The following is a 288,358-nucleotide window of genomic DNA, read 5'->3' on the forward strand; positions in this document are numbered from 1 at the left end:
TGTGGTCCCTCGTCAGTGCGAAGCATGAAAACTAATTTGGCTAGATGAGAGGCTCTGGACTGGGGTCTAAGGGGCAACGTTTCTCCTTATGGAGAGTGACATACCAGCTCTGGCTTGTCAAGGTAAGGAGGCTTATTCGCCGTGCAATGCTCCTCTGGGAAATATAATATGCAAATTGCCTCTTCAGAGAAAGAGGACTTGAGCAGCGAGTGTTTGAATAGATACAGAAGCAGGATGGTTACACTAATCATGGGATCATTCATTACCACTCCCCAACTTGGTTGATTCGGCAACGTTTTGTAGAACCTCATAGAAGTCAGACATCCATGCCCACTCATCGGTTATGTGCAGCAGCTGAACGGAACACCAATGGATATATTGTAGCTGATATTTAGCCACTGCCCTCTGCTGCTCACAAAGCCTTGCAAACACATGTAATGTGGAATTCCAGCACGTAGACATGTCGCACACCAATTGATGAGCTAGCACTTGCAACCGCTGCAGCAACACTGCCAAACCGGTGGCAGCTGTAACGGACTGGCAAATATGGGCGCAAACGTGGCGCACCTTCACTAGTAGCTCAGACAAATCTGGCTAGATTTTCAGAAACCACTGAGCTGCATTTAGGCCAGGCATGATATGTGTGCGAGCTTGCCAAGCTTCAAAGCTATCACCATGTTACAGTCATTATCACACAGGACCATATGATTTCAGGTTCAGCAGCGAGAGCCACAGATCTGTCTGGTCTGTTATATCTTACCACAACTCTGCAGCAGTATGTTGTCACCTAAACAAGTTAGGGTACCGTTACACAAAACGATTTACCAACGATCACGACCAGCGATACGACCTGGCCGTGATCGTTGGTAAGTCGTTGTGTGGTCGCTGGGGAGCTGTCACACAGACAGCTCTCCAGCGACCAACGATGCCGAAGTCCCCGGGTAACCAGGGTAAACATCGGGTTACTAAGCGCAGGGCCGCGCTTAGTAACCCAATGTTTACCCTGGTTACAAGCGAACGCATCGCTGGATCAGTGTCACACACACCGATCCAGCGATGACAGCGGGAGATCCAGCGACGAAATAAAGTTCCAAACGATCTGCTACGACGTACGATTCTCAGCAGGGTCCCTGATCGCTGCTGCGTGTCAGACACAGCGATATCGTATGGATATCGCTGGAACGTCACGGATCGTACCGTCGTAGCGACAAAAGTGCCACTGTGAGACGGTACCCTTAGTTTCAACAGATCCTGTTGCCACTTCACTAAGGCAGTGCTTACATCTTGCGAATGATATGGACGACATGTTCAGATAAGACAATTCAGGGATGGGGGATGAGGGAGGTGTGCAGGAGCTGGTGTAGGAAACCCTGATGGAACTAGGGCCTGCAATTCTTCATGTAGATTGCACGTGCCGTCCTACTGTTAGACTCTGTCCCGGCCTCCACTATATTCAACCAGTGTGCCATCAGGGAAATGTAGCATCCCTGGCCACAAGCCCTTGTCCATGTGTCGTTGTTAAGTGGTCTTTCCCAGTGTTGGTCAAGGCACAGGTGAAGTTATGGGACAAATGCTAGCATAAGGCAAGGACAGAATACCAGGGAAAAATAGTGGCGGCTGGGGACAGAGGGACAGCCGCCATGCGTTTACAGAAAGCCTCAGTGTTCACAAGCAAGCAGTCTGGATATGTGCTCATTTAGTGTTTGGGTAAGTATTGCAGTTTGCATTCTAAGACCTGGTGTAGAGATAGTTGGAAGCTGCGTTTGGATAAAGAATTAGACATGGCTGCGGATGGTGATTGTGCAACAATTGGTGCAGGGAGAAAGGTATCCGTGCCTGCATCATGGACAGAGGATTGGCAAGCGTGTAGCACAGAGAAAAAGGCAGTGATTGTGGATCTAGGTGTTCGGGCCACCTAGTCAGGTGCTTCAATGACATATACCTGAGCATGCTGGTGGTAGTCAGGCCCCTGCAGATATTGGTTCAGCACAGATTGCAAATAACCATTCTTTGATCGTCTGCACTTTCTTAAAAAAAAAAAATAGTTTAGATTAGGGACAGTAAAAAAAATGTAAAGAAAAATAAAACTTTATACCAAATACACACCTGAATACAAACACAAATGTCCCGCTCATCCCAATCACTATTCAGCAGAAGAGGCATACACCTTCCTTGCCTCAGAAACTGATAGTAAGGGAGAGTATCCCACTTTCCTTTATTTTCCTTCCTCAAGTGATACTGAACCACCATGCAGGTACTCAAGGAGAGAAAGTGAACTGTCACCCACCATTATGGACCCCATCTGGACGTCACCATCCCCCCCAAAAAAAACATTACGAGCCACCGATTACTGATTGTGCCACAAAATCAGGAATCAAATTTGACACTACCAGCCTCACAGAAATAGACTTTTTCAAAGTATTTTTCTGTGAGGATTTTGTAAACCTTATGGTAGCCCAAACAAATTTGTAATCCCAGCATTTTTTGGCACAGAACTGCACTTCATAATTTTCTAACTTGACCCCTGTAGATGAAGTAGAAATGATGACTTTTGGGGCATAGCCCTTCACATGGGGTAAGTAAAAAAGCCAGAACTTAGACAATATTGGAGTGTTGATGTTTTATACAACACTCCACTATTTTGTATGGCTGTGACCCAAACTATGAGGCAATTCAAAAAATGTTTGCATTACTATGAAAATTCACAATGTCCTCCCCAAGATGACCCCAACTTTTATGGACATTCAAACTTTGGCCCGTCATTGATCACTTCAACAAGTTTGCTGTGGTGTACATACTTCAAAGGGGCATCTGCATCGATGTTTCCCCAATCAATTTCAAGGGAATGATCAAATTCCAGAAATACCTGCCCAGTAAGGCCGCTTTCACACTTCCGTCTTTCAGCTCCCGTCACAATCCGTTGATTTTTGAGAATGCAGGATACTGCAAAAAAATTTCCAGGATCCTGCATTTTCTCATAGACTTGTATTAGCGATGGATTGTGACGGATGGCCATCCGTTTCATCCGTCATGCACTGGATCCTGCGTAAAAAAAAACGGTCCGTCGGGCATAGAAAACGTTCAGAGGAACGTTTTTTCTGCATGTCGGAAAATCGCTCAGCGACGCATCCTGCGCTGCCCGTCACTGGCTACAATGGAAGCCTATGGGCGCAGGATGCGTCGCTGCCTGTGAAAAGCAGGAATCCAGTGACGGGTCCCGTCTTTTCAAACTGAGCATGCGTGAAAGAATTTCCCGTCAGGGAAATTCTCTCTCGGTCTCTCTCTTTTTACTATTGATGCTGCCTATGCAGCATCAATAGTAACAAGATATAATGTTAAAAATAATAAAAAAAACCCGCAATATTCTCACCTACCGGCGTTCCAGCGCAGCGTCACCGATGCTCCCGGAAGCTAGAGTTACTTCCTATTAATACATTGCGAAATCTTGTGCGACTTCTCGTGAGATTTCGCAATGTATTACTAGGAACGCTAGCTGCCGGGAGCATCACTGCGCGGGAACGCCGGTGAGAATACTGCGATTTTTTTTTTTATTTTTTAACCTGGTTTGTGTTGTGTATGCGTTTTCGCAGTGGAAAACCGCTGTGAAGACGCATACACAACAGGTGCACATAGCTTCGACGGGTCCATCAGAAAGACGGGCCCAGTGCACACGTTTTTCACAATCTGCATAGGATCCGTCATTTCCACGTCTTGACAGATCCTGTGCAGATTTAGAAGACAGAAGTGTGAAAGAAGCCTAAGAGACCCAGGTATGGAATTAAGCTTTACAAACTTGAGTACCTCAGGGTACACCCAAAGGTTTAGCATTTATTAGTGACTAGATGGAGGCCGGTAATGTCACGATGGGGGCAGGCTTTGCAGCGTTGATAATCTCTCCCCCCCATGTGCTCAGCCACCTATCCACTCTCTTTCCCCATGTGCTGACTTCTCCAGTCTGTGGTGGGCTTACCCAAGTCTCGTAGCTGCACCGTTATCTGGGTTGTCACCGATCATTTTTCCAAAATGGGGCACTTGGTGCCTCTTCCGCAGGTACCTTCTGCACGGGCCTTGGCGGCGTTGTTCATTAAGCACATTTTTCGCCTACACTATGCCTGATAAAATCGTCAGTGACCGGGATTCCCCAGTTCGCATCTCGGTTCTGGAGAGCTTTGACGCCTACTCAGCATTGAGCTGAATCTCTTAAGCTTACCATCCCGAGACGAACGGGTTGGTAGAGGGCCAACCAGACCCTGGCCACATGCCTGCAACATTTTGTTTCAGCCAAGTAGGATGACTGAGCATCCTTGCTACCGTGGGCGGAGTTTGCGCTGAACAATACCATAGCCGACTCCACTGGGCAGACCCCTTTCCTCCTAATTACAGCCTGCATACGCGTGTCCCTATGCCCATGTCGTCCACCGACTCTAGGGTGGCAGACTGGGTGGTTGAGGCACGTGACATTTGGGACTGCACACAGAATGCCATCTGGGCCTCCAAGGAGAGAATGAGGGTCTCTGCCAATGCACACCAGCACCTCGCTGACTTTTGCTCCTGGCGACAGTGTGGCTCTCCGCCCGTACCATCAGGCTGCGAGTTGAGTCCACTAAGTTTGCGCCTCGCTACATAGGTCCCTTCAAGGTCCTGGAACAGGTCAACCCTGTGGTCTACCGTCTGGCCCTTCCTCCACATTTTGGTATCACCGATACCTTTCATGTGTCCCTCTTAAAGCCCGTTCATATGTCCTTGAGTCATCTGCTAGGACATCATGCTCGTCCATGGACGATTATGAGGTGCACAATTGTTGGGTGCAAAGTGGTACATGGCAAAAAGTACTATCTGGTGGACTTGAATGGTCATAGCCCAGAGGACAGGACCTGGGAACCTATTGACCACATTCGGGTGCTTTTGAGCGTAGCGAGGCCCAAGGGGGGGGGGGGGGGGGTAATGTTAGCTGTCGAGTTTCCACCGCTGCACAGGGGGAAATCTCGAACCATGTCCTCTGTGGTCCCCCATTCTTCCCCAGCCACAGAGGAGCCTGCTCAACAGAGAGGTCGGTTGCCAGCGTCTTGCTCAAGGTGATGCTGTGCGTCTGGTTACTGCTGCCGTCCCAGGTCCAGCTACTGTAACCAGCATTAGTCAGCGGCGAGCAGACATTCCTGGGACTAAAATCTGCTTTTTGCCTACTGAGCATGCCCGTGGGACGACCTCTCATTGGAGGTCGGGAATCACAAGCCCAGGTCCTCAAACGGCTCCGATTGGACCACTGGAAAGGTCCTGGAAGGCTGCAACTATAAAAGGTTCACATGGCCGCTCGGCCATGTGCTAGTATAAACTGAAATTGTGTGTGTGTGGATGTGCGTATGTTCTGGTGAAAGCTCCTAAATGATCCCATTCCCTAGCGTTGTTGTCTGAGTGTGGATGATTGGAGCTGACATAGCACCAGTTAAGTGCCATCCAGCACGAGGCACGATCTTACTGCATCAATTCAGCAGCGTCCGCCAGTGTAGCGCCGTGCGCAGCTAGTGCTCTTTCTGGTCCCTAGCTAGGGCGGATAGGGACGTCCGCCAGAGCGGCGCTGCGCACACTAATGTGCTAAATCTTTATTTTGTTTTCTCCCCGACACCGCAGTTGCAGCGCCAAGCGCTAGTGGGTCTAGAGGGACTCTAACACCATGTCCTTGCGGCAGAATCCTGTGACCACACACTAGCGTTCACTCTGCAGTATTGCGGCCCTGTTACACAACAGGGTTCGCCTCCATACATACCAGGTGAAGCTAACCGGTGTTTCTTTTATACCGCCATATACAGTCCGCCATTACCAAGCAGCAGGTAATATGTCTGCACGATAGACCCCGGGCTGCAAACGCACCTTATAGCTTCCTTTATATTATTTGGTGCGTTCCACCAGCCCTAACAACTGGTGGAATTATAACTGATAAGTGCATCTGCCTGACAACTTAAAATGCTGACTGTTATAAAAATGAACAAAGGCTGGATTGGGCCAGACTTCTCTATACCATCGAATGATAGCAGCATAAACTGAAATCCAGTGTCTTTTTGGGAGGTCTTTTCCCATGCACCTCTTCACACCCACACAAGGGTATACGCTTCCTGATTTTGGCTATATGCTGTTGACCTCCTCCTTCTCCTCATCCTATACCAACAGGTGACCGTGGTCTGGGATGCAACACCCACATAATTTTTTAAAGGGTGTTTATGATGCCCATACCAAAAAAAATGGTTATACAGTATGTTCATGTATACCCCCAGGGGTAAATGTTTGTCAGCCCATACACTTAGCGCAAGGGCATTACAAGTATAGGAGACCCGCTCCTTTGTAGTGGGAACATTTTTTATGAGGCCCTCCTCCACCTATCGTCAAAGAGGTATAATGGTGCTCGCAAATTTTTGGCAGCTCTTTCATTCACTGAATAGGCAAACAGTATGGGAGACCCACTTCCTAATAATGCGAAAATTGTTTGAAGCCCTCCACGTCTCTTCCAAGCAGTATTGGGGTGCGTCCAATTTTGGGCCAGCTCAAGCATTCACTGCATAGGCAAACAGTATGGGTGACTCACACCCTTTTGGGCCCCTGCCCCCTGTTGGGACCCCAAGTATGGAGTGTGCTGCTTTCCAATGGAACCTTCCATCCCCTGGTATCTTTCGACCAGTCCATCGGCATTAAGTGGATCACCCTGGGCAACCCAAGTCTGTACGGGCCTCGGCAGGGACTGCACAGCGGTCCATCACCACTCGATCTACCATCGGCGCAGGCGTAGAGGACTCTGGCTGCAGACACTACTAGACTAGATGCAACAGGTCAAACATTTGGGAGCACGATGGCTTGTCCCGGTGATACGCCCAACGTTGAACCCGCTAGGCCCCGAGAGTCCTTGTTACCCCCAAGCTTGCAAGAATCTCCATTTTAAGCTTGCCATACTCTTTAGCATCCTGCAAAGCTAAATCATAGTATGCTTTCAGGGGTTCCCCCATCAAGTATGGCGCCACTACCTGTGCCCACTGCTCTAGCTGGAGTTTCTCCCTCTCAGCAGCAACCCTTTCAAACACCGTCAGGAAAGCATCAACATTGCAATTCTCCATTGCAAATTCTTCAGCCTCAACAATGCAGTTCTCCACTGCACGTTGTTCAGTTTCAACAATGCAATTCTCCACTACAGTTCTTTTAGCTTCAACATAGAAATTCTCCACTGCAGTTTCTTCCGCTTCAATATTGCAATTCTCCACTGCCGGGTCTTCAGCCTCAATATTGTAATTCTCCACTGCTGGTTCTTCAGCCTCAACACTACAATTCACTGCATAGGCAAACAGTATGGGAGTACCAACTTCATAATAATGGGAACATTGCTTTCAATTGGCCATCTTGTACATCTGTTCAAAAGGTTATTGTGGTGCCTCTAAATTTGGGGCAGGGCAGACCTTGCATTCACTTCATTTGCAAACAGTATGGGAGTATAAACTTCCTAATAATGGGAACATTGATTTCAGGTGGCCATCCTGTATGTCCGTTCAAAGGGTTATTGGGGTGCGTCCACATTTTGGACAGGCCTTGCATTCACTTAATGAGCAAACAGTATGTACCAACTTTGTAACAATGGGAACATTGTTTTCAGGTGACCATCCTGTATGTCTATTCAAAGGGTTATTGTGGTGCATCCAAATTTTGGGCAGCCCTGCCAATCACTGCATAGGCAATAACAGTATACGAGACCCACTGTTTAATAATGGGTACAAGAAAGCATGTCCGGCTGATGAATTGTAAAGGACGCCTAATGGTCCTATAAAAATAGGCTTTGTGACTTTCAGAGTCACTCCTTTATAAATGAAACAGGACGTGTCTGATGTGTCACACACCACATGGCCAGATAAGGTTGTAAAATGTTTTAATGACAGTTCCCAGTGAATGCATTTGTCTTGGTTGAAAGCAATGTTAAAGTTGAAAAACGCATCAAAAACACTACGTGTGAACATAGCCCAAGGTGTGTGGAGGTGCATTTTGTTGTTGGTTATTTATTTTTGACTTCTATACAGGTAATTACCCTGGAAGGGAGGTTCCTTAACATATTTCACAAGAAAATCCATTTTGGTTTTGTATGTTTTATTGTGAGTCTGTAAAAGTGGCGTGACAACATTGTTCACAGCAGTGACCTGGGAGTCAGAAATGCCTCTAGGGGTCTTTCCCATGCTGTTTCACTGTTCCCATCGAGCACCATTCGGTCGAGCACCGAAGCATTCCAATATGCTCAACCCGAGCAACTCAGCATTTTAGTGCTCGCCCATCACTAGTGTTTATGAAGGAAAGGATGCCCCAATTCAAGCCACTGAATATCCCGGTCCTGGGAGGGAGTAGGAAAATTGCGTGGGATTTGGCGCGCACACTGCTGGATTGAGGTTATCACCTCTAAGTAGATAACCTCTATACCAACATCCCATCCTCTACAAGTTCCTCTCTGCACAAGCTACCGCAGCTTGCGGTACTGTCCACAAATTCAGAGGCCTCCTTCAGATGCTAATTGGGCAGCTGCTCAGAAAGGGTGAAGAAGAGCCCAATGTAAAGACATGCTTGTGGTCAAGTACAAGATGTCCTTTTCTTGATCATCATACACGGTAATGGCAGAGCCCCTACCGCTCTACTAGGTACCTCTATTTATTTATATAGCACAATTAATTCCATGGTGCTGTACATGAGAAAGGGGTTACGTACAGTTATAGATATCATTTAAGGTAAACAAATTTACAATGACAGACTGGTACAGAGGGGAGAGGATCCTGTCCTTGTGGAATTACAGACTGTGTACTGGCGTACAACAAAAACATGAGGAGAGTTGATCTCTCTGATCAAGTCCTCAAGCCGTACATTGCCAGGAGAAAAACCAAGGTGTGGTACAAGAAGCTGGCCATGCACATCATACAGATGGCATTGTCTAACTTTTTTTGTGCTCTCACTATGAGAAGGCCAGACCAGTACGCATCTTCGGTTCCAGGAGGTAGTAATTAAGGCCCTAATATTTGGCACTTAGGAATGTGAGGGCCCCACAACTGAAAGCGCTCGTATCGTACCAGTCCAACATTTCCGCAGGGAGGTCCCTCAAAAGCACAAAGGTTAAAAAGAAAAAAACAAAAAGGGCCCAAGTGTGTTACAGAAAGGGGATACGCAACATCACCACTTATAAATGTGACACCTGCCCTGATAAACCTAGCCTATGTATTAAAGAATGCTTCTAAGTGTACCATGCACAGGGACTAAATTCATTTCTGACTTTCACAACTTGCGTATGCCAACCTGATGTACGCAACACAGCTCACGCACACCACCACATTATAAAATTCACAAACCAGAAAACAACAGATCAGTTCAAAAATGGGGTCAATTGTGAGGAATTTTCACTCTTTAGGCACATTAGGGGCTCTCCAAATGAGATACGACACCTGGAGACCATACCATCAAAGCCTGCATTTCAAAACATCTCTCCTTCCCTTACTAGCTCTGTCACACACCCACAAAGTAGTTTTTGTGCCACATATGGGGTATCCATGTACTCAGCAGAAATTGCACAACATTTTTTGAATATGCTTCTGAGCACCTTGAAGGGGGCAGTTTTTAGAATGGTGTCACTTGTGGGTATTTTCTGTAATATATACCCCTCAAAGTCACTTCAAATGTATTGTGGTCCCTAAAAAATGGTTTTGCAAATTTTGTTGGAAAAATGAAAAAAGTTTGATGTAAAGTAAACTTGTGGGACATGTTATTTATTAATAATGATGGGCGAACCCCTAGATGTTAGGGCTGGCGGGTAGGCCAAATAGTTAAAAAGTTCAGGTACCAGTACAGTACATCATGCGGATGACAGTGCGGGAAACACTGGTAAAGTCAATATTCAGGGTCTGTGCCCAGGGCCGGACTGGGACTAAAATTCAGCCCTGGCATTTGAAGTCACACAGGCCCACTTGTCGCATGGTGACTGTATAATATCTTTGTACACTTGTAGGCTACAAGTGAGGGGAGTGTAACACGACTATATAACATAATTAAAGCTGTATCCAGCATTACAGCTCAGTCCCCATAGAATGTAATACAGCACAGCCCCCATAGACTATAATACAGCACAGCCCCCATAGACTATAATACAGCACAGCCCCCATAGAATGTAACACAGCACAGCCCCCATAGAATGTAATACAGCACAGCCCCCATAGAATGTAATGCAGCCAGCCCCATAGAATGTAATACAGAACAGCCCCATAGAATTTAATGCAGCACAGTCCCCATAGAATGTAATGCAGCACAGCCCCCATAGAATGTAATGCAGCCAGCCCCATAGAATGTAATGCAGCACAGCCCCCATAGAATGTAATGCAGCCAGCCCCATAGAATATAATGCAGCACAGCCCCATAGAATATAATGCAGCACAGCCCCATAGAATATAATGCAGCACAGCCCCATACAATATAATGCAGCACAGCCACCATACAATGTAATGCAGCCAGCCCCATAGAATATAATGCAGCACAGGCCCATAGAATGGAATGCAGCCAGCCCCATAGAATATAATGCAGCACAGGCCCATGGAATGTAATGCAGCCAGCCCCATAGAATGTAATGCAGCACAGGCCCATGGAATGGAATGCAGCCAGCCCCCATAGAATGTAATGCAGGCAGCCACCATACAATATAATGCAGCACAGCCCCCATACAATATAATGCAGCACAGCCCCCATAGAATGTAATGCAGGCAGGCAGCCCCCATAGAATGTAATGCAGGCAGGCAACCCCCATAGAATAATGCAGGCAGGCAGCCCCCCATAGAATGTAATGCAGGCAGGCAGCCCCCCATAGAATGTAATGCAGGCAGGCAGCCCCCATAGAATGTAATGCAGGCAGGCAACCCCCATAGAATAATGCAGGCAGGCAGCCCCCCATAGAATGTAATGCAGGCAGGCAGCCCCCATAGAATGTAATGCAGGCAGGCAGCCCCCATAGAATGTAATGCAGGCAGGCAACCCCCATAGAATGTAATGCAGGCAGGCAACCCCCATAGAATGTAATGCAGGCAGGCAGCCCCCCATAGAATGTAATGCAGGCAGGCAGCCCCCATAGAATGTAATGCAGGCAGGCAGCCCCCATAGAATGTAATGCAGGCAGGCAGCCCCCATAGAATGTAATGCAGGCAGGCAGCCCCCATAGAATGTAATGCAGGCAGGCAGCCCCCATAGAATGTAATGCATGCAGGCAGCCCCCATAGAATGCATGTAGGCAGCCCCCATAGAATGTAATGCAGGCAGGCAGCCCCCCATAGAATGTAATGCAGACAGTCAGCCCCCATAGAATGTAATGCAGGCAGGCAGCCCCCATAGAATGTAATGCAGGCAGGCAGCCCCCATAGAATGTAATGCAGGCAGGCAGCCCCCATAGAATGTAATGCAGGCAGGCAGCCCCCCATAGAATGTAATGCAGGCAGGCAGCCCCCCATAGAATGTAATGCAGGCAGGCAGCCCCCCATAGAATGTGATGCAGGCAGACAGCCCCCCATAGAATGTAATGCAGGCAGGCAGCCCCCATAGAATGTAATGCAGGCAGGCAGCCCCCCATAGAATGTAATGCAGGCAGGCAGCCCCCATAGAAAGTAATGCAGGCAGGCAGCCCCCATAGAATGTAATGCAGGCAGGCAGCCCCCCATAGAATGTAATGCAGGCAGGCAGCCCCCATAGAATGTAATGCAGGCAGGCAGCCCCCCATAGAATGTAATGCAGGCAGGCAACCCCCATAGAATGTAATGCAGGCAGGCAGCCCCCATAGAATGTAATGCATGCAGGCAGCCCCCATAGAATGTAATGCATGCAGGCAGCCCCCATAGAATGTAATGCAGGCAGGCAGCCCCCATAGAATGTAATGCAGGCAGACAGCCCCCCATAGAATGTAATGCAGGCAGGCAGCCCCCATAGAAAGTAATGCAGGCAGGCAGCCCCCATAGAATGTAATGCAGGCAGGCAGCCCCACATAGAATGTAATGCAGGCAGGCAGCCCCCATAGAATGTAATGCAGGCAGGCAGCCCCCCATAGAATGTAATGCAGGCAGGCAGCACCCCCCATAGAATGTAATGCAGGCAGGCAGCTCCCCCCCCCCCCATAGCTCCACAATCCAGTCATCACTCATTGATAAAAAAAAAAACAAACACACTACTCACCTCTCTCCTCGTGTCCCGCGCTGCTCCTGGCTCCGGCCTCAGCAGTCGCAGTCTGCCCGCCCGGTCACACAGCAGGTGCGTGATGATATGACGTCATCGCGCACCCGCAGTGTCAGCGGCAGGCAGAGCGGGGAATGATGGGAGAGGGGGCGTCAGCAGACGCTCTCTCCTCCATCATTGCATTCAACTGTACTGTGTGTAGTTGAATGCGGGGCCGGGAGTGTGCCGCGACAGCGTGGGGAGTGTGCCGACAGCGGCACATTCGAGCGGCCCACTACTGCCACCGGCCCTTCTGGCATTTGCCAGAACTGCCCTATGGCCAGTCCGGCCCTGTCTGTGCCTGAACAGTGTGTTCAGTACAGACACCGAACTTTATTGATCTCTACTTATTAACCCCTTAACCTCCAAGGGTAGTTTGCACGTCAATGACCGGGCCAATTTTTACAATTCTGGCCACTGTCCAATTATGAAGTTATAACTCTGGAATGCTTCTACGGATCCTGATGATTCGGACATTCTTTTCACTTGACATTGTACTTCGTGTTAGGGGTAAAATTTATTTGATATTACCTGCGTTTATTTGTGAAAAAAAAAAAAAAAAACACGGAAATTTGGCGAAAATTTTGCAATTTTCTAACTTTCAATTTTTATGCCCTTAAATCACAGAGATGTGTCACACAAAATACTTAATAAGTAACATTTCCCACATGTCTACTTTACATCAGCACAATTTTGGAACCAATTTTTTTTTGTTAGGGAGTTATAAGGGTTAAAAGTTGACCAGCAATTTCTCATTTTTACAACACGATTTTTTTTTTTTTAGGGACCACATCACATTTGAAGTCACTTTGAGTGGTCTATATGATGGAAAATACCCAAGTGTGACACCATTCTAAAAACTGCACCCCTCAAGGTGCTCAAAACCACATTCAAGAAGTTTATTAACCCTTCAGGTGTTTCACAGGCATTTTTGGAATGTTTAAAAAAAAATGAACATTTAACTTTTTTTCACAAAAAATTTACTTCAGCTCCAATTTGTTTTATTTTACCAAAGGTAACAGGAGAAATTGGACCCCAAAAGTTGTTGTACAATTTGTCCTGAGTACACTGATACCCCATATGTTGGGGTAAACCACTGTTTGGACGCATGGCAGAACTCGGAAGGGAAGGAGCACCATTTGACTTTTCAATGCAAAATTGACTGGAATTGAGATAGGACGCCATGTCGCGTTTGGAGAACTCCTGATGTGCCTAACCATTGAAACCCCCCACAATTGACACCATTTTGGAAAGTAGACCCCTTAAGGAACTTATCTAGATGTGTGGTGAGCACTTTGACCCACCAAGTGCTTCACAGAAGTTTATAATGTAGAGCCGTAAAAATAAAAAATAATTTTTCCACAAAAATTATTTTTAGCCCCCAGTTTTGTTTTTTCTAAGGGTAACAGGAGAAATTGGACCCAAGTGTTGTCCAATTTGTCCTGAGTACGCTGATACCCCATATGTTGGGGTAAACCCCTGTTTGGGCGCACGGGAGAGCTTGGAAAGGAAGGAGCACTGTTTTACTTTTTCAACGCAGAATTGGCTGGAATTGAGATCGGACGCCATGTCGCGTTTGGAGAGCCCCTGATGTGCCTAAACAGTGGAAACACCCCAATTCTCACTGAAACACACCCCTAACCACACCCAAACATGCCCCTAACCCTAATCCCAACCACACCCCTAACCCCAACACACCCCTAATCCCAATCATAACCCTAACCACACCCCTAACTCTAATCCCAACCATAACCCTAACCACACCCTTAACCCTAATCCCAACCGTAAATGTAATCCAAACCCTAACTTTAGCCCCAAACCTAACCCTAACTGTAGCCCCAACCCTAACTTTAGCTTCAACCCTAACCCAAACTTTAGCCCCAACCCTAACGGGAAAATGGAAATAAATCCTTTTAATTTTATTATTTTTCCCTAACTAAGGGGGTGATGAAGGGGGGTTTGATTTACTTTTATAGCGGGTTTTTTAGCGGATTTTTATGATGGGCAGCTGTCACACATTAAGACGCATTTTATTGCAAAAAAGTTTGTGTCTCCACATTTTGAGAGCTATAATTGTTCCATATTTTGGTCCAGAGTCATGTGAGGTCTTGTTTTTTTGCGGGATGAATTGACATTTTTATTGGTACCATTTCGGGCTCGTCCCATTTTTTGATCACTTTTTATTACGATTTTTGTGAGGTAGAATGACAAAAAACCAGCTATTCATGACTTTATTTATTTTTTCCGGGGGGAGGGGGGGGCCTTTATACCGTTCCGCGTTTGGTAAAATTGATAAAGCAGTTTTATTCTTCGGGTCAGTGCGATTACAGCGATAACTCATTTATATCTTTTTTTATGTTTTGGTGCTTTTATACAATAAAAACTTTTATATAAAAAAGAATTATTTCTGCATCGCTTTATTCTGAGGACTATAACTATTTTTTCGCTGATGATGCTGTATGGTGGCTCGTTTTTTGTGGGACAAGATGACGTTTTCAGCGGTACCATGGTTATTTATATCCGTTTTTTGTTTGCGTGTTATTCCACTTTTTGTTTGGCGGTATGATAGTTGTTTTTTGCCTTTTTTTTACGACGCTCACTGAAGGGGATAGCTAGTGGGACAGTTATAGGTCGGGTCATTACGGACGCGGCGATACTAAATATGTGTACTTTTGTTTTTTTTTATTTAGGCAAAGAAATGTATTTATTGGAACAATATTTTTTTTTTTCTTTATTTAGGAATTTTTTTTTTTTTTTTTTTACACATATAAATATTTATTTTTTGCTTTGTAACATTGCCCCGGGGGAAGGGGGGGGGGGGCATCACTATATGAGATGAGCGATCTGACAGGAACTACAGGATCCAGGGCCTGCAGGGAGGAGGTAGGAGACCCTCTGAACAACGTGATCATGACGCGATTCCGAGGGTCTCAGGGAAGCACGCAGGGAGCCCCCGCCCTGCTTCCCTATGCTGCCGTAACGCTGCAATGTTTGATCGCAGTGTTCCAGGGGTTAATGTGCCAGGAGCAGTCCGTGACCGCTCCTGGCAGTGCCGGATGTCAGCTGTAATAATCAGCTGACACCCGGCGGTGAGCGCGGTTGATAGACTATAACGTACTATCCCATCACTGGGAATTAAGTCCCTGGTCACCTCGACGGGATAGTACGTCATATGGGATTAAGGGGTTAATTATTTTGTGTGACATCTCTCTGATTTAAGGACATAAAAATTTAAAAAAAGTTTAAAAATTGCAAAATTTTTGCCACATTTTTCTCAAATAAAACACAAGTCATATCTAAGAAATGTTACCACTATCATGAAGTACAATATATCACAAAAAAAACCAAAAAAAAAAACACTGAAGCATTTCAGAGTTATTACCTTAAAGTGACACTGGTCAGAATTTTAAAATTTGTCCTGGTCATAAAAGGTGAAAACATGCTTCGGAAGTGAAGGGTTTAACGTCATTAGGGCATTGCTACACTGCTTAAAAAAAAGGAGATTTTTGTGTACTCACCGTAAAATCTTTTTCTCCGAGCCAATCATTGGGGTACACAGAACCATGGGTGTTATGCTGCTGCCACTAGGAGGACACTAAGTAAACAGAAAGATTAACTCCTCCTCTGCAGTATACACCCCTTCACTGGCTACAATTCAACCAGTTCAGTAGTAAAGCAGTAGGAGCATGAACAAATGACAAACCATGTCAAAACCAAGGAAGTAACAACAAGCCAAACAGGCTAACAGGGTGGGTGCTGTGTCCCCCAATGATTGGCTCGGAGAAAAAGATTTTACGGTGAGTACACAAAAACCTCCTTTTCTCCTACGCCTCATTGGGGGACACAGGACCATGGGACGTCCCAAAGCAGTCCCTGGGTGGGGAGCAACATATGCTAATACCCCATGTACCACGGGCTTATGGCTAAGGTACTGCCGATTGCAGAATGCGCCTGCCAAGGGCGGCGTCTGCAGAAGAGAAAATGAATGTGGTAATGTTTGGTAAAAGTGTGCAAACTGGACCATGTCGCAGCCTTGCAGACCTGTTGTGCTGACGCCTGGTGCCGAATGGCCCACGAGGCGCCCACCGACCGAGTAGAATGGACCTTGATCCCTGCTGGGATAGGAACGCCTTTGACACAATAGGATTCTTGAATAGCCGACCGAATCCATTTGGCTAGAGTAGCTTTGGAAGCGGGAGAACCCCTCCTTGGTCCCTCTGGAAGCACAAACAGGACATCCGACGTGCAGAAGGGAGCAGTACGAGAGACGTACCGCCGAAGAGCCCTTACCACATCAAGAGTGTGCAGAGCCTTTTCAATGCGATGGACTGGTGCCGGACAGAATGAAGGCAGAACAATCTCCTCGTTGAGGTGGAAAGAAGAAACGACCTTGGGCAGAAAAGCAGGAGAGGTCCTCAATACTGCCTTGTCCGGATGAAAAATTAGAAACGGAGGGCGGCAAGAGAGTGCAGCCAGCTCCGACACCCGTCTGATGGACGTAATAGCCACTAGGAAAACTACCTTCCAGGAGAGGAAGGTCAGGGAAACGTCCTGTAGCGGTTCGAAGGGAGTCTCCTGAAGAGCTCCGAGGACTAAATTAAAGATCCCACGGATCCAAAGGCATTTTGTAGGGAGGCGCCACACGGGAAACTCCCTGGAAAAAAAAAGTCTTCACCAGCAATCGATTGGCAATCTTTCGTTGGAAAAGGACTGACAATGCCGAAACCTGACCCTTTAGAGAGCTGAGTGCAAGTCCCGACTCTAGTCCAGATTGGAGAAAATCCAAGATGGCAGGGACAGAAAATACCAGAGGAGATCGCCCTTGTGCGTCGCACCATGAGAAGAAAATTCGCCAGGTACGGTGGTAACTGCGCATGGATACAGGTTTCCTAGCCCTGATCATGGTGGAAGACACCTTGGGAGTGAAACCCGCTTGGCCTAGAATCCAGGATTCAACGGCCAGGCCGTCAAAGACAGGGCCCCTGAGTTCTGGTGGTAAATCGGGCCCTGTGAGAGAAGATCCACGCGATCTGGAAGACGCCAGGGGACGTCGGCGACCAGCTGAACCAGTTCCGCGTACCATGCTCGGCGCAGCCAGTCCAGCGCGACGAGGATCACTGGTACCCCCTCTGCCCTGATCTTGATGACCCTCGGTAGCAGGGGAAGAGGGGGAAAAATGTACGGGAGGCGGTATTGACACCACGGCAGGACCAGGGCGTCTACTCCGATGGCCCGTGGATCGAGTGACCGTGCAAAGAACTGTGGAACCTTGTTCAACCTGGATGCCATGAGATCCACATCCGGGGTCCCCCAGCGATGACAAATCTGCTGGAAAACCTCCGGGTGAAGGGACCACTCGCCCGAGGTGAGACCCTGGCGGCTGAGGAAGTCCGCCGCCCAATTCTCCACACCTGGTATGTGGATCGCCGAGATGGGCGAATGGTTGGACTCGGCCCAACGCAGGATGTGGGACACCTCGAGCATGCGGGTTCCCCCTTGACGGTTGATGTACGCCACGGCCGTGGCGTTGTCGGACTGGATTCTGACGGGGTGACCAGCCAGAAGATGGTGAAAATGGAACAACGCTAGCCTGATAGCTCGTATTTCCAGGAGATTGATGGAAAGGTGAGACTCTCGAGTGGACCACCGCCCTTGTGCTGTGTGATGGTTGAAAACCGCCCCCCAGCCCATGAGGCTGGCATCGGTGGTCACCACCAGCCACCGCACTGGGAGAAAAGACCTTCCCTGGATTAGGGAGGACTTCAGCGTCCACCACCTGAGGGTCTTCCTGACCTGTGGGCACAGAGTGAAGCGGCAGTCGAGGGAGGACGGGTTGCAGTCCCACGCCGACAGTAGCGCATGCTGTAGGGGACAGAGGAGAAATTGCACGAATGGAACCGCTTCCATGGCTGCTACCATCTGCCCGAGAATGCGCATGCTGAAACGGATGGAGTGGGAGACTGGACAGGAAAGACTGAGCTCCCTGCTGCAAAGCCAAGGCCTTGTCTTGAGGGAAAATGACCAGACCGCGAGACGTGTCCAGTGTCATCCCAAGAAAGGAGATCCGTTGGGCCGAAATCGGAGAGGATTTTTCGAAGTTTATCTTCCAACCCAGCCGAGAAAGAGTATCCACCGTGAGAACGACTGACTCTTCGCAGGGTGGGTAAGATGGACCTTTTATCAGTAGGTCGTCCAGGTACGGAAGTACCACCACTCCCCTGGAATGAAGAATGGCCATGGCAGCCGCCATGACCTTCGTGAAGACTTGGAGCGGTGGCGAGACCGAAAGGCAAGGCCACAAACTGTTCTCAGCAAAATGCGAAGCGGAGGAACTGCTGATGCGGAGGAAAGATTGGGATGTGGAGATAAGCATCCTTGATGTCTATGGACGCCAGGAATTCTCCTTTTTCCATGGACGCGACCACAGAACGGAGGGATTTCATTCTGAAATGTCGAATTTTGACAAATTTGTTTAGAAGTTTCAGGTCCAGAATCGGACGCAGCGATCCGTCCTTCTTTGGGACCATGAATAGGATCGAGTAGAACCCTTTGAACCTTTGGTCTAGGGGGACCGGAATGATGACCCCGTCCCTTTGTAGTGCCCGTATGGCCTGGAGAAAGGCTGTTGTCTTCGATTTGGGAGGGCAAGACTGGAAGAAGCGTGTAGGGGGGGGGGGGAGGAAAATTCTATTTGTATCCGGTGGACACCAGTTCCCTGACCCACTCGTCGGAAATGACTGAGAGCCAGGCTTGACGGAACAAAAGTAGACGCCCTCCTACTTTGTTGGTGCCCCCCGGATGTTGCAAGGAGTCATTGAGTGGAGGATCTAAGGGATCTGGATCCCTTAGATCCGGTTGGTCTCGGTCTGGGTTTCCAGTTATGGTTAGGTCTGTAAGAGACCTGGGGGCCTCGGTCACCGCGCGAGCCTCGTCCTGATGTGGAGGCAGAGGATGTAGATGACCAGTTGGTATTGTTACGAAAGGGCCGAAATCGGGATTGTTGTTGATACCGAAACAGCCGGGTAGGCTTTTGTTGGGGGAGAAATTTACTTTTTCCCCCGGTGGCATCCGAGATTATTTGGTCTAATTTTTCTCCAAATAAACGACCAGCCTGGTAGGGCAGAGATGTAAGAGCGCTTGGAAGCCAAATCTGCTCGCCAATCCCTGAGCCACAGGGCTCTTCTAATGGAGATTGCATTCGCGGCTGCCTGAGCAGCGCAATTGGCTGCCTCTATTGAGGCATTGACTACGAAATCCCCAGCCTGGGCTATCTGGTTAGCCAGGTTGATCGCCTCTGGAGGTAGGTCGCTTACTTGGATGGTCGTGGAAAGCGTCTCGGCCCAAGCGACCATAGCCTTAGCCACCCAAGAGGCAGCGAAAGATGGGAAGAGAGGCTCCTGTGGCCTCGAAGACGGAGCGAGCCAGATAATCAGACGGTCAGAGGGGTTCTTAACCGAGGAGCTGTCTGACAGGGACAGGATGGTTTTGGAAGCGAGATGTGACACAGCAGGGTCCACTGAGGGGGACTGCAGCCAGTCCTTGATTAGTTCCTGAGGAAAAGGATATTTGGCCTCGGGCTTTTGACCCATGAAGCGTTTATCGGGACGGTCCCTATGTTTTTGTACAATCTCCTTGAACTCAGGATGTGACAAAAACCTTTTGGACACGTTTAGTCTTTTTGAACGACACCACGTGTTCGGGCGTAGATACGGATTCTTCGGCCACCTTCAGGGTCTGGTTGACCGCTTCGATGAGAGAATCGAGTCTCTTGGGAGGTGGAGGAATCGTCGGATTCATATTCAGAGTCGTTTGGGTTGTCTGGAAAAGGGGACCGGGATGCGGAGCTCGCCGACGCTGAAAAACCAACTGGCCCGTGGTCAGGGGATGGAACATGGGTACGTTTTCTGGAACCCCGAGTAGAAAGTGACAGAGTACGCCCCCTGCTGGTGGACGGATCCGTACCGTCGCCCGAATCCTCTGCGGTCTGACTTGAAGGGGGGCCCCGGAGGGAGTCAATTGCCCTGACTAGGGAAGCCATAGATCGTGACAGAGAAGCTGCCCACTCAGGGGGGCTAGGCTCTACAGGGTCGACGGCGGCGGCATCATCGGCGGCTGCACAGAAGTCGGGACACAATCCGCACACAACGGGTTACTGTGAGCTTGGGGCAGGGCCGTATTGCAAGTGGCACATACAGTGAAAAACACTGTGCTTCTTGTTACCCTTTTTAGTCTCCTTGGATTGAGACAGTGTCTTTAGACACAGAGCAGGGCAGTAGACGCAGGGAAAGGGTTAAGCTTTCTTGAAGCAGCTTACCCACGGTCCTGTGCCAGTGTCCCCGGGGAGGAATGTAGCCGTGGCGGTTCCAGGTCAGCGTGGGCCACCTTGCAGAGATGACAATATGGCCCCCGAGATCTGCAGGGCGCCTCTCGTCCCAGACGAGAAGCGCCGATATAGGGGGCAGGGTTACAGCCGTGGGAGGGATCTGCCCACTGCGGCCTACTCCGGCTGAAAAGCCGGGGACTAAATTTCCGGCCTGCCCGGCGATGCGCGGCGGCCGCAACAGAGCGCCGCTGACCACCGCAGACCCCCAGCGCCTCTCCCCAGGGACTCTGCCGCACAAGTACCGCCGGCGTCTGTCCCCATAGAGCTTCGGAGCGCAGGAGGGATGTGTACTCACAGTGCCCTCCGGTAATGCAGGTCCCCGTCACCTGCACGCTCCATCCATCCTGTTGCAGTTCCCATCCATTCAGCTTCCATCCTCTTCTGTCAGACCATGGAATCCTTTTGTGCAACGCCATGCAGTGTGGGCCTTGTCTGTCGGGCCCCCGGAGAGGTACATTAGAGCAGGCTCTATGTACTCGCCGTCTTGCAGGGGGAAGGGAGATCGGGAACAAAGATGGAAACCGTCGCCCCAGTAAAAATTGGCGTGCTCCAGCGTCGCAGGAGAGGGACGGGGAGGTATACTCGCCGTGCTCGCCTGTTGCTGGTTTGGGGGAGAGAGGGCCCTATAAAAAGGATCCGTCGCCCCCTTCACTCCGTTGAATAAAAAATAATAATTTACAGAAAAATAAAAATTAAAATAAGAAAGTTGGGGTCTGAAAACAGACCCAAGTGCCTCCTACAGACTCTAAGCAAGAACTGGTTGAATTGTAGCCAGTGAAGGGGTGTATACTGCAGAGGAGGAGTTAATCTTTCTGTTTACTTAGTGTCCTCCTAGTGGCAGCAGCATAACACCCATGGTCCTGTGTCCCCCAATGAGGCGCAGGAGAAATAATGGGAACACTTAAACAACAGAATATAACTCCAAGTAAATCAAACTTCTGTGAAATCAAACTGTCCACTTAGGAAGCAACACTGTTTGACAATCAATGCGAGCTGTTGCAAGAAGGCTTGCTGTGTCTGTCAGCAGTGTCCAGAGGCTGGAGGCGCTATCAGGAGACAGGCCAGTACACCAGGAGACAGGCCAGTACACCAGGAGACAGACCAGTACACCAGGAGACAGACCAGTACACCAGGAGACAGACCAGTACACCAGGAGACAGGCCAGTACACCAGGAGACAGGCCAGTACACCAGAAGACGTGGAGGGGGCCAACCCAGCAGCAGGACCGCTACCTCAGCCTTTGTGCAAGGAGGAACAGGAGCAGCAGTGCCAGAGCCCTGCAAAATGACCTCCAGTAGGCCACAAATGTACATGTGTCTGCACAAACTGTTAGAAACAGACTCCATGAGGATAGTCTGAGTGCCCGACGTCCACAGATGGGGTTGTGCAAACAGCCCAACACCGTGCAGGACGATTGGCATTTGCCACAGAACACCAGGATTGGCAAATTCACCACTGGCGCCCTGTGCTCTTCACAGATGAAAGCAGGTTCACACTGAGCACTTGTGACAGCCGTGACAGAGTCTGGAGACGCCGTGGAGAGCAATCTGCTGCCTGTAACATCCTTCAGCATGACCGGTTTGGTAGTGGGTCAGTGATTGCATGGGGTGAAATTTCTTTGGATGGCCATACAGCCCTCCATGTGCTCGCCACAGGTAGCCTGACTGCCATTAGGTACCCAGATGAGATCCTCAGACCCCTTGTGAGACCACATGCTGGTGCGGTTGGCCCTGGGTTCCTCCTAATGCAGGACAATGCCAGACCTCATGTGGCTGGAGTGTGTCAGCAGTTCCTGCAAGATGAAGGAATTGAAGCTATGGACTGGCCCCACCCGTTCCCCAGACCTGAATCCGATTGAACACATCTGGGGCATCATGTCTCGCACCATCCACCAATGTCACGTTGCACCAGACTGTCCAGGAGTTGGCGGATGCTTTAGTTCAGGTCTGGGAGGAGAACCCTCAGGAGACCATCCACCGCCTCATCAGGAGTATGCCTAGGCTTTGTAGGGAGTTCATACAGGCACATGGAGGCAACACACTACTGAGCATCATTTCCTGGTCTTGAGGCATTTCCACTGATGTTGAATCAGCTTGTAATTTCATTTTCCACTTTGATTTTGAGTTTCATTCCAAATCCAGACCTCCATGGGATATTCATTTTGATTTACATTGATCATTTTTATGTTTTATTGTTCTCAACACATTCCACTATGTAATGAATAAAGATTTACAACTGAAATATTTCATTCAGTGCTATCTAGGATGTGGGATTTTAGTGTTCCCTTTATTTTTTTGAGCAGTGTATACACAAGCCTAATTTTACTTTCTGAATAATTCCTGTGCAGTAGCTATGGGACAATCTGGAAAGCATTCCGAATTTCCCATGCTAAACATGCAGGGCAATAAGCGATAACTTACTACATACATCCAAAATTCTCTATCAAAAGATGTCCGAATATATTTAGGTACAATCCTTTTTTCAGACAACTGTGACAATGATACTTATGAACCAGCTGACTGTTCAGTAATGCGTAACACGATCAATCTATAGTAATATATTAATTCTAAGTTCCTATGAAATCAAATTAAGTTACTTTTTGACATCTTCGCCAATCGCTTCTTCCAGTTGCATATATTCCTTCAGAAATGATCGCTCCATTGAGTTCAGAAGGATTAATTGTTTTTTGTAGACATAAAATTTAAAACTTACTTGCATAGGTGGATAGTTTCCCATGTTGCTCTTAAAAAAAATATTAATGTCCTGGGTTCCATTTACACCTTTTTAAATGAATTTTAGCCGCTATTACATTGCTAAGACAGCCATTCAGAGATATGACCACCATGTAATATCGGATTTCTGCAGCAGAAGTGCGTGCCCAGCCACAACTATATAATGTATGAAGATATGTTCCCCTGATGGTGTGAGAAGGGGGAATAATAATTTATATACACATGCATGTATTTTTTTTTAAATAAAGGAGGGAAGAAGTTTAGTGTGCCCGCTCCTCTAACGCTCACCCAAGAGAATCTGTTAGAGGTGTCTGGCAGTGGCTTAATTCTCTACCCATTCAGAAGGCTCTGCCCTTGGGAAAATGTTAAGGCTAAGTTCACACTAGGCATTTTTACTGCTTTTTATGCTAATTTTCAGCTGCTTTTTTACAGGACCAGTTATGTCTATTAGATTTCAGAAGTCTCATGCACACACTGTCATCAGTATTGTGTGTTGCACTTTTTTTTTTTGCTTTTTTTTTTTGGACAGAGCATGTCACTTTCAGTGTTTTTTTTTTTCCAGCATTTTTCACCCATTGAAAACAATGCTGACAAAATGGAAAAAAAAGAAAAAAACGCAAATACAGCAGTATATGAAACGGATTTTTCCAAATTTACCATCTTGTCTTGGACACCTGAGTTGGCAGTTTGGATTAGTACAGTTTAATGAAATCTGTGATAAACATTGACCCACAAAGGTGTGAAATTGAACAATTAATTTCACACCTTTTTGGGCCAATGTTTATCACAGATTTCATTAAACTGTACTAATCCAAACTGCCACCTCAGGTGTCCAAGACAAGATGGTAAATTTGGAAAAATCCGTTTCATATACTGCTGTACTTGCACGTTTTGTTTTTTTTTTTCATTTTGTCAGCCTGTGGCTGACAGAGGTGTGAGACTGCACAATGCGTGAGCAACTCCATGGCTGAGCAAAGTGTGAAAGTTAAAAAGTGTCCTACATGCACTGCCAGGGTCTTGGGTAAATTTCAAACCAATTCATTTCCCTCAGCAGTTATATTTGTATGTGTATTTTTCCAGTGACATATGTCTAGTATTGGTGACCCGTGTTCATGCTTCTAAGGTGGAAGCAAAGCTGAGCTTTGAGATCCTGAAAAACACACCAAAATATGCATCTACACATTTTGAGTGCAGGTTTTGCAGCAGAAAAAAATGCAGCAAAAACGCCTAGTGTGAACTTATACCTCACTTAAAAATAAATAAATAAACCAGGGTTTTCAAAGATCCAGAATTACAGAGTGGGGAGCCCTTTTCAGTAACATGAGTATAGAAAATAGTTAATCCAAGGGCAAGTTATATGCAATACTTTGACATTTGTTCCCTCCTGTAGATGTGGTCTGCTATCTGCTAGCCAAACATCTGGGATGTATCCCTTGGCTTCCCCAGTGAATGTCAGGCTAGGCTGTCCTTCGATAGGTGAACATAGAAGTAGTGACAGCAACCAGATTACCATAAGGTCTCACTTATTGTTTTCTCTTGTTATAGTTTTAATATGCTTAGCAATGCACCAGCATTATGGCTTACAATGCCCTGAAAAAGTATTTATAGCCCAAGAAATTTTCCATATTTTTTAATGTTACACCCACAAACAAATGTATTTTATTGGAATTATGTGACATACCAACACAAAGTAGCCATTATTTGTGAAGTGTAAAGATATTCTACATGGTATTATAAGTATTTTAAAAATATAAATCTGAAACTTATGGTGTGCATTTGTACTTACCTTGTGTAATCAGCAAAATATTTCATATCTTTGCTTGTCCTATATGGATTTCATGATAAATTTGTAGAAATGAGCGTGACTTGATCCAGGCTTGTACTATGCAGAGGCTAACAAGCATTTTAAAGCTCAGTATTAAGAAAGCTAACATGGTGATGCACACAGTTAAAATACTTTAATTCATTTTTATTTGTATATGTCAAAATACACTTTTCTCCAAAAGATTAGGTTTGTTACTAGTTTCATGCAGATACAGAGCCTGCTCAGTACTACCAATAAAATCAATGTAGCACAGTAGCCAATCTGTTTCAGATAAAGAATAAATAACCTAAATATAAAATACTAAATTAGAAATATATTTCATCATTCTTCACAGACACCCAAGCTTTACCAAGTACAGTCCACAATAATTAAACTTGCATCTCCAGACAGCCATATCAGCTGCACAGATTGGTTTTGTTTTTTTACTGATCTGCATCCTCAAGATGCAAATCCCTAACACCCCACATACATATTAAATGAATATAACAAAATCCCACAAACTATCTTTGTACCTTAAAAGTCAAGAATCCTGAGCTTGGCAGTAAAAGAGAGGCTGTGTATCTCCATAAAACATAGGAACCAACAGGAGGACATAAAGTTTGGATACCCAAAAGAAAACAAAACCCACAAAATATAGGCAGTAGATCACAATGACCTTTTTTTTGTTTTGCAAATTAAAGGGATACAAATTCACATTTAATATAGTATACATTATAGTCAACATTACAATAGCGGCTGCAAGCTTTACAATTTACAGTTTTGTTTTAATTACCAAGCTTTTTCAGTGGATTAGATTCATGTGCCAGTATTACACTGTTCATGGGTCAGTGAAAATATAAAAGCGAACAAAACAAAACAAAAAAAAAAAAACACAAGAAAGCATCAACTCACTTAGCCGTATACACATACATATTTATAATATTGGTTACTTTCTGCAAAAAGGCCACGGAAATTTAGAAAATGATATGATGGTGGTATTAAAATTACATGCCTTCTGACATGGCAACAGTGCATTTACACAACAGAGTGCATGTTAGGAGTATAAGCATAGTGACTTCACTCTGGCTAGCACTAATGATATTAACAGTACTCAAGGAAACATGAAATGTAGTGAAATAATAATAGGAGTTTAATAAGAATTGTGACTTAAGAAAATAACAGATTTTTTTTTTTCTCAACAGCTACAATTGAAGTCACGCCTCTGTAAAACAGACAAGATATCATAAAATGACTGAACTTTATTAAGATCACTATTCAGGAACATTCTTTGACCTGGAGTAACAGACGTTGCAGAGAGGCCAAGCTAGGCATGCCACACAGTGGTATGGAAAGACAATAAGGATTCTCCATGTATACGTATATATAGACATATGGTAGCATATCTATATATAGTTATATACACGCACGCACACAAATATATACACACGCACTCAGTACCTGCTAAAATGAGCGAAAGCTACAGTACTGAAAAGCTCATTGAAGCCTTCTTATAAAAAGAATGGAGAGCGAGGGGGACCATACCTAGTTTTCCACTGAGAAAATGCACAAAACGATAAATTCAACTGCCCCAACTAATAGAAGAGTAGTCAAATATATGCAGTACAAGAAAAAAAAAATGGTGCCTTGGTGCTGTAAACCAATACATTAATTTTTGGACTGTCATCTGCTGAAATACATATTCCACCAAGTCTTGCCAGTTTGGGCTTGATAAAGCCACTGGCAGTTTCTGCAATAAAACAGCCTATAAACAGTGCATGAAAAAAAACAGATGGCAAACGCAGTTAAAACCTCAGTTACACAAAAGTAATAAAAAAAAAAAAAACGTGAAGGGAAAGGTCTCGTCTGTGGCACAACATAAACTGTGTAGTAGCTGTCTTTTGTAATAGCAGAAAGCTTTTGGATTGCAAAAGGCTTATGTACAACTAAGGCTTACTGGTTAAATACAGGAGGCATCTGGCCTTGAACACTTTCCTTGCACGATGTCACTGTAAACAAGAATTCATAGTCATTTATCTCCCCAGCAGCCACACTTTAATACAAAACAAAGATTTCTGTACAAAAAAATAAAAAAAAATAAAGAGGGAGTTTGGCAGGATATCTGAACGTTGCAGTCGCCAAGTAGTTTGCCCCCCACATATCCAGTGACTGCCATGTAATGGTCCACTGGAGTAACTTGTGTGCAATGCCGGGAAATTGCTGCTGTCGGAGCCATTTATTTGGAAAGTTTGCTTATAACTCTGATTAAGGCGCCATTCTCATCCTTTAACCGCTGGTTGTCTGCTTTCAGGTCAGGTAACATCTAAAAGAAAAAGACAATAAAGATGGTAAAATGCGTGTTTTTCAGATTCATATAGAAGCCATACTGAATTGTAAGCCTGGGTCAGTCCTTGCGTTTTTATGGTAGTTTAGCATTCCTTGTAAAAAGCACTGGCAACTTTCCAAAACTGACCACCAGCTAAAGCTTTCTGGACACACTTATTTTAGTCAATACTCGTATGAACCAATTCCGGAGCAACTTTTAGGAATTCTGTTTCTTGCTATTCTTCTGTTTTTTCTCTAAACATATGAATACACTGACATCTAAGGCTACGTTCACATTTGCGGTCCTCGTCGCAGCGTCGGGCGCCGCAGCGGCGCCGCATGCGTCATGCGCCCCTATATTTAACATGGGGGCGCATGGACATGCGGCGCACTTGCGTTTTGCGCCGCATGCGTCGCTGCGGCGCCCGCGTCGGGGCGCAGAGGACGCAGCAAGTTGCATTTTTGCTGCGTCCAAATTCAATGAAAAAAACTACGCATGCGGCGCAAAACGCAGCGTTGTGCATGCGTTTTGCTGCGTTTTTATTTGCGTTGTGCGTTGCGGCGCCGACGCTGCGGCGCACAACGCAAATGTGAACGTAGCCTAAAAATTACTTTTCCCTTTTGCAAAGCGGAGACGTCCACAGTCAATGATTGGTCAATATCAGATAGTGAAAGGACACATCCACAACTTAGTTACACCCATCCGGCTAAGAAGGGGAACAATAGAAGCAATGCACGTCACAGTAGATGCTTGAGAATTGGACAAGTATTTACCAAAATACACTTTACAAGAGCTGACAAATCTCTTCGAGAAGATCAATATGGTCTTGGCACTCTTCTGACACAGAGAATAGACGGTTGGAGAATGAAACAGGTGGGCTAGTTTAGGAAATGATCCCTGAACAGTGTTCCAGGTCAGACTTATTTCCATCATACGTCTATGACCAGCTTTGCTTTATACAAGACACACGTGAATGCCCAGGCGGCAGTACTTGGACACAGTCATATAACCATGGGGTATTACAGGGGAAGCTAAAATATCAGGAAAAGCCAAGGTTTGGACAAAGCCCCAAATTAGTATCGATTACCTGAAAGAGTCACTTTTTTTATATTAACCAATAGTACACTTGAAAAGAAGACCTTGTAATATACTTTATTAGAGAAATCCACTTTTATTATGTCTCAAAGATCTGAAGTCACAGGTAAAATATGTCTTCAGGGAATACAGATGTTCCCATTCTGGAGATAGGAGCAGACAAGAACATTCAGCAGAATGCCGGCATCTTTCTCCAGTAACTTCCCAAAGAACCTAATCGTCATCTCTCAGTAATGGGAAAGTTTGTCTTCATTAAACACAAATTTAACCCCTGGACTGAAAGATCGATCAGTTCTGGTGGAGAAAGAAGCAGATTTTTCTGATAATACAAAGTAACCTATTTTCATGCATACTATTGGTTTAACTACAATGGCGGTTACCCTTTAACTGCATAAATTCAGTTCATCAAGCACTGTTACCTACATGTTAATTCACAAAAAAAGAAAGCCACAGCCATTATTAAAATGGGCAAGAACATGCTTGAAGCCATTACCAAAATTTTGGGGGAAAAACCCTACAACTGCTCTTTATGAAAACTAAAGGCTTTCAAGGTGAACTGAAAGGCTATTATTCCATACAAGGGCCTCTGGAAATAAAAGGTGGAATCTCTTTTTATGGATAACACATCCAACCTTCCCTTGTAGCAATTTTGATAACTGTCTCCAAATGTGTACGCCCCCTACCCATCCGAAAAGGACCATCTGGGGGGGGGGGGGGGGATGGTATTAGAAACCAATGCTTTGTGTGTAAATTTACCCCACTTAAGAACCAACCTATCAATTCAGCAAAGATTTAAGTGGACATTTAGGCTATGTGAACACGTTCAGGATTTTTCGCGCTTTTTTCGGCGGTTTTCGGCGGGAAAAACGCTTAAAAAAAAGCATACATAAGCATCCCATCATTTTTAATGCATTCTGCAATTTTTGTGCACATGATGCATTTTTTTTTCCCGTGAAAAAAACACATCGCGGTAAAAAACGCAGCATGTTAATTTTGCGGATTTTTTGCGTTTTTTCCCGCTATTTTAACACATTGGGAAGCTCTGGAAAAAACGTGCAAAGAAAGGGCACAAAAAAACAGCAAAAACACCAAGGTTACTTACTGGTAGCCGGTTTTTCCGGAACCCATGACTGCACACCTGAGAGGGATCCGCCCAGTCAGGACAGGAAACCCTACTGAAAATAAAAGGGCGGTACCTCTCTGTCGCTTCAGTTGGTTTTCAGAGCATGAGAGGCCCCCCTGGTTAGTACACATGGCAATCCAACACCACATTATATTAACTAAACACACCCAAAACAATAGTGCACACCGAAGGGGTGATAAAGGGGGGGGGGGGGGGGGGGAATATACGGGTGCCGTCATGGGTTCCGGAAAAAACGGCTACCAGTAAGTAACCTTGGTGTTTTCCCTTCCCCCATGACGGCACACCTGAGAGACTTTTGTAGAATGAAACCTTAGGGAGGGACCACCGCTTGTAGTACCCTTCTACCAAAGGTTAGGTCAGCAGAGGAAGAAAGATCTAGCCGGTAGTGCTTGAAAAAAGTTGAGGGTGAGGACCAGGTAGCGGCCTTGCAAATTTGATCAATTGATACCTCAGCCTTTTCTGCCCAGGAGGTAGCCACGGCTCTGGTGGAGTGAGCCTTGATGCCTTCAGGAACCGGAGTGCCACCCGCAGAGTAGGATAAACTAATGGCCTCCCTAATCCATCTAGCAATAGTACTTTTAGCTACCCCACACCCTCTTTTGCTACCCTGAAAGGCTATGAATAGGGTTTGGTCTTTCCTCCACTGACTAGTCATAGATATGTATTGTAACATAGATCTTCTCACATCTAACATGTGGAACTTTTGTTCCTCTGGATTTTTAGGATTACTACAGAATGATGGTAAAGTAATCTCTTGACTCCTATGGAACTTTTGAACCACCTTGGGGAGATAAGCCGGGTCCGGTCTTAGAACAATCCTGTCATCAAAAACCTGAGTATAAGGAGGGCATATTGACAGGGCCTGTAAATCACTTACCCTACGTGCCGAAGTTAAGGCTACTAGTAAAACTGTTTTAAGGGTAAGTAACTTAGGTGATAACTCCTGCAAGGGCTCAAAAGGGAATTTAGTTAGGGCTTCTAAGACTAAATTTAGATCCCAAGGAGGGATTTTTGGGATAACGACCGGCCGAGATCTACTACAAGATTTTATGAATCGTGAAACCCATCTATTTGAAGATTACAGTTATACAGGGCCCCAAAGGCTGAAACCTGAACTTTAAGGGTACCGTCTCACATAACGATTTACCAACGATCACGACCAGCGATACGACCTGGCCATGATCGTTGGTAAGTGGTTGTGTGGTCGCTGGGGAGCTGTCACACAGTCAGCTCTCCAGCGACCAACGATGCCGAAGTCCCCGGGTAACCAGGGTAAACATCGGGTTACTAAGCGCAGGGCCGCGCTTAGTAACCCGATGTTTACCGTGGTTACCAGCGTAAAAGTAAAAAAAAAAAAAACGTACATACTCACATTCCGGTGTCTGTCCCCCGGCGTTCTGCTTCTCTGCACTGTGTCTGCGCCAGCCGGAAAGCACAGCTGTGCTCGCTTTCCGGCTGGCCGGCGCTCACAGTGCAGAGAAGCAGAACGCCGGGGGACAGACACCGGAATGTGAGTATGTACTGTTTGGTTTTTTTTACTTTTACGCTGGTAACCACGGTAAACATCGGGTTACTAAGCGCGGCCCTGCGCTTAGTAACCTGATGTTTACCCTGGTTACAAGCGAACGCATCGCTGGATCGCTGTCACACGCAACGATCCAGCGATGACAGCGGGAGATCCAGCGACGAAAGAAAGTTCCAAACGATCTGCTACGACGTACGATTCTCAGCAGGGTCCCTGATCGCTGCTGCGTGTCAGACACAGCGATATCGTATGGATATCGCTGGAACGTCACGGATCGTACCGTCGTAGCGACAAAAGTGCCACTGTGAGATGGTACCCTAAGGGTGCTGGTTGCTAACCCAAGATGTAATCCTGCTTGCAGAAATTCTAGGATAGGACCCACTGGAGCCACCTCCCCCAATGGTTCACCCAGGAAGTTAAGAAATTTTTTCCATGTCCTACCATAGATCCTAGAGGTTATGGGTTTTCTGCTTTTCAACAGAGTGGAGATTAAACCTGGTGAGAACCCTTGGCGACTTAGTAACGCCCTCTCAAATTCCAGGCTGCCAGATGGAAGCCCTTCACCTGAGAGTGGCTCACTGGGCCCTGGGTTAGCAGGTCCGGAACCTCTGGCAGTATCCATGGGTCTGTTACCGACATCTGCCTTAGAAGGGAGAACCATGGTCTCCTTGGCCAAAATGGAGCTATGAAAATTTTTGCCTGATCCTCTCTGATCTTCCGGATCACAGCTGGAATCATCACTATTGGGGGGAATGCGTAGTCCAGAGAGAACTTCCAGGGTATCAGTAGGGCATCTACTGCGAAGGGATGTTCTCTTGGATTCAAGGAGAAGAACTTTCTGACTTTCCTGTTGTGAGAGTTGGCAAACAAGTCTATTTCTGGTGTGCCCCAGGCTTGGACTAGTTGTTGAAATATCTGGGGGTTTAGGGACCATTCCCCCTGCCTTAAGCCTCTGCGACTCAGGAAGTCCGCTTGAGTGTTTTCTATGCCTTTGATGTGCAGCGCCGACAGATGACAGGTGTTGTTCTGCTAATTGAAAGAGTAGATTTGATGCTTCCATGAGGCCTTTGGACCTCGTCCCCCCCCCCCCCCCCGATGATTGACATACGCCACCACTGCTCAATTGTCCGTCAGGATTAGAGTATGGCGACCCTGGAGCAAAGGAAGAAAATGTCTTGGGGCTTTCTCTACTGCCCATAGCTCTTTTTCGTTTCACCCATAGTTTTTTTCTCGTATGGACCAGGTTCCTTGTACAGAGACCTCAGGTGAGCCCCCCAACCTGTACCACTTGCGTCGGTCGTGATGATGTCTTTGACCGGATTTTGCCACCGGACCCCCATTGTCAGGTGGTCTTCCACAGTCCACCAAACTAGGGAATCCCTTACGCCCAGGGAGAGACATAGATTTCCTTCTAAATGCCCTCTTAACAGTCTTTGAGCTGAGAGAACTTCCCACTGTAGTTGTCTTAGGTGGAATTGTGCCCATTCTACTGCCGGAATACACGATGTCAACGAGCCTAGTAGGGACATCGCCTTTCTCAGAGTCATTGTCAGCTGACGTATTGCTGTACTGGCCAGGTTTATTATCTTGTCTACTTTGTTTTCTGGAAGCAGGCAGAGCTGACGAACGGAGTCTAGTATAAACCCCAGGAAGGACTGTAATTTTACTGGCAGCAGTCTTGACTTGGGGATATTTATTAACCAACCCAGTTCCATTAGAGTTGATGTTAATACTGATACTTGATGAGTGCAGTGGGACTATGACCTCCCTATTACAAGGAAGTCATCCAGTTATGGGACAATGACTACATCCCGGGACCGGAGGTATGACATTACTTCCACCATTACTTTGGTGAAAACCCTGGGGGCTGTAGACAGACCAAACAGAAGGGCTGTGTATTGATAATGCTTTACCGGATTCTGAATATAGAGAGCTACTCTCAAGTATTTCTGATATTCCTGATGTATTGGTATATGGTAGTACGCATCTTTTAAGTCTATTACTGCCATGAAGCAGTGTTGGAAGAGAAGTTTTATGGTCGTGTTTATAGACTCCATCTTGAAAAAGAGTAGTTCTCTATAGATTGGTTGAGCTTCCTTAGATTTATAATAGTTCTCCAAGAACCATCCGGTTTTTGGATTAAGAAGAGGGGGGAGTAAAACCCGTCTCCTTCCTCCTGAACCGGGACCTCCTGAAGAACCTTTTTGTGGATAAGTCCCAAGACCTCGGTTTCTAGGGCAGATTGTTCCTGCTGGGACTTTCTTCGGGGAGTTATTAAGTTTCGTCTGGGTGGATAGATGAATTTTATTTTCAGGCCGTTTTTGATAATATTTATGACCCAGGTACTGGGGGAGATATTTATCCAGGCCGGAAAGAAGAGGGAGAGTCTTCCTCCCACTTCTGGCGTAATGTCATTGGGGGGATTTTCTTGATGATGTAGAGGGCCCTTTAAGAATAAGAGAGGATCGGGCTATATGTTTAAAGTCCCAGTTTTTTCTCTCCCCTGGGGGGTGACCTCTATTATATCTTCTCCTCCGAAAAAAAGTTTTTTTGGACTCTTAAGGGATATTGGGAAAAACTTTCTTTTTATCTCCTGCATGTTCCAGGATGTCTTCAAGTTTTTTCCCAAAGAGAAGTTGGCCGTCACATGGAATGGAGCACAACTTGTGTTTAGATGGCAAATCCCCCGGACAACCTTTGAGCCAAAGGGCTCCTCTTGCCGCATTAGACAAGCCCGCTGCTCTGGCCGTTAGCCTTGCGGAATCCGCAGAAGAGTCTGCCAAAAAGGCAGCTGCTCCTTGCACTAAAGATATATTTGCAAGGATGTCGGTTCTGGGTACTTTGTCTTTTAGCTGATCCTCTATCTGCTGTAGCCAGACCATTAGAGCACGGGCCGTACATGTTCCAGCAATTGCTGGCTTCAGGCCCCCCGCTGAGGCTTCCCAGATATGTCTCAGAAAACCATCTGCTTTTTTATCAAGCGGGTCTTTAAGAACACCCGAGTCTTCTAATGGAAGGGATGATCTTTTTAAACATTTGGCTACTGCTCCGTCAATTTTAGGGATCTTTTCCCAGGATTCAGAGTCTTTATCCTCAAAGGGATATCTCCTTTTGGATGAAGAGGGCAAAGAACCCATTTTTTCAGGTTTTTTCCACTCTCTCTCAATTAATGCTTTTATCTTCGCATTAACCGGAGACGTGCATTTCCTCCTTTCTTCTAAGCCACCAAACATGACATCTTCTAGTGACCTAGGTGTCTTCTCCTCTTTAAGACCCATTGCAGATCTAACTGCTTTAACTAATTTGTCTACGTCCTCAGTTGGAAAACATGGACGACCTCCTGAATCACTGTCCGAGGAGGAAACTGAAGACTGGACAGAGGCCGAGGAGGTAGAGGGAGATTGGGATGTTTTATGACTCCCCTGTCTCTGAGAGGCATCTGACTCTGTAGATGCCTTACGGCTTCTCCTTCTCGGTTCTTTAAGGGCCAATTTTAAGGAGTCTTATTTCAGCCTGTATTATGGCTTTAAGGCTAGTGGCGAAATTAGGGGTCTCTTCTTGTATAGTTTTACTAATGCAGTTAGCACAGAGATCCTTCTGCCACTGAACTGCAAGCGGGTCTTTACAAAGGGCACACACTCGGTTCTTTGTTTTACCGCTAGCTTTCCTGGACCCCTAGTGATCAAAACAGAAAAAATGGACCCTGTTACCATCTGGGATACATTCACGTAGATCACTCACCACCACCGACAATCAAGGGTACCGTTTTTGGAGGCTGGACAGATGCACGTGAAGCGTCCCTCCTGGACGCCAACGAATCTTGCCGGACAGGACGACTGCTGTTCCTACCACTTGAGCGGCTGCTCCTGGTATGCTAGTGGCTCGGCAAGGCATCTGGTGAGAGCTCCTGCTGCTGCTGCTGTGAAGGCAGCTGCTGCTGCTGCTCCTGTTGTCCCACTTCCATTCTGAAGTTTTAGACATGAGCGCGTCTTCTGTGGTCCAACACCCTTTTATGGGGGGACCACTGCACTCCCCGCCTTCTCCGGTGCCCAATAGTGGCCCCTCCCCTTCTCTGTCATGCCGCCGGAGTCCTCTTCCACCGGCCGGCGTTTCTTCATGGGCGCCGCCATCTTGGATCCGGCGCCCGCCCGACGTCAAACGGGCACGCCCATTCCCAGCGTGCCTTGCGCGTGACGTCAGACGAGTGACCCGGAAGCGGCCGCCGTACCTGGATGCCGGCAGAGAGGGGAGGAACCCGGTCCTCCGACCATGCTGCACAAACGTCCGCTCGGACGCAGAGACCCGGAGGACCCGCGGACGGCGCATCCAGGACCCGAACTCCGACGCACAGGCGCTGCCTGTTCTTCCACGCCTGGACGGGACCTGGGTAAGTGGAATCACCGCCGTGTTCAGCACAAGGGTCCCTGTCAGGACAGGAAACCCAACTGAAGCGGCAGAGAGGTACCGCCCTTTTATTTTCAGTAGGGTTTCCTGTCCTGACTGGGCGGATCCCCTCTCTCAGGTGTGCCGTCACGGGGGAAGGGAAAAATCCGCATGCGGATTTCTTGCACAAAATGTCCGGTTTTGTTCAGGAAATTTCGGCAAGAAATCCTGACGTGTGCACATAGCCTTAATGTACAAAAACTGGAAAAAACATGCCATTTAAAAAAACACAAAAAAAACCAACCCCTTAATGATGGCAGCAATAGATGTAATGTGGGCCGTGCACTCTATATAGTGCTGGCTAAGGAGTCACACACATACATACATAATATATACATACACTGGCTTGCAGAAGTATTCACCTCCCTTGGCTTTTTACCTATTTTGTTACATTACAAACTTTGTTTTTATCTTTTTGAAATCAGATTTGTGTGATGCATCAGCACTGAATAGTCCAAGTTCGTGAAGTGAGAAAAATCTAAGAATAATTTTAATTTATGGGATCAAATAGCTAAAACTTGGCATATGTATTCACCCCTTTTGCTATGAAGCCACTAAAAATTTCAGGTGCAAAGCAATTCCCTTCATATGTCACATGCTTGGTGAAAGGAAGTCCACCTATGTGCAATCTAAGTGTCACATGGTCTGTCAGTATATACACAACCTTTTCTGAAAGGCCACAGAGGCTGCAACACCATTAAGCAAGAGGCACCACTAACCAAACACCATGAAGACCAAGGAGATCTCCAAACAAGTCAGGGACAAAGCTGTTAAGTGCAAATCAGGGTTGGGTTATTAAAAAAAAAAAATCCAAATCTCTGATGATCCCCCGGAGCACCATCATATCCTTTATTATCAAAGGGCTGTGAAGTCGGTAAGCCAAACCTCCGACTCCTCAATATCAATGGCTCAAACGCAAAGACTCAGACCCCACAGCACTGCCTATCTACTGAGCGTGTACATAAAGTGCAGCACAGATTCATCTTAACGAAAAGCCTAGATCCTTAGATCAGAACAGACATTTATGGGACATTTCATAACTTTCCCAAATTCTTATGGAAACATTTACAGCACATCCTGCATTAAACTACTGTACCCAATGTATTCTATATTTTAGGAGTTGGCCCATTTTATACCACCTCCACAGCACTGGTTTTAATTGCCTGCAAAAGGAGGATCTGCACAGTAATGACTTTGCTGTGGGTGGGAGGAATATTAAAGATTTCAGTTATTTTGTTTTATTTGTGGTTTTCTTCACAGTAAAAAGAAAACAAAATATTCAGAGTTGTAGGCATGAACATGTGAGGTAGGAAAACACAAAAAATGCCAAGAGGGTGAATACTTTTGCCAGCCACTGTATATATCACATACATACATATGTGCATATAAGATGGGCATCGCTGTAGTCATACTGACCTAAAGGACTTTTTTTTACTATTTAACACTTGGAATTTTTTCCTAGCTTTTTCAGTACATTGTATGTTAATATAAATTGTGTTTTTCAAAACTACAACCCATATGGTTTTGCTGAATAAACAAAAAAAAACACAGATTTTGGAAGGGGAGGAAAGAAAAAAATAAAGAAAAAAATGTCCTAGTCCACGGGGGATTATTCAGAAGGTTATGCAGGTATTGAATGGACTGGAGGTACAAACACATGACCGCTGCTCCATCCATTGTCCATGGGACTACCACAAACAGCCGAGGACAGCACTATTTCCCAATGAAAATGAATGGAGCGAATGTTTGAACATGGACACCAGATTTGACAATAATTCCAAGTAATAATAAGACATCCTGCTCTTTCAGGCTTTAGTGGCTCCTCAAACACCTGCCATCATGGATACGGGATTCCATTGTATATAAGTAGGGCTACACTAGCTTTTCAATTTGTGTTTATATTAGAAGATCACCCTATATTTCCAAAATATATGCTAACTTTAATAAATGCTGCAGGTGCATGGAGAAATTGGAGTTTTCTTGTTCTCTCAACGTGCTCACAACCAAAGCACCATAAAGCCCAATGCAGACAGGGAACACTTACATACTTTTCAGTTTGATCCACAAGCCACACAACAGAGAAAAGGGGGCATTCATGAAACAAGAACAAGTTAATCTTACAAGGAAGCAAATTATAGCCCAAAAGTCAGCTTTTTTCTTTCTTATAAGTGACACTTTTATAAGCTGTTGAGGTCTGTGGCGGAGTGATGGCAGATTGGAAGATTGCTTGCCATACCTGAAAGACTTAACAATAACTACATCACTTTCATTTAAAAATGGTTGCTGAAGAATGATAAAACGTGGCTGCTATTTTTCAGAAATAATACAGCTCAGCCTCAAGAAAATAAACAAAGCTGAACTGCAATAGCACACAACCTAGTTAGTGACACGGGTAGCACTCTTTTTGGAAAAAAAAAAACGTTATGGTGAAAAGTAATAAACCCTTCAATGACTCCTGTACGGTTTTGGGCTACTTTCACACTTGCGATTATGGCGTACGTCGCAATGTGTCGTTTTGGAGAAAAAACGCATCCTGCAAAGTTGCCCGCAGGATGCGTTTTTTTCTCCATAGACTTGCATTAGCGACGCATTGCCACACATCGCATCAGTCGTGCGATGGATGCGTCATGTTTTGGCAGACTGTCGGCACAAAAAAAAAACCATTCCATGTAACTTTTTTTGTGCGTCGCGTCCGCCATTTTCGACCACGCGTGCGCAGCCGAAACTCCGCCCCCTCCTCCCCGGACTGGAGAATGGGCAGCGGATGCGTTGTAAAACTGCATCCGCTGCCCACGTCGTGCAGTTATTTCACAGCGTCCGTCGGTACGTCGGCCCGACGCATTGCGAAGGGCCCATACCAACGGATCAGTGTGAAAGTAGCCTTAGGCTCTCTTCACACCAGTGTTGTGGCCTGCGACTATGCTGCTGCCTCAGATGCATTGCAAGGCCTGTCCAACATATTAATGAAAAAATATGCACTGCATGCACTATCATATTTCCAGAAATCTGCAACAAAGGACTCGCTAGGAAGCAGATATTCTATAAGGTGAGGGGGCAAAAGTTTTCGGGGAAGGGTTTGTTCAAACAATAAGCACTGCATGCACAAAGCCACACTGGAATTTACAAGCAAATCCCCAGGCACACTTATGCACAATCCATAGCAAGGCAAAGGCTCCACACAGGGCACCTGCCTGGCTAGCCAAAGGAGAAGAACCTACAAGTCCACAAACTGGAGCTGTCTACAGGACTCAGAGCTTGCCAACAACTCTGGTCAGAGCTCTATTCTCAGCCACCAGCCGCTCATTTAACTGCCTCAAAGACTGTATCTGTTTTACTTGATGGAGGTTCTGCAAGGATCAGACACGACAGAGGTGAGAATGATTACTGGAAAATATACAAAGATGAAAGGGAAAAAAACTTCAAGAAGTTGAGTAAATCCGACATTCAAATTCAATACGATGTAACTAGTAAGCACCATTTTACGTATGAGATTCTAACCAATCAAAAAGTCATGGCGTTACCCTGGAGGTTTTAGGAGGGTCTTACACCTTGGACAACTCTCTCCTGGTGTGTTTGGACCTGTCCAACTACAGCATTAGTGGAATGACGGCTCTCATGCAGACATTTTTTCATGTACGTGTTCTGTGTTTTGTACAGACAGAACTAATAATGAGTGTCTGCAAAAAAAAAAACAAAAAAAAAAAAAACTTTTTTTTTTACCTGACTCCTGAATCAAAAATCACCCATATAAAACTACAGGTCCAAGGAAATCATGGGCAGAATAAGGATGGCAATAGTTTTCCATCCTTATTCTGTCAATTAATAATAAATAATAATAATTGACAACAGTTTGTGATGTCAATTAAACATTTACATCACAAACAGTGTGTTATCAATGTTTAACACTGCAAAGGATAGAAAAAGCTTTGCGCTTCATTTTTTCAAAATGTGAAAATCACTGATAGTAACAGTTATTAAGGTTGAAGGAAGACTTTTAGGCTGTGTGCACATGATGCAGATTTAGAGCAGATCTGCAGCGTTTTTTTTCTACTGCAGATCTGCACTGTGATTTAGGCTTCTTTCACACTAGCGTCGGGCTCGGCCCGTCGCTGTGCGTCGGGCTGACGTTCCCGACGCTAGCGTTGTCTCCGCCGCACAACGGGGGCAGCGGATGCATTTTTCCAGCGCATCCGCTGCCCCATTGAGATGCGGGGAAGCGCGGGGAGGTGGGGGCGGAGTTCCGGCCGCAAAAAGCGGACCGTCGTGAGCAAAAAACGTTACATGTAGCATTTTTTGCTCCCGACGGTCCGCCACTGCACGACGCATCCGTCGCACGACGGGTGCGACATGTGGCAATCCGTCACAATGCGTCGCTTAATGTTAATCAATGGCGAAAAAACGCATCCTCCAAGCACTTTTGCAGGATGCGTTTTTTCGGCAAAACGACGCATTGTGACGGAATGCAGTTAACGCTAGTGTGAAAGTAGCCTTACAGTACAATGTAAAAAAAAAACCCTGTGCACATGGTGCAGAAAAATCTGCGCAGAAACTTTGCAGATTTCAAAGAAATGCATGTCACTTTTGTGCGTTTCTGCACCCCTCCATTAATAGAAATCCGCAGTGGTAAAAACTGCCTAAAATCCACGCAAAAAATTGCATCACAACCGCGCAAAAAACGCAGCTGTGGATTCTGCCAGGAGATGCAGATTTTGTGCAGAAAATTCTGCACCCAAATCTGCAACGTGTGCACATAGCCTAAGTCCATCTAGTTCAACCCATAGCCTAACCTAACATGCCCTAACATGTTGATCCAGAGGAAGGCAGAAAAAAAACCCCATGTGGCAAAGAGTAAGCTCCACATTGGGGAAAAAATAATTCCTTCCCGACTCCACATACGGCAATCAGACTAGTTCCCTGGATCAACGCCCTAACAAGGAATCTAGTATATATACCCTGAAACATTATACTTTTCCAGAAAGGCATCCAGTCCCCTCTTAAATTTTAGCAATGAATCACTCATTACAACATAATACGGCAGAGAGTTCCATAGTCTCACTGCTGATAAAACGGATGGTAAAGCCTGAAACCCTGACTAAACACTGGATTTCATCAGAATGTTTCTGCGCACATGAAAAATCACCGATATCTGAATGAGGCTTGAGTGCTTTAATATACAACGCAGGCTCAGGAGATTTGCCCAAGTCACCTGCAGCAGGCGTCCGCTGTAAAATACAACTCCAATTTCAGCTGATTAAAAGGGTACTTACACTGTGACAATGCCTGAAATGTCCAGTAAAATAATGGAGGGATCAGTGTCCACTGATCTGACCGATCACTCAAACTACTTGTCACATATATACTGCTCTGGAAGCATGCACACAACTCTATCAACTGCTGCAGCCAGTTGGAATCCGGGTCTCTTTTCCTAGATTATGCTGCTCCCAAAAGGTAGCAAAAACCTGCCGACTGATTCCCTTTAAACGCTCATGTCAATAATGACCACAGCGGTCAAGAGGAACAGCAAACCCTGCCAGTAATGCCAGCCATGTGCAGAGTATGTCAAAGTGACTCTGTTTGAGCAGTCATCCTGTGCTCACAAAGTACAGGCGCTCAATGCTCCATGGCAGGGCCAATCATTTAACTACACATACCCACCTGCTTGGTTTTCATCTATCTTCTATCTACACCCACTCCACCCCCCTTCATCCCCCATCATGGTTTCATTCTGCACAAAGGTTTACAAATTGTAGGACATGATGGTTTCCCTAAAACCAAAGTGAAATCAATAAAGTGTTACTTGAGGAAAAAAACATAGCTTCATTCTTGACTTACTTTAAGTTCTTCTTCCATTTCAGATATTCGTCTCTCCAGAGCTCTTCTTTCCTAATGTAAAGTAACGATAATTAGTTGGATGAGGCTCTAGAATCAATTGTCCCTTATGGACCTGTAGAGATAATGCAGGCATGCATATGCAACACAATCCAATATAAGAATATTTCATGGAAAAGAAGGTGGCACTCGCCGTTCTTGTAGAAAGACTTCATTCATATCTTTAAAAACGTGGAGTTGGGGAGAAGTGCGGCGAGCAGGATGAACGGACGTTCAGTACGTTGAGTACCGTATATTTCAGACTATAAGACGCACTAAACCATAAGACGCAGAAATTTTCAGGAGGAAAATGGGGGGAACAAATTTAATGGGGGTCTGTCTTACATTTTGAATTCTGCTTACCGGCGTGGGGCGCTGGTGGAGTGGGGTCAAAGGAGGTGTGAAGCTGCGAGGTGATGCTGTGAGTCCCATCCCAGGCTGGTAGAAGGGGGTATTCGGTGGTGCGGGGGGCTCTGCTGACACTTTGTGAAAGCCCAAAGCCCCAAGCCCCCGCACTTTCATGGCTTAAATGCGGTGGATGCCAGGAAAACTGGAGCCACTGGAGATGGTGAAGGCGCAAACTCGTTTTCACGGAGTCCACCGCATTGAAACTATGGAAGTGCAGGGGCTCTGGGCTTTCACAAAATGTCAGCGAAGTGCTCGCACTGCCAAACACCCCCTCTTTCCAGCCTGGGGCGCAGAGCATCACCCCACAACGTTGCACCGCTAAACACCCCCTCTTCTCCCAGCCCTGGGCCCACAGCATTGCCACACGTCGCCACCGCCCCCTCAGTAAGCTACATTTTGACTATAAGACGCATAGCCATAATTTTGAGGGAAAAAAATATGGTAGTCATCTGTTTGACACTGAAGCCCATGGAAAACCACCATTAAATAGCCATCCATTTTTCTTTTATTTGAAAAGGATCCAGTAAGCAAAAAAAAAAAACAACCAAAAAAATACAGAACCTCTTCAAATAGAAGAAAAACAGATGGCCATTTAGTGGATCTATCTTCCATAGACTTCAATGTTTAAAAAAAAAAAAAAAAAAAAACGAAAAATGATCCAGTTGAAGTAGCTTTTTTAGCCGGACAAAAAAGTTGAGTTTGCCCAATTTTTTGTGTCAACAGATTACTACTGGATCCATTCTAACACACGATTACTGGACATGTAAACTTAACCTAAGATTTACCTCTTCATCTGTGCAGCTACTGCACACAATGAAATATGCAGACTCGGACACTCACGGTGAACAAGATCAGTAGAGGGCGGCTTCAGAAAACATGGTAAGATTGACCAAAGCAAAGCCCCACGCTTAATGCATCACAGTGACAGTTTGTCACCACTACAACAAGTTTTATACCTGGTTATAAAACTGCATTATGTTTTATTCACTGGTAATTCTCCATTGGGATGAGTAGGAGACAAATGCTACAAGTTATGCTATTTTTTTTTAATAAAAGGAAGAGTATGGTATACTAAGAAACAGGTGAAAAATCACGCGACCGCATCGAAGGTCCTTCACTCACTGCATCCTTGGGAACGGAGGCTGCCGCTTGCACCGCTGAGAGCCAGAGGCCATCAGAGGGTAAGTATAGCCCATATTTTTTTTTTTATTCTTTTTTTTTTTACATGAATATGGATCCCAGGGCCTGAAGGAGAGTCTCCTCTCCTCCAGACCCTGGGAACCATACAGGACCGCTCCCTGCACACGCCGTACCCGGCGTATAAGACGACCCCCGACTTTTAAGATGATTTTCAGGGGTTAAAAAGTCGTCTTATAGCCGGAAAATACGGTAACTTATTTCACAATAGTTTTTGGGACTTATTTATTATAGTCACTATATGGTAAACTTGATATGTCAATCTGATTCTCCAGATCAGTTTGAGTACACATACACCAAACAGTACAGTTTTTACCTTTTATTATTATTTTGTGCAGAAGTTTGTACGAAAATTTTTTTTTTTTAAAGCTTTAGTTATTTTCCGAGACTTGTAATGCTTTCATTTTTAGGGATATGGGGCTGTTTGATGGCTCATCTTTTTGTGGCCTGAGCCGACGTTTTTACTGATATCTTTTTGGGGTAAATATGATATATAAGTTTTGATTACTTCTTTTTACATTTTAATGTAACGTTGTGGCAGCCAAAAGGTTTTAATTTTTTTTCTATTATGCTGCTTACCAATTTGATTAATTTATTTTATATTTTGATAGACCGGATTTTTACGAATGCTGAGATATCAGGGTTTTTTTTTGTTTTAATTTTAAATGGGGGCCAAAGTGGGATGAAAGGAACATGTGTTTTTTTTTATATTTTAAAACGTTTTTACTTTACTTTTCACTGTATTTAATAGTCTGCTTTGAGGACTTGAAACTGCGATTGTATGAGAATTTGTGCTATACATACCTGTGCATTAGCACTGCAATGCACAGCAAAATATAACATTTAAAAAAAAATGAATAACCAACGTTCCAAAGTGGTCCATAAATATTTCCAGAAACCACTAACAAAGCTGCAACATGCTAACAAAGCAGTGGGCACAGAAAGTACTTTGTTAAACTTTTCAATAGGAAAAAAAAAAAAAATAATTAATTAAGGAATTGATCAGCCTTAACACCTTCATACCTTCCACACAAATGAAGATGGCCCGAGTCAAGACAGGGGAGGATCCTGCAACTTTAATGTCCCTATATTTCTATCCATTTTGGCTAAACTGCCAAGTCTGACCTACTTCATAGTGTAAATCCCAAAACAATGCTGAAATATATCAGGCAACATAAACTTGAGGTTACCACGGTGACCATATACTGCATGAAATAGGGAATTTGAAAAAAATACTTTGCAAAGTGTAACCCCTAAATATCCACAGGCACAGATCGCAGCATAGATTATAAAGTCAGCGTAATAATATGAGACCTTTAATCATATCTGCAGCACAAAGCAAACAGGGAGGGGAAAAAAAAAAAAAAAGTGTCACATTTACCCTTTTTTCGATTTCCAGAAGCGATCTGTCTGCAAATCTTTCTTGCCTCTGTAACATAGAAAACTTGGGTTACTTTACTAATCAAAATTTTGTGGCCACAATATGAGGACAGTGGGTGCTAGCTCATTCCAGGAAGCTCCCTACATTGTACGGCTTCCTCTAGGCTAACCAATAACCCACGAGAACTGGCTTTAGATCATATTCACAATGTCTTTTCTTTGTGTGTAAAAGGATTGGGTCCTCAATAACATGAGGATGGGACCCGTATCCACCTTGACAAAAGGAGCTTGAATAGTGCCATAGCCACTGTAACTGGAGAGGTGGGGCAGCTCCCTACATTCACTTGTACAGAAGCCCACAAAACTGCAAATGGGCAATTCCCCTCTCCAGTCAGCGGCCGTGACACCAGTCAAATGGGGAATCGTATAGGCAGAAGATAAATGTTGGGATTTTAAAAGGCCATTTTACTAGAAATCAAATTCGTTTCCAACTGTTTAGGATGTTGACATCTTTGCAGACAACTTTTTACTTAAAAAGGCATGCATTTCGTAATAAAAATCTGTCAACCCAACTGCAAAAATTATTTTTAGCCCAAAATATGAGCATTTAAAAGGGCGTCTGTCAGTAGGCTGAACGCTCATAAGCTATCTATATAGGCATGTAGGTCATAGAAAGTCGACAAAAGTGATACCTTTATATCTGCGATCCGATGTCTTATTCTAGAGAAATGTTTTTCTTATATGCAAATGAGCTGTTCAGGACTACGGGCTGGACACTGATCTGCATGAGGATCTGCCTCCAGAGATTATTTTATATGAAAAAGGATATCGTGAGTGTGATATGTAATGGCTGCTCTCGGGTCTCCTGATTGTACGACAGAGATGGTGTGATTATACCGGACATATCTGCAGGTTCCATCTTGCAAGCAGGCAGCGTTGCAATACTGCAGAGCTGTGAACCTGCAGCAAATGTGTGTCAGAAGACAAAGTTCAGTTCTACTGTTTTGTTTGTTACATGTCTCACATTGGTAACTCCCCTTTCATTTATCATCTCTAGAGGCAGATTCTTATGCAGATCAGCGTCTGGCCCTGAACAGCTCATTTACATATAAGTAAAACATGGATTTCTCTGGAATGGCAGATATCAAAGTATCATTTTATTCAGCTATTACCTACATACACACAGACGGCTAAAAAAGGTTGACCCCACTGACAGACTCCCTTTAAAGGAGAGGGAAAAAAAATAAAACACCACTAGGCGTTTTTGCCTGCAACAAATCTGAGTGGCGACCGGAAAAACACTGTTCACAATTCTTTTTCACGCACTCATTTTAAATGTGTGAAAAATGGTGTAACACGCTGAAAGAATGAACCTGCTACTTCTTGGCAAAACAGACATGCAGAAAAAAATGCAGTATGTACATGAGATTTCAGAACTCTCATGCAAATGTGCAATAATAGTCACTGCTCACAGTAGTAGGAGCTGCAAGCACAGGCAACGACTGACAACTCACTCTTCAACGATGCGCTGCAGAGCCAGTTGTCAATCAGTCAGTGTCGGGGGTGTGCTTATAGTCGCTGCTTACCGTGCTGTGAGCAGCGTCTAATTACTCCAGGCACATCTGCATGAACTAAAGCCAGCAGCTCCAGGGAGAAAAAGTGCATTTTCTTCTGGGTGACGCATTTTCCGCACAGTGGCCAGGCACCTTCATAACACCATTGCTCTGCAGATTGACCACATTATTGGACCTCACAGATGCCACAAATACTGACAGTGAAATGTTCTACACCAAGATGAAATGTTTAAGGCTTCATGCAAACCTGTGTGGCTTTTTCAAGTTGTAACTTAAGCTCTGTCAGCTCCAGGTTGGTGTCGTGCAGCTGGGCTTTCAGTTTCTCATTTTCCACCATAATCTGCTCATATAGCTGAAACCGGTAGAAAAATGAATTTCTTAGTTGCAGTCTGAAGTTTGGGATGCCAAGTAATCAAGTATGACTTTCTTATTGGCACACAAGTAAAGGAGAGGCAGCTAAATAAAGCGCCTTAATCGGGGTTTCACATATACAGGACCCATACAGAAGCCCTTGTTACCTTTTTAAAGTCTGTGGAGTCATCTTTATCTAATCTGCTATGGCCAAGTTTAATCCTTTCTAAGTAACTGGACGAGCCAATATTGGATTCATATCGGTCAGTTGATAGAACCCCCGTACTCCCGGTGGTATACCTAAGAGCAAATACACAAAGGTATCAATTGTACAAGACATAATATAATACACACCCCTTTAGATTAAGACTGTGCTGACAATTGTGCTAACCAATGGAGATGAAATAATGCTGCTCAGTGAGCAGAGAACACGCTGTGGCAGATTGCTGGCCGATACAGTAATCCTCCCACCATACACCCCATTCTAGGAGCCAGTATGCACTGGCAATCTCTGAATAGCCACCAACTGACACTATTGGGACCAATGCCCCTAGGGAAAAGGTCTGACCAGACAAGCTTTAGTCTGGCAAAACCAGTTGTATGCCAGGGATGTCTGGAGCTGTAATAGCAATCACTGGCTAAAAGGGACTTTCTCATGAGAACAGAATGTAAGAATTCACACAGGATATTTTGCACATTGTGATGTATATAAGGCTTTGTTCACATCACGTTTGAACCCACTAATAAAAGTATATGTGGGGGTTATTTCCAGGGGTATACCTCTGATGTATGGAACTATATAGGCATGCATTCCAAAGACACCTCTGCACAGAGAAACACTCTATGGTTAAGACAAAGACATACACGAGCCAGGTGGCAAAAGCATACGAGTCATGTGTTAGGTGAATAAGACATGATTGTATGCAGTGTAAATATGGCAAACTCGATTTCTTCATAAAAAAACACCAGATTATGCCCGATTTTATAGCAAGCAAGCACTTGATTACAGCCCTTTTAAATTAAAGAAGTAATCCCATCTCCAACACCCTTTCCCAATACGTGGTAGGTGTAACAATAATATTAGCAAATTATACATTTAGTATAGTTCTTCTGATTCGCTGTCTCTTTCCTCATGTGCAGGCATTGCAGGACCTTAGGTATCCATGGCTATGTCCACCAGCAACAAGCCAACGGTCACTATAGGTTCTGCAATGCCTGCACAAGAGGGAAGAGACATAGCGAATCAGAAGAACTATAATACATTTATAATTGGAAGTATTGCTAATATTATTACACCTACTACATATTGGGATAGGATCTTGGAGAAGGGAATACCCCCCTCCACATCAGTCTATAAACATCTCAACTATGGCATCTGTCCTAAGCCACTTTGAAGGTCAAATGTTACTACTGTCAATTATTTTGAAAATCATTTCGGAGGGATTTCATCAAACGGGAAGAATCACGTTAAAAGTAAAGATTTATTTTAGCAAAATACGCATGCAAAAGATAACAAAAAGCAATTCTCGTATAAAATGCAATTTAATACTTACCGTGATGTGTTCTCGGTCTATAGAAAGAGGGGGAGGAAAGAGAAAAAAAATTACACACTGACATGGTTTAGAGGTAAAGGAGATTAGCCAGGGTTTAGCCAAGAAAATGCTGGTGGGAGTAAATCATAAGGTGTGGCCTTTGGTTATCGTTCAAGGAAACTAATTCCTCTTACAACTTACAAGAAATATATAAAAGGTAATTTGTGTCTTACAAAATAGGATGTAGGGAGTTTGTATGTCTGGTTACAGTATTTCCAGGTAACAGTGCATACATAAAAGCCACACAGCAAGACACAAACAGACTAGGGAAGATCAAAACAGATTTAAATGGTTGCCAAATCTTGTAGTATTAAATCACTTTAACTGGTTTGTCAAGTTCCCATAAAAGGTCTTGGCAATACAGGTTAGTGTTGGCTTTCTCTTAGATCTGTCTGCTTGCTAGCATTCTTGAGCTGCTGCCAAGTTCAGTGCTATGCTTTACACACCAGCGGGAATAAACTACTGAGAGGAGCCTGGGAAGTCTGGTAATCTTATTTACACAAGACATGGCAGAAAGAAAGTCACAAACATCTCAAGCATCCTGTCCTGGAAGCAGTTTGGCCTAGGTTTATGTAAGCTTCATCACAAGCATACACATTAGCACGTGTGAAGTCAGAAGTGAGGAAACTACATGTTAAATAAAGCAGATCTAGACATCGCCTATAAAAGGATGAAAGCCAACTTCTGGCACATCATAAACACGTTTGTATTGATGAATATCCGTGAGCGGAGAACACCACAAACCATAAATGACAGCCATGATCATCATGTATACCAGTAGAGTCATCAGACCCGCATTTCACCCCAATGATAACCCTTCATATATGAGAATACTCACCCTACTGTCCCTCCTATTCGTGCTGTCATCTGTATCTGATTGTTGGTCATGCTCATTTTCATCACTCTGTAGGAAATGACAAAGGGAATATGAGTAAGCAAACACTTGATCTTCTTTGGCGCGTCAGAAAAAAATATACCAATCTAAACCAAAAGATCATGCGGAATTAAAAACTTTACAGAAGTTTAATATTACAGTAATCTAGAATCATTTGATTAAATTGAGAATCTGGACTCTTATAGTCTTCCCACTTTGACAGTCTCCACCAGACCAGAAGGTATGGCGTCATGACCAGAGGTGAGAACATTTTTCAAAATTAATTTCCGATTATGATCGGTGGCGAATATTGTTTCAGCCGAACATCATTGGAGTCAATGGAGTAGAGATGAACGAATATGTTCGGAACCGATCATCAAACAAATTCTGCAAGAATAGGGTACCAATATGGCACGAATACGGCAAATTCAGATTCAGCGACTGATCCCGAACATATTCGCTCAACTCTAGTCGTGACCAATGACCTGAGAACAGAGACAACTGACTGGCTGCAAGGTCAGACAACTGGTTGGCAGGACATCATTACTCTGGGGTATGCTTTGCATTGGTATGTAGTTTTCCCTTTCTTCAGGCTGGCTTTCTCCTGTGAAGTTTACAAATGTAGCAGAAAATCCCTTTAAGGTGTACTGTATGCGACATTGGCACTGTTCTTGTGTTATCCTCTGCACCATACTGATCTGGTGAATGTGCAAGCCTAGACAGTGTAGATTCATGGTAGACATCCGGTGTGCAAACCTTTAACAAGCGTCTCTGCCCTGCTAGTAAAATCCGGAAATAGTGTTGTGGCTAGAGCTATCCAAAGAACATTTCTTCCATAATTATAGTAATTTTTATTTACAGAATAAACGCTGAAGGAGTCTGGAGATTGCTACTCACAGGGCCTTTCATAACTACTACTCCTATCTGACAAATATACACTTACATCTTGACTCCAAAAAGATACTCCTGTAGATCGCCTTTTCTCCCTGGGCCGTCGTCTTTCTCTTATTGATTTAGACTGAGATTTGTCCTCAGATTCTTTCTCCTCCTCTTTTTTCTCATCTAGAAAAAAAAAAGAAAAGATGATTGCTTGTTAAGACATTAAGAGGATAATTAAAGGGGTAATCCCTTCTCCAAGATCATATCCCAATATGTATTAGGTGCAATAATATCAAACACTAACAATTAGAAATGTAGTATACCGTATAAACACGAGTATAAGCCAACCCGAGGATAAGCCGAGATCCCTAATTTTTCCACGAAAAACTGGGAAAACTTAATGACTCTAGTATAAGACTAGTGTGGAAAATGCAGCAGCTACTGGTAAATGTTAAAAATAAAAATAGATACCAATAAAAGTAATAAAAGTAAAATTAATTGAGACATCAGTAGGTTAAGTGTTTTTGTATATCCATATTGAATCAGGAGCCCCATATAATGCTCCATACAGTTCATGATAGGCCCCATAAGATGCTCCATATTAAAATATACCCCGTATAATGCTCCACAAATGCGGATTATGGCCCCATAAGAAGCTCCATAGAGACATTTGCCCCATATAATGCTCCACAAATGCTGATTATGCCCCCATAAGATGCTCCATACAGACATTTGCCCCATACAATGCTGCACAAATGCTGATTATGGCCCCATAAGATGCTCCATAGAGATATGTGCCCCATATAATGCTGCACAAATGCTGATTATGGCCCCATAAGATGCTCCATACAGACATTTGCCCCATACAATGCTGCACAAATGCTGATTATGGCCCCATAAGATGCTCCATAGAGATATGTGCCCCATATAATGCTGCACAAATGCTGATTATGGCCCCATAAGATGCTCCATAGACACATTTGCCCCATACAATGCTGCTTATGCCCCCATAAGATGCTCCATACAGACATTTGCCCCATACAATGCTGCTTATGCCCCCATAAGATGCTCCATACAGACATTTGCCCCATACAATGCTGCACAAATGCTGATTATGGCCCCACAAGATGCTTTATAGACACATTTGCCCCATATAATGCTGCACAAATGCGGATTATGGCCCCATAAGAAGCTCCATAGAGATATTGCTCCATATAATGCTGCACAAATGCTGATTATGGCCCATAAGATGCTTCATAGACACATTTGACCCATACAATGCTGCACAAATGCTGCACAAATGCTGATTATGGCCCCATAAGATGCTCCATAGACACATTTGCCCCATATAATGCTGCACAAATGCTGATTATGACCCCATAAGATGCTCCATACAGACATTTGCCCCATACAATGCTGCTTATGCCCCCATAAGATGCTCCATACAGACATTTGCCCCATACAATGCTGCACAAATGCTGATTATGGCCCCACAAGATGCTCCATAGAGATATTTGCGCCATATAATGCTGCACAAATGCTGATTATGGCCCCAAAAGATGCTCCATAGAGATATTGCTCCATATAATGCTGCACAAATGCTGATTATGGCCCCATAAGATGCTCCATAGAGATATTTGCACCATATAATGCTGCACAAATGCTGATTATGGCCCCATAAGATGCTTCATAGACACATTTGCCCCATATAAAGCTCCACAAATGCTGATTATGGCCCCATAAGATGCTCCATAGAGATATTTGCCCCATATAATGCTGCACAAATACTGATTATGGCCCCATAAGATGCTCCATACAGACATTTGCCCCATACAATGCTGCACAAATGCTGATTATGGCCCCATAAGATGCTCCATAGACACATTTGCCCCATATAATGCTGCACAAATGGTGATTATGGCCCCAGAAGATGCTCCATAGAGATATTTGCACCATATAATGCTGCACAAATGCTGATTATGGCCCCATAAGATGCTTCATAGACACATTTGCCCCATATAAAGCTCCACAAATGCTGATTATGGCCCCATAAGATGCTCCATAGAGATATTTGCCCCATATAATGCTGCACAAATGCTGATTATGGCCCCATAAGATGCTCCATACAGACATTTGCCCCATATAAAGCTCCACAAATGCTGATTATGGCCCCATAAGATGCTCCATAGAGATATTTGCCTCATATAATGCTGCACAAATGCTGATTATGGCCCCATAAGATGCTCCATACAGACATTTGCCCCCATACAATGCTGCACAAATGCTGATTATGGCCCCATAAGATGCTCCATAGACACATTTGCCCCGTATAAAGCTGCACAAATGCTGATTATGGCCCCAAAAGATGCTCCATAGAGATATTGCTCCATATAATGCTGCACAAATGCTGATTATGGCCCCATAAGATGCTCCATAGAGATATTTGCCTTATATGCTGTTGCTGCGATTAAACAAAAAAAAAATAAAAAAAAAATAGTCACATACTCACCTCTCGTCGCTCAGGTCCCCGGCACTTGCTATTGTCACCTGTCCCCCGTTCCACCACTGGGCGCAGCTGCGTCTTCCGCATCCTCTACACTGACGTTCAGGCAGAGGGAAGCGCACACTAAAGCGTCACTGCAGAGGACGCACGGAAGACGGAGCGGCGCCGACGGTGGAAAGGTGAATATCGCGCACTGCCCCCATACTCACTTGCTCCTGGCGCGGTCCCTGCAGGTCCCTGGTTCTCTGGGCGCCGGCAGCTTCTTCCTGTATTGAGCGTTCACATGGTACCGCTCATTATTGTAATGAGCGGTACCACGTGACCGCTCAATACAGGAAGAAGCTGCCGGCGCCCAGAAAACCAGGGACCATGCCAGGAGCAGGTGAGTATTATTAGACAGCTGCCGCTGCCCCTCCCCTGCCAACCCCTGGGAATGACTCGAGTATAAGCCGAGAGGGGCAATTTCAGCCTAAAAAAATGGGCTGAAATTCTCGGCTTATACTCGAGTATATACGGTAGTTCTTCTGATTCACGATGTCTTTTACCCCATTTGCAGAATATTGCAGTATCCATGGTTACCACTCAGTGACAGTTAGTGGCCGTACCCATGACTATCTAAGGCTACTTTCACACTTGCGTCGTGTGAGGCACGTCGCAATGCGTCGTTCTGGAGAAAAAACGCATCCTGCAAAGTTAACCCGCAGGATGTGTTTTTCCTCCATAGACTTGCATTAGCGACGGATTGCCACACGTCGCATCCGTCATGCGACGGTTGCGTCGTGTTTTGGCGGACCGTCAGCACAAAAAAAGTTCCATGTAACTTTTTTTTGTGCGCCGCATCCGCCATTTTCAACCGCGCATGTGAGGCGGAAACTCCGCCCCCTCCTCCCCGGACTGCAGAATGGGCAGCAGATGCGTTGTAAAACTGCATCCGCTGCCCACGTCTTGCAGTAATTTCACAGGTTCCGTCGGCCCGACGCATTGCAACGGACCCGTACCGACGCAAGTGTGAAAGTAGCCTAAGCTACTGCAATGCCCAGCACATTCTGTAAACAACATCACTTATCAGAAGAGCTATACTACATATCTAATTGAAGGCATTTATTAATATTACACCTACTATATACTGGAATAGGGTCAGTCTTGGAGATGGGACTATTCCTTTAAGTCTATACAACTCATCACTATCTATTGAATAAGCAAAATCTTTTAGATTTTTTCAGGTTCTGCTGCTAGGATCCCTATGAAGATAGAGTGCTGTACTCATTAGGGAAAAAAAAGGTGAAGAAAAAAAGACTTTGCAACTTGTTTAACAAATTTCCTTTAAGAGTAGGTCTGCCGAACTAGGTCAGCGTTTTATAAAATATTTTTATGTAAATTATTCTTAATGTAATTTTTACTGTTACTTAAAGAATTTTAAGTAGTGGAGTGCCAAGTTATATGTAGGGAAGATAAAGAACTGTGCACTCTAAGGCTATGTGCCCACGTTGCAGAAATGTTTTCCCACAAAACACAAGCGTTTTTAGCTTGCAGAATGCTAGCGTTTTCCAAGTGATTTGAAGCATTATTTGGAAAAAGTGATTGACAGGTTGGTCACACTTGTCAAGCATAGTGCTTGACAAATCTGACCAACTTTTTACTATTGATGCTGCCTATGCAGCATCAATAGTAAAAGATAGAATGTTAAAAATAATAAAAAATATGGTTATTCTCACCTTCCGACGGCCCCCGATCTCCTCAGTGGCGCTCCCGGTACGTTACGTTCCCAGGGATGCTATGCGCAAAGAACCTTTGTGACGTCATGGTCGTGTGACCGCGACATCATCCCAGGTGACTCGCACAATGCATCCCTGGGAATGGAAGCCGCCGCGTGCACCGCTGAGAGCCGGCAGGACTCCGGGGAGCACCAGAAGGTAAGTATATCTATATTTTTTATTTTAATTCTTTTTTTTTACAGAAATATGGATCCCAGGGCCTGAAGGAGAGTCTCCTCTCCGCCAGACCCTGGGTACCATCTGCACATGAAGCACTCACTTTACGCACGGTGGGCATAGCCACATGCATAACACAAGTGTTTCAATGCAATCCTATGGTGGCGGAATCGCCACGATTCCGCAGAAATAATTAACATGCTTTGGATTTTACAGTTATGCAATTCCACAGCGGGAAAATCCGCAGCATTGGCACAGCAACTGCGGAATCCCATAGGATTGCATGGGGATGTGTAAGCGTTGTTTTAGCGTTTTTTAAGAGTTTCCGCTTTGGCGGAAACACATTAAAAACGGAACATGGGCACACAGCCTTATAGCTGAGATTTCCCATTCTAGGGAAAACAGTCTTCAGAAACAATCCTGTAGTTCTTTTAAATGCAGCAATGTCCTGTCATCTTGGACCCTACATTAAACTAATATAGACACACAATTTAATTTCACTGTGCGAAATATATACCAGACTGCTAAAACAAAGAAAACACCAAAACCCCTCCACATGGGTGTACTAGTGATAAAAAGAGGGATATGGGGTAGAATTAGGTATAGTGGCTCTAAGATGGAATTTCACATTAGCAGAGTTTGTCCTGGTTTATAAGCGGAGTTTGCAGTCACTGTCTCAGCTCACGGATACTGCCGATGCATGCAGTCACATAGCAGATTTCCTCATTTCACTTCTATTGAAACATGTCGGATGGCAATAGTCGGCAAGTGATCGTAAGTATTCATATCACATACATGTGGTCATGAGACCAATAGCTCAACCAGCAATATCACAAAATTGGGAGTATGCTCAACATTCAGAATTCCGTAGTCACAAACTTTGCTCTCAAACCTGGACAACCTCTAAGAGTTCAAACAAAACCCCCACTATTTGCGCAGTTAAGCAAGGTTTAGAGTAAAAGCTCTGAAATTACCTCTCTCTGGCTCTTTTGATGAGAACCTTGATAAGTTGGAGTAAGAAGAGGAGAGTCCAGTTAGGCTGCTTGGTCGGTTTAACAAACTTGAAGAATATAAAGAACTAGTGGATGAGGACAGTGATGGCGTGGACGAAGATACAGCAGTAGTACTTGTCGATGATGGCCGGTACCTCTGAAAATTAGCAATAAATTAAAGTTGCTTCATGCAAAACGTCCAGAGCTGATGAAAGAGTGCCAGATGTTCAGATTACCACAAACATGCTACTTTCTACATTTGGAAATGCCAACATGCAAAAAGGGGAACTTTCTTTATGATTATTACAAAAATTGCACACGTTGGAAGCCTAGGGTCACATTTTTCTTTTCCTTGTGTTTCTAGTGTGCATTTATAATCTCAGGCACTCATTTTTTGCAGCTATTGCAGAGTTTTCTTGCACAGCTTTTGTCCTTGAGGCCTTTGTTTGTAGGCTTTTTAAATCAAGGGGAACGCCTGAATATGCCCACATCCCATTTGACATGAACCATTTACCTCTTCCACACTGCGAGAAAACCTATAGCGATAATCATCATTTTTAATCTCTGCTTCTTTCTTTTCCTCTTGTTTTTCTTTGTCTTGTTTTTCTTCACTTTCCTGATCTTTTGTTTGAGTGGGACGACTTCTGCCAATTGTTTTCTCCGCTTCCTGGAGGTCTGTTAACGTTACACCCTGCAAAACACGCAATATGAAGTTAATCAATGGACAAAGTTACACGGAGTTTTTAAACTTAGTTCGGTCAATTGACATTTCTTGCATTAAAGTGAATATCACATTCTGTCTAAAAAAATCCACAGTGCAATATTTTTTAACAGCTTTTAATTTTCCAGTATTCGTTTTCATTCTCTTCTATGCATAATTAGACGGGAGCAGCTATTTAGATAAATGCTTTACATCAGCCTCATGGACACAGGAAACATGTGGTGATGTCCACTGCTTTCTATGGAACAGTTTCTAGGCAAGCTCTGATCTGTGCAGGGGTCACCGCAGGAAGATTGGGAAGCGAAATGTGACCATGACCTACTGTGAATAGTCCAGAAAAATAAATGAACCTTCCCACTGCAGATATGACACTTGAGAAGAAGATGAAGTGAAATTTTTGTCCACAGCGGACATGTGAGAACAGAATATTTAAATCCATTGTTTCGGCATTATGCCTTTTTCAAGGATATCTGTGCATATAATAAAGTGATAGACAAAATAACAAAAATGAAATGCCATAAACGTGGTACGATTGTGGTATAGTACATAAATATATACACAAATATAAATCATCCAAATGAGGAATTGCATTATTCAAAGGAAAAACAAGGCAATGATTACAACTTGTAATTTATATCAGGCTTGTCTGATGGATCCTGAGCTTTACATCTTTTAAAAAGTGTTGGCGTGAATATATGCAACACAAATTGGTTCTATAGTCAAGGAAAAAGCAAGCCATTACATTATCACAGGAGATTGTATATAATCCTAATTTTAGAACTAAGGAGAGATCAAAATAGCCTATAAAATACAGTGATACAATCATTGACATATCCCTCAAGAGGGAAAAAGCATATCCCTGAGGAGGAGAATAAGGGTATGTGCACACGTTGCGGATTTGCTGGGGATCCGCAGCATTTTTTGCGGAGCAGAAACGCTGCAGATCCGCAATTGATATACAGTACAATGTAAATCATTGACAAAAAAAAGCTGTGCACATGGTGTGGAAAATTCAGTGCGGAAACGCTGCGGATTAAAAGAAGTAGCATGTCACTTCTTTTTTAAGGATCTGCAGCGTTTTTGTCCCCATTCCATTATAGAAATCCGCAGGGGTAATATAAAAAAAAAAAAAAAAAAAAGCAGAAAATCCGCAAAAAATCCACAGCAAAACCGCACCAAAAACGCTGCGGATCCGCACAAAAAACGCGACAAATCCACAGCTGCGTTCTCTAGCAAGACATGCTGAATCTGCACCAGAAATTCCTATGCCTAATCCGCATCGTGTGCACATAGCCTAAAGGCGATGTGTGTATGCACACACATGAATAGATCCATGAATGTATACAGCATATACTGCATTCCCCAGCAGATATAAGGCAGGAGGTAGAGGGAAAACCAGTAGGAAACAGAGGATGGGAAACAAAGGATATATTGACAAATGAAAGGAGTATCGTACTTTAGATTAGTGACTGAAAAGGAAAAAAAGACCTAATGAATTAATAAAATACCCGCTGGTGTGTTGGTCGGCAGTTTGGGAATCCATGTGCTGTCCTGTGCAGTAAGGTGCAGCTAGTGGGGAGACTGTATTTTTTATATAAACCGAGTGATGTCGTCACGTCCAGGCGAGATTGTAATCTGTGAAGAAGAAAGCTCTACTGCAGGTGTGCATAAACCGAGCGGTGCCGGAAGCAGCCGAAAACAAGCGGTCAAAGAACAGTGGGTGCCGTTCAGTGACAAAGACGAAAGGAAAACGTGACTGTGCGCATGCGTGAGGAACGTGAAATGCCAAGATAAAGGTGAACGGGGAGTGAAACAAAAGAAGGGCGCATGCACAGAGAGAAAAGTATGACGAAAAGGCTAAGCGCAATCGATAAAAGGCAAGAACATGGCACAAGAAAAAGGGAAACAGAGGCAGGGGGGCAGGGGAAAAGGGGGACAACACAGAAATATTTTGATGAAGTATAATGGAGAAAAGATGAGTAAATGAGAAGAAAAAGGAAATAGAAAGGGGAAGAGGGGAAAGAATAATGGATAAAAGGATCTTTAGGAAGACAAAGGAAACTTGGGAATGAGTTGATTATTTCATCTTTTTTTTTAGAACACAGTGAACAAGTGTCTTCATAAAGATCCTTTTATCCCTTATTCCTTCCCCCTTCTGTCTCTTTCCATATCTTCCCCTTAGTATTTCCTTTTTCTCTTAGGGTATGTGCACACGTTCAGTATTGGGCAGCACTTTGGACGCAGAACATATCCGCAGTGTCCAAAGAGCTACCGGCTTTTCAATGCAGGTGAATCCGCATGTTTACTGAACTGGGCTGAATAACCGGGTCCAATACATTGTACGGGTGATATTTATGTTGCGGAGACTGAGCGTCTCCGCAATATAAATAGACATGCTGCGGTCCGGAAAGACGCGCCACATGTCCGTCTCTGCGAGTGAGCTGCAGGTGCCGGTGCACGCATAGTGGGCATGGGATTTCATGAAATCCCATCCCCTATGCTGTAACATCGGGACGCTGCGGATGTACGCAGTGTTCAACCAGCAGCGTTTACGGACCGTGGGAACATACCCTTACTCATTCACTCAAATCTTCTTTTCTCCATTTTACTTATAAATATTTTGATTATCTCTGTGTCCCCCTTCTCTCTGTCCTCCTACCCCGGCTTCTCCCTTTCTAGCCTTCTACCTATTGCACTCAGCCTCTGTGGCAATCACTTCACTCATCGAATGCGCACTTGTTTCACTCCCCGTTCACCCTCGTCTGCTCTCGACATTTCAGCTTCTTCACGAACGTGCACCGTCGCTTTTGCCTTTCGTCTATTTCCTTCACAGATCGGCACTCTACTTTGATGGCTTGTTTTCGGCTGTTTCCGGCACCGCTCTGTTTATGCACACCTGTAGTATCGCTCTTCCTTCCTAAGATTACACGCCCTGCCCGGATGTGACATCATTCAGTCCATATATAAAAAAAAAAAAAACCTGCCTCATCATCTGCACAGAAAAGCACATGGATTCCCAAACTCCCGACCAACAGACTAACAGGTATTTTATTTAATTATTTTTCCTTTTTAGTCACTAATCTAAAGTATGGGATCTAAGTGGTAAGTTTTCTCTTTGTGGAGATTGACAAGCCAGGTCTGACATGCCAGTATGAGGAGACAAACGCCTTGCATGCTCCTCTGGGAAATTAAATATGCAAATTGTCTCTTGAGAGAGGAAAGGACCTTGAACTCTTGCCACCCACCTACTGGAAGTAGCAATCATACAAGTCATTAGCAACCCTTTAACGAACCTTGAAATACGACTTGGGATAAAAGCCAAATCAGAATCTCAATTTGTAGACCGTGTTTTAGGGTATTGCCCTTCGTCATTACAAAGTATGAAATCTGATTTGGCTAGGTGAGAGGCTAAGGGTACTGTCACACAGTGGCACTTTGATCGCTACGACGGTACGATCCGTGATGTTCCAGCGATATCCATACGATATCGCAGTGTCTGACACGCTACTGCGATCATGGACCCCGCTGAGAATCGTACGTCGTAGCAGATCGTTTGAAACTTTATTTCGTCGCTGGATCTCCCTCTGTCATCGCTGGATTGTTGTGTGTGACAGCGATCCAGCGATGCGTTCGCTTGTAACCAGGGTAAACATCGGGTTACTAAGCGCGGCCCTGCGCTTAGTAACCCGATGTTTACCCTGGTTACCCGGGACTTCGGCATCGTTGGTCGCTGGAGAGCGGTCTGTGTGACAGCTCCCCAGCGACCACACAACGACTTTTCAACGATCACGGCCAGGTCGTATCGCTGGTCGTGATCGTTGGAAAGTTGCAGAGTGTGACAGTACCCTAAGACTGGCATCTAAGAGGTAAGGTTTCTAATTGAGGAGCGTGACATGCAAGGTCTAAACCACGAGTATAAGGAGACTTAAATGCCTTGCATGCTCCTCTGAGAAATTAAATATGCAAATTGTCTCTTCAGACAGGAATGTTAATAATGACTTGTAAGATTGCTACAGCCAATAGGTGGCACTAGCGTTCAAGACCTCTTCTTCTCTGAAGAGACAATTTGCATATTTAATCTAAAGTAGGATACTCATTTTCTTTTTCCCTCTTTGGGGATATGTCAATGATCGCCTCTCTGTTTTAAAGGCCATTTTGATCCTCCCCATAAGTCTGAAATTAAGATTATATACAACCTCCTCTGATAATGTACTAGCTTGCTTTTCCCTTAAAGGAGTTATCCACTACTAGGACAACCCCCTTCTCAAACTAAATGTTCGGCCCCGATAAAATAATAAAGCCTATACTCTCCTCTTGTGCCGGCACTCATTTTTCCCTGGGCTCTGATGCAGCGTTGTGACACAAGACGCTGTCGCCCAATCAGCCCTGGCATCATAGTCTCCAAAGAAGAGGAAGTCAGGGCTGCAGCTCATCCTGGACTACTTCATGTTCAGTTTGTCTGATGGTGGAGAAAGCGACGGCAGCGCTACTTGAGCGCCGGGCATCGTGTCATTCCACTGCATTACAGCCCCGGGACCACGGGTGCCGATACCGCTAGAATGGAACCGGCACGGGAGGAGAGTATAGGCTTTATTTTCTTATTGGGGCTGAAGATTTTGTTTAAGTAGGTCAGACAACCCCTTTTAACTATGGCACCAATATATTCATGCAAACACTTTGAAAGATATAAAGCTGAGGATCCATCAGATGAACCTGATAAAAATTACAAGTTGCAATGATTTGTTTTCCATTGCTGAATAATGCAATTCCTCATTTGAATTATTAATATACACACACCACGTTTATGGTATTTAATTTTTCCTAAAACGATCACTGTCTTCATCTCAAGTGTCATATCTGCAGTGCTGAAGGTTTATTTTTCTAGGCTTGATCTGTTATTCCTTCAGTGCACCTATTCTTGCACATCGGGAGTGCGAAACATCTAACTCCACCTACTGAGAAGCATCATCCTGCCTTAGGGATCTTTGGCTTTCGGGTGAAACTTCAGGATGACCCTAAAATGCACTCTAACCTTTTCAGTTGAACTTAATGTGACAGTCTCAACTTTTGAATACACATATCCAACTCTTCAATGTTTCAGTACTTTTTGCACAACTTGCTGTTCTCCATCAAGGGGTTTAATGGAAAAACTCACAACAGGTGAATGACAAATGAATTAGGCAATAAATTTCAAGGTTCAATTAGGTTCCAAGTGGTAACGTTTCTCCTACTGGCTAACATGGTACCAAACCCCTTTTTTCCTTGCGGAGAGTGACACGTCAAACCTGACATGCCAAAAAGGAGAAAACAATTCGGTTAGAATTGGTATTATACACTCTTCCACATCATGCTGTTCACATTTTGACATCATGAGACCAAGACGACACCTAACAACTGATCAAAAGTACATCGCCATTGCAAGGATTCAAGTAGGTTGTTCTCAGATGGAAGTGGCCACTGAGCTTGAGGCGTCTCAGAGTATCTTCAGAAGGTTGCAACAGAGATACAGGGAGACTGGAAGAGTCCCAGAAAGGCAGAAGTGGACGTCTTTTCGCCACATCCCACACTGATGACCATGCCTTTTGGAACCAGATGATGAATGCTACACAACTCCAAGAACATTTAAGGGATGCGAGAGGCACCCAAGCGTCACGTCAGACTATTTGAAATAGCTTACATCTGCGTGCTAAATGACCTGCAATGGTACCTGACACCACCAGGCACAGGCGTCATCATCTTGCATGGAACAAAGAGCATTTACGCTGGATGAGAGACGAAAGTCGATCATAAGCCACAGTTGTCACCTGACGAGCCTTTGATGGTGGCTTTACAATGTGGGCAGGTGTGTGTCAATACAGGACTGCTCCTACAGTGTGTGAATGGTACAGTGACAAGCCCCTACTACTGTAACATCATCATTAATCTAATCACTATGCCTCAGCACAAACAACACAGGCCTAATATGATCTTCATTGATGACAATACTTTAGCTCATTCAGGTCACATCATTAGGATGGCTGCTTGATATTGGGGTACCTCAAATGGAGTAGCCTGCACTTTCTCCAGACCTGAATCCCATAGAAAACTCATAGGATCAGCTGAGTCGCCCTGTAAATGCTCGCAACTCTACTCCAGAACCTCAATGACCTGATGGCCGTCCTTCAAGATGAGTAGTATGCCATGTCCATGTCATATAAAAGGAGATTTTTGTGTACTCACCGTAAAATCTCTTTCTCTTAGCCTCTAATTGGGGGACACAGGACCATGGGTGTTATGCTGCTGTCCACTAGGAGGCGACACTATGCATAATCTGAAAAAGATTAACTGTGGCTCCTCCTGTGCAGTATACACCCCTGGACGGCATCAGCCTTCTCCAGTTTTGTGCAAAAGCAGTAGGAGGAACGTAACATGAATAACATAATTATGCCTGTAAGAAGGCAACTATGTACGAGCTCAAGAAACAATATGAGAACTCAACAGTTACAACAGCCCGGAAAGGGCAACAGGGTGGGAGCTGTGTCCCCCAATTAGAGGCTAAGAGAAAGAGATTTTACGGTGAGTACACAAAAATCTCCTTTACTCTGTCGCCTCATTGGGGGACACGGGACCATGGGACGTCCTAAAGCAGTCCCTGGGTGGGAAGCAATGGACGAATATTGTGCAGACAGGCCCGTACACTTAGGGCACCGCCGCCTGCAGGACACGTCTACCCAGGCTCGCGTCCGCTGAGGACTGGGTATGAACCCTGTAGTGTTTAGTAAACGTGTGTAGGCTAGTCCAAGTGGCCGCCTCACACACTTGTTGTGCCGAAGCCTGGTGCCGAATGGCCCAGGAGGCCCCTACCGCCCGTGTAGAGTGTGCCGTAATACCGGCTGGAAGAAGAGAATTCTTAAGGCGGTATGCCTCTTGTATGGTGGATTTGATCCACCTGGCAAGAGTAGCTTTGGAAGCTGGCATACCTTTGTGGCCGCCTTCCGGAAGGAGGAAAAGGGAATCAGACCTCCGGAAGGACGCAGTCCTAGACACGTATATACGCAAAGCCCTGACAAGGTCCAGCGTATGCAGAGCCTTCTCCACTCTATGAACCGGAAGCGGACAAAGGGATGGTAGTGAAATTTCCTCATTGAGGTGGAAGTCGGACACAACCTTCGGAAGGAAGGATGGGACCGTACGAAGAACTACCTTGTCCTGGTGAAATGCCAGGAAAGGCTGTCTGCAGGAGAGTGCTGTCATTTCAGACACCCTGCGTAGCGAGGTGATTGCCACCAGGAAAACCACCTTCTGGGAAAGAAGGAGGAGCGGGACCTCCTTAAGGGGTTCGAAGGGTGGTTCCTGCAATGCTGTCAGGACCAGGTTGAGGTCCCACGTTTCTAGTGGTCGTCTGTAGGGGGGAACCAATCGGGAGACCCCCTGAAGGAAAGTCCTTACTTGCGGCTTGGTAGCAATGCGCTTTTGGAAAAGCACTGGGAGGGCTGACACCTGGCTCTTAAGCGAGCCCAATGACAGCCTGGCCTCCAGACCCGATTGGAGAAAACCAAGTACTTTGGGTAGGGAATAAGGGAGTGGGATCTGGCCACGAGATTCGCACCAGGTAAAGAAAGCTTTCCAGGTACGGTAATAAATCTTGGCAGAGGCTGGTTTCCGTGCTCTGATCATGGTTCCAATGACATTTGTCGAGAGCCCTGCCTGGGTTAGAACCCAGGTCTCAAGGGCCACGCCGTCAAATTGAGAGCCCCTGAGTTCTGGTGGTAGAACGGCCCCTGTGATAGAAGATCGTGGCGGTCGGGGAGACGCCAGGGGGCGTCTGCTGTGAGTTGTACGATGTCGGCGTACCATGTGCGTCTGGGCCAGTCCGGTGCAATGAGGATGGTTGGAACTCCCTCTTGTTTGATCTTCCTCACCACTCTGGATATCAGGGGGAGAGGTGGAAAAATATACAGAAGCTGGAACTGGGTCCAGTCCTGAACCAGAGCGTCTGCTCCGAGCGACCGCGGATCGTGTGTTCTGGCAATGAAGTTGGAGACCTTGGCATTGAAATGGGATGCCATTAGGTCCACATCCGGGGTCCCCCAGCGGAGACAGATCTGTTGAAAAATTTCAGGATGGAGAGACCACTCTCCCGAGTCTATTCCTTGTCGGCTGAGGAAGTCTGCTTCCCAGTTGTCCACACCCGGAATGTGGACCGCCGAAAGAACCGACCCTGTGTCCTCCGCCCAGCGGAGGATATGTGACACTTTCCGCATCGCCTGGGTACTGCGGGTCCCCCCTTGATTATTCACATATGCCACAGCCGTGGCATTGTCCGACTGTATCCTGATGTGAGAGGCTGCCATTAAGTGATGGAAGGCCCTCAATGCCAGAAGGATGGCACGAATTTCCAGGATGTTGATGGGCATGGTCGCTTCCGCTGGGGACCACTTGCCCTGTGCCCTGTGGTGTAGGTGTACCGCACCCCAACCCGTCAGACTCGCGTCGGTGGTCAGAACCTTCCATTGACCTGAGAGAAAGGATTTCCCCTTTGCTAGCGAGGTTGGCTTGAGCCACCAGTGCAGGGACCTCCTGGTTGACGACGTTAGCTGGAACTCCCTGTCGAGAGAGAAGGGATTCCTGTCCCAGGACTTGAGAATGGCTAGTTGGAGAGGTCTGAGGTGAAACTGGGCAAATGGGATGGCTTCTATTGCTGCTGCCATCTTGCCGAGGACTCTCATGGCAAAACGGAGAGATCGAGGGGGTTTGCGGAGGAGGGTGCGAACTGCTAGTCGGAGGGCCAGTGCCTTGTCCTTGGGAAGGAGCACTAGACCCTTGGAGGTGTTGAATAACATTCCCAGGAAGGTCAGGGACTGACTCGGGGTTGGTGATGACTTTTGTAGGTTGATTAACCAGCCCATGCGACTGAGAGTATCGGTTGTGATTGAAACGCTGAGCTCGCAGTCCTTAAAGGTGGGAGCCTTGATGAGTAGATCGTCCAGGTATGGAACGACTACTATGCCTCTGGAATGCAGGACGTCCATGGTTGCTGCCATGACCTTGGTGAACACTCTGGGAGCCGTGGCGAGTCCAAAGGGGAGAGCCACGAATTGGTAGTGGTCCTGGCCTATTGCGAACCTGAGAAACCTCTGATGGGCAGGTGCAATGGGTATATGCAGGTATGCGTCTTGTATGTCTATGGAGGCGAGATATTCTCCCTTCTCCATGGACGCAATGATGGACTGAAGGGACTCCATGCGGAAGTGACGGACCCGTACATATTTGTTGAGCTGTTTTAGGTCTAGTATGGGCCGTACGCTGCCTCCCTTCTTGGGAACTACGAACAGATTGGAGTAGAACCCTCGGAAGCGGTCGGTCGTGGGTACCGGTACTATGACTCCTGATTGATAAAGCGAGGAGACCGCTTGGTGGTAGGCTCGAGCCTTGGCTGGCGGTTTTGGGGGGACAGAGAGGAAGAACCGGTCCGGTGGGTTGGAGGTGAAGTCTATTTTGTATCCGGAAGACACTACTTCCATGACCCACCTGTCTTCTGTAATAGGCAGCCAGACTTGATGAAAGAGCAAAAGTCGGCCGCCTACTGGTGTGGTGTCTTCCGGAGTCCGTGAGTCATGAGGAAGAGAAAGTCTGAGATCTTCCTCCTCTGGGCTTAGACTGGCCTGCTTTTGACTGCCAGGTCTTGTCCGACCTTTGCGTCGATCGTGAGTTGTCCCTGCGTGGGGAACGGTTACGATTTTGTACTGGACGTGAGACGGACCAGCCGGAGGAATTCCGAAAGGATCGGAATCGAGTTTGGTTACGCTTCTTGTAAGTGCGTTTAGGTTTCAGTTGGGGAAGAGAAGTACTCTTACCCCCTGTGGCGTTGGATATCATAGTATCCAACTGTTCACCGAAAAGTCTCCCACTGAGGTAGGGGAGGTGCGTGAGGGACTTCTTTGAAGCTGCGTCCGCTTTCCATTCCCGCAGCCAGAGGATACGCCGAATCGTGATGGCGTTTGATGCTATCCCCGCGACTCCCTTTGCTGAATCCAGAGCTGCATGGAGCATGTAATCTGCTACAACTGCAATTTGAACCGCTTGGTCCGACAGTTCAGGAGCGGATGCTTGGAAGGCTTGTAAATTCTTTGCCCAGGCCGGGATGGCCTTGGCAGCCCAAACTGAGGCGAACGCGGGAGCCAGGGATGCCCCTGCTGCCTCGAAAATTGAACGAGCCATGCGTTCTACCTGCCGGTCTGCTGCGTCCCTGAGGGTTGAGCTGTCTGGCAGTGAAAGGAGGGTCTGTGCTGCTAGCCTGGAGACTGGGGGATCCACTTCAGGTGGATCTGTCCACTCCTTGGTGTCCTTCTGTGGGAAGGGGTACCTCGCCTCCAGATATTTGCGATTAGCGAATTTTTTCTCAGGCTGTGAGAGCTGTTTTTTAAGGATCGCCTTAAACTCTGGGTGGTTAGAGAAAACCTTAGGCGGCTTCAGAGGTCCTTCAAAGGAAATCTTATGTTCTGGGGCCTCTGGTGGCGGATCAGAAATGTCCAGCACCCGATGGATGGACGATATGTCCTCAACTAGCGCTGTATTGCTAGGAGGGATTGGGATCAGGGACCCCTCCGTTTCTCTGTCCGAGTCAGAGTCGCAGATCCCTTCCGAATCCTGTGTATCACTGAGGCGTCCCCTGCTGGGTAGGCTGGGGAGGAGGCCTCTCTGGTTGGGGATTGCGGAGATCTGCATTGTCTGTCCCTGGAATGGGACGGTCTAGATGACCTGGAGCTACGGTGTCTCTCCCTAGAGGGGGATGACCGTGTGCTATGGGATGACGCAGATGGACTTGATCTATGGATCCGCTTGCGTCCTCACCTAGACGTGGATGTGCCAGGGTCATCTTGTTCCTGAGTCAAGCTCTCCCTTTGCTGGGTAACGGTCATAGTCGGGGCATGACCCTGCAGAGCCTGAAGCAATGTGGAAGTTAGGTTATCTATAGACTGCGTCATAGATTGCGATATCTGAGTGGCCCATTCCGGCGTGGCATTAGACACCGAGGCATTGGCAGGGGCTTCTTGAGGCTGTGACACATTAGTTTGTATACAGTTCTGACAATGCGGGTACGTGCTACTACTGGGGAGAGCGGTCCCGCAGGCTGTGCAGAATGCATAATAGCAGTTCTGCCTGGTTCTCTTGGACCTTGAGCCCTGCATAGTGCACAAAGTGCAGAGGTGCTGCCAGCAGATGGACCTTACAGGGGTAGAGAACCTACAGGGGAGCCTTATAGGTAATATGGATTCACAGCTGAGTAAAAAGAACCCAGCTGTGATCTTACCCCTCCAGTGTGCCCTTAGGTCCAGCGCCGAAGATCCACAGTCCTGTGCCCCCCCGGAGACTGGCTGCCTAGTCCTGGTCCTGCAGACCGGGAGATGCAGGGTTAATCTGCAGCCGAAAATGGCTGCAGAGACAGAGAAGAGAGGAGGAGAAGGGGGCGGAGAGCTGTAAAAAGGCGGCAAGGCGCCCTTTCTGTCTCGATCCGCCCCCTGTATGACACGGTAGAGTGTCATATTTGCCATCCGGGGGGCGGGCCGGGGGGTGGAGAGGAGGCTGTGGCTTCAGCTAGGCCGAAGCCGGGGCCTAAAGTAGATGCCTAAGGCCCAGAAGGGCTCCAGGCCGGCGCGAAAGTCCGGGAGGGGGTCGGATCTGAACCGGACCCCTCCGGATTTAAAGGCAGGATAGCGGTGGGGCTGTAAGCGAGAGGGGAGCCCTGTGAGGGGTCCCCCTGAGGCAGTATAGAGCTGGTGCTGCCGCAGAGACAGGGACGCAGGGAGCCCTGTGTCTGTATGTGCCATGCCTGCCTGCACTCCCCCCGGCCCCAACAGGAGCCCGCAGCTGGGCTGGGGTCCCTGGATGCAGGCGCAGTGTGCTGGCCCATTGCTGGGAGCTGTAGGATGCTGCCTGTACAGGCCCTACCTGAGGTGTCTCAACCTAATACCCCCAGAGGGGGATAGGGAGGGTGCTTGTCACCTTCAGGGGCCTTTATCCTCGCCTCGACCTCAACCCAGAAACCAAAAGGAATTGGGGAAGGAGGGGGGGTCTCGACTTCGAACCAGCACCCGAGGGGCTGGGGAAGGAGCAGCATGGGGAATAGCCATCTCAACTTCAACTGGGCACCCCATAATAGGGGGCCGAGGAAGGAGCCATGCCGGGAGTCTCACAGGAGACCCTCTTTTCTTCATCTGTAATCCCGTCGGAAAACGGAGTAAAAATATTTAGGTGTGCCTCCTTTGCGACACTAAGCAAAAACTGGAGAAGGCTGATGCCGTCCAGGGGTGTATACGGCACAGGAGGAGCCACAGTTAATCTTTTTCAGATTATGCATAGTGTCGCCTCCTAGTGGACAGCAGCATAACACCCATGGTCCTGTGTCCCCCAATGAGGCGACAGAGTAATAAAGATTATTATTATTATTATGTCTCAGGCGACAATAACGCGGCTTGTGAACATCATTGTCAAGCTGTAACTGATGCTCAATGCCACATGAAATGGTACTGAAACTGACATTTTTGGAAATATAACCACCACTGCTGTTGGCTTTTGTGTCAATAAATTGTTTGAAACGAGTAAATCACTATTGGATGCTTCTAGTGTACGTAATTTTCTAATGACATTCCCTTTACCTGCATGTATCAATAGATTGTCAGGAATCGCACATGCAGTTTTTGTAGCAATTCTCTGGAATGGACATCACAGTATCAATGGTAGAACAGGTATTCTTTTCCATCAATGTGGATTTACACCTGGTTGTCACAAAATACTACATGTGCAATTTCATTCCTATGGAGAAAAGCAAGGATACTTCCCAAGTATGCAAGGCTGCTGCAAATCAACAAAGCAGTTGAGCAGAAGGACACCATCTCAAAAGAATTTCTCAAGAACCATGTTGTCACACTGCCTTGTGTTTTTCTCTTGGGTCAATTCCTCTGCTGTTCCCATTTATCCTTTTCTACATGCTAAATGAAGCTCAGAATAAAATAAAACTTGCCTACCCTAACCAAGGAAATTAATGGTAGTGTGCAATTTTACACTATTATTAACTCCTACCAAAAGCTATACACTCTAAATCCTGTTTAGGAACTGGCACATCCCCTAAACTGTGAATTTAATGCTCAAAAGAAACCAAGGGCTATTTTTTTTTTTTTTTTTTACTATGGGTCTGAAAATTAACAGGCAGGTAATTGCTAAATAGTGGACTCAGCTGCTCCATGTCAACAAAGCTGTTCTTCCGGGCTTCTCTGTCAATGGGTCTGACTGCCGACTTCATGCTGATTGACAGCAGACTCCCTACAGTTAAGCAGTGGGGAGCCATGTGTCAATCAGCATGAAACTGGCAGTCACGCCCAACAACAGAAGTCGCTGAATCACCAGCAGTGCAGAGACTGGCCCCTGGCACAATAGGCAGTTAGGTAGCAATTACCTGATTATTAGCTCATAGGCCTGTAGTATAAAAAAAAAAGAAGTGCCTGATAACTCCTAACAACTTATTAGTAAACTAGACGGTGGCCCGATTTTAACGCATCGGGTATTCTAGAATATGTGTAGTAGTATATAACACAGCCCACGTAGTATATAACACAAGCCAAGTAGTATATAACACAAGCCCACGTAGTATATAACACAGCCCACGTAGTATATAACACAGCCCACGTAGTATATAACACAGCCCACGTAGTATATAACACAGCCCACGTAGTATATAACACAGCCCACGTAGTATATAACACAGCCCACGTAGTATATAACAGCCCACGTAGTATACAGGTCCTTCTCAAAAAATTAGCATATAGTGTTAAATTTCATTATTTACCATAATGTAATGATTACAATTAAACTTTCATATATTATAGATTCATTATCCACCAACTGAAATTTGTCAGGTCTTTTATTGTTTTAATACTGATGATTTTGGCATACAACTCCTGAAAACCAAAAAAACCTGTCTCAATAAATTAGCATATTTCACCCGTCCAATCAAATAAAAGTGTTTTTTAATAACAAACAAAAAAACCATCAAATAATAATGTTCAGTTATGCACTCAATACTTGGTCGGGAATCCTTTGGCAGAAATTACTGCTTCAATGCGGCGTGGCATGGAGGCAATCAGCCTGTGACACTGCTGAGATGTTATGGAGGCCCAGGATGCTTCAATAGCGGCCTTAAGCTCATCCAGAGTGTTGGGTCTTGCGTCTCTCAACTTTCTCTTCACAATATCCCACAGATTCTCTATGGGGTTCAGGTCAGGAGAGTTGGCAGGCCAATTGAGCACAGTAATACCATGGTCAGTAAACCATTTACCAGTGGTTTTGGCACTGTGAGCAGGTGCCAGGTCGTGCTGAAAAATGAAATCTTCATCTCCATAAAGCATTTCAGCCGATGGAAGCATGAAGTGCTCCAAAATCTCCTGATAGCTAGCTGCATTGACCCTGCCCTTGATGAAACACAGTGGACCAACACCAGCAGCTGACATGGCACCCCACACCATCACTGACTGTGGGTACTTGACACTGGACTTCAGGCATTTTGGCATTTCCTTCTCCCCAGTCTTCCTCCAGACTCTGGCACCTTGATTTCCGAATGACATGCAAAATTTGCTTTCATCAGAAAAAAGTACTTGGGACCACTTAGCAACAGTCCAGTGCTGCTTCTCTGTAGCCCAGGTCAGGCGCTTCTGCCGCTGTTTATGGTTCAAAAGTGGCTTTACCTGGGGAATGCGGCACCTGTAGCCCATTTCCTGCACACGCCTGTGCACGGTGGCTCTGGATGTTTCCACACCAGACTCAGTCCACTACTTCCTCAGGTTCCCCAAGGTCTGGAATCGGTCCTTCTCCACATTGTTTGCTTCCAACAGACTTACCATTGAGGTGCCTTGATACAGCACTCTGGGAACAGCCTATTTGTTGAGAAATTTCTTTCTGGGTCTTACCCTCTTGCTTGAGGGTGTCAATGATGGCCTTCTTGACATCTGTCAGGTCGCTAGTCTTACCCATGATGGGGGTTTTGAGTAATGAACCAGGCAGGGAGTTTTTAAAAGCCTCAGGTATCTTTTGCATGTGTTTAGAGTTAATTAGTTGATTCAGAAGATTAGGGTAATAGGTCGTTTAGAGAACCTTTTCTTGATATGCTAATTTATTGAGACAGGTTTTTTGGGTTATCAGGAGTTGTATGCCAAAATCATCAGTATTAAAACAATAAAAGACCTGACAAATTTCAGTTGGTGGATAATGAATCTATAATATATGAAAGTTTAATTGTAATCATTACATTATGGTAAATAATGAAATTTAACACTATATGCTAATTTTTTGAGAAGGACCTGTATAGCAATGTGGGCACCAAATCCCTGTTAAAAAAACAATTAAAATAAAGAAGTTATATACTCACCTTCCGGCGTCCCCCGGATCCAGGCCAGGCCTTTACCGATGCTCGTCGCAACGCTTCGTTCTCAGTAATGCCTTGTGGCAATAACCCGTGATCATGTAGCGGTCTCGCAATACCGCTACGTCATGTCCGGTCATTGCCGCAATGCATTCTTGGGACCGGAGCGTCGCGAGGAGCAGGAAAGGCTGCAGACGGCGGAAGGTGAGAATATAATGTTTTTTTTTAATTATTTTTAACATTATATGTTTTACTATTGATGCTGCATAGGCAGCATCAATAGTTAAAAGTTGGGCACACTTACACGGTTAATAGCAGTGTTAACAAACTGCGTTACACCGCGTTATGCCGCGGTGTAACGCTGTCCTAAAACGCCATGTGGGCGCTGACTGGAGGGGAGCAGGGAGGGGGCACTGAATGGACGGAAGTAGGGAGTGGCCAATTCGCGGCCGGACTGTGCCTGTCGCTAATTGGTCGCGGCCAGCCGGACGACCAATCAGCGACCCGGGATTTCCGTTACAGACAGACAGACGTAAGTGGACCTTAGAAAATTATATACATATAGAGAACTCTGTAAAATAATTAATCTATAAAACACAGAAGAGTCAGCATTTTTGCACTAAGACCCAATTTTTAGGAAATAAATTGTTAAAAAGTATGTCCATTTTATTATCTGAAGGTAGCTTCTTGCGATCAAAGAGAATGGCGACATCCTTCCCAATTCCTGACAATTCATGGTGTAGTTGAGCTGTGTGCTTTGATGATATGGCCGAGCCGAGTGTGTTGATGTGGCTGTGTGTACTGTGCATGCAGCAGTGTTGTGTATATGTGAAATGCAGAATGTATAGAATATGGGTGCTGTACTGCTATATATGTGTATAATACACACACGGCAGAGAAACACTAGTAACCTGCCCTCTAACACTCTCGCACCTCCTCCAATCTATCCTAAACTCTGATGCCTGACTAATCCACCACTATTTCCCCGGCCTCTCCTCTCTGTCAATCCCTTTACTGACTCCCATTGACTCCAGTTCAAAACACTAACCTTGGCATACAAAGCCATCCACAACCTACCTCCTCCATACATCTGTGATCTTGTCTCCCGGTACTTACCTGCACGCAAACTCCGATCCTCACAAGATCTCCTTCTCTACTCCCCTCTTATGTCCTCCTCCCATAATCACATACAAGAGTTTCCTGTGTATCCCCCCTTCCCTCTCTAGAACGCTCTACCCCAACATATCAGACTCTCACCTACCATGGAAACCTTCAAAAGGAACCTGAAGACCCACCTGTTCGACAAGCCAACAACCTGCGGTAACCACCGGTAGACCAAACCGCTGCATGACCAGCTCTACCCTCACCTACTGTAACCTCACCCATCCCTTGTAGATTGTGAGCCCTCACGGGCAGGGTCCGCTCTCCTCCTGTACCAGTCGTGAATTGTTTTGTTAAAGATAATTGTACTTTTTTGTCATGTGAACCCCCTTTCAAATGTAAAGCGCCATGGAATAAATGGAGCTATAATTAATAATAACAAATCCCTATTCTAGCCTTGGGAATTAACATTTGTGATATAAACCACTCCACTTTACACCGCCAGGGAAGTTTTAATCATGAAGAATAATGTGGGTTTTTTTCTATTTTCTGCTGTGTAAACCTGGTGTCTGACCTGTTATCTTATTTATATATATGGTGTGCCCTATAGGCTGACAAATAGGGTAACCTCAGATTACAGGACGATTTAGACATACCTGTGTTGATCTTCTGGACTGCCTTGCTTGTCTTGATCTAGCTTTTCTTTGAGACTCTGACTCTTCATCGCGAACTGGAGTGAGATATGACCTGGAAGTATGACAACATAGGGAAGGTACAGTATTTACAAAAATAGTCACTAACGGGATTAACAAAACCAAGAAAAAAATTAAAAAATCTACATTTAAAAATAAAATCTAACAGTAAAGTTCTGTGGTCTTTTCTGAACTACATGGACCCTTGCCACTTTGCTTAACTCCCTTTAATTCATAGCGCATGCATGACCACCATAGCTGGAACAGGTTTAGGGTCTCAATCCCAAATGTAGCATGAAAAGGTGTGTTACTTTGTCTTAATGAATGAGAGGCTAGAGCAAAAGTAAATTGACATATGCTACAACTTTATTATAGGCAAGCCTGGAAAACTGGCTTTCAGGAGACATCACAGACAATATAATTCACTACCAATGCACAAACGATACGGCAAAGCAAGAGAAGAGAAAATAGACACATGCAAGAAAAGTACACACCTGCGTCTTTCCCTGACCTCCGCTGTGGAAGGAACAGTGCCAGTGGAAGCTGTGGTCATAGATGTGTAAGTGGGATTTACAACTGGAATGGTGACTGCCGTAGGGACAGTATCCTTGTCTTTTCCAGAGCTATCGTCTGCCCAGAAACGGTTTGAGGTACTAAAATATGGCCAGTAGCAAGACAGAGGAAAGAACAGACACACACACAATGAAAGCCAATACTATGACGAACAATTACAATTAAATACAATTAAACAAACCTGCTTATACAAAAGAGCATGGCACAGAGGCACAGGGACATTTATACAGGAGAAAAGCTAGGAATTACATGGCGGAAAGGGTCTTTGCTTTTTAATTGACAGGATATCCGCCGAAAGTATATTAAAAAGCCAGAATTTTAGGCAGTAATTTGACAGTAGATTGGTTAAAGAGGACATTTCAGCAAATGCTTCAAGTTGAACGGGAAACATGATATAATCATGGCTGCAGAGTAGGAAATAACATTGCTTTGTTTAATGATGAATTTATGAGAATGGATAAAGAATACATTATGTATGCTTTCTTTAAAAAGGGGGGGGGGGGGGGAACAGTAGATATTTAGGCTGTGTGACACGTTAAGTAAAATTTCTGATCCGACATGCTGCAGATTATTTTCTGCAACAGGACACTTCAGATGTCTTATTAACTTTACAGGTATCAGGTTGTCACAAATCCGCGCAGAAAAAAAGGAGTTTAAAAACGCACAAAATCTGTAACATGTGCACACACCCTTGAATCATGTCTGGAACCACAGCTTAGCATCACTCAACTTCAACTGAAGTGTGCTGTAATAATAGACCCAGCTCCTGAACATGTGTGGAATGGTTTCTGTCACTAAAGCATACTATAATCCTGTAAACCATTCTAAAAGTGTAAGGGCTTATTCACTTGTCGCATTTTACAGTAAAATCAAAATGAATGAGATTTCTAAAATCACTGTTTATGTAAGCTTTCCTTGCAATTTATGACTTGTAGTGCATTCTTTACAAAGAAGGAGCATCTCAATTATTTCTGGATTTTTAATATAGTTTTTTCATGTCAAGATCAAAATGGTTCACTTGCAATAGAAACAAAAGAAAAACTGCTAGAAATGCAATTAAAATCAGCACCAAAAAAAGGTGCGATATTTTAGATTTTTTTTGGCCATGGTCTGCAATTTTCATGCAAAATTAAAATAAAAAGCTTCGCTTCAGTGTATTCTAACAAAATTATTCCACTGCCTGTGTACAAAAAGATCAAGGCTGTTGTACTGAGCAGTTAGTGACACAGTAAGGCTAGGTTCACATCGTGTTAGTGCCATCCGTTTAACGGATGTGCTAACGCTGATGCCCAAAAGCTCTTTTTTTTCAACAATTGCGTTAGCGCATGCGCCAACGCATGGTACCATTGCGCTGGCATGCGTTGGTAATGAAGGTCTATGCACAGCGAATGCATCCCATTGGCTCTCTCCAGTCGCTTCAATTACAGGCAGGTGCCAGCTTTGTAATACAGTCAGCATCTGCCACTTATGAAGCAGGCTCAGCTCCTGAGACTGTTACATGTTTTCCTTAGTGACCTATGCCAAATGTACGCCATAGATCATCAAGCAGTTATAATAGTTTAGTATTTGAAGGGAGTGTCAGTACAAATGTCCAGTAGAATGGTTACAATACACCGAGAGGAAAGCTGAGTGCAGTGAGTATTCTAATCAAGAGAGAAAAAGCATAATATATCAGTACTATCAAGTTTACCAACATTATTCATAGGATAGTCCATACAGTATTCTCTAGTCCTTTAAACCTTGTTTTAATATAAAAAAGTGAAAGATCCAAAATCACTTGATGAGGAAATTGTAAATACCTGCTTGATAAGCCTGAAGAGCCTATAGTACTCCTTGAAGTACTAAAGGTGCTAGACAGACTCCGTGTTAGCCCAGAAGAGGTAATAGTTGGTGTAGATCCAGATGTAGTACTTGGAATACTGGAACTTATGTGATCATCTTGTCTTCTACCAAAGGAGCCACTAAAAAAATATCAAAAGTGAAACCGTTACAAACAAAACCACTATCCCAAAAAATAAAGAAGGATGGAATAAACTCATAATAGGTTTAAATACAGAATTGTGGGTCAATTTGCCCAAAAATGTTAGCAGCAAAGTGCCCCAGGCCCAATTTTAAAGATAAATGGCTGAAGTTACTACATAAGTCTGTTAACAGCTTATCTGCCTCTTCATGATTAAGAAATTAACCGAAAAGATACGCTCTGGAGATTAAATTGAAAATTATGGTATATGGCACGTAAAATCGAAATAATCTGAGGCCAACTTTAAAGGGACACAATTAGAGCGACGGTGGTTATTTCACCACACGGCTTTGTTATGTAGTGTAAACCCATGAAAGCTATGCAGACCTTCCTTGATAGCTGCTATTTAAAATTTCATTAACAGAACTGTTCTTCTTCAGGTCATCGTCCCATCTTCTTCTTGTATAGGAGCCACCAAGGCGCGATAGCCCAATAGAAGATTCTCTGTGAAGGAACGCAATTCCCCATTTAGTAAATGGTATATTAATTCAGTTGCAATGAAAAAAAAAAAAAAAAGTTCATATATGTGGCATCACAGTGTCCATAAAAGTACAATCTAACAAAATATAAAAGATTAATTATCCCAATCAGTAAGCATCGTAAAAAAAAATTAAAAATGCCAGAATTACAGGTTTTTGGTTGCCGCAACTTCACTAAAAAAAACAAAAAACAAACGCAAGAAGTTATTTTATCTGCACCAAAATAGCATCAATAAAAAGTAATTGTATTGACCTGGACAATAATATTCAATACATTTTACTGTAGAATGATCAATAAATACAATTTTAGAACTGTGTTTTTTTCAATTTCACCTTTTTTTTTTTTTTTTTTTTTCATTTTCCCGTCAACCGTAGCAGAAAATCTAAATCGATAGTGTCATTTAAAAGTACAACTCCCACAAAAAAAAAAAAAAAAAAAAACACGTCAGAAAGTCTTTCAGCAGGAAAATAATAAAAATAAAAAGTTACAGCTCTTTGGAAAAAAAGGGAAGCAAAAACCGTTATCCTGACTATAATTAAAACAAGGAGGGTCTAGGGTCATGCGTAATAAGTCTGCATACGGAGCAGTCATGTGATGGCCAGAGGCATGAAAGAGGAATTTAAAGGCTACAAGTTACACATTAAGTCCGCACAAGGCCAGAGTTTAATAAAACCATTCACAAATTGATATTTTGTATTTACATATCTTAGTTTTGGCCAAAAGAGGAGAGAGTAAAGCTGCCACTGGCTGCAGGGCTCACGTAACATTGTCACGGGAGACCAGGTGACAACATCGCTGGGACAGCACTGGAGGCGAGTACAGCCATTATTTTACATGGGGGAAATAGTGTTTTACATAGGTTGTCTGTGTAGTGGACATCACCTTTAAGGCCAATTACAATGCGTTAGAATATAGCAAACCATAATTCCTGTATAAACATGTAGGGACAAAATTGTAGACAACTTTAAAGGCTATGTTCACACGCTGCGGGTTTTGCTGCGGACCCGCAGCTGTTTTGCAGCTGCGGGTCCGCATCCTTTTTCCATGTAGGTTACAGTACAATGTAACCTAATGGAAAACAAAACCCGCTGTGCCGACGATCCTTTTTTTCTGTGGAAAATCCGTGCGGATTTTCTGCAGAAAAAAAGAAGGAGCATGTCACTTCTTGGGGCAGAATCGCAGCGATTCTGCACCCATAGAAATGCATTGAACCGCTAACTTCCCGCATGGGGCTGTGCCCACGTTGTGGGAAGTTAAGCCGATAATGTGCCGATGGTACCCGGGGTGGAGGAGAGGAGACTCTCCTCCAGGCCCTGGGAACCATATTTGGGTGTAAAAAAAAGAATTAAAATAAAAAATGATGCTATACTCACCTCTCAGCGCGGCCCGCGGCGTCCGGTCTCAGTTGCTGTGCCGAACAGGACCTGTGGTGACGTCGCGGTCACATGACCGTGATGACGCCGCGGTCACATGACCGTGACATCACGAAGGTCCTTGTCGGCACAGCCGCTTGCAGCGCCGGGGAGATCGAGACGTCAGAGGGTGAGTATAGCCAATTTTTATTATTTTTTACATTACTATTGATGCTGCATATTGCTGCATATGCAGCATCAATAGTACAGCAGTAATCCCGCAGCGGAAACCGCGGAACAAACCGCAATAAATCTGCAGGGATAACCGCAGCGGTTTTGCCCTGCAGATTTTCAATTCCGCTGCGGGATTAACCCGCAGAGGAACCCGCAGCGTGTGAACGTGGCCAAACATATTCCTGTTTGTTTCATTTAAAGCCTTTAAAACAAAAACAAAAAAGGGGGCACTACCTACTGCCTGGGATCTGACACATCAGACCTTTAAAGCAGGGATTAACCCCTTAATGACCTGAGATTTTTGCTTTTGAATTTTCGCTTTTTGCTCCCCTTCCCAGAGCTATAACTTTTTTTTAATTTTTTGGTGAATATGGCCATGTGAGGGCTTGTTGTTTGCGGGACGAGTTATACTTTTGAAGGGCACCATGGGTTTTAACATATCGTGTACTAGAAAATGGGGGGAAAAATTCCAAGTGCAGTGAAATTGAAAAACAGAGTGCAATCCCACATTTTTCTTTTTTTTTTACCATGTTTATTAAATGCTAAAACTGACCTGCCATTAGGATTGTCCATGTCATTACGAGTTCATAGACACCAAACATGTCTAGGTTCTTTTTTTATTTAAGTGGTGAAAAAAAATTCCAGAGTTTGTTTAAAAAAAAAAAGCACCATTTTCTGATACCCGTAGCATCTCCATTTTTCATGATCTATGGCTGGGTTAGGGCTTATTTTTTTGCATGGCGAGCAGACGCCTTTAATGATACCATTTTGGTGAAGATACGATCTTTTGATCACCTGTTATTGCATTTTAATGAAGTGTTACTGCAACCAAAAAAAACATACTTCTGTCGTTTTTTTATATTGATAGATTGGGCAATTCCGAACGCGGCGATACCAAATATGTGTATATTTGATTTTTTTATTGTTTTATTTTGAATAAGGGGGGTGAATTGAACTTTTTTTTTTCTCTCTACTTTTTGCATGCTTTAATAATCTCTATGGGAGACTAAAAGCTGCAGTTGTCTGATAGGCTCTGCTACATAGAGGTGATGATCAGATCGCCTGTCACAAATGCTCACTTGCTATGAGTGCCGACCACCGGGCGGCATTCATAGCAATCTGGCTATGACACCCATAGGAGGTCTGCTGGAGACCTCTGGTTGTCATGCCGACCCATCTGTAACCCGCAAACATGTGACGGGGTCACTGATGGGCAGGTTTAGCAATGCTCTAGCGGTAAGCGCAAGTTAACTAGTTTAACTAGTTAACAGCTGCGGGTGGATCGCAATTCCACCCACGGCTGTTGCGGACACATTTCAGCTTTATATATCAGCTGTCATGTGCCTGGAAAGGTGCGAGCTCAGCGCTGGAGCCCACAACAAACAGGGGAGTACGACATCAGCATACTATTTTGCCCGATGTCGGAAAGAGGTTGAAGAGGTTCAAAGTGAGATGGAAAATAGTAGGTATACATTACCTATTCTCCTTTTCTTCTATGTCAGAAGTACTAGCAAGCCGCCTTGGGATTGATGGAGCAACATACGCTAGCCTTGTTGATCTAGTATCTTTCTCCTATAAAAACAGGAAAGAAAATACATTACATAAAAAGATCACTAGCAAAACAACTCCCACTCCCATAAACCTTCCTACAGCCAACAGAAAAACTTATGCAAGAAAGAAAAAAAAATTCACGGTCTAATTTATAGGATGGATTATTATTTTTTTTTTTTTTACTGCTCTATTGCTGCATTATTCCAAAATCAAAGATTTCAGTTAAGCGGCAACTTTCTGTACATTCCAAACAAACAGAAAACGTCTGAGAACCTGATACTTCCTGAAACAGACCTTATTTCTACCTTCCTAATAGCAACCGCAAAGACCACTAACTTAGGCCTTACTCAGGTGCTATTTATCTCAGATGGAAAAGAGGACCGATTTTCATCTGAGTTTTGGAAAAGAAGTGTATCAGTTTTTGACAGTTTTGAAGACGAAGGCTGAAGCCAAAACGCACGCCGGGGTGGACGCCACCCGGATATAGGGATTCCTAATAGAGTCTGCACTATTTAATTCCGTACTACTACAGACTCTGTTATTACTCAGGCACTTATACACTCTACTTTATGTCCTTTGCCCTCATTGCACTTGCATTTCATATGGGCATGGACATAATATAATCGCCATTATGCACTACCATGCCTGAGCTATCCATATACCTCCATGCATTTGCACCTTAACCCCTTTATCGTAAGTTTGACCCTTAAATATTACCTTTATGTTACACAACTTCTCAGCGCTATTTTCTAACAACTGTCTACCCAATCTGGGTGTGTGCCCTTTTGTTTTTATACTGTGTTTTTAATATTGTCCGTTATCCTTATCTATCACCTGATCTAAACTAATACCTTTTGTCACCATTTTGTATACGCTGGGACTTTTTTGGTTGGACAATTGTTTTGCTCTTCCTCTTTTCTTTTGTTTCACCGACTGTCCAATTTAGCCTTTATTATAGTCCACCCTATTCATTGTGTTGAGCAAGTATTAATCACATTTGTAATATTTTGGACAATACTTTTCTAAAGTATCACACAACCAGACCCATATTTTCCCTTGTTTCAACTTGTAAACTGCTTGTTTGTTAATCAAGATTATAAAAGCAAATTATTACCTTTTCTTTATTGTCTAGGGAGGAGGAAAGTCTAGGACTTGAAGCCGATCGCATGACACCAGTGAAGTCCCTCTCCTTCTGACCTTCTTTGGATGCCGTAATCTCAGATAATGCACCATAACTTCCAGTCTTGCGGAGTCCTAGACGCCAGGAGGCTGGAGATTCATCCTTCCTTTCTTCTTCCTTAGGAGAGATTTTGGTTGCGGGAGTAGGGAACTGTAACCAAATATTGAAGCAATCATTTACTCTCACATAAATCTTGGGTCTCAAAAAATCCCAACACCAAAAGCAATCATCCTTGAAATTTCCAAAAGGCACTTGATCAAGTAATGAAAGTCGAGTTGTAACAATAGAAGGAGTTTATGTCATTGTCATAAGGAAGAAGGGGGACTTTTGATTAAATAACCCAAGTGTGAATCTCAATGGGGTTAAAATATCACTAAAAAAAAAAAACACAAAGAAAAAACAAAGCACACAGGAAAACTGTTAATAGTAATAAAAATGATGGTGAAATGCCCACTGTCAAAACCAAATAGATTGCCATTGAATGTTAGACAAGGCATTGGATATAGCATATAATGCAGATCCACGATTAACATTTGTAAGTGTCAGACCATGCACAGTGATGTCAATCTGATTAAAGTACAGCCTGTAACCACAGCCAAATGTGCACACTAGTTCCTCACCAGAGATTGGTCACCTTTACTTGGCACAAGGACAATGCCAGTTTTGCGCAAGCCCTGTCTCCATGAATTAGGTTGTGCAGAATCCACCACTGGCATGAAAGGTGCAATGAAATCATACTGAACCCAAGATGAGCAAGATAGAATAAGAAGGAAAGCAGAGCATGAGAAAACGAGAAAATTAACTGTTCTTTCTGGCTCACATGGCTACTGAACTAGATGTCGGAGCCTCTGTAGCTTTATTAGCCAAGTCAAAAAGTAGTTACATATAACCAAGCTAATTTTCAATAATCAAAAAATCGTAATTAGAGCAGCAGAAAAATTTAGATGTGGCACCAAGTTTAGGCTCAGTAACCTCTTGACCTAACCAGTGACATTTCCTAACCATTCCGTAGTCATGACAAGTCAGCAGAAGATACATCATTCGTTTGATGAACGCACTCGAGATTTGCGACTTCCCAGCTGTAATATACCACTAATGTCATATGTATGACTTCTGCTTTTGCAGAATCAAAGGAACAACTGAAATCAGACTTGTAGGAATGTACTACTCTCCAATTGCTCCATAAAAGTAATTACGGTAAGCCTGGAGTTGAGGCCCAAGAGCACTGCACACCGTAAGGGGGAGATAACAGGCATTGCTGACCTTGCAACCACCATGGCCACCTGCCAGGTATTAGCAAGTCTTGCCCACTTGCCCAATTAACCCCTTCACCCCTGGGGCCATTTTTTATTTTTTCTTCACATTTTTTTCTATATATTTCTGGTAATATAGCAATCTGAGGGGCTTGTTTTTGCAGGACACGTTGTGCTTTTGAATGGCACCAATGATTTTACCAATGTAAAAAAATTCCAAGTGCAGTTAAAAAGCAAAAAAAAAGCACAATTCCACAATTATTTCATTTGTTTTTTTATCTACCATGTTCAGAGGTGAAAATGCTCTGGGAATAGCATTCCCAAGGTTAGTAGGAATATGCAGATACCAAACATGTATAGTTTATTTTTTTATTTTAGTGAAGAAAAAAAAAAAAAAAAAAAAAGGAATTTGTACGAAAAAGAAAGTTTTTGCTTTTGAAGCCATTTTCCTGACCCACGTAACATTTTCATTTATTGGGATATGGGGCTGGGTGAGGGCTTATTTTGTTGCGCAATGAGCTGACGTTTTTATTGATACCATTTTGGGTTAGATAGAATATTTTAATTGCCCATTACTGCACTTTATTGAAATGTTGCAGTGGAAAAAAAATAATTCCGGAGTTTTGATTTTTTTTTTCTTGTTACCATTACGCCGTTTACTGATCGGATTAATTTATTTAACATTTTGATAGATAGGAACCCTTGGCTGTCATGATGACCCATTGATGCCCACTATCACGTCACAAGCACACCAATGAGAGTGTGGAATGATGTCTGCCCTGCCGGTGCATATTAAATCCCGCTTCCAGATTGACCGTGGGATTGAACAGGTTAACAGCCATGGGCGGAGCACTGCTCCACCAGTGGCTCTTAAAGGCACATGACAGCTGATTAAATGAGATGTCATGAGAAGGGAAAGATGCGGGCTCAGCGTCGGAGTCCACATCAAAATCAGGGACGACATGACAGATACGTCATGTGTCATGAAGGGGTTAATTAGTATACAACCAATAACTATACCTGCTGGTCATGAATGAGACTTTGAAATCACCCATCAAATGCAATATCAGCAGAGCAATGCAACATCCGTAGTGAGCCTTTCTCCACAATGTGGAAGCAAAAGTAGTCAGACAACAGTTTTAAGAATGGGTGGTCAGGTCTACCATACATGACACTATAATCAGAACATTATTTCCCTCTCCATAAATTAAGTTATTAAAGGGGTGATACCAAGTTTTTAGGTTATCCTCATCAATAGGACAGGGTCTAACTTACTTATGGTTAGAGATCCAACCACAGGGCCCCTATCAATCCCAAAAGCAAACTTTAAGAAGGCCCCAACTGAATTGAGTGAAGGAGGAGAATGTGCATCTCCACTCCATGTATTCTTCACGGGACTGCTAGAGAGCACAGTGCTTGCCCATCCATAGCAGTCTGTTAATGAATGAATGGAGAAGTGATATGCATGCGCCATTCAGACTTTATAGAGTCCCTTCTCAGGATCACTGGGGTTGCCACATATTGGGCCCCTAACAATCAAGTTAGCCCTTATCCTATTAATAGGAGATCACCTAAAAAGATGAAACACATGATTCATGTAAAGATTGAAACTAATCCAAAGAATAAGAGACAAAATGTAGTAACAGAATCTGGGTAAAAGGAGGCAAATTTCACCCATTAAAGCAATAGTGCATTCCAGTTTTCTACGGGATTACAAGAACTTGTAATTCAACCAAGCACCATGAACAAATTTAATGTAACTTCAGCCATCCAGGCAAATAAAAAAAACACTTAGGGTACTGTCACACTCTGCAACTTTCCAACGATCACGACCAGCGATACGACCTGGCCGTGATCGTTGGTAAGTCGTTGTGTGGTCGCTGGGGAGCTGTCACACAGACCGCTCTCCAGCGACCAATGATGCCGAGGTCCCCGGGTAACCAGGGTAAACATCGGGTTACTAAGCGCGGCCCTGCGCTTAGTAACCCGATGTTTACCCTGGTTACAAGCAAACGCATCGTTGGATTGGTGTCACACACAACGATCCAGCGATGACAGCGGGAGATCCAGCGACGAAAGAAAGTTCCAAACGATCTGCTACGACGTACGATTCTCAGCAGGGTCCCTGATCGCTGCTGCGTGTCAGACACAGCGATATCGTAACGATATCGCTAGAATGTCACGAATCGTACCGTCGTAGCGACAAAAGTGCCACTGTGTGACAGTACCCTTACTGATGAATGCAGTAACATAGTAAAACTGCAAAAACTCTGCCATGTAACCCCAGCCTCTAACTTTTAATCAGCTTTTTTTTTTTTTTTTTACTTTCCAATACATCGCATTATATAATGGATGGTTTCATTCTAATATACAACTCTCCCTCAAAAAGACAAGCTGTCATACTGCTATGTCGACAGAAAAATACAAAGTTACGGTTCTTGGAATAAGAGAAGGGAAAAAACTAAATCGGAAGAGAGGTGAGGAAAATAAATAAAAAAATAAATAAAAAATAGACCGGTTGGGAAGGGGTTAAAGTGTTTATCGCCTGGGAGAATATTCTTTAAAAAAAAAAAAAAAACCTCGATCATGCGGTGTCTAACCTAAAATGGGACAGGTGGACAATACTGGGCGATTCCACATCTGTCCCAGCAGGTACCAAAGGAGGAATGCTTCTATCAATCAGATAAAAGGTCAGTGGTTTTAAATGATTTCATGGCTAGATTCTTGGGAGACCTCCTGAGTCTCACAAAAGATATGGAAAACAAGCAAACATATTGAATTTCTACACCTGATCATTTTATTCTCAGGTGAGATAAGTAGTCTCCAAAAAAGGTGACTGCCAGTAACTTAGTCCATGCGCTTCAATGAAAGCACACGCTCATGCAAGCAGAGTGTGCATGTGTGTAGGTGAGACAGATATAACTCGTGAGAATTTGTCCAAGCTCCATCTGAGGTGGCTTGAACTTGCATCCCCCCAGGTCAAGAGATTTCCAAATAGGGCTTCGTTTATACATCGGCTCAATATTCAATGCAAATTTCAGAAGAAATCAGAGACAGACATTCCGATTTCTGCCGTGGATTGTCAGCAGATGCGCTTCTGTACATGTATTAGCCCAGCTCAATAATTAGCCCAGGGGAGGGTTAATCATCTGTGTCTCCATCTGAAATGAGCAGCGTTCTACCCATTTTATGTTAAAAATCTTCACAGTAATCTGTTGCATGCAAGCAAGTTCCAGTATCCCCATTTACATGCATAGGATGCAGATTGTTGTCAGATTAGACCCAGGTAACGGCACAGGTACCACAAGATCAGTATCCAATGCTTCTAGTTCAAATGTAAATGTGCCAATTACAGAGATGGCCAGAGTAATGCAAGTAGGCCCAACTTCTAGCAAGCCCTTAGGGCCCCTTCACACTGGTCGATTCTGCTACGATTACGACGCATTTGCGTCATATTCGACATCGCAGTACGAGCTCGTAGCCAGCGGTCACACTCTACGATGTTAACGCTTTTTCTGACGTAGTTGCGATGTGAACGTCACGCGTCGCAATCGTACGCTACCCTTCACACCGCCATAGTCCTACGACTCCGAGCGTGACGTATTACCAGCATGGGCGTGCTAAAACGTCACGCCCAATCAGGAGACAGGTATGCGGAAGCCCAACCCACGTAGTCGCATTACGAGCTCGTATGACCGCCGTCACATACTACGATTTCGACCGCCACAGCGAGACATTTACGACGAAAGAAAGTTCTGCTCTTTCTTTCACATCGTACGATGCTGGGCTGCGTCGCAAATCGTAACGCCATGTCACACTTTGCAACCTCGGAACGAGGACGGATAAACGTCACAAATCGAACGCTCGTTCAGACTTTGATTGCACAGTGTGAAGGGGCCCTTACCATACATGCTGGGGAAAAGACGACATTTACTTGTAAGAAAATTATTTACCTTCTTTATTGGTGAAGTAGGTGTGATTTGCCCAGATGGTACAGTTGAAGACGGGGCAGTTACATTGGTCACTTGAGATCTATTGTTCGGAGCAGATTGTTTAGCTTTATCTACAATGATAAGAAAAAGGACAAAATGAAGAAAAAGCATAAGGCTTTATGTCTTTGTTGCCTCGAATAGTAAGCCTCTACCAGAAGTGTATAGGTGCAGTTAATACTCTCAACTATTGCAAAAATATTTACAAAATATGGCCAAAAGTATTGGTTACCACATTTTAGGTCAGTGCTGCTCAGAAGAATGGAGATTCACCCAGACATAAGAAAAATGCTAAATATACCAGTAATAGGTTGAACCATCCTTAGAATATCTTTATAGCAACATCTAGCAGTTCCTACATTTGCAAGTCTCACTATCAATTCTTGAAATACAGAAATTGTGTCCAGATTTTTACTAAATTCGATATCTAAAAAGTGGATATAGCAGCAGAAGTCTGTACAGATGTTGGATGTACCCGCTTCTGCTTCAGATTCAGAGTCTTCCTCCTCCTCTTCCTCACTGGAACAACTAGATTCATCTTTCTTTCCTTCATCCTCCTCATCTGCCTTTTCTTGCTCAAGTGACTCGATGCTTGAAATGGTCTTCTCATGCTCAATAATTAAAGTCTCTTTGCTAGAAGAAAACACATTGTACTTTAGTATATATATTTATTTTGTCCTGAATGCATTTAGGCACTAGAATTTAGGACAGTGGGCTATTTAACCCCATTGCCTGCCAAGTGAATGGCACAAAAGCATCAAGCCTAGGAAACTGGTCACTCAGACTGTGGAGGAGTGATGCATTGGAATTGGAACCATAAATTCCATAAAATACTTACTTCTTCATAGATTTCAGTGACTGGTTGTTTTCTGTAGTTGAGGACTCAATTAAAGGAGATTTCTCTTGTTTTTCACTAAGAAGCTGTAAGACAATAGTGTAAAATAAGCTATTAGAGTAAATCTTTGTTCTTTTAACCTGTGGTTCTTCAGGATTTACAAGAAATTAAATCAAAATAATCCCTTAAAATCAAATTGCTTTAGCCTGTAATGTAACAATTAAAGCAACATACTCAAATTAGGCAAAGACACCCCAAAAATAAAACCTTAATATATACTTGTGACTCATTCAAGTGACTGTCATTCCTAGGAGAACAAAACCATCCTATCTGTCCAGATAAGCACATCATACATACAATACCTTTCACCCTATGGGTCACAAATCTGCATCTCAATAGTAGGACCAATAATTAACAGAACCACTGGCATTACAAAAGGAAAGATTGTAGAGACAGCAGGAAAGTGGTAGGGAAATCAACATCTTAAAAAAATAATGAATGATATTAGAAAGTAACTGCACCAACCAGATTTTGTTTCTTCTGAAGTTCTTCCAAGTATCCTAAAATATCTTCATCTGCAACATCGCACGCTGTTTGACCCTGCAAGAAAAGATCAATTCATCTGGAACCTAGAAGCAGGCGTTTATACGCAGAATTTATAGAATGCCTAATATGACGCAGACAAAACCTAATCTGCTTCAGCTCCTGCAGTCAATGTTGGTGACATACAGCTCCGGTAAGGCTAGGGTCACATTGCGTTAGGGCAGTCCGTTAAGCGCATAGCGCTACGGACTGCGCTAACGCAATGTTCCAAAAGGGATCGCGTCCAAATGACGGCACATCGTTAGCGCACGCCCAATGTGGGCGGGCGCTAGCGGTGCGTTGGCCATTACAGGCAATGGCGGCGTTAACGGACTACGTTACACCGCGTTATGCAGCGGTGTAACGTAATCCGTTAAACGTGGTCACATAACGCAATGTGACCCTAGCCTAAGGCTCATTCATACGTCAGTTTTTCACACAAGTGCCATCGGTTTATTTAAAAAATGACACTCATACTGTTCACGTCTGATTTTTTTGTGGACAGAGTGGTGCATGCAAAATTGCAGAGATACTGATTTGAGTGTTGGATCAAACTCTGCAATGAAAGTTTTTGGGCCCATAAAAAAAAAATCAGCACTTCAATGCAATCCATGTGCTGGCAGTTTTCCACTGACTGACTTTCTCCTAATTGAAAATAACTGATGACACCGATTAACATCACTGAAAAAAAAGTCCGTTTTTCTTGTATGTTAAAATAACTAAATGAGGTCTAAGGGTACTGTCACACAGTGGCACTTTGGTCGCTACGACGATACGATCCGTGACGTTCCAGCGATATCCATACGATATCGCTGTGTCTGACACGCAGCAGCGATCAGGGACCCTGCTGAGAATCGTACGTCGTAGCAATTCGTTTGGAACTTTCTTTCGTCGCTGGATCTCCCGCTGTCATCGCTGGATCGTTGTGTGTGACAGCGATCCAGCGATGCGTTCGCTTGTAACCAGGGTAAACATCGGGTTACTAAGCGCAGGGCCGCGCTTAGTAACCCGATGTTTACCGTGGTTACCAGCGTAAAAGTAAAAAAAAAAAAAAAAAACAGTACATACTTACATTCCGGTGTCTGTCCCCCGGCGTTCTGCTTCTCTGCACTGTGAGCGCCGGCCGGCCGGAAAGCGAGCACAGCGGTGACGTCAGACGTCACCGCTGTGCTTTCCGGCTGGCGCAGACACAGTGGAGAGAAGCAGAACGCCGGGGGACAGACACCGGAATGTGAGTATGTACTGTTTTTTTTTTTTTTACTTTTACGCTGGTAACCACGGTAAACATCGGGTTACTAAGCGCGGCCCTGCGCTTAGTAACCCGATGTTTACCCTGGTTACCCGGGGCCTTCGGCATCGTTGGTCGCTGGAGAGCTGACTGTGTGACAGCTCCCCAGCGACCACACAACCACTTACCAACGATCACGGCCAGGTCGTATCGCTGGTCGTGATCGTTGGTAAATCGTATAGTGTGACAGTACCCTGAGGAGGAACATCCTTCTATATCTCACAGATAAGTAACATTACATGCACTTACATGACCGCTAGACATGGACAACCACTTCCCGTATGTGTACTTTGCACTGGCATCACACCATTTCAGAACACAGTAAAATAACAGGCTGGAAATAGGTACAAGTGGGCACATTACACGCAGAAATAGGGCTCCACTCACCATTCCCAAGGGCAGGATTTCTAAGGCTACTTTCACACTAGCGGCGTTCGACGCACGTCGCAATGCGTCGTTTTGGAGAAAAACACATCCTGCAAAGTTGCCCGCAGGATGCGTTCTCCATAGACTTTCATTATCGACGCATTGCCACTAGTCGCATCCGTTGTGTGGCGGATGTGTCGTGTTTTGGCGGATCGTCGGCACAAAAAAAGTTGCATGTAATGTTTTTTTGTGCGTCGAGTCTGCCGTTTCTGACTGCGCATGCGCGTCCGGAACTCAGCCCTCTCCTCCCCAAACATTACAATGGGGCAGCGGATGCGTTGTAAAACTGCATCCGCTGCCCACGTGTGCTACATTAACACACTGTCCGTCGGGCCGACGGATTGCGACGTCCCGTACCAATGGACTAGTGTGAAAGTAGTCTAAGCATGTATGTCAACAGCATAGGAAAGCACAGCACACAGTGGTATGCTGTAACACAACACCACCAATAAGTTAAAGAAGTCCTCCCATGAAGGTATTTTTTCATTAATTCTGGGTATATGTGCATGTACTGAAGTATTCTTCTCACCTACTGGTGACTTATCCTAGATCCAGCGCCAATCTTTTCTTGTGACGTCACAGCGCTTACACAACTCTCCGGGCCAGACTGCGCCCTGTGACCTGGAAGTGGCTTTTACAATGTCAGGCTATGTTCACACGTTGCACTTTTTTTTTTTTCTGCAGCAAAACCTGCTCTCTTGGCAGTAAGAAACCTGCTGCACAAAAAAGCAGGTTGCGCTTGTTTTTTGTTCTTTTTGCTTTGCTTTTTTTTTGTCATGCTACATTTGTCTCTTGTGCATGCTGATAGTTTAGTGCCCAAAAATAAATTTAAAAAATCTAATTCTACCTCACCAGATTTAGCACAAAAAATACAGCATAACCATAACTTTCAATGGGTCACAAACGCTGAAAGTAGTGAAGTAGTGGCATGCTCTATTCTACAAAACCTAAGGCTTCACACAAAACACGAACAAAAAAAAAAAAAAAAAAAAAAAACAAGCTGTGGGGCATACCATTCCTGAAATCTCAGACACAGCTTGCACTGGAAAATGCAGATAAAAATTAGCATAAAACGCACCAAAAACACGTATGTGTGAACATACACTAAGCCTAGGGAATGTCTGAAGAGCGGTGATGTCATTAACAAAGAGCAAAGCAGCTCTGGATCTCAGAGAAGGTGGCAGTAAGCGAGTATTACCACACTACATACATCCTGGCCACCATGGATGTGGAATCTTTGTACTCCAATATCCCACACCAGGATGGATTAAATGCCTGCAAATTCTTCCTGGAAAACACAGGGACTGACGCGGATTCTGTGGTGAAACTTATAAAATTCATCCTCACCCACAATTACTTTGAGTTTGACAAGAAGATCTATCTACAGGAGACTGGCACAGCAATGGGAAGTAAAATGGCCCCACAGTATGCAAATCTTTTCATGGCCAAGCTTGAAAGCGACTTTTTGTCCTCATGTCCCATCAGGCCTCTGGCATACTACCGCTACATTGATGACATTTTAATCATCTGGACGGAGTATGAACCACAGCTAAAGACGTTCCATGAACAGTTTAATCAATTTCACCCCACCATCAACTTGACACTCAACTACTCCTGTACCGAAATTAACTTTTTGGACACCATCATTAAGCTGCAGAACAATAAAATAGAGACATCCCTGTATCAGAAGCCAATCGACCGTCCAACATACCTTAAATGGGACAGTTTCCATCCAAAACACATAAAAAACTCCATTGTCTACAGCCAAGCCATCAGATACAATCATATATGTTCCAACCCAATGGACAGGGATGAACACCTTGGTCGCCTCAGCAAGACCTTTTTGAATCAGGGCTACCATCCAAGAACAATTGAAAACCAGATTACAAGAGCCACCAGAATATCAAGGAATCACCTGCTACATTACAAAGCTAAAGAAGAAAATAACCGGGTACCTCTAGTAGTTACCTACAATCCAAATCTGGAGGTGCCAAGGGGAGCTGCATGGAAATTACAACCTTTACTGCAAAAAGATGCCCGATTACAATCTATTTTTCCAGACCCCCCACTACTGTGTTTTAGGCAGCCCCCAAATATAAGAAGCATCATTGTCAAGAGCTCCCTGTCCTCTCCAACAGCTGCAGGTACCTTTCCTTGCAACCAGAAAAAATGTAAAACCTGTCCATTTATAATGACCACGGACAAGATAAAGATCCCCAACTCACATCAGGACTACAAGATACCAGGTACATTCAGCTGCGACACTTCTAATGTGGTGTACCTAATTATTTGTACTAAATGTCCAACTGGGGGTCTGTATGTGGGGGAGACAGGGCAGAAACTGAGAACAAGGATGAACTCTCATCGCCATACAATAAGAGAAAAAAGAATGGATATACCTGTGGCAATACATTTGTCTCCCTGATCACAGCACCATGGACATGAGATTACTTGTATTAACCCCTTACCAACCTCCGCCGTACTATTACTGCAGAGGTTGGATCCCCTGCTTTGATGTGGGCTCCGGCGCCGAGCCCACCTCAAAGCCGGGATACGTCAGCTGTTATGAACAGCTGACATGTGCCCACAATAGCGGCGGGTGAAATCACGATTCACCCGCCGCTATTAACTAGTTAAATGCCTCTGTCAAATGCTGACAGCAACATTTAACCGGCGCTTCTGGCCATCGGGCCGGAAATGAGCGCATCGCTGACCCCCGTCACATGATCAGGGGTCAGCGATGCATCTGCATAGTAACCATAGAGGTTTTTGAGACCTCTATGGTTGCTGATGCCGGTTTGCTATGAGCGCCACCCTGTGGTCGGCGCTCATAGCAATGCAGGAATTCAGCTACATAAGAACGATCTGATGATCGCTCCAATGTAGCTGAGCTAATCGAGTGGTGCCAGCTTCAGAGGCTATATAAGCATGGCAAAAGTAAAAAAAAAAAAAAGTAAAAAAAAAAAAATGAAAAAAATAAAAATATAAAAAAGTTTTAATCACCCCTTTTTCGCCCCATTCAAAATAAAAAGAAAAAAAAAGAAAAAAAAAATTCAAACCTACACATATTTGGAATCACCGAGTTCACAATCGCCCGATCTATCAATAAAAGGATTAACCTCATCGCTAAACGGCATAGTGAGAAAAAAAAATTTGAAACGCCAGAATTACGTTTTTTTGGTCGCCGCAACATTGCATTAAAATGCAGTAACGGGCAATCAAAAGAACGTATCTGCACCAAAATGGTATCCTTAAAAACGTCAGCTCAGCACGCAAAAAATAAGCCCTCACCTGACCCGAGATCCCAGCAAAGTTTGGAATTTTTTTTTACCACTTAGATAAAACGTAACCTAGACTTGTTTGGTGTCTATGAACTCGTAATGACCTGGAGAATCAAAATGGCTGGTCAGTTTTAGCATTTAGTGAACCTAGCAAAAAAGCCAAAAAAAAAAACAAGTGTGGGACTGCACTTTTATTTGCAATTTCACCGCACTTGGAATTTTTTTTTCCCCGATTTCTAGTACACGACATGTTAAAACCAATGATGTCGTTCAAAAGTGCAACTTGTCCTGCAAAAAACAAGCCCTCACATGGCCATATTGACGGAAAAAATAAAAAAGTTATGGTTCTGGGAAGGAGGGGAGTGAAAAACGAGAACACAAAAACAGAAAAGGGCAAGGTCGTGAAGGGGTTAAAGGGTAATTTCAAATCTCAGAGACAGAAAAGTCTGAGTATAAACTCACGTCAACATTTGACACTCAGTGCAGGAATAAATATGTCGCATGGATTTAGGTCTTTCTACATGAATTAAAGAGGTATTGTTTCTCCTTGCAGAGAGTGACATGTTAACCATGTCTAGCTGAGGAGACTTAAAGCCGCAATGCTCCTCTGGGAAATATGCAAATTGTCTCTTCAGAGAGGAAATAGGACTAGAACTCTAGTGCCACCTATTGGAAGTAGCAATCCTAACAGTCAATGTCGACCCTCTCATGAGCCTTGTCATGACTTAGGATAATAGCCAAACAAAAATCTCAATTTGCAGACACTGTTTCTGGGAACTGCCCCTCGTCAGTACAAAGTGGAGATTTGGTTTGGCTAAATGAGAGGCGTCTGACCGGGATCCAAGAAGTATCATTTCTCCTAGAGTTTGGCTATTATCCTAAGTCATGTGACAAGGCTCATTAAAGGGTCGACATTGACTGTTAGGATTGCCACTTCCAATAGGTGGCACTAGAGTTCTAGTCCTCTTCCTCTCTGAAGAGACAATTTGCATACATCAATTAAAAAAAAAAATATTTAGAATTGAGAGTCCTCAGTGGTTGATACCTTTTAATGGCTAACTGAAAAGATGGTAACAAATTGCAGCTTTCAAGACTACTCAGGTCTCTTCCTCAGGCAGACTAATACAAATTCTGAAGAATCACATTTATACACAACACAGCAGAAAGATAATGCAATGGATAAGACAAGTGAGGTGAAGCAGAGCTATCACTATGGGAGAGTAAATTAAGGAATTTGCTCCTCAGACCGTGTGGGGGCATCACAACACAGAACCAGACCCCAATCAGAGGACAATAAAACATTCACACTCCTTATCTGTGAACTGTTCCAATATTTATGGACAACTGTTTATCCCCCTCTCCCATGATAGCTCTGCTTCACGTCACCTGTCTTATCCATTGCATTATGTTTCTGCTGTGTTGTGTGTAATTATGTCATTCTTCAGAATTTCTATTAGTCTATGCATGATGAAGAGACCTGTGTAGTCTTGAAGGCTTGCAATTTGTTACCATCTTTTCAGTTAGCCATTAAAAGGTATCAACCACTGAGGACTCTCAATTCTAAATATTTTTCACACTACATACATGCACATATACACACATTAAATAAAAAAAGCTTAATGGAAGGGCTATTATAATGAGTAATGTATGCCACTGTTTGGCAATATAGCTGCCAAGGTCAGAGGAGCAAGTCTGGAATTCTTTCAACCAACAAAAGGCTCAAGAGGGCATGTACAGAACTGCCAAAAGTGGAAGCACTGACATAAGCTGGAGCTCCTGATCACATGAGTCACCTACCACTTTGTTGACAGCATCCATATCACACAGATTTTCCACAAGGATCCTAGAAGCCTCTTCTTTACCCCAGTGAGCTGCAGCATGAAGTGGCGTCCAACCATCATAATCCTTAACATTAATATCATAACCGGCTTGAATTAAAAGCCTGCAAGCGATGAAGAAGTGATTCATTTTTAATAATCTGAATGTGGTCAATAAATCTCACTGAATGAGATGTGAAAAAAGGAAAATCCAACACTACAAGTATGGTGTATTACCACATCATCTGGCTATAAATACTTACTTTAAAACTTCAGTGTAACCTTTAGCAGCTGCTACATGCAGAGCTGTGCCACCAGACTTTGTATGCCGCGTATCATTGATCTGCCCACTGTTCAGCCATTGTCTCGCATCTCGAAGCATGATCCGCTCTTCCTCTTTCCTAGCAGCTTCAACATCAATACCTGCCCAATACACAAAGTATTACATTAGATTTAGTAGAGTGCAAACTTATTTTATATATAATAGTGGATATTTATTCTGTGTATATAACTGGTAAAATCAAGTCTTGAGTCAGTGTGAACACATCCTTGTGCTAGTCATATCTACAGTCAAACTTGACAATTGAATACATATTAAAAACGGCATTTTAATCTTTCTTGCAGCCGAGAAGACGGGAGCCCTCGGACCGGACTGCGACGCCCATCGGACCGGACTGCAGCGGGACCGCCCCTGGGTGAGTATAATCTAACCTCTTTTTCTCATCTTCCAGGATACATCGGGGGCTTATCTACAGCATTTCAGAATGCTGTAGATAAGCCCCTGATGCAGGTGGGCTTAGCTCGATTTTGGGGGTGACAGGTTCCCTTTAAATAGAATTTAAAATCTCCAGGATCATTGTGTCCAAGAAACTTATGAATTTTATTTATTTCACTCATTTATAACGCGCCATTAATTCCACAGTGCTTTCACAAAAATTATTGGCACTGTCCCCATTGGGGCTCACAATCTAGAATCCCTATCAGTAAATCTATGGAATGTGGGAGGAAACCAATGTGTTAATATGTTTTGTGCAGCCCTGCATATTTATGCAGCAGTATTAGGAGATATTGCGATTATATCTGATCCTCCCCTTGAGTCTTAGACAATGCTACCCAGTAACTTCATCACCTTCTATATACAGTATCTAAATTTATTAAACTTTACTAAAGAAAAATATATATTTTTAACAATATAGGTTCTCTCTTATTGGTTTTGAAGATATTCTGTTTGTTATGGAGCACTACAGATACTCATACCCTCCAAGGATTATCGCACCTACTGCATGGCAGCAGTAGCCACACACATCACAACTAATCCTTTTAACAATGGGGTGGGACAAAAGGAAATGGCCATTGGCTATATAGGCCCAAACTGCATTTTCAACTTGACCCTTTGAAAACCAGCCTCATTCAGACGTCCACGTGTCACGTATGTGTTCAATCACAGCTAGAACATGTACCGATAAGCAGCACAATGCAGAGTTAAAATATAAGATGCTCCAACTGAAATAAATGTAAAAAGGAGAACATAAAAGGGATTGCAGACTGGTCCCATTACTGTTTCAAGTTCTGCTTAATGCTTTTTTTCTCTTAGCGTTAAGGAAATGTGTTCAGTATGCTGCACATTATGTCATTTTATTTTATGGCCTTGCAAAAGATGTTCCAGAAACAAAAAAACCATTAGGTTTACTCTGATGTAAACTGCACATCCTTTGGGATTTACCGTACTTGCTGTTGAGCAATCCATGACTTCGAGGGCAAAGGAGTCAAACAAAATGACGTCTACTATAAAGACATAGAAAATGCAGAAGAATTTTTTCAGTGCTGCTGATGAACTGGACAATAGACAATGAGGAGACAATTTTGACATCTCCTGCTTAACCACAAACTGCTGAGAAATCAGGCAAGACGCTTTCTCTGTGGATCAGGATGGAAGACAAACACACTGATTGCTTACAGTTCAGTGCATAGATCTGAGGGATAAATCAGGATCCTTATATTAGAACATGCCATAATAAAGATATGCCAGTGGAGTCAATAGTCTAATGGAGTGCTCACACCAACAGATTGCCACCATGCAGGATCACAAGTTATAGCTGGCTTTAAGCTGTCAGAGAGGGAACAAGAATGCTGTTAGTTTGGGTCATCAGACCCATCACTGGGGCTGTGACACTACTATATAGCAGCAGGATCATCTAACTGGTTCCACAGAATGTTTCGGGAAAGGGGGTTACATTCTCTTAATCAACTGGTTGTGGCTACATAATATCAGGAAATTATAAAACCATCAAGTTGATTAATCATGCTCTATGTATGGACTGTGCGCTGACAGTGTGAAAGTACATGATGTAGAGGTTTTGAACTGTATATTTCTATGTGTACTGTAATTTGGGTTCCGGCTGAGTACGACTGATGCTTGATAGGGTGGGTTGGTTGTTTGGGGGGGGGGGGTGACTTGGGGTTTACATGTTATAATCTGGATATCCTGTTTTTTTCTGTCTGTAAAATGATTTAAAATTAATAAAAAATTACCTGATCACTAAGACAGTGGGGCTGAGTTAACGAGGTTAGCCACTACCTTTCTACGGATTGTGTATCCTCAGGTTGAGGATGGGCCATCAATATCAGATTAGTAGGGCTGTGACACACCACCTCCTGTTGATCAACTGTTAGGCCACGTTCACACGCTGCGGGTTCCTCTGCGGGTTAATCCCGCAGCGGAATTGAAAATCTGCAGGGCAAAACCGCTGCGGTTATCCCTGCAGATTTATCGCGGTTTGTTCCGCGGTTTCCGCTGCGGGATTACTCCTGTACTATTGATGCTGCATATGCAGCAATATGCAGCATCAATAGTAATGTAAAAAATAATAAAAATTGGCTATACTCACCCTCTGACATCGCGATCTCCCCGGCGCTGCAAGCGGCTGTGCCGACAAGGACCTTCGTGACGTCACGGTCATGTGACCGCGACGTCACCACAGGTACCACCTGCACATTATCCGCTTAACTTCCCGCAACGTGGGCACAGCCCCATGCGGGAAGTTAGCGGTTCAATGCATTTCTATGGGTGCAGAATCGCTGCGATTCTGCACCAAGAAGTGACATGCTCCTTTTTTTCTGCAGAAAATCCGCGCGGATTTTCCACAGAAAAAAAGGATCGTCGGCACAGCGGGTTTTGTTTTCCATTAGGTTACATTGTACTGTAACCTACATGGAAAAAGGATGCGGACCCGCAGCTGCAAACAGCTGCGGGTCCGCAGCAAAACCCGCAGCGTGTGAACATAGCCTTACCAGCCACTGACAGCTGATCAGCAGTGGGTAATGGGTATGATAGCCTCTCAGATCAGATATTGATGGCCTAGCCATAGGGTCCTAAAGATAGGCCATCAGTAAAAAAGTAGTGGTCAGCCTCTTTCAGCACTGATCTCCTACAACAGTGAAGACTTGCCGAGTCTTTACATCTTTAGTCCTGAGAAGAGCAGCACTATGGTATCTGCACCCCCAAAAATGAAAAAGTCTATATTGTAAGTCAATTAGCTGCAAGTGCAGTAACTTAAAGGGAACCTGTCACCCCAAAATCAAAGATGAACATTCTGTAATGCTGTAGATAAGCCCCCGATGTATCCTGAAAGATGAGAAAAAGAGGTTAGATTATACTCACCCAGGGGCGGTCCCGCTGCGGTCCAGGGCCTCCCTTCTTCTTACAATGACGCCTCTTCTTGTCTTCACACTGCGGCTCCGGCGCAGTCGTACTTTGTCTGCCCTATTGAGGGCAGAGCAAATTACTGCAGTGCGCAGGCTCCGGGAAAGGTCAGAGAGGCCCAGGACCTGCGCACTGCAGTACTTTGCTCTGCCCTCAACAGGGCACCTTGAAGACAAGAAGAGGACGTCATCGTAATAAGATGGGAGGCCCCGGACCGGACCGTGACGCCCATCGGACCGCACCGGCACCGCCCCTGGGTGAGTATAATCTAACCTCTTTTTCTCATCTTTCAAGATACATCAGGGGTTTATCTACAGCATTCCAGAATGCTGTAGATAAGCCCCTGATGCCAGTGGGCTTAGCTCATCTTCGATTTTGGGGGTGACAGGTTCCCTTTAAAAGGGACCAGTCATGTTTACAATAAAACAGGGCTATCTGAATAATAGCACAAAATACAAGCTTTCATTTTGATTCCAGACGTAAGTTTGAGCCACTACCTAAAATGCTCCCACTTCTCAAAATTGCTATTACTTATTATAGCTCACCTGCTAATTTTTCCTCACAGGAATCAAAAGGAAAAAATCTAACAAAATTCTATGTGAATTGAAAGAATAACGAAAATCCGCCATTTAGTTTGGGTTTAGTTGTCTCTGTACAACCTGGTAACTTTTTAGAACACAATGCTTGGAATATTATTATAAACATAAAAGCATTTGGTTAAGTATTTGGTTTTTGATGGCATTTTCACAGAGACGGAACCATTTTCCCATTGACCATACAGTGAGTGCACTGTAATCACTGACAGCTTGCTCTATAGTGTATGTGTGCAGAGCAGACTGTCAATATCGGGAAGTGATTACAGTGCACTCACTGTATAATGAGCAGCAACTAAGCGCTCGTTGCATCGTCCTGATGACTGGTACAGTGATTGCAGGGAGAATATCACTTCATTTTCTCCCTGGAGCCACTGTTCCAGCAAACCAGCTACATGGGATTAAACGCAATTTACCTGCAGATGATCGCACTATACGTAGTTAAAAAGTGATTCTGGATAGGACAGATTCCTAGTAATCATCCAAAAAGTTGCAAAACTTCAAGCAAACCCCCATTACTACCAAAAAAAATAAATACATAAACTGTACTTATTCAAGTATTGTTCTAGGGTCTATTTTGTGTCTGGGGGTTTTGATCAAGATGTCCATTACATATCAGTAAATCTATACACGGTCAACATTGAAATAGTCTAGACATAATGCTTAGAAACATGGTACTGGTACCTTGACGATTAACTTCATTCTGAAGCAGTTCTTCCATTGCCTCTTCTTCAGCAATGTCTAATGGAGTGTCACCTTCACTGTTCACTGCACCTACATTTGCTCCTTGGCTAATTAAATATCTGCAAGACAGAAGGATTTATTAGACATTTAACAAACCTAAGATATTGTTACCAATCGCTCTCTAAACATCTGTCCCGATTTGGAGTGACTTCAACGTACAAATGTGAAAAAAAACACAGAATGATAAAAAAAAAAAAAAAAAAAAAAATTAAGGCATCATTCACTATACAGATAAGCATCCATCTTTGGGGCAGAGCAGCAGTTCTGGCAATGGCAGGAGCAAATGATAAGGAAAGGTAATTTACCGTATAATCAATAGCCGGACAACAGCTATAATCCCTTGGCGTCACAGTCAGTTTTAGCCTTTAAACCAGGCCATTTTTCTTACCACTTATCTACAGTTGCATTCCAGGAGCCATAACATTTTTTGGACATATAAGGGCTTTTCATTTTTCAGAAGGAGTTGTATTTCTTAGTGGCATCATATTGGGGTTCATAGAAATTAAGATTAAGTAACTCTTTAGTAACGCAAAAAGTTAATTTATTTCAGTTCTTCAATACAAAAAGTGAAGCTTATATATTATATAGAGTCATTACAGAGTGATCTATTTCAAGTGTATATTTCCGTTAATGTTTAGGATTATGGCTTACAGCCAATGAAAGTCCAAAAGTCATTATCTCAGGAAATTAGAATACTTTATAACACCAGCTTGAAAAAGGATTTCCAAATCCGAAATGTTGGTCTACTGAAATGTATGGTCAGTAAATGCACTCAATACTTGGTTGGGGCTTCATTTGCATCAATTACTGCATCAATGCAGCGTGGCATGGAAGTGATCAGCCTGTGGCACTGCTGAGGTGTTATGGAAACCCAGGTTGCTTTAATAGCAGCATTCAGCTCATCTGCATTGTTGGGTCTGGTGTCTCTCATCTTCCTCTTGACAATATCCCATAGATTCTCTATGGGGGTTAAGGTCAGGAGAGTTTGCTGGCCAATCAAGCACAGTGATCCTGTTGTTTTTAAACCAGGTATTGGTACTTTTAGCAGTGTGGACAGGTGCCAAGTCCTGTTGGAGAATAAAATTTCCATCCCCAAAAAGTTTGTCAGCAGTGGGAAGAATGAAGTGCTCTAAAATTTCCTGGTAGACGGCTGCGTTGACTTTGGTCTTGATAAAACACACTGGACCTATACCAGCAGATGAGATGGCTACCGAAACCATCACTGATTGTGGACACTTCACACTAGACCTCAAGCAGCTTGGATTGTGGCCTCTCCACTCTTCCTCCAGACTCTGAGACCTTGATTCCCAAATGAAATGCAAAAGTTACTTTCATCTGAAAACAACACCTTGGACCACTGAGCAACAGTCCAGTTCTTTTTTTCCTTGGCCCAGGTAAGATGCCTCTGGCATCTTCTATTGGTCATGAGTGGCTTGACACAAGGAATATGACACTTGTAGCCCACGTCCTGGATACGTCTCTGTGGTGGCACTTAAAGCAATGATTCCAGCAGCAGTCCACTCCTTGTGAATCTCCCCCAAAGTTTTGAATGGCCTTTTCTTAATCCTTTCAAGGCTGCGATTATCCGGTTGCTTGGGCACCTTTTTCTACCACACTTTTTCCTTCCGCTCAACTTTCCAATAATATGCTTGGATACAGCACTCTGTGAACAGCCAGCTTCTCTAGCAATTACCTTTTGTGGCTTACCCTCCTTGCGGAGTGTGTCAATGACTGCCTTCTGAACATCTGTCATGTCAGCAATCTTCCCCATGATTGTGGAGCCTACTGAAACAGACTAAGGAACCTTTTTAAACGCTTAGGAAGCTTTTGCAGGTGTTTTTCTTAATTATTCTAATTTACTGAGATAATGACTTTAGGGTTTTCATCGGCTGCAAGCCATAATCATCAACATTAACAGAAATAAACACATGAAATAAATCACTCGGTTTGTAATGACTATATAATATAGGATTTTCACTTTTTGTATTGAAGTACTGAAATTAACTTTTTGATGTTATTTGAACTTTTATATATATATTTTTTTTTTTATTTAGTCGCCTTTTGGGACTTGAACCTGCAATCGTCCGATCACATACTTTGAAGTGCTGTATATAGCAGAGCTTCAGATGAATGCCAAGATGGTGGCTGCGACCTTTAGCAGGCCTCCGTCTGCAGCAGTAACTGATCCACTGCCTAAGATTGCATCACAGGGAGCTGGTAAATGCAAGTAGCTGCGCAATGCATTTATATGCTACTGCCAGGAGTTTGACAGTAGTGTTAAATTGTTAAAGCACTACTCCAGTGGGGTTTTTTCCCCCAGTTGTGAAGTGGTGCTTCTAAAGTAGCGTTTTTATCTCCTGGTCTTATTACTCACCCTCCGCAGTGTTCACCGTTTTTCTCTGATGCTCCGATCCTGCGGCGCCATCTTGTGAGTGCAGCTCCTAACTGGCCAAAGGTCAGAAGTTATGTCACTAGCTCTCAATGCAAGTCTATGGGAGCCAGAAAAAGTCTCATAGGCTTGTATTGAGTTGTGACCTACGGATTGCTTCATGAAACACTGGAGGGACAGAGCAGGCCACAAACTGCTGGAGACCAATGGGAGTGGTGGTTGTAAAAGGTGAAGAAGCAGGTGAATATAAGATGGGTCAGGGACCTTAGATTAGAAGAACCACTCTTCTCAGAAGAGGCAATTTGCATATTTAAATTCCCAGAGGAGCATTGCACGGCGAATAAGCCTCCTTATCTTGACAAGCCAGCTGGTATGTCACTCTCCATAAGGAGAAACGTTACCCCTTAGACCCCAGTCCAGAGCTTCTCACCTAGCCAAATCAGTTCTCATGCTTCGCACTGACGAGGGCCAACAGCCAGAAACACCGTGTCTGCGAATTGAGATACTGATTTGGCTTTTATCCCAAGTCATATTGCACGACTCGTTAAAGGGTTGATTGTGACTTGTAGGATCGCTACTTCCAATAGGTGGCGCTATAGAGTTAAGGCCTCTTTTTTCAGCAGAGGCAATTTGCAATTTTAGAGTGCATAACTTACTCTGCTATGTCAAGATATCCACAGGAAGAAGCAGCATGTAGTGGTATCCAGCCTTCATTATCTGGTTGATTAATACTGGCTCCATTCTCCACAAGAAACTTGACCATCTCAAGGTTATCATCAATGCAAGCCTGTAGTTAGAAAAAAGAAACACCATCTGTAGCCATTTCTCAGCAATGCAGAGAGGAAACAATGTTTTCTTTGTTTTCAACCAGAATATCAAACTAGAAAATGTGAGAACAGTGTCTAACCATAGACAAACTAAACCAAATGAATAACCTAGAATTTCTAAGAAAGAATAGCCTTTTTGGCAATTTTCTAAAGTAGCCTCATATAAAGGCTAGTTTCACGCGATGGGCTACCTAAAAACACCCTTTGGTCAACCATGAGGTCTGTAATAGAAAACAGTGCTCCAAAAACATTTGGCCGCCTTTCACTCTAACATAGCCAATTTAATTAATTAGAGCTACTATCCTAAAATGTTGTTAGTATCCCCTACTAAGCCAATCGCAAACCATCATTGAGTTGGGGAGAAAGTGGTCGTGTACTGAAGCCCACAGGCATCATAGAGGTGGTGGTGGGTAGATGGAGGGGTCGCTTACTAGTGCCTTCAATCATGGGGGAGGAGGACAGAGGAGAGTTACCTACTAGAGCCTACAGACATCAGAGAGGCGTCATCGAGGCGTCATCTACTAGATCATTTACTCTGGCACTGGACTTTCCCCATCATTTAGATATAGAATGACCCTCTACCTTCTAAGAAAGGGCCGGGGGGGAGAACTCCTGTTTCACCAGTTTTTCCGTACTTTGGGCATAAAAGATGAAAATATATTGTCATTATAAAGGGTTAAACTTGAAAAAAAGGTTTAAAAAAAATCTACTTCTTGAGTAAATTTGTTTTGATCTTATGTTTTATTAATTTGTGATTACAGCATTGTCATTTTAAAGTTTTTGTGAAACAGAATGTCAAGTATGCTATTGTTAGCAGGAATAAAAATACATTGAATTAAGGCCTAACGCAAGGAAAAAGGGCATCTTCACTAGGCGAAAAGATGTTAATGGGTGTTTAGTGTATATGCCAATGGGAGGGGGTCTAACATGATGTGAACGATGAGATGGTCCAAAAACTGTGTATCCTGCCTGCCCAATACATCCTGAACTTGTGTGCCCAGGGTGGATATTAGTGAACACTAGGGTTGAGCGACCTTTACATTTATAGGATCGGGTCGGGTTTCACGAAATGAGACTTTTTCAAAAGTCGGGTCGAGTGAAATCGGCCGATCCTATAAAAAAGTCGGGGTCGGGGTCGGCCGAAACTCGAAACCCAATGCAGTGCATTGGGTTTCCAATGGTTCCCAGGGTCTGAAGGAGCGGAAACTCTCCTTCAGGCCCTGGGATCCATATTTAAGTGTAAAATAAAGAATTAAAATAAAAAATATCGCCATACTTACCATCTGATGTGCCCTGGTACTAAGCGGGAACCTTCCTTCCTTAGAATCAGCCTTCCAGGACCTTGCGGTGACGTCGCGGCTTGTGATTGGTCGCGCGGCCGCCCATGTGACCGCTCGCGCGACCAATCAAAAGCCGCGACGTCACCGTGACGTCACCGAAGGTCCTGGAAGGGCTGATTCTTAGGAAGGAAGGCTGCCGGAAAGAAGCAGGGCGCGTCCGAGGGTGAGTATATACCTAATAGGAATATACTCACCCTCGGCTTCTTTCCGGAAGCCTTCCTTCCTAAGAATCAGCCCTTCCAGGACCTTCGGTGACGTCGCGGCTTTTGATTGGTCGCGCGAGCGGTCACATGGGCGGCCGCGCGACCAATCACAAGCTGCGACGTCACCGCAAGGTCCTGGAAGGCTGATTCTAAGGAAGGAAGGTTCCCGCTTAGTACCAGGGCGCATCAGATGGTAAGTATGGCGATATTTTTTATTTTAATCCTTTATTTTACACTTAAATCTGAATTCCGATACCAATTCCCGATATCTTAAACATATCGGGAATCGGTATCGGAATTCCGATTCCAGATTCAGAAGATCGCCGACTTCATGGCCGACCCCACACAGGGGTCGGGTCGGGTTTCATGAAACCCGACTTTGCCAAAAGTCGGCGACTTCTGAAAATTGCCGACCCGTTTCGCTCAACCCTAGTGAACACCCCTCACAGGCACTGGTGTTCTTAAACTACACAAGTCCAGGGTATTTCTAAGCATTTCTTTCTCCCACTTTGTGAGATCACCTAAAGGGGCACAGCACATCACCCGCAGCACCATCTGGATTTCCGTGCCATTCTAGAAAAGTAACTTTTTTCCATTAGTTCTCTACAATTGGAGATCATGTAAAGAGCTTTGGTCACCAGGTTTTTGCTACCTGAAGAGAAACTCTGAAATCCTCCACTCACTTTTCTAGAAAGGTGCTACTAATCTAAGTTTCCTGACCCTTGTATTATACTGACCCACCGCTATCTTCAGCTCTTCCCAGCATTGCACAAGTCCCACGTCATCTTGTGACTGCAACTTCTGACTGACCGCAAGCCGGAGGTAACGGTCACAAGCTCTCAATTTAGGTCTGAGGGCCTGGTTCTGGCTCTTCTAGATAAGCCTTGAGTTGTAATCTCCTGCTCTCTCCAGCTAACACTGCAGCGATACGGCAGATCCCAACCTGCAGAGGACGACCGGAGCAGAGGTGATAAAAGATGAAGACGGCGACTGGTAAGTACAAGACATGCAGCAGGGATCTTAGATTAATAGAACCATCCATAGCACCATAAACCCACTAGAGGTGCTTTAAACTCCGTTCCCAGGTAGCAATAAAAAGGATGTTTGGTTTAGGAGATCTATTTCTGCTAATGAAATTTGAAGTTAAAGGGAATTTGCCACCAGGTTTTTGAAATCCCATCTAAACGCAGCATGATATAGGGACAGAGAAACTGATTACAGCAATGTACCACTTACTGGGCTCCTTGCTGCAATTTTGATAAGATCTTTGTATTATCTGCTGCAGATCTACGAGATCACCACTGATCGATCACTTTCTGTGTATACTGTGCATAGGCAAAAAGCTGCCAATCAGTGGTGGGGATGACGTTTATATAGCGCTCACGACAGACAGAATAAATGCTAGTTTACTAGTATTCTAGTGATAATGTCCTGCTAATATAACAGTGATAATACCAAAACTACAGGAAGCCACCCAGTAACTGGCACTGGAATCAGGGTCTCCGTCTACACTATGCTGCTCAGATTAGGTGGCAGAAATCTGCTGAAAGATTTGTAGTTTGGCCACAAATAATGAAGCTTAATTGAGTGCATGTGGCTGGATGTGTCCCACAGAAATGCATGATCACATCCTGCAGCACTGTACTCAAGATCAGGGGTGTCAAACTGCATTCCTCGAGGGCCTCAAACCATGCGTGTTTTCAAGATTTCCTTCTCATTGCACAAGGTGCTGGAATCATTCTGTGCAGGTGATTAAATGATCACCTGTGCAATACAAGGAAATCCTGAAAACATGACCTGTTTGCAGCCCTTGAGGAATGCAGTTTGACACCCCTGCTCTAGATGGAGATCGTACACAGACTGCAGGAGGTTCTTGCTGCCCGATATCTACCACTGTGTACGCCTTACTACAAAAAGGCCAAACGTTACACACATCAGCCTTGTAGACTGTTCAAATGAAATCGCTAGAATCCGATTGGTTGCCCTAGGTACACTGCTTATGTACGCTGGCCTGTGGGAGAACGAGGCCTGCATGTGTATACATACACCACACTGACACACTCACATCAATCACTTTACTGCATGAGATATTCAAGCCATACGAGAAGCGCAGGACATACTCCACAAGCCTCATCATACTCATCATATAGTAATGGCTTGTTAGGACCGCACAACTAGAAGAATGCGACTGGACAGCATTCCAGTGATCAGAAAACGTACACAACTTCACCTAAAGCTAATGAGGTGAACTATACCTCTACATATGGAAGTCACTCAGCAGCAGAGACATGACCAATACTAAGGGCTGTAGGTGGTCACCCACTCGGACCTCTCTGGACACTTCCTGTTCTGTAGCGTTCACTTTTCAGCAGTCATCTCATTATCATCACAGACAGAATGATGTAAAGTACCACCTCCACTGAGAATACAGGAGCTGACAATTCATAGTATGTGATTGTCACAGCTCCCCCCTCCTGCTCCTTACTGCTCAGGTCAGATCCTGCTCACAATAACTAATCTGTGTTTCCTATGGTCCATCAGGGTGCTGAAAAGCATCGCTATGAAATGCTGTTAACAGCGCAGTAGCTCAGGCAAGATGGGTGCCCCATAACCATGTGGAGACATGTCGAGCCAGAAAATAAAATCACAAGTTTCAGTTTTCTGAATTTCCAATCCTTAATACCACAGCAGAAACTGAAAAATGCTTCTACCCCTGGGGAATCACCAATCCCATTCCGGTCTCAAGGCACTTGGCACTGCAGAAGGTAAAAGTCTTCAATCATTTGCGTCTACTAAACAAAACAATGGGCTAGGCTGGAAACAGTTTTCTATCCCTGCTCTAGTAAAGCCAGGACTTGTTACTGAGTACTGGACAACCTCAGGTTAGGGCGCCAGGATCCCTGGGAACCATCTCTGGGTAAGCGTGCTCCCTTAAAAAGGTTTTCTGGGTTTTTACAATTAAAAAATAAATAAAAATAAAACACTAATTACTATTTGAATCCTTTACTGGTCATGTAATGATGATGCCTCATTCACTAAGCAAAACGTTTCTTGACGTGCTTCTTTATTCACTGTACCTGTCTTCGAGTATGTAGTGTAAGTGCAATAAAACACCGACTGATCGCCATTTTGCCTAGTTTCCAGCTCTGCTCGGCCTCTTACTTATGTGACTGAAGAACCAGAAGTCGCTTTTATAATTGAAGTCTATGGAGCCTTGCAAAAAGCAACATCCAGCTCAGTCACAACTTCAGTACTAGGTACCCATTTCTGGTTTTGTCTTACCACAATAGTGACCAGCCCACCAAAAAATAAACATAGGTTAGATATTATCAGTAAGCCAGTAGGTAAATGCTACAGTGGTGTTTTTGCTGTGTTTCCACTATTTGGTGTCTGTTATTTGGGCATTTTTCCCCAAGATTACAGGAATGTTTTTGGTATGGCTCCCCACAGTGTTTCCCCATAGGCTGCTCTCATATACAAGAAAACGCCGTAAAGGGAATTTGTCACCCCCAGGACGTATATGACCTATTAATATGGGCATACAGGTAATAGAAATGTTACACTGGTCCTACCTGTCTGCCTCATATTAATGGACTTGTTGCTGAAAAATCTTATATTCTGTCTTTATGTTAATGATTTCTTCCAGGCTTTGGGGTGTGCAGTGTCAGGAAGAAATCTTTCCCTCCTGTCCTCATTGTAAGGCTGCCATCACACTAGCAGTATTTGGTCAGTATCTGACATCAGTATTTGTAAGCCAAAACCAGGAGTGGAGCAATTAGAGGAAAAGTATCATAGAAACATATGCACCATTTCTGCATATATCACCCACTCCTGGTTTTGGCTTACAGATACGGAGGTAAAATACTGACCAAATACTGCTAGTGTGACGGCAGCCTAAGGCTACTTTCACACTTCCGTCGTGGGGCCTCCGTTGCAATCCGTAGTTTTGGGCAAAAAACGGATCCTGCAAATGTGCTCGCAGGATGCGTTTTTTGCCCATAGACTTTTATTAGCGACGGATAGCCACACGTCGCGTCCGTCGGATCCGTCGTGTTTTGGCGGACCGGTCGTCATAAAAAAAGTTCAATGTAACGTTTTTTTGTGCACCGCATCCGCCATTTTCGACCGCGCATGCGCGGCTGAGGCTCCGCCCCCTCCTCCCCAGATTGCAGAATGGGCAGCGGATGCGTTGAAAAACTGCATCCGCTGCCCACGTCTTGCAGTAATTTCACAACGTTCGTCGGCCCGACGCATTACGATGGGCCCGTACCGGCGGAAATGTGAAAGTAGCCTTATACTAACATTTCTCAGCAACAAGACCGCTAATTTGAAGCATACAGGTTCGACTAGTGTAACATTTCTATCACCTGTATGCCCATATTAATCTAAAAAACAAAAAAAAAAAATTATATATATATATATATATATATATATATATATATATATATATATACACACACATACTGTAAGGCGCTGCGGAATATGTTGGCGCTATATAAACAAAGATATTTTATATATGTATATATTATCTTTGTTTTTTGTTTATATAGCGTGTGTGTGTGTGTGTGTGTGTGTGTGTGTGTGTGTGTGTGTGTGTGTGTGTGTGTGTGTGTGTGTGTGTGTGTGTGTGTGTGTGTGTGTGTGTGTGTGTGTGTGTGTGTGTGTGTGTGTGTGTATATATATATATATATATATATATATATATATATATATATATATATATATATATATATATATATATATATATATATATATATATATATATATATTTTCGTCTAAGGGGCACTTCCGTCTGTTTGTCACGGATATCCCAAGCCCCCCATAGCGTTTCAGCAGTCCGTTAAACAGACTGTTACACCGCGATGCGCGCGAGCGGCGAGGCTGCCGCCAGCTTCCGTTCCCAGAGATGCATTGCGAAATTACCCAGATGACTTAGCGGTTTCACAATGCATCACGCGCATCGGTGGATGCCGGAAGGGGAGTATATAACTTTTTTAATTATTTTTTTTTTAACAGATATGGTGCCCACTCTGCTGTATACTACGTGGGCTATGTTATATACCGCGTGTCTCTGCTACATGCCACGTGGCTCTGCTACATACTACGTGGCTCTGCTATATCCTGCACCCCGAACCCCCGACATCCTGCGACCAATCAGCGACAGATGCAGTCCAGCGGCGAATTGACGCAGCATTTAACCCCTTAGTGACGGAGCCAAATTTTTGAAATCTGACTAGTGTCACTATGTGGTAATAACTCTGCAATGCTTCAACAAATCCCAGTGATTTTGAGATTGTTTTTTCGTGATACATTATACTTTATAATAATGGTAAATTTAGGTCAATATGTTTTGTGTTTATTTATAAAAAAATATCAAACATTTGAGAAAAATGTTAAAAAATTAGCAATTTTCAAAATTTTAATGATTATCCCTTTAATCCAGATGGTCATACCACAGCAAACCATTAATTAATAACATTTCCCACATGTCGGCTTTACATCACCACCATTTGTAAAATGTTATTTTATTTTGTTAGCATTTTAGGAGGTTTAAAAATGTAGCACCAGTTTTTCATTTTTTCAAGGAAATTTACAAAAAAATATTTTTTGGGGACTTATCCATGTTTGAAGTGACTTTAGGGGTCTCATATATTGGGAAACCCCCAAACATGATATCATTTTAAAAACAGCACCCCCTGACATATTGAAAACTGCTGTCAGGTAGTTTATTAACCCTTCAGGTGATTTTCAGGAATTAAGGCAATGTGGCATGGCATTTACCACCTAAATGCCTCTAACTTCTGAACAGAATACTACAGCCGTCAGACTCTAAGGCCGCTATTTGGTCATGATTTGCCATGGCAAACATTAGGACCACAAAATCATGATCTGAGGGCACCAATTTGGATAAAGAGGAAGCCCCCACACTCTGTTAACCATTTATAATGATGTAGTCACTATTGACAGCAGCATCTAAGGGGTTAAACAGATATGTACGGTGCAAACACTGATCGTGGCTGATACAGCAAGTTGTCAGCTATAGTGTACAGCTGACAGCTGCGGGATTGTTACCTGTATGGGGAGGCTATTCTCTTATATGTCAGGTCAGTTAAAAGACATATTGGCTGTCATTAGGGGGTTAAACCACGCTTCGCTGATTGGTCGCGCACGGCCGTGCGCGTCCAATCAGCGATATTGACGCGGGATTTAAACACCACTTCAGTGATTGGTAGCTCATGGCCGGGCGCGACCAATCAGCGATATTGGCGTGGAATTTAACCCCCACTCACAGCGCGACGTACATACATACATACATATTCTAGAATACCCGATGCATCTAAGGGCAGCTTTCACACTAGCGTCGGTACGGGCCCGTCGCAGTGCGTCGTACCGACGCATGCTGTGAAATAAATGCCAGACGTGGGCAGCGGAAGCAGTCTTACGATGCTTCTGCTGCCCCATTGCAAGGTCCGGGGAGGAGTTTCGGCAGTGCATGCGCGGTCGAAAATGGCGGACTCGACGCACAAAAAAAGTTACATGTAACTTTTTTTGTGCCGGCGGTCCGCCAAAACGCGACACATCCGTCGCACGACGATTGCGACGTGTGGCAATACATCACAATGCGTTGGTAATGTAAATCTATGGGGGAAAAAGACAACTTTGCAGGATGCGTTTTTTCTCCTGAACGACGCATTGCAACGTATTGCAAACGACGCTAGTGTGAAAGTAGCCTAACACATCGGGCCACCATCTAGTAGGTCATAAACGTCTCGTGGGTGACAGATTCACTTTAAAAACACAAACACAAGAAGAAAAAAAAGCACTTGTAAAACGAAAACAGAGCTTAGCAAAAAGATTTGCAGGACCCTAAACTAGTGACCACTGAACAATAAGTCTGTAAACTGCACATTCCCAGGGCCAATCAGTGGGACTTGTGAGGCACCATGGTTCGCAGGTCTTTGGTCTGGCGATGATGGACTACCAACATGGTCGCTGGACCAGTGTCCTGCGAATCTTTTGGGTCAACTCTAGAAGAACAAGTATTAAAACTCATGGCATGGAAACCTAAGCATAGGCACTTTCTTGTGGAAGACTAACTTCATAAGCAGCCACAAAATAGTGGCGATAAGGAATAAACAGTCATTTTTACTTTCATGACTCAATACTACAAGGGAAAATAAGAAACTTTGTAATATATCCTATCAGAGAAATCGGCTCTCCTCCGGGACTGATTATTCATTTTCACAATCCTCAATTGATGGATAAATTGTGTCTAGTGAGAATACAGATCTGCTCATTACTGAGAAAGGAGATGGAAGCTGGTGTTCAAAGTTCTATGGAAAACTAACTATCCTTACAGAATGTGTGCCCCTCATTCCTCCTACTCCCCCCCTCCATAGAATTTTAAAAGCACCAACTTCCATCAAAGTACTGTGAAAAAAAGTCTGTCTTTACTGAACACAGATTTTAGAAAGTTTATATAGTGAAAGCTTGGAGGAGGAGAGCATAGTCTCTTATGAGATATATTACAATGTTTACAATATAAATAATAATAATAATGTTGCTTAATTTCATGTGTCATTTATTTAGAAAATACAAATTTAAATAAGTTACTCTTTAATCTGCACATTTCACTCTACAGTGCACTTTAATCATTCTTATCATGGGAAATGCTGAAATCATTTTTTGAGACTTCACAGATAAAGCAATACGCCCGCAAAGTACATTGTAAACAATATCATAAAGCAAAGCCTATGATTAATTAAAGGGGGGTTTCTGTGCGGAGAAGAAAAAAATGCAGTCCCCATCACTGCAGACTGCTGGTGGTGACAGTGTAGGCACGTGACTGTACCCCGCACAAGGTATAGGTGAATTTGGCACATGCAGTGACTGCAGGCTTCTGGTTCAGGAAAAGCCTTTTAAAATATTTATAGAGAGTTAAGCCAATATGTATAAACCAATAAAACTATTCACCCTTGTTGAGATGGAAAGTTATTCCCATTAGGTATTATGGAGAAAGACTGGCGCTGTACCATTTACTGTGTAATCAAAAAGCATCCTAAATGGCCTGAAAACGAGCGAAGTGCAGACACTGCCGCACAAGGAATTCCATCACAGGCGTGCTTGGTGTATATCTGCTACCACTGGGGCCCGGGTGCTACAGACGAGAGGCGACGTCGGCCGGCCGGGTGACATCACTGCACAGACTTAGCTATGACTATAGAAGGCGTCCCCATGGCCATGGGAAGAGATCACAAAGAGGGACATATCAGTAAAGTGCCCAATGTTCTCACATAGTGGACATTTCTGCTGCATGAACGGCCTGAAAGCAGAAATGCTATTATTGTGCAGAAAATCTGCTGTTTAACAGGTCAAGAAAAGTGGATAAGGCTTCATGAAAACTAAACACACTGCATTCAAGGATGCTGTTGAGATACGCGGTTTTTGTGCTTTTTTTCCGTAATATACTTTTAGGTGGAGCCTGAAAAAAATGCACATAAAATCACTAATATGTGAAAGGGAACCATGAGAAGCATGTAGCACACTGGCTTTATGATTTCAGCCATGTTACACTCAAACACTGCGTCATTCCAGGAAAGAAAAAAAAATATATATACATATAGAGAGTCATCACTCAAAGGAAGAAGCCCCCCAGGGACCTGCCTGACCTTGGCCGGTTGTTAATCCATGTTTTCTCTGAAGCCCTGCAGTGTTTGGTGATGTTCTATAGCCAGCGCCTGATGCATGCTGCCCCTTGGTTCAGGCAGCATGCATCAGCTGTCAGGTTCACTTAAACCCCCGGAGCTTTTTTCGGTTTTGCATTTTTGATTTTCGCTCCCCTTCCCAGAGCCATAACTTTTTTATTTTTCCGTCAATATGGCCATGGGAGGGCTTATTTTTTGCGGGACAAGTTGTATTTTTGAACGACATGGGTTTTACAGTGTCATGTACTAGAAACTGGGAACAAAATTCCAAGCGCGGTAAAATCGCAAATAAAGTGCAAGCCCACACTTGTTTACTCTTTTTTTGTTTGCTTTTTTTGCTAGGTTCCCTAAATGCTAAAAATCTAACCTGCCATTATGATTCTCCAGGTCATTACGAGTTTATACGGGTTCTTTTTTTTATATAAGTGGTGAAAAAAAAAATCAAAATTTTGCTAAAAAATAAAAAAAAATAAAAAATTGTGCCATTTTCCGATACCCGTAGCGTCTTTTTTCATGATCTCAGGTCGGGTGAGGGCTTATTTTTTGCACACCGAGCTGACGTTTTTAATACCATTTTGGTGGAGATACGATCTTTTGATCACCCGTTATTGCAGTTTAATGCAATGTCGCGGCAACCAAAAAAACGTACGGTAATTCTGGCATTTTGTCTTTTTTTTGCTACGCCGTTTAGAGATCAGGTTAATCCTTTTTTTTTTTATTGATCGATCGGGCGATTCTGAAGGCGCTGAAACCAAATATGTGCAGGTTTGATTTTTTTTTTTTTTTTAATGGGGTGAAAGGGGGGTGATTTGAACTTTTATATTTTTATTTTTTTCATATTTTTAACCCCTTCATGACCTTTGGATTTTCCGTTTTTACGTGTTTGTTTTTCGCTCCCCTCCTTCCCAGAGCCATAACTTTTTTTATTTTTCCATCAATATGGCCATGTGAGGGCTTATTTTTTGTGGGACATGTACCTTTGAACAACATCATTGGTTTTACCATGTCGTGTACTAGAAAACAGGAAAAAGATTCCAAGTGCGGTGAAATTGCAATCCCACACTTTTTTTTTTTTTTTTTGCTAGGTTCCCTAAATGCTAAAACTGACCTGATATGATTCTCCAGGTCATTATGAGTTCATAGACACCAAACATGTCTAGGTTCTCTTTTATCTCAGTGGTGAAAAAAAATTCCAAACTTTGCTTAAAAAAAAAAAAATTGCGCCATTTTCAGATACCTGTAGCGTCTACATTTTTCATGATCTGGGGTCAGGTGAGGGCTTATTTTTTGCGTTCCAAGCTGGCGTTTTTATTGATACCACTTTTGTGCAGATACGTTCTTTTGATCGCCCGTTATTGCATTTTAATGCAATGTCGCGGAGACCAAAAAAACGTAATTCTGGCGTTTCGAATTTTTTTCTCACTACGCTGTTTAGCAATCCTTTTATTTTATTGATAGATTGGACGATTCTGAACGCGGCGATACCAAATATGCGTAGGTTTGTTTTGTTTCATTTTGAATGGGGTGAAAGGGGGGCGATTTAAACTTTTATATTTTTTTTTTTTTAAACTCAATCGGCTCAGCTACATGGGAGCAATCATCAGATCACTGCTATCTAGCTGAATTGCAGGCTTGCTATGAGCGCCGACCACAGGGTGGTGCTCACAGCAAACCAGCATCAGTAACAATAGAGGTCTCAAGGACCTCTATGGTTACTATGCAGAAGCATCGCTGATCCCCGATCATGTGATGGGGGTCGGCGATGCGCTCATTTCCGGCCCGATGGCTGGAAGCGCCGGTTAAATGCCGCTGTCTGCGTTTGACAGCGGCATTTAACTAGTTAATAGCGGCGGATGAATCGCGATTTCACCCACTGCTATTGTGGGCACATTCACCGCCGGAGCCTGCATCAAAGCGGGGGTTCTGACCTCGGACGTACTATCCCGTCCGAGGTCAGAAAGGGGTTAAACACTTTTTTTTTTTTTTTACTTTTAGCATGCGTCAATAGCCTCCACGGGAGGCTAGAAGCTGGCACAACTTGATCGGCTCAGCTACACATAGAGGCAATGCTCAGATCGCCCTTATGTGGTAGAATTACAGCATTGCTATGAGCGCTGACCACAGCGTGGCAATCACAGCAATCTGGCAACAACCATAGAGGTCTCAAGGAGACCTCTGGTTGTCATGCCAACGCACCGATGAACCCAGATCATGTAACGGGGGTCACCGATGCACGCATTTCCAGCCAGATGGCTGGAAGTGTGATTTAAATGGTGCTGTCAGCATTTAACAACGGCATTTAACTAGTTAATAGGCACAGGTGGATCGCGATTCCACCTGCGCCTTTGGCGGGCACATGTCAGCTGTTCAAAACAGCTGACATATTCTGGCTTTGAGGTGGGCTCACCGCCGAAGCCCACATCAACGCGGGGGATACTGCCATCGCATAATAGTACGTCCGATGGCAGTAAAGTGTTAAGCCTAGAATCCCAGCGTTCTGTATTTTTAACACATTAAATCATCACCAAAAAGGGGAAAAATACTGAAAATGCATAAACGCAGCTTGAGCAGACTGCTGCTTATTTTGGGGGCATATACCGTAGCATTATATGTGGCACATTGTTATATGGAGCATCTTATGGGGCCATAATGATCTGTATGGAGCATTATATGGGGCACAATGTTATATGGAGCATCTTATGGGGCCATAATGAACTATATGGAGCATTATATGTGGCACATTGTTATATGGAGCATCTTATGGGGCCATAATGAACTGTATGGAGCATTATATGGGGCACATTGTTATATGGGGCATCTTATGGGGCCATAATGAACTGTATGGAGCATTATATGGGGCACAATGTTATATGGAGCATCTTATGGGGCCATAATGAACTATATGGAGCATTATATGTGGCACATTGTTATATGGAGCATCTTATGGGGCCATAATGAACTGTATGGAGCATTATATGGGGCACATTGTTATATGGGGCATCTTATGGGGCCATAATGAACTGTATGGAGCATTATATGGGGCACAATGTTATATGGAGCATCTTATGGGGCCATAATGAACTATATGGAGCATTATATGTGGCACATTGTTATATGGAGCATCTTATGGGGCCATAATGAACTGTATGGAGCATTATATGGGGCACATTGTTATATGGGGCATCTTATGGGGCCATAATGAACTGTATGGAGCATTATATGGGGCACATTGTTATATGGGGCACATTGTTATATGGGGCACATTGTTATATGGGGCACATTGTTATATGGGGCACATTGTTATATGGGGCACATTGTTATATGGGGCACATTGTTATATGGGGCATCTTATGGGGCCATAATGAACAGAATGGAGCATTATATGGGGCACATTGTTATATGGAGCATCTTATGGGGCCATAATGAACTGTATGGAGCATTATATGTGGCACATTGTTATATGGAGCATCTTATGGGGCCATAATGAACTGTATGGAGCATTATATGGGGCACAATGTTATATGGGGCACATTGTTATATGGGGCATCTTATGGGGCCATAATGAACTGTATGGAGCATTATACGTGGCACATTGCTATATGGAGCATCTTATGGGGCCATAATGAACTGTATGGAGCATTATATGGGGTTCCTGATTCAATATGGATATTCAAAAACACTTAACTTACTGATGTCTCAATTAATTTTACTTTTATTGGTATCTATTTTTATTTTTGACATTTACCGGTAGCTGCTGAATTTTCCACCCTAGGCTTATACTCGAGTCATTAAGTTTTCCCAGTTCTTTGTTGCTAAATTAGGGGTCTCAGCTTATACTCGAGTATATACGGTACTTGTTAAAAAAACAAAAAAAAAAATACAGTAATATAACTGCAGTTTTTCCCCCCATTGACATCAATGAGGCAAAAATGTGTAGCTATCTGCTTCAATTTTTCAGAGTGCATTTTTCATGCAAGTGAAAAAAAGTAAAAAGAATTAAAAGCATGTGTGAGCGACAGAGAGCTTTGCTGCAGATTTCCCCTTCCACAGTGCAATTGGAAATCAGTAAGAAATCGGCAGCAGATGAGATGTGCTGCAATTACAGATCATACAGTAGTTTAACAAACACAGACGCTCGGGGGAGTTTGAGTTTCAGACCATTACATAATTTCCAGTGATGAAACACGGATGAGACTTAACACAGCGGAAGTGTGGAAATCCTTTTATCTTTGTTGGGTGACAAAATGTATAATTTCCCAATACCACTGGAATGCACCAGATTGCAAAAATTAGAACATTATACGCCTAAATGGCTTGTCTCCCCCAATGAACTGAAACTATGCCAGTTGGAGGGCAATTTCTGAAGGTGAACACGGAAATTAAATTTAGAAACAAAAACACTCCCTGCTCTATCGTAACCCTCAGCACCTTGTGTGAGGAGCTTTTGAAGCTGCTCCAGCCTCTTTACACCAACATGTACTGCATGCACCATACTTGGTTACTCTGCGCTAGAGCAATTAGTGGCCTGTAAGCAGGAACCGCATCATATGCTCGGGATTGGTAATAGAGGTGAGCACTGTATAACATTCACAGTCCTTTTAAAATGCTTTGTTCTTGAAGAAACGTTAAAGGCTTTCACTAGGCGGACAACCCCTGAAATACTATAATCCCAAGTGAAAAATATAAATTAGATACACTCTTCCTGCAGCAGCACCGTTCCAGCGCTAAGTCTTGCGGGACTATCGTGACATTGCTATGTCACGTGACCACTGCAGCCAATCAGGGGCAGCTAATAGGCTACAGCTCACTTCCTTCTGATGTCCGACATTCAACCAAAAACAGTGGGCAAAACAGCACATTGGCATACGCCAATTGTCAAGCTGGGGCGGCACTGCTGCAGCAGGCTAGCTTCACTTTTGATTTTACATTAAGAAATTTAGCAGTTAAGGGTTGCCCAAGTAGTGAAACAAGTCCTTTATTATTTTTTCTACTTCCACAAGATGGACCGTGAGCTCAAGTAGGTTTATTTTTTGGATACATTCTCTTCTATGGAGAGGCCAAGGAATAAAGAGGTTAGCATGCACCTAGCTATTGTTCTCACAGATACAAGGTTGCTGGGCAGACATTTCTTTACTGCTGTGGATAAATGTGGAGAAACAGGAGATACAGGTTCTACATGTTCAATTGCTTGCCTCAGTTCGCTGGTGCTAATGTCCTACCAAGCAGTATTGTGTACTAGGCTGGAATGAAGAAGACATTGTAGAAACTAAAAACAGAGCCAGTCAGGAGACATTGGGCACAGGCCTCCCCACCATAGCACCATAGTATAGTATGCCTATGACCAAGCCCACGTACTCCTTGTACACCAGAGTGGATAAAACAGCAGCACATTTGTCCACCATGTCAATTACATGAGGCAATTTAGAGGACTCCTGAATTTGCACCAAGTTTATTAAAATAATCCAAGTGGCATAATGCATCTGGCATCTCATGGCTGGCATACTATAACTACACTTCTCCATTTTCAATGGAAACATTACCGGTTAAAGCTCTGGCACTACTTTTAAAAAACCCAGTAAAGTGAGTAATATACCCATTGTAACTCCAAATTAAACAGACAAAGGGTTTTTGCTCATAATAAACTGCTAAAGAACCAATACAGCCATGGTCAGTCGCATGCCACAGGTACTGTCCGCTAGCATGGCAAGTACAGGCAGATTACAGCGTCTCTGAATGTTCTTCTCAGAGCAAATCTGGCACCCGTGAATGGAAAAAGAGTTCCAATAGCGCCACTCCATTCCAGTCATTGGGGCAGGGTGCAGCACAGTGCAGTCACTGCTCTTCTTAAAGTACCCACTGTTCACTGCATTGCTATCCTCACTCAAAAGGTTAGCAGACATCAGGTGAACAGCGCCATAAGTGGAAGAACTGTTCAGTGCTGCTCCGCTTTAAGCTGCCCATACGCGTTAGTCCGTCATTAGTAGTGATGAGTGAGTGTACTCGTTGCTCGGGTAGTCTGAGTATTTGTGACTGCTCGGAGATTAAGTTTTCCTTGCCTCAGCTGCATGATTTACAGCTCTTGGACAGCCTGAATAAATGTGGGGATTACCTAACAAACAGGCATTCCTCACATGTATTCAGCCTGTCTATCAGATGTAAATCATTCAGCTGCGGTAAAGAAAACTAAATCTCCGAGCACTAACAAATACTCGAGGACCACCCGAACAACGAGTATACTCGCTCATCACTAGTCATTAGCCATTTACCCTGCTTTTTCCCCAAATACTCATGCTCTGGACAGTTGTGTTCTCAAAAGGAACAGGAAATAAGATGCTATAAAGCTTAGTAATGAGGAATTCTTAAAGCAAAAACTAAAATAAAGCTCAGTGCATTGACTGCCCCATTGGTGGTAATCCCAGCTCACAGACCCTCACTGATGACAATGTTGCGACTTTACAAATAGTGAAAATTATTTAGCACACGTACCCCTAGTGATCCCCCATATATTGAACTAGCTATTTCCAGCCAGCTAACGCTCGGCATGCTCATTGCTATCTAATTAACGCTGCTAGGTAATGTGTGGGGACGGAGCCTCGTGTGATAATGTGAGGGGACGGAGCCTCGTGTGGTAATGTGTGGGGACGGAGCCTCGTGTGGTAATGTGTGGGGACGGAGCCTCGTGTGGTAATGTGTGGGGACGGAGCCTCGTGTGGTAATGTGTGGGGACGGAGCCTCGTGTGATAATGTGAGGGGACGGAGCCTCGTGTGGTAATGTGTGGGGACGGAGCCTCGTGTGGTAATGTGTGGGGACGGAGCCTCGTGTGGTAATGTGTGGGGACGGAGCCTCGTGTGGTAATGTGTGGGGACGGAGCCTCGTGTGGTAATGTGTGGGGACGGAGCCTCGTGTGGCAATGTGTGGGGACGGAGCCTCGTGTGGCAATGTGTGGGGACGGAGCCTCGTGTGGCAATGTGTGGGGACGGAGCCTCGTGTGGTAATGTGGTTGGGGGGTGGGATTATGTGTGGTGATGTGTTGGGGAGCAGGATTATTTATGGCCAGGTGGTGGGGGGCGGGATTATGTGTGGTAATGCGGTGGGGAGGCGGGATTGTGTGGTGATGTGTTGGGGGCGGGATTATGTGGTGATGTGTTGGGGAGCAGGATTGTGTGTGGCGATGTGGTGGGGGGCATGATTATGTGTGGCGATGTGGTGGAGGGGCATGATTATGTGTGGCGATGTGGTGGGGGGCGGGATTGTGTGTGGTGATGTGGTGGGAGGGCGGGATTATGTGTGGTGATGTGGTGGAGGGGCGGGATTGTGTGTGGTGATGTGGTGGAGGGGCGGGATTGTGTGTGGTGATCTGGTGGGGGGGCGGAATTATGTGGTGGGGGAGCGGGATTGTGTGGTGATGTGGTGGGGGGCGGAGCTACTGTGCAGGGGGCGGGATTAGCAAGTAATCACGATGCATATATATATATATATTTGGCTGAACCCAGATAGGCTACTTTCACATAGTCTGCAGGATGCGTTTTTCCCCATTGACTAACATTAGCGACGCATTGACACACGTCGCAACCGTCGTGCGACGGCTGCGTCATGCTTTGGCAGACCGTCGGCACAAAAAACGCTACATGTAACGTTTTTTGTGCGACGTGTCTGGTTTTTCCGACCACGAATGCGCGGCCAGAACTCCGCCCCCACCTCCGCGCACCTCACAATGGGGCGGTGGATGCGCTGGAAAAATGCATCCGCTGCCCCCGTTGTGCGGCGTATACAACGCTAGGGTCGGTAGCCCGACGCTAGTGTGAAAGTAGCCTTAGGCTCTGTGCACATAGTGCGTTTTGATGCGTTTTCTCCATGCAGAAATAGGCCACAATGCTATGGAATCCTTATACAAGCTAATTCAATGACAATCCTGAAGTGTTGTGCACATAATCAGTAATTTTCCTTGAGTATTTGCAATGCGTTATTTTCTGCAGCATGTCAATTCTTTGTGCGTTTCTGAAGCGTTTTTCACCCATTGACCAACTAAGTCAGTCAAAATCAGCAGCAAAAACGCAGGTATAAAAATATTTGCAGATTTGCTTCATTTGCTGCGTTTTTTATTGTATTTTTACCGGCCTCCAATGGCATTTCCCACGCTGTCATCTGTGTGACAGCATGGGAAACACCGGCGCGGTGGTTCTTATTGGCAGTAATGCTACCGCCGGTAAGACCGTAGGTCAAAGCGCTGCAGGGTCACGCTGTCAGGGGGAGGGGGGAAGAAAAAAAATGGATTTTTTTCCTCTTTGCATCTACTTTTAAATGTAAGAGCAATATTTTTAAATGATATACTCTATTATGCTTTGCTTGTTTTGTGTGTATTTTACAATGTATACATGTGTTTACCTGATTTCCCACCCCTTGGGAGTGGTGTTTTTTTTTTTGTTTGTTTGTTTTCTGAATGGAGGCATTTTCAAGGGCCTCTGACTCTCGCTATAAATAACAAACTCTCTATGTGTATAGAATGTCCTGAGGAAGTGGTGTGATCACCACAAAATGGGTAGAAGTAAAGTCCATTTCTCTATTGCATCTACTCGGACTCCACTGGCACATCATTCTGACAGGCGAGCACAGTGCAGTCTGATGCCCCAGCCTCTTTACCCAACTGAGAATTATTTCAAATAAAGGACTTTATTCTGGGTGTCTGTTTTTTTATACAATATCACTATGGGGCTACTAATGAATAGGTGTCTTATAGATGCTTCTCCATTATTAACCTGTGGGCTTTGTGTCACCTGACATCATCCCCACAAATAAGAATCCCACTTACCACTGCTACAGGGCAAGTGGGAAGAGCGATGCTTAGCACTGGATTTGACGCATCTAAGGCTACTTACACACTAGCGTTAACTGCATTCCGTCACAATGCGTCGTTTTGCCGAAAAAACGCATCCTGCAAAAGTGTTTGCAGGATGCGTTTTTTCGCCATTGATTAACATGAAGCGACGCATTGTGACGGATTGCCACACGTCGCACCCGTCGTGCGACGAATGCGTCGTGCAGTGGCCGACCGTCGGGAGCAAAAAACGCTACATGTAACGTTTTTTGCTCACGACGGTCCGCTTTTTCCGACCGCGCATGCGCGGCCGGAACTCCGCCGGAACTCCGCCCCCACCTCCCCGCACCTCACAATGGGGCAGCGGATGCGTTGGAAAAATGCATCCGCTGCCCCAGTTGTGCGGCGGAGACCACGCTAGCGTCGGGAACGTCGGCCCGACGCACAGCGACGGGTTGTTCCCGACGCTAGTGTGAAAGTAGCCTTATAGATGCACCTTTTCTGGGGCGGCTGAGAGCTGATGTTTTTAGGTTAAGTTCACACAGGGCATTTTGCTGCATCTTTTATGCTAATTTTCAGCTGCTTTTTACAATACCAGCAAAGCCTATGAGATTTCAGAAATCTCATACACATTGTTTTTTTGTTTGATCAGTATTTTGTGCTTTGCTCCGTTTTTTGGACATAGCAAAAACGCTGAAAGAAGTGACATGCTCTGAGTATTTTTCACCCATTGACTTGAATGGGTGTTGAAAAAAACGCAGGCATCATTATTTGCTGTGTTTTTGCTGCTGAAAATCCAAGGACATTAGCATGGACAAAGGAAAAAAAAAAAAAACACACCTAAACCTGCGTTTTTGACACAGCTTCTTTCCTGCCAAGAAAAACAGGTTTTGCTGCAAAAAAAAAAGCAAAAACGCCTAGTGTGAACTTACCCTTAAGGTACCTTCACACTAAGCGACGCTGCAGCGATACAGACAACGATGCCGATCACTGCAGCGTCGCTGTTTAGTCGCTGTGTGGTCGCTGGAGAGCTGTCACACAGACGGCTCTCCAGCGACTAACGATACCGAAGTCCCCTGGTAACCAGGGTAAACATCGGGTTACTAAGCGCAGGGCCGCGCTTAGTAACCCGATGTTTACCCTGGTTACCATTGTAAAAGTAAAAAAAAACAAAAAACACATACTCACATTCCGGTGCCCGGCGTCCGCTTCCCTGCACTCCTCCTGCATCCTGTGTCAGCGCCGAACATCTCCGGCATCTCCCACAGAGCACAGCGGTGACGTCACCGCTCTGCTTTACGGCCGGCACTTACACAGGATGCAGGAGGAGTGCAGGGAAGCGGACGCCGGGCACCGGAATGTGAGTATGTGTTTTTTTTGTTTTTTTTTTACTTTTACAATGGTAACCAGGGTAAACATCGGGTTACTAAGCGCGGCCCTGCGCTTAGTAACCCGATGTTTACCCTGGTTACCAGTGAAGACATCGCTGGATCGGTGTCACACACACCGATTCAGCGATGTCAGCGGGAGATCCAGCGACCAAATAAAGTTCTGGACTTTCAGCAACGACCAGCGATCTCACAGCAGGATCCTGATCGCTGCTGCGTGTCAAACACAACGATATCGCTAGCCAGGACGCTGCAACGTCACGGATCGCTATCGTTATCGTTGTAAAGTCGCTTAGTGTGAAGGTACCTTTAGTCTGGAAGGGGGCCAATATGCATGGCTCCTTCCTAGGCTATTAATATCAGCCGACAGCTGTCTGTCTACACTTTACTGGTTAGATTTTATAGGGAGACTCCATGTCAATTTTTTTCTGGGGTTCCCCTGTAAACTAACCAGTAAAGGCTAAGCAAACAGCTGTGAGCTGGTATTAATAGCCTGGGAACCTCTATGGCTATTTGCTCCTTCCCAGAATATCAACAACAGCCCTTAGTTACTGATTATTCAAATTACGCGGGAATCCACGCAATTTTTTTTCTGCTTTTTTTGTTCTTTAAAATTAACAGTTGCTGTTTGGTTACAGCCTATGTAAGTTTGTTCTGTTAAAGCTCCTACCTAGGCTGGTGACAATGTGTGTGTTTGTGTTTACTTATCGACTCAGTAATGAGTGTCAGGCTGACAACTTTTCATTACAAAGCCTAGGGGTACTGTCACACTAAACGATTTACCAACGATCACGACCAGCGATACGACCTGGCCGTGATCGTTGGTAAGTCGTTGTGTGGTCGCTGGAGAGCTGTCACACAGACAGCTCTCCAGCGACCAACGATGCCGAAGGCCCCGGGTAACCAGGGTAAACATCGGGTTACTAAGCGCAGGGCCGCGCTTAGTAACCCGATGTTTACCGTGGTTACCAGCGTAAAAGTAAAAAACAAACAGTACATACTTACATTCCGGTGTCTGTCCCCCGGCGCTGTGCTTCTCTGCACTGTGTCTGCCAGCCGGAAAGCACAGCGGTGACGTCACCGCTGTGCTCGCTTTCCGGCTGGCCGGCGCTCACAGTGCAGAGAAGCAGAACGCCGGGGGACAGACACCGGAATGTAAGTATGTACTGTTTGTTTTTTACTTTTACGCTGGTAACCACGGTAAACATCGGGTTACTAAGCGCGGCCCTGCGCTTAGTAACCCGATGTATACCCTGGTTACAAGCGAACGCATCGCTGGATCGCTGTCACACACAACGATCCAGCGATGACAGCGGGAGATCCAGCGACGAAAGAAAGTTCCAAACGATCTGCTACGACATACGATTCTCAGCAGGGTCCCTGATCGCTGCTGCGTGTCAGACACAGCGATATCGTATGGATATCGCTGGAACGTCACGGATCGTACCGTCGTAGCGATCAAAGTGCCAATGTGTGACAGTACCCTAGGGCTAGGTGTCAATGACAGTGCTGACAACAAGCCTTTATCCCATTACTCTGATGCTACTGCATCAGAATGAAAAAAGGTTGTGTTGGCCGAGAAATTACATCACAAAACTTTTTTTTAATACCTTTATTTAGCTCAAAAAATCCTTCATTGGTGTTAAAAAAAAAAAAAAAACGCAAAAATGCATGTTTTTACTGCAGTGTTTTTCCTGCCAAGAGATGCAGAAACCTTGCAAAAATTTCCACAAATACTCAAGAGCCTCAGTGCTCTGGCGCATAGCCTCGCTCTTCCAACTTGCCCTGTAGCGGTGGCAATTGGGGGTTGACGTCACCTTTGTATTGTCAGGTGACATCAAGCCCACAGGTTAGTAAAGGAGAGGGGTCTATAAGACCCATTAGTAGCCCCATAGTCATTGTATAAAAACACAGACACCCAGAATAAAGTCCTTTATTTGAAATGACACAGACTCCTTTATTGAATCTTAATTAAATCATACTTACCGAACGCCTAATCCACAGAAGCCAACTTCTCCGGCAATAAAAATAAAATAAACCACAATATTCCACTCACCTGTCTGCAGAAAAGATAATCCATAATGCCCAACAATGATCCTGATGACAATGCAGTCACTGATGTGATTGCTCTCAAAGACAGCCGGCGATACATTGACAGGAGGTAATCGCTCCCGCAGTGTATCACTGAGCTGCCGTGAGAAAGTTCTCACGCAGCGGTGCCGTAAGTGAGAGTGCCGGAGCTCATCAGCTAATTAACTCCGGTGAACTCCTATCTAGAGATGAGTATGTGTCATGACTGTCACACATTCGCGACAAGCCGCCGCGATCCAGTAAACCGGGTTCCATCAGCAGCTTATTTGGTAAGCACTATAACTTGCCAAATAAGCTCTGACCCGATCAAATTGGCTCATTTCTACTCTTAGCGGCAGCTCAGTGACACACTGAGGGAGCAATTACCTCCTGTCAGTGTATTACCAGCGGCCGGGTATAGCGGTCACATCTCCCGATGTGACTCTTCTACACGTTAGATTGCTGTGGGACACTAGGGATTACGTGGACTACGGCAGACAGGCGGGTATATGGTGGTTTATTATTTTTGATCACTTCGAGGAGATATGGGTGTCGGGGATTTGGCGTTAAGGGAGTATAATGGGTTTTTATTTTAAATTTCAATATGTATGTAATTATTTTACTTTTTTTTTTTTTTTTTGTACTGTGAGCACAGGCACCGGCAGATAAGACTACTTCTCACATCAGCGGCACCTACTATTACTTATCGGTGACAACAGAAATAGCCCGATGGGAGCAGTTGTCTCATCAGACCACGCCTGCTGACCTGCAGGATCACGCTGACATCTGACAGCATAATCCCGCGCAGCGCTCTGACAGACAGTACCGGCGGTAGCGTTACTGCGGATCACATCCACAGCTGCGTGGGTCACTCAGTCATCTGACAGCATGACCCCGCAGCTCTGTGACCGACGGTCTTAGGCTGTGTGCACGTTGCAGATTTGTGTGCGGATTTTTCCGCACCGTTTTTGCCAAATCCGCAGGTTAAACACACTGCGGATTACCTGCGGATTTACTGCGGTTTTTGTGCGGATTTCACCTGAGGTTTTACACCTGCGGATTCTTATTGAGGAGCAGGTGTAAACTGCTGCGGATTCCGCACAAAGAATTGACATGCCGCGGAATAAACAAGACAGCGGTATTTTCCGCAGCATGTGCACTGCAGATTTTGTTTTCCATACATTTATACACTCACCGGCCACTTTATTAGGTACACCTGTCCAACTTCTTGTTAACACTTAATTTCTAATCAGCCAATCACATGGCGGCAACTCAGTGCATTTAGGCATGTAGACATGGTCAAGACAATCTCCTGCAGTTCAAACCGAGCATCAGTATGGGGAAGAAAGGTGATTTGAGTGCCTTTGAACGTGGCATGGTTGTTGGTGCCAGAAGGGCTGGTCTGAGTATTTCAGAAACTGCTGATCTACTGGGATTTTCACGCACAACCATCTCTAGGGTTTACAGAGAATGGTCCGAAAAAGAAAAAAAATCCAGTGAGCGGCAGTTCTGTGGGCGGAAATGCCTTGTTGATGCCAGAGGTCAGAGGAGAATGGGCAGACTGGTTCGAGCTGATAGAAAGGCAACAGTGACTCAAATCGCCACCCGTTACAACCAAGGTAGGCCTAAGAGCATCTCTGAACGCACAGTGCGTCGAACTTTGAGGCAGATGGGCTACAGCAGCAGAAGACCACACCAGGTACCACTCCTTTCAGCTAAGAACAGGAAACTGAGGCTACAATTTGTACAAGCTCATCGAAATTGGACAGTAGAAGATTGGAAAAACGTTGCTTGGTCTGATGAGTCTCGATTTCTGCTGCGACATTCGGATGGTAGGGTCAGAATTTGGCGTAAACAACATGAAAGCATGGATCCATCCTGCCTTGTATGGAGCATCTTTGGGATGTGCAGCCGACAAATCTGCGGCAACTGTGTGATGCCATCATGTCAATATGGACCAAAATCTCTGAGGAATGCTTCCAGCACCTTGTTGAATCTATGCCACGAAGAATTGAGGCAGTTCTGAAGGCAAAAGGGGGTCCAACCCGTTACTAGCATGGTGTACCTAATAAAGTGGCCGGTGAGTGTATGGTACTGTACAACGCATGGAAAACTGCTACGAATCCGCAAAGGCCAATCTGCTGCGGATCCACAGCAAAATCCGCAATGTGTGCACATAGCCTTACCGGCAGTAGCATTATTGCCGATAAGAACCACCGCACCGGTGTTTCCCATGCTGTCACAGAGATGAGTGTGGAAAACACCATAGGAATCTGGTAAACCGCAAATCAAAAACTAAGCAAATCAGCAAAACATTTTTATACCTGCCTTTTTGCTGCGGATTTGACTGACTCAAAATGTCAATGGGTGAAAAACACTGCAGAAACGCACAAAGAATTGACATGTGGCATAAAAATAACGCACTGCAAATATTCAAGGAAATTTACTGATCATGTGCACAACAATTCACGATTGTCATTGAATTAGCTTGCTAAAGGATTCCATAGCGGTTTTGGCCAATTTCCGAGGGGAAAACAACGCAGCAAAAACGCACTGTGTGCACAGAGCCTTAATGTGGCCCTCCAACTGGAAGGGAATACAGCTTTAGGAATTTCAGCGGCTGATCCTTTTAATCGCCCAGGAGAAGCTGCTGCCAGGAAAGTGACAGCCACCCTCAGAGAACACAGACATGTTCACGTGTATCTGTGTATGGAGGTGCCAGGAGAGACTGGGGTACGGGTGACAGTGTGTATGGGGACCTTTACATGTGGTAGTCAAGTATAAAAAGGACAATGGAGAGCTCCTAAAAACACAGTTTACCAAGAGGCATATGTGCACTATTTTCTATCTGATTATACAACACATATCAAAGATTTGTAAAGAAAAAGCTAACAATGGCTGCGTCAAATTTATTATAGAATCTCACTATTTTGTTGGTGCGAAATACTGATGAATCTGTCCTATAGTCATGCGTCTAGTCTCCCAATGTGAAGTGTACCGACCATGTACCCCAATTTAGGGAATTGATAAGCACGTTTAGCAGCCATCTGATGAGCTCTTGTGAAGTGATGACAAAACTGACTGACACCATTTGCACAAATTTACACAAGGTAGCAGAAGACAATTTCAAGAAGTACTGAACCACAAACTTATGAAATGCGGCTAAGGTTACATTTTCCCTTCGGTTTTGTCGACAGCAACTGCAATATTTCTATACAAAAAGGATATAGCAGAAAACCTCTGGTAAGCAGCATGACAATCCGAGTGTTGCTCAAATCTCCCCCAAAAATAAAGAAGTGTTGCCCCAATGAGCCTCACAAATTGTTGTGTACTTCAATGGTGTGCATGGAAGAGTGGGTCTACTAGCATTTGTTTAGTGCTGGCAACATACTGTAGAGCTCACAGTTTAATGATGGCTGTTCAAAAACAGTAGATGCCACAAAAGACCAGACATTATGACAGAATCCACCTACAATCCACTGCATTTAGGGTATGTTTCCACGGTCAGGAAACGCTGCTTGTTTGACGCTGCGCAGAGCTGCAGCGTCAAACAAGCAGCGTCCAGATGTTCCAGCATAGTGGAGGGGATTTTATGAAATCCCGTGTCCACTATGCGTGGAAACCCGCACGCGGCGGCCCTGCGACTCCGGACATGCTGCGCGTCTTTTCAGATCGCAGCATGTCCGTACACCTTGCGGGGACGCAGCGTCCCCGCAAGGGATATCACAGGGCCCTATGGGACAGAGCGATCATCCCGGATGTGAAGAGTTAACACATCCGGCATGATCGCGTCCCAGAAAGGGGGTGGGGCTTAGCGCCGAGCGGCTTCGCCGCTGCGGCGATACCGCCGGCCATCCTGACAGTGGAAACATACCCTAAGAAGGGGGACATGTCTATTGCCTGCTCTTGGTCACTTTTTTTCAAAAATCCCAGAAAGCCCCTTTAACCTGTTTTGGCTAGAGATGGCTGACATTATTTAACTCTTGTTCTTCAGTTTGTGTGACTGTAAGAGTCGCGAAGCATGATGTACTGTTCTCTCTAGATAAACCAATAAAAAACAGATTAGTATTAGTATAATAGATCATAAAGTCAGCTTAGGTTCTGTAATACAATACAGAACAAACACACCAATGCATCCGCCGACGTCCTGGATTTATTTTGGTACACAAGTGGCCCATTCTGTGCAGACAGGACTAGTTATAAACTACAAACTGACCTTTAGCTGGAGCCTACAGCTGTCACTGACAGCTGAGCTTTTCTCCACCTGCCCTAGCAAGGTGGACTGTTAATTGGTCAAGCAATGGAAATTTGTGGACGGTAAGTATCTGCCGCCCTGGCACGCAATCATACAGGAGATTCAGGGCAAGTAGCCAAATTCCTGGCATTCTTCAAATAGTAAAGCTAGAGCAGCTGTCTTAACGTAGCCTTATATATGGTGTCATCTCAACTGTATTTCAACAAATAGTCAAGAACAAAACAGAGAAACATCAGTGAATGAATAAAAGGGATCATACACACACTAGGCCAAACATATCTGCCACTAGATCCACTGAAGTGACCAATTCGGAAGTCATTTCACGGTGGAGACCTACTGGAGCCACAGGATCAACTGTTTCCAACGCTACATCCACACGTATGGTTCTGATTTCACATCAAAACAGAGGGATCCTCTTGTATCAACCAATTTGTACACAACCTCTTTTAAAAACTTATGGTAAACACCTGAGTGTCAACTTTTTCTTTTATTGATCAACTTTGCCAAGTTAAGATAAGTTTGGGGTAGCACGGTGGCTCAGTAGTTAGTACTGCAGCTTTGCTGGAGTCCTGGGTTCAAATCCCACCAAGGACAACATCTGCAAGGAGTTTGTATGTTCTCTCCGTGTTTGCGCGGGTTTCCTCTGGGTTCTCTGTTTCCTCCTACATTCCAAAGACATACTGATAGGGAATGTAGATAGTGAGCCCCATCAGAGACAGTGATTATAATGTGTGCAAACTGTAAAGCGCTGCGGAGTAAGTGGGCACTATACAAAATAAAGATTATTATTAAGCTAAAAACGGATGAAACAGATGGAAAACTGAAGTAAAATGTATGTCTACCTTATTTAAACGGACCTCAATAGACTAACGTCAGATCTGTAAATTGGATGAGAATAGGACATGCTCGGAGTCTCACGGACCAGACAAATACGTTTCTAAACATGGATGTGCGTATGGATGAATGAAGCCCTATAGGTCTCTGTCCATGTAAAATAGAGACACCACATGGATGTGTACAATGATGTGCGATTGTAGCCTCAGGCCAGGACACACTGTTCTTTTTCACACACTGCAAGACCTGGACCAACTGCGTAGGTATAAATCAGGCTGTTGGGTTCAGATCAGGAGCACTGCGTTTGGTGCCAATATTGTGGTCTGTATATGGATTGTATCCTGCACTCCTGTATCCACCTAAAAAAGACAGCGCTGCCGGAGGGAGCGGACTTCAGACAAAGCACAGAGACTCAGTGTTTCATTGTGGATGGCTCCATAGTGGTTTTAGCTCAAATCCATTATTGGGGGCTTAGAATGCAGGCTGGCAATACCAAACATTCTTCACAATACATCCAGATCATGAGCCCAGCAGCCACCTAATATTAAGCCAATCGCCTCACTGCAGAACAGGCTGCTTGGCAGTGCCAAAGGTGCACCGAGGCCCCCGCATTTACATGCATATTAACATTTTCTCAGGCGTTGTACCACTAACAGGTATAGGGAGAGAATGATTTTTATAGAGGCCAAGTCCCTCAAATCACTGAACGGATAATTTAATAATGTATTGCTGGCTATAAAGTCAGTTCAACGGGGTTGCCCATATAACATCACCATATACCAGTATGACAGGTTCTCCTGCTCCAGTTACTGCAGCTTTCCTCAGACTACACAGCTCTCCTGCCCACAATATGGCTGCTGGTGGAGGAGCATGTGACCAGACCTGTCCATCAGCCTCCTCCAATAGAAAGGCATCTTTGCCATGTGAGCGTTTAAGAATTGAATGCAGCCGATGGCCAGGTCTGGTCACATGCTCCTCCATCAGTGGCCATGTTATGGACAGGAGAGCAGCCTGTGAGGAAATCTGCAGTACCAAGTGCAGAAGAACCCTTCATATGATAGTAAGGACCACAAAGTCTTCTCCCCAACACATTGCTATAATAAAGCCAACCTCTAATATGTGGCTCAAATGTGAAGATACAACAGGTGTGCACTTACTAGGAGATCGGGTAACGCTTACAAAAATTCTGTCACTATAAGGCTATGTGCACACGGTGCATTTTTTTCGCGTTTTTTCACGGTAAACCGCTTCCCATTATTTCTAATGGAATTCCGCATTGTTGCGCTCATTCCGTGAAAAAAAAAAAAAAAAACACATCGCTGTAAAAACGCAGTATGTTCATTAATTTTGTGAAATTTTCCCGTTTTTTGCTGCTATTTATTGTATTGGGAAGCGCCACGAAAAAAACGATAGCAGATTTCCTGCAAATGGAGTCTGGTTTTGCTCAGGAAAATTATGCAGACATTCTGCAACGTGTGCACTTAGGCTACTTTCACACTAGCGTCGTTTGGCCTCTGTCGCAATGCGTCGTTTTGGAGAAAAAACGCATCCTGCAAAAGTGCTTGCAGGATGCGGTTTTTCTCCATTGACTTGCATTAGCGACGCATTGCGACGGATTGCCACACGTCGCAACCGTCGAGCGACAGATGCGTCGTGTTTTGGCAGACTGTCGGCACAAAAAACGCCACATGTAACTTTTTTTGTGCGTCGTGTCCGCCATTTACGACCACGCATGCGCCCCCGTTGTGCGGCGCTTTCAACGCTAGCGTCGTTACGTCGCATTGCGACGTGCAGTGCACGACGCTAGTGTGAAAGTCGCCTTAGACCTGATTGAGTGATAAGCATGGTCCTGTGGCTTATGCTAATGCAGGATATATTCTAATCTGGGCCCCTGCTGCATCCAATGACTTTACAGAAACTAAAGGCCCCGTCACACATAGCGATTCACCAACGATCACGACCAGCGATACGACCTGGCCGTGATCGTTGGTAAGTCGTTGTGTGGTCGCTGGGGAGCTGTCACACAGACAGCTCTCTCCAGCGACCAACGATCAGGGGAACGACTTCGGCATCGTTGAAACTGTCTTCAACGATGCCGAAGTCCCCCTGCAGCACCCGGGTAACCAGGGTAAACATCGGGTTACTAAGCGCAGGGCCGCGCTTAGTAACCCGATGTTTACCCTGGTTACCAAAAAAAAAAAACACAGTACATACTCACCACCTGATGTCCGTCAGGTCCCTTGCCGTCTACTTCCTGCTCTGACTGAGTGCCGCCGTACAGTGAGAGCAGAGCGCAGCGGTGACGTCACTGCTGTGCTGTGCTCTCACTTTCCGGCCGGCAGTCAGTCAGAGCAGGAAGCAGACGGCGAGGGTCCTGACGGACATCAGATGGTGAATATGTACTGTTTTTTTTTTTTTTTTTTTACATTTACGCTGGTAACCAGGGTAAACATCGGGTTACTAAGCGCGGCCCTGCGCTTAGTAACCCGATGTTTACCCTGGTTACCAGTGAAGACATCGCTGGATCGGTGTCACACACACCGATTCAGCGATGTCAGCGGGACCTCAACGACCAAAACAAGGTCCAGGCCATTCCGACACGACCAGCGATCTCGCAGCAGGGGCCGGGTCGCTGGTACGTGTCACACATAGCGAGATCGCTACTGAGGTCGCTGTTGCGTCACAAAACTTGTGACTCAGCAGCGATCTCGCTATGTGTGACGGGGCCTTTAGGAAGTATCTGCTCACTCGGAGCTTAGCAGTCCAGTGGGCGGTCCCAATCAGTGACTGCTATTTCTATATACACTTAGATATAGCCATCAATCCCGAACTGAGACCACCCACCGGACTGATATGCCCAGAATGAGCAGAGATTTCAATGAATACACACATGGGTACACAATGAATACACAGGTTATACTGAAAGTTCCCTCATCACACGAGATGAGTAGTCAGGGCTGACTGATTATATCATTTCAGGGATTTAGCACACTGGATTTTAATATGTCTGATCTAATACTTTTTCTGATTATTACATATGGAAATAAACAAGCATTCAAGTCAAACTGAGCATGCAGGTTTATAGTGAATCCAGAAGAAATAGGTCTTGGACATATGCCAGCTACTCAGGCTGTTTAAAGGGAACCAGTTATGTGAAAAAATGCTACTAACCTGCAGATATGGGATTGATCTGCCTGGTAATAGCGTTCTTAACCTGCACAGTGCCTGCACTTAGACCCCCTCTGCCAGGAGGAATGAATTTCATTCCTCCCAGTAGCATTCCGGTTTCAGTCACGGCTCTGTGTATAGAGAGCACTGACTGACAGCTGGCCCGGATGCTGATCTGCCAGGGGTGCAGTTACAGCTACTGCTCTCCATACAATGCGGGGACTGAACCTATGCCAGTGCCCCCCAAATACTACCAGGAGGAATCATTTCTTACTGGCAGCAGGAGTCTAAGCACTGGGCAGGTTCAGAACGATATTAACCTGCACATTAACACCATATCTGCAGGTTAACAGCATCTTCACGTGACAGGTTCCCTTTAACATGCATAGAATTGCCTAGTATGAATAATACAGAAAACTTCAGAGTGGTCTCCTCAAAAATAAAAGCCCAGCCTTTAAAGGGGTTTCCCAAGCTCCAGCTATATTTCTGCAGTCGTTCCTGTAAATCGTGATGCGTGCAATGTGCGTAATGTCAGGATGTCCCTCCATTCCCAATGCGAGTGGGCCGTCATGTAACCGCAAGCATGCGATTTGCTGTGATGTGCCTTATTCACTTCGCTCACACATTCTGCTCTGCAATCTGACTGTAGACATTTCACTTGAGCCTGGAAAGCATCAAACCGCATGGCTTTACAGCTCACCCAACGGGGGACTAGCTGTGCACCATGATCCATGGTTCCAAGAGAGAGAAAATGAAAAAAAAGCCAAGCTACAGAAAGAATGTGCTAAAAGTCAAAACTATTTCCACAGAATCAATCAGGCTCAGCCAAAACATGCAGATATGCAAGTCTAGATCTTATTGTATAGTGATGCCATCCAATGCTCAGACAAAAGGAAATTTACACATGAGCATTCTTTGTAAAATCAGAGAACGAAATAAAATACATTGTTCAATAGTTTCCTAAAAACAAATGCAGTAAAAAGTAGGCACTTCCGAGACACATTAAATATCTGGGCAGCAAAAAACACTGGTTCAAGATCCTAGCCACATCTCCACCCGGGGCTACAACTATGCACAGTAGGAAACCCTAAGATAAAACAGCAGAAGGACCTGACATCTTCCCACAGTAGCAAGCGACAGCATCCATTTTTAGAAAACTTTCTGTAGCGTTGGGCTGGATAAATCCTCAACTACCGGCTGCCATGGCAACCAAGTGCCATCATTCCAGAGCAGCCATCAACCTACTGCCAGCTGTCTGAACTCCGCACAGCCCTCTCCTTATGCCAAGTACAACCACGGAGTGCCCTGCTGAGAAGGAGGTCATTTCTTCATGAGTAGATTCAGGATACCAGCTAGAAAGCGATGCGTGAGAGAACACAGTCCTGCTACATCAGACGTCACTAAATACGCCTGTGACGGAAAATGCTAACATAATAATCTGCTGTACATGGTGGCGGGATTGTCAGTGGGGGTGCATGCAGTATACATTAGGCTTGCAATTCAGATTACTCATGCACATGTCGCACACAGGCTCCTGTCTTCTCAAAAGCTATACTGTTCATTTTTATTATGTATCGAAAAGCAGCATACTTAGGCTATGTGCACACGTGGGTTCGGGTCCCTGCGGGTTCTCCCGCAGCGGATTTGATAAATCTGCAGGGCAAAACCGCTGCGGTTATCCCTGCAGATTTATCACGTTTTGTCTTGCGGTTTCCGCTGCGGGCTTTGGTTTTACTATTGATGCTGCATATGCAGCATCAATGGTAATGTTAAAAATAAAAAAAAAAAAATGGTTTATACTCACCCCCTCTGACGTCCCGATCTCCTCGGCGCTGCACGCGGCGGTCCGTTTCCAAAGATGCTGTGCGAGAAGGACCTTCGTGACGTCACGGTCATGTGACCGCGGCGTCATCACGGTCATGTGACCGCGACGTCACCACAGGTCCTGCTCGCACAGCAAACCTGAGACCGGACGGCCGCGTGCAGCGCTGAGAGGTGAGTATAGCATTATTTTTTATTTTAATTCTTTTTTTTTACCACAAATATGGTTCCCAGGGCCTGGAGGAGAGTCTCCTCTCCTCCACCCCGGGTAGCAACCGCACATTATCCGCTTACTTGCCGCATCGTGGGCACAGCCCCATGCGGGAAGTAAGCGGATCAATGCATTTCTATGTGTGCAGAATCGCAGCGATTCTGCACAAAGAAGTGACATGCTGCGGGTTGTAAACCGCTGCGTTTCTGCGCGGTTTTCCCGCAGCATGTGCACAGCGGTTTGCGGTTTCCATAGGGTTTACATGTTAATGTAAACGCTATGGAAACTGCTGCGGACCCGCAGCATCAAAATCGCCGCGGATCCGCGGTAAAACCCGCAAAGTGTGAACATGGCCTTAAAGGGTTTGTCCACTACTGGACCACCGCCACTGAATAGACTGAGGAGCCCGATTACAATAAAGACAAAGGATAGTCAGCTCACAGAGAGGGACACAGCTATCACATGCAGGCTGCAGTCTTAAGGGTAGATCCTATCCCAATATGTTGTAGGTGCAATAATAATATTATCACATACCTCCTATTAGAAACGTAGTATAGTTCTTCTGATAAGCCATGTCCCTTAGCCCATGTGCAGGGCATTGCAGTAGCTTACATATCCATGGATACAACCACTCAGTGACAGTTACCAGTGGTCGTAATCATGGATATCTATGCTACTGCAATGCCCTGCACATGAAGTATTACTATAACTACTGCATATTGGGATAGGATCTTAGAGATAGGAATATCCCTTTAACTATCCCATCAAAGCAGATGTTGCTCTGATGGAATATTGATGAACAGCAGCCAAAGACTGGCCACAGCCTGCACTTGACAAGTCGCTTCCCTCACCGGGAGGTGACTATCCAATGTCTATTATAATTTGGGTCCTGAAATGATGAAGCTCAGGCTGTCCGTTAGCTGAAAAGCCCTAAAACCATTTAAAAAGGGCCTGTCACTAGGTCAAAATCACTCAGCCTTTGGAATTACTCCCTTGAGTATTCAGGCTCTCTCTCACTTGTTTTTCCTTAAAGGGAACCTGTCACCCCCAAAATCGAAGGTGAGCTAAGCCCACCGGCATCAGGGGCTTATCTACAGCATTCTGGAATGCTGTAGATAAGCCCCCGATGTAACCTGAAAGATGAGAAAAACAGGTTAGCTTATACTCACCTGGAGGGCGGTCCGGTCCGATGGGCATCGCGGTCCGGGGCCTCCCATCTTCATAGAATGACGTCCTCTTATCTTCATGCTGCGGCTCCTGCGCAGGCGTACTGATTTGCCCTGTTGAGGGCAAAGCAAAGGACTGCAGGGCACAGGCGCCGGGCCTCTCTGACCTTTCCCGGAGCCTGCGCACTGCAGTACTTTGCTCTGCCCTCAACAGGGAAAATCAGGGCAGAGAAAGTACGCCTGCACCGGAAGCCGCAGCGTGAAGACTAGAAGAGGACGTCATCTTAAGAAAATAGAGGGCGCCGGAGCGGACGGCGACGCCCATCGGACCGGGACCGCTCCTGGGTGAGTATAATCTAACCTCTTTTTCTCATCTTTCAGGATACATCGGGGGCTTATCTACAGCATTCCAGAATGCTGTAGATAAGCCCCTGATACCGGTGGGCTTAGCTCACCTTTGATTTTGGGGGTGACAGGTTCCCTTTAAAGGGGCTGTCTACGATTCAGAGAACCCACTTCTGAATCCCTAGGTTTCCCCCTTGTAAATAATAACACATACTCCCCTCAGATGCGAGCCCCGGGAGAGCCACACTGCTGCAACTGCATGACATTATTATGTCACGCAGTCCCAGCAGCCAATCAGTGCAGGCTTCACTCTCCTCTCCTAGGGACATAAAAATGTCTTCATTTGTATGCAGCAGTGGAGTGTGAAGCCAGTGCTGATTGGCCACAGGGACTGCGTGACTGTCACAGGGGCCCCAGGAGAGCAACTGGTGAAATCACTGGAATGGCACGAGCACAGAAGGCAAGTGTTATTTTAAGGGGAAAAACGTAGGGATTGAGAGTTGTCCGAGTAGTGGACAACCCCATTAAATCAGCAATATGGTTCCAGATATATGGGACTTTTATTTAGTGCTAATTTTTATGGTCTTTACTAAGGAAACAGTGCTCACAAGGTAACAACACAAAATAGGTTAAAGACACTATCCCACAGAACCTGTGACCCATGCCACCTCAAAGACCATAAAAATGAACACTAAAAAAAAGTGATGGAAAAAAACGGCATGAATGGGGGAGGCGAAAATTAAAATAAAAAACTGACTTTTGACTTAAGCCGGTTTCACATTTGCGGTTGTGTCCGCAGCGTTTCTGACGCATACATCTTGATTTTATATCTTTTACATTGTGTACGCATGGACATGCGTTTGCATGCATTCGCCTGCGTCTTTTTGCTGTGTGCGGCGGGGCACGGCTAACGCACCATGTTGCAATTTTTGAGGCGTCAAATTTCCATCAAATATGCGCAGGCATGCGGATTAATGCGTTAAAAAAACGCATTACTGTCTATGGGAACATGTATTTACATACGCATGCGTTCGCTGCACTTGCGTACTTCGGACTGTGCATGTCCAGGAACTGATTTGGAAACACCCATTGAGACATGCCCTCCTGGAAATATCAAACGCATGGGTATAATAAGCACAAACGCATGTGAAAACGCATAAAAATGCAGCGTTTTTTTGCAGTCATGCGTAAGCTGATGCGGATAAAGAGCGCTGCGTTAGCGGACAAGACACTGCGGACTCAACCGCAAATGTGAAACTAGCCTTAGTGCCTGGACCTCTATCTGTTACATATGATAAAACAATATTTATATAAAAAAAAAAATACATGGAGGTTCAGCGGGAACTCAAGCTTATTTCACACAGCAGCCAGGAACAAGGACACAAAATAAGCTGTGTACTGTGATCCTGCACAATGGAAAGCCAAGTCTTTATGGAGTCTGATGTGTTACTGTGGAGCAAAACCACTGACTCCACTATTTGCCTGACTTCCAACTCCACGACTCCGACCCCACAGCACTGGGCACTATTGAGCATGTACATAAAGTGCAGCACAGATTGATCTCAGCTAACAGCCCAGATCCTTAGATCAGCAACAGAACAGACATTTCAAAACTTTCCCAAATTCTTATGGAAACATTTACAGCACATCCTGCACTGAACTACTGCATCTAATATATATATTAAGGCTATGTGCACACGTAGGAAAAGAGGTGCAGAATTTTCTGCACAACATCCGCATCTCCTGGCAGAATCCGCAGCCGCGGATTTGCCGCGGTTGTTATGCGGATTTTGTGTGGTTTTTGCCACTGCGGAATTTTAACACGGAGTGGTGCAGAACTGCTGCAGATCCGCACAAAAGTAGTGACATGCACTTCTTTGAAATCCGCAGCAATTCTGCACTGACTTTTCTGCACCATCCACACAGCTTTTTTATTTCTATTGAATAACATACTGTACATCACAGTGCGGATCTGCAGTGTTTCTGCGCGGAAAATTCCGCTGCGGATCAGCAGCAAATCCGCATTGTGTGCACATAGCCTAAGAGTCGGTCCACTGTATACCGACTTCACAGCCCTGCGTGTAAGTACATAGTTGCGTTTTTATTGATAACTCCCTATATTACAGCAAATAGAACTATCTGGAAAGGGTAGGTCAATTTTAAGACTCAAATCCTCCAGGCTGTAATGACTTCAGCTCTACGCTGTAAGGCTATGTTCACACTTTGCGGTTTTTGCTGCAGATCCGCAGCAGATTTGACACTGCGGATCCGCAGCAGTTTTCCATGCAGGGTACAGTCCAATGTTACCCTATGGAAAACAAAAACCGCTGTGCCCACATTGCGGAAAATCCCTTAAAAAACCGCGCGGAATTGCTGCGGAAAAAAAGAAGGAGCATGTCACTTCTTTCTGCGGATTCCGCAGCGGTTTTAAACATGCACCAATAGGAAAGTGCTGTTGAAAACCCGCAGAGGAATCCGCAGAAGAAACCGCAGGAAAATCCGCAGTGAAAACCGCAGCGGTTTTGCACTGCGGTTTTTCCAAATCCGCAGCGGAAAAATCCGCAGCGGAAAAATCTGCAGCAAAATCTGCAAAGTGTGAACAAGCCCTTAAAGGGAGTGTGACTACAGAGCTAAAGAAGCCAAAAGTCCATGTGGCTATCTGCTCTACATTTAGATGCACAGTAAACCTCTATATTGACCTTGACTGAAATCTCGGATTCCTAATGTTTGGGCAAGTCCAATCCTGGCTAAGCAGCTGTACACCATGCTCGTAGTGCAACCCGAGCTCGGCACATTGTGCATTATCTCCCATTGCTAACCTGCCCTTATTTGGCCAACACAGAGATTCCAATCTGATGGCCACAAACATACACAAAGGCCTCATACTGAGGAAGCCCAGCCACCAGCTCTGTACCAGCGGCTGGCGGGCATAGGTGGCTGTCATTATGGCAACCTACCCACTACAACATTACAAGCGATCATTATTACGCTGTTCAGGGAGCCCATCAGAACACACCACAGGCAATACAGCACTGAAAGAAACACACAAGTCCAACAACTATATATCCTGCAAGTTCTGGAGACGCCGCTTCTATTAAACGATTGAATCCTTTCTATCGTTTACTTGTGATACTTTCTTCCTTTTCTGAATATGTAGGGTCACTGAGTGGACCGTACGTCACTAGGAAAGGCTACCTTTCAAAGCCATAGGAGAGCTGGATAAGCTGATGCCTTCCCAGGAACATAACTGGACAGAATGAATGGCCGGCAGGAATGAAGTGTTCCTACTCTCCATGGATGTGAAGGAATTTGAGGTAAGATCCTGAGAAGCAGATTTTATTCATATATAATGGAACTTTATAAAGTGTGCCCACGGACACTTCCATCCCGTTCCCTCCCTCCAGCTACACTCCAATGGTAAAGGAAATAATCACAGAAGTTGTAGAGTGTCACTATACAACAGGAAGTACCTGACAGACCCTCCCCACACCCTCCAGGGGGTCACCGCCCATCTTCTGCATTGTACCCCAGTTCTAAATTATATTAGATGATCAGTAAACACCGCCTGTATTTGGACATAAGGAACAACAATCCTGGAATTTATTAGAATTTTTTGGCCAATCCCGACGTGATGGGGGACCTGGCACAGTGATATCACACCAGCGATAGTAATGGTGGAAAGATTTGCAACTGTGGGGAATATGGTTTCCTATGGATCGCTGTGTGACACTTGGGCACAGTGACTAGCCACAAAGGATGGTGACATATGGAGGGTTGGCACATCATGAGTGACTGGCCTCTACGCTGAGGAAGGGTATGGGATGGCACGGTATGACTGCCCCCACCCCCAGAAATAGGATGGCACGGTATGACTGCCCCCTCCCCAGATATAGGATGGCACGGTATGACTGCCCCCTCCCCAGATATAGGATGGCACGGTATGACTGCCCCCCACCCCAGGTGGTATAGGATGGCACAGTATGACTGCCCCCCACCCACAGGTATAGGATGGCACAGTATGACTGCCCCCCACCCACAGGTATAGGATGGCACAGAATGACTGCCCCCCACCCACAGGTATAGGATGGCACAGAATGACTGCCCCCTCCTCAGGTATAGGATGGCACAGTATGACTGCCCCCTCCCAGGAATAGGATGGCACAGTATGACTGCCACCCACCCCCAGGAATAGGATGGCACAGTATGACTGCCCCCCCCCCAGGTATAGGATGGCACAGTATGACTGCCCCCCCCCAGGTATAGGATGGCACAGTATGACTGCCCCCCCAGGTATAGGATGGCACAGTATGACTGCCCCCCCAGGTATAGGATGGCACAGTATGTCTGCCCCCTCCCAGGAATAGGATGGCACAGTATGACTGCCACCCACCCCCAGGAATAGGATGGCACAGTATGACTGCCCCCCCCCAGGGATAGGATGGCACAGTATGACTGCCCCCCAGATATAGGATGGCACAGTATGACTGCCCCCCCAGGTATAGGATGGCACAGTATGACTGCCACCCACCCCCAGGAATAGGATGGCACAGTATGACTGTCCCCCCCCCCCGGTATAGGATGGCACAGTATGACTGCCCCCCCCCAGGTATAGGATGGCACAGTATGACTGCCCCCCCAGGTATAGGATGGCACAGTATGACTGCCCCCCCAGGTATAGGATGGCACAGTATGTCTGCCCCCTCCCAGGAATAGGATGGCACAGTATGACTGCCACCCACCCCCAGGAATAGGATGGCACAGTATGACTGCCCCCCCCCCCCCCAGGTATAGGATGGCACAGTATGACTGCCCCCCCAGGTATAGGATGGCACAGTATGACTGCCCCCCCAGGTATAGGATGGCACAGTATGACTGCCCCCCCAGGTATAGGATGGCACAGTATGACTGCCCCCCCAGGTATAGGATGGCACAGTATGTCTGCCCCCTCCCAGGAATAGGATGGCACAGTATGACTGCCACCCACCCCCAGGAATAGGATGGCACAGTATGACTGCCACCCACCCCCAGGAATAGGATGGCACAGTATGACTGCCCCCCCCCCCCAGGTATAGGATGGCACAGTATGACTGCCCCCCCCCCAGGTATAGGATGGCACAGTATGACTGCCCCCCCCCCCCCCAGGTATAGGATGGCACAGTATGACTGCCCCCCCAGGTATAGGATGGCACAGTATGACTGCCCCCCCGGGTATAGGATGGCACAGTATGTCAGCCCCCTCCCAGGTATAGGATGGCACAATATGCCCCCCGGATCTCACAGGAAGGCCCAGCATGGGCCCCGTGCAGGCCAGTGAGCCGCTGAGGGCTGGAGCCGGGCGGTGGGTACCTGGTGCAGAGCCGTGAGCCCGTCCACATTGGCGTAGTTGATGTCAGCCCCCCGGTCCAGTAACTTGAGCACCTCGTCGCTGTCTCCGCTGGAGCAGGCAGCCAGGAACACGGCGCCATCGTCGAACTTCACCTTGGTCTTCTTCCGCTTGATGACGTGCGGCTCCAGGTCCGTCTCTGAGCCGATCCAGCGTTTGAGCTGCTCGTTCCTCTTCTGTTTAGCGTCCGCCATCTTCATTCCCTCCCCCTCCCAGCCCCGGGTCCTTCCCTTCCTGCCGCTGTCTTCCTCTACTCTGCTGCGAGGTCTCTGACAAGTGGGCTCCCTCCGAGGCCGCCGTAACCGCAGCCGCCGCGTCTCCGCCGACTCCGGGGCCCACACCCAACTCCTCTCAGTGACACACAGACGTCTGCAGGCCCCGACCGGCTGTGCACACACAACGCGCGCCCGCGACGCTCATCTGCATATTCTCGCGAGAGACGCCGACGTCAGGAATATAGCTCGCGCAGAAATGCTCACCGCCACCGCCTTCGGTGGGAGGAGGGGCTAAGGGCACAGAGAGCCCGTGTGATTGGCTGCAGCACTGCTGACGTAATATCTGCCCGTTTGGCTGAGGATGAGTTGTTACTTGTGGTAAAGCAGTGGCGGCTCCTGTGACTGGGGGGCGCCTGTATGCAGGCACCTCGGAGGGGCTCATGTAGAGGGTCGCTCCCAGAGAAAGCAATGCATAGGGATTGCTAGTGCTACTACACAGCCGGAGCCCCATGGAATGTGTCTGTGCAGAAAGGGTCACACTCCTGCAGTCTTCCACAGCTAGAACTGCATTTCCCAGAGGCACCTGCGGCTCTGCCCTGTGTGACCATCTCCCTGACCTCTCCGCACCCTGCGCAGCACCCTGCCTTTACCCATTATGTCTGCCATCTACCTCAGCGTGGAGCTTTGCCTTAGGCTACGTTCACATTAGCGTTAAGCTAATTTGCGTCGGGTTTGCGTCGGCGACGCAGCGGCGACGCATGCGTCATGCGCCCCTATACTTAACATGGGGGACGCATGCGTTTTTTTGTGTTGCGTTGTGCGACACTTGCGTCTTTTTTGCCGCAAGCGTCGGACCAAGAAAACGCAGCAAGTTGCATTTTTCTTGCGTCCGATTTTCGGCAAAAACCGACGCATGCGTCGCAAAACGCAGCGTTTTTGCGTGCGTTTTGCCGCGTTTTTGCGTGCGTTGTGCGTTGCGTCGCCGACGCAGCGGCGCACAACGCTAGTGTGAACTTAGCCTTACTAGGCTGTGCAGACCTGTGTGTGCCGCCTGCTGCTGACTGAGTAGGGATGTGACGCTGCAAATGGCGCAGTATTGAGCTCAGCCCCTCTATATACAGCCCGGTCTTCTACATGAATCCTATGACCTTCTCTCAGCCCCTCTATATACAGCCCGGTCTTCTACATGAAACCTATGACATCCTCTCAGCCCCTCTATATACAGCCCGGTCTTCTGCATGAAACCTATGACCTCCTCTCAGCCCCTCTACATACAGCTCGGTCTTCTACATGAAACCTATGACCTCTTCTCAGCCCCTCTATATACAGCCCAATCTTCTGCATGAAACCTATGACCTCCTCTCATCCCCTCTAAATACAGCCTGGTCTTCTGCATGAAATGTATGACCTCTTCTCAGCCCCTCTATATACAGCCCGGTCTTCTACATGAAACCTATGACCTCCTCTCAGCCCCTCTATATACAGCCCGGTCTTCTGCATAAAAATCTATGACCTGCTCTCAGCCCCTCTATATACAGCCCGGTCTTCTGCATGAAATTTCTGACCTCCTCTCAGCCCCTCTATATACAGGCCAATCTTCTGCATGAAACCTATGACCTCCACTCAGCCCCTCTATATACAGCCCGATCTTCAGCATAAAACCTATGACCTCCTCTCAGCCCCTCTATATACAGCCCAGTCTTCTGCATGGAACCTATGACCTCCTCTCATCCCCTCTATATACAGCCCGGTCTTCTGCATGGAACCCATGACCTTCTCTCAGCCCCTCTATATACAGCCCGGTCTTCTACATGAAACCTATGACTTCCTCTCAGCACCTCTATATACAGCCCGGTCTTCAGCATGAAACCTATGAGCTCCTTTCAGCCCCTCTATATACAGCCCGGTCTTCAGCATGAAACCTATGACCTCCTCTCAGCCCCTCTATATACAGCCTGGTCTTCTGCATGAAACCTATGACCTCCTCTCAACCCCTCTAAATACAGCACGGTCTTCTGCATGAAACCTGTGACCTCATCTCAGCCCCTCTATATACAGCCCGGTCTTCAGCATGAAACCTATGACTTCCTCTCAGCCCCTCTATATACAGCACGGTCTTCTACATGAAACCTAGGACTTCCTCTCAGCCCCTCTATATACAGCCCGGTCTTCTACATGAAACCTAGGACTTCCTCTCAGCCCCTCTATATACAGCCCGGTCTCCTGCATGAAACGTATGACCTCCTATCTGCCCTTCTAAATACAGCACGGTCTTCTGCTTGAAACCTATGACCTCCTCTCATCCCCTCTATATACAGCCCGGTCTTCAGCATGGAACCTATGACCTCCTCTCAGCCCCTCTATATACAGCACGGTCTTCTACATGAAAGATACAACTTCCTCTGAGCCCCTCTATATATAGCCGGTCTTCTACATGAAACCTTGGACTACCTCTCAGCCCCTCTATATACAGCCCGGTCTTCAGCATGAAACCTATGACCTCCTCTCAGCCCCTCTATATACAGCCCGGTCTTCTGCATGAAACCTATGGCCTCCTCTCAGCCCCTCTATATACAGCCCGGTCTTCTACATGAAACCTATTACTTCCTCTCAGCCCCTCTATATACAGCACTGTCTTCTACATGAAACCTATGACTTCCTCTCAGCCCCTCTATATACAGCACGGTCTTCTACATGAAACCTAGGACTTCCTCTCAGCCCCTCTATATACAGCCCGGTCTTCTACATGAAACCTAGGACTTCCTCTCAGCCCCTCTATATACAGCCCGGTCTCCTGCATGAAACGTATGACCTCCTATCTGCCCTTCTAAATACAGCACGGTCTCCTGCTTGAAACCTATGACCTCCTCTCAGCCCCTCTATATACAGCACGGTCTTCTACATGAAAGCTACGACTTCCTCTGAGCCCCTCTATATACAGCCGGTCTTCTACATGAAACCTTGGACTACCTCTCAGCCCCTCTATATACAGCCCGGTCTTCAGCATGAAACCTATGACCTCCTCTCAGCCCCTCTATATACAGCCCGGTCTTCTGCATGAAACCTATGACTTCCTCTCAGCATCTCTATATACAGCACTGTCTTCTACATGACACCTATGACCTCCTCTCAACCCCTCTATATACAGCCCGGTCTTCTGCATGAAACCTATTACTTCCTCTCAGCCCCTCTATATACAGCCCGGTCTTCTGCATGAAACCTGTGACCTCCTCTCAGCCCCTCTATATACAGCCTAGTCTTCTGCATGGAACCTATGACCTCCTCTCAGCCCCTCTATATACAGCACGGTCTTCTACATGAAACCTAGGACTTCCTCTCAGCCCCTCTATACAGCCGGTCTTCTACATGAAACCTAGGACTTCCCTCAGCCCCTCTATATACAGCCCGGTCTTCTACATGAAACCTATGACCTCCTATCTGCCCTTCTAAATACAGCCCGGTCTTCTACATGAAACCTAGGACTTCCTCTCAGCCCCTCTATATACAGCCCGGTCTTCTACATGAAACCTATGACCTCCTATCTGCCCTTCTAAATACAGCACGGTCTTCTGCATGAAACCTATGAGCTCCTCTCAGCCCCTCTATATACATCCTGGTCTTCAGCATGAAACCTATGACCTCCTCTCAGCCCCTCTATATACAGCCCGGTCTTCTACATGAAACCTATGACTTCCTCTCAGCACCTCTATATACAGCACTGTCTTCTACATGAATCCTATGAGCTCCTCTCAGCCCCTCTATATACATCCTGGTCTTCAGCATGAAACCTATGACCTCCTCTCAGCCCCTCTATATACAGCCCGGTCTTCTACATGAAACCTATGACTTCCTCTCAGCACCTCTATATACAGCACTGTCTTCTACATGAATCCTATGACCTCCTCTCAGCCCCTCTATATACAGCCCGGTCTTCTGCATGAAACCTATGACTTCCTCTCAGCACCTCTATATACAGCACTGTCTTCTACATGAAACCTATGACTTCCTCTCAGCCCCTCTATATACAGCCTGGTCTTCTACATGAAACCTTTGACCTCCTCTCAGCCCCTTTTATATACAGCCCGGTCTTCAGCATGAAACCTATGACCTCCTTTCAGCCCCTCTATATACAGCCCTATCTTCTACTTGAAACCTATGACCTCCTTTCAGCCCCTCTATATACAGCCCTGTCTTCTACATGAAACCTATGACCTCCTCTCAGCCCCTCTATATACAGCCCGGTCTTCAGCATGAAACCTATGACCTCCTTTCAGCCCCTCTATATACAGCCCTGTCTCCTACATGAAACCTATGACCTCCTCTCAGCCCCTCTATATACAGCCCGGTCTTCTGCATGAAACTTATGACCTCCTCTCATGACCTCTATATACAGCCCGGTCTTCTGCATGAAACGTATGACCTTCTCTCATCCTCTCTATATACAGCACGGTCTTCTGCATGAAACGTATGACGTTTTTGGAGCAGATGCGCTCCAGGAAGTAAAGCCTGCCAATTTTGGTCTACTTTAGATTAAATATATCCATATTTTTTCTTAGAAGCCCTATATTTATTACCTTCGAAGATAATCATCAGCGTGGCTATGTTGGTCAATGTTATAGGCTTTGGAAATTGCAAAAATGTATTTTTGTACATTTTTAGTTATTTGATTATTATTCTTACTTTAACAGATGAAAATAAAGAATTGAGAAAAATATACATTTTTAATTTAGTTGTGTAATATTTCTGCTCACTAATAGTTCCCCAATACTTCTGCACACAGAGATATTATCCTAAGAAAGCCAAAATCTCACTTTTACTTTCAGGCTTATTAATCTTTTGAATTGAAAAATAAAAGTAGTCAATGATGAACTCACCAAATTATCTGTATATAATCCGGACATGCCACGCAACATCATGTGTGGATAGGGATGAGCGAGTATATTCGCAAGTATTCGGTACTCGGCGAGTAATGCGGTACTCGGAACATAGCGAGTATTTCACTGCTCGCCTCGCAATATTCGGATCTCCCGCCCAGCAGTTTAACCAATTACAGTAATGCTGCAGCCTTCTTGGTTGTGTGATTACTATGATTGGCTGGCCGCGCAGCGTCATAGATCTGTCATAGAATACCCATGGATCTTCCCAGGCTATGAATCTTAGCCCGCAGCTATATATTTAGCCTTTACTGGCTACTAAAATAAGGGGACCCCCCCAAAAAAATGATGTGGGGTCCCCCTATAATTAGTAGCCAGAAAAGGCAATGCAGAAAGCTGCGGGCTGTTATTCATAGCCTAGGAAGGGACCATGGTTATTGGCCCCCCGTCTACAAACACCAGCTGACAGCCGCCCCAGAAATGGCGCATCTGTAAAATGGGCCAATTCCGGCACTTATCCTCTCTCTTCTACCTATCTCGAGATACGTGTTATGAGATCGGGCCTTGTAGAATGGAAGTGCTCCAAAATGTATATCTTTACGTAGAGATGTGTTTAGTGATATATAATTCCCCCACATGTGCTCAGTAGCCCCCTCCTCAAGCTGGTATATCAGGTTTCATTTAGGACTTAGGCCAGTTGACAATAGATTTGTGACCTCATCCCCACACACCTGGGGCTGGACACACCTCTTCTAGCTGGACATAAAAGGCACAAGACACATGTGCTCTGCCTCTTTTGCATTGCCTGAAATGATGATGGACCCACATGACTTAAGTACCGAGGGTCTCAGGGAAGTACGCAGGGAGCCCCCTCCCTGCGCGATGCTTCCCTATGCCCCCGGAACGCTGCGATCATGTTTGATCGCAGTATGCCAGGGGTTAATGTGCCAGGGGCGGTCCGTGACCGCTCCTGGCACATAGTGCCGGATGTCAGCTGCGATAGTCAGCTGACACCTGGCCGTGATCGGCCACGCTCCCCCGTGAGCGTGGCCGATCGCTATGACGTACTATCCCATCCCTGGGAATTAAGTCCCAGGTCACCTTGACGTGATAGTACGTCATATGGGATTAAGGGGTTAATATTAATGAATAATTTTTGTTTTTCTTGTCTTTTATGAACCCATTAACAACTATAGGATTAGTAATGGATAGGTGTCTTATTGACACCTCTCCATTACTAAGTTGGCTTGATGTCACCTTACAATACAAAGGTGACATTAACCCCATATGCCACTGCTACAAAGCAGTGGGAAGAGAGAGGAGAAGTGTCGGAGTTGGCGCATCTTACAGATGCTCCATTTCTGGGGCGACTGTGAGCTGGTGTTTGTAGCCAGGGAGGGCAATAACCATGGTCCCTTCCTAGGCTATGAATATCAGCCCGCAGCTGTCTGCATAGCCTTTTCTGGCTATTAATTATAGGGGGACCCCACACCATTTTGGGGGGGGTCACCCTATTTTAATAGCCAGTAAAGGCTAAATATACAGCTATTGGCTGAGATTCATAGCCTGGGAAGATCCATGGTTATTAACCCCTTCCTAAGCTATATATATCGGCCCCCAGTCGCTGGCTTTCCCTCTCTGGCACAGAAAATTGCTCAGGAGCTTAAGCCATTTTTTTCCCCTAAAAGAATCTTTTATTTAATACATAATACAAGTCCTATAAATTGCACACAAACTATACTAATTGTATTAGTCACACACATCTATATACCAAACTATTCTGCATGGATTTACTGTTTGTAAACCATGTCACCTATCTTGTTGGCTCCTGCATTGATTTTACAGAAGCTGACAAATGAATTACCAGCTAATCTTCTATCTATATTTCTCTGCAATATAAAGATATTTACACTGCTCAAAATAATAAACACTTAAACAACAGAATATAACTTCAAGTAAATCAAACTTCTGTGAAATCAAACTGTCCACTTAGGAAGCAGCACTGTTTGACAATCAATTTCACATGCTGTTGTGCAAATGGAATAGACAACAGATGGAAATTATTGGCAATTATCAAGACACCCCTATATAGGAGTGGTTCTGCAGGTGGGGACCACAGTCCACAACTCAGTACCAATGCTTTCTGTCTGATGTTTTGGTCACTTTTGAATGTTGGTTATGCTTTCACACTCGGCCAGTACACCAGGAGACGTGGAGGGGGCCGTAGAAGGGCAACAACCCAGCAGCAGGACCGCTACCTCAGCCTTTGTGCAAAAAGGAACAGGAGGAGCACTACTAGAGCCCTGCAAAATGACCTACAGCAGGCCACAAATGTGCATGTGTCTGCACAAACGGTTAGAAATCAACTCCATGAGGATGGTCTGAGTTCCTGACGTCCACAGATGGGGGTTGTGCTCACAGCCCAACACCCTGCAGGACGCTTTGCATTTGCCACAGAACACCAGGATTGGCAAATTCGCTGCTGGCACCCTGTGCTCTTCACAGACGAAAGCAGGTTCACACTGAGCACATGTGACAGATGTGACATCTGTCACAGAGTCTCGAGATGCCGTGGAAAGCGATCTACTGCTTGCAACATCCTTCAGCATGACTGGTTTGGCAGTGGATCAGTAATGGTGTGGGGTGGCATTTATTTGGAGGGACGCACAGCCCTCCATATGCTCGCAAGAGGTAGCCTGACTGCCATTAGATACCGAGATGAGATCCTCAGACACCTTGTGAGACCATATGCTGGTGCGGTTGGCCCTGGGTTCCTCCTAATGCAGGACAATGCCAGACCTCATTTGGCTGGAGTGTGTCAGCAGTTCCTGCAAGATGAAGGCATTGAAGCTATGGACTGGCCCACCCGTTCCCCAGACCTGAATCCGATTGAACACATCTGCGACATCATGTCTCGCACCATCCACCAACGTTAGGTTGCACCACAGACTTCCAGGAGTTGGTGGATGCTTTAGTCCAGGTCTGGGAGGAGATCCCTCAGAAGACCATCCGCCGCCTCATCAGGAGTATGCCCAGGCGTTGCAGAGAGGTAATACAGGCATGTGGAGGCCACACACACACTACTGAGCATCATTTCCTTGTTTTGAGGCATTTCCTCTGAAGTTGGATCAGCCTACAATTTGATTTTCCACTTTGATTTTGAGTATAGTTCCAACTCCAGGCCTCCATTAAATTTATTTACTGTAAATGATATCTATAACTTTGTACGTAACCACTTTCTCATATACAGCACCATGGAATTAATGGTGCTATATAAATCTATCTATATAGTCGTCTAAGGGGCACTTCCGTCCGTCTGTCTGTAACGGAAATCCCGCTTCGCTGATTGGTCGCGGCCGGCAGGCTGCGACCAATCAGCGACAGGCTTAGTCCGGCCGTGTAACATATGGGCCTCGGAATTCTGGGAGTTGTAGTTTGCTTACCCTCATAGGCCATGTGGTATTCTGCATTTTAACTACATTTCCCAGAAGCAGGGAGTACAGTGCGCAGAGAAAACAGAGAAGTGTCTGCATGGCTGCTATAGGGCAATAATGGTCTCCCTCTATGTCGCGACCATTTATGGTGGTCTTTGGCAGCTGGCACTGAGGTAACTGGGCAGCGGAGTCCTGGAATAAGCCCCTGAAGCAGTGGACCCTCATCGTGCACCCACTGAGCAGCCTGCAGGTGAAGCTGCCGTGAAACGTGCGGCTGAGACCCCAAGACCCGCTCAACTATCCGGACGTGGACCGGGTGTTCGTGACATGGTGAGCGGGTGTCTTCCCTTCTCCCTGCAGAAGACACTGAGGCTCTGTATCTGTACTGCAGGTATCGGCTGAGACCCAGTGTCTGAGCTGAGGCTGGAAACACAGCGAGGCTCAGACTCCAGGAGGTCCAAGTGGCTGATGGGCGAGGGCAGGATACAGTGTGCAGGGTATGATGGGCAAAGTTCGGTGTGCAGGGTACGGTGGGCAAGGTGCTGTGTGCAGGGTATGGTGTGCAGGGTACGGTGGGCAAGGTGCGGCGGGCAGGCTATGGTGTGCAGGGTACGGTGGGAAAGGTACGGTGGGCAAGGTGCGATGAGCAGGGTATGGTGTGCAGGGTACGGTGGGCAAGGTGCAGTGGGCAAGGTACGGTGTGCAAGGTACGGTGGGAAAGGTACGGTGGACAAGGTGCTGTGTGCAGGGTATGGTGTGCAGGGTACGGTGGGCAAGGTGCGGTGGGCAAGGTACGGTGTGCAGGGTACAGTGGGCAAGGTGCTGTGTGCAGGGTATGGTGTGCAGGGTGCGGTGGGCAAGGTGCAGCGGGCAGGCTATGGTGTGCAGGGTAAGGTGGGAAAGGTACGGTGGGCAAGGTGCTGTGTGCAGGGTATGGTGTGCAGGGTACGGTGGGCAAGGTGCGGTGGGCAAGGTACGGTGTGCAGGGTACGGTGGGCAAGGTGCGGTGAGCAGGGTATGGGGTGCAGGGTACGGTGGGCAAGGTGCAGTGAGCAAGGTACGGTGTGCAGGGTACGGTGGGAAAGGTACGGTGGACAAGGTGCTGTGTGCAGGGTATGGTGTGCAGGGTACGGTGGGCAAGGTGCAGTGGGCAGGGTACAGTGTGCAGGGTACAGTGTGCCATCTCACGAGGATCTCATCTCCTGATGGTCCTACATGATAGGCTCTAGGAGAACTGATCTGTGACTACAGCAGCAGTTGGCATCAATGTGGCTGTTTTTCTCATCCCCAAGGTGCAGTGAGCAGGGTACGGTGTGCAGGGCACGGTGGGCAAGTTGCGGTGGGCAGGGTATGGTGTGCAGGGTACGGTGGGAAAGGTACAGTGGGCAAGGTGCTGTGTGCAGGGTATGGTGTGCAGGGTACGATGGGCAAGGTGCAGTGGGCAGGGTACAGTGTGCAGGGTACAGTGTGCCATCTCACGAGGATCTCATCTGATGGTCCTACATGATAGGCTCTAGGAGAACTGATCTGTGACTACAGCAGCAGTTGGCATCAATGTGGCTGTTTTTCTCATCCCCCTTTGGCACATTTGTGCCTGTCTGATGCTATTATGTCCAGATGTGCAGTGTTAGTAAAAGAGGATCACTTTTAGGATATGCCGTGTGTATCACATGGGTGAAGGCCATACCGTTGAGGTTTAAGGATGATCAGATTCTCTCCAATCACCCCGAGACATTTGGTGAATCAAATGTGCAGTATTATACTCTGAAGTCCAGTGCTATATACCCCTGTGTGTATGGTGGGAGTTCTGCACACCCCTCACCTGCCGCCGTGGTCACAGAGGTTAGTAGGGTGATGGTGCCCTGGGGTCACACTGTGATTACACTGAGGCTGCTATATAGTCTGATCGCTTTACACGCGGACTGTGCTGTGGTTTGCGGTGCGGGTTTCTCTAGATGCTCCTCCATCAATGGAATTCAATCTGCAGTGTGTTTTCTGCGACTGTTTATTTTACTCACTTACATAGCGCCATTAATTCCACAGATCTTTACAGACATCACCATCACTGTCCTCATTGGTGCTCACAATCTAGATTCCCTATTTGGAGTACTGGAGGAAATCCCTGCAAACACGGGGAGAACATATAAACTCCTTAAAGATGTTGTACTTGGTGGGATTTGAAGCCAGGACCCCAATTCCACTAAGCCACCGTGCTGCCCTATGTGTTATATGGTGGCCACTGATATGATCATCTATCTATATAATCGTCTAACTTCCACTTCCGTCTGTTTATCTGTCACGGAAATCCCGTGTCGCTGATTGGTCGCGCCTGGCCGGCGGCGACCAATCAGCGACATTGGCGCAGGATTTAAATCACGCTTCACTGATTGGTCGCGCCTGGCCGGACGCGACCAATCAGTGACAGGCGCAGTCCGACTGCGAATTGGCGCTGGATTTGAACCACACTTCACTGATTGGCCAGCCGGGCGCGACCAATCAGCGATATTGGCACAAAATTTAACCCCCACTCACAGCACAACGTACATACATACATACATACATATTCTAGAATACCCGATACTTTAGAATCGGGCCACCATCTAGTAATAAATAATAATAAAAAATCAAGTAGATTTGGGAATTCGCGGGGGTGATCTATCTAGGACCCTTGCACAGGTAGAGAGCAGATGGATTTACCGTCTCGGCACCATGAGCCCCAGAGGTCTTAATGAAAGCCTGGGCTTCTCGGCTTTCCTGTAATATTCAACAGTTCTATGCATTATTGAGGCATCTTTTTAGGGTTTATATGGGTAGGGTGTTTTAACCATTGTTCATTCTATGTTTTGATTTTAATTTAGTTCTATTATTGATTCATTTTTGTTCATTATTATATTTAGATTGTTTATGTTCATGGGGGCGGATGAGAGAGGCCTCTCCTTCGGCGGTTTTGCTGCTTTTCCATATACCTGGAATCTTGGAGATATCTGGAAAAGATCTACACAACAGTCCTTTTGGATCCATTCCTTCTTCTTTTATGGACTTTCCATCTATTTTTTATCTAATTGATCAAAGAATCATATATGTGGATTAATTCTATGGAGGCCCCAATCTTGGGTCTCCTTCTGTCTAGTTGGACAATATGATCTCCGATTTATTGTTCATTATTTAAGGACTCAGTGGATCATTACATACTTTATTGGGATCGACCTTTTTACTCTGTGTGTAACTTGGAGATACTTTTCATTTTAATAAGTACATAAATTGGTAGTCTAATCGGAGCACTTTTAACATTGCACTTTTATCATCGGTGCCATCTACTTCAGCTCACTGGTTTTAATAAATGTTATTATTACCGACAGCACTTGCACTTTTTCCCTTAAGAAATAAATTTCTAATATTTATATTTTTATTGGTGTTTATCTTCTTCTTTTTCCATTTATTCCTTTTTTATTTACACTTTCACTATTTATATAGTGGAATTAATCTCACTTGCACGCACCCACCCTTATCATCCATCCATTAAATCTATGGTAACGCCAATCACTTTAGAACAAAGTCCAGCTCACCATAGTTGACATCCTTGAAGACTCGGGGCACGGAACCGCTGTGTCAAGGTGTGGAGGAATCAGGAAAATGATGAGGAATCCAGCTCAAATGCGATATCAAGCTTGGTCACCAGAAACGCGTTGATATCGCATTTTATTCTCTGTAATTGCTGATGTTTTTATCCTCCATTGAACACATTTTTTAAGTGTATAAACTATTGTTGAGCTGGATTCCTCATCATTTTCCTAACGCCAATCACTCCCTATTGATATTCTTAATGATTTTTTCCTTGTCATCCCACTTTCTTTTATTCACTATATATATATAATTTATTTGGCACCTCAATATTATTATTTTTTCTTTATTCTATTATTGTTATATCATAATAATATTCGTGGTTTCATTGTTTTGAAGTGCCATTTTTTCAATATATAGGACATTTCCTTGATATAAAAAAAAAAAAAAAAATATATATATATATATATATATATATATATATATATATATATATATACACAACTATTCTATGTGTATATATGTATTCTATCTATTCTATTCTAACCTGTCAGTGTGATTTTACTGTAGCCGCATATGAATTGCCGGCATTTCAAAGGACACCGGTGCATAAAAATCGGACAGCACTCGCATGGTGCGAGTGCTGTGCAATTTTTTCTCCACCGATTGACTTGCATTGGACTCGCTACTCGTTACGCATACCCGAGTATTAGGACCTACTAGCTACAAGTATAGCGAGTCCGAATATTTCACTACTCGCTCATCCCTATGTGTGGGGAAATGGACTCTCTCCAGGCCTTATCCTCCAACAGGAACCTCATCTGTAAACCCCCTGACAAAGGGGGAACTTAGTACTGATGGATCATGATAAGTGTAAACAAATGTGTTATTCTCTCATACATAATAAGGATAATTACTGTATATTAGACACATATCTCATTGTGAATTATCCGAAGTACTAATTAATATATTAATTACAGCCTTGGGTCAGAGACTCATATCTAAAAATGAGATGGAATTCATGACCCTCAGATATCCAGTTATACCTACCCTTTATGCTTTGCTCAATGTCCACAAAGGACTAAACCCCATTGATTCAGTAATCAGTACCCAAAACGTGGGATATACCTGAATACGGTGCTGCATCCATTTCTTACATTAGATACACATGTGATCTATATGACAAACTAGATGGTATCATTCTAGAAGATAATACGCTTTTTGCCTCAATAGACTTTGAATCCTTTTATACCTCAATCTCTCATCATATGCATCATATTAGATGCAGTTAACTATTACCTAAACATCAGAGGTATACATCACTGTTGCCATAACCAACTGGTGTTACAATTTTAGGAATATATACTAACCCACAACTAATTTTGTCTTTGACCATAAATATTAACACCAGCTCAGGGGCACAGTGGTGGGGAGCCCATGCGCCACCTCCTATGCATATTTGTTCCTGGACCAGTGGAAGGACACAATTGTTTTCCAAAAAACACTCTCAAGATGGGGCTCCATGACCTTTGATAGATGACATTTTCATCTTATGGATAGGCTCCGAAAACTTATTTGGTGAATTTGTGTTGGGTCTAAATGACAAATCCGTTGGTCTGTTTGAGATTCAACAAAGGGAGATGCCTTTTATTGACATGATTGTTGGCAGGGACAATCGGTGAAATTCTTACCAAAGCCTGTCGAAAACCTACCTCTATCAGCAACTTGTTACATAGGCACACCCAGAGGACAATACCTTAGATTAAGGAGAAATTGCTCTTCAGATGAGACATTCCACAGTCAACTTGGGACATTAAACCCTTCCCGACATGCTAGTACTGCTCTGTGGAAATTGCGTTCCCGTAAACAGCAGTAATAGTACGGCGCACCGTTCGCACGGCCTCACGCTGAGCGCCGCAATGATCGGGTGCGGGTGTCAGCTGTATATGACAGCTGATACCCCGCAGCAATGTAATATCTAGAAAAAGAAATCTATCTAGCTTGGGGAAACAGTGTGGAGAGTGCAAAATGCTATACAATATACCAGAAACATGTTTAATTCAGGGGTAGTTATGGACTGCCCTTGTTGGGGGGGGGGGGAGCTTGGGGAATAGACTACTGCTAGCCCCATAGGGATCGACAGGGTATTGTCTGTCCCTTCTATTTGGCCTGAAGCTAATGATCCAGGACCTATTTTGTCTGCCCCCATTAATCTACCGGATTTGGTGAGTCTGTTCCTTTTTATATACATTTTGATTTAACAGTCTTTATTGATGCAGTGTCCGTATATTCTATGTTTTTGCTGGTATATGGACTGTATTTGCATAATTAACGGTGTATTTGCTATATTTGTAATCTTTAAATGCAGCTAGGTGAACAGTGTTGGATTTTTGGTATCCAGTTTCTGGTATATTGTATAGATTTTTGCACTCTCCACACTGTTTCCCCATGCTAGATAGATTTCTTTTTCTAGATATTACATTGGAAATCTATTTTTATCCTTAGTAAGCTGTGTAATCTGTTTTGATGTTACATTACCTATCATCAACAGCAATTCAGCTGAATATCACAAAGGGTGGCACATTTATTTATTTTTTTTTTTTTAATATATTAAAAGTTAAATTTTAATTCTGACATTCTGCTATGCATTGATATTTTTTGTGGGATCCAGTATTAGATCACTTTTGTGGTCAATTTTTCCTTAGAGCTATATTGTTGTGTAAAAACACCAAAACTTAAAAAAAAATAAATGTGGTATCGCTGTAATCGTACTGACCCGAAGAATAAAGTGGTCTTACCAATTTTACCACACGCGAAACGGTATAAAAACAAAAAGCAGTTCCTGAATTGCCGTTTTTTGTTCATTCTGTCTCCAAAAAATCAGAATAGAAAGCGATCAAAAAATGCAGTGTGCCCAAAAATGGTACCAATAAAAACGACAGCTCGTCCCGCAAAAAATAAGCCATCACATGACTCTGTGGGCCAAAATATGAAAAAATTATAGCTCTCAAAATATGATGATGCAAAATCTAGTTTTCGCAATAAGAAGCATCTTTTATTGTGTGACAGCAGCCAAACATAACAACCCGATATAAATCTGGTATCAGTGTAATCGCACCAACCCGAAAAATAAAGCCATCTAATAATTTATACCGCATGAGGAACGGGACAGGAGGACATTCAGGGAGTTGAATCATGGTGTCCTTTCCTTCGTATACTCTAAACCTGTGGATATACCCTGAGGTACTCTCACACTGCTTAGAGAGTTTGATTCCGTACCTGGCCCTCTTGATGAGCTGGTACAGATGGAATCTGAGCCTTCCCTTAAAATGAGCTGAGGACTCATACACGCAGATGTCCCTTTGCGGCACGTACACTTCAGCAAACTTTTTGTTGAAGTGTTCGATGACCGGACGAACTTTGAACGGACGGTCAAAGTTGGAGTCATCTCGTGGGAAACACTGTGCATTATTGGTATAATGCAGGAATTTGTGGATGGTCTCAAAATGCATCCGGGCCATGACCATTCAGAACACTGGAGTGTTGTATAAAAGATCAACACTCCAATATTGCTGAAGTTCTGGCTTCTTCAGGATCCCCATGTGAAGGATCAGGCTCCAAAACTGCATCATTTTCACTGCGTCTACAGGAGACCAGTTAGAATATGATGAACCGGGGTTTTGTGCCAAAAATTGGCGAGCATATAAATTAGTTTGGCACACCACGAGGTTAACAAAATCCTCAGAGAAAAAGACTTTGGGGTGCGCTGGTTCTTCTTCAGGAGTGGGCACTGCCTCATCTTCTGTCCTGGGACGTCTGCGTGGCGGTTCCGTAAGACACGAGGAGGAAGATGAGGAGGAGGAAGAGGATGAGGATGAAGAATCTGAAAAGTAAAAAAATGTGGGATCCTCTCCCTTGCTATCAGTGTCGAAGGCAAGGAAACCATATACCTCCTTCACTGAATAGCGCTGTTGGGACGAACATGATGGGCGGGATATTTTTTTTTATGAGTATGGTGCTTGTGTCAGGTACTTTATTTTAAACTGTGTATGTGTGGCGGGGGGATAGTGCTTGGTGCAAACTTATCTGAAAAGAGAAAGCTAAAATTAAAAAAGAACCAGGGAGAAACAAATGCCTGTGAAAAGAAAAGTGTAAACAGCAGGCACGAGCTCTGATAATTGAAATGTTTCACTTATCAAAGATCTGTTGCTGCTGGATGCGCACACAGGGGTGTCGAAAATAAAAGTGTCTAAAACAGCAGGCACGACCTCTGATAAGTGAACTGTTTCACTTACCAAAGATCGGTGGCTGCTGGATGTGCATGTAAACAGGTAGTGGGATGCAGTATGGACAAAAGGCAGACCAAGAGTTAAGGGGGTTTCATTGACAAAGAGTAACAACTCGCAGGGAGATACAGTATATAAACAAGGGGAGGGAGTTATCCCTAATACAGAGAGTACTTCTTGAGAATATCAGAGACAGTTTTAGTCGACAAGCCCCAGAGCCCTTCCTCCCAACTACCCAGCCCTCCACCTCCAAAACCAACTTCACCATTACAGAAGATCGACTCTCCACTCTACTCTCAAGATCGCATCTCACCACCAGTGCACTTGGCCCTATCCCTTCCCACTTCATCCCAAACCTCGCCACAGTCTTCGTCCCAACCCTAACCCATTTCTTCAAACTATCACTAACAACTGGTGTTTTCCCCTGAAGCTTTAAATATGCCTCAATCACACCTATCCTCGAAAAGCCCTCTCTTGACCGATCCTCTGTATCTAGCTATCGCCCTATATCACTTCTCCCCTATGCCTCAAAACTACTGGAACCACACGTCCATCTTGAACTGTCCTCCCATCTATCTTCCTGCTCCCTCTTCAACCGCTTACAATCAGCCTTCCGGTCACACCACTCCACTGAAACTGCCCTAACTAAGGTCACCAATGACCTACTAACCGCCAAGAGCAAGCAGCACTACTCTATCCTCCTCCTCCTGGACCTGTCCTCTGCCTTTGACACAGTAGACCATTCCCTGTTACTGACCGGACATTCAGCATTTCCCACTCACACACCACCTCCTCACCTCTTCCCCATCTGTCCGAGTCCCGCAAGGTTCAGTTCTAGGGCCCCTGCTCTTCTCCATTTACACTTTTGGCCTGGGATAGCTCATAGAATCTCACGGTTTTCAGTATCATCTCTATACTGATGACACACAAATCTACATCTCTGGACCAGATATCACCACCCTACTAACCAGAATCCCTCAATATCTGTCCGCTATTTCATCCTTCTTCTCCGCTAGATTTCTAAAACTTAACATGGACAAAACAGAATTCATCATCTTTCCACCATCTCATGCGACCCTCCCAACGAACCTATCCATTACAGTAAACGGCTGCCCACTCTCCCCAGTCCCACAAGCTCGCTGTCTCTGTGTAATCCTTGACACTGATCTCTCCTTCAAACCACATATCCAAGCCCTTTCAATCCGTACATTCCTAAACCAAGAATCTGCAAAAACCCTAGTCCATGACCCTCATCATCTCCCGCCTCGACTACTGTAGCCTCCTGCTCTGTGGCCTCCCCTCGAACACTCTCGCACCCCTCCAATCTATTCTATTCTCAGCTGCCCGACTAATCCACCTGTCCCCCCCGCTATTCCCTGGCCTCTCCCCTCTGTCAATCCCTTCACTGGCTTCTCGTTACCCAGAGACTCCAGTACAAAAGCCTAACCATGACATGCAAAGCTATCCACAACCTGTCTCTTCCATACATCTGTGACCTCGTCTCCCGGTACTTACCTGCACGCAACCTCTGATCCTCACAAGATCTCCTTCTCTACTCCCCCTCTTATCTCCTCATCCCACAATCGTATACAAGATTTCTCTCGCGCATCACCCCTACTCTGGAACTCTCTACCACAACATATCAGACTCTCAACTACCATCGAAACCTTCAAAAAGAACCTGAAGACCCACCTCTTCCGACAAGCCTATAACCTGCAGTAACCACCGATCGACCAAACCACTGCACAACCAGCTCTATCCTCACCTACTGTATTGTCACCCATCCCTTGTAGATTGTAAGCCCTCGCGGGCAGGGTCCTCTCTCCTCCTGTACCAGTTGTGACTTGTATTGTTCAAGATTATTGTACTTGTTTTTATTATGTATACCCCTCCTCACATGTAAAGCGCCATGGAATAAATGGCGCTATAATAATAATTAATAATAATAATACTTCTAAAGGGGGGTTTATAACGAACAGGGGAGAATGATGCAAAGCATACACTTAACACTTTGGGCTCCAGCCACAGATGTGCTCCTGTCTGTGACTGGGGCCGTTAGATTATGCCATAAAGGGGATCTGTCACAGTTCTGTGACGGATGAGGGAAACTTTCCTGGTGTTGACGATGTCCTCCTGTGGTCCTGACGATGTCGGTGTCCTCTGGTGATCCTGTCGATGGCAGTGTCTTGTCATGGTTCTGGCGATGGCGGTGTCCTCTCCCAGTCCTGACGATGGCGGTGATAGTCTGAGGTTCTAGCACAGGCACTGGCCCCAACGGATGAAGGGTGGAAGGGGGAATTGTCTTTTCCCTCAGCGGAGAGAATCCTTACACTACTGGGGCTTGTGAGACTGTCCCAATACAGTCTATAATGACCAGCTCAGCCCGCTGTGCCGTACCTTTGAGCATCTGTATCCCATACACAGACCTTGCCTCTCACGGTCAATACTGGCAGCCGAGGCGGTTTTGTCAGTGCTGTCGGCTTAGTCAACAGTCTTGTAGAGGTCCGTAATGTAAGTGGGGATAGCGGTGTTAGCATGGACAGCAGTATCCGTGGTGTGTCAGCGGGACCCCTTCGGTCAGCTCCTGTCAGCGCGTTCTCTCATCCCCGGCTCCTGTCAGCGCCGCCCCGTCATCTCACAACTGATCTTTTCTGACAGGACTTCCGCGTGCTCGGCATTCCCGCCTCAACAGTTTGAATTCATGCACATCAACTGTCTGCTTAGCCACGCCCCCTTCTCCAGAGCACAGGGAACAGTCTGGTATTCTAAGCTCTCCCCCCTGTAACCTAGGTGACAGGCCCGACGGTTCCGAACCCTTAACAGATAAGACAAACCTGGTTAGTTTCCTCCCCTTACATGCGAACGGGGGTCTAAAGTGTGCATGGGGGGTGAAAAAGAAAAATGGAAAACAGCAGGCACATGCTCTGATAAGTGAACTGCATCACTTATGAAAGTTCGGCGGCTGCTGGATGTGCGCATGGGGGTTGCGCAAAGGGGAATGAAAAAGAAAAATGAAAAACAGCAGGCACGAGCTCTGATAAGTGAACTGTGTCACTTATCAAAGTTTGGCGGCTGCTGGATGTGCGCACGGAGGTGGTGCAAAGAGGGGGAGAAAGAAAAGCGAGCACAAGTGTTGATCTGTGAACTGCGTCACCAATCAACACTCGGTGGCTGCTAAATGTGCGCACAGAGGTGGCGCAAAGGGGGTGGAGGGGGGGAAAAAGAGGGGAAAAGGATGGGGGAGGGAGGATGGGGGATTGGGGTGGATGAAGTGAGATCGGGCAGGGATCAGAACAATGGTTGTAGTCTCTCTTCTTTCTTCTGTCTTCTTTCTTCAGTAGGAATTGTGGTGTCACAGGCTTCTGTGACACCACAAGGCCCAGCACAGCAGAAGATCCAGCAGTGTGACCGCTTTGCAGGAATCCTCAGCTAGTGTGAGGATTCCTGCAGAGCGGTCACAGACAAGTCAGAGACAGGTTACAGAGCCATCACACCGCTGCTGTGACCTGTCATTGGTGGGATCGATGATCACATCGATCCCACCAATCAGAGCTGGCCCTGGTGACACCGGTGTTGCTCACAGCTCCTATCCTAGGCAGGTCACGGACAGGTAACCAGCAGGGTGCAGCGCGGTCACACCACAGCTGTGCCCTGTGATTGGTGCGATCGACGATTACATCGATCGCGCCAATCAGCAGCTGCAGGCCATGCCTTGCCTTTCCTAGGTACCGGCCTAGGATCAGTGCTCTTACAGAACCGACCGTAGGCCAGTCCCGGCAGGGCACAGCGCAGTAACACTGCGGCTGTGCCCTGCGATTGGCAAGATCGATGTGATTGACGATAGCGCCAATCTGAGCGGTTTTGGGCGATGCTTGGCATTGCCAGGCACCGGCCTAGGATATAGTACATCAATACTCGATCCTAGCCTTGGACCTCACTGTTTCAGCCAATCTAATTGGCTGAAACAATGAGAAAGGCTGCGATTGGCTGTTCAGAATTGAACAGCCAATCACAGCGATCAGGAGGCCGGGTGGGTGGGGACAGCCTCCGGGATGCCGACACCACCTTCCTATAGGTAAGATGGCATCGAAATTTTAATGCGATCACCGCGATTTCGGTCGCAGTGTCGCATTAAAGGGCATGACGTACTATTCCGTCCATTTGAATTAAGGCCCAGGTCACATGGACGGAATAGGACGTCTGATGGCAGAAAGGGGTTAAATGTACCACGGAACAATGGCCCATTCTGGGAATCGCCCTGCTCTTGTGTCTTCTTATCTCCACATTTATTGGTTCTAAATATCAGTTTTGTTATTTAAAATCTAAACAGAAGAGTGAGGGCGCACATTTTGAATACTGGATTGGATACTTACACAATGCTGGGCAGCATTTCTCCTGAAGAGCAGCTCTCACAGTGACCCACTATTTGGGAAACTGCAATATGGCTCCATATGAGTGTTTGGGCTATTATTGTAGTAATCGCAGAGTAAGGCTACTTTTGCGTTAGAATCCGCAGCGTATAATCCGCAACCGCAAACGCATGCTTAAACGCATGCAAACGTCTGATAACGCAGCGTTTTTTATCCGCATCAGCGTACGCATGATGGTAAAAAAACCGCAGCGTTTGCATGCGTTTTTACATGTGTTTGCGCATTTTATGCACATGCGTTTGATATTTCCAGAAGGGTGTGTCTTTAATGGGCATGCACAGTCCGAAGTACGCAAGCGCATCAAACGCATGCGTACGCAAAGACATGTGTACTCATGCGTTCCCATAGATAGTAATGTGTTTTTTTGCCGCATTCCTTGCGCTAACAACCGCATACGTTTCTAGGCAGCAAATTGACGCCTCTAAAATTACTACATGTTGCGTTTACCGTGCCAAACCACATACAACGAAATGACGCATGCGTCGTCAAACGCGGCAAAACACAACCGATCGCAGACTCATGCATCCCTAATGTTAAATATAGGAAAACACAACGCATGCGGATAATTGCGGAAGAAACGCGGCGGACACAACCGCAAATGTGAAACTGGCCTAAGTGGCAGTTAGTGTTGCTGAGGAAGAAGCGCTTTGTAGAGAATCGTTGGGAATTTCAACTATATGCCATTATTTTGTATGGTGGGGAAATGCTTACATTTCAAGAGAGAGCAAAAAGGTTCTTTTTTAAAGGGAACATGTCAGCCAATCTCCAGGCCTTATGTTAAAAGGAATATGTCAGCAGGTTATTGCTATGTAATCTGAAGATAGTGAAAAGCCCACCAGGGCCGTGAGGTACTCGGTACCGGGTCCGGTACTTAAGGGGATGTGTCACGGCGGCGACCCGGTTTGTGGCCCTGGGCGCCCATGTTAAGGGTAAAGTCTTTAAAAGGGATTTGTGAATAAAGTTTGTGTTCGTGACGCCACCTGTGGTTTTCGGTCAGGGATGACCGACGCTGCTTAAAAGAGTCCTCTGGGGTGGTGTTATGGCAGCAGTGATGGTATGGCTTCCCACAGGTGAAGCTGGGTCCCCAGGGCTCCTGGTGTGTAGATGGAGATAGTGGGTAGTGTAGCAAGAAACGGCGGACACAGGTTTGTAGTCTCTTTACCTGGTTTACTGAAGACTTCAGGCAGCCACAGTCCAGGGCACCAGATCCAAGGTACAGGCAGGGTCCGGCCGGCTTGGAAGCAAGTTGGGAGTCCCCCTTACCAGGTGGGGTTAGAAGCCTTCCCTCTAGTGCTGTGGTGTAGTTCCTTGCTGCCCTAGACCTCTCACAAGGTCCTCACGTGTTCTCTCTCTGTCCTCCCTAAAGGGTAGGACATTAACCTGTATGACAGGTGGTTCAAACCTTTTTACAAGGTCTCTATCATGACCCGGGCTCTATGCGCCACTGTGTCTCCAGGTGTTAGGGCGGGCAGGTGACGTGTAGTCCAGCTGTCCTGCTGGTTTCTGCTGTGAGTCTTAGAATCCCTCACAACCTCCGTCTGCCGGCTACTGGTGTCTGTGCTCTGCAGGGAGGTAGCTTAGTCGCAGCTATTCTCCCCAGGTTTTTGCCTTTACTTCTTTCCTCCTTCACGCTCTCTACAAATGTTCCTTTCCTTTCTCTTCCTTTCCAGGAGCTGCAGCACCCTCGTGGCTGCACGGCTCCTCGCTTTACTTTCCACCTCAGACTGCTCCAGTCTGCTGTCTGGCACTATCTAACTCACTTTCCCTCCAGACCAGAATATATATATATATATATAGGGGAGCCACCCTCAAGCTGGATCAGAGCTCCCCCTTCTGGCCTGGAGTATGAACATTGCATGCTTGTGATTACCTGATGAAAGAGATCTTTCCCTGCTTCCAGGCATGGCATTACCCTCCCCATGAGGAAAGCAATGCCACTGTAACAACCAGGACCCTGGGGTGTTACAATAGCATGAGATAGGGGTTAAAACATTGAATTCAGCGATGTGCCACTCAGGAGGTTGTGTGCTGTTGTTTACTTATAATTAAGGTTTTATCACTAGGACATTATCAGTGCTGTGATTATCTGGCTCCTGAGCAGTTGTCCCACTCTGCTCCCTCCTCTGATAAGTAGCCTGCTGTCAATAGACAATGTACACAGGAAGCTGTGGTGTGGGCGGGATTAGCTTTCTGAGCTCTGCTTCATGCTGCATCTAAGGGTACAGTCACACAGTGCCATTTTGATCGCTACGACGGCACGATCCGTGACGTCGCAGCGATCGTATGATTATCGCTCCAGCGTCGTAGACTGCGGTCACACGTTGCAATCACGGCGCTGGAGCGATGCCGAAGTCCTGAGACGAGACGCCGGAGGACAGACACCGGAATGTAAGTATGTACTGTTTGTTTTTTTTATGTTTACGCTGGTAACCAGGGTAAACATCGGGTTACTAAGCGCGGCCCTGCGCTTAGTTACCCGATGTTTACCCTGGTTACAAGCTGTCACACACAACGATCCAGCGATGTCAGCGGGAGATCAAGCGACGAAAGAAAGTTCCAAACGATCTGCTACGACGTACGATTCTCAGCAGGGTCCCTGATCGCTGCTGCGTGTCAGACACTGCGATATCGTAACGATATCGCTAGAACGTCACGGATCGTACCGTCGTAGCGATCAAAATTGCACTGTGTGACAGTACCCTAAGAACTCTGATTGTATTACAATGGCTGCACCCAGTAAACTAAGTGATACATCATTGGATTCAGCTTCTCCTTCCTACATTATGCTGCTCTCTGATGAGGTAGCAAAAACCTGCTGACCAATTCCCTTTAAAGAACAGGAAAAGCTGAAGAGACTGATAAGTAGTTTTATGGGAAAAAGAGCATACCTAAAATGTTTTATTCAGTGACATCTCTGTTCGTCCTGGGCTTTTTAGTCCAGTAGGTGGTCCTATCATTGACTGGCAACCTTCCTGTTATTTGTGTGTTTACAGAGATGGCAATCAGTCACCACCCTAGGACCACCCTTTCACTGCAAATTAGCAGGGATATAAATAAATAAAACACAGGCCATACTGGATCTTTTCACACAAACCTATATATCAATCTGTTCAGATGCTCCGAATCTATATCATGCTGCCAACAGATTGGACTGCATTTTCAATGTGACAAGATTATTTTTATCAAGTTAGTCAATATTTTGGTCAATAGTCTGTTATTATAAGTATCCGTGCTTGCCCTAAAGTGCTTGTTCCACAAATAAAGTTCATTTTAATCAATAGATCTTTGAATAAAAATACTGTAAGTTCTAGAATTGGATGTGTGGAATAAAACAATGTTCCTGTGCTGAGCTAATCTTATAGATGTGCCCCTGCTGTGTACTGTGTAATGGCCCTGTGCAGGAACATGGTCTGGTCATACCACAGCTCCTGGGCAGGGGATGATGCCAAAAAGTATACATCCAATTGTGAAACTTATTTTTATTCAAAGATCTGCTAATTAAAATGTGCTTTGTTTGTGGAACAACCCCTTTAAGTGTACTTACGTCAGGCCAATAGTTGGTAAGACCTACTTTTTAGAACAAGCTATCAGGAGATCTGTCACATCCTTCTCCCAGCCCCCTTGCCCCTATAGCAGGCCATGCCAGTTCCATTACTCAGAAATAAGAGTTAAAAAAAAAAGAGAAAAGTCCTCCCTGGGCGAGGAGAACTTGGCATGAGGTAAGGCACATGAATACTGCTGTATAGCCTGACTGAATCTTAAAGCTGTGGATTCCTCCCACATAACTGTATAAAGTGATTAACATTTTCAAACCCTTGCGATTTTCCAATAATCTTTCATGCTAGTCGTCATGCTTTGCCCGAAAAACAGTTAATTTTCAGCCATGCAGAAATTATTTTCCTTTAAAGCAAAGTATCTCCATGGCAACCATGAATCATTTCAGGCAGGGAACAAGTATTTGCCATCAGAATTTTCAGGCAGATTAAAATAAAAGATTATTTTGATTCGAATGTCATCTCACACATGAATGCAGACCTTCTGCTGAGCTAATAACACTTACCAGCAGGTCTTTAATTGTGGCATGTATTGTATTTGGAATATTATCATCAACCTTAGTCTGAGTCATACTTCTTTTGTAATTTCATCTAGTAACCTCAGGAGAAGTCACAGACTGTAAATGCATCACCATGGCCTTCAGGCACAATAAATCGTGATGACCGTTTTTGCAAAATCATGGTTGTCCATAAATGAAATAAGAAAAAGAGCTAGACAATTGGCGACATAGCAACAAAAATCCAAATTATGGTTGGATACTACCATACCATATGGTTGGATACTACCCTACTAGCCAACCCCTGCTTAATCTGTTCAGGACCCCAATTGAAATTAAAAAAAACCCAGCCGTTTGCCATTCCAGTAGCACTGTTGTTACCAGAGAGCGATGTGACACTGTGTCTCATGCAGATTGCATCAAATAAGCAATTGCTATTTGACGGCAGCTTCCACTATTTCATCAGAGCCGACATTCACCTTGTTGAAATATTGATAAAGATGTACCCAAACAATGGCCGCTCGTTGGCTGCAGCGGGCACGTCAGACAACAATGTGGAGTCACCGTCCGGGAACAAGAGTGCTGACTAACGGCTGTTTTATTTTAATTGGGGTCCTGAACTGATTAAGCTGGGGTTGTCTAGTTTAACTTTTTCCAACTATAACTTGGAGTTTTATTGCTATGTCATCGATTATCCAGCTCTTTTTCCTATTTTAATTATGCAGCAACAGCTGCTCGAAGTGAGACGCCATTGTTTATATCTCAATTGGGGTCCTGAAATGATCAAACTGGGAATGTCCAGTCCTGGGCATCCCCTTTAAGTTTTTTTTTCACCATTCTCCAAAAGTGTCAACTATTAACTGCCATTAAAACTCTTCGAAGGATTCTAGAAACTGTCCAAGAATCCTCTTTGGCAACCCATTCAAGGATTTTGATGAAAAGAGCAGTGTAACTGATGAAAAAAAAATTGGAAAAATGCTCACGCTTTAAAATTTGTTCACTATTCCTCCCTCACTTTTTTGCTTCCTACCTAATCCTCACTCGTCTCTGCTTCCTAGTCTTGTCTCAACACTCCACAAATGGCCAAAAATGCTTCTGCAGCCAATCGCTGGCTAAAGTGCCTCACTATTGTTGCCCATGATTTGCTGAATGGGCAATTTCCTCTATTTCATATGTGTCAAGATGGGACCAGTTATCAGAGACCCATTGAGGATAGGCTTCAGAACTGGGGCTGCAGACGAATAGTGAGGCTGAGTACTAATTCTTTTATTATTTTAAATCAGTCTGAGCCCTTTGGGCAGTATGGTGGCTCAGTGGTTAGTACTGCAGCTTTGCAGCGCTGGGGTCCTGGGTTTAAATCCTACCAAGAACAACATCTGCAAGGCGTTTGTATGTTCTCTTCATGTTCTCTGTGGGTTTACTCCTGGTACTCTGGTTCACACTCCGAAGACATACTGATTGGGAATCTAGATTGTGAGCCCCAATGGGGACAGTGATGATAATGTCTGTAAAGCGCTGTGAAATCAATGGCGCTATATAAGCGACTACAATTTTTTAAATGCTGTTAGCTGCTGGACAGCCTCTTTAATTGTTCTTTAGACAAGGTCAGATAATGCTCTTAGAAAAACTGATTAAAAAGAATTTGAAAATCCATTCCAGGTATGAAATGAATCATGATTATAGCTGAATATGACTGACAGAGAAACATTATAAAAAAAAATACAGTACATACTTGCAGGGTTTAGTTTACTAATGAAGAGGTTGAATGAAATTTAGATAATAGACTGATTTTGTCCCTAAAATAGTGCCAGCTGTGTCTTTGGACCTTATCGGATACTGCAGCTCAGTCCCATTCCAGTATAATTTATAAAAATCATATGGAACGCTGCCCATAGACTAGAGTGGCACTGTTTCAGGCCATCAATCGTTGTTAGTCTCTTGCCACATCTTTAACCTTCAACAAGCCAGTTAATAGAGAGAAATGTTGTCATTACTTGAATTTACAGATGCGTTTAATCAATTCAACTAGATATTTTTTTCCGAAATCATTTATTTTTCCTATCAACCAACATTTCTTAAAAAGTTAAAGTAGGGAAAGTATTCAACCTAAAAATAGAATACAAAAGTAAGATGGTTTTATTACATTTTCACCAAAATTGCATTGTTCCATGCTCCCAAGGAAAAGAAAGTTTGATAACATCTAATCCATAGTTACCAAGTTTTCTTAAATTGTTTCCATTATAGAGAATGTCTGATAATTGGCTGTTCAGCAGATTCCATCCCAGTTTGTTTTGTCTTCGGTTCAAATTGTGTTTTTGCCACACACCAGTGATTTTGTTTGGGTTTTTGTCTAAAGCCCTAAAAAATGGATTTTAGGTGGAACCCCAGATGGTAAATTTAATTTCAAGAGGTTTTCCCCACTAACTAATTACATTTTAATTAATAGATCTTGATATAAAAATGAGTTTCACAATTGGATGTGTTAAAAAATTTTTCCTGTGCTGAGATAATATTATAAATGTCCCCTGCTGTGTACTGTGTAACGGCTGTGTCTGACTGTTCAGGAACATGGTCTGATCATACCACAGCTTCGGGGCAGGGGAGGAAGCAAAAGAGTATACAGACAGGACAGCATGGGAGCACAGCTGATTCTTTTTGTTAGTAAAATATTTCCCTGCCTGTTTTTAAGCAATGTTTTACTTGAAAGAATCATTGTGATCCCTTGCCTTCCTGGTTGTGTCCTCTCTTTTGCTTCCTGCACACCCATGTCCATGTACTGTCAGACACAGCCATTACACAGTACACAGCAGGGGAACATTTATAAGATTATCTCAGCACGGGAAAACATCTTTAAACACATCCAATTGTGGAACTTATTATTATTCAAAGATCTATTAATTAAAATTTTAATAAAAAATAACTTTGTGGGAAACCCCTGAGGCAGACAGTCACTCTGTGTTGCATCTAGCCTCAAATTTAGCAGTGTCCACCTTCTTGAGATGGATACAAAATTGTGGTAAACTGAGTTGTGCCAGACTCGAGAAAGCAGATAATGCTGAAATGGAGGCCAGACAATGCACAAAAGGGGCTTCATCTGACTCATTAAATTAAATGGCCTCATTTGGTGTTCAGCTGAATCCTGTTTTTCAGGGCTTCCGTATAAGGCCCTGACAAAGCCATTGATATGTGGCAAAATATAATATGAACATAGCTTGTGGCTATGCTCACAAGTCCAGTAGCTATTTCTGTTTTGGATCTGTTGGTGTCTTCCATTTGATGTCTGTTGATGTCTTCCATTTGAATGTAATGCAGTAGCAATCCATTTTTTAGCTGGACCAAAATTTATAGTCTGCATGCACAACTTTTTTTGTCCAGACACAATATCGCATAGCAACCGGATCTGTATTTTTTCAACACTGAAGTCTATGGGAAACGGATCATAATGCACAGTCATTTGTTTTGTCATCCGTTGGTCCTTTTTTAAGTACTGTGCATGCCCAGAACAATAGAGATGTTTTGACCTCAAATAAAAATGAATCTGTTGCAAATGTATCAAAAACGGCTGCTAAACCAAAGCGCATGCGTCCATTTTTGATCCTATGTAACATCCATTTTTATTGAATACTGGATTCTTTACACACGGATGACAGCTGTACATGGGATCAGAGCGTTGCTAAAAAAATGTTTTACAAGATTTAGCTTTAATTCATGCCAGTTTGTAAACATCACCAATTATACTTTGTGTCAATTTTTATTATTTTACATATGAAATATCATTTGCTAAGTCATATCGTTATGCATTCCAAAGTGGGATCACACAACCTGTTCCACTAAATTGTGTTCAATAAATAATTGGCTCCATCAACTGAGAACATAGCCCAAAAGGTATATAACAACTGTTTGTAACATAGTCACTTGATGGCCAGGATCACACTTGCGAGTGTGATGCGAGAGACACGCACGAGTCTCTTGCATCAATACCCGGCACTGCTGCCCGCACTCGGGACCGGAGCATGCGGCTGCATGTATTTCTATGAGTTTCTCACATCACACTCGCAAGTGTGACCCCGGCCTACCTTATTCCAGCACTGTCTGCCTTTTCTGTCAGTTGATTCCATTCTCTTTGGCATTGCTGACAACAGTGAAATCGTCAATGATGTCATTACTAGAGATAGGCGGACCCATGGATGTTCAGCCAAACAGTTAAAAAAGTTTCAGGTACCAAAACAATTCCCGGACCCCATTCACTTGAATGAGGGGCCCGAACATCCAGTGTTTGCCATACTGTGATGTGCATGACAGCGCAGCAAACACTGCTTCTGATCGGCGGTAAAATCATTTCCGCTGGTCAGACAGCCACAGTTCCCACGCTGTCAAATGACAGCGTGAGCCCACATTTGTGATTGGACATATAAAGTTTACCTCTGTTCACTGGCGTCAGCTGATGGGACTACAGCTCCCATCAGCTGATGCCTGCTGCCACTAATAACAAAGAGAGCAGCAGGTGACTGATGGGAGTGTTCATCAGCGGGCGCCTGCGCTCTAAATAAATAATTAAAAAAAAAGGCGTGAGTTTCCCTGTTTTGATTACCAGCCAGGCAAAACTGACAGCTGGAGTCTGCAACCCTCAGCTGTCAGCTTCAGCATTAAAACCAGACTCCCGTTCTGATTCTTAGGCCGGGATCACACATACGCGAGATACCGCCTAGTCTCACAGGTGAAATCCCTCCTCTGGCGCCGGCACTTGGGAGTGGAGCGTGCAGCTCCATGTGTTGCTGTGCCGGCTCCAGAGGATTGATTTCACCTGTGAGACTCGGCGGTATCTCGCGTATGTGTGATCCCGGCCTTAGGGCCTGCTTGCGCAGTGTATTTTCCCTCTGTTTTTTTTCATATGGGAAAAAAACACAGTATTTTACAGAAGAAGCAAGATCAATGATTTTTTTTTAAATCTCATTCTAACGCTGATTTTTTTTCCTTGTGCTTCTTTGAGCTATTTAAAATCTATTTAAAGAATTATTTTGAGCTTTCTAAAACCGACACATGTCAACTATTAGTCCACGTGCACATGTTCAGTATTTGGTCAGTATTTTACCTCAGTATACTGAGTTGGCCAAAACCAGGAGTGGGTGATAAATACAGACGTGGTGACGTGTTTCTATTATACCTTTCCTCTGACTGTTCCGCTCCTGATTTTGGCTTAGAAATGCTAATATAAAAAACTCACCCAATACTCAACATGTATATGTGGCTTTAGGGGGTAGACAGACGGCCATATGACTCTTGTTAGGATGGCATCGCACTCCTCATACTGGCTGTCGGCTCTCCTGGCCTGGGCTTAACAGCTGCATAGAAACCCATCGCACTGTCATGCTCAGGTTAGGAGAGGTGCCGGGCCAGTCCATGCAGTGCAATGCGATCATCACATGAGTTATAGGGCTGCCTGTCCGCGCTCTTAGCGTTTTTGCTGTGGTTTTTAACTCATTCAATTGAATATATGAAAACTCATAAAAAACGCTCGTATAATACACAGTGTTTTTGCTGCTCACATTTTCCTTGCCCACAGTACATAAATGCACCATCTGAACATACTCTTCAGAAAAAGGAAAAAGAGAACCTCTTTGAAACACTGTAGTTGGAGAAATGGTTCCAGCTCTGTGAAAGGCAAACGCCGAACAGCTCCATAAGTGTTTTTATGACTAAAACTGTTAAAAGATCTGAATATATAGTGATGGGATTGTATAAGTGATGTTTGGGACTGATCCTAATACGGTTACGTGGTTACAAGTTGTTACTGATCTCCAGGGAATGGAAGGGTCTGCATTGCTTAACACCCACTCCTGTCTCAAGCTGCTACTTAGCTGTTCTATGACAGATATACGGATTGAAAACCAGGAATAAATTATAATGTAAGGCTTTAAAGATAGGAAAAATGTTGCTTAGCTACAAGACAATGTAGTGGATGTGCAGGAAAATTACAATTTCGTGACATAATAATAATTCCTCATGGAACTGTATAAAAGTCTTTTTAAATTAAGTATATGTTAAGAGTTTAGAAACAATATATTATTGAGTGAGTCATGTTTAATGCTGAGGTCTGGGCAGTGGTTTTGGCAAACATTTATTTAGAAGGCAGAAGCCTATGCACATACTTTCATGCTCATATTTTATATTTAGAACGCTGCGAGCCTTACTCAAGCAAGACGTTGTGGCACATAGAGAATGTCGGTGTAATAGACGGAGTGGAGCACTTCTCTCCACTGATCATATTGTCATGTTCTATGTCCCACAACTTCTCGGGATTATCTCTTTGGGCATACAGATAGTCTGATGAAGATCTAATGAGTGAAAAAATGTATCACCACAGTCTATTATATCTGGAAAACTATGTCAATGAACACATTTCTGCAACTTTAATTGAATGTGCAAGACAACTGGAATTGGTGAGACAGTGATGCATACCGGACTAGAGAATTGCAAGATTTTACACTAGCTAAATAGGTTGTCTGGTTGTAATATCTTTTTTGTATTATTTGTACACCATAAGTGATAAACCTGGTACAATAATAACACAAATGATAGAAAAAAATAGCTATTTATCAAACCTATGCTGATATCCTAAACCCGCTCCATAGTGGACATCCCTCTTAAAAGTCTGAGCTCTTAAATATTTCAGCTGTTATCACTTATTTAAAAGAACTGTCCTAGTTAAGAAAACCCATTTTCATACTTATTTTTTGGGCCAGAATGGAGACCAGTTATAGAGCTTCACCCTGTATCCATTGAATAGGTTATCAATAGGATAGATTATTATTAATATGAGGTCAGTGGGGGTCCGACACACGGTACCCTTAGCGACTAGCTGATATCTAATAGTAGCCAAATTATTTAGTGACTGCTTACAAGTTCTTCAGTTTATCTCCCATTCAAGTGAAAGGTGCATAAGCTGGAGTACTTGTAGCGTCATGAAGCAAAGTACGGACCCCGGGTGTTCCATCCTGTACAAACCCCCGCTGATTTTATATTAATGATCTATCCTAACAGGTCTGCAATATCAAAGTCCTGAACAACCTTTTAAAAATGGAACAGTACTGTCAACTATCTAACATAAATCAAGAGTATAGGCTAATATAAGTTTGCATTGTATCTGTTTAGAGAAATCAGCTTCTTTCTCCACTTATCAAATACGTATTATTCTTTCCTCCCCGGCCATGAACTTGACATCCACTTTGAAAAAACAGCTCAAATCTGTCTTGCTCAAAAACCATGGACTTCAGACTGATTGTGGTGTTGTGTGATGCAGCCCATTATATTGTATATAGAGATGAGGGTGAAGGAAGAGTGAGGAAAAGGGAGAGGAATTGGTACTCCAGAGCTTGATTCACATCCACACAGCTCAGTGCTGCAATATTCAGTATTATCGTCCATGCAGATGCTGCTTCTGTCTGTGTGATAACTAAAGAATGAATAGCAGGAATCCCTCTCTGTGTGCTGCAACGTGTATGGGAGAGAGCACATCAGATAGGCTCCTCCCCAGCTCATAAAATAGAGATATAGCCCGCATAGGGGAAAATTGCTGAAAATGCATGATATATGATATCTAATGAGCAGAAATAATGTTATTCCTGATGAATATACACAGGACAGTTTACTGGGAAAAGTTACATGAAAGTATGGTGACCTTTAAGGTCAATTCCTGCATTATTCAAATAATTAATATCTGCAGTTATGCAAAACTGTTCTAATACAAAACATGTATTTTTTCATGATTCCCTTTACAAAATGCGGCAAAAAACGATAAAAAAATTTGTGTGTGTAAACAAGGGTGGAAGAAGATAGCAGATAGAAGAGGGCTCCTGTTTAATAATAATAATCTTTTATTTTTATATAGCGCTAACATATTCCACAGTGCTTTACAGTTTGCACACAATATCATCGCTGTCCCCGTTGGGGCTCACAATCTAAATTCCCATACAGTATGTCTTTGGACATACATTAAAAACGGTATATGGACCCTAGTCTGATAATGTGTCTGTGACAGAAAATACTTAATGCTTTGGAGGTGAAAGAGGGCCCCTTAACTCTTGAGCCCCTATGTGGCTGCATAGGTTGCACCCATGATGTTAGCTTATGTGTATAATTATACCCTTAAGTATTAAGTTTATTACACTATGTCACAGAATATCAGGCTCAGACAAAATCTTCCATCTTTCATCCAAAACAACAGACGATTATTCATCCATATGGTGTTGCGTATTTCTGTTTTGTAGGGCCGTATATCATCTGCATATCCGTTTTTGACATCCAATTTTCAAATCAACATGTAAAAAAGTAATAAAAAGTCTAATAAAGTTTCTTATCTAAAAATTACAAGGAATATTAAAAACAAACGCTATATGTACAGTATGTTGTCGACATTGCATCCTTTTTTAACGCAACCATTCAGTTATATGGGTTATTAGCATTATCTGCAAAACAGAAGAGACTATTTCACACGAACATGCAGTTAAGTGTAATATAACATCTGAAATAACTCATTCACTTACATTGATTTTTCTGCTGTCTGCAACAGAGAGCAAACAAAACGGAAATACTCTCATCTGCATGCAAACAAATAAATCATACTTTTTTTTGGACCAACTGAAGACATGCCTAAATATTTCCCAAGCTGCACATAACATTTATTCCTTTAGAATCAATTTAGCAATTAAAGGCTGATGAGTAAATTGACAGAAAAATGACTTTGTTCCCTGCAGAGGTTCTGATTCTTTTTTTACAGTAAAGAGAATAATTCAAGTAGTGGAAAGCCCCAAGATATATTCAGCATCTCTGGCACTGTAGAGAAAGGCATTTTAGGAAAGGACCAGGTGATGACAGATTAAAGTATGGTTTGTAGATAAATGAGGCCCAACAAATGTGTCTCTAAGCAAATAATGATTAGAGTCGAGGAACTATGTGCAATATGCAGTGTGGGTGTCAGTCACAGGTTAGAATCTTGTGCTCAGTGTAGTCATGAATTACATAGCGGCATTTTTTTCTAAAACAATTAATGAGATGAACAGCAAAATCTGCATGAAAAATGGTCTTCTAGAACACGATCCACTCAAAAAAAAGATGGCCAAGATAATGATAAAGCCAAAATCTGTCACATGCATTCTGATCTAGATAAAGAGATGCTCCTCTCAAAGGCTTGGTATTTTGGAGAGATTTCACTATCTATAACCTGTGTGAATTCTGAATAAATAGCAATTCTTCAATATTGTCACGACTCTGTTGTTGGGTGACCTGGGACCAGGGGCTACTTCCCTGTCCCTAATGCTAGGGGGCGTCCTAGCTCGCCCTATTCCCCGGATTAGTTCTGATGGTGAAGATGCCGGGGCTTCATACCTTGCATTATCTCCTGAATCCACCCTCCGTCTGTACCCTTCCCCCACCCTGGGAAGAGGGGACTAGCAGTGCACCATAGTACACCAACCATACATACAAGGTAACATGAACAGGGGAAACAGAAAATACCAAACATTCAAATATACACTCACATATAACAGAGGAATGCAGTGTTAAGTCCTTCTCAGTCCCTGGCTTCCTAGAGGTAGGGATCCGAGTGAAATGACACGCAGCACAAAAGGTTGTGTGTTCATAGACAGGGATAGCCCTGGAGCACGTCTGACTCACTGGGCTCTACCCCCTCCTTTTTATAGCAAAAAGTTAAACATTTTACAGACATGCGCACAAGCGCTCATATTTCACATCCTTTTACAAAAACAGTCTATACTAGAGATAAGGTTCAGTTTCTGGTATGTAGGTAAAAGGTTACAATGTCAAGAAGGAATGCGTCCATAAAAGGAAATGTCAACTTTGCTTAAGTTTCTTGAAATAAGCCAGATGTCTCAGGAGAAAGACACAATGGATTCTTTCAGTCTGATCTCCACAATTCCCCCCTTTGACATATTCTTTTATTTTTATTACCATAGGGCCAAAGACAAAGCCTTTATTTTTGGTATTACACATGTACATGCTTGTATTCAATAAGAGAATCAAATCTAGTATTAATTCTTCCGTTTAACTCTCGCAACCTTTTCTTTGTTTTGCAATAAGTTTGTTCATTCTTTTTTCTTTATACAGCAGTATATACTAAAACATTTATGAAACAACAAAAAGTTAATACGGTAATAATAATTAGAATCACTAGAAGATAACATAAGAAAAGAAAAAAAAAAAAAATTTATACTCTTGCATCTATTACACAAAGTTTATCTGTGCATACTGATCTCTGAGTCATTGTACGTCCTTTAATTTAAATGTCATACTCATCAGATTCATTACAAACCAGGTTCCCCGGTTTGCTTGTACAATCGCTTGCATTACCTTGAGGGAACAACTCAGAATGTTCCCAATTTCTATTGTGTATGTATCTTTCCAATACTACAGGTTTGAAAGCATCAGAGGGATCGGCGGTTGTACTGAAACTGAGCTGTAGATTTTCAGTGGGGACCTGTCCTAGATCAGTTAATCCAGTCTTATTCCTAGGTACCCATTTTCCTCCCTTGAATGCTAAATATTGTAGATGTGTATTACTCCCTGAGAGATTACCCTGCCACCAAGGAAATTCTACCCATCCCACAATTGGTATGGCGATTGTAGTATTCCACAGCCTAGCATTACCAGTTTGGTTATTGGCCAGTTTGTCTGAACAATTAGGCCAAGCGAATATTTCTTCTGCTGATACGGGAACTGCTAGGAAAGGTATACTTGTGGCTGATACCGGTGAATGGGTACAGATCCAACAATCTGTCAGGGTTTGTGTATTGTTTAACAAGTCATGCACTAATTTTCTATGATGTTGTACGAATCTATTGTTCAAAGGGGTTAGAGAATTTAGTCTTTCCCATGCCTTTGTCGTGGTTAATACTATTAACATCAATATCATGAGTTTATACTGCTTTTTTTGCAATGGCTTGCATGTATCCATGATGCCTTTCCTTCAAGCTTGACTGATGTAGGTGTTGTCAACAGGACTTGGAAGGGTCCGTCAAATCTTGGTTCAAGAGCCTTTCTGGTGTGTCTTTTTACATAGACTTGATCACCTGGTTCCAACTTGTGACTTCCTTCAATGTTGTCAGGATCTGGAAGGGAAGCAAAAACTTGTGCATGCACCTTAGTTAATTGTTTCTGAAGATTTTGCACATAAGAAGTCAATGACTCAATATTTAACACAAGTTGCTGTGGAAAATAACATCCTAAATTGGCAGTCCTACCAAACAAAATTTCATATGGAGACAGTTTAGTCTTACCCCTTGGGGTATTGCGTATTGAGTAAAGGGCCAGTGGAAGGCATTCTGTCCAAGGCTTTCCTGTTTCAGCCATGGCTTTCTGTATTTTTAATTTTAAAGTTCCATTCATGCGTTCCACCTTACCAGAACTTTGAGGATGGTACGGAGTGTGTAACTGACTTTCAACACCCAACATTTTCAGTACATTTTGAAATATTTCTCCAGTGAAATGAGTACCCCTATCTGACTCGATCACTTCAGGGAGACCGTAACGGGGTATCAGTTCGGCAACTAGCATTACAGCAGTGTTTTTAGCTGAAGCCTTCCGAACTGGATAGGCCTCTGGCCACCCCGAGAACATGTCCACACATACCAACACATACTCATACCCATTACTTTTTGGCAGCTGGATAAAGTCTATTTGTAATCGCTGAAACGGATAGAGAGGTCGGACGTGGTGCTTCATAGGGGTCTTTGTTGTCTGTCCGGGATTATGTGCCAGGCATATAGCGCATGCAGCACAATAGTCTCTTGCATAGTTGCCAAAACCTGGAGCCAACCAGACTTGCTTTGCCAGTAGTGTCATTGCATTTGCAGACACATGAGTAGGGTGGTGTAGTCCACCAACTACAATCGGGTACCAGGCTCTAGGTAGACATATTAGTCCATCTTTCTTCCAAATTCCTGCTTGTTCTTCTGCCCCTTCCTTTTTCCATCTATCCCTCTCCTCTTCTCCTGCATCTTCCTGTGCTTGTCTCAGTCTATCTTCAGTATTTTCTGTGAGGTTTACAGTATGAACCTGTCGTAAGGGTTTGACTGCCGCTGCTTTGGCTGCTTTATCAGCCCTATCATTTCCCCTAGATTCCCTAGTGTCGAGTCTCACATGTGCAGCTACCTTAATTACTGCTACTTCTTTTGTTTCTTGTGCAGCCTCTAAGATCTGTTTGATCAAAGAAGCATGTTTTACAGGTTGTCCTGACGCTGTCATGTAACCTCTAGCTCTCCAGATTACTCCAAAGTCAAACACAATACCATGTGCATACCTAGAATCAGTGTATATATTAGCTGTCTGATTCTCAGCTATTTTTAGCGCTTCAATCAATGCTGTTAGTTCTGCTTCTTGTGCAGACTGTTTCGGTGGAAGAGGTTCTGCTTTGAGAGTTTCAGATTCTGACACAACTGCATACCCTGTATGAAAGTTACCTGTGTCATCTGCAAACCTACTACCGTCTATAAACAGCTCTAAATCTGGATTTTGAAGTGGTGTTTCGGATACATTGGGTAAGCCTGCTGTTTCTTGTAAAATGAGCTCTGTACAATCATGTGTGTCTGTAGGGAAAAAATTTGCGTGTGGATCAGTGTCCTTATTCCCCCCTTCAGACTCGAGAGGTAGCAGTGTTGCTAAATTAAGAGTCTGAAGCCTTGCAAATGTGATAGTAGAGGGGAGCAGCAAAGAACACTGTAGCCGCAAATGTCTGGCCATGGAAATGTGTTTTGGTTGGACCTGGTTTAATATCCCATAAACATCATGTGTAGTTTGAACTGTGAGTGGATGCTCTAGGACAATTTCTGATGCTTTGTCCAACAATAGTGAGACAGCAACAACTACACGTACACAGGTTGGCGCTGCTCTAGCTACGGGATCTAACCTTGCTGAAAGATATGCAATTGGTCTTTGTTTCCCTGCATGCTTCTGGGTAAGAACTCCTGTAGCATGAGAATCAACTTCTGCAGCCATAAGCTGAAATGGTTTGGTGTAGTCTGGTAGCCCTAACGCTGGAGCTGAAACAAGGGCATCTTTTAATTGTTGGAACGAAATCTGACCTTCTTTTGTCAACAAATAAGGTTCACTTTTTACACAGTCATACAGTGGTTGCATTAGTTGACTGGCATGTATAATCCATTGTCTACAATGAGACACTATTCCTAAAAATGCTCGTAGCTGTTTATGATTTCTAGGCTCATTCATCTGTCTTATTGCTTCAGTTCTTTGAGGTGTAAGATGCTTTTTACCTTGAGAAATGCAATGACCTAGAAAGACCACTTTGATCTGACAAACTTGTAGCTTTTGTCTATTCACTTTACACCCTTCTTTTTCTAGAAAACATAGTAAACTCACAGTGGACCTTTCTGCAGTTTCTAGATCTGGGCAGCAAAGTAGTATGTCATCCACATACTGTAAAATTACTACCTGTGGTTCGGGTTCAAACCTTTGAAGAACTGTTTGTAGGGCATTTGAATAAAGAGTAGGGGAGTGTATCATTCCCTGTGGAAGGCGTGTCCACGCCAACTGTTTGCCCTTAAATGTAAATGCAAACAAATGCCAACTATCTTGGTGTAAAGGAACCGAGAAAAATGCATTTGAAAGATCTATTACAGTAAACACTTGAGAACTGGCTGGTATCTGTGATAGTAACGTATGAGGATTGGGTACAACTGGGGTGATTGGATCTAGAACTTTGTTTATTTCTCTTAGATCATGTACCATACGATATTTGGGCATAGAACCCTTATCAAGAGTTCTCTTCTTGACTGGATACAGAGGAGTGTTAGCAGGTGATTGTATCTCTACCAAAACTCCTTTCTCTCTATATCCCTCTATCTGTTTTGTAATCGCTAATTCCTGCTGGGCACTCACAGGGTATTGTCTGAGCTGTGGGAGAACAGTTCCTGATTGCACAGATAATTTTACAGGAGAGATATGTAATAATCCCACATCAGTATCACCCTGTGCCCACAGTGTTTCTGGGACCATTGAGAGATCTAGATCTGTGGTGTACTCTTTTTCTTCAGTATAATCCTCAAAAGCCTGAATTCTAACATATTGTTCTAATGATTCTGCATCATCAGGGATAGTCAGCATAACTGTGCCATCTTCCCTAAAATTGATGTTAACTTCTAATTTCTTTAGTACATCAGTTCCTAACAGACATGTTGGGGCACCTCTGGCATACAAAAATCTGGATGCAAAACATTTAGGTCCTAATGAGACCTCTAGGGGCACAGTATATGGCAGTGTTCGAATTACCCCATCATAACCCTCAGCAAAAGTTGTTTGTTCTGAAATATCTTCCGGATTCGGAAGAAAATCTTGATTCAAAATTGAGGAAGTTGCACCTGTATCTATCAAAAATGGAATCTCTCTCCCCCCCACATTCACCTGTATCATAGGTCTTCTAGCTGGTAGGGAAGTTTGTAACACATCGAGTCAATCTGAATCTGGTATGGGACCATCTATGATGGTAGATTTCTGCTGGTTGTCCGTTTGGGGAGGGTTATTTCTGGGAACAAATTTGCCTGACTTTATATCTGCCAACTTCTTCCTGCACTCTCTTTGAAAATGACCTGGCTTTTTACAGTAGTGGCAAGGAAAATGGTGTCTCACTCTTCCTCCTGTATTAGCTTGTGCTATTCTAACAGGCTTACGATTCTCTCTCATATCCATGGCTATTCCTAAACATCGTTGTTTCACAATATTTGGTTGTTCAATTGTTCTCCAATCTGGAGTAGAGGATTTAAATTTTTCTCTGATTTTCGGATCTAGCCCCTCTATTAATTGTTTTGTAAAAAGTCTCCTTACTGAAGCATCAGTCAAATCCAATCCTTCATCCCTAAAGCTATTTTCTAGTTCTTGACTATATTCTTCAATACTTTGCCCAAATTTCTGCATAATCACACCTGTAGATCCCCTTTCCCTCTGTTTTCCTCTCATGAAAATTATTAATGCCTCTGTGAACTGGGTACCTGATGCTTCTGTCTGTAAGGCACCCCCTTCTGCCACTGGTCTATTGGGCTGTAGGTGTGTCAATAATTCCTGAAAAAGTCCGGGGGACATTTTCATTCTACATAATTCTTCCCCGTCCGCCCAGACCCCAGCATGAGTCTGCATGATTTGTTGTATATACTGCGCAAATCGGATAGGATATTGAGTGGGATCAGGCGCATTATGCAGGAGGGACATACCCTCAGCAGGGGACCAAGGAAAGTATTGTCTGGTCTGATGATATCTGGTGTTCATTACCCCGTCAGCACCAGGTTCCCTAAAGGGTCTAGGTACTACCCTAACAGGGGCAAGTACAGCGCCATATCTAGGTGTACCACAGGCTAGGCAATCATTTCTCCAATCTGGATTTTGTTGTCCACAGTGTGAACATTCCCATCCTCCTACCCCACCAAGATTGGGATACAAGGCTGGAAATTGTTTTCCTCCTTCTGCTCTTCCAGATGGTACAAATGATTGGGCTTTTGGATCTAGGTAAGGTGGCGGGATTATGTCACAACTTTTTCCCTTCCCCATGATCCATTTGGAAGTGTCTGGATCGTACTTCCAATTCTCCTCTTTAGCTGTTTTTGAGACCTCTATCATACAGTGTATGATTTCTTCCCACCCATTGTCTTTGATAATTCCACCTCGTTCTTTACTCAGTTTTTCCCATTCTGTACTGAACATAAGTGCTTCTGAAATTCCCAATTTTTCTCTTACCCTCCTAATCTGCCTTCTGACTATCTTTCCACATCTTTCCTGTATGATATCTGCTGCTTCCACTTGTCCTAAGACGGTTTTTGTCTGTTTATTTCCCATTTTTCTTTTCAATATTAGCTATGACTACCCTAGGTGACGTTTGGACAATCACTTACTTTATGGTGATGTCTCGTTGCCTTCTCTCCTAGGGAGCTAAAATATTGAAAGGCTTGTCTGCTCCATTTCTTCTAATATGCAGGACGTACTTAAGTGCTATTATGCACGCAAACAGACCCAGCAACACCATACAGATCACAAAACTTTCTGTGTCAGTTAGCATACTTGTCCCAGGCTCATGAAACCGCGTCCTGGGCTCATTCTATCAAACCTTATCCAGAAATGAAGGAGGTTAAGCACTTAATTGAGAGTCAAGCATGGGCGGAGGTCTCCCAGAAGGACGCAACCACATGACCCAGTTAGGCTGACTTCCGTGTATAAGGCTTATACCCCAACTATTTCGGCTTATTTTTCTACGCACTTTTGCTCTTCTTTCACAACATACCACAACCTTCACACTGTTCACACACTGCCAGGGACAGGACTCATAAATCTATACAATATGGTAACCCGAGTTTTATAGGTATCTACTCACTACTAGACTAACCCAGCGTGACACGGCTCATAGAGATCTTTCGGATAATACAGGGCAGATAAAAGAGAACTAATAATGTCTCTTACCTGGCCAGGTTTTTCAGTTCATTTGCCGTCCATTATCCCAGATCTCCGTTGTCCGTATCCGCAGGTAAATCTCGAGCAAATACTCTCACCTCAGGTCCCTGTTCGGGCGCCAAAGTAATGTTAAGTCCTTCTCAGTCCCTGGCTTCCTAGAGGTAGGGATCCGAGTGAAATGACACGCAGCACAAAAGGTTGTGTGTTCATAGACAGGGATAGCCCTGGAGCACGTCTGACTCACTGGGCTCTACCCCCTCCTTTTTATAGCAAAAAGTTAAACATTTTACAGACATACGCACAAGCGCTCATATTTCACATCCTTTTACAAAAACAGTCTATACTAGAGATAAGGTTCAGTTTCTGGTATGTAGGTAAAAGGTTACAATGTCAAGAAGGAATGCGTCCATAAAAGGAAATGTCAACTTTGCTTAAGTTTCTTGAAATAAGCCAGATGTCTCAAGAGAAAGACACAATGGATTCTTTCAGTCTGATCTCCACAGCAGGATGGGGGTAAAATGGAGGATGGGGTAAAACCAAAGTAGGTGAAGAAAGGGAATTATCACACTCATTAAACCAAGCAACAGTCACCGATAAATCCACCAAATGCCTACTCTTATAACCACCAACTACTATCCTTCCAGCCATGCAGCAAAACCTAGCTCTGATGATGTGTATCAGTCAGGACCTAGATTATATAGGAGATGGGAGTGGCTAACTGTGCTAAGCTGAGAGCCCAAGCTCCCAAAGCTCTCAACATTGCCAATTAACCCCTGTACTGCTAAAAGAAATTTACACCATTTAAAAAGAAAGTGAAGTGCTTCTATTCAGCGCAAGGGTAGGAGCAATCAGACAGTGCGGTCTTTTGATTCCTCTCTGTCATGGTAACCCCGTGACAAAATATAGTGTTTTTGCCGAAAAAAGAATTTAGCAGTAAGGCCACATTCATACAATCAATATTTGATATCAGTATTTGTAAACCATACCCAGGAGTGAGTTAAAAATTCAGAAGTGGCGCACTGCACATGTTTATATTATACTTTTCCTCTAATTGTTTCACTCCTGGTTTTGGCTGAAAAATACTGATATAAAATACTGACCAAATACTGAACGTGTGAACGTGGCCTTGGAGTGGTACAACAAACCTTATTTTTCTGCAACAGAAATAGATTTGGCAAGATCTATAATGAGACAATAAGCAATTTTCTGCCAAAGAGATGTTATGTTATTACTTATTAGCATTCTAATAAGTACTTGCACATACTACAATATGTGATGTTTCTGATAACATTGTATGGTCTCTACACTTGCCTCTGCTGAAATTAATGCAAATCCTAAGCAATGCTGGACGGATGTAAAGTGTCATGTGAGTGGATATTGGATGATAATTACATGGTAAAAAACAAAAATATGCATAAGTACCCTTACAAAGTACAATCTAAAATTGTATTTCGCTGTATGTATTTGTACAATTAATTGTCTTATTCTCTTACAGAGGCAAATGGTGATTTGTCTTTTGCATGCCTTCCATCGTGTGTCATCTATTGTGTGTTTGATGTCATAAAATGCCAAACTCCTATATTGTGTGATGATACATACTTAATATTGAAAATCTGACATTTCAAAGACAATTAGACTGACTCACTGACATTGTGGAGTATAAATAGGTTTTAACTAGTCCGATTTCTCATAGTTTTGAAAAGCAGAGTTATTTTTACAATATGATGCTCCTATTAAAGTACAAAATGCAAACAATGCATTAAACACAGGTTTGGGAAGTTTCCTTATTTCTGAATTTGTAGTTTGTGCTTCTTGTTAAGTGCTTATATTCTTCTTTCTGCAAGTCTTGAGTGTGAGGTGGATCTCTCGGGGCCGATGGACTAGCCATATAAACTACAGTAAGATAAGAATGTAGAAGTAAAATTCTCTTTAAATCTCCAACCAATAAATGTGGATATATATGTATGCTTTACATTTACTGTCCAGTGACTTGCAATGTTATGGATGTTGCTCTTTTTATGGTTGATTTAATAAGGTTTTGCATTTTTATGATATATTTCTATTTGTTGTTTTTGTGTTTAATGCTTATACTCAACTGTTTTTCTTCTGGATTTTTTTTTTCAGATAAATTCATTGAATGACATTACTTTTGTGGACTTGTACAAAGTCATCAGAACAAGTCACATGTAACACAGTTAAATGGGTTATTCAGGCTAAAAAGATAAGTCTGCAGTCGATCTGTGTGACTGAAGACTTATGAATCCCCCGGCACACGCACTGTGCTCTGCAAGGAACTCATCTAGTTGACGCAGCCTCGCTCCATACACTTGTATTGAGTGAAGTCCAGTGACGCGGTCCTCCAGTGGACGCGACCTCTCTCCATACAAGTGTATGGAGCAATAAACCTAAAAATAAGTCCACATGGCCAGGTGGGAATACCTGTGGGCCTAGACAGGGGAAACCAAAAAGAAAAATCAAGGATCTTCCGATGCAAAATGACCAATTCTACAGATCATACTGAAGACATAGATAATAGTCCAAAATCCAAGGATAAGAAGTAAGAGGATTTTTATATTAATCAGTATCAATTTTATTAATTATAAATATATAAGACAAGCAGTAAACAGGACATAGATGAGAGCTAAAATAGCTGGTGATAACACAATAACATAGATGGAACAAAAAAATAATGATGCACCAGCAAGAGAAACACGTGTCTCACTATGGACACCCGCACCTGAATATGATGCAAAAAAGTAATAACTATGCATGTAATATCTGCCAAAGCAGTGTGCTCTTAGGGCTGCTGTAAAACTAGTAAGAATACCTGCAGATAAGCAGGACCAAACCATACAGATGTTTAGGAAACATTGGGCAATATTGTTAACAGTTAGGGACCCGCAATATCAATTGACACCATATCCTTTGATTACTTGGCGTAAATCGCGTACTCTAGGTGATATCCTTTGTAGCAGCCATTACTTTCCGCCCCAAAATAACTTCTCTATATGCAGCAAAGGCCCCCATGGGGTTGCTTCCATTGTGGGGACTGTTCGGCCTGTCGCTACATTTTAAGGACCAAGGAATTTTCTAATTCATCTAAGGACAAAACATTGATAATTGTCCAACATATCACATGTAACACAGAAACAGTAGTGTATCATGCCAGCTGCCCCTGTGATCACATATATTGCTACGACAACTAGACTGTTAAAAATAGGAGCACATTAGGGACATTAAAAATGGGGCAGACCACAGCTGTTAAAAAACAATCCCCAAGCATTTTTTTTGAGGCACATAACTGCAACCCTAAAGGGTTTGCAGTACGTGGCATTGACCATGTTTATATGGATATTCGAGGTGGCAACCTCAAACAAAAGTTACTGCAGAAAGAAACGGGTTGGATGGTTATTTTGGACACTTTAACACCAAGGGGTCTCAATAAAGCCATCAATTTCAAGTCTTTTCTTTAACTTTTTTCTTCTGTGTGTTGTTTTTATCTGGCCAGGGTACGTATTATGTTGTATTCACCTGCTGTATCTTAATTTTATCTTTTTCTCATACCATTTCAGGTTTATCTGATTCACTTGTTCTGGTTCCTCCTAAGATCTCTTTTTCTTCCTATGGATCCCTTAGCAGTATGGTGACTGACTTTCAACTACCCACAAGATTTTGGAGAATATTGCTCTACATATTTACGCTATGTGATGGAAATAGACATAATTGGATACCTGTCGACTTTATTGTATATCCATCTTATGGATTTAACGAACTCAGTGTGATAAACTACCCTTTTGTTCATTTATTGTTTATATTTTGTTGTTTTGATAATTTTTAGGTGGCTCTCCCCTACTGTAGCAATTAGTGCCATCTGTGAATTTTTATGGACATATGGACAATTATATATCACAGTCATTGTCATCTTATATATATACTAGCTATTTCCAGCCAGCTAACGCTCGGCACGCTCATTGCTATCTAATTAACGCTGCTGGTGATTAAACTAAAGTAAATAATGACAACATTCAATAGTGCTTACGCAGGTGGTAAATTAACTTAAAATGAAGTTAATAACAATAGTGTGGTGATGTGTTGGGGTGGGATTATGTGTGGTAATGGAGTGGGGGGTGGTATTATGTTTGTTAAGGGGGTGGGGGGCTGGATTATGTGTGGTAATGGGGTGGGGGGGCGGGATTATGTGTGGTGATGGGGTGGGGGGGCGGGATTATGTGTGGTGATGTGTTGGGGCGGGATTATGTGTGGTAATGAGGTGGAGGGGCGGGATTATGTGTGGTAATGGGGTGGGGTGGCGGAATTATGTGGTAATGGGGTGGGGGGCGGAATTATGTGTGGTAATGGGGTGGGGGGCGGGATTATGTGTGGTGATGTGTTGGGGGCGGGATTATGTGGTAATGTGGTGGGGGGCGGGATTATGTGTGGTGATGTGGTGGGGGGTGGGATTATGTGTGGTGATGTGTTGGGGGCAGGATTATGTGTGGTAATGTGGGGGCGGGATTATGTGTGGTGATGTGGTGGGGGCGGGATTATGTGTGGTAATGTGGTGGGGGGCAGGATTATGTGTGGTGATGTGTTGGGGGGCGGGATTATGTGTGGTAATGGGGTGGGGGGGTGGTATTATGTTTGTTAAGGGGGTGGTGGGCGCGATTATGTGTGGTAATGGGGTGGGGGGCATTATTATGTGTGGTAATGAGGTGGGGGGGCGGGATTATGTGTGGTGATGTGTTTGGGCGGGATTATGTGTGGTAATGGGGTGGGGGGGCGGGATTATGTGTGGTAATGGGGTGGGGGGGCGGGATTATGTGTGGTAATGGGGTGGGGGGCGGGATTATGTGTGGTAATGGGGTGGGGGGCGGGATTATCTGTGGTAATGGGGTGGGGGGCGGGATTATGTGTGGTAATGGGCTGGGGGAGCGGGATTATGTGTGGTAATGTGGTGGGGGCGGGATTATGTGGTAATGGAGTGGGGGGCAGGATTATGTGTGGTGATGTGGTGGGGGGTGGGATTATGTGTGGTGATGTGGTGGGGCGGGATTATGTGTGGTAATGGGGTGGGGGGGTGGTATTATGTTTGTTAAGGGGGTGGGGGGCGGGATTATGTGTGGTAATGGGGTGGGGGGGCGGGATTATGTGTGGTAATGGGGTGGGGGGGCGGGATTATGTGTGGTGATGTGTTGGGGCGGGATTATGTGTGGTAATGGGGTGGGGGGGCGGGATTATGTGTGGTAATGGGGTGGGGGGCGGGATTATGTATGGTAATGGGGTGGGGGAGTGGGATTATGTGTGGTAATGTGGTGGGGGTGGGATTATGTGAGGTGATGTGTTGGGGAGCGAGATTATGTGGTAATGGAGTGGGGGGCAGGATTATGTGTGGTGATGTGTTGGGGGGGCGGGATTATGTGTGGTGATGAGTTGGGGGGTGGGACTATGTGTGGTGATGTGTTGGGGGGCGGGATTATGTGGTGATGGGGCAGGATTATGTGTGGTGATGTGGTGGGGGGTGGGATTATATGTGGTGGGGGGCTTGGATTATGTGTGGTAATGTGGTGGGGGGCGGGATTATGTGTGGTAATGTGGTGGGGAGGCGGGATAATGTGTGGTGATGTGGAGGGCGGGATTATGTTTGGTGATGTGGTGGGGGGCGGGATTATGTATGGTGATGTGTTGGGGGGCAGGATTATGTGTGGTGATGTGGTGGGGGGCGGGATTATGTGTGGTAATGTGGTGGGGGGGCGGGATTGTGTGGTGATGTGGTGGGGGGCGGGATTATGTGTGGTGATGTGTTGGGGGGCAGGATTATGTGTGGTGATGTGTTGGTGGGCAAGATTATGTGTGGTAATATGGTGGGGGGCAGAATTATGTGTGGTGATGTGGTGGGGGTGGGATTATGTGTGGTGATGTGTTGAAGGGGCGGGATTATGTCTGATGATGTGGTGGGGGGTGGGATTATGTTTGGTGATGTGGTGGGGGGGCGGGATTATGTGTGGTGATGTGTTGGGGGGCAGGATTATGTGTGGTAATGGGTGGGGGGTGTTATTATGTGTGGTGATGTGGTGGGGGCGGAAGTATGTGTGGTGATGTGGTGGGGTGGCGGGATTGTGTGTGGTGATGTGTTGGGAGGCAGGATTATGTGTGTTGATGTGTTGGGGGGCAGGATTATGTGTGGTAATGTGGTGGGGGCGGGATTATGTGGTGATGTGGTGGGGGGCGGGATTATGTGTGGTGATGTTTTGGGGGGCTGGATTATGTGTGGTGATGTGGTGGGGGGCGGGATTATGTGTGGTAATGTGGTGGGGGGTTGGATTATGTGTGGTGATGCATTGAAGTGGTGGGATTATGTGTGGTGATGTGGTGGGGGGCGGGATTATGTGATGATGTGGTGGGGGGGCGGTAATATGTGTGGTAATGTGGTGTGGGGGTGGGATTATGTGTGGTGATGTGGTGGGGGGGCGGGATTATGTGTGGTGATGTGTTGGGTGGCAGGATTATGTGTGGTAATGTGGTGGGGGCGGAAATGTGTGTGGTGATGTGGTGGGGGGGCGGGATTTTGTGTGGTGATGTGTTGGGGGGCAGGATTATGTGTGTTGATGTGTTGGGGGGCAGGATTATGTGTGGTAATGTGGTGGGGGGCGGGATTATGTGTGGTGATGTGGTGGGGGGCGGGATTATGTGTGGTGATGTGTTGGGGGCAGGATTATGTGTGGTGATGTGGTGGGGGCAGGATTATGTGTGGTAATGTGGTGGGGGGCGGGATTATGTATGGTGATGTGTTGGGGGGCAGGATTATGTGTGGTGATGTGGTGGGGGGGCGGGATTATGTGTGGTAATGTGGTGGGGGGTTGGATTATGTGTGGTGATGCATTGAAGGGGTGGGATTATGTGTGGTGATGTGGTGGGGGCGGGATTATGTGATGATGTGGTGGGGGGGCGGTAATATGTGTGGTAATGTGGTGAGGGGGCGGGATTATGTGTGGTGATGTGGTGGGGGGCGGGGTTATGTGTGGTGATGTGTTGGGGGGCAGGATTATGTGCGGTGATGTGTTGGGGGGCAGGATTATGTGTGGTAATGTGGTGGGGGGCAGAATTATGTGTGGTGATGTGGGGGGTGGGATTATGTGTGGTAATGTGGTGGGGGGGCGGGATTATGTGTGGTAATGTGGTGGGGGCGGAATTATGTGTGGTGATGTGTTGGGGGCAGGATTATGTGTGGTGATGTGGTGGGGGGCGGGATTATGTGTGATAATGTGGTGGGGGGCTGGATTATGTGTGGTGATGCGTTGAAGGGGTGGGATTATGTGTGGTGATATGGGGGGCGGGATTATGTGGTGATGTGGTGGGGGGCGGGATTTGTGGAGGGCGGGATTGTGTGTGGTGATGTGGTGCAGATTGTGTTTGGTAATGTGGGGGCGGGATTATATGTGGTGATGTGGTGGGAGGCGGAGCTACTGTGCAGGAGGCGGGATTAGCGAGTAATCACGATGCCTCTTATATATATAGATGTAGAATGTATATTAATCCACACACTTGCGGGCTATTTTTTCTGTCTGCTTGTACCTTTTACGCTGGCCACTCTCTCACTGTCCTTATACTTTGTGTGGAACAAGGCTGTGCTCACTAGTCAGGTTCTGCCCGGGAGTAAGCATAAACCATACATACCTTTTCCCGGCTCAAAAACCATCAAATCCTCGGTGCGCACAGTACGTGCGCTGGGGGGACTCACAAGTCTGTAGTCACACAGAGTTACTGCAGACTTATCATTTTAGACTGCACAATCCCTTTAACTGTGAAACTACTAAAAGTTTTGCCAATTGGCCTTAAAAAGCTTTGATCTGTGTATGGTAGTCATTAAGCCAGGTCATAAACTATAAAGGGGCATTTATAATGCAAAATAATTGTGAACAAGCATTTGTTTAAAAAATCCTTGCCATTTGGTGAAATGATCTTTTATGCAGCATAAAGGATTAATGTCCTCGGCTATACATCATCCTGTGTAAACAGGACTCGCACTGCTGAGAATAATGGGAATCTATGCACACTGAGCAATCTAGTATAGATCACTTAGTGCATCGTTTACTCTGGTCTGCATGTGTTAATAGGCCTTCAAACGTCCACTGATAGGTAAAAATGTACCAATCGGCGGTCATATTGTGCTGACTTTAGGACACCTTATGAAATCAAAAAACTCAAATGTAATCAATAATTCACATTCATATGTCAATGCATATAAATACATGGTGACCGAAATCAGACCGTATGTGAAAAGGTACATCCCCATATAGGTGCATGTGTAGGCTGGACTGCTGTATGATGACGCATCTGTAAAATTACATGAAAACCAAAAGCGTAGAAAAAAAGACCAATAATGTATAGACAAAAAATAAATCACAAGTTTATTGATCAAGCAACTGGTGTACAGGAGAAAAAAATAATCAGAGGAAACGTGGGGGAAAATTAAAATGGAAAACATAAATAATATAATCAGAAACTATAAATAATAGGTATAAAACAAGACACTTAGATATCAAAGACACACTTATGTAGTTATAATAATGAATGCCATATATACTGTATATAACGGTATAATAGAGTACGGTATATAAAAAGAAGTATAATGACATAATAGACATTGTGCTGTAAGCCCATTGCAAGAGTGAAAATGTGTCTACATGAGACTAGTAAAGCGCCATAGTGCATAGATACGAAGAAAAAAGGGGGATAGCGGGCACCACACAAATATCCAAAAAAACAGGGATCAACCATATGCATGTAAAAAGATACAAACAAGAACAAGAAGAAAGATATGCATAACAGTGGGATCAACCATAGCTAGTAAATTTTATTACGTGTATCAATACATAAAGGCAGGAAAAAACACATGATTTAAAAACATTTTTAAAGCCCACATGGCAATCAACATTGAACTCAGTCCTCCGAAAGTAATAGAAATTCATTGATAATACTTCAAAACATGCACATGCACTGGATTATGGGTACAGGTATAAGACATAATAATAACCCAGATCAGGTGTAAAATAACACTCACAGACCCTAATAATATGCACTTCCAATATACTGCCAGCTAGACCTGTGGGTACCAAACAATAATAAATACTAAATTCCACAAGAAATGTACTACACATATTAGCCACAGTATCTATTCAATGTTAAAGCATGTCCGTGATGCTCCTAACCATCCTAAAGGTCTATACCTGTCGCCCATTAAGAGATCTCATCTCTGGGAAGAAAGGGGGAATAACCCAGAAGATCCAGATAGTCATGAGAGAATCAATGAGCAAATGCTAAGTGCAGCCCATGGGGAGGCTGAGACCCCACGCGTATCGACACTACAGAGGCGTCTTCATCAGGGGATATATAGGTGTCACAGTGAACTAAACCTTTATTTACATCCACATAGTAGAGCAGGAAATGGTTACCAGCTGTGTGGTTGTGGCGGCGTGTTGGAGATTCCACGGCATGTGTGCGGAAACAAAAGCTTCCGGTTCAATAGTTCACATACCATTGCGCATGCGCATATATTGTCATAGCAAAGCTGTTGGAGACACAATGAACGTAACGCAATGGTATCCAAGGTAACAGGAGACGCTATAATCATCAAGTTATGAGCTTGTGCGTTAGCTACTCAGGCATGATGTTCACAATGATGTCGCAGCCAAACACTATCATAGAGGAATGTTTTGAGGAAAGCTCCAAATTGCTTTAGTCCACATATATCGGACCCTTATTATACGAGCAAAGGCAGCATTTTTCTGCACATATACATATAACAACCCCGCAACTCCATATGATTGACCATGCAGGATATATAATGCGCTAAAGCGACAAATACCATTATAGTGCTTACACAGCCATGCGCTTGCGCAATTGCTGTCCCAACATACAAGATATAATAATCTTATCATAAGGTAAGTCATGGTAGCGGGAACGCGCTCAGAATAGCCCATATCAAGAGCTTTATGCATATCTAGGGTACCCTAGCGACTCCCCAATCATGTATTTAATACAAGGAGGGGAAACTTACCCCCCACAAAAAAGAGGCAACCCATGTACATAAATAACCCCCTGTAACCAAATTCAATGTGAGTACAATGGCACACACTCAAAGTGAGTCAACTAAATAAGTCAAATGACCTCAATGATTTTGCTCACTATCAACGGAAGGACAACGGAAGGGTACCATATTTGTACATCCATCCTAACCTTGCTACACTAGTACAAAGGAAGAATCAACAAATACCAATGTTGTACGGTCTTAGCAATAGACGATCGAAACGACCGTAAGTAAAAAAGGCTCAGGTAGTGGGTACAGTCGTTTGTTATTTTATCAGAGTCAGATTTACCATACACACAGTGACCAAGTGACATATGTAAAGGTATATCAATTTTGGAAACGTCCTGTACCTATTAACATGCTTATACCAACTAATAAAAGTCATTAATCTAAACATCTCCTAGATATAAGGAGGTAAAGCTGGGGGCAATTGGATACTGCATACAAAGGACTAAATATATTGATACAGTTTTTAGATAAATATAGAGGACACATTATATGATCCATATGCACTCGAAGTCTTCCAAAAAGGTTCCCATGGCACATTCCAGGGGGAAGAGTGGATTAGACATATATATTCCTGAATACTCTGAAAAATAGAGGATAGAAGTTAGGAGGACCAGGCTATTTAAGTTATAAATCCACTTGGACTCCCTTCTCAGTAACTCAAAAGAGATATCCCCCCCCCAATATCAGATTTAATCCCTTCAAGGCCCATGATCTGAGACCCCTGGATGCACCACCATGATTTTGATACACATAATAAAATGTATTAGCTATCATTGATCCCACTGTTATGCATATCTTTTTTTCTTGTTCTTGTTTGTATCTTCTTACATGCATATGGTTGATCCCTGTTTTTTTGTATATATTGTGAGGCTGCTTGGTGTGATCAGGCATCTGGTGTTTTTGGCTTACGGGTGACACAATTGGCATAACCGTAGAGCGTGATGATAGTTTTTGTAGACTTTGCAATGACATTACTACCTGCACAAGTCTTTGACAAAGACTTGGTGGAATGTTAAAAGCCTGGATGTCATGTCGGACACTGTTCAGACCAGGTCGTCTGACAGACAGCGGTAATTCCGCGTTTGACCACTGTTTGCTCATTGGCATCGGCTAGTTTTTGTCTGGCTGCTCCGGGGTTAATTTATCTGATCCTCGGATTGGAAGCTGGGCCATGCCCATTTCCTTTAAATGGTTCTCCTGATCTTTGGGCGTCGCCGATTATAGCTTCTGTCTTATCCGTAGTTATCTCGGTCCGGAGTGGAGAGCTGGTTGTTGGAGAATCGTTGCTGGTGGTGTATTTTCCTTTGTCTTATTTATTCCTTCCTATATTTGTATTTATTTTGCCCTGCACCTTTATAGTGTATTCCTGATTGACTGCGGCGTGGTGTATATTTTCCTTTATCCTTGTTTGTTATAATTGTGGGTATTGGTCTATTGCATTTACTGGGTGGTGGGCGGTGGTGTTCAGTCTAGGGCTGAATCAGGAATCAGGGTGAGGGTGGAGGCCTGAACATGCACACCTTCAGTGTAAACTTCAGGTAGAGGGTCAGACAGGGTTACCCTAGTCTGAGGGAAATTGCAGGGGCCCGGGTTATTAGCTCTCGCCCTCCTTGTATCCCCGTGACACTGGAGGAGTACAAGAGGTTGGGTCTTATACAGGGGTTTATTTAGAATTTCTGCTGCCCTAGGCACTTTTAGTGCTGCCTCCCCCTTTGGTGAGTATGACACTATCGGCAGTGACTTTGGCAAGAATCGCTGATGTGAAAGTTGCCTTTTGCAGCAGATCCGGCAGTTTTTGCGCATCTGCCGCATAACGGATCACTTACAGCAACACTGCGTCCGGCCTCATTCATTCCCTATGGGATTTGCGGCACTTGCTGTGATCTGGCAAATGCGGTATCATACCTCCCAACTTTTGAAGAAGGGAAAGAGGTATAAAGTTTGCGGTGCACGCAGTGCGCCGCGGAAAATTTTAGGCTAAGTCACTGACCACACCCATTTCACAACTAGTCACACCCATATCCATGTCCCAACCACAGCCATTTAGCACTGCTGATCACACTGCTTCATATACAATAATTATAAACAAAAAAATATGGCCACACAGTGCTACATACTGTATAATGGCCACACATGATGCTCCATACTGTATAATGGCCACACACAGTTCTCCATACTGTATAATGGCCACACATGATGGTCCTTACTGTATAATGGCCACACATGATGCTCCATACTGTATAGTGGTCACACATGATGCTCCATACTGTATAATGGCCACATATGATGCTCCATACTGTATAATAGCCACACATGATGCTCCATACTGTATAATGGCTCTACATGATGCTCCATACTGTATAATGGGCGGGCACACATGATGCTCAATACTGTATAATGGCCATACATGATGCTCCATACTGTATAATGACCACACATGATACTCAATTCTGTATAATGGCCACATATGATGCTCCATACTGTATAATGGCCACACATGATGCTCCATACTGTATAAAGGCAGCAACACATGATGCTCCATACTGTATAATGGCCACATATGATGCTCCACGCATACTCTATAATGGCCCACCCCCCTCCCATCCTGTATGCATGGCTCTTCCCCCCCCCATGCATGGCTCATCGGCTCCCCGCTCCCATCATGCATGGCTCATCTCTCCCCCCATATGCATGGCTCATCTCCCCCCCTCCAATCCTGTATGCATGGCTCGTCTCCCCCTCCTCCCTGTGTGCATGGCTCTTCGGCTCCCCACTCCCATCATGCATGGCTCATCTCTTCCCTCCTCCTGTATGCCTGGCTCATCTCCCCCTCCCTGTATGCCTGGCTCATCTCCCCCTCCCTGTATGCATGGGTGGTTCTGGCTTAGCTCCCATCCCCCCCTGTATGCGTGGCTCATGTCCCCCTCCTTGTATGCATGGGTGGCTCTGGCTCATCTCCCATACCCCCCCTGTACGCGTAGCTCTTCGCCGGCTCCCATCTTGCATGGCTCGTTATCTCTCCCCCCTGGCCAGCCACCCCCAGGGTCCATGCATGGCTCATCTTCATCGGCTCCCCCGCCGCTCCGCGCTCCCATCTTGTATGGCTCGGCTGCTCCCAGTCCACGATCCTCCTTCATCCTCCCCCTGTGGTCCTCCCACCCTGACTGTCATCACACTCACCTTTGTCCTTTTCTACACCGCGCGGAACGGAATCCTCTCCACCTCTGTCCCGACGCAGCACCCTCGTCCTGTGTGAGCGGTCAGGTGGTACCGCTCATTAGCACCCATCCAGCTCACTTGCGGAACAGTATACCTAAAGGGCAGTTCTTGAGATTGAGGAGAAACTGTTTTACTTTCACTGATTTCCAGGAAGAATCATTGAGATTAACAAACAGATTTAGACCTAGAGGCTATCCACAGAGAATAATATCACAAGCCTTTCAACATTCCCAGCAGTCTGTACGGGAAGAACTTTTGAAGACAATTAAAAGAGGAATTCGATACGTACTATTGACTTGGTTACAACTTATCACAATCAGTGGAGTGATGTCCATAAAATTTTGAAAAAGAACTGGGACATCCTGCTGACTGAATCTAAACTTCTACCTTGGCTCTCACCAACTGCAAGGATGGTGGCAAAAAGATCACGGAACCTCAAGAACGAACTAGTTTCCAGCCATTTTAGATGAGCAACCACCAAGACCAGCTCTGGGGTCAGCACTCATGGGTCCTACCCTTGTGGTAGGTGTAATGTGTGCTGCCACATGATTTCTGATCATGGAGTTTCCCTTACACATATCCCGGGGAGGATACAGTCGTCCTCGTATTTTTATTGTCGCACCAGGAATCTTGTGTATGCTTTGATTTGCAGTTGCCCGAAACTCTACATTGGATACACTACGCAGGAGTTGAGACTTTGGGTGCAACAGCATCTTTCAAGCATAGGTACGGCACAAAAGGACTTGGAGAAGGCTAAGAAGCTGTCATCTGTGGCCGTGCAGTTTTTACAAAATCATGGTGGTGCATCCAGGGGTCTCAGGGTCTTGGGCTTTGAAGGGATTAAATCCGATATTAGGGGGGCATATCACTTTGGAGTTACTGAGAAGGGAGTCCAAGTGGATTTATAACTTAACCCCTTAGAAAAGGGGCCACATTTTTGAAATCTGAACAGTGACAATTTATGTGGTAATAACTCTGGAATGCTTCAACAAATTCAAGTGATTTTGAGATTGTTTTTTCGTGACACATTATACGTTATGATAATGGTAAATTTAGGTTGATATGTTTTGTGTTTATTTATAAAAATATCAGAAATTTGACAAAAATGTAAAATAATTAGCAATTTTCAAACTTTGAATGATTAGCCCTTTAATTCACATAGTCATACCATAGCAAACCATTCATAAATAACATTTTCCTCATGTCTGCTTTATATGAGTGTAGCGCCCCCACTGCCGCAGGGCCGAGGGGTACCCGGTACCGGGCCTCTGAGTCTCTGCTCTGGGGTTGTCACGGTGGCTAGGCCCGGTCCGTAACCCTGCCGAGGGGCGTACGGTGGTAGATATGATGGATGGTAGTGGTAGTGTGGCTGTAGTGAATAACGAGGACACCAAGTTGCAGTCTCTTTACCTCTTTACTGAAGATCTCTGGGTCCTCAGTCCGGATTCCGGATAACCAGGCTGCGCAAGTCCGGCCGGTCCAATGGCACCTCCAGAGTTCTCTTAGCAGGTGGAAATCTGTGCCTTCCTTCTAGCGCTATGTGTTGCGGTCCTTCCCTGCTGTGCTTACGGAAAGTCCCCACAACTGTTGTGTCTGTTTCTTAAGTTCCCTCACAACTCGATTAGATGATGTTCTGCTAATCCTCCGCCCCTCCCTGATGTTACGGTTGGGACGGCACCCGTTTGACGGGTAGGCTCGGAGCTCTTCCGGGACCCTAGAGTCGCCCCTCTCCACAAGTTGCCCCCCAAGACTACATAGGTGATTTAAGTGAGACAGCCCGCCTTAGACTGACTGTCCTGCCGCTGTTTAGAGTATTGCTTGAAGCTGAATGTTATGATACTCCCTCGGCGTTCCGGCCACCGGTTGTGCGCCTCAGTAGGATGTTGCTTCGGTCTTACAGCACGACTCCTACTGGTGTTCTCCTTATTGCTTTGATCTCGTTTCTCACTCAGCACAATCTATCTCGCTTCTGATCCTTCCTTGGGCACCGCCGCTATCCTGAGCAGGCACGGTCCCGTTACGTTCTTTCAAGTTGCCAAGCCTCTGTCAGGATCCCACCCCTGACAGAGACCCTACTGTATCTTCCCCCACAACACCCTCTGCCACAAGGTGTTGCCTGGTTCCAACCCAGTCAGCTTTCTGATCTGACTTCCTGCCTGACCCCCAGTTTACCCACTATGGTGGGGAGTGGCCTAGTGAATAGAACCCTTAGCTCCCCCCGGAGGCCCGACTGTGAAATGTATTGGTGTCTGTGATACCTGATCAGATGAACTCCTTCAGTGCCATCAGACGTACCATAGCTCCCCTTAGTGGTGGAGCCACAGTACTGCAACGACCAGGACTCTGGGGCGCTGCACTCCCCCCTGGTTAAACACAGTACTCCGGGACTGAGAAGAAAACAACAATACAAGTTAGCAAAAAGACATACAGTTTTGTTGAGTGTGATAACAGTAAGCATATTTAAACAGAGCTTCCCTTTATGGGAGGTGCGGACACTTGAACGTTACAAACATAGTTAAATATCATAGCAACATGCTATAACTAACTTTCTTTTACCCAACCGGGTATTCTACTAAGTGCAAAATTGTTGAACAATAATTTAACATCGCTTTTAAGGATGTACACTCTGAATCCGCTAAAGACCTTCTTATAATCACATTATAAGGCAATTTAACTTTTACATTCACCTTCTTTAAATCTGCAGGACCGCCTGTCCTAACGGCACCAGACCTACTGCCTCTCCTTTCTTACAGGACCGCTCCTTTCAGCCTGAGCCTTCTGTCTTTTCAACTACTATACACAGTATAGAACATAACATCACTTTCAGTTTAAGAGTACCGAGCCATCTCTACATGACTCCTAGGAGGACTCAGGGTTCACCTTCTGTCCTCGTTATCTATCAACATTATCAAACATTTTCTATAGAACATTAAACCTTCTTCTAGCTTTCACTTTCTTTCAGGAAATATCATCAGCATTTCTTTACAATTAACTAGTTGGATACATATAACTTTCTCACATAAACATTATCATCACGTTCTCTTTATCGAAACATTATTGCTATCTCTCAGTCTTAAAGCAATACTATTCTCTAAGTGCAACACATGAACGTCCCCTTTAAGAGGGGACCAAGTCTCTATGAGGTAGCATGTCTTCTCAAGCTACCAGTCCGTACTCGGCAAAGGTTCCAGTATGGTATCTTCACAAAGAGTCCTTTTTGAAGTAAAACCAGTAGGAAGCACCTTTAATAAGGTGCAAACTATTTACAAAAAGTTTGTATCATGCACTGTTCATGATTGCGGCAGTTCTGGAAACTGTGCAAAAACTCAGAAAAATAAACAAAACAATAGGGATCCCGGGTCAACAAAGGGATCCCCTTAAGAGTTAACCCTGGACGGGTCTAGCAGCAAAATAGGAAACAAACAAACAATTAAAGAACTATTTACATGTTCAAAAGTAGTATTATCTTACTCATCTTTTGGTACAGAAGGTGGTTTCCTTCCGGGCCTCACCAGACCAACGGGTCGCGCTGCCGATCCAAGGAGCGGTTCCTGTCCCAGCAATGACAGGATTCCTCGCCGTGATGCTCTTCTCACTGATGGGCCGGCACGCCCCCAAGGTACGTGGTGGGTCCGGGTTCCCCGCTGCTCCGCAGGGACAGGTTCCATTGCCTTTTCGGCAGGAGGTTTATCTTCGGATGTTTCGGCGGCGGCCTGGAGTGCGACGCACCGCTGGACGCCCCGCGCTATCCAGCCAGCTTCGCCTGTTTCCCTCCTCCACCTGGTGTAGGTTACAGCATCACCTGGCTCCAGGTCGCGAGCGAACCTTCCTCCGCAGGGCTCTACCTCCTCCCGGTCTACGCGGATCTGTAGCGGCTCCCCAATCTCCTGTATAACTCCCCTTCCGTGTCGGGAGTTGAAAGACACCACTACACCCCAGTGTGATGGCGGGGTTTCTTCCACACTGGTCAAATCAATCTGAGCGGCAGGCTGGGGCCGGCTCCGCCACGCCGTCATCAAGTGCCACAGGTGTTCGGCCTCCGGCAAGATCCTCATGCCCTGCGTTTGCAGCGTACCTTCAACCGCGGCCGGGTTGGGAGGAGCCGGGGACACCGGAGATAGACGGACCTCCGTGGGCTGGCCCAGCCGAGCGATCAGACCGGCATCAGCCTCCAAGCGGCGTGCTATTTGTCGGGCCTCGGCTGCAGCTACACACTCCTCAGACGGTGGCAAGGGGGGTCGGCCCATCGGTAGCTCCGTGAGGGTCAGTCCCCGCAACGTTGGCGCATCTGGGGCTGTGTCGGGTTGCGCAGCCTCAGGCTGGATCAGGTCAGTCCCACGCGGTGTTCCCGACGTCGCCATCTTTTCTTCTCCTCCAGTGTCTTCTTCCCGCGGTCTCTTTCGTGGGCGGCCCCGTCTCCATGGTCTCCACCCTCCAAACAGGATCAGGAGGCGGACCTCGGCTGCTGACGGACACGTCCTCAGGACACAGAAATATTTAGACTGGGCGGCCATTATCTTTCGCGCTCTCCAGCTTGTCTACGCCCACTCCACGCCCCTCTTCTTCTCCTGCGCTTCTCCTCAGCGCTGCAATGGCGGCGGATTTGGCGGCAATCCTTGTAGTAATGGCAGCACACAGTCTCTCAAATAAAGCACAGTAAATCACAGTTCCAAGGCACACATGACCTGATTCTTCAGGCTTAAGTAGATCCTGTTCGTGACGCCAAGTTGTAGCGCCCCCACTGCCGCAGGGCCGAGGGGTACCCGGTACCGGGCCTCTGAGTCTCTGCTCTGGGGTTGTCACGGTGGCTAGGCCCGGTCCATGACCCTGCCGAGGGGCGTACGGTGGTAGATATGACGGATGGTAGTGGTAGTGTGGCTGTAGTGAATAACGAGGACACCAAGTTGCAGTCTCTTTACCTCTTTACTGAAGATCTCTGGGTCCTCAGTCCGGATTCCGGATAACCAGGCTGCGCAAGTCCGGACGGTCCAATGGCACCTCCAGAGTTCTCTTAGCAGGTGGAAATCTGTGCCTTCCTTCTAGCGCTATGTGTTGCGGTCCTTCCCTGCTGTGCTTACGGAAAGTCCCCACAACTGTTGTGTCTGTTTCTTAAGTTCCCTCACAACTCGATTAGATGATGTTCTGCTAATCCTCCGCCCCTCCCTGATGTTACGGTTGGGACGGCACCCGTTTGACGGGTAGGCTCGGAGCTCTTCCGGGACCCTAGAGTCGCCCCTCTCCACAAGTTGCCCCCCAAGACTACATAGGTGATTTAAGTGAGACAGCCCGCCTTAGACTGACTGTCCTGCCGCTGTTTAGAGTATTGCTTGAAGCTGAATGTTATGATACTCCCTCGGCGTTCCGGCCACCGGTTGTGCGCCTCAGTAGGATGTTGCTTCGGTCTTACAGCACGACTCCTACTGGTGTTCTCCTTATTGCTTTGATCTCGTTTCTCACTCAGCACAATCTATCTCGCTTCTGATCCTTCTTGGGCACCGCCGCTATCCTGAGCAGGCACGGTCCCGTTACGTTCTTTCAAGTTGCCAAGCCTCTGTCAGCATCCCACCCCTGACAGAGACCCTACTGTATCTTCCCCCACAACACCCTCTGCCACAAGGTGTTGCCTGGTTCCAACCCAGTCAGCTTTCTGATCTAACTTCCTGCCTGACCCCCAGTTTACCCACTATGGTGGGGAGTGGCCTAGTGAATAGAACCCTTAGCTCCCCCCGGAGGCCCGACTGTGAAATGTATTGGTGTCTGTGATACCTGATCAGATGAACTCCTTCAGTGCCATCAGACGTACCATAGCTCCCCTTAGGGGCGGAGCCACAGTACTGCAACGACCAGGACTCTGGGGCGCTGCATGAGCACCATTTGTAATATGTTATTTTATTGTGTTAGCATTTTAGGAGGTTTAAAAATGCTGCAGTAATTTTTCATGGAAATTTACCAAATTATTTTTTAGGGACCTAAATATTGGAAACCCCCCAAAAGTGAAACCATTTTAAAAACAGCACCCCTCGACATATTGAAAACTGCTGTCAGGTAGTTTATTAACCCTTAAGGTGCTTTTCAGAAATTAAAGTCGCTGAGTTTTGAACAGGCTGCTGTAGCCAGCAGACTCTAAGGGTACCGTCTCACATAGCGATTTACCAACGATCACGACCAGCGATACGACCTGGCCGTGATCGTTGGTAAGTGGTTGTGTGGTTGCTGGGGAGCTGTCACACAGTCAGCTCTCCAGCGACCAACGATGCCGAAGGCCCCGGGTAACCAGGGTAAACATCGGGTTACTAAGTGCAGGGCCGCGCTTAGTAACCCGATGTTTACCGTGGTTACCAGCGTAAAAGTTAAAAAAAAAAACCGTACATACTCACATTCCGGTGTCTGTCCCCCGGCGTTCTGCTTCTCTCCACTGTGTCTGTGCCAGAAGGCCGGCGCTCACAGTGCAGAGAAGCAGAACGCCGGGGGACAGACACCGGAATGTAAGTATGTACGGTTTGGTTTTTTTTACTTTTACGCTGGTAACCAGGGTAAACATCGGGTTACTAAGCGTGGCCCTGCGCTTAGTAACCCGATGTTTACCCTGGTTACAAGCGAACGCATCGCTGGATCGCTGTTACACACAACGATCCAGCGATGACAGCGGGAGATCCAGCGACGAAAGAAAGTTCCAAACGATCTGCTACGACTTACGATTCTCAGCAGGATCCCTGATCGCTGCTGCGTGTCAGACACAGCGATATCGTATGGATATCGCTGGAACGTCACGGATCGTACCGTCGTAGCGACCAAAGTGCCACTGTGAGACGGTACCCTAAGGCCACTATTTGCTCATGAATTGCCACGGCAAACATCAAGACCACACAATCATGATCTCAGGGTGCCGATGGGGATAAAGAGGGAGAAGCCACACTCTTTTATACATTTATATGATATAGTCATGATTGACAGCAGCATCTAAGGGGTTAAACAGATAATTTCGGTGACAACACTGATCATGGCTGATGCAGCAAGTTGTCAGCTATAGTGTACAGCCGACAGCTGCTGGATTGTTCCCTGTATGGGGATAATATTCTCTTATATCTCAGGTCAGTTAAAAGACGTATTGACGGTCATTAAGGGGTTAATAGCCTGGCCCCTATGGGCATTAATGAGGAACTCCTTTATAAGGGGTTCTATAAGCAGATGTAAATGGATTAAGATTATTACACTCTCTCCTAACTTCTATCCTCTATTTTTCAGAGTATTCAGGAATATATATGTCTAATCCACTCTTCCCCCTGGAATGTGCCCTGGGAACCTTTTTGGAAGACTTCGAGTGCATATGGATCATATAATGTGTCTGTATTATTAAAACTGTATCATTATATTTAGTCCTTTGTATGCAGTATCCAATAGCCGCCAGCTTTACCTCCTTATATCTAGGAGATGTTTAGATTAATGACTTTTATTAGTTGGTATAAGCATGTTAATAGGTACAGGACGTTTCCAAAATTGATATACCTTTACATATGTCACTTGGTCACTGTGTGTGTGGTAAATCTGACTCTGATAAAATAACAAACGACTGTACCCACTACCTGAGCCTTTTTTACTTACGGTCGTTTCGGTCGTCTATTGCTAAGACCTCACAACATTAGTATTTATTGATTCTTCCTTTGTACTAGTGTAGCAAGGTTAGGATGGATGTACAAATATGGTACCCTTCCGTTATCCTTCCGTTGATAGTGAGCAAAATCATTGAGGTCATTTGACCTATTTATTTGACTCACTTTGAGTGTGTGCCATTGTACTCACATTGAATTTGGTTACGGGGGGTTATTTATGTACATGGGTTGCCTCTTTTTTGTGGGGGGTAAGTTCCCCTCCTTGTATTAAATACATGATTGTTCCTAGGGGAGTCGCTAAGGCGTTCCCGCTACCATGACTTACCTTATGATAAGATTATTATATCTTGTATGTTGGGACAGCAATTGCGCAAGCGCATGACCGGGCTGTGTAAGCACTATAATGGTATTTGTCGCTTTAGCGCATTTTATATCCTGCATAGCCAATCATATGGAGTTGCGGGGTTGTTATATGTATATGCGCAGAAAAATGCTGCCTTTGCTCTAATAATAAGGTACCGATATATGTGGACTAAAGCAATTTGGAGCTTTCCTCAAAACATTCCTCTATGATAGTGTTTGGCTGCGGAATCATTGTGAACATCATGCCTGAGTAGCTAACGCACAAGCTCATAACTAGATGATTATAGCGTCTCCTGTTACCTTGGATACCATTGCGTTACGTTCATTGTGTCTCCAACAGCTTTGCTATGACAATATATGCGCATGCGCAATGGTATGTGAACTATTTAACCGGAAGCTTTTGTTTCCGCACACATGCCGTGGAATCTCCGACACGCGACCGCAACCACACAGCTGGTAACCATTTCCTGCTCTACTATGTGGATGTAAATAAAGGTTTAGTTCACTGTGACACCTATATATCCCCTGATGAAGACGCCTCTGTAGTGTCGATACGCGTGGGGTCTCAGCCTCCCCATGGGCTGCACTTAGCATTTGCTCATTGATTCTCTCATGACTATCTGGATCTTCTGGGTTATTCCCCCTTTCTTCCCAGAGATGAGATCTCTTAACCCCTTAAGCCCCGAGGGTGGTTTGCACGTTAATGACCGGGCCAATTTTTACAATTCTGACCACTGTCCCTTTATGAGGCTATAACTCTGGAACGCTTTGACAGATCTTGGCGATTCTGACATTGTTTTCTCGTGACATATTGTACTTCATGTTAGTGGTAAAATTTATTCTATATAACTTGCGTTTATTTGTGAAAAAAATGGAAATTTGGCGAAAATTTTGAAAATTTTGCAATTTTCCAACTTTGAATTTTTATGCCCTTAAATCACAGACATATGTCACGCAAAATACTTAATAAGTAACATTTCCCACATTTCTACTTTACATCAGCACAATTTTGGAACCAACATTTTTTTTGTTAGGGAGTTATAAGGGTTAAAATTTGACCAGAAATTTCTCATTTTTACAACACCATTTTTTTTTAGGGACCACATCTCATTTGAAGTCATTTTGAGGGGTCTATATGATAGAAAATACCCAAGTGTGACACCATTCTAAAAACTGCACCCCTCAAGGTGCTCAAAACCACATTCAAGAAGTTTATTAACCCTTCAGGTGTTTCACATGAATTTTTGGAATGTTTAAATAAAAATGAACATTTAACTTTTTTTCACACAAAATTTATTTCAGCTCCAATTTGTTTTATTTTACCAAGGGTAACAGGAGAAAATGGACCCCAAAAGTTGTTGTACAATTTGTCCTGAGTACGCTGATACCCCATATGTGGGTGTAAACCATTGTTTGGGCGCATGGCAGAGCTTGGAAGGGAAGGAGCGCCATTTGACTTTTCAATGCAAAATTGACTGGAATTGAGATGGGACGCCATGTTGCGTTTGGAGAGCCCCTGATGTGCCTAAACATTGAAACCCCCTAAAAGTGACACCATTTTGGAAAGTAGACCCCCTAAGGAACTTATCTAGATGTGTGGTGAGCACTTTGACCCACCAAGTGCTTCACAGAAGTTTATAATGCAGAGCCGTAAAAATAAAAAATCATATTTTTTCACAAAAATGATATTTTCGCCCCCAATTTTTTTTTCCCCAAGGGTAAGAGAAGAAATTGGACCCCAAAAAATGTTTTGCTATTTGTCCAGAGTACGCTGATACCCCATATGTGGGTGTAAACCATTGTTTGGGCGCATGGCAGAGCTTGGAAGGGAAGGAGCGCCATTTGACTTTTCAATGCAAAATTGACTGGAATTGAGATGGGACGCCATGTTGCGTTTGGAGAGCCCCTGATGTGCCTAAACATTGAAACCCCCTACAAGTGACACCATTTTGGAAAGTAGACCCCCTAAGGAACTTATCTAGATGTGTGGTGAGCACTTTGACCCACCAAGTACTTCACAGAAGTTTATAATGCAGAGCCGTAAAAATAAAAAATCATATTTTTTCACAAAAATGATCTTTTCGACCCCAATTTTTTATTTTCCCAAGGGTAAGAGAAGAAATTGGACCCCAAAAAATGTTGTGCAATTTGTCCAGAGTACGCTGATACCCCAGATGTGGGTGTAAACCATTGTTTGGGCGCATGGCAGAGCTTGGAAGGGAAGGAGCGCCATTTGACTTTTCAATGCAAAATTGACTGGAATTGAGATGGGACGCCATGTTGCGTTTGGAGAGCCCCTGATGTGCCAAACATTGAAACCCCCCACAAGTGACACCATTTTGGAAAGTAGACCCCCTAAGGAACTTATCTAGATGTTTTTTGAGAGCTTTGAACCCCCAAATGTTTCACTACAGATTATAACGCAGAGCCGTGAAAATAATTTTTTTTTTTTTCTCAAAAATGATTTTTTAGCCCCCAGTTTTGTATTTTCACAAGGGTAACAGGATAAATTAGACCCCGAAAGTTGTTGTCCAATTTGTCCTGAGTATGCTGATACCCCATATGTGGGGGGGAACCACTGTATGGGTGCATGACAGAGCTCGGAAGGGAAGGAGCGCCATTTGGAATGCAGACTTAGATGGATTGGTCTGCAGGTGTCATGTTGCATTTGCAGAGCCCGTGATGTACCTAAACAGTAGAAACCCCCCACAAGTGACCCCATATTTGAAACTAGACCCCCCAAGGAACTTATCTAGATGTGTTGTGAGAACTTTGAACCAACAAGTGTTTCACTACAGTTTATAAAGCAGAGCCATGAAAATAAAAAATATATTTTTTTCCACGAAAATGATATTTTAGCCCCCAAATTTTTATTTTCCCAAGGGTAACAGGACAAATTGGACCCCAAAAGTTGTTGTACAATTTATCCTGAGAACGCTGATACCCCATATGTGGGGGGAACCACTGTTTGGGCGCACGGGAGAACTCGGAAGGGAAGGAGCACTTTTAGATTTTCAACGCAGAATTGGCTGGAATTGAGAGCGGACGCAATGTCGCGTTTGGAGAGCCCCTGAAGTGCCTAAACAGTGGAAACCCCCCAATTCTAACTGAAACCCTAGCCCTAACCCTAGCCCTAACCCCATCCCTAACCCTAGCCCTAACCCTAGCCCCAACCCTAGCCCTAACCCTAATGGGAAAATGGAAATAAATACATTTTTTAAAATTTTATTATTTTTCCCTAACTAAGGGGGTGATGAAGGGGGGCTTGATTTACTTTTATAGCATTTTTTTGGCGGATTTTTATGATTGGCAGCCGTCACACACTAAAAGACGCTTTTTATTGCAAAAAAATAGTTTTTGCATCACCACCTTTTGAGAGCTATAATTTATCCATATTTTGGCCCACAGAGTCATATGAGGTCTTGTTTTTTGCGGGACGAGTTGACGTTTTTATTGGTACCATTTTCGGGCACATGACATTTTTTGATCGCTTTTTATTCTGATTTTTGGGAGGCGGAATGAACAAACACCAGCAATTCCGGAAATTCTTTTAGGGGGGGCGTGTGTTAAAATTGATAAAGCAGCTTTATTCTTCAGGTCAGTACGATTACAGCGATACCTCATTTATATATTTTTTTTATGTTTTGGCGCTTTTACACAATAAAATTATTGTTTTTGCATCACTTTATTCTGAGAGCAATAACTTTTTTTATTTTTCTGCTGATGAGGCTGTATAGCAGCTTTTTTTTTTTGCGGGACAAGATGACGTTTTCAGCGGTACCATGTTTATTTATATCCGTCTTTTTGATCGCGTGTTATTCCACTTTTTGTTCGCCTTTATGATAATAAATTGTTGTTTTTTGCCTTGTTTTTTTTTTTTTTTGCGGTGTTCACTGAAGAGGTTAACTAGTGGGAAAGTTTTAAAGAGTGGGACGTTACGGACGCGGCAATACCAAATATGTGTACTTTTATTGTTTTTTTTTAATTTACATAAATAAATGGATTATTTGGGAATTTTTTTTTCCTTTATTTGGGGATTTTTTTTTTTTTATACATTCTATTTTTTTTTTTTTTTTTTACTTTCTACCATTGTTCCAGGGTGGGACATCACTATATTAGATCAGATCGCTGATCTGACACTGTGCATAGCACTGTGTCAGATCAGTGATCTGACAGGCAGTGCAGGAGGCTTTCCTGCGCTTGCTCTGAGCAGGCCCCGGCTAGCCACCTCACTTCATGACCCGGAAGGAGTTCCGTGGCCATCTTAGATCCGGGGACTCCTTTCGGATCACCGGAGCTACGCGATCGCATCGTAGGGAGCCCCCGTCCCTGCGTGATCCCCCTCTATGCCACTGTCACTACTGACAGCGGCATCAAAGGGGTTAAATGCCCGCGATTGGCGCTAGTGCCGATCGTGGGCATTGCTGCGGGGTGTCAGCTGTCATATACAGCTGACACCCTCACCAGATCACCGCGGCGCTCAGCGCGAGACCGCGGTGATCGGTGCACCGTACTAGTACTGCGGCTGGCACAATTGCAGTTACCGCAGCGCCGTACTTGTACGGCACATGGCATGAAGGGGTTAAATGTTTTTAAATCGTGTTTTTTCCTGCCTTTATGTATTGATACGTAATCACGTAATCAAATTTATTAGCTATGGTTGATCCCACTGTTATGCATATTTTTTTCTTGTTCTTGTTTATAGTGTATAGATACCTAAAGAAATAACAACTAATCCACCATAAGATTGAACTCTACTGTAGTTGGTTCCAAGTGCCATGCCTTGTCTAATTAAAACATTGATAATGTTACTTGATATACTTTATATTCATGCTTTTTTGTTAACGTTCTATTTCTTACGTTTGATATGTGTTTTCCTTTATTTAGAATATCATTTTCTTTGTATAATAAAGTACTCCAAACTCTTGACCATTGTATCCAAGAGATGAACTCAACAGTCAGTCCATTGCATATACTCAACATATTTTTCTAAGTAAATTCTGGAAAAGATGAATCATTTCTGACAGATGCTTGGATGAAATTTTAGGTGCAGAGTTTATAGCGTGGAGATAACAGTCTGTTATTCTGGCATAGTGCCAGAGTGGTAATTAAAATGAAATTTCTTCTTGTACATGATGCATCAATTGCAAAATGTATCTGGAATTAAGATGCTATTATTTTATTATAATGCACAATTCTGTGGGGTATAAATACGGCAGTCCAATAATTTAACTTTTGTATGTCCTGCAACACCCGTAAATTAGCTAAGTGGATTAAACTCAGCTCTTAATAATAAATTGACTACTTTTAATAAAGTTGTATAATGTCATTTATCCCAGCTATAATATTGGCATATAAAAATATGAAATATTGTTATGGTAATATGGGACATATGCAGAATACTGTCTTACACAATCAGACCAAGACCATACAATTAAGCAGTTATATAATTATCAGCAGGAAGTTGAGGTTCATCTGTCACCAATGCAATATTCCTGGTAAGAAACATATTCCTGGCGGAAGGTAAGATATACTATAGTTAGGCCCATAATTCTGAAAGGAGTGGTTTGATACCTAAAATATCCTTTCTAAATATCTATTTTGGACTTTTGTAATTAGCTTTATTATAAAACTAGTTGGCCCGTGCGAAATTTTCACACATTGGTTGTCGGGGGTACAGGCAATTTCAGGAAAATCAAGCTGGTCAAAGGTTAATGTATTTAATGAGATGATGAACACAGAGAGGTATTTATATATGTAGATTGGTAATACAATAAATTGGTTTGATAAGTAGAGACTGCAAAAAATGTCTTGAGGTTGTGGTGCCACCTGCAGTTTATTGTTTTTTATGCAGGTTTCTGAAAATTAATGTTTAAACTGTATTTATTGGTCAAATTGTGAATGTGTGGTTTGTTTGTGTCTTTTCTTGCTGAAGGGGACAAGTTTACCTTTCAAATGGTGTCTGTGTGTGGGGCGAAGTAATCACAGAAAAAGTAATGCATGTTTACAAATGTATTTGCATATGTGACTCACCATTTGTCTGTGTGGGCCGAAGTAAACACTGAAAAAGCAGTGTATATTTACAAATGTGTTTGCATATGTGAGTCACCTGCAGTGAAGTGTGCAATCCTCAAATTTGTATGAAATAGGCTGGGCAAGCACTTTGGCAAGCTGGAAAGACCCCAAGGCAAATGCCATCTGCAGGTAATTTGACCTTTGAAATGGTGTATTATTTGTGTGTGTTGGTGGAGTATAAACGGAGCAACTTGAGGTTGTGGTGCCACCTGCAGGTTATTGTTTTTTTCTGCAGGTTACTGAAAATGAATGTTTAAACTGTATTTATTGATCAAATCGTGAATGTGTGGTTTATTTGTGTCTTTTCTTGCTGAAGGGGACAAGTTTACCTTTCAAATGGTGTATTATTTGTGTGTGGGGGCGAAGTAATCACTGAAAAAGCAGTGCATGTTTACAAATGTGTTTGCATATGTGTCTCACCTACAGTGAATTGTGCAATCCTTGAATTTCCCTGAAATAGGCTGGGCAAAAGCTTTGGCAAGCTGGAAAGACCCCAAGGCAAATGCCACCTGTAGGTAATTTGACCTTTGAAATGGTCTATCATTTGTGTGTGTCGGTGGAGTATAAACCGAGCAAGTGTGCAATTGAATAGGCAGTGCATGTTTACAAATGCGTTTGCATATGTGACTCATCTGCAGTGAAGTGTGCAATCCCCCAATGTGCCTGAAATCGGCTGGGCAAGGAGTTTGGCAAGCTGGAAAGCCCCCAAGGCAAATATTAGGATTTGTTTGTGATGTCTGTAAGCAGCTTTGTGGTAGTGTGCTTTGGGGTAGTGTGGTGCCACCTGCAGTTCATTTTTCCTTACTGCAGATTTATGAAAATTAATGTTTAAACTATATTTTGTGATCACATCGTGGATGTGTGGTTTGTTTGGCTATTTTGTTGCTGAAGGGGGCAAGTTTACCTTTCAAATGTTGTATCATTTGTGTGTGTGGGTGCAGTATGAACAGAAATACAAAGTAATCACCAAATATAGTGTTTAGAAATAATACATAAGGATACCAAACAGGTAACATGGTGCTGATATTAGGCTACGTTCACATTTGCGTTGTGCGGTGCAGCGTCGGCGACGCAACGCACAACGCAAATGTGAACGCATGCACAACGCAGTGTTTTGTGACGCATGCGTCCACTTTTGCATGGTTTTTGGCGCAGAAAAAACTGCATCATGCAGCGTCCTCTGCACCCTGACGCATGCACCACAGTGACGCATGCATCACAAAACGCAAGTGCAACGCATGTCCATGTGCCCCCCATGTTAAATATAGGGGCGCATGACGCATGCGTCGCCGCGGCTGCGCCTGACGCAACGCTAATGTGAACGTAGCCTAAGATGGGTGAGTCACATCAGCACTGCACCACAGTTTCTATCACTGATCTCCAACAAATTGTCATCAGGGAGCAGTGTTGATGTCACTAACTGCTTCTATCACCATCCTCTGATGACGATTAATTTGAGGGAGGAGATAGAAGCTGTGCGGTGGTGCAGATATTAAGGTATCATTTTATTCAGCTTCCTATAACCTGCATACCCATATAGACAGCTTAGGAGGGTTTCCCTCTAATGCATATCTAACACTAGGTCACAGAAATAAATAGGTGTGGGTGTGTCTCTAAACAGTAGAAACAATACTTGTCTTTTTCTAAAGTGGTAAGTACAACCAACACGTCAAGAAAGGAATGAATGCTGTTCTTTAAAATTTTTACTGAAAAATGGAAGAATTTTTATTGGCATCCAATAGATAAGCCAAACTTGCACACACTGGTGTCTACAGCAAGGTAAATGATGCATTTAACAGAGCAAGGGTTAGTAAACAAGATAAGGTTTTTATGGAAGATAAAATACAATGTTGCAAGGGGATCTTGACAGTTGTCAAACTGCAAGCAATGGTTAGAGCCAAAAGTACTGCACCTTACATCTAAGAAAATTACCAAAGCAAATGTTTTGTTCATTACTGGGTGAAAAGACTGGATCATTGGCCTGAACCCATTTAGATGGCTACGCAAACACTGTCGTGTCCAGGGATGCCATCAGGGCATTACTGTCCTTACTGGCGTATGGGGCAGTAATGGGGCCCGGTAAGGAGGTGGTCCAGTCTGGGTCTGCCTCCTCTCTGCGCCCAAGGGGCAGGATTTAGCCGTGCACTAATAACTGAACGTGTATCCTTGGATGCACTGCAGCGCCATTCACATGTGGCTCCTCACATAACTCCTTTAAAGCACCACTTCAGCATTTTTTTATTGTATGGATGGAGTGGTACTTTAAATGGAAGTCCGCTGCCCTCTGTCTCATACTCACCTTCCGCTGCCTTCATCGGTTTCTAGCATTGCTCCGGTTTGTCTCTTGTGAAAAGTGACCTGCTCGCAGTTCTAGTGTTTCATGGAGCGCTGCAGAGATCACTTTTCAGTGCAAGTCTTTGAGAACCTTGCCTCGTTCTGGCTCTCATAACCTTGTATTGACAGCTTGTGATGTAACTCCTGACTTCTGGCTGTCAGAAGCTGCGCTTACAAAATGTCACCATGAGACTGCAGTGGTGCTGAAAAGCAGGGAAGACGCCGGAGGTTGAGAATATCACTGGGGCTAGGGGGTTTACACTTGAAGCGCCACTACAGCGCTGAAAAAAACAAACAATCTGCTGGAATAAGTAAATAAAAATCCACTGATCGGGGGTGGGACGTGATATAGTATGTGGGATGGTGGGATTTGTGTGGCAGGGCTGCTTTTTTGCCCCAGTCCGGCCCTGCTGGACCGTGATTCTTTGGATCCATCTGGGGACACCACGCCGACCGTTGCTGGTACTCCAACTCCCTTCAGACTGTTTGTGGATGAGAATCAGAGACGACTACGATTAGTGTCGTTTAACTATCAGACTGTTGCATTAACTATTTTTTCCCTTGATCCTTGTTTTACTGTTTATTAACTCCCTGCAAGGAGATCATCTTCACCCTTTTGTTAAAAATTAAATAAGATTGTTATACAGCATTGTTCTGCAATCCCTGCATTACTGCATTTCCGCACCTGCTTACATTTGGCATAGTCAGCAGGATGAAGTCCACGTGCACAGAGGTGGCAAATCAAGCTGTCATGGGTGCCCCAAAGTCCAGCTTGCCGCTGGGGCCATGCTCAGCAATCTCCCTAAATTTATGGGGAGTAATATTATGCTGTGGGACTGGACTGAGTGGGTTAAAGGCATGTTAAGGATGCATCCTGTAACTCCTGCTATGCAGGCAGAGATTGTTATGATGGCCGTGAACAGTGAGGCTGGATGTTCTGTAATGTTTCACCTCCCTAATGAATGGGACACACTGACCAAGGTGTTCCAGATTCTGGACGAGATGCATGGAGATCCCACTAATGTTGGGGAATTGTGGATGTGCTTGTTCAGCCATGTCCAAAGTGAGGGGGAGTCAGTGACACAATACATGAATGCATTACAGGATATACATGGGCATATTGCCTGACGGGATGATGTTGGGGTAATAGGAGTGGGGCCCCCTGATGTAATGTTAAGGGACCAGTTCGTGGTGGGCCTCAGAGACACATCTCTTAAGCAAGCTGTGCAGGAGCGCCTGTGTGCTAGGCCATGGATGACCTTCTTGGAAGCTGGGGCAGTAGCGTGTGAAAGATAGCAGGGGACAGCAGCCTTGGCAGGGATGGTCTGAAGCAATAGAGTGCCCACCTCACCCGCAGTAGAACCAGAGTCGGCCCAAGAGATCTGGAAGATAATACGGGACATGCGAGAAGAGTGGTCCAGTCTAAGAGGAGCCCCCCTGCAGCTCCAAATGTGCCTACTGTAGAGACAGGAGTGACTCCGAGTCCCACTTGCTAGTTGAACAAAGCCAAGGAATGGGACAACCCCACACAGAGAGGAATCCTATTTGTTTCAAGTGCTCCCAAGACCTCCTTCTCTCCTCCACACTTATTCGCTCCTCATCCAACCGCCTCCAAGACTTCTCCAGAATATCCCCCATCCTCTGAAATTCTCTGCCCCAACACTTCCGACTATCAACCACATTCGGATCCTTCAGACAGAACCTGAAAACCCATCTCTTCAGGAAAGCCTACAGCCTTCACTGACCCCGCTTCCTCCTCATCACTACCGGAGATACTGCCTCACCAACACCGGAGCTCCTGCAACCCTCCACCTATTGTCTCCTTCCCCATAATCCTGTAGAATGTAAGCCCGCAAGGGCAGGGTCCTCACCCACCTGTATCAGTCTGTCATTGTTAGTTTGTTTACTGTAAGTGATATCTGTAACTTGTATGTAACCCATTCTCATGTACAGCACCATGGAATCAATGGTGCTATATAAATAAATAATAATAATAAAACCAGGGATTCAAGCTTGAGGAGGATAATTTGCATATTCCAGGTGCCTTCTGGGAAAAGCGAAGAGTCTCCCTCAGCAAGAAGATCGTTGGGTACAGCCGGAACCAGCTGCTTGGAAAGCATCACCAAACCAGGGATTCAAGCTTGAGGAGGATAATTTGCATATTCCAGGTGCCTTCTGGGAAAAGCGAAGAGTCTCCCTCAGCAAGAAGATCGTTGGGTTCAGCCGGGACCAGCTGCTTGGAAAGCATCACCAAACCAGGGATTCAAGCTTGAGGAGGATAATTTGCATATTCCAGGTGCCTTCTGGGAAAAGCGAAGAGTCTCTCTCAGCAAGAAGATCGTTGGGTACAGCCGGGACCAGCTGCTTGGAAAGCATCACCAAACCGTGCGCCTTACGGCATGCGAATTTTTGCCTGTAGGACATTATTGCAAGAAAGCTTGGCTGAGTAGATTACACAAGAAGGAAAACACACAGCAAGTCAGCAGGATCTAGGAGCAACATGGCAGATGTGACAACCTACATGGTGAGCTGCAGCATGTGCTACATGTTCACAGATCGACCAGAAGAAGAATCCAATTTCACCTGTCAGAAGTGTAGACTAGTGGCCCTTTTAGAAGAAAAGGTGCGGGGTCAGGAAGAAAGAATAGCAACTTTGAAACTCATCAAAGAGAATGAAGACTTCCTAGACAGAACAGAAGCATCTCTACTGGTCACAGAAGGTGAAAAAAGTGTCAGAGAACCTCCAAAAGCAGATGAGTGGAAGCATGTGACCAAAAGAAGCAAGAAGACCATGGAGAAATCACCAACCACACAACTGAAGAACCGATATCAAATCTTTGTAGAGGATGAAGATGGCACACCTAAGGATGAAGCACTACCAGCAAGCAAAAAAGAAAAGGGTACACAGCAACAAGTGACAGCAAAAAGTACAGCCAAGAAGCAACGAAGAGTGGTAGTGGTGGGAGACTCACTACTGAGAGGCACAGAAGCAGCCATCTGCAGACCGGACATAACCGCAAGAGAAGTATGCTGCCTTCCAGGTGCGATGATCAAGGATGTGACCAATAGGATACCAAAGCTCTTCAGCTCCAAGGATGTCCACCCATTTCTTCTGATACATGTTGGCACCAATGACACGGCAAGGAAGGACCTACCGACAATCTGCAAGGACTTTGAAGAGTTGGGGAAGAAAGTAAAGGAACTGGATGCACAGGTAATTTTTTCTTCTATCCTTCCAGTAGACGGGCATGGCACCAGGAGATGGAACAGGATCCTTGATGCGAACAACTGGCTAAGACGATGGTGCAGACAACAAGGATTTGGATTCCTGGACCACGGTGTGAATTACTTGTACGATGGACTCCTCGCCAGAGACGGACTACACCTCAACAAACCTGGGAAACACACATTCGCCAGAAGACTCGCTACACTCATCAGGAGGGCGTTAAACTAGAAGAAGAGGGGACGGGAAGAAAAACATTAGACTCGAACAAAGAAGACCCAGGAAAACATACTCAGAAGGGAGGTAAGAACATTTCTAAAACAATCCACAGCGAGGAGATTGGAACAAAACAAAATCCTCTAAACTGCATGCTCGCCAGAACGCCTGACAAACAAGATGGAAGAACTAGAAGCAGAAATATCTACAGGTAACCTTGACATAGTGGGAATAACCGAGACATGGTTAGATGAAAGCTATGACTGGGCAGTTAACTTACAGGGTTACAGTCTGTTTAGAAAGGATCGTAAAAATCGGAGAGGAGGAGGGGTTTGTCTCTATGTAAAGTCTTGTCTAAAGTCCACTTTAAGGGAGGATATTAGCGAAGGGAATGAGGATGTCGAGTCCATATTGGTCGAAATTCATGGAGGGAAAAATGGTAACAAAATTCTCATTGGGGTCTGTTACAAACCCCCAAATGTAACAGAAATCATGGAAAGTCTACTTCTAAAGCAGATAGATGAAGCTGCAACCCATAATGAGGTCCTGGTTATGGGAGACTTTAACTACCCGGATATTAACCGGGAAACAGAAACCTGTGAAACCCATAAAGGCAACAGGTTTCTGCTAATAACCAAGAAAAATTATCTTTCACAATTGGTGCAGAATCCAACCAGAGGAGCAGCACTTTTAGACCTAATACTATCTAATAGACCTGACAGAATAACAAATCTGCAGGTGGTCGGGCATCTAGGAAATAGCGACCACAATATTGTACAGTTTCACCTGTCTTTCACTAGGGGGACTTGTCAGGGAGTCACAAAAACACTGAACTTTAGGAAGGCAAAGTTTGACCAGCTTAGAGATGCCCTTAATCTGGTAGACTGGGACAATATCCTCAGAAATAAGAATACAGATAATAAATGGAAAATGTTTAAGAACATCCTAAATAGGCACTGTAAGCGGTTTATACCTTGTGGGAATAAAAGGACTAGAAATAGGAAAAACACAATGTGGCTAAACAAAGAAGTAAGACAGGCAATTAACAGTAAAAAGAAAGCATTTGCACTACTAAAGCAGGATGGCACCATTGAAGCTCTAAAAAACTATAGGGAGAAAAATACTTTATCTAAAAAACTAATTAAAGCTGCCAAAAAGGAAACTGAGAAGCACATTGCTAAGGAGAGTAAAACTAATCCCAAACTGTTCTTCAACTATATCAATAGTAAAAGAATAAAAACTGAAAATGTAGGCCCCTTAAAAAATAGTGAGGAAAGAGTGGTTGTAGATGACGAGGAAAAGGCTAACATATTAAACACCTTCTTCTCCACAGTATTCACGGTGGAAAATGAAATGCTAGGTGAAATCCCAAGAAAGAATGAAAACCCTATATTAAGGGTCACCAATCTAACCCAAGAAGAGGTGCGAAACCGGCTAAATAAGATTAAAATAGATAAATCTCCGGGTCCGGATGGCATACACCCACGAGTACTAAGAGAACTAAGCAATGTAATAGATAAACCATTATTTCTTATTTTTAGGGACTCTATAGCGACGGGGTCTGTTCCGCAGGACTGGCGCATAGCAAATGTGGTGCCTATATTCAAAAAGGGCTCTAAAAGTGAACCTGGAAATTATAGGCCAGTAAGTCTAACCTCTACTGTTGGTAAAATATTTGAAGGGTTTCTGAAGGATGTTATTCTGGATTATCTCAATGAGAATAACTGTTTAACTCCATATCAGCATGGGTTTATGAGAAATCTCTCCTGTCAAACCAATCTAATCAGTTTTTATGAAGAGGTAAGCTATAGGCTGGACCACGGTGAGTCATTGGACGTGGTATATCTTGATTTTTCCAAAGCGTTTGATACTGTGCCGCACAAGAGGTTGGTACACAAAATGAGAATGCTTGGTCTGGGGGAAAATGTGTGTAAATGGGTTAGTAACTGGCTTAGTGATAGAAAGCAGAGGGTGGTTATAAATGGTATAGTCTCTAACTGGGTCGCTGTGACCAGTGGGGTACCGCAGGGGTCAATATTGGGACCTGTTCTCTTCAACATATTCATTAATGATCTGGTAGAAGGTTTACACAGTAAAATATTGATATTTGCAGATGATACAAAACTATGTAAAGCAGTTAATACAAGAGAAGATAGTATTCTGCTACAGATGGATCTAGATAAGTTGGCAACTTGGGCTGAAAGGTGGCAGATGAGGTTTAACAATGATAAATGTAAGGTTATACACATGGGAAGAAGGAATCAATATCACCATTACACACTGAACGGAAAACCACTGGGTAAGTCTGACAGGGAGAAGGACTTGGGGATCCTAGTTAATGATAAACTTACCTGGAGCAGCCAGTGCCAGGCAGCAGCTGCCAAGGCAAACAGGATCATGGGGTGCATTAAAAGAGGTCTGGATACACATGATGAGAGCATTATACTGCCTCTGTACAAATCACTAGTTAGACCGCACATGGAGTACTGTGTCCAGTTTTGGGCACCGGTGCTCAGGAAGGATATAATGGAACTAGAGAGAGTACAAAGGAGGGCAACAAAATTAATAAAGGGGATGGGAGAACTACAATACCCAGATAGATTAGCGAAATTAGGATTATTTAGTCTAGAAAAAAGACGACTGAGGGGCGATCTAATAACCATGTATAAGTATATAAGGGGACAATACAAATATCTCGCTGAGGATCTGTTTATACCAAGGAAGGTGACGGGCACAAGGGGGCATTCTTTGTGTCTGGAGGAGAGAAGGTTTTTCCACCAATATAGAAGAGGATTCTTTACTGTTAGGGCAGTGAGAATCTGGAATTGCTTGCCTGAGGAGGTGGTGATGGCGAACTCAGTCGAGGGGTTCAAGACAGGCCTGGATGTCTTCCTGGAGCAGCACAATATTGTATCCTACACTTATTAGGTTCTGTAGAAGGACGTAGATCTGGGGATTTATTATGATGGAATATAGGCTGAACTGGATGGACAAATGTCTTTTTTCGGCCTTACTAACTATGTTACTATGTAATAATAATAATAATAATAATAATAAAGTGTGGGGACACCGGAGACTATGCCCTAGGGTGCGCGAGACGGTGGCGGCCCCTAGCTCGGTGCCCGTTAAACTAATGGGCTCCGTGGCTGGGGGATGCCGCCTGGAGCCTGAGAGGCCAAGGAGGAGAGAAGACAGTCCCAGAAGTTTAATTTCCATGAGCCCCTTCGTATAGGCTGAGATGAATTGAGGAGCTGTTCGCTGTCTGGCCGATACCGGATCACAAGTGACCACTATGCCAGAAACGTATTTTAGACATCATTTTCCTGAGGTGATGCAGCCAGAATGAGGCCCAGTAATCAAGCTGACGGCAGCTAATCAGTTGCCATCCCGGTCACAGGGGTGGTCTGGATACAGATCACAGTGTGCGACAAAGATGTGGGCCGAAAAAAGGCATATTAGTCACCGGAGACACTGGCAACGGCCCTGCGGTGACTCTGGGAATGAAGGTGCTGAAGGAACTCGAAACCCTCTTGATCAGTGAGCCACCAGATGCTTTTGTGGACTGGTGGAGCCCACACACCCTCCAGAGGAAGGTGTCTCAACAATTGATACAGGTTGACCAGGCCCAGGAAGCGAAGGGAAGGTTCTAGGAAAGGTGATAGGACCTGCAGCAGCTAAAATCTTTCTACCGCCTGGTCAGACCGTGCTCACGTTGCCAGTACGGGTGTGTACGCCTCTCGGAGGGGTGGAAGTGCAGATCGAGCCAACCGTGGTGGATCAGATACCCTTGGGACTCCTTATCCCTCGGATATTAGCCACAGTCCATGATGGTAACTTGGTAGTGCAGTGCAACAATCTGGGGGAGGAAGATCTCGCTCTCTCACCTAAAAGTGAAGTGGCTCAGGTGCTGAGAATGCCGGAAGAGCTGATACAACCGGACGACGTACAATTGGCAGCCATGCAAGGGGACTCCTGGACCCTGCCCACCGCAATGACAACGGAACATCCAGAGGCCCGAAATGGGATGTCTGATTCTGGAACAGATGCAGGGCCGAACTTACGGGACTCTCCCCACAACAGGTGCAACAAGTGGAAGCTGTACTAGAGCACTACCAGGTCTTCGCTCATCATGAAGATGACTTTGAGTGCACCATGGCTATAGCCCATGAAATCCCTACAGGAAGTGCTGCCCCAATGCGGGAGAGATATTGGCAGATACTGCCTCAGATGTACAAAGAGGTAAAGGATATCTGGGTTCACATGCTGCAGAGTGGAGTCATACGGGAGAGTCAGAGCCTGTGAGCGGCTCCCATTGTTTTAGTCCAGAAAAAGAATGGAACCTTCGGTGTCGATTACCAATGACTGAATGCCTGTATTGTGCGGGACTCTTATCGCTTACCCCGAATCTGCCTTGGGAAAGGTGAAGTATTTCTTGTCAATGGATCTGGCCAGCGGATACTGGCAGGTGCCCATGGCTGAGCATGATCAGCTGAAGACAGCATTCATACTGCCCATGGGATTATGTAAATTTAATCAGATGCCTTTCGGCCTGACTAACACCCCTGGGACGTTTCAGCAATTGATGGAAAGATGCTTGGGGTATCTGAACTTTGAAGCAATGCTTATCTACCTGGACGATATCATTGTCTATGCAGCCACCTTTGAAGAGCACCTCTGGCGGCTGGAGAAAGTGTTGAGTCGACTACAAAAGCACTACCTCAAAGTGAAACTCCCAAAATGTCACCTTTTCTGTAAGCATATTGAGTACCTGGGGCACATCGTATGCGCTGAAGGAGTGAGACCTGCACATGAGAAGATAGCGGCAGTACAAGACTGGCCCACCCCGATAACAATGAAAGACATTCTGGCCTTTCTGGGGCATACTGGATACTACTGAAGGTTTGTGAAGAATTTAACCTGCAATGCTAATCCGCTGCTGGAACTACTAAAGGGAATTCCATCGGGTTCAAAGAATCGGACTATCCAATGGGGAGGTAGCCAGGAAGAAGCTTTCCAAGCCTTGAAGATGGCCTTGACTGAGGCCCCCATACTCGCCTATGCAGACTTCTCACAGCTCTTCATTCTTCACAGAGATGGAAATCTACACGGTCTGGGGGCTGTGCTATCGCAGATGCCAGAAGGGAAGGAATGAGTGATTGCCTATGCCAGCCGGTCTCTCCATTACTCAGAACGGAACCCGAATGATTACTGCTCTTTCAAGCTGGAACTGATGGCATTAGTGCGAGCGATGACCGAAATGCTCGCCGAATACCTGTTGGGGTCTGAAGTCTTGATGCGCACTGACAACAGTCCCCTTGACAACCTGGAAAATGCAAAATTGGGGCCTTGGAACAACTATGGGTGGCCCACATGGCGAAGTATCGGTACCAGATCGCATATCGGGCCAGAGCCGAGAACACGCATGCTGATGCTCTGTTGAGAGTGACCCATGAGTGGACTGGACATGACCAAGATGAAGAGCTAGAGGCAGAGGTGATTCCTGGGACGGCCTTAGGATAACTGTGTGCAACTCCAACAAGAATATAAGGAACTTGCCCAGTTAAGACAGTGGGTGGCTCTAAAGCGACTCCCCAGCTGGGATGAAAGAGACGCTCTGTCCCTGGGGACTCTGCAGATTCTAAGGCAGTGGGAGAGACTCCAGTTGGAGGACGTCTTGCTGTATAGAAAATTGCACTTGGTGCGGGAGTTGGGCATCACCTCGCAAGTTGTGCTCCCAGAGAAGTTGATTCGTGTAGTGGCTACAGAGTCCCATGAGAGAGGGGCTCACTTTTGTCTGGAGAAGACGTTCCAGTGGTTGCAGAAGCTGGTATATCACCCCGATTGAAGACTGCAGTAGAGGAGGCCTGTTAACGATGTTGTAGCTGTGAACTAGCCAAACCTCCAGAGCAAAGAACCCCAAAGCAGACCATCGTGATTTCTGCCCCCTTAGAGTTGATTCAGTTGCTCCGCACATTGCAGGAAGATCGGAAAATGGCCTGAGTATGTGGCTCAATTGGTCTGGGTGTACAACAACCGAGTGCACAGCACAACATAAAACACTCCGTATACCCTGCTGTTTGGGCGAAAGGGACGAGAAATCACAGAGCTGGAGTTGGATCTGGAAAAAGAATACCCACAGATGGGGGTGTCTTTCTGGGTCCAAGAACATCAACATCGACTGCAGACTCTTCGTTGGCTGGTGCAGACTAAGTTTCAGGAACTCCAACACCATGAAACGACATCTATTCGAGGGTCCGCTCTCAAGGCCGGAGATTGAGTATTGGTCCAAGACAAGCGGCCCTGTGGCAAGTTGGAGCATCGATGGGAAATAACACCATATTGGATGAAACACCAAGTTGGGTCTGATGGGCCAGTATATGAAGTTCAACCTGAACGGGAGGTAGGAGCACCTACCTGAATAGTCCACCGTAACATGTTGCTTCATTACTTGTCACAGGGTCCTGAAGAAGGAGAGAGAGTGCCGAACACCACCGAAACATTCACCCCAAAGGTTCTCGACTGTGATGAGGAAGGGACACTCACCTTATTTTCAGACTTGGGATAGTCTGCCACCAGCCAGCCCCAGGGAAGTGCGTAGGCCTGAAACCCCAGAGATGGTCGATTCATCGGATCAAGATATGCTCCCATCTTCTACCACTCAACCTGAACTACGCCGCTCGGAGCGGAAGACATCTGGAATACCTCCCACTCGTTATGAACAAGACCAGTTTATTTGGCAACAAATTATTCAAGAAATGGAAGAGTGTGAATGTCTGATGAAGGATCTCTCGCCCGTGGAATGGCGAGATAAAGGAGGGCGGGAGTGTAAGGAGGAAGAGCGGGCCGCAGGTACCTGCGTTATTCCGGGTCTGGAGCTGTCACGGCTGCGTCCAGTGTTGCTTGGGGAAAGAATGAGGGACCGGACAGGTCCCATGACCCTGGAGAGGGGACGTGGCTAAGCCGGGCAGTGAGCAGGAAGCACATTAAAGTGCTCTCAGTTTCCCATCGGCAGTGAGCGCAGAAGGAAGTGTGCGGCGCACCCCGCAGTTACAGGGGAAGAGCAGAGATGTGCCCCAGCAGGCCTCAGGCGAAAGCTCCAGTAAGCCAATGAGTGTTTTTTGCACCAAATTGAACACAGTGCTTGCGTAGAGGAGCGTGTGCCAGTGGCATGACCCTGAAGTGCATTCCCCATTGCTGTTATACGCGCGGCAGCAGTCGCAGCTCACGCGTGAGACAAAGACCCCCTACTGCAGCACCCCCCACGTTGGCTGCACAGATTAATGGACTAGGGGCTCAGCGGGCAAAACTGGCGGCCGCCTGCTGCCGCCAGAAGCTGGACCGTGATTCTTTGGATCCATCTAGGGACACCACGCCGGCCGTTGCCGATACTCCAACTCCCATCAGACTGTTTGTGGATGAGAATCAGAGACTACTATGATTAGTGCTGTTTAACTATCAGACTGTTGCATTAACTAATTTATTCCCTTGATCCCTGTTTTACTGTTTATTAACTCTGTGCGAGGAGATCATCTTCACCCCTTTGTTAAAAATTAAATAAGATTGTTATATAGCATTGTTCTGCAATCCCTGCATTACGACATTACCGCACCTGCTTACAGTCACATAGTTAGTAAATTGACGCAATTTATTCTCATATAGCTACTGCTGTTGACTGACGTTAGACTACACAAATAAGGAAAAAAATAGCATATAACTATTAAGATTAGTAGTATAAATATGATCTAAACCAATTAAGTATACAAATATATATGCCTGCAAAGTAAAGTGGTTACCACTCGGAAAAATGACTAGAATACCCAAAGAGAGAAACTGAGGAAAGGTCAAATAAATAGCTGCAAAATACATATGAATTTAAATGAAAATACCACATTTCTGGTATATTTTGTGTATGTGGTGGCATAGAAGGCGCTCACACAAAATTAAAACAATAAATTACAAATTGTAAAAATATATAATAGAGAGCAACATAAATTTTTAGGCTTTGTTCACACGATCCTTTTTTCTGTGCGGATTTTTCAGGTCCTGATTTGTGAAAACCGCAGTGCAAAACCTGCGGTGGTTTTCACTGCGGTTTTCAGTCCTTTTTCTACTGCGGATTCCACTGCGGGTTTCCAGCTGCTTTTTCCTATTGGTGCAGGTGGAAAACAGCAGCGGAATCCGCAGAAAGAATTGACATGGTACTTCTTTTTTTCCGCAGAAAATCAGCGCGGATTTTCATGCTGAAAAAAGGAACGTCGGAACAGCGGATTTCGTTTTCCATAGGGTAACATTGTACTGTACCCTGCATGGAAAACGTCTGCGGATCCGCAGCTGCAAATCCGCTGCAGACCCGCAGCGAAAACCGCATCGTGTGAACATAGCCTTAGACTAAAAATTGTGATTGCACAGATCTATATCAAAGTGCAATAGTGCAAGACAACAATTATTACTCAATTAAAAGTATTCTTATCACATGATTAAAGCCTAATTAAAAGTGCTGAAGTGCAGATTTAAAAAAATATATTATCATATATACACCATTGCTATATAATTTGTAGATCCATTGTTGCAAGAAACCCATTTATCCCATATATCCTGGCTAAATCTGTAGTACATAATTGACAATCCCATCTGCAGTTTATAGTTTAACAGACCTCTGTTATGTATAATACAGTAGTAGAAGGTCTAACAACGAAGACAGTACAATAGACTTATACAGTGGGGGAAATAAGTATTTGATCTCTTGCTGATTTTGTAAGTTTGCCCACTGACAAAGACATAAACAGTCTATAATTTTGACTCCTTAACGTCCAATGACGGATGCATCCGACATCAGAAACCCCCCTCCCCCTGTTCAGCTGTCATGTGTTCCTAACAGCCGCGGGTGAAATCATGATCTACCCACCACTGTTAACATGTTAAATGCCGCTGTCAAACTCTGACGGCGGCATTTAACATGCGTGCCCAGGAAGTGTCATTTACCCTGCCCATCGGCGCCAGTGTCACATGACTGCGGGTTGCTGATGGGTTGGCAGGACAACCCGGGGTCTGCAGTAGACCCCTGTGGTTGTCATAGCCGGATAGCTATGAGGGCCGCCCAGCACTCGGCTCTCATAGCAAGTGAGCATTTCTGCTACATAGAGAGGGCTGCAGTCCTGCTCTATGTAGCACAAGCGATCGGGTGATCGCAGATTCTAGTCTTCCATGGAGACTATTCAAGCAAGTAAAAATGAAAAAAAAATGTTTTTACAACTATTTAAAAAATAAAAAAAATATGAAAGTTCAAATCACTCGCTTTTGTCCCAAAATAAAACAATTAAAAAAAAAAATCAAATATACACATATTTGGTATCATTGCGTTCAGAATCGCCTGCTCTATAAATATATAAAAATATTTCTTTTTGGGTTGCTGCAACATTGCAATAAAATGCAATAACGGGAGATCAAAAAATCATATACACGCAAAAATGGTGTCAATAAAAATGTCAGATCAGTGCTCAAAAAATAAGCCCTCACCCAGCCCCAGATCCCGAAAAATGGAGACGCTAAGGGTCTCGGTAAATGGCAACTTTTTTTGTGTGCAAACTTTGAATTTTTTTTTCCGCCACTTATTATATACAGTGGGGCAAAAAAGTATTTAGTCATTCAGCAATAGTGCAAGTTCCACCACTTAAAAAGATGAGAGGCGTCTGTAATTTACATCATAGGTAGACCTCAACTATGGGAGACAAACTGAGAAAAAAAATCCAGAAAATCACATTGTCTGTTTTTTTATCATTTTATTTGCATTTTAGGGTGGAAAATAAGTATTTGTCAGAAACAAAATTTAATCTCAATACTTTGTAATACATCCTTTGTTGGCAATGACAGAGGTCAAACGTTTTCTGTAAGTCTTCACAAGGTTGCCACACACTGTTGTTAGTATGTTGGCCCATTCCTCCATGCAGATCTCCTCTAGAGCAGTGATGGTTTTGGCTTTTCGCTTGGCAACACGGACTTTCAACTCCCTCCAAAGGTTTTCTATAGGGTTGAGATCTGGAGACTGGCTAGGCCACTCCAGGACCTTGAAATGCTTCTTACGAAGCCACTCCTTCGTTGCCCTGGCGGTGTGCTTTGGATCATTGTAATGTTGAAAGACCCAGCCACGTTTCATATTCAATGCCCTTGCTGATGGAAGGAGGTTTGCACTCAAAATCTCACGATACATGGCCCCATTCATTCTTTCATGTACCCGGATCAGTCGTCCTGGCCCCTTTGCAGAGAAACAGCCCCAAAGCATGATGTTTCCACCACCATGCTTTACAGTAGGTATGGTGTTTGATGGATGCAACTCAGTATTCTTTTTCCTCCAAACACGACAAGTTGTGTTTCTACCAAACAGTTCCAGTTTGGTTTCATCAGACCATAGGACATTCTCCCAAAACTCCTCTGGATCATCCAAATGCTCTCTAGCAAACTTCAGACGGGCCCGGACATGTACTGGCTTAAGCAGTGGGACACATCTGGCACTGCAGGATCTGAGTCCATGGTGGCGTAGTGTGTTACTTATGGTAGGCCTTGTTACATTGGTCCCAGCTCTCTGCAGTTCATTCACTAGGTCCCCCCGCATGGTTCTGGGATTTTTGCTCACCGTTCTTGTGATCATTCTGACCCCATGGGGTGGGATTTTGCGTGGAGCCCCAGATCGAGGGAGATTATCAGTGGTCTTGAATGTCTTCCATTTTCTAATTATTGCTCCCACTGTTGATTTCTTCACTCCAAGCTGGTTGGCTATTGCAGATTCAGTCTTCCCAGCCTGGTGCAGGGCTACAATTTTGTTTCTGGTGTCCTTTGACAGCTCTTTGGTCTTCACCATAGTGGAGTTTGGAGTCAGACTGTTTGAGGGTGTGCACAGGTGTCTTTTTATACTGATAACAAGTTTAAACAGGTGCCATTACTACAGGTAATGAGTGGAGGAAAGAGGAGACTCTTAAAGAAGAAGTTACAGGTCTGTGAGAGCCAGAAATCTTGATTGTTTGTTTCTGACCAAATACTTATTTTCCACCATAATATGCAAATAAAATGATAAAAAAACAGACAATGTGATTTTCTGGATTTTTTTTTCTCAGTTTGTCTCCCATAGTTGAGGTCTACCTATGATGTAAATTACAGACGCCTCTCATCTTTTTAAGTGGTGGAACTTGCACTATTGCTGACTGACTAAATACTTTTTTGCCCCACTGTAAATTTATTTGCATTTTGCAATGAGAAATAAGTATTTGATCCCCTACCAACCATTAAGAGTTCTGGCTCCTACAGACCAGTTAGATGCTCCTAATCAACTCATTACCTACATTAAAGACAGCTGTCTTACATAGTCACCTTTATAAAAGACTACTGTCCACAGACTCAATTAATCAGTCAGACTCTAACCTCTACAACATGGTCAATACCAAAGAGCTTTCTAAGGATGTCAGGGACAAGATCATAGACCTGCACAAAGCTGGAATGAGCTACAAAACCATAAGTGAGATGCTGGGTGAGATGGAAACAACTGTTGGTGCAATAGCAAGAAAATGGAAGAAATACAAAATGACTGTCAGTCAACATCGATCTGGGGCACAATCAAAATCTCACCTTGTGGGGTATCCCTGATCATGAGGAAGGTGAGACATCAGCCTAGAACTACACGGGGGGAACTTGTAATGATCTCAAGGCAGCTGGGACCACAGTCACCAAGAAAACCATTGGTAACACATTACGCAGCAAAGGTTTTAAATCCTGCAGTGCCTGCAAGGTCCCCCTGCTCAAGAAGGCACATGTGCAGGCCTGTATTTTTAGCACTGGATAAAATTTAACCTTTATTAGGTATACTTTAAAAGGAACCAATCAATGGCCCATTTGTATATATCCTCGAAAAAACAAAAACAAACAAAAATGAATACCTATTGTGATAAGTGCCCTATTACCAACACAGAAAGGGGGAAAGAAAATATATCAACAGACAAATACAAATATAGACACATGTACCAACAGCACTGTGAGAGTAGCGAATCACTCACCAATCCACAATTGTTTACATAGATACCCAAAATATAATGCAGTGTAGACTACCGTATGTAGATATTAATTATTCTCCCACAATACGGTTTTCACTATAACTGCTTGTATCTCACTAGAAAAAATGTATATAATGAAACCTCTAATCAAAACTTACGGTGATTTCTAGACCACCAAAATCCGTATGCTGTGTGTCTAATAAATACACCAATGCCCTGCATACAAATATTTCACTTAGTCTGTACATTTAGATACTATGTAGGATTGGGGTACTTTCAGTGCTGATTAGCAAACCATACCAAGTATCTTTCAAGATGCAACCCCAACATAACTCCCCATCCGTATTCATGGGAGACTGCCTAACTCATTTTCATTATATGAGTGTTCCCTGATGGGTGAATGGTTGCACCTTATAAGGGTAATGATGGTGGGATATCCTTCATTAGAACGTTGCAATGCTTGGGACAAAATAACTATAAGTTTGGGTGGATCTCACCGCATATTTAGCTCAGTCATTCCAAGACGGGATGGGAGACGCTCCTTCTAGCAGCATACCGGTACATTAGGGACGGATATGAGGTGGACGGAGATGAGAGGAACAGCTGGGAAATGACTGAGCTAAATATGCGGTGAGATCCACCCAAACTTATAGTTATTTTGTCCCAAGCATTGCAACGTTCTAATGAAGGATATCCCACCATCATTACCCTTATAAGGTGCAACCATTCACCCATCAGGGAACACTCATATAATGAAAATGAGTTAGGCAGTCTCCCATGAATACGGATGGGGAGTTATGTTGGGGTTGCATCTTGAAAGATACTTGGTATGGTTTGCTAATCAGCACTGAAAGTACCCCAATCCTACATAGTATCTAAATGTACAGACTAAGTGAAATATTTGTATGCAGGGCATTGGTGTATTTATTAGACACACAGCATACGGATTTTGGTGGTCTAGAAATCACCGTAAGTTTTGATTAGAGGTTTCATTATATACATTTTTTCTAGTGAGATACAAGCAGTTATAGTGAAAACCGTATTGTGGGAGAATAATTAATATCTACATACGGTAGTCTACACTGCATTATATTTTGGGTATCTATGTAAACAATTGTGGATTGGTGAGTGATTCGCTACTCTCACAGTGCTGTTGGTACATGTGTCTATATTTGTATTTGTCTGTTGATATATTTTCTTTCCCCCTTTCTGTGTTGGTAATAGGGCACTTATCACAATAGGTATTCATTTTTGTTTGTTTTTGTTTTTTCGAGGATATATACAAATGGGCCATTGATTGGTTCCTTTTAAAGTATACCTAATAAAGGTTAAATTTTATCCAGTGCTAAAAATACAATTCTAATTTATTGGATAAGTACACCTCGCTCAATATATATACATGTGCAGGCCTGTCTGAAGTTTGACAATGAACAGCTGGATGATTCTGTGAGTGATTAGGAGAAGGTGCTGTGGTCAGATGAGACAAAAATTAAGCTCTTTGGCATTAGCTCAACTCGCTGAGTTTGGAGGAAGAGAAATGTTGCCTATCACCCAAAGAACACCATCCCCACTGTCAAGCATGGAAACATTATATTTTGGGGGGGGGGTTCTCTTCTAAGAGCACAGGACTACTTCACCACATCAATGAGAGAATGGATGGAGCCATGTGTGGCGCCCCAGGGTCCTAGTCATCACAGTAGCATTGCTTTCCTCACGGGGAGAGTGATGTTACGTTTGGAAGCGATGAAGGATATCTTTTATCAAGTAACCACAATGCACACAACATGTTCACACTCCAGGCCACAAGGGGGAGCTTTTGATCCTATTTCTAGGTGACTCCCCTATATATATTGTGGTTTGGAGGGAAAGACAGGTCAGACTGTCAGAGACAGAGAAGAGAGCAGACCGACATAGAGTGTCAGAAGGTCTGAAGGGGCCGTGTATTCTGAAGCACTACAGCTCCTGGAGAAAGAGACATACACAAAGCCGAACATAGTTCAGTGAGCGTGCAGGAGAGTGAGGCACAGGAGAGGGACACCAAGGGGAGGACAGCAGCGAGCAGACTGTCTCCCTGGCAAAGTGCAGATAACCGGCAGCCGGAACACCGAGGCATTTGTGGGACTGTAAGACACATAGCAGAGACCGGCAGGACAGCTGAACTGCAAATTACCTGTCCACCACACACACACCTGAAGACACAGTAACACATAGAACCCGGACTTGATAGAGTCCCTGTAAAAAGGCTTGAGTTATCTGTCATACAGGTATTGTCCTATCCTATATGGGGGACAGAGAGAAGAACTGTGAAGACCTTATCTGAAGCCATAGGCAGTAAGGGACTACAACACCACTGCGCTTGAGGAAGCCTTTCAACTCCACCTGTTAAAGGGGACTCTGGATTCGCTTCCAAGCTGGCCGGACCCTGCCTGCCCTGTGATCTGGTACCCTGGACTGTGGCTGCCTGTTTTCTTCAGTAAACCAGGTAAAGAGACTGCAAACCTGTGTCCTCATTCTTTACTGTGCCATTCTCCATCTTCCATCTACACACCAGGAGTCCTGAGGATATACTTCACCTGTGGGAAGGTATACCATCTAGCTGCCATAACATCATCCCAGCGGACCCCTTAAAGCAGCGTCAGTCCCCACTGACCGAATACCACAGGTGGCGTCACAAACACAAACTTTATTCAATTTCCTCTTTTACATGGGCGCCCAGGGCCATGGACTGGATCGCCATCGTGACATCCCCCTGTGAACTTCGGACCCGGTACCGGGTACCCCTCGGCCCTGGTGGGCGACTCACATGTTTCGTAAAATCCTGAGTGACAACCTCCTTCTCTCCTCCAGGACATTAAAAATGGGTCGTGGCTGGGTCTTCCAGCAAGACAATGGCCCAAAGCATACAGCCAAGGCAACAAAGAAGTGGCTCAAAAGCAGCCCATTTAGGTTAAGGTCATGGAGTGGCCTAGCCAGTCTTAATCCCATAGAAAACTTATGGAGGGAGTTGAACCTCTGAGTTGCCAAGTGACAGCCTCAAAATCTTAATGATTTAGAGATAATCTGCAAAGAAGAGTGGACCAAAATTCCTCCTGCCACATGTGCAAACCTCATCATCAACTACAAAAAACATCTGACTGCAGTGCTTGCCAACAAGGGTTTTGCCACCAAGTATTAAAGGGAACCTGTCACCCCGTTTTTTCAGTATGATGCGAACTCAGCTTCAGGAAAATGGCAGCCGCGATCTCCATCTGCGCATGCGCGGCATCCCGCGGCCATTTTCCTGAAGCCACGGGAAGAAGAGCACTCCATCTGCGCACGCGCAGCCTCAGGAAGATGGCCACCGCCACCAATAACCAGGGAAATAGCACAGATCGCACTCTTTTTCGGCTGTTGCGCATGCGAGAACCACTACGCCAACGCCGGGAAGATAACCAAGAGGTGGGGGAGAAACAGCCATTTCTCCACGCCCTTTTGACCAGACCAGCGTGATTGACAGGCGAAAACGGCAACTTTTGTAAGGTATTTCGGCAGCATAGGTGGGGAATCAGGGGACAAAAAATACACTATTGTAAAGCACAGCTCAGGCCCTATTTAACGGTATTTTTATCTCATACTGAAAAAACGGGGTGACAGGTTCCCTTTAAGTCTTGTTTGCCAGAGGGATCAAATACTTATTTATCACTGCAAAATGCAACTAAATGTATTGTATATAATTTATACAATATGATTTTCTGGATTTTATTTTTGATATTCTATCACTCAATGTTAAAATTAACCTACTCTTAAAATTATAGACTGTTCATGTCTTTGTCAGTGGGCAAACTTACAAAATCAGCAAGAGATTAAATAATTATTTCCCCCACTGTATATTGTGGACTATATAAAGTGTATAAACCAATCAGTAAATCCCATATTACAGGGAATAAAAGTGGGAAGCAATGTGTTGGTGGGTATAATTAGACAGACATACCAATATACTTAGAAAGCTGCTTATGGTGTGGCGCCAAACCCCAACGCACATTTCGGGCAAAGACTTCGTCAGAGTGTGGCATCTATGTGTAGAAGCGTGGTGTAAATATATCCTGCAATCCAATAGAGGAGGGCAGGGGGGTAGCGACGTATCCAGTCTCAAGTCAGCCGACACCTGCGTCATGCAGCCACAGATGTCACCGGCCACATGACGCATCAGCTGACATATCACTTGACCGGGTGGTCAGGGATGCATAGAGGTATGGGCACAGGAGAACGATGGAACGCAGGGAGCATATGCACTCATCTGCTTGCTACATTTAGACAACCGAGGGATATTTTAGATGCATAAATATCATACATATGCATAAATTTAAATCATACATAGATGGGTATACCTGATGAACATCCAAGTAAAGCCAAAAAAACCACACATAGTTCATGGCTGTACACTAAAAAATACGTACTTAGCATATTCTCTTGATGTATGAAAAAATATCATCATGCAAATATGATATAAAAGTCAACAATCATACAATGGTATCATGCAAATATCCTGTAAAAGTCCACGATGAAAAGATTTAACCATCAATAATGGTGAAATTAATTGAATACGTAACACATAAACAAACAGATACAAACGCTAAATAGACAATATAATAACAGTATATCACACTAAACTGGAACCTAAACTATGTGTGATATAACTTTCCCCCCTCCCATATACTAATGTGCCACAGGAAGTTGATATCACCAACCATTCCCATTTTATTTAGGTGTATCCATATAAATGGCCCACCCTTTACATGTATAGCCCATAAAAGGCGTTATACGTATGTATGACCATATGCAGAAGACATAGCAGGGTAATAAAATAATCCACATGTGTATAATGCATGTGAGAGAAATGATCAGAAATGCGTTGGCGCTCTTTTTCTTGACGAATAACAGAGTACTCGGCATGTTTGGTAGGATATTCTTTTATCATGAGGTAAATTACTTCATCACTTATTAAAGCAGTCAGACCTAATGTACACTGAGTTTCTGCAATGATGTTTAGCTCACTCAGATAAAGTCTCTCCTTGTGTGATAGATCTCTTGGTTCTAAATCTGAATATTTATGCTTGAAAGAGGTGATACCCAAATATTCACTAACTTGTTCTTGTAACATATAGTACTCTCCTGTTTCATCTGCAGGCCATTTGTATGCGACTAGATTTTCTGCAGGGAAATAGCTGGAGCCAAAATCTTGGTTAGAATTTTCACAACTAGGGGAGCTTTCTCCAAACACTGTTGGTTCTCTTTTAGGGGGCTGACTGCCATCATTGGAATTTTCCTCCAGATCTCTTCCATCATTTGAGTTTTCTTCAAATAATGGAAGAATAGATAATGGCCGTTGTCTTATCACCTGCCAGTGACCTGGCCACTCCTGCCGTGCCTTCTATTAAGGAAGGATATTTCTATGTGCGAGAAGTGATATAAAAATAATGACGTGAATGTGTGTGTGTATGTGTGGTATGTGAAAGTGAGAGAATTTTATAGTATGTATAAAGGATGCATGATCTAAATATAAGGTATTCAATACTACTACATAGACAGTATCTTCAAAAGTTAAGTTAAAAAATATAGACCCAAAACATAGAAAATAATAAAATTTTAAAAAAACACAAATTAGTACCAAGAAAAGCATGATATTTTAATAATAGTGTAGCGAAGAAGGTGAAAATACCAATGATTATCAATATAATTGCATATGAAATGGACTTCTTTCTTTGACATACAGTGGTGTGAAAAAGTGCCCCTTTCCTGATTTCCTATTCTTTTGCAAGTTTGTCAGACTTAAATTGATCAGATCAACAAGCAAATGTAAATATTGGAGAAAGATAACACACGTAAACATAAAATGCAGTTTTTAAATGAAGATCTTTACTAATAAAGGAAAAGGAGATCCAAACCTACAGGACCCTGTGTGAAGAAGTGATTTCCACCTTCCTTAAAGCATAAATTTGGTTTATCACATCTTTGGTAAGCTGAGTTCAAATTCCCTAGCCACATCACAGCCTGAATATTGACACACCTGTTCTCAAACAAGAAGTCACTTAAATAGGACCTGCCTCGCAAAATGAAGTAGACCAAAAGTCCCTCAAAAGCAAGACATGATGCTGCGATCCAAAGAAATTATGGAACAAATGAGAAACAAAGAAATTGAGATATATCAGTCTGGAAAAAGTTCTAAAGCTATTTCTAAAGCTTTGGGAGTCCAGCTAACCACAGTGAGAGCTATTATCCACAAATGGCGATAACTTGGAACAGTGGAGAACCTTCCCAGGAGTGGCTACCAGAGCAAAATTACCCCAAGAACGCAGCGATGACTTATCCAAGAGGTCACAGAATACAGTACACCACAACAACATCCAATGAACTGCAGGCCTCATTTGCCTCAGTTAAGGTCATTGTTCATGATTCAACCATAAGAAAGATACTAGGCAAAAATGACCTGTATGGCAGAGTTCCAAGACAAAAACCATTGCTGAGCAGTAATAACATAAAGACTCATCTCATTTTTGCCAGAAAACATCTTGATAGTCCCCAATACTTTAGGGAGAATGCTCTGTGAACTGATGAGACAAACGTTGTACTTTTTGGAAGGTGTATGTCTCATTACGTCTGGCATAGAAGTAACACTGCATTTCAGAAAAGGAACATCATACCAACAGTATCATATGGTGGTGGTTGTGTGATGGTCTGGGGCTATTTTGCTACTTAAAGGGAACCTGTCACCTGAATTTGGCAGGACCGGTTTTGTTCTGCCCTTCCTAATGAAGGACAGGGGTTCGTTTCAAGCATTAAAAGGTTAACTATTATTATAGTTCTGGTTTTGTTGTGTTATAGCACCACCCAGTGGTGGATAAATTTATAACCTGTGTTTTCCATGAATAATAGAGTGTTGCATTGTGGGTTTCAGCAAAGCATCATGGGATTGGGGAATTCCCCAGCCTTTTCTCTTGTATTTCCTGTTCACTCGTGTTATTCAGCTGTGTTGGAACTACTTCATTTACCTGCCACCCTGGTTAGTTTATCCGGTAAGATTGCGATCCTTGTTCTGGTAATATATTGTTCTATAGAATGTGATTACTGTATAGCAGCCAGTACACAGGAAATGTGGTTACCAGAAATCTGCTGTATGTAGTTATGTAGAGGTTGCACCATACTGTATGTTTCCCTGTTAGTTGCAGTTGTGTTATCGTTTAGCCCAATACTTATACATATCATTTGTATTCTTCTAGTTTTACCACGCTCATGTTTACCAATAAACAAGTTAGACTACAGAGAACAGTCCGCTTATTTGGGAGACAGAAGTGGTTTATGCCGTATGTCGGATCACACACCGTATCAACGTGTATGAAGACAGAACAGTAAAACGGGAGCTAGGCGCCGGGATTACAGTAAAGGGAGGCTAGATGCCAGCGATAGCAAATACCACCTACGCAGCCGCTTGTACCACACCGCACTGCCTGCAGATACCACAGCGGCCGCCATACAGTCACAAGTACCGAGAGTGCAGCCCACCAAGCACCACACGTCTCAGTCCACGCTGAAGTCACCCCTACCCGCTCTGAGACGTCCTACAGCCTGCAAAAGGACATAAAATGTCTGCAAGTCAAACATCTTCACTCAGGACGAGGTCCCAAACAAGCCGCTCTAGCAAGTCTTCCTCGAAAAGGTCTGCCACCCTCGCCCGAGCAGAAGCTGAGGCGGCAAAAGTGAGATCCTCCTTCGCTGCACAAGAGATGCAGTTAAAGTTAAGACAAGCAGACCAAGAAGCAGAAAGAGCCCACCAAGAAGCAGAAAGAGCCCGCCTGCGAGCAGAACAAGAAGCAGAAAGAGCCCGCCTGCAAGCGACCTTAGAAAGGCTTTCCGCTGAAAAAGAAGCAGCAGCCGCAATAGCCAAAGCTGAGTTTTTAGAAGCCGTGGAGTTTCCTGAATCCGAGCGAGGCAGCGACATACGCGGACCAGACCTTGATCATCAGGACCCTGCTCAACGCGTCTCAGAATATGTCCGCCAACATTCCAAAGTGGAAGACAACTCTGATCCGTTACACCAACCAGCCTATACAGATTACCAGAGATCCTTCCTCCAAACACCGTACTGGAAGCAGGAAAGTATACTGCGAAACGACATTGATCACCACTACCGTCCTACGGAACAGAAGGTACGGCCTCCACCCAGACTGACAGGGACACCCTTCGCCACTGAACGGGTTTATACAGACTTTCCTATGCCAGAAGCTCCTACCAGGTATGAGGATGCACCACAAACACCGCATAACAACAGCACACCAGCTCACGTCGGCACAGACTCAGCCACTATGAACTTTGCAAGGTTCTTTACCCGCCGGGAGCTGGTGACCAAGGGACTTGTAAAGTTCACTGATCGAGCTGAAAGCTACAGAGCATGGCGAGCCTCTTTTCAGAATGCCATCAGAGACTTGCATCTTTCCAGTAGTGAAGAGTTAGATCTTCTGGTTAAGTGGCTTGGGAGCGAGTCAGCTGAACACGCCAAAAGAATCAGGAACATTAACATAAAGTACCCACACACAGGACTTCGTATGGTGTGGGAGAGACTCGAAGAATGTTATGGGTCAATAGAAGCTATAGAAAATGCTTTGTATAAAAGAATTGATGATTTCCCCAAGATAGCAAATAAGGGTTATCAAAAGCTCAGGGAACTGAGCGACTTGTTAATGGAGGTACATGCTGCTCAGGCAGAAGGTGATCTACCAGGGTTGGCATTTCTGGACACTGCCAGAGGTGTCAACCCGATTGTCCAAAAGCTCCCTTACAACTTACAAGAAAAGTGGGTCAGTCACGGGTCCCGTTACAAACAGGCTCATAAGGTACCATTTCCTCCTTTCAGGGTGTTTGTAGACTTTGTTGCTCAGCAGGCTAAAGTTAGAAATGACCCTAGTTTCGATTTCACTATGACATGTACTGCTGCCTCTGGTGTAAAACCCAGTAAAACACCAGTGGCAGTCCACAAAACTAATGTTACCTCCACAGGTTTTCCTTACAGGGCAAGTAAGTCTTCTCCAGAAGAGGACAAACCGCAGGATCTCAGCAAACACTGCCCCCTACACAAGAAACCTCATCCTCTCCTAAAATGTAGAGCCTTCAGGGAGAAGTCTCTAGAAGACCGTAAGAGTTTCCTAAAGGAAAACAAGATATGCTTCAGATGCTGCGCGACAACCTCACACTTCGCCAAGAACTGTGAAACCAGTGTGAAATGCACAGAATGTAGTAGTGTGGAGCACAACACGGCCTTACATCCTGGACCACCCTCAGGGGTATCGTCACGAGTAGAAGAGTCTGCCGAAAAACAGATGGACCCCGACGTGGACACCCCAGTGGTCACTTCTTGGTGCACAGAAATCTGCAAGGAACTCGTAGCAGGAAGATCCTGCTCAAAGATCTGTCTTGTCAGAGTATTCCCAGCGAGCCAACGGGATAAGGCGATCAAGGTATATGCAATCTTGGATGATCAGAGCAACAGGTCTCTAGCTAAATCCTTTCTCTTCGACACCTTCAACATTGCTGGTCCCGGCTCTCCGTACTCCTTGAAGACATGTGCAGGTACTGTCGAGACGGCGGGGAGGAGAGCAACTGGATTCAAAGTAGAGTCTATAGACGGTCAAACCTGCTTATCCTTGCCATCAATACTGGAGTGCAACCAGATTCCAGACAACAGGTCTGAGATACCTACACCAGAGGTAGCAGCTCATCACACCCACTTGAGATGTATAGCTCACCTGATACCAGAGCTCGACCAAGGAGCTCCTATTGTCTTACTTCTCGGAAGAGACATACTACGGGTCCACAAGGCTAGAGGACAGATCAACGGCCCACAAAACGCCCCATATGCTCAGAGACTTGACCTAGTATGGGTCATTGTGGGAGATGTCTGTTTGGGTGGAGCACACAGGCCGACATCAGTCAACAGCATGCTCACCAATACCCTCGAGAATGGACGCCCGTCTCTCTTCCAGCCATGCGAGAGCAGTTTCCTGGTTAAAGAATTGCCACACCACACCCCTCCACCTTGTCCGTTAGCTGATCCTTCCTGTGAAGACCATGCATGCGACGGTGAGCAAGATCATATAGGGTGCACAGTTTTCCACAGGAAAAGAGAAGACAACCAGGTAGCAATGTCCATAGAGGACAGACTGTTCTTGGACATCATGGAGCGAGAGATAGTAAGAGATGAATCAAAGAGTTGGGTCGCACCTTTACCATTCAAACCACAGAGGCAACGCTTACCCAACAACAGAGAACTTGTCTACAGTCGATTTGTCTCCCTTACACGCAAACTGCAGAAGGCACCAGAAACAAAACAACACTTATTTACCTTCATGGAGAGAATATTCCAGAGTGGCCACGTGGAAATTGCACCTGTACTTCAAGATTCCGAGGAATGTTGGTACTTGCCTATTTTCGGCGTGTATCATCCGAAGAAACCAGGTCAGATAAGAGTGGTATTTGACTCAAGTGCCAGATACGAAGGTGTTTCTTTAAACGACGTCTTCCTGTCTTGTCCAGACCTCAACAACAGACTTCTGGGAGTACTTCTTCATTTCCGCAAAGACGCAGTAGCATTTATGGCCGACATACAACAGATGTTTCACTGCTTCCTTGTTAAAGAAGAACACAGAAACTACTTGAGGTTCTTCTGGTACCGCAATAATGACCCATACAAGGACATCGTGGAATATCGTATGAAGGTTCACATCTTCGGGAACAGCCCTTCCCCTGCTGTCGCTATCTATGGCCTTAGACATTCAGCCAGAGAGGGTGAAGCAAAGTATGGATCGGATGTAAGATCTTTTGTGGAAAAGGATTTCTACGTAGATGACTGCCTGAAATCCACACCCTCAGAGGAGTCGGCAGTCAGTCTCCTGAAAAGGGCACAAGAAATGCTCGCTTCATCCAATTTGAGGTTGCACAAAATTTCTTCCAACAGCCAGAAACTAATGGCAGCCTTTCCCTCTCAAGATTACTCAACCGATTTAAAAGACTTGGATTTAAGCACAGACTCCCTTCCCATGCAGCGGAGCCTGGGTCTACTCTGGGATTTGAAAAAGGATGCATTCACCTTCCAGATCAGCGAAGAAGAGAAACCCTTCACGCGTAGAGGCGTCCTGTCCGTTGTGAACAGCTTGTACGATCCTCTGGGATTTGTAACCCCTGTAACTATCCAAGGTAAAATGATGTTGAGAGACTTCACCCAAGAGACATCCGATTGGGATGATCCGCTTCCCAGCGATAAAAAAGAATTGTGGGAAAGATGGAAAAATTCTTTAGAAACCCTGTCAAGTCTCTACGTGGCACGACCATATGCTTCTGTGCCTTCATCAGAAATCAAGGTGCAAAGGCTTTGTATCTTCTGCGATGCTTCAACCAAGGCAATTGCAGCAGTGGCATATTCGAAAACAACTGACATCAATGAACAATGCCACGTAAGGCTTGTTATGAGCCGGACAAAATTGGCCCCACTCCGTGAACACACAGTACCCAGACTGGAACTCTGTGCAGCTGTGCTGGCAGTAGAGTTAGCTGAGCTTATCTCGACAGAAATGGACCTGGAAATCAAGGAAGTCGAGTTCTACACTGACAGCAAGGTAGTGCTGGGGTACATTTGCAATGAAACTCGTCGCTTCTATGTCTATGTCAGCAATCGGGTGCTAAGGATCAGGAGATCCACCAAACCTAAACAGTGGCACTATGTGTCCACGCACCACAATCCGGCGGACCACGCAACCAGATCCGTTGAAGCAAGACAACTTAAGGACACAACCTGGTTCACCGGCCCTACATTCTTATACCGTTCGAAGCCATATGTGGACAAGCCAAACATCTTTGAATTGGTGGATCCAGAGGCAGATGAGGAAATCCGCCCTCAGGTATCCGTTCTACGTACTGTGACTAAAGACAATCACCTCAAATCCCACCGCTTCAACAGGTTCTCAACTTGGGACTCACTTGTTCGTGCCCTCGTTTGTTCAATTCATGTGGCTCAATCCTACAAGTCAACGTCACCCGCCATCCAGAAACCTTGCAAAGGTTGGCACCACTGCAAGCTTGCTTTTACCGTTCCAAGCATGGAAAATGCCAAGAACTTTATAATCCGTACCATACAACGTGAATGCTACGCCAAAGAAATAGATAACCTCGATAAAGGCCAACCTGTTTCTAGAGATAGTGTCTTGAAGAAGCTTGATCCAATCATTGACCAGGATGGGCTGTTAAGAATTGGAGGTCGTCTTCAAGAAGCTGAAGTGGAATTTGGGGAGAAACACCATATAATAATTCCTGGACATCATCATGTCACGACCCTGCTTGTGCAACACCACCACGTCTTGGTGAAACATCAGGGACGACTGTTTACTGAAGGAAATCTACGAACTGCTGGACTATGGATAGTCGGAGCAAAGCGATGCGTGAGTAAACTCATTTACAATTGTGTGATTTGTCGCAAACTCCGTGGCGGGACTCAAAAGCCGAAGATGGCCAATCTCCCACCAGACAGACTTAGTACAGAACCTCCATTTACCAACGTCGGACTGGACGTATTCGGGCCATGGTCTGTGGTTGCACGGAACACTAGAAGAGTCCAGGCCAATGCCAAACGCTGGGCTGTTATGTTCACCTGTATGTCCATTAGAGCAGTCCACATTGAAGTAATTGAGTCCATGGACACTTCAGGGTTTATAAATGCACTCCGACGTTTCATCGCCATCAGAGGTCCCGTGAAGCACATACGCTCCGATAGAGGTACCAACTTTGTAGGAGCAGTGAAAGAACTTCAAATCCCTTCCAACCTAGACACCACCGGTGTGGAAAGATACCTGAGTGAGCAGGGATGTACCTGGACTTTCAATCTACCACACTCTTCTCACATGGGAGGTGCCTGGGAGAGGATGATAGGAATAGCACGCAGAATCCTCGACTCCATTTTCTTGCAAGCAGGTAGTGCAAGACTCACACATGAAAGTTTGACCACATTCCTAGCAGAAGTTTCAGCCATCATTAATGCCAGACCATTGACTTCACTTTCTAGTGACTCTGAGGATCCGACCATTCTTACTCCTGCCATGTTACTTACTCAGAAAGCCAGCGTTCTCAGCGCTCCACCTGGAGAATTTAGCAACAAGGACCTCTACAGACGACAGTGGAGACAAGTCCAAAGTCTCTCCAATACCTTCTGGGACAGATGGAGGAAGCAGTACCTCTCCACCTTACAACCAAGGAAGAAGTGGCAGACCGACAAACCAAACATCAAAACCGGTGATGTCGTTCTCATGAAAGACAGCCAGTCACACCGTAATGAGTGGCCACTAGGCCTCATCACTAAAGTATTCCCAAGCAAAGATGGGAAGATCCGTAAGGTCGAGGTCAAAGTAGGCAAGTCCGGGGAAAGCAAACTATTCCTCAGACCAGTGGCAGAACTCGTCTTACTGTTTTCGCCAAAAGAACCTGTAGGTGGCATCGGTTGATGCCAAGCGGGGAGTGTTCTGCCCTTCCTAATGAAGGACAGGGGTTCGTTTCAAGCATTAAAAGGTTAACTATTATTATAGTTCTGGTTTTGTTGTGTTATAGCACCACCCAGTGGTGGATAAATTTATAACCTGTGTTTTCCATGAATAATAGAGTGTTGCATTGTGGGTTTCAGCAAAGCATCATGGGATTGGGGAATTCCCCAGCCTTTTCTCTTGTATTTCCTGTTCACTCGTGTTATTCAGCTGTGTTGGAACTACTTCATTTACCTGCCACCCTGGTTAGTTTATCCGGTAAGATTGCGATCCTTGTTCTGGTAATATATTGTTCTATAGAATGTGATTACTGTTTAGCAGCCAGTACACAGGAAATGTGGTTACCAGAAATCTGCTGTATGTAGTTATGTAGAGGTTGCACCATACTGTATGTTTCCCTGTTAGTTGCAGTTGTGTTATCGTTTAGCCCAATACTTATACATATCATTTGTATTCTTCTAGTTTTACCACGCTCATGTTTACCAATAAACAAGTTAGACTACAGAGAACAGTCCGCTTATTTGGGAGATAGAAGTGGTTTATGCCGTATGTCGGATCACACACCGTATCAACGTGTATGAAGACAGAACAGGTTTTGGGTCATATGGGCGGGGTTTTCAGGTGTTTGATTCACCCTTTCCTTACCCGCTGGCTGCAGGCTGGTGTGTACTCCGGAGGACAGAGAATGAACTTCAATCAATATTGCGGCCAGCATGCAGCCAGCGGGTAAGGAAAGGGTGAATCAAACACCCGAAAACCCCGCCCATATGACCCAAAACCGGTCCCGCCAAATTCAGGTGACAGGTTCCCTTTAAAGACATGGAAAACTTGCTGTGGTAAATGGAACCATGGATTCTGCTGTCTACAAACAAATCCTGAAGGAGAATGTCTGTCCATCTGTTCATGACCTCACGCTGAAGCGCACTTGGGCTATGTAGCAGGACAGTGATGCAAAACACACCAGCATGTCCTTAAAAAGGTAGTTCATGCTTGGAAACCCTTCAATTTGGCTGAATTGCAACAATTCTGCAAAGATGAGTGGGCCAAAATTCCTCCAGAGCATTGTAAAAGACTCATTGACAGTTATTGATTGCAGTTGTTGCTGCTAGGGGTGGCCCAACCAGTTATTAGGTTCAGGGTGCAATCACTTTTTTACACAGGGCCCTGTAGGTTTGAATTTCTTTTTTCCCTTAATAATAAAGGCCTTCATTTAAAAACTGCATTTTGTGTTTACTTGTGTTATCTATCTAATATTTTAATTTGTTTGGTGATCTGCAACATTTAAGTGTGACATTCATGCAACAGAATAGGAAATCTGGAAGGGGGCAAACACTTTTTCACACAACTGTACCAGGATGGGGGGGGCATATACCTGGATGGGGGAGCATATACCAGGATTACATTTTTACGACTAAAATGTAGTTTTAGCCCAAAGTTTTAAATTTTTCTAAGTGCAAATACAAAAATATGGACCTTAGTTTGTTGTAAAAATGCATCCTGATTGTTCCATACCCTATATGTAATCAGGAAATACTTTTCAGACACAGTACAAAGCTCAGGAGGGAATGAGTGCCATATGATGCAGATTTTACTTTTATGGTTTGTGGGTGCCAGGACCCACTAGGAGAGCTCCTGAGGTGCCAGAACAGCACAACCTCCCATAAGTGACCCCATTTTACCAACGACACCTCTCAATGAATTTACCTAGGGGTGCAGTGATCATATTGATACCACGGGTGTGTCGCAGAATTCTATACCATTGTGCAGTGAAGAAAAAATAATTATATTTTTACCACCAAAATTTTGTTTTAGCCCCAGATTTTACATTTTCACTGGGGGAAACGGGTAAAAATGGCACCAAAGTTTGTTCCATAATGCCTGCTGTATGTAGAAATACCCCATATTTAGTTGTACTGTACTACTAAGCTGTACGGTGAGACTTGGGAGGGGCGGAGCGCTATTTGGCTCTTGGATTGCACATTTTCCTAGAAAAGTTTGCAGACTCCACATACAGAGCCCCTAAGTGGTAGAATTCCCCCTCAAGTGACCGCATTGGAAATTATACCCCTTTGGGAATTTATCTACAGGTATAATGATGATTTTGACTCTATGGGTGTTTTCCAGAACCAATCAGCAGCAAATGTTGCTGAGTGAAAATTGCAAACTGACATTGTAGTGCCCAATACATAGTAGTCACCAGTATGTTGTAGTGCCCAGCTCATGCTCATCAGATGATCAGTGTATCGGGGTGCACGGATAAGTAGAAAAGGTTTAGTGCAGGGATAATGAGAATCATATCAAGAAAAAAGCACTAACAAGAACCAAGGTACTAAAAAAGTGAAACTTTATTGAAACAAGAGTAAAAAACAAATAATACGGTAGTAAGAGGGAAAATGACAGTGGTAAGCCAAAAAGGTAGAACCACGTAAGTAAACAGGCAAAACCACAGGCAACATAACCATTTGTCTTTTGTGATGCAGTGACCCATGTTACAGCCAGGGGGCGCTGTATGTGCTCCTCAGGTTACACATGGAAGTGTACCTGTAATGGTGATGGTGAAACAGTGACCGGCAGGATTTTAAATGGTCGGTATGTGTCACAGATTTGTAAAGTTTGTAAAGGGAGGCTTGCAGGGTTAGCTGGAGAGCTGGGCGGGACTGGCTAACCACACACCTCCCACCTATGGGGGTGATTACTGCTACATAATGTGACCAGGGTTTGGTCACTGGTTTGAGAGTGTATGGACTGGAATGGTCAGAGTGCGAGGTCCTGTGAATGGCCTGCGTGTTGGAATGTCCTGGAGTGGACTGGATTCCTGGGAGCATATGGTGAGGCTATGGACTGACGGCCTGTGTGTTGGAAGTGCCTGGGACTGGACTTCCTGAATAGCGCACAGAGAAGCCATATCTGCAGAGCCTGTAATGGCGACTGTGTTGGGGAAGCTACAGTTCCATCTGAATGCCTGAACTATCTGAAGTGCTCTGGTCACAGGGACGGTGATCCCAGTTTGGCAGCTTCCTGGGTACCAGGACTGACAGTTAGTGTGTCAGTGTGTGGAGCAGGAGCTCCTCTAAGGTATCTCCAGATAAAGGGGGTTATGGGCAGAGAAGTATCTGCCATTGGAACAGACTGTCGGTGGTTAATATGTTCCGTTGATGTATATAATGAACTGTTTGTGACACTGTTTATGGGTCTAAATAAACCGGAATAGACTGTTTTTGTGAGAAACCGTGCCTGATTGCTTCAATTCCGGTTCAAAGCGAGTGTCCCCCAACGCACTCAGGTAACGCTATCACACACTATATACAAATTTGCTCAAAGGTGCAAGTGCATTGTGATAATTAAATCCCATAATGAAAACAATAATCCTCCTGTATCAGTTCATCTCCATGTGGAGGAACTGTTGATATAGGAGTTACAATACCAATATAGGACACACCAACAACAATGCATTATACTCATAGAGAAAGGGAGTTCGAGTCCAAGATAATATAAACATAGAATCAATTTTATTTGTAACAAGTATCAATTCATAACATAATATATCAAATACATTACAGTTTTTAACATGCTCAGCAAGGGAACAACCGGTACCAGACCTGTGTGACCTACATACAGCTAAGTATATATAGTAAAGTGCTCTGTGCCTACATCAAAATATCATGGGGAGCAGAACCCCCCTAGGACCTAGTCATCACAAGTGTCTCATGTCACTTATCCTTTAATAGAGAGTGTCTCCTTAATAAATTAACCCACAATTAATAAGAAGCCCTAGGTATGGTTTCTTACCCATGTAGCAGATGCGGGATGGTCACACAGTACAGCCCCAACGCACGTTTCGCGTCGGCTTCGTCAGGGGGCGGTACTGTGATGTGTGTGAGGTGAGATTTTATAGGGTCCCTGATTGCCGTAAATCAGACACAGGCTCAGGCGGATGTGCGCCGCTGATTGCGCCGGGAACTGCATCGCATCAGGCGCCCACCATGACGGAGCGCACACAGAGATGTCGCGATGACGTCACTGAAGCGCAAACGTCATTTCCAGGCGCCGTCCACAATGCCCCAGGACACAAGCCACGGAGGACATGCGCACTGTGTCTCATGGGAAGAACCTCCCACATCAAGTAAGGAAGCGAAATGTTGCAGCGTAAGTGAATACTAACTAGTTCTTTACAGGCACTGAATACGTGTGCCTACTAAAAAAGTGCCAAGTGCCATAAAGGAGTGTTCATGAACATATAATACAAGTGATAATAATTAAAACTTATTTATAAGAGTGGATACATAAACAACTGATTCAGAGCTCCTCATTTAGAGCAAATATTGCATGATAATAATGATACAATTAATATACCACCTATTAATATTAACAGATAACAAAAGGCGAATAAATACATCCAAGTGACATAAAAGTGATAACACACCACAATACATTCATTAACATGACGCTGCTTAAGAGCATCAATAATGTATACATAATAAATAAAAATAAATACAATACATTTATTAAAGTGCCACTGCTCATCAGCTTCCCCAACGTTCGTTATAAAGATATATCCTGGATTCATCATCCTGGGCCATATATCAGGGAGTCATCCCCAAATATCCCACCACAATGTTGTTTCAAAAAAGCTTGTTTTGGCGTCATCACATGTGCTTTATGAATACTGCTAATTTAAAAACAAGAAAACATATAATTAAAAACACACACAAAACAAATGGAGACATTTCTTTACAGAAAGGAACTGAAGCTAACTTGTTCATTTAGGCCTACTGGACTAATAGTATTCAGAATAGTGATCCAGCGGCATTCTCTCTGTGCTAATTTTCGTTTTAGATCCCCCCCCCTCTAATACCAGCACGAATTCTATCAATACCTCTGATTTGTGCAACAAAGTGTACCTATAAATATATTATAGATAAAAATTGTATCTAAGAATGAAGGTACATTTGAGAAACAAAGACAATCCTACAAGGCTGTGTGCCAACGTTAGGAGGAATGTGGAGAGCAAAAGCATAGGTCAATATACATAAATGCCTGGAAGGTTACCTGTAAGACCGTGGTGCCACCCGGCCCAACGAACGTTTCGGGGCAGTGCCTTCTTCCGAGGCTTGGCATCGCCAACTGTGTCCTCCCTCGGCTCTGGGTGTGTTTGTGTCTTCGGTCCCGCTCACGTGATTACACGTGGGCAGGGCTGGTTGACGTGGGCTCTCCCATCCGATGACGCCCTCGGTGATGCTGACTTCTGGGAGCAGCCAGCTTCGCATGCACCACTAGGAAGCAGCGTTACATCCATCACTCATATCTGCCCAGATAAGCTCCTGCTGTTCATATAAAGCTTATGGTTTTCAATGATGCCACACCCCCGGAAGAAGCTTACAGGTAACCTTCCAGGCATTTATGTATATTGACCTACACTTTTGCTCTCCACATTCCTCCTAACTTTGGCACACAGCCTTTTAGGATTGTCTTTGTTTCTCAAATGTACCTTCATTCTTAGATACAAGGTTCATTTATAATATATTTGTGGGTACACTTTGTTGTACAATGCACTTGCACCTTTGAGCAGAGTTCTATATAGACAAATGATTATGTTGTCTGTGGTTTTACCTGTTTACTTCTGTGGTTCCACCTTTTTGGCTTACCACTGTTATTTTCCCTCTTACTACCGTATTATTTGTTTTTTACTGTTTTTTCAATAAAGTTTCACTTTTTTTTAGTACCTTGGTTCTTGTTAGTGCTCTTTTCTTGATATGATTCTCATTATCCCTGCACTGAACCTTTTCTACTTATCCGTGCACCCCGATACACTGATCATTTGATCAGCACATGTATCGTGGTTGTTGGCCTGATTATAGGTTTTGTATATTTATATTGTGTATTTTCACAGATCTCTCTCCTGGCTAGGATGTACTATAAAACCAGGGATGCAACCTGGCAAACACAAGTTGATCAGGTCTTTGACAGTGGTATAGCCAGCATGGTGACTGGTGATCATTGCGATATTAATGCAATACAGACTCAAATTAAATGGCTATTACATAAATGTACTAAGATGTGGTGGAATTAGGGCCTGTTTGGAAAACTACCTCAAGAAAAACCTTATTCCACGTGGCCTCCGTATCCAAGTGTTTCTATCTTTTCCGGTGACTGATGAACAATTTATTATTAAATGGGAGGAAATTTGAACAAAAGCCTCATTTCAGTTTATGGAATTACTCATTGATCTTAATAGGAAGTCTGTTTTATTGTTAGAGACTGAAATTGATGACCTTTATTCTAAATTTAAGAAAATGGCCACTGTGGATATGGTCTCAGTTTTTAATACTTCTATAGACAAAAATTCTATGGAGTGGGAGACTCAAATTAAAGCTACCCGGGCCAAAAAACTGCTTCGTGATAGTACAGATTTACAATGGGAAACAGCCTATAGATGGAGGCGCCTGGCTTCCCATGCTAGGAATCAAAGATCCCCCTCTGTTTATTCTGTCTCCTCCTCTGGTGAGGCATCAGATACCTCTCAACTGTCTATGCAGACTCGATTTGGCAATACTGGCAAGAGAAACTGGGAGCAGAAAACTACTAATAATAAATGTGGACCTGCCCATACTCAGAAAAAGGATACCCCCAAGGTAATCAATCTATCTGAGCACCATTTCAGTCCTGATTAAATTTATCTCCTTATGATATCAGCTATGGTGTGAGGTTCTCACCACCATTCAAAATACCCTCAAGGGTTAACTAACAAATATAGCCTGGAGGGGTCCCCAAATATTAAAACATAACCTTTAATCAATTATTAAAAGGACAAATATCACAAACAAACCAAATAAAGTGCTCGTGCAAACCAGTGATCATTAAAAAATGGTTTGGTCTCACCGCTGTTGATGGACAAAAGATCCTGGCCCCCTTCCAGAAGTACCTTGCCGAGAAATGGATCCACACAAGAAACAGGGGAATATATGTGGAGAGAGACATGTAATTGTTTGCATATGGCGGGGCTACGTTCAAGCACGTATCAATTTCTTGGAGAAAATTTTTACTCCAATCATAGGCAAATTACTGTAATTTCTACTTGATATGGGTGACTTCTCACAGGAATTACAAAAACTTGGCACCATCCCAAGGGACTCCTTGCTGGTTTCCCTGGATGTAAAGGACCTCTACACCTCAATTCCCCAACTCCAAGGGATCTCATGCATCAGACACCTACTCACAAGCTCTAACATGAACCCTGACATTATAGACCTATGCCTTGATTTATTGATGCTAGTGTTAACTAAGAACTACTTTATGTTTGAGGATGGCTTCTACCTATAGACTAAAGGCACCGCCATGGGCTCGAACGTAGCCCTGCCATATGCAAACAGTTACATGGCACAGTTCGAGGAGGAAATAGTATATCCGGATCCACTTTTTCATTCTCACTGCCTTATTTGGAAACGTTATATTGATGACGTATTTTGTATCTGGATGGGTACACCGCAAACACTTGATCTCTTTTTTCACAACCTTAACACATGGCCGGGCCTTACTTTCATGATAACTAGCAATACACATCAGGTAAATTTTCTGGACACATTAGTAATGAAGGATGAATCTGGGACCTTAAACACTGATTTATACACCAAACCCACTGATAAAAACTGCCTCCTTCACTATCAAAGTCTTCACCCTATATCAATCAAGAAATCTACCCCCCAGTCTCAATTTAAAAGAGTACAAAGGATTGTGACAGCACCCTCTCTTATTAACATTGGTGCTTACATTTATGTTTTAACCCATTGGACACACTGCCATTGTTTTTCTCCTGTCTTTTTTTAACCCCTTTCTGTCATTAGACGTACTATTCCGTCCATGTGGGGTGGGCCCTACTTCCCAAGGACGGAATAGTACGTCCAGCACGATCGGCCGCGCTCACGGGGGGGAGCACGGCCGATCGCGGCCGGGTGTCAGCTGACTATCGCAGCTGACATCTGGCACTATGTGCCAGGAGCGGTCACGGACCGCCCCCGGCACATTAACCCCCGGCACACCGCGATCAAACATGATCGCGGTGTACCGGCGGTATAGGGAAGCATCGCGCAGGGAGGGGGCTCCCTGCGTGCTTCCCTGAGACCCCCGGAGCAACGCGATGTGATCGCGTTGCTCCAAGGGTCTCCTACCTCCCTCCTCGCTGCAGGTCCCGGATCCAAGATGGCCGCGGCATCCGGGTCCTGCAGGGAGGGATGTGGCTTACCGAGTGCCTGCTCAGTGCAGGCGCTGGTAAGCTTGCTGCACTCTAAGTGAGATCGCCGATTTGACAGAGTGCTGTGCACACTGTCAAATCACCGATCTGTAATGTCCCCCCCTGGGACAAAGTAAAAAAGTAAAAAAAAAAATGTCCACATGTGTAAAAAAAAAAATAAAAAAAAAATTCCTAAATAAATAAATAAAATAAAAAAATTATTCCCATAAATACATTTCTTTATCTAAATAAAAAAAAATATCAAACAATAAAAGTACACATATTTAGTATCGCCGCGTCCATAACGACCCCACCTATAAAACTCTATCACTAGTTAACCCCTTCAGTGAACACCGTAAAAAAAAAAAAAAAAAAAAACGAGGCAAAAAACAACGCTTTATTCTCATACCGCCAAACAAAAAGTGGAATAACACGCGATCAAAAAGACGGATATAAATAACCATGGTACCGCTGAAAACGTCATCTTGTCCTGCAAAAAACGAGCCACCATACACCATCATCAGCGAAAAAATAAAAAAGTTATAGTCCTCAGAATAAAGCGATGCCAAAATAATTATTTTTTCTATAAATTAGCTTTTATCGTATAAAAGCGCCAAAATATAAAAAAAATGATATAAATGAGATATCGCTGTAATCGTACTGACCCGAAGAAAAAAACTGCTTCATCAATTTTACCAAACGTGGAACGGTATAAACGCCTCCCCCAAAAGAAATTCATGAATAGCTGGTTTTTGGTCATTCTGCCTCACAAAAATCGGAATAAAAAGCGATCAAAAAAATCTCCCTTGCCCGAACATGTTACCAATAAAAACGTCAACTCGTCCCACAAAAAACAAGACCTCACATGACTCTGGGGACTCAAATATGGAAAAATTATAGCTCTCAAAATGTGGTAATGCAAAAAATATTTTTTGCAATAAAAAGCGTCTTTCAGTGTGTGACGGCTGCCAATCATAAAAATCCGCTAAATAACCCGCTGTAAAAGTAAATCAAACCCCCCTTCATCACCCCCTTAGTTAGGGAAAAATTTAAAAAATTTAAAAAATGTATTTATTTCCATTTTCCCATTAGGGTTAGGGCTAGGGTTGGGGCTAAAGTTAGGGTTTGGATTACTTTTACGGTTGGGAATAGGGTTGGGATTAGTGTTAGGGGTGTGTCTGGGTTAGAGGTGTGGTTAGGGTTACCGTTGGGATTAGGGTTAGGGGTGTGATTGGATTAGGGTTTCAGTTATAATTGGGTGGTTTCCACCGTTTAGGCACATCAGGGGCTCTCCAAAGGTGACATGGCGTCCGATTTCAATTCCAGCCAATTCTGCGTTGAAAAAGTAAAACAGTGCTTCTTCCCTTCCAAGCTCTCCCCTGCGCCCAAACAGGGGTTTACCCAACATATGGGGTATCAGCGTACTCGGAACACATTGGAGAACAACTTTTGGGGTCCAATTTCTCCTGTTACCCTTGGGAAAAAAACAAAACTAGGGGCTAAAAAATAATTTTTGTGGAAAATTTTTTTTTTTTATTTGCATGGCTCTGCGTTATAAACTGTAGTGAAACACTGGGGGGTTCAAAGCTCTCACAACACATCTAGATGAGTTCCTTAGGGGGTCTACTTTCCAAAATGGTGTCACTTGTGGGGGGTTTCTACTGTTTAGGTACATTAGGGGCTCTGCAAATGCAATGTGATGCCTGGAGACCAATCCATCTAAGTCTGCATTGCAAATGATGATCCTTCCCTTCCGAGCGCTGCCATGCGCTCAAACGGTGGTTCCCCCCAGATATCAGGTATCAGCGTACTCAGGACAAATTGGACAAGAATATATAGGGTCCAATTTCTCCTGTTAACCTTGGAAAAATACAAAACTGGGGGCTAAAAAATAATTTTTGTGGAAAAAAAATATTTTTTATTTGCACGGCTCTCCGTTATAAACTGTAGTGAAACACTTGGGGGTTCAAAGCTCTCACAAAACATCTAGATGAGTTCCTTAGGGGGTCTACTTTCCAAAATGGTGTCACTTGTTGGGGGGTTTTACTGTTTAGGTACATTAGGGGCTCTGCAAACGCAATGTGACGCCTGCAGACCCTTCCATCTAAGTCTGCATTCCAAATGGCGCTCCATCCCTTCCGAGCCCTCCCATGCGCCCAAACGGTGGTTCCCCCCCACATATGGGGTATCAGCGTACTCAAGACAAATTGGACAACAACTTTTGGGGTCCAATTTCTCCTGTTACCATTGGGAAAAATACAAAACTGGGGGCTAAAAAATAATTTTTGGGGGAAATTTTTTATTTTTTTTATCTTCACGGCTCTGCGTTATAAACTGTAGTGAAACACTTGGGGGTTCAAAGTTCTCACAACACAACTAGATAAGTTCCTTGGGGGGTCTAGTTTCCAATATTGGGTCACTTGTGGGCGGTTTCTACTGTTTAGGTACATTAGGGGCTCTGCAAATGCAATGTGACGCCTGCAGACCAATCCATCTAAGTCTGCATTGCAAATGATGATCCTTCCCTTCTGAGCTCTGCCATGCGCTCAAACGGTAGTTCCCCCCCAGATATCAGGTATCAGCGTACTCAGAACAAATTGGACAACAATATATAGGGTCCAATTTCTCCTGTTAACCTTGGAAAAATACAAAACTGGGGGCTAAAAAATAATTTTTGTGGAAAAAAAATATTTTTTATTTGCACGGCTCTCCGTTATAAACTGTAGTGAAACACTTGGGGGTTCAAAGCTCTCACAACACATCTAGATGAGTTCCTTAGGGGGTCTACTTTCCAAAATGGTGTCACTTGTGGGGGGGTTTTACTGTTTAGGTACATTAGGGGCTCTGCAAATGCAATGTGACGCCTGCAGACCATTTAATCTAAGTCTGCATTCCAAATGGCGCTCCATCCCTTCCGAGCCCTCCCATGCGCCCAAACGGTGGTTCCCCCCCACATATGGGGTATCAGCGTACTCAGGACAAATTGGACAACAACTTTTGGGGTCCAATTTCTCCTGTTACCCTCGGGAAAATACAAAACTGGGGGCTAAAAAATAATTTTTGTGGGAAAAAATTTTTGTTTTATTTTTACGGCTCTGCATTATAAACTTCTGTGAAGCACTTGGTGGGTCAAAGTGCTCACCACACCTCTAGATAAGTTCCTTAGGGGGTCTACTTTCCAAAATGTTGTCATTTGTGGGGGGTTTCAATGTTTAGGCACATCAGTGGCTCTCCAAACGCAACATGGCGTCCCATCTCAATTCCTGTCAATTTTGCAGTGAAACGTCAAACGGCGCTCCTTCCCTTCCGAACTCTCCCATGCGCCCAAACAGTGGTTTACCCCCACATATGGGGTATCAGCGTACTCAGGACAAATTGTACAACAACTTTTGGGGTCCAATTTCTTCTCTTACCCTTTGGAAAATAAAAAATTGGGGGCGAAAAGATCATTTTTGTGAAAAAATATGATTTTTTATTTTTACGGTTCTGCATTATAAACTTCTGTGAAGCACTTGGTGGGTCAAAGTGCTCACCACACATCTAGATAAGTTCCTTAGGGGATCTACTTTCCAAAATGGTGTCACTTGTGGGGGGTTTCAATGTTTAGGCACATCAGGGGCTCTCCAAACGCAACATGGTGTCCCATGTCAATTCCCGTCAATTTTGCAGTGAAAAGTCAAACGGCGCTCCTTCCCTTCCGAGCTCTCCCATGCGCCCAAACAGTGGTTTACCCCCACATATGGGGTATCAGCGTACTCAGGACAAATTGTACAACAACTTTTGGGGTCCAATTTCTTCTCTTACCCTTGGGAATTTAAAAAATTGGGGGCGAAAAGATCATTTTTGGGAAAAAATATGATTTTTTATTTTTACGGTTCTGCATTATAAACTTCTGTGAAGCACTTGGTGGGTCAAAGTGCTCACAACACATCTAGATACCGTATTTTCCGGCGTATAAGACGACTGGGCGTATAAGACGACCCCCCAACTTTTCCAGTTAAAATGTAAAATCTCCTTAAAAGTCGGGGGTCTTCTTATAAACCGTGTCGTCTTATAGGACCGGTAACTAATGTGCCTTTTGGGGGGGGGGGAGTGGGCCTGATGATGACGAGGGGGCGTCTCACAGGAAAGTGAGTATCCCCCATTACCTCATTGTATCGCTGCAGCGTGGGGTCTCTGCTGGGAGCGGCGGCTGCTGCTCCTCATTGTGCAGCGTGGGTGCTGTGCTGTGGCGGCTCCTCTTCTTCAGTGTGGGGCCTCTGTGCAGCTGGGCGGCGGCGGCGGCGGCTTATCTTCAGGCAGTCGGGGCTCCTCCGGTATCTCCTTAAAGCCCGGAGGCCCTGCCGGCAACTCCATCGGTGCAATGCAGTGGCCTTCAGGAACATGGCCGCTGCTCAGATTCAGATCTCGTCCCGAGATCTCGGGAGACGAGATCTGAATCTGAGCAGCGGCCATTTTCCCGGAGACAGCTCCATTGCTGCTATGCGGTGGCCCGGCCGCTGGGGGCTGCGCATGCTCAGATTCAGATCTCTGAATCTGAGCAGCGGCCATGTTCCCGGAGGCCACTGCATTGCACCGATGGAGTTGCCGGCAGGGCCTCCGGGCTTTAAGGAGATACCGGAGGAGCCCCGACTGCCTGAAGATAAGCCGCCGCCGCCGCCCAGCAGCATTGAGGCCCCACACTGAAGAAGAGGAGCCGCCGCCCCACGCACAGCACAGCAGCCGCCGCCGCTCCCAGCAGAGACCCCACGCTGCAATGATACAATGAGGTAATGGGGGATACTCACTTTCCTGTGAGACGCCCCCTCGTCGTCATCAGGCCCACTCCCCCCCCACCCACCATATACACCCGGCAATGCGATACCCGGCGTATAAGACGACCCCCGACTTTTAAGATGATTTTCAGGGGTTAAAAAGTCGTCTTATACGCCGGAAAATACGGTAAGTTCCTTAGGGGGTCTACTTTCCAAAATCGTGTCACTTGTGGGGGGTTTCAATGTTTAGGCACATCAGTGGCTCTCCAAACGCAACATGGCGTCCCATCTCAATTCCAGTCAATTTTGCATTGAAAAGTCAAATGGCGCTCCTTCGCTTTCGAGCTCTGTCATGCGCCCTAACAGTGGTTTACCCCTACATATGGGGTATCGGCGTACTCAGGACAAATTGTATAACATCTTATGGGGTCCATTTTCTCCTGTTACCCTTGGTAAAATAAAACAAATTGGAGCTGAAGTAAATTTTGTGTGAAAAAAAGTTAAATGTTCATTTTTGTTTAAACATTCCAAAAATTCCTGTGAAACACCTGAAGGGTTAATAAACTTTTTGAATGTGGTTTTGAGCACCTTGAGGGGTGCAGTTTTTAGAATGGTGTCACACTTGGGTATTTTCTATCATATAGACCCCTCAAAATGACTTCAAATGAGATGTGGTCCCTAAAAAAAAATGGTGTTGTAAAAATGAGAAATTGCTGGTCAACTTTTAACCCTTATAACTCCCTAACAAAAAAAAATTTTGGTTCCAAAATGGTGCTGATGTAAAGTAGACATGTGGGAAATGTTACTTATTAAGTATTTTGTGTGACATATCACTGTGATTTAATTGCATAAAAATTCAAATTTGGAAAATTGCGAAATTTTCAAAATTTTCGCCAAATTTCCATTTTTTTCACAAATAAACGCAGGTAATATCAAAGAAATTTTACCACTATCATGAAGTACAATATGTCACGAGAAAACAGTGTCAGAATCACCAGGATCCGTTGAAGCGTTCCAGAGTTATAACCTCATAAAGGGACAGTGGTCAGAATTGTAAAAATTGGCCCGGTCCATAACGTGCAAACCACCCTTGGGGGTGAAGGGGTTAAGAGTCAAAACTTTATTAGTCATCTATCGCTGTATTACAGCTTGTTTTCAACAGGATGACTTATAGTTTTCAAAGACACCATTTATTTTACCATATGATAAACTTAAAAAGGGGGAAAAATTTTATTCTCTCCCTTACACACTGTCCTCGTTGTTGTTCTCTCCCTCACAGACTGTCCTCCATGTTATTCTCTCCCTCACACACTGTCCTCCATGTTATTCTGACTCACAGACTGTCCTCTATGTTATTCTCTCCCTCACATACTGTCCTCCATGTTATTCTCTCCTGCACAGATTGTCCTCCATGTTATTCTCTCCCTCACACACTGCCCTCCATGTTATTCTCTCCTGCACAGATTGTCCTCCATGTTATTCTCTCCCTCACAGACTGTCCTCCATGTTATTCTCTCCCTCACAGACTGTCCTCCATGCTATTCTCTCCCTCACAGACTGTCCTCCATGTTATTCTCTCCCTCACAGACTGTCCTCCATGTTATTCTCTCCCTCAAAAACTGTCCTCCATGTTATTTTCTCCCTCACAGACTGTCTTCCATGCTATTCTCTCCCTCACAGACTGTCCTCCATGTTATTCTCTCCCTCACAGACTGTTCTCCATGTTATTCTCTCCCTCACAGACTGTCCTCCAAGTTATTCTCACCCTCACAGACTGTCCTCCATGTTATTTTCTCCCTCACACACTGTCCTCCATGTTATTCTCTCTCCCTCACAGACTGTCCTCCATGTTATTCTCTCAAACACACACTGTCCTCCATGTTATTTTCTCCCTCACAGACTGTACTCCATGTTATTCTCTCCCTCACAGACTGTCTTCCATGTTATTCTCTCCCTCACAGACTGTCCTCCATGTTATTCTCTCCCTCACAGACTGTCCTCCATGCTATTCTCTCCCTCACACACTGTCCTCCATGTTATTCTCTCCCTCACAAACTGTCCTCCATGTTATTCTCTCCCGCACTGACTGTCCTCCATGTTATTCTCTCCCTCAGACTGTCCTCTATGTAATTCTCTACCTCACAGACTGTTCTCCATGTTATCCTCTACTTCACAGACTGTTCTCCATGTTATTCTCTCCCTCACAGACTGTCCTCCATGTTATTTTCTCCCTCACAGACTGTCCTTCATGTTATTCTCTACCTCACAGACTGTTCTCCATGTTATTCTCTACTTCACAGACTGTCCTCCATGTTATTCTCTCCCTCACAAACTGTCCTCCATGTTATTCTCTCCCTCACTGACTGTCCTCCATGTTATTCTCTCCCTCACAGACTGTCCTTCATGTTATTCTCATTCTAGTACATGTATGTAGTTTATTTATGAACGCTGATTGGTCGAGGCTGGCCAGGCGCGAGCAATCAGCGACAAGGGATTTCGGTTACAGACAAACAGACACTTAGACAATTATATATATATAGATACTTTTGAATATTGTATCACTTATTGACCCATCTTTTTGGCACATGGTCTAATGCAGTTTACTGAGGAAAGTCTTGGGAAGACCGAAACGTTTTGTTGAGTCAAGTAGAACACACTTGACAATTTTCTCCTGGAACTGAATAAAAGTGATTGCTCCTTATGACTTTTCACAGTGAACAAAGCTGTTGTAGATAGCAATCTGGATGAGGTAGGTTGCAACCTTTTCATACCAGACCCTGGTCTTCTGCTTCACAGATATGGTTGGAGCACCTGGTCCAACAGGTCAACGCCACCCATAAATTTATTATAGTCTGTGATGAAGACCAATTTTTGTTCTACCTGGTGGCACCCCTGTCATTAACTGTCACAGTGGTGTCTGCAGGTAGTGTGCTCAGCATATAGAAGTCCTTCTTGTCATTCCTCTTCACAACAAGAAGTTGGTCACTTGCATGTGAGGATGACGCCCCCTTCTCCAAATGTCTGGACACCAACTGTGACAAAAAAACCTACCTTGTTTTTCCTGACTGTTCCATAGGACCCTGAATTTGCAGCATGGAGGGATTTGTATAGGGAGATACTCGTGTAATAGTTATCTGTATACACGTGTTACCCTTGAGGAAAAAAGGGCGTCATTAGCTCCTAGACAATTTTACCTGGGATGGCAAATGTCTGGGGGCAGTTTGGAGGGTTAATTTGGCGATCTCTACCTTTGCAAATTATAAAGGTGGATGTATGCTCTGTTGTGCTTTTGCACATTTTGTATAACTTAATGCTGTCTTTTGCTCACTTGGAAGGGAGGAATTGTCAGAATGACAAACGGCCCTTGAAACTCATCAAGGGCTCATCAACTGCAACATTTTGCTAACGGGTGTATGAATCTAAAAATAAGTCTTTTAGGAGGGAAATTAGGGGTCTCAGTTTCTTCTGGCAATCGTAGTTGGGGTAAGTTCTTGGGGGAACTAGAAAATTGTCACTAAAATGAAGAAAGCAAGCTCAGTAGTCTTTCAAAGCTGGCTAAGGATATCACAGCTGCAAATACAGGGGTGCTGTGGACAGATTTTGTTGCCCATTAGGAGTAGAGTTAGAGGTTTATTTTATTAATCCAATGTTCAGGGTAATGTCTACATTTTTTTTTATTTTGGGGACATTTGTGGGAAATGTATTGACGGGCATATAAATTTGTTTGGTGGGCAATCAATTGTGGGTCTTCTGGGGTAATGAAAAATTTGAAAAAATCCAAGGGGGTTAAGTTACATCAACATTTATGCCAAGGGCTGCTAAAAAATGGGGGAATTTGCAGGGAAATAGAATTGTCGGGATACCACAGTGAAGTGGGAACTGCAGAACTTGGCCCTCTGACATGTCAGCAGTGACGACTAACTTCATTAGCTTTGCCCTGTCGGATCATAAGGAAGAAGAGTTGTTATCACAGCCTGGAAACTGCTCTGCTTCAGTGGCAGATTCTTTTTTTTACTTTTTTTATCAAATGGAAGCGGAGGCACAGGTGGTGAAGTTAACATTCGTTTTTTATTGATATTTTTGTGGAACCTCGGGACCACAGTCCAGGGGGCTCTGAAGGGGGTGTGACTACATGAGCCTCAGGCACCCATAGTAAGTCCTCTTGAACAGGGTCAGAATGGAATGCCTGGGGGACACAGGTACTACCTCCAGTTAGACCCCAGATATGTGGCAGCTGACCCAGTGGTACAGACGGACAAGCAGGGTTAACAGATGTCTTGGAGCTGACACGGGTGGTTCGGGCGTTGTCCAGAGGTACAGATGGCTGATTGGCAGGAGGTGACAGAACTGGTGTAGACAGAATGGTTGTCATCAAGGATGGTCAGGTAACAGGTAGCTGATAGTCTGCGGAGACAAACAGTGTAAGCCTAGAACTGGCAGAACGCTTCAGAAGCTAAAGCACACACTAGCTGAAACCGGAAACTAGCAACAGAGGATATTTCTTGCTCCAGCACCCTCCCTATGGCTGAGGGGCTAAAAATGGTAATCACTAACACACCATTGGTCAGAAGTACTTTTTGAAAAATGTGTGGTGTCTCTTTAGGAGACCTGGAGTGCGCGCTCGCAACTTGAGCACTCTATCCGAGAACCTGCTGGCTGCACGCCAGGAAGCAGCGAGAAAAGCAGAGGCTGCAGCAGGACGTCGTGGGGCCGGCACAGAGTGGGAGTCCCGACGGGAACCCCACAAAGGTACAGGACCGGGTGTAACAGTATCCCCCTCTTTACGCCCTCTCTTTTTCAAGCCTGCATAGAATTTGTTCAGTTGGAGAGGGACCTGAATATTCTCTTTAGGCTCCCATAACCTCTCCTCGGGACCAAAGCCCCTCAAATCCACCAAATAATAGGTCTTACCCCTTACTCTGTTAGTGGCCAAGATATTTTCTACCTCAAAGACATCCTACTCACTGACGGGATCAGGAGTGGAACCAGGGTCTTTAAAGAAGGAGCTCAAAACTATTTGTTTGAGGAGGGAAACATGGAAAGAATTAGGCACACATAAGGAAGCAGGCAATTTTAATTTGGACAAGACTGCGTTGATCTGTTTCAAGACTTCAAAAGGACCAATGAAGTGGGGACCCAGTTTGTAGGAGGGCACCTTCAGATAGATGTACCTGGAGGAGAGTCACACCTTATATTATCTTATCTCCGGGCAGAAAGATTGAAGCATCCAGACGTCTTTTGTCTGCATGCCTCTTCATACGTGGTGAGGCTTTCTCCAAGGTGACCTTGGTGTCACTCCACACTTTTGAGAATTCCTTTGTAAAGGTGTCAGCTGCAGGAAAGCATGAAGACCCAGAGATGGGAAGAGGGATCCTGGGTTGGAGTCCAAGCATAATGTGAAAGGGAGATTTTCCTGAGGATTCACTTACTTGACTGTTACATGAGAATTCCGCCCAAGGTAGCAACTTGACCCAGTCATCATGATGCGCATTGGCGAAGTGATGCAGGAATCCGTTCAAGATTTGATTGGTCCTCTCTACTTGCCCATTGGATTGAGGGTAGTATGCAGAAGAAAAGTCCAGTTCCACTTTCACTAATTTAAAAAACGCTCTCCAGAACTTGGAGATGAACTGGACTCCCCTGTCGGATACAATGTGGAGAGGAAACCCATGAAGATGGAAGATGTGATGTATGAAATAGTCAGTGAGCTCAGAAGCAGACAGAAGACCGGGTAACGGAATGAAGTAGGCCATCCTCGAGAAGCGATCCACCACTACCCAGATAACGGAACATCCGGAACAGATGGGAAGATCCGAAATGAAGTCCATCACGATGTGCTGCCAGGGAACTGAAGGAACAGAAAGAGGTAATAGCTGCCCAGAGAACAGATGTTTAGCAGTCTTGTTGCAGGCACACGAAGGACAGACTGCGACATATTCCTGGATATCTTTGCCTAAGGTGGGCCACCAGTAGTAATGGGAGAAGAGTTGCAGTGTGTTTTTCTGACCGTCGTGGCCAGCCAACTTGGAGGAGTGACCCCACCGGAGGACATGACTCCTGTCTGAAGTGGACACGAGAGGCTTTCCCGGGGGAAGCCGAGCAAGATTAACTGAGGCTATGGGCACCAACCTGGATAGCTCGATGATGTGTTATGGTTCTTACTCATAATTAGGAGGCAGGAACGCTCTAGAGAGTGCATCGGCTTTAATGTTCTTGTCCTCTTGATGAAAATGAAGGATACAATTAAATCGGGCAAAAAACAAGGCCCACCGGACCTGACGAGGATTCAGCTTCTGAGTGGATTGGATATAAGCGAGGTTTTTATGATCAGTGAAGATGACAACCTGATGGACTGCTCCCTCGAGGAAATGTCGCCATTCTTGCAGAGCCAATTTGATTGCCAAGAATTCTCGATCTAGTTCCTTTCAGAAGTGGAAAAAACCTTTGAGAAAAAAACACAGGTGACCATACGACCGGTAGACAATGACTTCTGGGTGAGAACCACTCCAGCACCTATGGAGGAAGCGTCAACCTCAAGCAAGAATTGCTTATCAGAGTCCAGTCAATGGAGAAGAGGTGTGGAAGAGAAGGCCTGTTTTACAGAAACAAAAGCTTCCTCTGCCTTGGGAGTCCAATCCTTGGCGTTTACGCCTTTCCAGGTCAAAGCTGAGATGGGTGCCATTAGGGTGGAAAAGTGTGGAATGAATAGACGGTAGTAGTTGGCGAACCCCAGGAACCATTGTATGGCTTTCAGCTCGGATGGGCGAGACCAATTAAGGAAGGCGGACACCCCGTGGACGAGATTATATAACCGAGGAAAGGCAGAGAGGATTGTTCAGAGAGGCATTCTTCAAATTTGACATAAAGTCTGTTCTCCCTGAGTCTTTGTAAGACATGACGTACTTGCTTCCGGTGTGAGGCTGCAGAGAAGATCAGGATATCATCCAGGTAAACAACAACACAAAAATAGTGCAGATCTCTGAAAATGTCATTTAGGAATTCCTGGAAAACTGTGGGTGCATTACTTAGGCCGAATGTCATTACCAGGTATTTGTAGTGTCCATCCCTGATGTTAAAAGCTGTTTTCCACTCGTCTCCTTCCCGTATGCGAATCAGATTGTAGGCCTCTCTGAGATCCAGTTTAGTGAAGATCTTGGCCCCTCTAAGACGATCAAACAGCTCTGAAATAAGAGGTAACGGGTACCTGTTCTTTACTGTGATCTGATTCAGCCCCATGTAATCGATACAGGGCCATAGAGATCTGTCTTTTTTCTTCACGAACAAGAATCCTTCCCCTGCCGGTAAAGATGACTTCCGAATAAATCCTCTGACCAGGTTCTCCTGGATGTAATCTGACATGGACTGGGTCTCTGCTTGAGAAAGAGGATAGATTCGCCCTCGAGGGGGAGATGTTCCGGGGAGCAGATCAATTGGACAGTCATACGACCTGTGCGGATGTAGTCTCTCTGCTTCCTTTTTCCCTTAAGACATCGGCGAAGGCCCAGTAAGAGGAAGATAGACCCGACAGGGCAGTTGGCTGGACTGGAGGTGGAACAGGTTAAACAGGGATGATACACCGGTCTTAGCAGGAGTCCCCCCAGCGCACAACCTCTCCCGTCTTCCAATTTAAGACTTGTTCATGCATCCGGAGCCAGGGTAGACCTTAAAGCAAGAGGTGAGACAAACCAGGCAACACATAAAAGTGGATTCTTTCAGAATGCATTAGACCGACCCGTAGTTCCACTGGCACAGTCTGGAACCGAACGGGCTCGGTCAGGGGTTTGGCATCCACGGATGTCACCTGCAATGGATCAGGAAGATGCAGGACTTGTATCTGGTTTCGGTCCACGATCACCTGCTGAATGAGATTCCCGGCGGCTCTGTCCTGGTGACAGTGTTCCAAAAACTTTACCATGCTGAAGGGCACAGAGACCGTTATTTGCAGTGATGGAGAGATGTTCCTTACCTAGGGTAGCTTCTCCTACAGACCCTAGGCACTTGAGTTTCCCAACTTCTTTGGGCAGGAGCTGATCTGATGCTCAGAACTGCCACAGTAGAAACAGCTCCCCTCCAGGGGACGCGCCTCCTGGCAGTGTTTGGCCAAGCTTACTTGATCCACTTCCATAGCCACAGGAGAGGAGCATGAAGTCAGGGAGGCCACAGGTTTGGGTGAACTAGAAAGCAGACGATAATTGGCCCTATCACATTTGATTTCCTTGGAATGTTCCTGAAACCATAGGTCTATCCGGACTGCCATGGAAATCAAGTCATCCAGCTTTGTAGGCATGTCCCGTCCCGCCAGCTCATCCTTTACTCTTCCCAAAAGACCTTCCCAGAAGGTGGCCACCAAGGCCTCGTTGTTCCAGGATAACTCAGACGAAAGGGTACGGAACCGAACAGCATACTGAGCCACTGTAAGAGCCTCCTGGCATAGCTGAAGAAGAGCTGAAGCTGTCCACGTGACACGACCAGGTTCATCAAAGGTCCTTCAGAATACTTCTAGAAAAGACTGAAGGTTAGTAACCAGAGGATCCCCTCTCTCCCACAGTGGATTTAGCCAGGCGAGGACCTCTCCAGCAAGGTGAGACATAATGAAGCCCACCTTGACCCGATTAGAAGCACACATACTGTATGCCCCATGAGTTCAAAGTGCAGTGTGCACTGGCTAATAAACCCCCAATACTGAACGGGGTTGCAATGGAAGCGGGTAGGGGGCTGCCAGGCGAGGACCTTTACTTGCTGTGCAACTAGATACCTGGATGCCGGTAGCAGAGACAGGTGCAGTTGAAGAAATCAGGGAATCCATGCGAGTAGACAAGTTGTGCAGATAGGTCGTGATCTTGTCCTGTTGATGCCTCAGATGGGTAACCTCTTGACATACTGTAGCTCCACGGCCGGAGGTACCTGGGATCCAGCGGGTTTCTTGGCCAGAGCAATCTGTAATGAATGTAAGCGGAGGCACAGGTTGTGAAGTTCACATTCGTTTTTATTGATATTTTTGTGGAACCTCGGGACCACGGTCCAGGGGGCTCCGAAGGGGGCATGACTACATGAGCCCCAGGCACCCATAGTAAGTTCCCTTGACCAGGGTCAGAATGGAATGCCTGGGGGATATGGGTGCTACCTCCAGTTAGACCCCAGACACGTGGCAGCTGACCCAGTGGGACAGACGGAAAAGCAGGGTTAACAGATGTCAATCAGCTAACTCAGGTGGTACTGGCATTGTCTAGAGATACGGATGGCTGATTGGCGGGATGTGATGGAACTGGTGTAGACAGATCGGTCGTCGTCCAGGATAGCCGGGTAACAGGTAGCTGATAGTCTGCGGAGACAAACAGTGTAAGCGGAGAACTGGCAGAACACTTCAGAAGCTAAAGCACACACTAGCCGAAACCGGAAACTAGCAACAGAGTATACTTGTTGCTCAAGCACCCTCCCTATGGCAGAGGGGCTAGAAATAGTAATCCCTTACACGCCATTAGTCAAAAGTACTTTTTGAAAAATGCGTGCTGTCTCTATAAGAGACCGGGAGTGCGCGTTTTCGCAGCCTGAGCACTCTACCGAGAACCTGCTGGCTGCACACCAGGAAGCAGGGGAAGAGCAGGGGCTGCAGCAGGATGTCGTGGGGCCATCACAGAGTGGGAGTCTGACGGGGACCCCGCGAAGTTCCAGGACCAGGTGTAACATTTTTCTCTGACAGGACAGCACTTGGACATAGTGTATCTCTCTTCTCTCCCAGAACAGCTACAAGGAGAGAAGAGAGAAGCACAGCTCAAGTGTTGTCATATTGACTAATATTGGGGCTTTTGATTACTGTGATAGGGTCTATCACAATAATCAAAAGCCATCAGCCAATGAAGAAAATTCATGCTTTTGCCGGGGGCAGAAAGACAGATCTTGGCAGATGCACTGTGCACGATCCTGCCATTTTCTTTAAGCAGAAAAAGCAGGGTGCCGGGGGGATCACAGATCCAGTACAAAGGTACTGTGGGGGGCTAGGGGACACCATTTCTCTCTCCACTGACATGCTATATATAATGTTAGTGGAAAGGGAAATTATTTTTTAACCGGATCACAGTTTTTTTTTTTACTTGAAGAACAGCAATTATATAATCAGGGACCAGAAAAACTGGCCCTGATCATGTTCTCCAGGGTCTCACCTACTCCTGGTAGCTCAAACTCAGGAGATTTTCTTGTTCTGTGGGGTGCTAAACCCTTATTCCCGTTCGCTGTTTTAAAAAGGCGGCAATGAGAGAATACGGCCCCTTAGCAATCACCATTTTAATGCGTATCAATCGTCGTGAAGGGGGTAAATGAAGAGTTATAAAAAAAGATGCTGCACAATTACTGCATTCAAGGAACTTATCTTAACACCTTAATGACCAGAGGTATTTTTGGTTTTGCATTTTCATTTTTTGCTCCCCTTCTTCCCAGAGTCATACCTTTTTATTTTTTGGTCATAATGGCCATGTGAGGGCTTGTTTTATGTGGGAACAGTTGTACTTTTGTAAAACACCATTTTTAACATATTGTGTACTGGAAAACAGTAAAAAAAAAATCCAAGTGCGATGAAATTGCAAAAAAAAGTGCAATCCCACAGTTGTCTTTTTTTATGTTACCATGTTAACTAAATGCTAAAACTGACTAACAATTATGATTCTCTAGGTCATTATGAGTTCATAGACACTGAACATGTATAGGTTGCTTTTTACTTAAGTGGTGAAAAAAAAATTCCAAAATTTGGTAAAAAAAAAAATTGCGCCATTTTCCGATACCCGTAGCGTCTCCATTTTTCGTGATCTCGGGTTGGGTGAGGGCTTATTTTTTACACACCGAGGTAGTATTTTTAATGATACTATTTTGGTGCAGATACGATCTTTTGATCACCCGCTATTGTATTTTAATGCAATGTTGCATCGACCAAAGCAACATAATTCTGGCATTTTGCCTTTTTTTCTCAGTACGCCGTTTAACGATCGGAAAACCCCTGGACGAAGCATTTCATTACGAAACATGCATTGGATGTGGTGGACGCCTGGACCCCTTCTTACTGTCTTGGTAATGAATGTTATACCTCTTTATTAGTGCTGAGGGAACGTGCTCGCCACTATTCGTTACTCGCCCGAGTTTCGCTATGCTCGGCGTACTCGGCAAGCAGCGATAATTTCCGGGATTATTCGGCGGTAACTGCAGTCTCCACCCAGCAGTTTTGGCAGACTTTAGAGACCCAATCATGGTGCAGGGATTGTCTGCCAGGCCATGAAATGCCGCAGCCATCTTTGTTGTGGTCGTGCAGTGATTGGCTTGGCCGTACAGCATCATCCCAAGTATAAGAGACCAGACGCCGCCCTGCTCGCCGTATTCTGTTCCTGTTTCAGCAAGAGTAGGGAGAGTTGCTGCCAAGATAGGGTCAGAATCATGGTTTTAAAGTTAGTGTAGGTCTGCAACTCTTAAATCCACAACTCCTCAGAAACCAACAGTCCTTTTTAGGGCTCATTTCCACATGCGAGGCACACGTCCGTATCTCGCATGTGGAAACCAAGCTGTGGCGCCGGCACTCCAGAGCGGAGCGTGCGGCCGCATAGGAACACATGGAGCTGATTTGCCAGTGTGGTATTTCCGTTACAGCCGTCATATATCTCTGTGCTCCAAGTTAGGTCATTGGAGGCCGGTGTACTTATTTTGTGGCTGTGTGATACTCAAATTCTATACAGCGGCATTTAGCCTTCAAAAAAATTGAAAGGCCACAGATTTGCCAGTGTGGTATTTGCATTACAGCCATCATATACAGTACAGACCAAAAGTTTGGACACACCTTCTCATTTAAAGATTTTTCTTTATTTTCATGACTATGAAAATTGTACATTCACACTGAAGGCAACAAAACTATGAATTAACAAATGTGGAATTATATACTTAACAAAAAAGTGTGAAACAACTGAAAATATGTCTTATGTTCTAGGTTCTTCAAAGTAGTCACCTTTTGCTTTGATGACTGCTTTGCACATTCTTGGCATTCTCTTGATGAGCTTCAAGAGGTAGTCGCCGGGAATGGTTTTCACTTCACAGGTGTGCACTGTCAGGTTTAATACGTGGGAGTTTTGCCTTATAAATGGGGTTGGGACCATCAGTTGTCTTGTGCAGAAGTCTGGTGGATAGACAGCTGATAGTCCTACTGAATAGACTGTTAGAATTTGTATTATGGCAAGAAAAAAGCAGCTAAGTAAAGAAAAATGAGTGGCCATCATTACTTTAAGAAATGAAGGTCAGTCAGTCCAAAAAATTGGGAAAACTTTGAAAGTGGCCCCAAGTGCAGTGGCAAAAACCATCAAGCGCTACAAAGAAACTGGCCCACAGGAGGACCTCCCCAGGAAAGGAAGACCAAGAGTCACCTCTGCTTCTGAGGATAAGTTTATCCACGTCACCAGCCTCAGAAATCGAAGGTTAACAGCAGCTTGTAATAATTATAGGGGATAACTCAGGAGACTCTTTACGTGGAACAAGGCAACTACAGGACACAGTTTTATAAGTGGTAAAGTCTATATTATCACACGGTGATTCAAACAGGTGCAGAGAGAAACTCAAGTTCACAACACTTGGTGTAACTATTAAACGCAGCTTAGCAGTCTATAGGGAACTTCAGAGGAAAATGCAATCACGCAGAAAGTCTATGAAGCACAATTATTCTTGAGGACACTTCACACGAATAAATCCTTGTCTTAGTCCAAACACATATAGATAAGCTTATAAGGCAGTTCAAATCATATCTTAGCTCAACCAGGGAGGCCTGGTTAATAGTCTCAGGTTTTTGCAGAGCAGCAACAGCTTACATGTCCAGCAAATGCAGTTGGAAGTAAATACGAGCAGCAGATGAAGGAGGATTACTGGAAACTGGTGTATGCAGCAGGAACTCAGAACAGAGTAGCAGGATCACCACACAGGTTCACAGGAGCAGATATATAGCCAGGTAGTGATCAGAGGTCAGGAGCTGGATGCAAGGCAGAATACTCTAGCACAGACTGAAGGCTGGGGTGGAGTTTTATAGCAGGAAGACAAGTGCACATGAGACCAAAGACCCCATCTTGGAAAAGGGCAGTAATGCACAAAAGGTAATAAAAATGTTCAGAGTCCTGACACAGCTCAGATTAGAGACCAGGTCAATGCCACACAGAGTTCTAGCAGCAGACACATCTCTACAACAACTGTTAAGAGGAGACTTTGTGCAGCAGGCCTTCATGGTAAAATAGCTGCTAGGAAACCACTGCTAAGGACAGGCAACAACACAAGGAATGGACATTAGACCAGTGGAAATCTGTGCTTTGGTCTGATGAGTCCAAATTTGAGATCTTTGGTTCCATCCACCGTGTCTTTGTGCGACGCAGAAAAGGTGAACGGATGAACTCTACATGCCTGGTTCCCACCGGGAAACGTGGAGGAGGAGTTGTGATGGTGTGGGGGTGCTTTCCTGGTGACACTGTTGGGTATTAATTCAAAATTGAAGGCATACTGAACCAGCATGGCTACCACAGCATCTTGCAGTGGCATGCTATTCCATCCGGTTTGCGTTTAGTTGGACCATCATTTATTTTTCAACAAGACAATGACCCCAAGCACATCTCCAGGCTGTGAAAGGGCTATTTGACCAAGAAGGAGAGTGATGGGGTGCTACGCCAGATGACCTGGCCTCCAAAGTCACCAGACCTGAACCCAATAGAGATGGTTTGGGGTGAGCTGGACAGCAGAGTGAAGGCAAAAGGGCCAACAAGTGCTAATTATCTCTGGGAACTCCTTCAAGATTGTTGGAAGACCATTCCCGGTGACTACCTCTTGAAGCTCATCAAGATAATGTCAAGAGTGTGCAAAGCAGTCATCAAAGCAAAAGGTGGCTACTTGGAAGAACTTAGAATATAAGACATATTTTCAGTTGTTTCACACTTTTTTGTTAAGTATATAATTCCACATGTGTTAATTCATAGTTTTGATGCCTTCAATGTGAATGCACAATTTTCATAGTCATGAAAATACAGAAAAATCTTTAAATGAGAAGGTGTGTCCAAACTTTTGGTCTGTACTGTATCTCTGTGCTCCAAGTTAGGTCATTGGAGGCCGGTGTACTTATTTTGTGGCTATGTGATACTCAAATTCTATACAGCGCTATTTAGCCTCCCAAAAAATTCAAAGGCCACAGATTTGCCAGTGTGTTATTTCCGTTAAAGCCGTCATATATCTCTGTGCTCTAAGTTAGGTCATTGGAGGCCGGTGTACTTATTTTTGGCTGTGTGATACTCAAATTCTATACAGCGCTTTTTAGGCTCCCAAAAAATTCAAAGGCCACAGATTTGCCAGTGTGGTATTTCCGTTACAGCCGTCATATATCTGTGTGTTCCAAGTTAGATCATTGGAGGCCGGTTTACTTATTTTGTGGCTGTGTGATACTAAAATTCTATACAGCGCTATTTAGCATAAATTAACTTAAAGACAAAATTAATAGTCTTTTAGGTCTGGCTGAGGCCTGCCTGGTGTTTGGGTTTGAAAAATTGTAGATTTGCAGGCATACTGATCACATATTATTTCGCTAGTAATAAAGACATTTGTGTTGAGCATTTGAAATAGTGTAGTAGTCCATTTAAAATGGTTAAGGCAAGGGACAAGGGACGGGGAAGTGGACGTGATGATGATGGTGTATCCAGAGGACGAGGCCGTGGGCAAGGTGAAAGTGGGCAACAACAAAGACTTACATCTTCTCAATTGACCTTCCTATCCCAGTTTCTGGGGGACCGCAGCACACCACTATTGAAGCCAGAGCAGTGTGAAACGGTTGTCGGTTGGATAGCAGATAATGCTTCCAGTCACTTAGCCACCACCACCACCTTGTCTTCCACACGGTCAAGTCTGAGTAGCCATGAGTGTGGCCAGGATATTCCTCACCCTGATCCTCCTTTCTCCCACCATGTCGAGTGCCCTGAGACAACTGATCCCACATTTGGACACTCTGAAGAGCTGTGCACTTTTCCATTTCAAGATTCAGAAATCTCTGCCAACTTGAAGTGGGGAAAGATGAGATCGCATGTAGAGCTGCCCAAAGCTTTGACCAGCCCCGGTCACACGAAGGCGATGGTGGGAAAGTGTCACAAGAGGTGGACGATGATGAGACACAATTGCCAGAAAGTCAGGAGGAGGAGCAGGGTGCAGATGTGGAAGACGAGGTGGTGGATGACATAGTGACTGACCCAACCTGGCAGGAGGACATGCATAGCGAGGACAGCAGCACAAGTGGGGAAGGAGGCATATCCCCCCCAACAGGCAGGAAGAAGCAGTGTGGTGGCCACAGACAGAAGGCGTGCATCCATTCTCCGTAACACCAACATGAGTGAAGTTGCCATTCCACCTCTGAGATCTTCCCGAGTCTGGCTATTTTTTAAAGACTCTGCCGATAACCCCAAACAGTCCATTTGCAGAACCTGCCATGCCCGCATCAGCAGGGGTAGCAAAATAACCAGCCTGACCACCACCAGCATGATCATTCACATGCAAGCAAAGCACCCGACTTTGTGGGCCGAACCCAAGGCTCCAGGACCCAGAGGCGGATTATCAGAGGGTCAATATGGGCGGTAGCCCAGGGCCCAGTGGCTTGGGGGGGCCCTGGGCCACCGCAGATTGACCCTCTGATAATCCGCCGGAGTGTGACTGAATGCCCGGCCCGCCGGCATTTATGTGCCCCGCCCCCGGACCCGGTGGGCAGAGAGAGGGGGTCCGCATCGGGCCCCTTCTCATCTGCTCACCGGGCCCCTTCCGGCGCTGCGGCGCTTTCCTATTGAAGTGCGGGCGCTCGCCCGCACCTCAATAGTTAACAACAGCCGCCAGCCAGCCAATTGGAGGCTGGCAGCTGAAGTCGGCCGCAGCTCACACGTCACCGGCGTCTGACGTCATTGTCAGTCGCCGGCGAGTGTGCGCTGCTGGAGGGAGCTCGCCGCATGGAGCGCTGGTAAGGTGAGGAGACTGTTTGTTTTTTTGTTTGTTTTTTTATAAGCTAACGGTGGACTGTGGACACATTGGGGGCAATGCTGGAGACACTGGGGCAGATTGCTGGAGACACTGGGGCAGATTGCTGGAGACACTGGGGCAGATTGCTGGAGACACTGGGGCAATGCTGGAGACACTGGGGCAGATTGCTGGAGACACTGGGGCAGATTGCTGGAGACACTGGGGGCAATGCTGGAGACACTGGGGCAGATTGCTGTAGACACTGGGGCAATGCTGGAGACACTGTGGCAGATTTCTGGAGACACTGGGGCAGATTGCTGGACACACTGGGGGCAATGCTGGAGACACTGGGGCAGATTGCTGGAGACACTGGGGCAGATTGCTGGACACACTGGGGGCAATGCTGGAGACACGGGCAGATTGCTGGAGACACTGGGGCAGATTGCTGGAGACACTGGGGCAGATTGCTGGACACACTGGGGCAATGCTGGAGACACTGGGGCAGATTGCTGTAGACACTGGGGCAATGCTGGAGACACTGGGGCAGATTTCTGGAGACACTGGGGGCAATGCTGGAGACACTGGGGCAGATTGCTGGAGACACTGGGGCAGATTGCTGGAGACACTGGGGCAGATTGCTGGACACACTGGGGGCAATGCTGGAGACACGGGCAGATTGTTGGAGACACTGGGGCAGATTGCTGGAGACACTGGGGCAGATTGCTGGACACACTGGGGGCAATGCTGGAGACACTGGGGCAGATTGCTGGAGACACTGGGGCAGATTGCTGGAGACACCGGGGGCAATGCTGGAGACACTGGGGCAGATTGCTGGAGACACTGGGGCAGATTGCTGGAGACACTGGGGGCAATGCTGGAGACACTGGGGCAGATTGCTGGAGACACTGGGGCAGATTGCTGGAGACATTGGGGCAGATTGCTGGAGACATTGGGGCAGATTACTGGAGACACTGGGGCAATGCTGGAGACACTGGGGCAATGCTGGAGACTCTGGGGCAGATTGCTGGACACACTGGGGGCAATGCTGGAGACACTGGGGCAGATTGCTGGAGACACTGGGGCAGATTGCTGGAGACACTGGGGCAGATTGCTGGAGACACTGGGGGCAATGCTGGAGACACTGGGGCAGATTGCTGGAGACACTGGGGCAGATTGCTGGAGACACTGGGGCAGATTGCTGGAGACACTGGGGGCAATGCTGGAGACACTGGGGCAGATTGCTGGAGACACTGGGGCAATGCTGGAGACACTGGGGCAATGCTGGAGACACTGGGGCAGATTGCTGGACACACTGGGGGCAATGCTGGAGACACTGGGGCAATGCTGGAGACATTGGGGCAGATTGCTGGACACACTGGGGCAATGCTCGAGGACACACTGGGGCAGATTGCTGGACACACTGGGGCAATGCTGGAGGACACACTGGGGCAGATTGCTGGAGACACTGGGGCAGATTGCTGGAGACACTGGAGCAATGCTAGAGACACTGGGGCAGATTGCTGGACATACTGGGGCAGATTGCTGGACACACTGGGGGTAATATGCTGGAGACAATGGGGCAGATTGCTGGACACACTGGGGGCAATGCTGGACAATTGGACATACTGGGGCAGATTGCAGGACACACTGGTGGTAATATGCTGGACACACTGGGGCAATATGCTGGACATACTGGGGCAGATTGTTGAACACACTTTCTGGGGGCAATATGCTGGAGTCAGACACTGGGGCAGATTGCTGGAGACACTGTCTGGGGCAATGCTGGACACACTGGGGCAGATTGCTGGTTACTGGGGCAATATGCTGGACATACTGGGGCAGATTGCTGGACACACTGGGGGTAATATGCTGGACACACTGGGGCAGATTGCTGGACACACTGGGGGCAGGATTGAAGGCATGGGCAGAATGTAGACACGGGGCAGAATGAAAGACATGGGGCAGGATTGGATCATGGGGCAGGAGAATACGATGGAGACAGATGGGGCTGGATGGGGAGATCATATGGGGTAGAATGGATACTCATGAGTGCAGGATGGGAGAACATATGGCAGGAGCCAGGAATGAGACACACGGGGCCAGGGTGGGGAATATTATTACCATAGGGGCTAATTAAGGGATATTATTACTGCAGTGATGTATTTATTTTATTTTTTGAGTATACTGTTTTAAATGGGGGGGGCGGTCCTGTTACTGTGCAGAGTGACTCTATATCGCCTTTTTTTCTCCATGTGTAATGTAGAAGTTGTGAAAAATTAAGTAATGTGTTCTGGAAGCAGAGCTCGAGATAACTGTGTCATTTCCTGCAGAAACGAGTCCTGGCTGGAAGAAATGATGGTGGTCTGTGCTGGATGAAAGATGAAGGACTTCACCTAGAGACGTCATTGGTGAGTCAGTGTTACCTATACATTGACACTATACACTATACTATATACAGAGGTCCTGTGTACAATGTCACCAGTGATCACTGTATTACCTCTACACAGACACTGCATACTAAGTACAGATCTCCTGTGAATACTGGCACTTATGGTGATAGTATTGTGTTTTGGTTTTTTTATTATTACTGATCAGTATTGTAGTATTCAGTCACTATGTGGTGGTAATATGTGGTCTGGAAATGGTGTTGTGGTATTTGTCCCTTGAATGTGCTATTTGGTCACCAAGTGGTGGTAATATGTGGTCTTGACATGGTGCAGTGGTATTTGTTCCTTGTATGTGATATTATTCGATCACTGTGTTTGTAATTTGTGGTCTGGTCATGGCGCGGTGGTATTTGTTCCTTGTATGTGATATTATTGGTCAAAATATACCTAAATTATATTGCAGATTTTAACAAATATTTAATAGGTTACAGTAGAGTAGGGTCCGGCCATTTTTCTGGAATAATCTGGTTCGGGTATAATATGACCCCCCCCCCGTCACATGACCCCCCCGTCACATGACCGGGGGGGCCCACAGTGTCTGAACAGCCCGGGGCCCTGGCTACCCTTAATCCACCCCTGCCAGGACCACTGCCCGCTGGTCACACCACTGCTTCTTCCACTGTTTAGCGTAGAAGCCAATCACCAGTACACCGTGCATGTGAAGATGCCTCTAGCCCTGCACCTGTTGTGGCCCACAGTCAAGCAGCATCATCAGCAAGCGCGTCCACGTCCTTGTCCCAGCACAGTCTTCAGTTGTCTATAACCCAGTCTTTGGAACGCAAGCGGAAATACCCAGCCAACGCCACAGAAGCCACAGTCCATAATTCTAATATTTCTCTTCTGCTTGCGATAGAAATGCTGCCTTTTAGGCTTGTTGAGATGGAAGCTTTCTGCAACCTGATGACGGCAGCCGTCCCAAGGTACTCGGTCCCCAGTCACCACTATTTCTCCTGGTGTGCCGTACCAGCGTTACACCAGCATGTGTCCCACAACATTATCCATGCCCTCAACAATGCTGTTACTGGGAAAGTCCACCTAACCACGGACACGTGAACAAGTGCTTATGGGCAGGGACGGTACATCTCAATGATGGTACACTGGGTTAACATAGTGGAAGCCGGGACCCAGTCAGATTTTGGGATGGAACACATCCTCCCCACGCCGAGGATTGCTGGCCCTACGTCAATCAGGGTTGCCCCCACAGTCTACAGCTCCTGCACCTCCTCCTCTTCATCCTCCATGTCTGAAATCAACACATCAGTCAGAAGCTGGAAACACTGCAGCACTGCCTCAGCCAAGTTGCAAGAGGCTATGCTGAAGCTAATCTGCATAGGTGACAAACCGCACAATGCAGAAGAGTTGTGGACAGCGCTGAAAGAGAAGTTAGATGTTTGGATGACACCGCTGAACCTACAGCCAGGCATGGTCGTGTGTGACAATGGCCGTAACCTGGTGGCGGCTCTGAGGCAAGGTGAGTTCACACACATACCTTGCTTGGCCCATGTGCTTAACATCGTGGTTCAATGTTTTCTGAAAAGCTACCCGGAGCTGCTGGATCTGCTAGTGAAAGTATGTCATCTGTCTGCCCATTTCAGAAAGTAAGCTACAGCTTCCACTGCCCTTGCCGTGCTTCAGCAGCGGTTTCAGCTTCCAGCTCACTGACTGTTGTGTGATGTCCCCACATGCTGGAACTCTACGCTGCATATGTTGGAAAGGATTTGTGAGCAGAAGAGGGCCATTGTTGACTATCAAAATCAACAAGGCCGTCGAATTTCAGGTCAGACTCCACACATAAGACCTCAGGAGTGGACATGGATGTCAGACATATGTAACATCCTCCAAAACTTTGACTGCACCAAGATTGTGAGCGGCAATAACGCCATAATTAGCATCACCATCCCGCTTCTAAGCATTCTGAAAAACTCTGCTCACAATCAAAGAGGATGCATTGCAGGCAGAGGACGAGGACATGGAACAAGGAAACATACAGGGGGATTACACTCAGCCCAGCCTCATGTCTTCTCAACGTGGATTGGTAGGCAATGAGGAGGAGGAGGAGGAAGAACAGGAGCTACTTTCATGCGCTATAGACGGTACTACAAACACATCGGTATTAGCTTCTGTTCAGCGGGGATGGCCTGAGCACAGGGAGGAGGAAGATGAGGATGAGGAGGACAGCATGGTCAGTCATCCTGTTGGTGAGGACACGGAAGTCTTGCCTGTTAGCAGTCTGGCACACATGGCTGACTTTATGTTGCGCTGCATTTCACATGACCCTCGGATTATCAACATTTTGGGTGACACTCATTACTGGTTGGTGACACTTCTAGACCCATGGTACAAGGAGAACTTTCAATCTCTTCTGCCTGAGGCAGAGAGGTGTACTAAAATGTTGCAGTACCACAGGGCCCTTGTAGCGGAATTAGTTAGAAAATTCCCATGTGAGAACACTGGCAGCAGACGTCAGAGTTTGTTGTACAACCTAGGACTCCAAGCGAGAGAGACAGAAGTACAGTCCAGCTCAGGCAGGGGAACAATGGCCAACTTCTGGGACAGTTTTCTCAGACTCTCCCATCGTGGCGGCACAGAGGCAAGGGGTGCTGTCACAAGAAGTGCAATGTTTGGGAAGATGGTGAGGGAGTACCTTACAGATCATACAAACGTCCTCCGTGATTCCTCTGTGCCTTTTAATTATTGGGTATCCAAGCTGGACAGGTGGCATGAACTGGCTCTCTACGCCTTGGAGGTCCTGGCCTGCCCTGATGCTAGCGTTCTGTCAGAGAGGGTTTTTAGTGTCTCAGGTGGAATTATCACAGATAAGCGCATCCGCCTGTCAACTGAAAATGCTGACAGGCTGACTCTTATCAAAATGAATAAGGCCTGGATTGGGAAAGACTTCTGTACACCACCAAGTGAAAACAGTGAAACATAACCTCAAATACACAAATACATTCTTTCTTTTGGGAAGGTGTATTCTCATGCACCTCTTCACAACCACACATGGGTATACGCTTCCAGATTTGGTCTGTTTGTTTCCATCCTCCTCCTTTTTGTGTTGCCTGGTTGCTAACATTGGACACAATACACTTCATATAAAATTGATAAAGCAATGCTGTTACTTTGCCTCAGTAGTTCATTAAAATATAGCTTTGTACACTATATTTGTTTCTCTCCTTGCGAGCCTTAACTTTGTCTGCCTCAAATGTACAAATGGCGATTTGTAAACAAGATTGAAATACTGTATACCGAATGCATTCAGACAATCACATAGCTGCATTTCTTGTAAAACATTTAGAGATGTGACAGACAATGCTCATAGTGACACAATCTTGATAAATGTTTGTTTATTCTCTTCACAAACAGTTCTAAGCCTCTATATGTTTTCTGTTTGTCATTGTAAAACATTAAGGTTTACTGAAACTATGCCGGTGGTGGTTTGATCTAAATTCTTGTGGCTTTTATTTTCTAGGGGTTTATGGCCCCTCGTCTGATGACTCCATGATATCTCAGTTTCATCCAACCTTGAAAAGTGGCCACTTGAAGGTGTGGGTGAAACTAGAGTTACTACATACTGTTATTCACTATATAAGACCAGAGAAACATGACTAAGACAGATGCCAAAACAGGGGTACCTATACATGTACCGTGTGCTGATACCTGCCTAATTGGGGACGCCCATGCAGTGTAGGTAATCACCCAGGGGTTCTCTGTCTTGGTGTTGCTTCTCTGATATTCCAGACGGATGATGTTTAAAAGCCTCTTGTCATGATCTAACTATACTGTATGTAGTTAATCTTCATATATACGTAATCACTATATTTATTTAATCTTTATATGTACTTATTAACCTGTGTATGTTAACACATACAAAAGTGTACGCACTCACACTATTCAATCATACTATTCCTTGAATTTTGTAGTTTGCAATAAAATTGCCTTGTATTGCAAGTATTTGCCTTTTTTAAAGCCGTATCTGAACCTTAGTGTTAAAAACATGTCAAATAAAATTGCCAAATTTTCCTGTAAATAATTGTGCAAAGAGGGAACATCATACCATAAAAAAACGAGTGAATTTTCCTGGGCCCATCCAGTATGTGGGCTCCAGGGCCTAATGGGGTGTCTATGACTATGCAGCAGGGCTCGCCTTCCTGCCAATGTATAAAACAAAGATAAAACAAAGGAGTATGGAGCATAAAATGCATATTGTGAAGTGGATTTTCCTGGGACCATCCACTATGTGGGTTCCAACGCCTAATGGGGTGCATATGACTGACTGACTATGCAGCAGGGCTGGCCTTGCCTCCAATGTATAAAACAAAGGAGTATGGAGGACAAAATGCATTTTGTGAAGTGGATTTTCCTGGGCCCATACAGTATGTGGATTCCAAGGCCTAATGGGGGGCATATGACTGACTATGCAGCAGGGCTGGCCTTGCCGCCAATGTATAAAACAAAGGAGTATGGAGCACAAAATGCATATTGTGAAGTGGATTTTCCTGGGCCCATGCAGTACGTGGGTTCCAAGGCCTAATGGGGTGCATATGACTGATTATGCAGCAGGGCTCGCCTTCCTGCCAATGTATAAAACAAAGGAGTATGGAGCACAAAATGCATATTGTGAAGTGGATTTTCCTGGGCCCATACAGTATGTGGGTTCCAAGGCCTAATGGGGGGCATATGACTGACTATGCAGCAGGGCTGGCCTTGCCGCCAATGTATAAAACAAAGGAGTATGGAGCACAAAATGCATATTGTGAAGTGGATTTTCCTGGGCCCATGCAGTACGTGGGTTCCAAGGCCTAATGGGGTGCATATGACTGACTATGCAGCAGGGCTGGCCTTGCCGCCAATGTGTAAAACCAAGGAGTACGGGAGTACAAAATGCATATTGTGAAGTGGATTTTCCTGGGCCCATCCAGTATGTGGGTTCCAAGGTCTAATGGGGTACATATGACTATGCAGCAGGGCTCACCTTCTTGCCAATGTGTAAAACCAAGTAGTACGGGAGTACAAAATGCATATTGTGAAGTGGGTTTTCATGGGCACATCCACTATGTGGGTTCCAAGGCCTAATGGGGTGCATATGACTGACTATGCAGCAGGGCTGGCCTTGCCGCCAATGTATAAAACAAAGGAGTATGGAGCACAAAATGCATATTGTGAAGTGGATTTTCATGGGCACATCCACTAAGTGGGTTCCAAGGCCTAATGGGGTGCATATGACTGATTATGCAGCAGGGCTCGCCTTCCTGCCAATGTATAAAGCAAAGGACTATGGAGCATAAAATGCATATTGTGAAGTGGATTTTCATGGGCACATCCAGTATGTGGGTTCCAAGGCCTAATGGGGTGCATATGACTGACTATGCAGCAGGGCTGGCCTCACCGCCAATGTATAAAACAAAGGACTATGGAGCACAAAATACATATTGTGAAGTGAAAAAACAGTAGAAAAAATGGAAATTCTACTGTTTTTTCATTGGATTTTGTGCATATTTCTTGGAAGTCGCACCCCACAGTACAGGTGTGGAGGAGTTGTACAGCCGTTGCCAACCTCTATATATTTGCTGGGCTGCGAGCTAAAAGGCTCTGCCGTGGGGCTTTCTTATATCATCAGTGCGGACGTGTGTATTTTCTTTTTATGGACTTACATATTGTGAAGTGGATTTTCCTAGGCTCATGCACTATGTGGGTTCCAAGGCCTAATGGGGTGCATATGACTGATTATGCAGCAGGGCTCGCCTTCCTGCCAATGTATAAAACAAAGGAGTATGGAGCACAAAATGCATATTGTGAAGTGGATTTTCCTGGGACCATTCAGTATGTGGGTTCCAAGGCGTAATGGGGTGCATATGACTGACTATGCAGCAGGGCTGGCCTTACCACCAATGTATAAAACAAAGGCGTATGGAGCGCAAAATGCCTATTGTGAAGTGGATTTTCCTGGGCCCGTCCAGTATGTGGGTTCCAAGGCCTAATGGGGTGCATATGACTGATTATGCAGCAGGGCCTCGCCTTCCTGCCAATGTATAAAACAAAGGAGTATGGAGCACAAAATGCCTATTGTGAAGTGGATTTTCCTGGGCCCGTCCAGTATGTGGGTTCCAAGGCCTAATGGGGTGCATATGACTGACTATGCAGCAGGGCTGGCCTTGTTGCCAATGTATAAAACAAAGGAGTACGGGAGTACAAAATGCATATTGTGAAGTGGATTTTCCTGGGCCCATGCAGTATGTGGGTTCAAAGGCTTATTGGGGTGCATATGAATTGGTAGCAGGGCAGGCCTTGAATTCAATGCAACACTTTTTCAGGAGTCCCCCCTGGACATCTTATGAAAGGAGTATTGTGGTGCTTTTTAATTCTTGGCAGCCCATCCACTCACAGCATAGGCTACAACAGTTTAGGAGACCCACTGTTTCATAATGGCCCTTTAAAAAAATTAATGCCGCCTGATGCACCAGTAAAAATAGGCTCTGTGACTTTAAGAGTCCCTCCTTCATAAATGAAACAAGATGGGTCTGCTTATGTGTCACACACCACATGGCCAGCTAGGGTTGTTAAATGTTACAATGACATTTCCCAGTGAATGCATTTGTAGTGGTTGAAAGCAATGTTAAAGTTGAAAAACACTTCAAAAACGCTGCGTCTGAACTAAGCCTAAGTGGGAGAGGAAATTTTCGGTCTGGGGTTAAATATTTGGCAAAGGATGTACCTTGACATATTTCCAAGCAAAACCCGTTTTGATTTTGTTTTCATGTGTTTTTTGTGGCACCAGGAAAAATGGCATGAATCTTGGAAAAAAATGATTACGGCTGTGAATTAAGAGTCAGGAATGCTTCCAGGGGCGATCCCCATGAGGTCCCTGTGTCATTTGAGCAATGTTTCCATCATTTTCAGATGTTTTTAGACCTTAAAAAGACCCCCGGGGGGATCGGGGTAAAAATACTCGGGTCTCCCATGGATTTACATTGGGCTCGTTGTTCTGGCCGAGTACCCGAGAATTCCAATTTGCTCGACCCGAGCAATGAACACCCGAGCATTTTAGTGCTCACCCATCACTACTGTTTATATATATATGAAGCGCCCCCAGACGCAGGGCCGTGGGGTACTCGGTACCGGGCCTCTCTGTCTCAGTTCTGGTGTTGTCACGGTGGCTAGACCCGGTCCGTGACCCTGCTAAGGGGCGTCCAATGAAAGGTGTGATGATGGTGCGTGGTGTAGGTCGCGGTGAATAACGAGGACACAGGGTTGCAGTCTCTTTACCTCTTTACTGAAGGCTTCAGGATCCTCAATCCAGAGTACTGTTAACAAGGCTGGCAGAGACCGGCCGGTCCGAAGGCGCCTCCAGGGTTCCCTTTGCAGGTGGAAATCTGTGCCTACCTTCTAGCGCCTGTGTGTTGTAGTCCTTCCCTGCTGAGCACCACGGGATAGTCCTCACAACTGTTGTGTCTGTTTCTGATGTTCTTTCTCACAACTTATATCTGTTCTGATGTTCTTCTCCGTCCCCCAGATGATATGGCTAGGACGCACCCGTATGACGGGTAGGCCTGGAGTTCTTCCGGGACCCTAGTGACGCCCCTCACCCATAGTTGCCCCCTATGTCTGCTTAGGTGATTTAGGTGAGACAGCCAACCTATAATTAACTGTCCTGCCGTTGGTTTGAAGTAATGCTTGGAGCCCAATACTTCCTCGGCGTTCTGGCCACCGGCTACGCGCCTCAGTAGGATGTTGCCTCGATCTTACGGCACGACTCCTACTGGTGTTATCTACTTTTTGCTGTGATCTCGTTTCTCACTCTTCACAATAAACCTCACTTCTTGTCCTTTCTTGAGATACCGCCGCAATGTAGTGCAGGCGCGGTTCCTTAACGCTCTGTCTTGTTCGCTAGGCCTCTGTCAGGATCCCACCCCTGACAGGGACCCCCCTGAATCTTTCCCCTGCAACACCCCCTGCCACAGGATGTTGCCTGGTTCCAACCCAGTCAGCTTCTGACTAACTTCCTATCCAACCCCCAGTTTTACCAGATTGTGAGGAGTGGCCTAATACATAGTACCCTTTGCTCCCCCTGGAGGCCGGACTGTGAAGTGTATTGGTGTCTGTGATACCTGGTCAGGTGAACTCCTTCAGTGCCATCAGACGTACCATCACTCCCCTTAGCGGCGGAGCATCAGTACTGCAATGACCAGGACTCTGGGGCGCTGCACTCCCCCCCCCCGGTTAAATCCAGTACTCCCGGACTGGGAAGAAAACAACAATACATGTCAGCAAAAGACATACAAATTTTGAAATGCAATAAACAAGTAATAAGTAATAATAACAGTGCTTCCCTTTATGGGAGGTGAGGACTCTTGAACGTTACAAACAAAACATGGTTAAATATTTTAAATAACATACTATAAATAACTTCTATTACCCAGCCGGGTATTCTACTAAGTGCAAATTCTGAACAATAATTTAACTTTGCCTTTAAGGACGTATAAGCTGGATCCACTAAAGGCTTATTATAAAACTCTAAGTATAAATTAACTTTTTCTTTATTTTTCTCCTCTTAGTGCAACATTTTCTTCTTACTCTCTGATTTGTCTTATGCAGGACCGCCTGTCTATCTGCCCAGGCCTACTGCCTCTTCTTTTAGTACAGAATCACTGAGCCATCTCTCTATGGCTCCTAGGAGGACTCACCCACTAACCCCTACTGGTTTACTTCCTGTCCTCAATCTTTAACAACATTATCAAACATTTTCTATAACTGTCTAGCTAACTACATAATACTCCTATGTAAAACATTATTACTATTCACTTTCTTTTAAGGCAACATTATACATTAAGTGCAACTGGTGAACCTCCCCTTTAAGAGGGGACCAAGTCTCTTTGAGGTAGTGCAACTTCTCAAGTTGCAAGTCCGTGTATGGCAGGAACTCCTGTACTGTTTCCAGGAACAGTTTCTTCGAAAAGAGTTCTTTTTCTTGTAAAACCAGTAGGGGGCACCCTTAATAGGGTGCAAACTATTTACATTACAGTTTGTGAACCATTCACCGTCCATGATTCGGTAGTCTTTGCAACAGGGGTGAACCAAAAAGCAAAAAGGAAAATAAAAATAAAAACAATAGGGATCCCGGGTAAACGAAGGGATCCCTTTAAGAACAACCCTGGTCGGGTACTAGCAGCAAAAAGCAAAGAAATAAACAGTTAACTATATACAATTGCAGAGCATTAGTATCTTACTCTGGTTCTGGTGGTAGCTCTGCAGGCAACAGTGGGCGGGGCCATCCACCCAGGTACCTGCGGCTACCAAGTGTTGCACCAGAAGCCCCCTCGCTCCAGTCAGGGGTCTGGGTACCCACAGTTTTAGATCCTGTAATGACCTGGGTACTGGTCATTACTGCGGCCAAGCTTCCGGCTACCACAGTGGTAGCAAGAGTGCAGGTGGTGGTCTTGACAACAATGCAGGTTGGAGTAACCACCGTGGTCTTTGTGGTAACAGTGGATCGGTCACAAGAGGGCGCCTTCGCCACAGGGGGCAGCTTCACCGGCACCGTGGTCGGGGGCACTGCGGGACCTTGCCTCCTATGGACTGCTCTTGGGCTCCCTCCGGTGGTTATAAGTGGTAGTGCTGCTGTTTGTCCTTCACAGCAGTCATCAGGTGCGTCCACTTCGGACGGGGCTATTTAGTCTGGCTTCACCCTTTAGTGAGTGCCAGTTGTTCATTGTTTCTGGAGGATTCACATCCCTTCCTGGTCGCTCCTGCTTGCAGTTCATTTCTACAAGATAAGTTCTGCTTGTTTTTCTGCCCACATGTTGTGGGCCTCTTTGTTCAGTGTATTGCATGTTTTTTCTTGTCCAGCTTTATCTGTGTAAGGATTTCAGGGCTGCTGAGGAGGAAAACAGCGGTTTTCGAAACGCGTTGGCTAGTTTTGGTCCCTTTAGCGATCCGTACGGAGTTTTACTATCACGTGGGTCGGTCACCTGATCACTGACGTCACACAGGTCCTAGACGCGCCGCTTGTACACCTCGCACCATACAGCGGCGCCAGACCAAGACGGATCATCTCCGTCTCTTATTTGGATTTGGACACCCGGATTGAGCTACCACCGGCCGGGGTAGCTCTCCGACATCACGCTTCCAATAAAGTTCTACACGTGCTGTCCAGCACAGCGGAAAACTTCTCCAAAGGAAGAGTGGACCTATTATCATCTCTCAAGGTATTGATTGTTTTATGATTTTATGATCATATGTTTTAACCGGAGACTGGATCTTTTTTGCAACTTGGCAAATTATATTGTGGTTGTAATAGGACATAGACTGCACCATATCTATTGGATTATTGACTGCGTAACGGGTGTGGTAACACATCCACGGTGGTACTCGGCTACATAATACATGAGAGTCCATGAGTTCCTTAATCATCTTGGCAATTTGATTGTCACTCAATAGGGCGTACCAGCGCGAAAAAATCATTTTATACGTGTTTATATCTGTTTTCCACAATCTGGTGGTGGTTGTGTTTCTTTTTCGCTGCAGGTAACCATATACCCTATATCACCAGCGCCACTTTCATCATTTGAAGATTGTTATTTCTCTGCTGCGTGGTGACCCGCAGGATTGGGCATTCTCTCTTGAGCCAGGGAATCCTGCATTGCTCAATGTAGATTCATTTTTTCCAGCACTTGGATTGCTTTATGACGAACCCAATTCTGTGGATCAGGCAGAAAAAAATTTGCTGGCTCTGTGTCAGGGTCAGGAAGCGGCAGAGATATATTGTCAGACATTTAGGAAGTGGTCTGTGCTTACAAAATGGAATGAGGATGCCCTGGCGGCTATTTTCAGAAAGGGTCTTTCTGAAGCTCTTAAAGATGTTATGGTGGGGTTTCCCACACCTGCTGGTTTGAACAAATCAATGTCTCTGGCCATTCAGATTGATCGGCGCCTACGTGAACGTAAGGTTGTGCACCATATGGCGGTGTCCTCTGGACAGAGTTCTGAGCCTATGCAATGTGATAGAGTTTTGACAAGAGCAGAACGGCAGGAGTTCCGACATCAGAATAGGCTGTGTTTTTACTGTGGTGACGCTACTCATGCTGTCTCTGATTGCCCGAAGCGAACTATGAGGGTTGCTAGTTCGGTTACCATCAGTACTGTACAGCCTAAATTTCTCTTGTCTATTACTCTGATTTGCTCACTGTCGTCCTTTTCTGTAATGGCATTTGTGGATTCTGGCGCTGCACTGAACTTAATGGACCTAGAATCTGCCAAGCGCTGTGGTTTTTCCTTGGAGCCTTTGCAGAGTCCTATTCCCTTAAGGGGGATTGATGCTACGCCATTGGCCAAGAATAAACCTCAGTACTGGACACAGTTAGCCATGAACATGGCTCCAGCACATCAGGAAAATATTTGTTTTTTGGTGTTGCATAATTTGCATGATGTGGTTGTGCTGGGGTTTCCATGTTTACAGGTACATAATCCAGTACTGGATTGGAAATCTATGTCTGTGACTAGTTGGGGTTGTCAGGGGATACATAGTGACATTCCTCTGATGTCAATTTCCTCGTCCCCTTCTTCTGAAGTTCCTGAGTTTTTGTCGGATTTCCAGGATATATTTGAGGAGCCTAAATCCAGTCCTCTGCCTCCTCATAGGGACTGTGATTGCGCTATTAATTTGATTCCTGGCTGTAAGTTCCCTAAGGGTCGACTTTTCAATCTGTCTGTGCCAGAGCATGCCGCTATGCGGACTTATGTAAAGGAGTCCTTGGAGAAGGGGCATATTCGCCCGTCTTCGTCACCGTTGGGAGCGGGATTTTTTTTTTGTTGCCAAGAAGGAAGGTTCCTTGAGGCCCTGTATAGATTATCGCCTTCTCAATAAAATCACGGTCAAATTCCAGTACCCTTTGCCTTTGCTCTCTGATTTGTTTGCTCGGATTAAAGGGGCTAGCTGGTTTACCAAGATTGACCTTCGAGGGGCGTATAATCTGGTCCGCATCAAACAGGGTGATGAATGGAAAACAGCATTTAATACGCCCGAAGGCCATTTTGAATATCTTGTGATGCCTTTCGGGCTCTCTAATGCTCCATCTGTGTTTCAGTCCTTTATGCATGATATTTTTCGGGAGTATCTGGATAAATTTATGATTGTATATTTGGACGATATTTTGGTTTTTTCCGATGATTGGGAGTCTCATGTGAAGCAGGTCAGGATGGTATTTCAGATTCTTCGTGCTAATACACTGTTTGTGAAGGGGTCTAAGTGCCTTTTTGGAGTTCACAAGGTTTCTTTTCTGGGGTTCATTTTTTCTCCCTCGGCTATTGAAATGGACCCTGTTAAGGTCCAGGCTATTTATGATTGGACGCAGCCCACATCTGTGAAGAGCCTTCAGAAGTTTTTGGGCTTTGCTAATTTTTATCGCCGCTTCATTGCTAATTTTTCTACTGTGGTTAAACCTCTGACCGATTTGACCAAGAAAGGTGCTGATGTGGTGAATTGGTCCTCTGTGGCTGTGTAGGCCTTTCAGGAGCTTAAGCGTCATTTTACGTCTGCCCCTGTGTTGCGTCAGTCAGATGTCTCTCTCCCTTTTCAGGTTGAGGTTGACGCTTCTGAGATTGGGGCAGGAGCTGTTCTGTCTCAGAGAATTTCTGATGGCTCTGTGTTGAAACCGTGTGCTTTCTTCTCCAGAAAGTTTTCGCCTGCTGAGCGTAATTATGATGTGGGCAATCGGGAGTTGTTGGCTATGAAGTGGGCATTCGAGGAGTGGCGACATTGGCTTGAGGGAGCCAAGCATCGTGTTGTGGTCTTGACCGATCATAAGAATCTGATTTACCTTGAATCAGCCAAGCGGTTGAATCCTAGACAGGCTCGGTGGTCTTTGTTTTTCTCCCGTTTTAATTTTGTGGTCTTGTATCTTCCAGGATCTAAGAATGTGAAGGCTGATGCCCTGTCTAGGAGTTTTTTGCCTGATTCTCCTGGAGTCCGTGAGCCGGCTGGTATTCTCAAGGAGGGGGTGATTCTTTCTGCTATCTCCCCTGATTTACGGCGGGTGCTTCGGGAGTTTCAGGCTGATAGACCCGACCGCTGTCCTGTGGGGAAATTGTTTGTTCCTGATAGATGGACTAGTAAGGTGATTTCTGAGATTCATTGTTCAGTGTTGGCTGGTCATCCTGGGATCTTTGGTACCAGAGATTTGGTTGCCAGGTCCTTTTGGTGGCCTTCTTTGTCACGGGATGTACGTTCCTTTGTGCAGTCCTGTGGGATCTGTGCCCGGGCTAAGCCCTGCTGTTCTCGTGCTAGTGGGTTGCTTTTGCCTTTGCCTATCCCTGAGAGGCCCTGGACGCATATTTCCATGGATTTTATTTCTGATCTTCCTGTTTCTCAGAAGATGTCTGTCATCTGGGTGGTTTGTGACCGTTTTTCTAAAATGGTCCATTTGGTACCTTTGCCTAAGTTGCCTTCCTCCTTTGATTTGGTTCCTTTGTTTTTCCAGCATGTGGTTCGTTTGCATGGTATTCCGGAGAATATTGTGTCTGACAGAGGTACCCAGTTTGTTTCTAGGTTTTGGCGGTCCTTTTGTGGTAGAATGGGCATTAATTTGTCTTTTTCTTCGGCGTTTCACCCTCAGACAAATGGACAGACGGAGCGAACCAATCAGACCTTGGAAACCTATTTGAGATGCTTTGTGTCGGCTGATCAGGATGATTGGGATACCTTCTTGCCATTGGCCGAGTTTGCCCTTAATAATCGGGCTAGTTCTGCTACCTTGGTTTCGCCTTTTTTTTGTAATTTTGGTTTTCATCCTCGCTTTTCTTCAGGGCAGGTTGAGCCTTCGGACTGTCCTGGGGTAGATTCTGTGGTGGACAGGTTGCAGCGGATTTGGACTCATGTGGTGGACAATTTGACATTGTCTCAGGAAAAGGCTCAACGTTTTGCTAACCGCCGTCGGTGCGTTGGTCCCCGGATTCGGGTTGGGGATTTGGTCTGGTTGTCTTCTCGTCATGTTCCTATGAAGGTCTCTTCCCCTAAGTTCAAACCTCGTTTTATTGGTCCTTATAGGATTTCGGAAATTATCAATCCGGTGTCTTTTCGTTTGGCCCTTCCAGCTTCGTTTTCCATTCATAATGTGTTCCATAGATCTTTGTTGCGGAGATATGTGGTGCCCGTGGTTCCCTCCGTTGACCCTCCTGCTCCGGTGTTGGTTGGGGGGGGGAGCTGGAATATGTGGTGGAGAAGATTTTGGATTCTCGTCTTTCAAGGCGGAAACTTCAGTATCTGGTCAAGTGGAAGGGTTATGGCCAGGAGGATAACTCTTGGGTTTTTGCCTTCGATGTCCATGCTGCCGATTTGGTGCATGCTTTTCATTTGGCTCGTCCCGATCGGCCTGGGGGCTCTGGTGAGGGTTCGGTGACCCCTCCTCAAGGAAGGGGTACTGTTGTGAATTCCGTTCTTGGGCTCCATCCTGTGGTCATGGATGGTATTTTTGGGAGTTCTGCTCTTGGGCTCCCTCTGGTGGTTTCAAGTGGAACTTAGCAGCTGCTTTCACTAATCGGTGCCCTGGCCTTGTTATTTAACTGGGCTTTGGGCTGTAGTTGATTCCAGCTGTCAATGTTCCTTCCTGTGGATTCAGTTCTTTCCTGGAAGTTCTCTGTTGGCCAGTCCATTTCAGCTTAAGATAAGTTCTGCTAGTTTTTGGGTGTTTCCCTGCCTATGACCTTTTGTTCAGTTTAAGTTATGTCTCTTTTGTCCAGCTTGTCATCATGAAATATTCCGGCTAGTTGGAAGCTCTGGGGTTGTAGATTTGCCCCTCCACACCGTGAGTCGGTGTGGAGATTATTTTTGTAAACTCTGCATGGACATTTAGTTTTTATACTGACCGCACAGTAGCTTTTTCTTTCTCTGTCTATTTAGATAGTAGTGGCCTCCTTTGCTAAAATCTAGTTTAATTTCTGAGTTT

General features: G+C 44.8%; 1 protein-coding gene across 3 annotated transcripts; it reads right to left on the reverse strand.

Annotated features, from left to right (window-relative positions):
* Positions 1-26,289: 26,289 nt before the first annotated feature.
* On the reverse strand, positions 26,290-142,454 carry PPP1R12A (protein phosphatase 1 regulatory subunit 12A). Of its 3 annotated transcripts, XM_077265366.1 has the most exons (25): positions 141,935-142,454; positions 102,096-102,226; positions 98,991-99,109; positions 94,274-94,433; positions 93,991-94,135; positions 87,142-87,216; positions 86,620-86,702; positions 86,257-86,414; positions 85,746-85,855; positions 80,474-80,689; positions 79,286-79,380; positions 76,070-76,186; positions 75,522-75,683; positions 73,644-73,802; positions 73,114-73,204; positions 55,756-55,932; positions 55,224-55,398; positions 49,880-49,998; positions 48,901-48,966; positions 48,024-48,040; positions 46,638-46,770; positions 46,367-46,471; positions 44,547-44,594; positions 41,525-41,575; positions 26,290-27,482 (listed from the first exon to the last, which is right to left on the reverse strand). In XM_077265366.1, the coding sequence occupies exons 1-25, from the start codon at positions 142,169-142,171 to the stop codon at positions 27,396-27,398; spliced, it is 3,036 nt and encodes a 1,011-aa protein (XP_077121481.1). In that variant the 5' UTR covers positions 142,172-142,454; the 3' UTR covers positions 26,290-27,395. The 3 variants fall into 3 exon arrangements, with proteins under 3 accessions (XP_077121481.1, XP_077121482.1, XP_077121483.1); XM_077265367.1 differs by lacking the exon at positions 73,644-73,802 and having other exon boundaries at positions 141,935-142,403; XM_077265368.1 differs by lacking the exons at positions 26,290-27,482; positions 41,525-41,575; positions 44,547-44,594; ... (11 more) ...; positions 79,286-79,380; positions 80,474-80,689 and adding an exon at positions 84,021-85,200 and having other exon boundaries at positions 85,697-85,855; positions 141,935-142,403.
* Between the last annotated feature and the right edge of the window lie 145,904 nt (positions 142,455-288,358).

The sequence above is a fragment of the Ranitomeya variabilis genome, chromosome 5, assembly GCF_051348905.1.
Source record: "Ranitomeya variabilis isolate aRanVar5 chromosome 5, aRanVar5.hap1, whole genome shotgun sequence".
NCBI classification, from domain to species: domain Eukaryota; kingdom Metazoa; phylum Chordata; class Amphibia; order Anura; family Dendrobatidae; genus Ranitomeya; species Ranitomeya variabilis.

Coding starts and splice junctions, on each gene's coding strand:
- PPP1R12A (XM_077265366.1), bottom strand. CDS start 142,171: ATGAAGATGGCGGACGCTAAACAGAAGAGGAACGAGCAGCTCAAACGC. Junction 102,227..141,934: donor GGCTCACGGCTCTGCACCAG/GTACCCACCGCC, acceptor TTCTAACTACAG/GCTTGCATTGATGATAACCT. Junction 87,217..93,990: donor TGGATGCTGTCAACAAAGTG/GTAGGTGACTCA, acceptor CTTTTCTTGCAG/GGTCAAACAGCGTGCGATGT.